At 47.8% G+C, this 288,358-nt stretch overlaps 3 protein-coding genes across 9 annotated transcripts; 1 reads left to right on the top strand and 2 right to left on the bottom strand.

Moving 5' to 3' along the window:
* Positions 1-5,132: 5,132 nt before the first annotated feature.
* LOC115081184 (A-kinase anchor protein 8-like) lies at positions 5,133-67,905 on the top strand. 2 transcript variants are annotated; one of them, XM_029585708.1, is made up of 13 exons: positions 5,133-5,361; positions 15,508-15,540; positions 15,853-15,910; positions 25,516-25,948; positions 26,345-26,447; positions 33,475-33,515; positions 33,926-33,962; positions 35,075-35,165; positions 36,378-36,519; positions 37,341-37,446; positions 45,183-45,313; positions 47,057-47,149; positions 62,360-67,905. In XM_029585708.1, the coding sequence occupies exons 1-13, from the start codon at positions 5,148-5,150 to the stop codon at positions 62,591-62,593; spliced, it is 1,716 nt and encodes a 571-aa protein (XP_029441568.1). In that variant the 5' UTR covers positions 5,133-5,147; the 3' UTR covers positions 62,594-67,905. The 2 variants fall into 2 exon arrangements, with proteins under 2 accessions (XP_029441568.1, XP_029441567.1); XM_029585707.1 differs by having other exon boundaries at positions 15,508-15,561.
* Positions 67,906-101,124: 33,219 nt separating this feature from the next.
* AKAP8L (A-kinase anchoring protein 8 like) lies at positions 101,125-192,911 on the bottom strand. 3 transcript variants are annotated; one of them, XM_029585459.1, is made up of 13 exons: positions 192,734-192,911; positions 182,130-182,162; positions 170,548-170,614; positions 166,251-166,713; positions 165,652-165,778; positions 153,886-153,929; positions 153,494-153,530; positions 143,115-143,226; positions 137,267-137,408; positions 125,517-125,622; positions 115,137-115,267; positions 114,624-114,719; positions 101,125-101,920 (listed from the first exon to the last, which is right to left on the bottom strand). In XM_029585459.1, exons 1-13 carry the CDS (start codon positions 192,753-192,755, stop codon positions 101,681-101,683), a joined length of 1,620 nt encoding a protein of 539 aa, XP_029441319.1. In that variant the 5' UTR covers positions 192,756-192,911; the 3' UTR covers positions 101,125-101,680. The 3 variants fall into 3 exon arrangements, with proteins under 3 accessions (XP_029441319.1, XP_029441320.1, XP_029441321.1); XM_029585460.1 differs by lacking the exon at positions 182,130-182,162; XM_029585461.1 differs by lacking the exons at positions 170,548-170,614; positions 182,130-182,162 and having other exon boundaries at positions 192,734-192,902.
* Positions 192,912-195,489: 2,578 nt separating this feature from the next.
* On the bottom strand, positions 195,490-280,403 carry WIZ (WIZ zinc finger). 4 transcript variants are annotated; one of them, XM_029584141.1, is made up of 13 exons: positions 280,187-280,400; positions 260,339-260,838; positions 250,434-250,494; positions 241,311-243,874; positions 232,178-232,546; positions 218,893-219,057; positions 216,978-217,502; positions 215,622-216,146; positions 212,281-212,835; positions 201,775-202,347; positions 200,794-201,222; positions 200,229-200,421; positions 195,490-198,183 (listed from the first exon to the last, which is right to left on the bottom strand). In XM_029584141.1, the coding sequence occupies exons 2-13, from the start codon at positions 260,742-260,744 to the stop codon at positions 198,033-198,035; spliced, it is 6,516 nt and encodes a 2,171-aa protein (XP_029440001.1). In that variant the 5' UTR covers positions 260,745-260,838; positions 280,187-280,400; the 3' UTR covers positions 195,490-198,032. The 4 variants fall into 4 exon arrangements, with proteins under 4 accessions (XP_029440001.1, XP_029440002.1, XP_029440003.1 ...); XM_029584142.1 differs by having other exon boundaries at positions 241,314-243,874; XM_029584143.1 differs by having other exon boundaries at positions 241,311-243,817.
* Positions 280,404-288,358: the final 7,955 nt, after the last annotated feature.

The following is a 288,358-nucleotide window of genomic DNA, read 5'->3' as shown; positions in this document are numbered from 1 at the left end:
CCGTCTTCTACAGGTCAAGGTGTATTGAACTTTTCTAATAATATAAAAAAGCGGAAAACATTGACCCCTTTTCAAGAACCTGTACCAAAGAAGCGGACTCTCCCTTCAGAATTCCACACGCAATCTTCATATAATTTGAAGACAAAAAATCCGACATCTCCCACCGCCTCTGTTGCAAAGAAAATCATGCCACCAGAGACCAGAGATGCTTTTCAAACATTATCACTAGCCTTAGCAGGATTTTATGACACGGTGACTAAGTCTTACCACATCTCTACTTCCCCCGGAGGGAAAGACCTCCCTTCTCCTGTACATTGTGATACCTCCTCCTCCAGGAGTTTAAGCCCTAATAGAGAAGTAGACATACCTGAATCACCTTCAATACCTGTACCAATACATTTATCACCAACTAAATCGGACAGGGATTTCTCCGACAGTGAACAAGGGGAGCCACCGGACTCCCCTGGAAGTGAACAGCCTAATCCTGACACTGATCCTACACCAGACTCCTCCACTGGATATCAGTCAGATCCGGGTGCGGACCATAATGAGCCTCACTCTCCACCGGAAGATCTAACATACCCAAAATTTCTTGAGAAGATGGGTAATGCATTAAACATAACAATTCAGAAACTACCAGATCCTAGAGCGGAAACTCTAGATATTCTAAAGATTTTTGATACTCCTCATGAACCAACTGCTTTACCTCCGCACGCAGTGCTGGATTCATTGTTAGAACAGTCCTGGAACACTCCATTCACGGTTCCAGCGGTATCCAGGAAAATAGATATTAAGTATAAATTACAAAAATCCAATTATTACTCTTCAACACAGCTTCCTCATACCTCTCTAGTAGTGGAATCAGCTATGGGGAAAGCTCGTAAAACCAGATTACACTCTGCATCACCACCGTTAAAGGACATGAGAACTTTAGACGATTTTGCAAAAAGGGCTTACCAGGGCTCTATGTTAGGTGCACGCATTCACCACCATCAGTTCTATTTGGTACAATATCTCTATGGGTGTGTGCAACGCCTGAAGGCTGAAACAGATCTCACAAATCTTTCCCCGGTCCAAGACCTAGAGGAAGGGATCAGACACCTTCTGCGCACAATCTACGAAGGATTTGACACCGCCTCCCGAGTCTCGGCAAGTGCTATCGCAGCTCGACGCCTGGCATGGCTAAAAGCAAGCTCCATTAGAGAGGATGTGCATACCAAGCTCGCTAACCTTCCCTGCAGGGGAGATAATCTTTTCGGTGAAAAATTACAAGAAACTGTAGCCCAACTGAAAGAACAATCGGCGGCGGTGCAGTCCCTGACAACACAACCAACCTACCAATCGAGTAGGAGGTACTTTCCACAATACAGAAGACAATCCTTCCAACGGAAGCCTTACAGGCAATACCAATCTTATCGAACACCGTCCTATCAACCTTATAACAGGCCAAACAACCCACAAACTCAACCTCGCAGAGGACGTGGACGTTCACAACGACCACAACAACAACAGCAACAACAACAGACGTCAAATAAACCTTCACAGTCTTTTTAGCACTTCCTCAGCCACCACCGCTCTCGCTGCAGGCGGGGAGAGTAGCCTTGCATTATCAACAATGGACAGCCATCACTACAGATCGTTGGGTCCTCAACATCATACAACAAGGGTACAAAATACCATTTCAACATCTACCAACACTTCCCCACCCCCCTTCCCGAATATACCAAGACACCACGGGGGAGATGAGGAAGGAATTACAGAAGTTGTTACAACAACAAGCAGTGCAAATCCTGCCACGGAAAGTCTGGCACACAGGATTTTATTCCCCATACTTCCTCATTCCAAAAAAATCAGGAGGTTTGCGTCCGATCCTAGATCTTCGGCAGCTCAACAAACTGATACCCAAGGAAAAATTCAAAATGATATCCCTCAAATCGATCTTACCCTTGATTCATCGCAATGCATGGATGTGCAGCATCGATCTAAAAGACGCTTATACTCATATTCCAATGCACCCCTCGTCTTGGAAGTACCTGTCTTTTCAAGCCCTGAATACCCACTATCAATACCGAGTGCTGCCATTCGGCCTCTCCACGGCACCCAGAGTATTCACCAAATGCATGGCAGTAGTGGTGGCACACCTTCGTCAACAAGGAATCATAATCTTTCCGTACCTGGACGATTGGCTACTGATAGCATCAGACCCCACAATATTACGCAACAATCTCTCACAAACAATCCTTTGCCTCCACAACCTCGGTCTCCTTATCAACTACCAAAAGTCCCGGTTGCAGGCAACCCAGACCATACAGTTTATAGGGGTCATCCTAGATACGGTCAAATACAGAGTCTTTCTTCCCCCAGAAAGAAGGACGGTGATGAAGAACATATTTCACAATCTACAGAAAACGCCAAGACCAATGGCCCGCCAAGTCTTGGTTGCACTGGGTCACATGGCGGCGGCAATTCACGCTGTAAAGAATACACGTCTCCAAATGCGACACATCCAATGGCACCTCCGACGTCAATGGAAACAACACTCCCAACCATTATCGTGGAAAATTTTTATGACAACGACAATGATCAACCAACTCCAATGGTGGCTCGGGCGACACACCCTATCGAGAGGAGCGTCGTTCACCCTTCTTCCGCACAACGCGGTACTCACCACGGATGCCTCCAGAAAGGGTTGGGGAGCCCATATGGACACCTTCCAAACACAAGGGCTATGGTCGCGAACAGAACAGTCCTTTCAGATCAACCTACTAGAACTGCGGGCGATAAGATACGCGCTGCGCACCTTCCTTCCATATCTCCAGGGCCGCAGGCTCATGGTCTACACCGACAACCAAGTCGCAATGTTCTACATAAACAAACAAGGGGGCACGGGATCTTGGCCATTATGCAGGGAAGCGATGTGGATCTGGACATGGGCGTGCAAACACTCCATCCACCTCCAGGCCACTTACATTCCAGGGATAGCCAATGTTCAAGCGGACAGGCTCAGCAGAATCTTCCATCCACACGAATGGGAACTCCACCAAGAAGTAGCGGACTCCATCTTTCACCAATGGGGCCGACCTTCCATAGACCTCTTTGCGACCGAATACAATCGGAAAGTAGAGAAATTCTGCTCAGTTTGGCCCAGTCACCAACGTCAAACACAAGATGCCTTTCTACTTCCATGGTCACAACAGCTCATGTACGCATTTCCCCCAATTCCGCTGATCACACGTACGCTGCAAAAATGCATCCTGGATTCAGCGCAACTAATTCTAATAGCACCAGCGTGGCCTCGCCAGCACTGGTACACGCATCTCTTACACATGTCCACGGAGACGCCCATTCGCCTACCACTGCGAGTAGATCTACTATCGCAGGACGAGGGCACACTTCTTCACCCGCTTCAGCAATCCCTACACCTCACGGCATGGAGACTGAACGGATCCTACTTGAAGAACAAGGCATATCGTTAATAGTTCAGGATGTGATTCTGGAATCACGTCGGCCATCGACAAGGAAGAACTATCATTTCAAATGGAAAAGATACGTTCTCTGGTGCACAGCTGAATGTTTGGAACCTTTGTCATGTCCTCCGGCCAGACTTTTGGATTACCTCCATACCTTGTATACCTCAGGTCTAGCACCTACTTCGGTACGAGTTCATCTAAGTGCCATTGCGGCGAGACACAGGCTCTACAAGGGGCAGTCCATTTCCTTACATCCCGCAGTATCAAGATTCTTGAAAGGCCTGAATAATTTAAGGCCCCCGATTACTAAGCCACCAATTCCATGGGATCTCAACATCGTATTGGAGCAATTGATGCACTCCCCATTTGAGCCTTTACAAACGGCTCACCCGAAGTACCTCACGTGGAAGGTAGTTTTTCTGGTAGCCATCACCTCGGCAAGGCGAGTAAGCGAACTACAAGCCTTGGTGCATTACTCGCCGTACCTACATTTCTACCCACAGAAGGTAGTCCTTCGTCCCCACCCAACCTTTCTCCCAAAGGTGGTGACGCCATTTCACCTGAACCAATCCATCGAACTGCCTGTTTTCTTTCCTGAACCACATGCTTCAGAACAGGAAAAGAGATTACACACTCTGGACTGTAAACGGGCGCTTGAGTTATACACCTTACAAACTCAATCTCCTAATCGTCCTTCCCAATTGTTTCTAACCTTTAATCCAAACGCCCCAGGGAAACCTGTGGTGAAGAGAACCATAGCGAGTTGGCTCGCCCAATGTATACAATTCTGTCACACCAAGCAACATTGCACGTTACTTTCTAGACCAAGAGCACATCAGACTAGAGCGATGGCAGCGTCCACAGCTTACCTCTCTAACGTGCCCCTCTTGGATATTTGCAAATCAGCTACGTGGGCATCTCTCCATACTTTTGCAGCACATTACTGCCTAAACCAACACACGTCTCAGGACACAAAACTGGGACAGGCAGTTTTAAACTCTCTACTGCAGAATACCAATTAGCTCGACTGACACACTTGGCATCACGATAGACACTCTAATAAAATTACGTGATGCAGAGCTTTGTACTCCCATTACAGCATGGCTAATTCAGCCTGCTATCGACGGGAAAAAGCAAGTTTGCTTACCGTAAACGGTGTTTCCGTAGATAGCAGGATGAATTAGCCATGCTGACCCACCCACCTCCCTGTCAGTCGTCGCTACGTGCTCACGCTTGCTATTTTACAGACTGAGGAGAGTCGTTTTTCCAGCGCGGGAACCCACGCGCAGCCTCAGAGCAGAGCTCTGACTTCTCTTTGGAAGCTCCGCCTCCTGTGCCTGACGGACAGGTCCCATTACAGCATGGCTAATTCATCCTGCTATCTACGGAAACACCGTTTACGGTAAGCAAACTTGCTTATACTTGCATACCATAAGTAAATGCCCGATCAGGAAATGTATTTATACAAAAACCTCTCATCTCAATCAAGCAGCCCAAATATCAAAATTTAGCAAACGGAAGGCGGGACTTCCGGGTTTTTTTTTTTTTTAACTTGTAGGCCGTCCTTCCGCTCTTCGCCCGCGAAGACCTCCCGTGCGATCGACAGAAGGCAGAACCAATAGCCTTTCAGCATCTTGTATTCTTCCCCCCCCATCCCCGCCGGGGCGCCAATCCTCGATGCGCTTTCCTTCCCACCTCTCACCTCAGGTCCGCAGTAATCCCGCCCACCGGGCTGGCGGTTTTGATGCACGTGCCAATGAACCAATAGGATCTTTGCGCCGCTCCTACTCGGACCGCGGTGAGGATAGGAGCGCGTTTCCTAAGGCGAGAGGCGCAGCAGTAGCGGCGGAGAGCGAGGAAGCTGTCGTCATGGATACTCGCGGCTACTCAGGTCGGTCTTCTCTTTTCTTACCTCGGTGCGGGCCTAGGGAGAAGGCGGCGTGATCGCCGTCGTCGTGAGCGAGGGTCTGCTCCGGCGGCCATCGGCCTCTGACGCACTCGCGGAAATGGCTCCCTCTCCCCTCCCCGGTGCAGGGAACAAAGAGGCGGCCGTCGATGGGCCCTGAGCCGGGAGCGGAGGGAGGCTGCGCCGCCACTGGGCCTCTTCAGCCGAGGAGCTCGGAAATCCGCCTTTGCGGATTTAAGAAATATTAAAAAAAAAAAAAAAGTCCCGCCGAAACTGAAATTACGACCAAAAGTGTCAAACGCAGCGCCGCCCCCCCCCCCCAAAGAAGGGGCAGGCTAGGGATGTGAATCGGGCTCTGAATCTGTTCCGGTATCGTGGACCCGCGGGAAATCATTTCCTCGCGGTCCGAACGTGTGTTGTGGGGTTTTTTGTCTGCTGTCCCGAACCGAAAACAAAAACCCTGATCCTTTAAATTTAATTATTTAGAATTCCCCACCCTCCCGACTCTCCCCCTCCAAAACTTTTCTGAAGTACCTGGTAGTCCAGCGGGGGTCCCCGGAGCGATCTCCTGTTCTTGGGCCTTGCTGCCAGTAAACAAAATGGCGCCGATGGCACTTTGCCCTTACCATGTGACGGGGCTATCAGTGCCATTGGCTGGCCCCTGTCACATGGTAGGAGCAATGGACGGCTGGTGCCATTTTGTTTACTGGCATGGTGCTGGCTGTACTGTGTGCCCTTTCTTACCCCCCCCCCCCCCCCCAAATGATAAGAAAACTGCAGGACAACTTTGTGGGGTTTTCCTATTGCTTTTGGGGACAACCCCCCCCGCCCATATCTGACGGATGAGAAAAATATCTCATGATATCTTCATCCGTTAGAAAAACGATTCACATCCCTAGTAACCAGTAGTGGCGTGGCAACATATGCTGGATTGATTTATTTATTTATTTATTATTATTAACTTGTTATATGTACTACGTTTCTCTTTTCATAGTTATTTTATATTAGTTCATAATTATTACTACCATGTTCTATGTACAACGCTCTGATGTTTTGTTTTACTATAAACCGATGCGATATCCTTGGATGAATGCCGGTATATAAAAAAAAATCATTAAATAAATAATAAATAAATAAATAGTAACCAGTAGTGGCGTGGCAACATATGCCGGGTTTCCCGAAAGCCGTGCGTGAAGTGGCAGGGAAAAATAGCAATAGCTGGAGAACACGAGGAGAGAGGATGGCCCCTGTGCTCTGCAACTGCTCTGTAATGGCCCTGGTCAGATTGGCGATCTCTCCTGGGCGCAGGAGATGGATTCCCTCTCTTTTCCCCCCCTCCCCCCCCGGGGAGTTTATCCTGCCTCTTTTTTTGGGGGAGGGGGGATTGGCGGTATTTTTTCCATCTCAGATTCGGGAAACACGCATCTCTGGTTTCTCACAGGACAAGCAGGATGGTAGTCATCCCTTATGGGTGACATCACAGGATGGAGCCCAATCATGGAACACTTTTGTAAGTTTCGGGTACTAACCCTGCAACCAGCAGGAGTCCCCCTTCAGTCTTTTTTTTTTTTTCCCCCCCCACACAGCACCACCCACACCAGGAACCTCGGAATTATTATCAATAAAGAGCTTTCATTCAAGAACCACATATCAAACAAAACTAAAGAAGGATATCACAGACTTCTAACCCTAAGACATTTAAAACAGTTTCTTAACCCTTATGAATTCAGAACTGTCTTACAACTACTCATTTTCTCTACCTTAGACTACTGCAACTCCTTACTAATTGGAATACCTCCATTCAAACCTCAAACCGCTCCAGATTCTGCAGAATTCAGCAGCGAGAGTTCTGACAGGAACAAAGAGAAACGAACACATTTATTTATTTATTTTTAGATTTTTATATACCGGTGTTCCTATATGAAATAAAGATCACATCGGTTTACATTGAAACAGAACATGAAAATTGCCAAAAGGCATTACATAGAACAAGGTTATGAAACTTGGAACAGTGTACATAAGTTCAAAATTTAACAATAACGTTGTAACATTGATGACCAAAAGATAAAGGAGAAAAAAAAAAAAAAAAGACTTAAACAATTAAGTTGACAGGTCTTATTGAGCATAAAAATTATAACGTATAAGTGAGAAAGTCTCAAGTGTCCTGCAGCAAGAGATTAGATACCGAAGTAGGTAGTGGTATGGAAAATGGGGGTTTGTGAAGAAGATATTTTCTTGCTGGTTGGAGGGGAAAAAATGATGATCATGGTCCTGGAAAAGCTTGGCTAAAGAGCCAGGTTTTAAGTTTTTTTTTGAATGAAGAGTGGCAGAACTCAAGCCGAATGTCTGGTGGGAGCGCATTCCATTGAATGGGGCCTGCTGTAGATATGGCACGTTTATGATGCGAGGATTTTGTTGAAGGTACATAGAGTGTGCCTTTATATGCTCCTCTGATGGGTCTAGAGGAGGAGTGAGGGCGTAGTTGGTTACATAATTGAAGAGGAGAGATATTGTGAATGGATTTATGAATTACGGTGAGTACTTTATATAGGATCCTTTGCTTTATAGGCAGCCAGTGGAGGAGCTTGAGAATGGGGGTGATGTGATCTCTTTTATTCGTATTGGTAAGATACATACATATTGGTAAGATACATAATGCCCATATTGATTTCACTTCATTGGCTCCCAATTAAAGCACGTATTGAACACGAATCAATGACCAACATACATAAAATTCTAAACAATGAAAATCAAGGACTAAATGGCTTAAACATAACCCCCCCCCCCCCCCCAGAATCCTCAAAGAAACCTATGTTCAAACAACTCGGGATGCTTAAATATCCCCCCATCAGAGATGCGCATTTGACATCAACCAGAGAGAGCCTTTTTCATTGCCTCCCCAAAAATTTGGAACTCCCTACCAAAAGATCTGAGAACCCAACCTAAACTCAAAACTTTCAAAAAAGACCTAAAAACATGGCTGTTTCGCAAATTCTACATTGACATTCATACTTCTGAACATCCTAACTCCCAATCGAACGTTCATCCAAAAACCTCAAAATAACTTCTCTCCAACCAGAACCAAACAAACCCTCCTTCTCCCTCGTTATGATACTTTCTGGACGTGAAATGTTTAACCTCTTTTTAATATGCACCTTGTTATACTTTTTGCACAATTGTTAAGAGTTACAATTTAAATTTTGTAAACCGTTATGTCTTCACCGAATGATGGTATATAAAAGTCAACAAATAAATAAAATAAATAGCCATGCGGGTTAAGGAGCTCTCTAGAGATTCCTGACAGGAATTTTCATCACGGAACTTCTTTCAAAATTTAAAAAAAAAATTTCTACCCCATAGGGGTCCCCCTATCAATATCCGTACTCCGCGTTCGAAAGGGAAGGCTTTACCCTCGTTTGCGGTCAATTCCCATCGAGTGTTCCCTTCGGGGCCTACTGGCCATCGACCGCACTATGGCTAAATTTTTGTTGAAGTCATGGCGTCGAGTTTTCGTTGGTGCCCGCATAGAGTCTGTGTAATGTGTTTGGGCTCCGACCACGATGTCCTAACGTGCACCAAATGTGCCCAAATGACACCGAAGGGCCGTAAGGCACGCACAGAAAAGATGGCATTTCTCTTTTAGTCAAAACCCCTGACTCCATCGATGCTTCAACTTTATCTGAGCCGGTTCCATCGACCTCTCGCCAGTACAAGGAAACCGTTGCTGCCAGACAGGCTTCGACAATCCCAAAAGTGTCGACCTCCTCCGGCTTCCTTCAGGAAAAGGACCAAGGACAACATCATGAACAGCTTCGGTACAGTCATCGAAAGGCTCAGCCCGCCCATCCAGGCAAGCCCTCGGCATTGACAGAGCCACAGACTAAGAAATCCCATCCAGAAAAGGCCCCCACTTTCAGTAGTGCTGGAATCCGCGATTCCTCTTTCATCGGTGGACCCTCTGGCTACGCCAGTGCTGCCTCCTACTCCGGAACCAGGGTTTTCATGCTGGGGGCTTCTGAGAGGGATTGGATTGGATGATCCACGAGGCCATCAGTAAAGAACCCCAAGGATTTCAACCTCCACAGACGCCGGTACTGGTCCCTAAGCCGGTCACCTATCCGATTTCTCAGACCCTAGGGCTGACTTGATGGCGCATACGTTAAACGCAATCAATTGCCTTCAACTTTGGGATTCCTGATCAACTTCGAAAAATCCCAACTCCAACCTACACAAATACTTCAGTTTATAGGTGCTCTCATCAATACGATAGAAGAGAAGACCTATCTCCCATCAGACAGGATGCACACTCATGACTTTAGCGCACAGCCTAATCAACAAACATCAAGCATCTGCATGCCAAATCCTTCAACTTCTGGGACATATGGCGGCAGCCATCTACGTAATTCCCCACACCAGGCTTCACATGCACCACTTACAGTGGGGGCTAAAGACACAGTGGTCTCAGTTTCTACAACCACTCAGCTCTAAGATTCACATTACCAACACAATGAAGGAGGACATTCACTGGGGCTCTCTCCTTCCAACCTATCAACGGGAGCCCCCTTCCGTCTACCTCCATATCAGCTTACCTCACTACTGACGCGTCCAGGAAGGGGGGGGGGGGGCCACCTAGGCGACCTGAAAACACAAGGTTTCTGGACTCCCCAAGAATCTATGTCCCAGATCAATCTCTTAGAGCTTCAGGCGATCTGGAAAGCACTTCAAACCTTCTCCACTCAAATCCAATACTCAAACCTCATGGTGTATACCAACAACCAAGTGGCAAGGAGGCTCCGGTTCTTGGATACTGTGTCAGGAAGCAATTCGAATACTTTACTGGATTCTCAAGTTCCAAATCCAAGCCACTTAACCTTCAGGGCCTAGACAATATAACAGCAGATTGTCTGTCTAAGCTGAGTTTCATCCACACAAGTGGACCCTGAATCCAGAGGTAGCGGAAACATTTTTTAACAATGAGGTTTTCCGTCAGTACATCTCTTTGCTACAGAAAGCAACAGACAAGTTCAAACCTTCTGCTCCATTTATCCCAGCAGCATACGGTTCACCCCAGATGCCTTCCTCATTCCATGGACGACAGGCTTGATGTGTGCTTATCCTCCCATGCCACTAATTTCTCGGACAGTTCAGAAATGCATCTGGGTTGTGGTGGACATGATACTCATCGCTCCATCATGGCCAAGGCAGACATGGTATGCGTATCTGATGCGTCTTTCCATGCGCCCACCAATACTGCTTCAAAACCGTCCACATATTCTAACACAAGAAGGGGGGGCTCTCTTCTTCACCCGATTAATCAATCACTTCATCTCACAGCATGGAGATTGAACAGCAAGTATTGAATCACCTTAATTTACCCACAAATAAGAACATAAGAACATGCCATACTGGGTCAGACCAAGGGTCCATCAAGCCCAGCATCCTGTTTCCAACAGTGGCCAATCCAGGCCATAAGAACCTGGCAAGTACCCAAAAACTAAGTCTATTCCATGTAACCATTGCTAATGGCAGTGGCTATTCTCTAAGTGAACTTAATAGCAGGTAATGGACTTCTCCTCCAAGAACTTATCCAATCCTTTTTTAAACACAGCTATACTAACTGCACGAACCACATTCTCTGGCAACAAATTCCAGAGTTTAATTGTGCGTTGAGTAAAAAAGAACTTTCTCCGATTAGTTTTAAATGTGCCCCATGCTAACTTCATGGAGTGTTCCCTAGTCTTTCTACTATCCGAAAGAGTAAATAACCGATTTACATCTACCTATTCTAGACCTCTCATGATTTTAAACACCTCTATCATATCCCCCCTCAGTTGTCTCTTCTCCAAGCTGAAAAGTCCTAACCTCTTTAGTCTTTCCTCATAGGGGAGTTGTTCCATTCCCCTTATCATTTTGGTAGCCCTTCTCTGTACCTTCTCCATCGCAATTATATCTTTTTTGAGATGCGGCGACCAGAATTGTACACAGTATTCAAGGTGCGGTCTCACCATGGAGCGATACAGAGGCATTATGACATTTTCCGTTTTATTCATCATTCCTTTTCTAATAATTCCCAACATTCTGTTTGCTTTTTTGACTGCCGCAGCACACTGAACTGACTATTTCAATGTGTTATCCACTATGACACCTAGATCTCTTTCTTGGGTTGTAGCACCTAATATGGAACCCAACATCGTGTAATTATAGCATGGGTTATTTTTCCCTATATGCATCACCTTGCACTTATCCACATTAAATTTCATCTGCCATTTGGATGCCCAATTTTCCAGTCTCACAAGGTCTTCCTGCAATTTATCACAATCTGCTTGTGATTTAACTACTCTGAACAATTTTGTGTCATCTGCAAATTTGATTCTCACTCGTCGTATTTCTTTCCAGATCATTTATAAATATATTGAACAGTAAGGGTCCCAATACAGATCCCTGAGGCACTCCACTGTCCACTCCCTTCCACTGAGAAAATTGCCCATTTAATCCTACTCTCTGTTTCCTGTCTTTTAGCCAGTTTGCAATCCACGAAAGGACATCGCCACCTATCCCATGACTTTTTACTTTTCCTAGAAGCCTCTCATGAGGAACTTTGTCAAACGCCTTCTGAAAATCCAAGTATACTATATCTACCGGTTCACCTTTATCCACATGTTTATTAACTCCTTCAAAAAAGTGAAGCAGATTTGTGAGGCAAGACTTGCCCTGGGTAAAGCCATGCTGACTTTGTTCCATTAAACCATGTCTTTCTATATGTTCTGTGATTTTGATGTTTAGAACACTTTCCACTATTTTTCCTGGCACTGAAGTCAGGCTAACCGGTCTGTAGTTTCCCGGATCGCCCCTGGAGCCCTTTTTAAATATTGGGGTTACATTTGCTATCCTCCAGTCTTCAGGTACAATGGATGATTTTAATGATAAGTTACAAATTTTTACTAATAGGTCTGAAATTTCATTTTTTAGTTCCTTCAGAACTCTGGGGTGTATACCATCCGGTCCGGGTGATTTACTACTCTTCAGTTTGTCAATCAGGCCTACCACATCTTCTAGGTTCACCGTGATTTGATTCAGTCCATCTGAATCATTACCCATGAAAACCTTCTCCATTACGGGTACCTCCCCAACATCCTCTTCAGTAAACACCGAAGCAAAGAAATCATTTAATCTTTCCGCGATGGCCTTATCTTCTCTAAGTGCCCCTTTAACCCCTCGATCATCTAACGGTCCAACTGACTCCCTCACAGGCTTTCTGCTTCGGATAATATGGAAGACATCCTTATCGCATCCAGGAAACCTTCCACCAGATGTAACTATACAGGCAAATGGCATCGCTATCTAACCTGGTGCAATCCTAGGAACATAAATTTTTTCTGCTATCACCTCAATTACTACAGAATCTACACACCCTGTACGAAGTGGGTTTAGCTACCACTTCAGTCAGAGTAAACATTAGTGCTATAGCAGCATTTCATGACCAGCATAACGATCTGCCTATATCAAATCATCCATTAATATCTAGATTCATGAAAGGCATGTTACGACTTCGGCCGCCAGTGACCAAACAATTGGTACCATGGGATCTCAACGTAGTTTTGGAACAGTTAATGCAACCACCGCCACTCTTTGAACCAATGGACACCAGCCACATAAAATATGTGACATGGAAAACTGTTTTTCTAGTGGCCATTACATCAGTACGGAGGGTCAGTGAACTCCAGGCATTGGTTAACTACTCCCCTTATCTAGAGTTTTGCCATGACAAATGTCATAATGCCTCTGTATCGCTTCATGGCGAGACAGCACCTTGAATACTGTGTACAGTTCTGGTCGCCGCATCTCAAAAAGGATAAAGCTGCACTAGTGAAAGTGCGGAGAAATGTGACCAAAATAAGGGTCATGGCATGGCTGCCCTATGAGGAAAGGCTAAAGAAGTTAGGGCTGTTCAGTTTGGAGAAGAGATGACTAATAGTCTACAAAATCATGAAAGGTCTTGAATAAGTTAGGGGTAGATGATATAAATGTACGGGCGGGTGTACTTTTGTTTGTGCACCAGGCGCGAACAAACGTACGCTGGATTTTATAAGATACGTGCGTATCTTATAAAATCCGGCGTCGGCGCGCAGAAGGGGGTGCACATTTGTGCAACCTGCGCGCTGAGCCCGGCGCACGCTGCCTGTTCCCTCCCCCCCTTACCTTTGGCAGATTTACACCTGCCAAAAGCAGGTGTAAATCTGCGCGCGCCAGCAGGGTGCTGGCGCACCATCACCCGTCCCGGGGGCTGGTCCGGAGGCATTGACCACGCCCCCGGGCTGGCGCCACGCCCCCCCAGGCCCGCCCCCGAAACGCCGCATCACTCGTGACACGCCCCTCCATGCAAGCCCTGGGGCTTGCGCGCGCCGCCGAGCCTATGCAAAATAGGCTCGGCGCGCGCAGGGGGGGGGGTTTGGGGTAGGTTTTCGGGGGGTACGTGCGTATCCCTTTGAAAATCTACCCCTTAATGTAAATCGGTTATTTACTCTCTCAGATAATAGAAGGACCAGGAGGTACTCCGTGAAGTTAGCAAGTAGCTCATTTAAAACAAACTGATCAAATTTGCAGAGATGACATTTTTCAGATCTCTTAAATCACAAATGGACTGTGATAAATTGAAGGATGACCTTGCAAAACTGAAAATACCCTATACTGTAATTACACAATGTTAGGAGTTTCCACCATACATTAAAATCTGTTTTATTACTGGCTTTAGTAGCATGGGATCAGTTTAATGTTTGGATACTTGTAACCTGGATTAGTCACTGGGCTTGATGGGACCCTTAGTCTGACCTGGTATGCCAACTTCATGTTTTCTTATGATGTAAATTAGAATGCTAACTTAATTGCACAGATGAGTAGACTAGATGAGCTGTATGATTTTTTTTTTTTTCTACTGTCATGTTTCAAAACTCATAATATTGCTGGTATGGGCTGACAAGACAGCAATTGCAAAGGTAGCAAGTTGTTAAATTTATATCTGGAATGTAATTAAAAAATAGACCCTGTGCATTGTATGTTCTTTTCCCCTGCTTTGAAGGTGGGAGCAAGGGACTGCAAAGCATGAATTATTAACAGGAGCTTTTCAATTTTTGATGTAGTATTTTCCATGTGTTTTCTCACTTTTTCCTAGAATAGCAATATTTTGTTTTTCCCCTAAATTAACACAAATGGACTCTTCTCCATCCATTCATTATATTTATAAGGATTAACAAGCACTGAGGATCATTTTATATTTACTTTTACTTCATCCCCTTCAGTATTAAATGTGCCCTGGTATCTTAGTTTATTATAAGTACACACTCAACCTCTAAAATGACTTAATCTCTGGTGAAAGGAATTGGTCAATAGTTTTCAGGAGCAAGGGAAAAATATTGCCAAGTTAATAGGAACAGTTAGTCTGCATAAGCCTAAATGGATCTGCAAATATCCCTTTTAGTATTAATCATAATAAAAGTAAAATTGCCAGTTTCAAATTGACTTCAGCAGTTAACTATTGATTCATCCGTGTATAATGTAAAATGGGTGGATAGCCCAGGTTTGATTCTGTCAATTGCAAGTCATTGAGCATATCCTGGTGGCTGATAACTTTTTTGCATTTTTTTTATGGAATGCTTTAATTCTGATAGCACACTGCAGTTTGTTATGGAATTATCCTAATAAGTTTGTTTAAAATTCCTATATTCCACCTATATCAGGCCAGCTGCATTAGGTGAATAACACAAAAACATGTTCAATTGTTCATAGCATCTGTTTTCCATTGATAAGCAGGCTGTATGGGTGATGTCATCAGGTAGCACTAGACGGACAAAAACTATCACACATACAGGAAAACACCATTTACTGTAAGCAAACTTGCTTTTCTTCTGACATGTTGAAGTTGAGCCTATTGTAGGATACTCCAAACAATGTGAATACAAAAACGGAAGAGCAATATATTTGTAGATGTAAAGTGTGATAAAATAAGGCTTAAAAGCATAAAAATACAAAGATCTCAATGTATTTCTTTAAATGTTGTTCTTTTATTGGTTATCTGAGGTTAGAAGATAGCCAAGTGTTCCAGGTATAACTGCTATTTTATATTCTGTTTTTCAGGTTATAGAAGCAGGGACTCTGGGTCAAACATAGGTAAATATACAGACTTGACAAGTAAGTCTACAGTTAAGTGTGTTGCTTTATTTTTCTTATGAATTTAGTGTTTGAAGGCATTGGGTCTGTCAACATTGAATGTAGTCTTAGACTAGACAGAATAGGAGTCAGGTGTTTAAAGGTGAGAGGGAGATTTAACCTGCATGCCAGTTCCCCACTGCTGGGATTAAAAGCAATGGTGCCAATCAGAGATTTCTTCCAGTCGCATGCCTTAATCACAATTGTCTATTTCCCTTTTTATATTTTTTAATTTTTTTGTGGCAAAATAACCTATACACGTTTTTCTTTCAGGCTATGATTATGGACATGGATACAGTCAGGGTGACCCTGGCACCACTGCTAATTATGGGTATGCTATATTGTCCATTTCTAACTCAAATATAAATGCTTCCACTAGTACTAGGGTTAGTGTAGCAAAAATTAGCAGCACTTGGATATGCTGGACTTTATATTTGGATGGGGGGTGGATATAATAGTTCAGAGGGAGACAGGTGGGTTATGGTCTTCAGGGCCTGTGTACCAAGCATTCTTTCAATAGACACAAAATGGGGAGAGAAATTTAGTACATCAAGCCCTTGGCCTTTTTTAAAAGAAATCTTACCATTGTTTCAGTACTCCTGGAAAATATATCTTAAATTATCCATGGGAGTAGTATGTTCTTAGTGCATTATTTATTTATTTTTAATTTTTATATACCGACATTCTTACATCCGATGTAAATCATACCGGTTTACATTAAACAGAAGAGCAGGAAATACATTTCCATAGTCTAATACAATGAACATTTCTAATTAAAATTATGAATGAGATCTGCAATTCTTTCTTCAAAAACGTTTAGTTTTGGATTCTAATTCTAGCTAGCATATTGCCTTGTGACTCAGATCCAAATTTCTGGATGATATTCTCCAAGCTTCATATTCCTCAAGAAATGGCTTCACTTCACCAATGAAGCTGTTTTCCGAACAGCACTGTTTGGTCACCTTTCCTATGTAGCTCCAGATTCTCAATAAACCATGCTTCATTCCTTGTTTTCTAACTCTTCTCCTAATGCACTCTACCAGAACAGTGTCAGAATATGAAACATTGGCCACATGAATAGTGTGAAACTTGTTTTCATAGTATGAGTATTTTTGCATAACATTTGTTCACTACCCATGATTTCAGTTGCTAATTAATCACTGGTATGTGTGGTTCAGTGATTTCCCCCTCCCTCCCTCCCTCCATACACACAGGCCTGTTTGGGGTCCAGAGTGATCATGAGACTAGTAGTACTGCTTAAATGTTTATTTCCTAGCGTGTAGCCAGATGGACTCAGGACCAGAGGGTATCCTCGCGGATGGTCAGGATTGCCATGATTCTGGAATTTCTACAGGATGGTATTTATTCATTTTTGGCCAGATGTACTAAGCATTTTCCCCATTGACACACAATCAAAGAAAAGGAAGGCCATTTTACTGCATTTGGCCCTTTGACTTGCAGCAGATATCTTTTTGTATTTTTCTTTGTTTTGCAACCTACTTCAGCGTCCAGCCACATGCGTAAAGCCCGGTTCCCTGTACATACCACAGATCAGTCCAGGACAGCTGGGTTTTGCCTCACCTCCAGCAGATGGAGACAGAAAAAGACTTTGGGGACTCTGTCCTATACCCCTGAGGTGCCACCTAGTGTCTGTCAGTATTCTTCTGTCTCTAGCAGATGGCGGAGGTGCAAAGCCTAGTGTCTGTTAGAGGTGCTGAGTTTAGGGTTAGATTTGTCTGATTTTAGTGACTTAGCGCTTGTGTTTTGTAAGGGGAGCTTAGCTAAGGGTCCCTTTTAAATTAAACAAACAGTGTTTAGCCTACCAGGGGGTTGGCAAGTCCTGGTGGGGCTAACCCCCTGGTATTCGAGGCTGGATAGCAGAGGGTTGGGAACCTTGAAACTGAGGTGAAGGGTGATACCGGGAGTCCCAGCCCACTCACTCTCTGCCAGCCTGTCTTCGACCTGGTTTAAAAAAAAAAAAAGTTAAAATTAGGAAAGGTGTGGGGTTTTTTGGTTTTTTTTTTTTAGTTTTTTAGTGTGGGGGGGCTCTCCGGCCTTACTTCCGCTCCGTTTTTGCCGCGTTTCCGTGCATTTTCGCCGCTTTCCCAGCCCGTGGTTTGACCAGGAAATTCATCCGATCGCCGCGGTTCTTTTTTCAGGTAAGCCTAAATTGAGGCCAGGGATATGCCACGTGGTGCAGTCTGCCTGTGGCAGTGCGCGCAGCGCTCTGCACAGTCTTTCTGTCAGGCGGAGAAGGCCCATCGCATGAGATTCAGCACAGGACTGATAGGGACAGCGCCAGACTGCGTCAGCAGCCGGGGAGGCCCGATCAGAGGAGGCAGGATTCTGATCTTTTCCTGCTGAGTGCAGGATCAGAGGCTTTGTTAAAAACTTTGAGGGATCAAGAAAGAGCAGCGCTGGAGGTGCTGGGAGAGGGGTCCTCTCCTCCACCACTTTCCCCGAGGCCGGCTGCCCCTGGGGGCGCGGTTCCGGATGCCCATGATGATTCCTCGGGGGAGGAGCGGGACCAGTTCTTCAAGGCCCGCAAGATGGAGAAGAGGTCTCGTTATGCTTCTACGGGGCGAGGAGAGGGTCCTCTTCATGAAAACGCCCTAGGTCGGTAGTGGGCAGAGATGATCCCAAGGCAAAGCCCTCTCTGGTCTCAGTACCGGCCGATGGAGTCTTTGCAGCCTGACACGTCGGACGACGATCAGGCGCCTCGATTGGCTCCAGGGGAGGGGCAGGAGGAAGATCCAGATCAGCACCATCAGCCCACCAAACTGGGAGGGTCCCGGCGGTGGAGGACGATGATCCCAAGGTGATGCGGCTATTCTGGAGGGATGAGCTGGGACCGCTGATACCAGTCATTCTGGAGGAGCTAGCTATTGAAGTCCTGCTTGAGGATTCCAGGTTTGGGACTATGGATCCCGTCATGGTAGGCCTCCAGGGTCCTGCTCGCTCCTTTCCTTTTCATATGTCTGTCACGGATCTCTTGTTTAAGGAGTGGGACAATCCAGATCTTGGCTTAAAGGTAGGATGGGCTATGGACAAATTGTACCCGCTCCCAGAGGACTCTTTGGAACTCCTCAGGATTCCCAAGGTGGATGCCGTGGTCACGAAACGGAACACCATTCTGGTCATGGGAGGCACTGCGTTGAAGGACTTGCAGGATCGTAAACTGGAGCTGCAGCTAAAGATTTTTGAGGTGTCTGCCCTCTGAGTCCAGGCAGCGATGTGCAGCAGTTTTGCGCAGAGGGCTTGTCTTTGCTGGATTCAGGATTGGCAGAAGACGGGCCTTTCTGGCGCTGCGGGCTTGCCGGCTGGAAGTGACAGTGGCGTACAGCGCGGATGCCCTGTATAATCTTCTGAGGACGTCGGGCAGGGCAATGGTTTAAGCGGTGTCTGCCCGCAGGCTCCTCTGGCTCAGGCACTGGTCTGCAGATGCATCCTCTAAAGTGCAGCTGAGTTCTTTGCCTTTCAAGGGGAAGCTCCTCTTTGGGCAACAGTTGGAGGACATGATCAAGTCTCTGGTAGAGAATAAAGTCCACAGGTTGCTGGAAGATAGACCTCTATCCAGAGGCTCTTTTCCTCAGCGGGTGAGATTCCAGGGGAATCGTTGTTTTTGGTCTTCATGGTCCACTGGATCGTCATTTCATCAGGGCATGGCCCGTCAGGCTTCTTGCAACCGTTCCTTTCGGAGTCGTTGACCAGCCAGAGACGGTGCTCCGCAGTCCCATGGGAGCTCCAAGACCACGCAATGAAGCGAGGCCGGTCCACCCTTCCATTCCCAGAATCTGGGGAAGATTAACTCTCTTCCGGGAGACGTGGGCCCAACTGACCTCCGACCAGTGGGTCCTCAGCATAATAGAACATCGCAACGCCTTAGATTTTGCTCGACTGATCAAGGAGCATTATGTAGTGTTCCCTTACGCGTGCAGATTAAAGCGCAGAGCGGTACAAGACACCCTGCATTGCCCGCAGGGTAGCTAAGGCGTGGGTGCTACTCCATCTACTTCGTGGTACCGAAGAAGGACTGTACTTTTCGTCCCATCCTTGATTTGAAGCGGGTGACTTGCGCTCAGAAAGTGCCACAATTTCGAATGGAAACACTTTGCTCCGTCATAGCGTCTGTGCACAAGGGGGGGAGTTCTTGGCGTCGCTGGATCGGACGGAAGCGTACTTGCACATCCTGATGCGTTCGGACCATCAGAAAGATCTGCGGTTTGCGATCCTCTGGCGCCATTTTCAGTTCTGCGTCCTTCCATTCGGTCTCGCAACCACGCCTAGGGTATTCACCAAGATGTTGGTGGCGGTCGCGGCCACCTTGAGACGGGAAGGGGTACTGGTACAACCCTACCTGGACGATTGGCTAATTCAAGCAAAGTCAGAAGGCTTCTGCAGGGGGAGTGAGTGAAGGAGAAGGAGGAGGTGTTCACCTTCCCCAGACCGCTACCGGACTCCGAGGAAAAGATCTTGTTGCAGGAGAAGCTGAGTCTCCGGGTAACGTCAGCAGCGTGCGCCCCCGCTGACTATAAAATCTGCGGTTGGGCGGCGCCCGCCGAAGGGGTGTGCGGCTTGGACCGGCTTAGACCGGCGAGGGCCAGAGGCCGGTTAGGATATTTCCTTTGACTTTTTACGGATGGGAAGAAAACGGAAGGCGAAGTTTACCACCTCCTTACCAGTGCAGCAACATCGCATCGGCCCGATGGACCAACACGTTGTTAGGCGGTTGGAAACGCCACAGGAGGACAGTCTTGGAGGTATGTCTACGACCTCCTCAAGTCCTGGCGAGACACCGCTGTCCTTACTTCAGCCATCAGCACTTGGGACAGCTCGAGATCTGGTAGGAAATGTTCAGGGAGACACAACAGTGCCTCGAACTGAGAATTTTACGATGTCTAATGCTAATGTACAGCAAACAGTACTACCAGTTAACTCAGGCCTTGGCTATAATCCAGTGATAATACCTGAAAATGTTACATTAGTAGATTTGGGTAGAATGATTAGTAAGCTGGATCACAATGTGGTTAAGATGAATGAATCTCTGTTGGTAGCTATTAATTCTAATAGAAGCCAATTAGAAAATCATGGGAAGAAATTAGAAAAACATGAGGAAGAGATATCAGTAATAACAAATAAGATACAAATGATTCAGTCCTCAGAAAATGTTTTTATTCATGATAGTATCACTATGCATAAAGAAATAGAGCACATAGAGAACTTATTTAGATCCAGAAATTTGAGAATAATAAATTTTCCAATTACTAGGCTACTTTCACCATGGGAAATGTTAAAAAAATTCTTAAGAGTTCTTGATGTATTCTGATGAGGATATTCCCAGAATTTCAGATTTATTACCTGATTAAAAACCCAATTAGGTTTGCCAACAGGTGTTCATAGTGGTTCGCTTAGCCTTGGCTAGTCACTGGAAGACCACACATACCCCAACGCTCAGAATTCTCATTTCCCGTTTACAAAAACTCCAACTGGAATATATTACAGTGATCCGGCATAAACGCCTTAATGCTTATCAGGCACTCTGGACACCATTTGTCACATGGTTCCAAATACAAGGCCCTTCGAGCCAATAATCCAGTTGTTACATAACAATAGTAATCGCCTTTACATTTCACTTTCAGTTTTTTATTTCTTAGATCTTAGATGCCACTTAGTAAATATTCTTGCTGTTAAGTGTTATGCCATCTAAGTATCTCCTAGCCAAGCTTATGATTAGTGTTCTCAGCCCAATCTCATGCCTATCTCCTGAAGTAACTCTTTGTTATTATGGTAACATTACTCTTTTCCGACTGGGCTATATTGAAGTAAGCTGTTCTTACTAAGGAGGCATGTAGGCCCTCAACTTGCTCAGTATTTTGTATCCTTTATTGCACTTGATTTCATATGCCTGATGGGGGGTGGGGGGGGAGATGATGATAATTATTGTTGCTGTTATAATAGGAAACCAGTTGATAATGTTTGTATAACGTTTTTGATGACCTTGTATGTCTCTAGTTGTTTATCAATAAAACATTAAATACAAAAAAAAACAACCCAATTAGGGGTTTGGAAGGACAAAAAGAGAATGGTGATGCCCCATCTACTATGGGTGTGTCAACCTTTCTTGAAGAGTCGCAAGATGTAATTAACAATAGAGCTACTCTTTTTATTTCCTTTTTGGCCAAACAAGATGATGAGAAAATGTTTAAAAATTTTTTTTGATCTAAAGATATGTTCTTCTGTGGACATAGTGCAGATATTTCCGGATGTGGCTAGGGCCACTCAGGCAAGAAGAAAATACTTCTTGTCTTTAAAAGATCGAGTAATTGCTATTGGTGCTACATTTTTCTTAGTTTCCCTGTCTTTGTTTAGTTAATTATAGGGGTAATAAATTTGGTTTTCTAGATCCAACACATTTGGAAACTTTCTTATCTGATAAAAGCCAGGCTCAGACTGAGGCATCTAAGGACAATGGTGTGTAAAAATATATACTCCTTCTCCTTACAGTAATAATTATGTAATTATAGATTTCCTTAAAAAATTTTCTTGAATAGTCTCCCCCTTTTATGGGATATGTAACAACTGAATGATGTGGTAACAATATACTTATTATTTTGTTATTTCCATTGTATTACATATTTGCTTGTTTTCATGATGTAAATCATTGATAAAAAACTTAATAAAGATTAAATTAAAAAAAAAAAGAAGGCTTCTGCAGAGCCACAGTGGCGCAGGTGCTCTGGATGTTGGACTCGTTAGGATGGGTGGTCAACCCTGAGAAGAGTCATCTGGTTCCCTCCCAGACTTTGGCGTTCTGGGGGCTCGCTTCGATACAGCCTTGGGAAAGGTGTTTCTGACCAAAGAGAAGATTTTGAAGCTCTCATCGCAGGTGGGATCATTCCGATCTCTAGCTCGACCCAGGGTTTGGGGTTACTTGCAGGTCCTGGGCTCTTTGGCCTTGACGATCGACCTCGTGCTGTGGGCATTTGCACATATGCGTCCTCTTCAGTCAGCCTTGCTATCCCGTTGGAATCCCCTCTTGCAGTGCTTCCATCTTGTCCTGCCCCTGTCGGGCGAGGCAAGTTTCAGTCTTCAGTGGTGGCTTTCGCCGCACAATTTGCGACAGGGGTTGGATTTGGAGATACCCTGTTGGATTGTAGTGACCACAGATGCCAGCCTCTCTGGGTGGGGAGCGGTTTGTCGAGATGCAGCAGTCCAGGGCCAATGGACCAAGAAGGAGTCCTCATAGTCAATCAACCGCTTGGAAACCAAGGCGGTTCGGTTAGCGCTCCCAGCCCTCCTCCCGATGGTAGAGGGCAGATCGGTGAGGGTGCTCTCCGACAATGCGACGACGGTAGCCTACATCAATAGTCAGGGCAGCACCAGGAGCCGTCCAGTGGCGGCGGAGGCCCAGCTCCTGATCCGCTGGGCAGGGAAACATCTTTACCGGATAGTGGCCTCTCACTTTGCTGGTGTGGACAATGTCCAGTTGGATCCCGGAGAGTAGGAACTCGCCCATGCCTTTCGTCTTCTGTGCGACCAGTGTTCAGGCCCACCATGGATCTGATGGCGACGTACAGTAATGCCAAGGCCCCTTGCTTCTTCAGCCAGCGGAGAGAACCGGGGGCAGAAGGGGTAGATGCACTGGTCCTTCTCTGGCCGGACATCCTGTTGTATGTTTTCGCACCGTGGCCGTTGGTGGGAAAGGTTCTACGCCGCATCGAGGTACACGCAGGCAGAGTGATTCTCGAGGCGTCCTTGGTTTGCGGACCTCCTGAATCTGGTGGTGGACGGTCCACTGAGGTTTCGTCAGTCTCAGACACTATTGCGTCAGGGCCCCGTTTTATTTCGCAGAGGCAGATCACTTTTGTCTAGCGGCATGGCTTATGAAAGGCATCCGGTTGAGGAGTAAGGGTTACTCGAATGTGGTGGTAACCACACTCTTACGTTCCTGCAAAACCTCTACCTCCTATAGCATATGTTAGAGTTTGGGGAGTGTTTGTCTGGTGTATCGACCACCAAGTACAGCCGTCCAGGGCATCTATTCCGGAAATCCTGGATCTTTACAGGCAGGTTTGGCATTCAATTCGCTGTGGGTGCAGGTAGCGGCCTTTGGTAGTTTTCGAGGAAAGGTGCAGGGGGTTGCAAGGGGTCTCATCCGGACGTGGCTCATTTCTTATGAGGAGCTAAGCATCTTCGTCCTCCGATCCGGAGTCCTTGTCCGTAGTAGAAGTTGAACTTGGTGCTGAGAACCCTTTGTAATGCCCCTTTCGAGCCATTGAAACGAGCGACCCTGAAGGATCTGACTTTGAAGGCGGTTTTTCTGGTGGCTGTTTCTTCCGCGAGGCGGGTGTCCGAGCTACAGGCCTTATCGTGCAGGGAGCCTTGAGGATTTCTGAGGTAGGAGTTTCCTTGAGAACAGTTCCCACCTTTCTTCCAAAAGTTGTATCCTCTTCATTTGAACCAGTCCGTGGAGCTCCCTTCCTTCACGGGGGTATATTCTTCTTCTCCTGAGTCTAGAGATTTGCGGAAGTTGGATGTGAAGAGTTTTGTTGCATTTATTTGGAGGTGATGAACAGTTTTTGACTCTCGGATCACCTTTTCATGTTGTGGAGTGGGCCCAGAAAGGGGCAGAAGGCTTCCAGGGCCACGATCGCATGCTGGTTGAAGGAGGCGATAGTATCAGATTCCGTCTGGACTTAAAGCTCATTCTACTCTCTCTCAGGCGACTTCTTGGGCTGAGTGTCAAGAGGTGTCACCACAGGAAATTTGTAGGGCGGCTACCTGGCAGTCTCCGTATACTTTTGCCAGACATTATCGGCTTGATGTCGGGGCTCCAGAGCCCGGTTCCTTTGGGGCCAGTGTACTCCGAGCGGGACTCTTCCAGTCCCACCCTGGTTGGGGAAGCTTTGGTACATCCCACGGGCTGGACTGATCCTGGTATGTACAGGGAAAGGAAAATTGGTTCTTATCTGCTAATTTTCGTTCCTGTAGTACCACGGATCAGTCCAGACGCCCACCTGGAGGAAAATGGAGAGCCCGCTCGGCCGGTAGCTGATCAATTGTTCTGCCAGTTTTTACTGACTGCCCCCCTTTTTAGGGAAAAGGATTTTGGCATGTTTTTCATTCATTTAGTTTCAAGTTGTTTTCATCTACTCTGCTCTTCGGAGGGAGGGTGTTTTATGTAATTTCTGCTTGGATACAGTGTAATACTGGCAGACACTAGGTGGCACCTCAGGGGTATAGGACAGAGTCCCCGAAGTTTGGATTTTTTTTTTTTCTGTCTCCACCTGCTGGAGGGGAGGCAAAACCCAGCTGTCCTGGACTGATCCGTGGTACCACAGGAATTAAAATTAGCAGGTAAGAACCAATTTTGCTATTTTACATGTGCAGGGCTTTTAAACTCCAGGCGTAATTGTTCTTGTAGTGGGAGTGTGTAGTATCATTGAGTGAGTTGAGTGGCCATAAATGTCTGCTACAGTCATGAAGGGAAAATTGAGCTACTGAATAGACTCAAAACGGATTGGTTTCCACTGCAGAGCAGCCTTTGCTCAGCTTAGGAACGTTGTGGGCTTTTATTTATTTTTTAAATAGTCTGATACATTTAAATGAAAGTCTAGTAATGCTGTGGAAATGAATAGTGGCTCCCGAGCGTTTTGCAAACCTGTCTTACAACTGAGCCACAGGAGAAAAATCCAATCCAATTGTTGCAAGCTGAAGTGGAACAGAATTCCAGTACTTTGCCCTCCCCTCTGACTGCTGTATCACACAAGGAAAAACTCCCATGTTGAGTGAAACCTCTGAACCTTGTTTGATAACTTAAACTGGTGAAAGTCTTTTATTGTAGCAGTTAACCTTTATATTTTTTTGGTTCAATCTCCGCTGCCATTTCTTGGCAGGCTCTAACATGGTTCCTTGCTTGCTGTGCGACTCTTGCAGGTATGATTCATATGAGTCCTACAACTCTTCACTGAACGACCATGATCTATACAGATCCGGCTACAGTTACAGTGAGGCTGGACATGACCAGGACATGACTGCCTATGATGGTCGCTATGACAGCTCCTACGGGAACAGCGGGGACCAGTTCCAGAACACAGCATGGGACAACTATGGCCAACAGGGCCAGAACTGGGCCAGAGGCCGGCGAAATAATAAGAGATCCATGGCATCTTCCTATTCCGGGTACATGGGCGGAGAATGGAATAAGCCGCTGCAGTCAAAGAGAGGCCGGGGCCGAGGTGCCTCTGGCTCGGCCCAGCCCTCCTCCTCCCACAACATTGTCCCTGAGAGGCTTCAGGGAACGAGAAATTTAACTGCGGTTTTCAAACAGCGAGCCCAGAAAAACTGGAAAATGTGGGACAAAAACCAGGTAAGTACCTCTGCCTACACCACTCCCCGTTTACTTCCTGTAGAACAGATGCTCTGCTAAGCAGATACAAACCCCCATACCCCATTCTCTGCAAATACAGTTCATGCTATTGCATGACATCTTATCCTTTAAAGGTGCCTATGTAATTAGGCCAGTGCACCAAAGCCCGACCGTGTCAAAATTAAAGAGTGCTGTACTGTAAGACTTAAAATTCATAAACTTTGTAAGAAAGGAGATATGGTCAAAAGTACATCCTTCATGTAGGGACATTTTTAAATAGGTAATATCTTTTGGTAGCTGAAGAAAAACTAATTTGGATTGTAGATATGAAGTTTGTGTTGGGGGCAGGGTCTCTCTTGAGCAGTTGTTGGAGCTGATCTTTCCTTTTTCCTTCAGCCATATCTGAGAAGGAGAGGCAAGAAGAAGACGACTAACACTACTGATGAACCTTTCAGTAAACAGGCTAAAACTGTTTCTGCCAACTCTGAATCTGAAGACGGTAAGGCACCTTTGCTCTAGTCAAGCCACTGCAGTGCTGGGGGCTGAGAATTGAATTTGTGTTGATGTGACACGCTGAGATTGGCACAAGACATCAGTAAGTGCTGCTCACTGGAATGGGAGATCCAGCCCAATAAGAGTGAGGTCAGACTTGGCAGGAAATCCCTGTGACCAGATGGGGCACGTAGATGGTATGCAGACCGTGTAGCCTCAGGAGGTGACTTGTCAAATCCAGCATCCTAACATCTGATTGGGTCACACTTAAACCTGTTCTCCTGCCTCTACAGCTGGATTATTATCTTGGTAGGACTTTGCCGACGAGGGTTGAATTGCACATCGATAGCTTTGTGAGGACACTCCATGAACTATTCAGTAGATTCAAAACAAGTTTTGGGCACTGCCCTTTTTCACTCAGCACACTGTAGAGCTGTGGAATCTTTTGCCGGAGGACATGATCAAGGTGACTAGCATAAGAGGGTTCAAAAGAGGTTTGGATAAAGGCCATAAGTCGTCATTAGCTAGATAGACTAAGGAAAGCTATTGCTATTCCTGAGAGTGAGTAACAGGAGTTAGATCTGTTATGGGATCTGCCAGGTACTTGCAACCTGGATTGGCCATTGTCAGACAGGATGCTGGACTTGACGGACCATGGCCTGACTCAGTGTGGTAACTATGATCTGGAGTGTATTCCATGAGGATTAGTATGCATCAGAAATTGAACAAGATTTGAGATTGTACAAATGGACAAACTGGGTGGACTTTATAGTACCTTGCAGAACAGTTCATACCCTTGTTTATTGTTCAGATTCTGCTGTCTAGAAAGTATCGTTTGTTTCACTTATCTACACTTGTACATTTTCATTGGGGAAAGTAGAAATATTCCAAAAGTAATTACTTTAAGAATAAAAAAAAATCTTGCATAAGTCTTCACACCCTTTGTCATAGCAAACCCAAATTCCCTGTACATACCCGGATCAGTCCAGACTGTGGGTTGAGCCTCCTTTCCAGCAGGTGGAGACAGACTAAAACTGAAAGGATATCCTATGAGGACCGAGCCTATCCTGTAACCCTCCAGTATTCGTCTGTCTCCAGCAGGTGTAGCAGCTCACCCTTCGGTATCCTGCTCTAGGCTAGTCAGCTTTTCTTTTCTTCTTTTCTTCATGGATCAAGTACTTATTCTTTAGAGATCTAGGTGGTTTTTTCTTCCTATAAAAAAAAAAAAAAATAGAAAGGGAGTTTAGATTTTGTTTTTCTACAGGAGACGGTTCAGTCTCCTGGTTCTTGCCAGACTCGGGGCTTTGCCCCTTGTGCAGTGCACCTGCGGAGGTGATCCTGGTGGCGCCAGAGTGGCCGCGGCGTCCTTGGTTCGCGGACCTCCTGCAGTTAGCAAGGGAGCCCCCTCTCAGATTCCGAGGGGCGGCAGCGCTTCTCCGTCAAGGACCCGTCTGTTTGGAGGACGCGGATCACTTCTGTCTCGCGGCCTGGCTTTTGAAAGGAAGTGCTTGAAGAATAAGGGGTATTCAGATGCAGTGGTAGCCACCTTGCTGAGTTCTAGGAAGCGTTCTACGTCCTTCGCCTATGTGAGGGTTTGGATGGTGTTTGAGGACTGGTGTAGAGCTCGTGAGGTGAATCCTGTGCTGCCATCCGTGCCGGATGTACTTGCTTTTCTTCAGGCAGGGCTTGCGAGAGGGCTGTCTTGCAGTACGCTTAAGGTCCAGGTAGCGGCGCTTGGTTGCCTCAGAGGTAAGGTGCACGGTAGGTCTCTAGCGCATCATCCGGATGTGGCGCGTTTTCTTCGGGGAGCCAAGCATTTGCGGCCACCATTGCGTCCGCCTTGTCCTTCTTGGAATCTCAATTGCGTTCTTTCGGCTCTGTGTACGGCGCCTTTCGAGCCCATTAGGCGTGCGATGCTAAAGGATCTCGCTCTTACGGCAGTGTTTCTCGTGGCTATTGCGTCAGCGAGAGGAGTTTCAGAATTGCAGGCGCTATCTTGTAGGGAGCCATTCTTGCGCTTCTCTGCGGCGGGGGTCTCGTTACGGACGGTTCCCTCCTTTCTTCCGAAGGTGGTGTCAGCTTTTCATTTGAACCAGTCGGTTGAGCTGCCCGCTTTTCCGGACGGTGAGCGTTCTCATCCTGACTCTAAAATGTTGAAGAAACTGGATGTCCGCAGAATTCTGCTCCGTTATCTGGAAGTTAACGAATTCTTTCCGGGTTTCGGACCATCTCTTTGTTTTGTGGTCGGGTCCTAAACGCGGTGGGGCAGCTTCCCGTGCCACGATTGCGCGCTGGCTCAAGGAAACCATTGCTTCGGCGTATATTCTGTCCGGGAAGCCTGTTCCTGCGGGTCTTCGGGCTCACTCGACGCGAGCACACGCCGCCTCTTGGGCGGAATCTTCGCACGTGTCACCGCAAGACTTGGAAGTCATTGCATACGTTCGCTAGACACTACCGGTTGGATGTTCAGGGCCTGGATTCCGGGGGATTTGGAGAGAGGGTTCTCCGAGCAGGACTCTCTGGTTCCCACCCTCGGTGATTTAGCTATGGTACATCCCAGGAGTCTGGACTGATCCTGGTACGTACAGGGAAAGGAAAATGAGTTTCTTACCTGCTAATTTTCGTTCCTGTAGTACCAAGGATCAGTCCAGGAGCCCGCCCACGTAGTCTGTTTTTGGGTGTTATGCTGAGGAGAGTCCGCTCGGTAGGGCTCTGTTTTACTTGTATGTTGTTGGGGCCTCTGGTGCTGGGGGTTCTTTGAATCGGCCCTGGTTTCGGCCGGTATAGATAGTTAGTTAGTTGGAATTGTTCAATTTGCTTTGACATTACGTAAGACTGACGGGCTGTGGGTGGCGCCTTACTATATGTAGGGGTGCCCGACAAGTTTTGCTCTGTCTCAGTCTGCTGTGCGGAGTCACAACCCAGGTGTCTGGACTGATCCTTGGTACTACAGGAACGAAAATTATCAGGTAAGAAACTAATTTTCCTTTAGATTTTGTTTTTCTACAGGAGACGGTTCAGTCTCCTGGTTCTTGCCAGACTCGGGGCTTTGCCCCTTGTGCAGTGCATAGCCTGAGTCCGTAGCCACTTCCAGGTGTAGGGACTGAGTCTTGTGCTCCAGTTCTCATCTCCCCCTCCTCTGGCTGCCGAGTGGGGCTTAGAACCCTACTGCTGTGCTCAGTCTGTAAAAATAAAAATAATAGTTTAAAGTTAAAAGTATTCAAAGTGCTTTTTTAACCTACCCTACAGCAGTAGACCCATCTTTTTCATTTTGGTCTTCAGAGGGCTTGAACCGGCAGCCGGAGAGGCAGGAGTCAGCAGGTTTCCCCCCCCTGCTTCACTCCGGACTTGCAGGCTGCCAGTCAAAACTTTTTTTTCTGTAGTTTTCTTCAGTGCAGTTCTCTATGCTGCGGCAGGCAGCCTGCCTCTCCTGTGAGAGAGGGCCTCTGCTCTGCCTGCCTGCCGGGGGGGGGAGTCCCTCCTCGGCAGGGCAGGAAAATTTAGCCCGGGGATCAAGCCCCCAGAGCATGGCCAAGGCCGTTCCTGGGTCTGCAAAGCCCGGGAACGGTGGCCATCTTGGATTTTTCAGCGGCTTGGGGGCTGATTTTTTTTTTTTTTTTCCCTCTGTCTCCCCTCTCCTGGGAAATCTAGGGCCTGTTTTTCCACAGAATTTGTCCTCCTTCTGCATAAATCCTATTTAGCCAGCCTGCAGGAGGAGGAAGGTCTGAAACACCCACCCCCCCCGTGGACCCAGTACTCCCCGATCCTGACGCCTCCTTTGATACCAAGGGTACCCTTCCTTCCCTGGAGGGGGACAACACCAGGGTCCTATGGACGTTCCGCAGGGAGGAGCTGAAACCATCATCCCTTTTATCCTCCAGGAATTGATGTTGAAGGGGCCCCTCGCGGACACCCTTTATGGCCTCTTTGCCTAAAGATATGGACCCGGTCCTGGCGGGACTCAGGGCTCCCGAAGCGGGACTCCGGTGGCGCGTGCCATGGATAAACTCTACTCCCTCCCAGAGGAGTGTTTGGAAATTTAAAAAAAATCCCTCCGTGAACTCCCCCGTCTCTGTGGTCACCAAACATTACCACCATCCCTGTGGAGGGATAGACGGTCCTGAAAGACGCCCAGGACCGCAAGCTCGAGGCACAGACCAAGCGCATTTTTGAAGTCTTGGCGCTGGGGGTTCATGTGACGGCAGGTCTCAGGTGGGTTCAACAGTTACTCTGCAATCAGGACCTCCCGTCGGCAGAGGCGGAGCAGGCTGAGCATCTCAAAGCCGGCGCTTATGGGGCCGATGTGCTCTACAACCTCATCTGTGTCCAGTCTAAAGCGATGGCCTCGGCGGTCTGTCCCCCCCCCCCCCCCCCCCCGCCCCACCTAGACCTCATGGCGACCTTGTGCAATGCCAAGGCAAATTGGTTCTTCAGCCGCTGGAGGGAGCACAGCTCGGAGGGCGTGGATACTCTAGCTCTCTTGGCTGGCGGACATCCTTCTGTACTTGGCCCCTAGTGGGGAAAGTTTTCAGAAGAATAGAACTCCACCGGGGACCTGTTCTGGTAGCACCCGAGTGGCTGCGCAGGCCGTGGTTCACGGACCTAGTCAACCTAGCGATGGACAGACCTCTGCGGTTAGGCCACCTTCCTCGACTTCTTCGGCAGGGGCCCGTATTTTTCGACCAGGCCGATCGCTTCTGTCTAGTGGCCTAGTATTTGAACGGCAACGCCTGAGGCGTAAGGGCTACAAGGAGGAGGTCCTATCCACCTTGCTGCGAGCCCAAAAGCAGTCGACCTCTCTGGCTTACATGTGTATCTGGAAGGTTTTTGAATCCGTTTGTGCGGTCGGGTGTCTCAGCGCGCTCCGCCCCAGTCTCGTTGGTCCTTTCTTTTCTTCAGAAAGGTCTTTCCAAGGGTCTTTCCTTTTAGTTCTCTGCACGTGCAAGTCTCAGCTCTTGGCTCCCTCCTGGGTCAGGTAGAAGGCCATCCGTTAGCAGAACACCCGGATATGATTCGGTTCTTGAAGGGTGTCAAGCACCTATGGCCGCCTTCTCGGCCAACTTGCCCGTCGTGGAGTCTTAACCTGGTCCTTCGGGCCCTCTGTGCGGCTCCATTCGAACCTCTCCATCACGCTACGTTAAAGGATCTTACGCTCAAGACTGTCTTTCTAGTCTCTATCTCCTCCACTCGCCGGATCTCCAAGATCCAAGTGTTGTCCTGTCGGGAACCTTTTTTGCACTTTTCCGATTCCAGGGTATCCCTCAAGACGGTCCCTTCTTTCTTACCAAAGGTGGTTTCTAATTTTCATGTCAATCAGTCGGTAGAACTCCCTGCGTTTTCCCCAGAGGAGATTGCGGGTACGGCTGGGGGCGATCTCCATAAGCTAGATGCCAAACGAGTTCTTTGCTATCTCCAGGTTACCAATGACTTTTGGGTCTTGGACCATCATTTTGTCCTCTGGAGTGGGCCCAATCGGGGTAAGCAGGCTTCTAAGACCACTATTGCGCAGTGGTTGAAGGAAGCAATCTCCTCGGCCTATCTTTGCCAAGTTCGGTCGGTTCCCGAAGGCCTTAAGGCTCATTCACTGTGCTCCCAAGCTACTTCCTGGGCAGAGAGTCAATCGGTCTCTCCGCAGGAGATTTGCAGGGCCGCAACTTGGATGGCCCTTCATACTTTTGCTCGACACTACCGTCTGGATGTGCAAGCTCCGGTTTTTGGTTCTTTTGGGCGGCAAGTGCTTCGAGCGGGGCTTTCTCGGTCCCACCCGGTTTAGGGAAGCTTTGGTACATCCCACAGTCTGGACTGATCCGGGTACATATAGGAAAAGGAAAATTAGTTCTTACCTGTTAGTTTTCGTTCCTGTAGTGCCACGGATCAGTCCAGACTCCCTTCCCTGTTTCTTTCTTTGTCCTCTCGAAGCTTGTTTTCTTGCAGATTCTAATACTACTTTTTTGTGCAAGAATTCTGAGGAATTACACCGGAAGCCTTGGTGGTTCAAGCACCAAGTATATGCAAGAGTGTAGTTATACCATGTCTCTTACGTTGTTCTATGGTTGCTTGCTTGATCCTATTCTGGTTTTGATATTTTTCTGCTTTGACAATGGTTATACTGAAGGGCTGCAGGGTAGGCTCTGTCCTCATATAGGATACCCTTTCAGTTTTGGTCTGTCTCCACCTGCTGGACAGGAGGCTCAACCCATGGTCTGGACTGATCTGTGGTACTACAGGAACAAGAATTAACAGGTAAGAACTAATTTTCCTTTATCTCTGGTTCAAAATGTTGTCTTAAGACCCATAAAAAGTTAAAGCTCACCTGTGTCCAGTCAAGCAGATGAGTGGATTTAAATACTCCTGGATGAAGAATCAAACTGCTTATATTGTTTGAAGCAATAGTCATAAGCAAGGAGCTGGGATAATGTTACTCAAAGCTAAGATGCGGGGAGGCTATCAGAAAATGTCAGTGTTTGAATATCCTTTGGGGTGCTGTCAGGTCTATCATTGTAAAGTGGAAACAGTTTGGCACCACCAACAAGGTCGGCCCTTCAAAGTTGTAGCCGTGAGTTAGGGAAACTGCCGTGATGGTCTCTGTGAGGCTTAAGATTACCATAAAAACTACAGAGCTCACTGACTGAGAATGGGGAACATGCTGCCTGTTGAATGATTTCAAATTCAACCAGTGAGGCATGTGTGCCATGGCAGCTTGGCAGGTAGAGACCGAGAGGAACAGGCTAGCTGAGGTCACTCCTTTATATGCGTCCGAGCTGCCACCAGCCTCCAGCAGAATGGAAACGGGCTGCTCCCGAGGTGATGGGCAAGCATGGTCCTGGGTCTGGTTTATGGTTTATCACAAACTGCAGTGGCTCCCACACTGCTTATACCCTGTTTTTCATTGTATTATCTGGCTCTTGCCTTTTTTTTTTTTTTTCCTTAATGTTGATGCTTGGTGAAATGTTAGTTGCTGTGAAGTGAGACTGAACTGGACAAAGGTACGGACTGTTCAGAAAAACCTAACACTGCAATATTTGTGTTTTTAGAAGAGCAAGAGGGAGGTGCAGCTGAAAAGAGTACGAAAGCTGTAAGTAACTGTCAACCAAATTATGTAAAACTGGCATTTCTAATGTTCAATATTCAGTTTAGCAGAATTGGGTTTTCAGAATGTCTCTTGGTTCTCTGGGTTGGTTTAGGTGGTGTCCACCCATATTCTGCCATTGCTCTTTCATTCTCCTTTTGAGAATAGTCTAAAAGAAGCTCTGGGTTTTGCTCTTTAGAAAGTCCAAAACATCGCAATTGCCTCTCCCTCACCATTGGCCACTTTTAATGTCAGAAGCCCAGAACCTTCCGAAACAACCCAAAAATGGTCCGTCCTAGAGCATTTGTCCATGGCTCTCCCAGCTATTCTCAAAGCAAAAATACTGTGTTTTGAATGATTATCTACAAGTCTGAGCTCTAACAGTGTTTGGTTTTGTGTTTTTCGTCTTCTGTTAGGAGGGGGTAGGTGAAGAAAAGGAGACGGAGGAATCTGGTGAGTGTCGGGTGCTTTCAAGATATCTGCAAACAGGAAAACTGGTTCTCGCCTGCAAAATGTTTGTTCTTGTAGTACCACCAATCAGTCCAGACTCCTGGGTTTTGCGCCTCTGCCAGCACTGTATATTCTCCTAGGACAAGCAGGATGGTAGTCCTCACAGATGGAGCCCGGTACAAAACGTTTTGTCAAAAGTTTCTAGAAGCTTAGGCTGGCACACTGAGCATGGCACTGTCCGTGCATCCAGGCGAGGTCCCCCTTCAATATCAATTCTTCCGCCCCGCAGTGCTTGGAGCTCTAGTTTGTGCTCTTTTTTTTTTTTTCCTAGCTGTAAAGCACTTTTTCTTCGTGGGTGCCCCTTTGCTGCGGTAGGTTACTTTTACCATTCAACCTTTTTTCGTGGTCTGTAACCAGGGCTTGCTTCCCTGTGACTGCCTGCCGGCTTGTTTTTATGGCGGCCAGTTTTCACCCATGGACCTTGTACATCACAGACCCGCATGAGGTTTGCATCCTCTGCCTGCGGGCATCGATTGACGTTGGAGGGTGTCGGCTGTGTGATCAGATGACCCCAAGGGCTGTTGTGTTTGTCTCGACACAATGGAGAAACCTTCTGGCCCCAAGAAGTCCACTCCATCTATACGGGCGACGCTTGGGGGTAGGGGGGAACTGCTGGATATACTGTGCCTCTCTGAACCCCCAGCAACTGCTTCTAAGGATCAGGGAGCTGGTGATTAGACCCTTGCCGCTGTTGGTGCTCTCTGACATCTGGTTCCTCCACTTCCTTGGTGCCAGGGAAAGACCAGACCAAGCACCATGGGGAAACCCCGAAACTATCGCCACATTTGCTGTCGGCGCACGGCTCTGGTCAGTGTCAGTGAGCCTCTCTGTCTCCATCTGCTGGCAGGGAGGCAAAACCCAGGAGTCTGGGCTGATCTGGGTATGTATAAGGAACCCTAATGAGCTAATTTAAACTGCATTATAAAACATTCAAATTAGAAAATTACATTTTCTGGCTGTTGCATTTTTAACCATATTTTTTCATTTTCCTTAGGGTATTGGGCATTATAGATTGAAACTTGTACACTTCTCATTCCTCTGTCCCCTTTTCTTAGGTTCTGTCTTAACCGTTCTGGAGGAGGTCAGTCAGGTCATAGAGAAGCTGCAGGTGGAGAAGAAGAGGACTCAGAACCAGCGGAGAAGAAGGTAACGGGATTGCATGGTGGGGAAGTATGACCACAACTGATCACGGCATTCCTATTTCTGTTTAGCCACGATTAATCCTTTTAGTGTCTTGTCCCAGATGCTGTGAAGCTCGCTGTACATCCCAGAATGTGTTCGCAAGGTATACCAAGACGACCTTGCAGATCAACGCATTCTGGGATGTACAGCTAGCTTCACAGCATCTGGGACAAGACACTTCCAAACTCAGGGCCTCCTGCCTCGAAATGTGGATTTCTTTATTAGGGCCTTGTCATTTGTAGCAAAGCTTTACAGAAAAAAAGGCAAGATGGCAAAAGCTGAGGTGTTTGTTTTCTCTGTCAAGTAGGGTGATGCAAGGACAAGCAGCATATGGGAGTCCTCACACATGGGTGACCTCATCAGAAAATACGCCCAGCATGCCGCTAACCGTACATCCACGCGGGGTCCCTCTTCAGTTTTTTTTTTTTTTTTTCCTTGAAGCTGAAGCCTCGTGGCCATAGAGCTCACACGTTTCTGTGAGAATGTTTGTTTGTTTTTTCTTCTTCCCGCGTTCCGCCGAGTCCCTCCGGTTTTCGGGGGTGCTTTTTATTTTTTTTTTCCTGGTACCTTGAGGTCTATTACTGACGGCGTCTCCTCCCGGTGGCTGATAGCCATCAAGACATGCCACATTCTTTTTGATAAGGTGTCCAGCTTTTGCCAATGCCCCCAGTACCCCCGGACCATGTCCATCACAGTCCCTCACGAGGTCTTTGTCCTCTCCCCACATCCGTGGTTGCGATCTTTGTACCCATATGACCCCCACCAAGGGGTCTTATTTTATTTTTATTTAACATTTCTAACCCGTTGATCCACAGAGCTCAGTTGGTAACAACTGAACATACGCAGTAGTAGCACTACAATAAAACCAAACAAATATCAAAACATACAAAACTAAAATTAGTACATCTATGCGGTATCAACCTGATGAGCTATGGTGAAAGACAACAGATGATCCTAACCGCCAGAGGACAACTGGGCCGAGTCCTCAGTTTCACATTGTGACTTTAGATTATTGGCACAGGCGAAAAGAAAGGCCTTCAGCATTTTTCTAAAAGGCAAATGATCGCACTCATGTTAAGTTTGTTCCAGAAGGAAGGACCCACAAGCTTGACCATATGAGCTAGAGAGGTTTGTATCTTATTGCTCACATTGTGTTTAATTCCTCTCTCTTGCCAGAATGCAGTTTTCGTGTCCGTTCTGTAAATACAATACATTTTACGAGGATAAGATGATGAATCATATGGACAGCAGATTCCACAAGGACCATTTTAAACATATTGGAAAACAATTTCCACAGCAGATTGCTGGCTTCTTGCAGGTGGGTCTTGGGGTACTCGCTGGGGATATTTAGTTTTGTATCTCTTGACCTTAATGCTTGAAAGAAACTTCCCAGTGAAGTTAGGGGCTGCACACACTGGTGAGGTTGAACCTTGAAGTGTCTTATTGATAAGGCTTGGTAGCAGGGGAAAACCAAGCCTGAAACTGCTGGCCAGCATTATATAGTCCAGATGGCTCTGTGGTTGCACATAGGCCAGTGCCCAGAACAAAACTCATACTGGTTAGCATCAGATGACTAGAATCTCTGGCTTTTGAGAAAATGCAACATTTTGAATTTGCTGGATATATGGATGCTGACTTAACTGGTGTGGAAAACTGACTGACTGTGTCAGCAACTGATGCAAACTGCCTTAAGATCTAGCTGAGGGCATGGAGATGGTTCGGTCATTGACTCAGCACATTTACAGCATTAAACCTCTAACCCAGCACGTTTTCATATACAGTTTGAATTCACTCGGTGTCTTGGTCCATCTTTTAATTTGGTAGATAAAAAGTGAATCGTAGACTTTTTAGAAACTACTTATTTTAATAAGCGGAGTGCAAGTGCAGTGTTAAGAGGACTTTACTGTCCTGTGTACTGAAATAGTCATATGCTTAAAATGTTTCCTGTATTTTCTTCCTATTTTTATTTCTTAAATATTTATATTCCGCTTATAATGGGATCCATTGCTAGGTAGATTACAGCAGAACAATAAAACATGACTATTAGGAAGAGTTAGAAATCAAGGAATGGAGCAGGATTTCATAAGGACCTGGGGCTATGTAGGAAATGTGTTTTATTTATGTCTTGGTTCTGTGCAGGAATATATTGCCAACAGAAATAAGAAGACAGAGGAGCGCCGTGAGACGTTCGGGGATGTTAATGCAGCAATCCTGCAGATCATAAAAGATGAGGATCACATCGCAGGTGCAAACGGGGTCACAATGCCAAGAGTTCCTCCTGTGCCACTTCATCTGCTCAGGAATACAGTGGAGCCATTGAACATTTGTCTGAAGCTTGTAATTCTGTTTCAGTGGGCTACAGCAGCATAATATACAATATCTCTTGAGGATAAAATTTTGGAATAGTTCTACAAGTACAAATCAAACTGAATAAATATTTAACATGAAGCTTCCCTGTACATACCCAGATCAGTCCAGACCGTGGGTTATGCCCCCCTTCCAGCAGATGGAGTCAGAGCAAAAACTGAGAGGGCGGTCCCTGATAACTGGTGCGCCCTCTGTAAATCTTCAGTATTTCTCTGACTCCAGCAGATGGCAGTTGCACCTTCGGTTCCCCAGTTCATTTAGAGGATAGTTCAGAGTTTCTTTATTCCTTTAATTATTTCCTTGGATGGATCATAGTTATAAAGTGTGTTTTGTTTATAAAGCCTCAGTGTTCAGCTTCTCTGGAGACTTGCAGGCTGGACTTTGTTTTCAGTGACAGATCCGTCTTATGTTGTTTTTGGGGTAAGTGTTTACTGATTTCTTACAGTCAGTATTTCAGCTGCCTTAGGGGTGAATGCTGTTGGTCCAACTTCTCCCCCACGACCCCCTGCTGCCCTGAGAGGCCGTTTCTTCCTCAGGGCAGCCTAACAGTTGCAGAGACGCGCCATTCCTCTGACTGAACGGGAGAACGGGTCGTTTCTGACAGGTAGCAGCGCTGAATTTCTTGTTTCTGAACGGCGGCCATTGTGCCTTCCCCACGAGGGGAAGAGGAGGAGCTGGGTGCAGGGGTGGTCCAGTCCCTTCCCTGTGGAGACCCCTGAGAAGCTTCATGCCTCAGGTCTCTTGTCAGAGAAGTAAAATTATTCTGTCACTTTAAGACCTCTGAGACAATGGAACTGGCAGCAGCCTTCCTCACAGGCGCAAGCTCAGACCTGGTGCGCACCTCAGCCAGGGGCATTGCCTCAGTAGTGGCAGCCAGAAGACAACTGTGGCTATGGAATTGGTCTGCGGACACGACATCTAAAGCGAATCTCACAAGAATACCCTTTTAAAAGGATCTCTCGTGTTCGGAAGCGAATTGAAGAAGTTAGCCAGCAAATAGGATGAATCCCCAGTACCTCAGCTACCAGAAAATAGGAGTTAAAGATCTCACCATTCCTCCCCCAGAAGAACCAAGGGTAGAGGATCGCAGTGCTTCAGACCCTACAGGAACTTGCCCTCTGGAAGGTCCCAGCCCTTTCGGAATAGACCATGAGGGGACCAGGCCCGGGGTCAGGCTCCAGCCGTGCTCCGCAATGACATTGGGCTGACCCATCCACAGGAAGAGGATATAGGGGATCAACTTGCCCTCTTCTACCAAAGATGGGTTGAGATATCGTCAGACAAATGGGTTCTAAACATCATTCGAGAGGGTTACTCTCTGGAGTTCCGCAGCTTCCCTCGAGACAAATTTATGATGTCACCCTGCCACTCCAAGAGACTGGCAGTAGAAACCACTCTAACAAGACTACTTAGTCTGAAGGCGGCAACTCTGGTCCACACACCCCAACAAAATACGGGGTGCTATTCCATCTATTTTATAGTTCCCAAAAAGGAAGAATCATTCCGGCCCATCTTGGATCTCAAGAACGTCAACCGTCACCTGCAGGTACTACACTTCCACATGGAAGCTCTTCGCTCTGTAATAATGGCAGTACAACCGGGAGAGTTCCTAACCTCCCTGGACCTTTCCGAAGCCTACCTTCACATCCCAGCCCATCAGGATCACCAGCACTGACTCTGCTTTGTGATACTGGGTCACCATTACCAGTTCCGAGCACTACACTTTGGCCTAGCAACCGCTCCCAGAACCTTCACCAAAATCATGGTGGTCGTGGCGGCGACACTGAAGAAGGAAGGGATCTTGGTACACCCTTACCTGGACGATTGGCTAATCAGTAGCATGGGATCTTCTTAGTGTTTGGGTAATTGCCAGGTTCTTTGTCGCCTGGTTTGGCCTCTGTTGGAAACAGGATGCTGGGCTTGATGATGGACCCTTGGTCTGACCCAGCATGGCAATTTCTTATGTTCTTATGAGAAGTTTCATGCCTCAGGCCTCTTGTTGTCAGAGAAGTAAAATTCCTTTGTCACTTTAAGCTGTCTGGGGAGAATAAAAAGAGGAAAGATTTTTACTTTTTTATTAAGCAGTACCCTGTACAAGGACCAGCAGCTTATGGGGGAAGGAGCGGAGAGCAATTTTTTCTCTCTCCTGCTCGTAGCAGTCAGGCACAGAAGGACTTTGCCCTTCCCGCGGCAACGCCTCACCCCCCTCCCTCCAGAGGCCTTGATCGCCATTTTGTATCCACATGGGGAGAGCCGGCCTGCTACACATATAGAGCCTGTTTCTTTGCTGGACGGGGGAAGGGATTTTGTAGTTCATCCATCCCCTCTGGCTTTAAGTCCCGTGGACTCTCCAGATTTGATCTTGGACCCTCAGGACTGTATTCCCCCCCCCCCCCTCCAATTCCAGGGAAAGCCCCTTCTCATTTTACTACTGATTTTGTACTTTTATTACACCTAATTTAAGCCCTGTGCGACCGGCCGACCTAGAGCCTGCCTCTCCTCCTGATGCGGCCCCTCCCCTTAGGGGGGGGCCTTAAAGAGACAGCAGGCCTTTTCTTCTAAGTTTGTGCTTTTAATGCACAAACGGGCCATACAGTACAGTGTTAACCCGCCATTGGACGCGCGTTTTCGACATGCTAGCGTTACCCCTTATTCAGTAAGGGGCTGAAAACGCGCGTCCAATCCCCCGAACCTAATAGCGCCCACAACATGCAAATGCATGTTGATGGCCCTATTAGGTATTCCCGTGCAATTCAGGAAACAAAATGTGCAGCCAAGCTGCACATTTTGCTTTCAGAAATTAGCGCCTACCCAAAGGTAGGCCCTACTTTCTTCGGGCACCGGGGAAGTGCACAGAAAAGCGATACTAAGTCGGAGGTCCCGAAGGGTAAAAAAAAAGAAGAAAAAATTTGAAGTCGGCCCGCGGCTGTCGGGTCGAAAACCGGACGCTCAATTTTGCTCGAACAAAGGCCGGCAAAATTGAGCGTCAGCTGTCAAACCCGCTGACAACCGCCGCTCCAGTCCAAAAGGAGGCGCTAGGGACACGCTAGTGCATAAAGTCTGCGGGAACGACATCCGCGGACTTTACTGTATCATCCCTCCTCGTTTTCCTTTAACATTATTTATTTTGCTGTATTTTGCTTTTGGTTTTTCTGTTTGTTTGCTTCTCGTTTTAGTAACATCCTATTGTTTCAATGTTATACTGTTATATTGTTATACTGTATTTCCCAATTGAGTTCTATGTAAACCGGCATGATGTGTTTCACGAATGTCGGTAAATAAAAGTTAATAAATAAATAAATCCCAAAAGCTTTTTTAGAAACGGAGGCTGAATGGCAGGAAAAGGGACCTACACCAGCAAAGGTCCCCAGGCCATCAGGGGTGTTGGATCCCTCTAGGGGACAGTCAGGACGAACAGCTGTTAATTCCTCAAGGTCTTTAGCTCCTAATCCGCCAGACCCTGGGTCGCAGGACTGTCTCCTTGGAGATGGGGACGTTGATGGGTCCACCCCAGACGAACTGGACCAGATCTTTAAATCGCTTGGAGAGAATAAGGTGCATAAATTGCCAGAAGATCGTCCTCTGACCGCCAGAACCTTCAAAACTACGTGGACCCGGTTCAGATGCCAACAGCATTTTCGTCAGACTAGACCGGTGCCTCACAGGACTCCCTCTTCGATGTCGCAGTCCTGGTCTCATTCCTCTCAAGGCCGGAGACCAGCTCGGGACTCCTCTACACAAGGAGCTCCTGCTAAATCAACCCTATGAAACATTGCCAGCCCACTCTTCGGTTCACAGGATAGGAGGACGTCTTTCCCTCGTCTACGAGGAGTGGGTCAAATTATTCTACAGCACGGTTATGCTTTAGAATTTGACTTCTCAGAGACAGGTTTATCTTCTCCCCATGCAGACTAAGGAAACAATGTGCAGTGCGGCAGACGTTGGATCGGCTTCTGGATTTGGGTGCCATTCTCCCGGTGCCGGTATCGGATCAAGAGTTCGGCCATTATTCAGTCTACTTCGTAGTCCCCAAGAAGGAAGACTCCTTTCGACTTATCCTGGAACTCATGATGGTCAACAGGGCTCTCAGGATGGAAACCCTGCGCTCAGTGATTGCCGCGGTACACCGGGGAGAGTTCCTCGTGTTCTTGGACTTGACTGAGGTTTATCTTAATATCTCCATCCTGAAGGAGCATCAGCACTTCCTTTGCTTCAAGATTTTGGGGCAGCATTTCCAGTTCTAGGCCCTGCCATTCCGGCCTGGCGCAGCTCCTCGTACCTGCATCAAGGTAATGGTAGTAGTGGTGGCAGCGGCCCTACGGAGGGAAGGAATTCTGGTCCATCCCTATTTGTATGACTGGCTCATCCGGGCAAAGTCCAGGGATTTGTGGCAGCACTCTGTGGACAGAGTATTGCTCCTCCTCCAATCGCTCTGCTGGGTCTTCAATTTTACCAAGAGTAGCCTCACTGTCGCAATCACTCGACTTTCTGGGAGCTCATTTTGACACCAAAGTGGGCACAGTCTCTCTTCGTTTGGATCGGGCCCAATCTCTCCCCACTCAGGTTCAGCACTTTCGGAACCTCAGACTTCCCACAGCTTGGGACTATCTCCAGGTGTTGGGCTCCATGGCCTCCACTATAGATGTAGTGCCTTGGGCATTTGCCTACATGCGTCCATTGCAGAGAGCATTACTCTCCCGTTGGAAGCCAGTGTCTCTGGAATTTCAAGCTCTTCTGCCTATACCACCCCTAGCCAAGGACAGCCTGACCTAGTGGCTCAACCTAGATCACTTGCTACGAGGGGTGGACCTGGAGGTTCCGCAGTGGATGATCATTACGACAGACGTCAGCCTCGCCGGCTGGTGGGCAGTGTGCACCACCAATCGATGCAGGGGCAATGAACAGTTCAGGCAGCATGGCCCATCAACAGTCTGGTGACAAGAGCGGTTCACTTGGCACTGAAGCACTTTCTTCCCCTAGTCCAAGGACGAGCAGTCCACATCCTCTCAGACAACGCGACGATAGTGGCGTACATCAATCGTCAGGGAGGGACACGAAGTCTCCATGTCGCTCGGGAGACAAACAAGGTAATGCCGTGGGCGGAACTCCACTTGTCTCATCTGGCAGTGTCTCACATTGCAGGGATGGATAATGTTCAAGCAGATTTCTTACATCGCCAGCACTTAGACCCCAGAGAGTGGGAACTGGCTCAAGTGGCAGCATCACTACTCCTCATGCGATGGGGACTCCCCACCTGGATCTGATGGCCACGCAAAGACTCCGCGCCTCTTCAGTTGCAAAAGGGAATGCAGCGCCGAGGGAGTAAAGACCCTAGTCCTTCCGTGGCCACGGAACATCCTACTCTGTGTTCCTGCTATGGCCTCTGATGGGAAGGATGCTCCAAAGAATAGAAAGTCACCGGGGGCCCGTGATTCTAGTGGCTCCAGAGTGGCCTCATCGGCCATGGTTTGCAGACTTGGTCAACTTAGCGGTGGACGGTCCACTTTGACTGGGACATCTGTCAAACCTTCTACGGCAGGGACCAGTATTTTTCGACCAGGTAGATCGCTTCTGTCTAGCAGCCTGGCTTTTGAGAGGTGACTGCTGAGAAGATGTGGGTATCCAGAGGCTGTTCTCTCCACTCTTCTCAAGGCTAGGAAGACTTCCACCTCCATGTCCTATGTCCGGGTTTGGTACTCTTGGTGCCGGTCCACTCAGCTCTCTCCATGTCATGCGACCATAGCTCAGATTTTGTTATTCTTACAGCGAGGGCTAGAGATGGGATTAGCCTACAATTCCCTTAGAGTGCAAGTAGCAGCTCTGGGGGCTCTTGTTCTTCATCGGGACGGATCTACCCTTTCGGCACACCCAGACATGGTCCGGTGTTTTTGAGGGGAGTAAAGCATGTGAAGCCTCCGATATGCAATTTATGCCCCCTGTGGAGCTTGAATTTGGTCCTCCGAATTCTTGTCGGGTCATCTTTTGAACCTCTGAAAAGAGCTACCCTCAAGGACCTCACTCAAGTAAGTATTCCTGGTGTCTATCTGTTCTGCTCGAAGAATCTCTGAGCTTCAAGCCTTGTCATGTAGAGAGCCTTACCTACACTTCGTGCATTCAGGTGTGTCCTTGTGGTACCGTACCATCTTTTCCACCGAAGGTGGTCTCATCCTTTCATTTGAATCAGTTGGTGGAACTGCCGTCCTTCCAGGATGACTGTGCCAGAGACCTTAGATGCCTCAATGTCAAGCGCGTCCTCCTTCGCTATTTGGAAGCTACCAGTGATTTCTGTTTATCGGATCACCTCTTTGTCCTCTGGAGTGGTCCCAGGAAGGGAAACAAGGCCTCTAAAACCACCATTGTCCGCTGGCTAAAGGAAGCTATTTCTACCACGTTTGTTGGCGCTGGGCATCCACCGCCAGATGGTATAAAGGCTCATTCTCTCCGAGTTCAAGCAGCCTCCTGGGCAGAAAGCAGATTGGTCTCCGAAGAAGATTTTCAGAGCGGCTACCTGGAATTCGTTGCACACATTTGCGCATCACTATCGCTTGAATCTTCAACTGCCGCTCGGGGGCTCTTTTGGGGCTCAGGTCATTCGAGCTGGGCTATCGGTGGCCCACCCTACATAGGGAAGCTCTGGTACATCCCACAGTCTGGACTGATCCGGGTACGTACAGGGAAATAAATTATTCCTTATCTGCTAATTTTCGTTCCTGTAGTACCACAGATCAGCCAGACGCCCACCTACTCTTTTCCGTAGCAGATTTCTGGTCTAAGATCTTGCTTTTTCAGCACAACTAGCCTGCTCATCTGTATAACGAGGTTGCAAGATTTCTTGAAGGCTTCGGGATTGCATTTGCAAGCTTTGGGCTACATATACTAGGTCTTAACGACAACTTGTAGATAGTTCCCTATTTGGTTGGGAGTGTTTTGCTTGATCCATTCATCAGAGTTTTTTGTTCTGCTTTGATATTTTTAATACTGATGGAACGCAGAGGGTGCTCATGGGTAATTCAGAGCGCCTCACAAGTTTTTCTTCTGTCTCCATCTGCTGGAATGGGGATTTAACCCACAGTCTGGACTGATCCGTGGCAGGTAAGGAATAATTTTCATTTATTGCATATTGCTAGACATTGTGTTTATTGGATCGGGTTCAGGCACCGTGTTGTGTACTTTCTGAAAAACTCAACAAAATATCAATCACAGGAAAAAAAAAAAGGGTAACACTTCAGTTTAATAAATCCCTTAAGCAGAAGGGGAACTAGACATGTATATTTGGCCTTGCTTGCTTTCCTCCACACTTGACTTTTTCATCTCACTTGGAAATTGTTCTAATCTTGCTTTCTGGCAGAGCATCTGAAGCTGAGGCACTGTGGGCCTCGGCTTTTGGCTGCCCGGGCCCCTCCCCCCCCCCCCCCCCCCCCCCCCCCCCAAACACCCAGTCAGCTGATGAAGGAACCATAGGCTACAGTTCCCAGTATTGTATGCTCCTTAAATGGAACTCACAATTAGAAATGAATTCATTGTACTTTTAGTGGACTTTTCTGGGTAGTGGTGGCTTTTATTTATTTATTTTAACCACTGTGGTGAAAATGACCTTCAGATTTCTCTCTTCAGATCTTCCTTTGGAATATTTTGTGAAGAAAGTAGAGGCAGCTCACTGTACTGCCTGCAATCTCTTCATCCCCATTCAGCAGGTTGCTCTGGACAAGCACTTCAGGTCCAGTACCCACCACAACAACAGCAAGGTATGTGGCTTGGGGAGCAGGTTAGAGGTGTGCAAATGTCTCCGGAGCCAAGCACTATTCAACAAACGAATTGGTAGGGGGACTGGAGGTGATACACTGTACATTCTGGCAGTCACATGATGGCAAAGTAAAGTTTACTCATAGCTGCTGTTCTCCATAGACATCTGACCGTGCTCTGGGCTCAGATTAGAAGTCTCTTTAGTTCATGGACAGCTTTTCCCACACCATTGTTGAAATTCCTCAGTTTAGTTACAAGCTGTGGGGAGGTGGATGGGATTGTGTGCGGCTAATTTTTGTTCTGCTGATTGTAGAGAGAATAGGAAAACAAGTTTTCTTTTTCCATGGATGACCAGGCCAATATCGACCACACGAGTGAGAGCGCCAACCTGAGGGTCGTGAGGAAGAAGACTCTTTTTTTTTTTTTTTTTTTTTTGTATTTTTATGTTGATTTGAATTTCAGCTCATGATTTGACAATGCTGGAGGGAGAGTTGAAGCAATTGAATAAGCTCTTTAAAACTGCATTCTCCCCTTTAAGTCTTGCCAAGACAGTAATGCATAATGAAATTATGTATACAAGACCAGCTTTTGGTTAGTCAGACTAGTGTAGGTTTCATCATACCCTAGAGGTCAGGAGGTTCCCTGTACATACCTGGATCGGTCCAGTCAGTGGGTTATGTCCCCCGTCCAGCAGGTGGAGGCAGAGAAAGCTTCAGAGGGTGCTCCCTTATAAACCAGTGCACCCTCTGGAAAATCCTCAGTATCTTTCTGACTCCAGCAGATGCGAGTGTGGAACCTCTGGTTCCCCATTACACTTCTTTAAGTTTAACTTACTTTTTCCTGTATTCTTACTTGGATGGATCAAGTTGGGTAACTGAAAAAAAAAAAAAGCAGTTTGGTTGTCTGACCTATTCTTTGGGCTTTAGGCCCCACAGCGCCTGACTTGCAGGCAGAACTGTTTCTACACTCTCTTCTCCTTTGCTCCCCTGTATGCGGGGTAAGTTTATTTCTTTATTTACAGCTGGAATACCTGGCTTTCCTCATTGGGGGTGTATGCTGGTGGTCCAGCCTCTCCCTCCTCGTCACGATCCGACCTGCTGCCCTGAGAAGCTGCTTTCCTCGGGGCAGCCGACAGACGCTCCATCCCTCTCATTACTGTTTTTTAGGTCTGAAAGCGTGGCAGAGAGTCCCTGCTGCGGCGGACGAGTTTTCCCGCTGCTGACAGCGTGTCCATTAAGATCAGCTGTCTGCCTCGCGGCTCCCCTTCTCCGCTTCAGATGCCGCGATCCTCCCAGTGCAGTGCATGCGGAAAGCCTGGGTCTAGGCTCTCCCGTGAGGGGGTGTGTACGAGGTGCCTCCATAGTGGGGAGGGCCCCTCACAGCTGGCAGGATGCCCAGTTTCGCGCTTTCAAGCGCGCCTGGAGGAGCACAGGTCTGCTCCGTTCCCGCTCAGCGTAGGAACGGCAGCCATTTTGTGTGAGGAGCCGGATGCCCATTCAGTCAGGGGAGAATCAGGATGCAATGGTAGTTTGACGCCTTGGATCCCATCTGCTGGTAGGGATGCAAAACCACTTGTCTGGACTGATCTGTGGTGCTACAGGAACGAAAACTAGCAGGTAAGGACCAATTTTCTGTACTCTGTATGATGTTAGGGAAGGCAGTGCTGGCTTTTGGTTAGTGATCTCTACTTTTGTGGAAAAATAATTTGAGTAACTTTTTAATGAACGATTGCTTCCTTTTTCTAGGTTATGATGGAAAAGTCTAAGAAGTCAGCGCTGATGGTTGCAAGGAACATCCTCCATCAATCGTTCAGTAATAAACTAGTAAAATATCTTAAGGTAAGGTCTGCATGGCTGCCTTTTCCTTTCTGTCTAGCACTTTTCCGGCACCATCATATACACCTCTTATAAGTTATGAGGGAGGTGGCATGCCCAGCATCTCTTACCTGAGAGCACAGCTTTTCTCTTTACGCTTCCAGTGGGACAACCTGCGCAGCCTTTTTCCTTACTCCATCCCACCTAGCAGTCACTAGATAGAGAACATGCAGAGCTACAGCTTTCCTCCTGTCCTTGGGGAAAGGATGTACTCACTCTCCAGCTCTTCAGTGCTTAGCATACATACATGGCCTCCCATGTTTTGCTCCAATATGAAATATGACTGTCATATTCCCTCCCCCAGTGAAGGATGCAGTCATTCTTGGGCTGCTCTTTACTGGCCATGGCTTAAATGCTTTTTGCCCTCTGAAGTCACTTTGAAAATTGACCTCTTGGTATCTTTGTCTGTCACTTTTTCCTCAAGAACTTCCTGCCCAGGGAGTCAAAGGCCAGAACTGATCCTAAAGTGACTCCATCCCTCGACTCACTGATACCCACCCCAGATACAGCTACATATTGTTGATCATGTTGTTTCTCCAAGGCAGGCAGATTAGTAGTCCTCGCACATGGGTGACGGATGGAGCCCGGCACAGAAAACTGAGCATGCTACTTCACTTCCACATTGTTGCATCTCTCTGCGTTTCGTGGATTTTTCCTCATCTCTTTCAGTAATAATTTTTTCTGGTACGCATGTTAGAGTAGACTGTCACTGACTCCATTGGAGCTGGAACTGCTGATCTGTGTCTTATCGATGCAGCCAGCCCCTTCGTGGTCAAGGGGAGCATCGCTGCTGCTGCCACTGGTTCCCATTCTGGTGAGCGACTCTTAGGATGAGGAAGGTCCATCGGGGTTGACGGTGCTTCTGAAGCCAGGGGATCAGGCACCCATGCAGCCTCGATTCCGCCTTCGATTCCACCAGTGACCCTCTGGCTCAAGGCGCAGATGGGTGCTCTCCCCCCCCCCCCCCCCCCCCCCCTTTCCGGATATTCACAGCAAGGGGTAAGCCCCCTTTCCCTGTACGTACCCGGATCAGTCCAGATCGTGGGTTGAGCCTCCTGTCCAGCAGGTGGAGACAGACCAAAACTGAAAGGGTATCCTATATGAGGACAGAGCCTACCCTGCAGCCCTTCAGTATTTGTCTGTCTCCAGCAGATGCCAGACAGCTCACCCTGCTGTTTCCTGATAGCTTGCCCTTACCCTATGGGGTTCCTTCCTTGCTGCTTTTCTTTGAGGGCAAGCTCAAGCAAGTATTGATTGGATTTATTCTGTAAAAAGAAAGAGATTTCAAATTGTGTCGCTGTCTTTGACTGTGTTAGGGAGGCAGTCCTGTCTCCCTCGCCCTTGGGGTGCCTAGTGGGGCTTTGCCCCTTGACTTGTTCAGCCTAGGCTCTCTTCCCGGTGACCCTCTTCCTTGGGGTGATACTAGTGGTGCCAGTCACTCTGCCTTGCCCCGAGACGTTCATACCTCGGGTGAGTTCTCCGGGACGTTTTATTCCCCTGTCATATTGATTAAAAAAAAAAAAATGTGGCACTTGCGGCTGTTAGGGGGAGAGCAGGGTTCGTTCTCCTGCACTTCTTCCCGGGGGCTCCCTGCTCAGCTGCACTTTTAATGCTGCATTCAAATCTCTGTATTTAGCAGCAGTCACTCTAACCTTGAGCAGCTACATCTTCGGGTCCCCCAGCAGGGACGTTTAATCCCCCTGCAAGGGCTGAAAAAGAAATATAACAGCACTTTTTCTAACCTTGAGCAGCTAATGTTTCCAGGGCCCTCAGCAGCAGGGAGGATGGATTCCCCCTGCAAGTGCTCCCAGCCGAGCAGCCGTTACACTAACCAGGAGCAGTCTGTTCCCTGTACGTACCCGGATCAGTCCAGACTCCTGGGTTTTGCCCCCCCCCCCCCCCCCTAGCAGATGGAGACAGAAGTTTACAAACAAAACTCCGCCTTATCTAGGCTGCTACCACCTACAGTCTGGCAGTATTCTTCTGTCTCCTAGCAGGTGGAGAGGGTGCAAAACCTACAGTCTGAGCTGAGGCCTAGTTAGTTTAAAAAAAAAAAAAAAGATTCACTTGGTATAGTGTGGTTAGTTAGGTGGCTGAGACCGCAGTTGCTTGCCTGCAGGTCCAGTTGTTTGCCTCCCAGGTGAGGGGTCCTGAGGGGGCCTTCCACACTGGTGTTAGAGGCTGCTGAGGAGTGGGCTTCATGCCCTTGCCAGCGCTTGTCAAATCCCTGGGAGTGACACCGGGAAACCCGGCTCACTCCTCCCAGGTGGTCCCGGAGCCGGCGGCAAAGGGTAATGGTACTTAAAAAAAAAAAAAAAAAATTCACTTTCCTTTTCTACTCCGTTTGCACCGCAGGGTTTTCGTTTTTGTTTTCTTCTCCGTGGGCGTCCGATCGCGGCTACTCGTTTTTTTTCTCTCGCTCTCGTTTAAGTTTGGGGGTGGGAGACCATGCCGCGACGAGCGGTTGGCTGCACTTGCGGCACAGCCCGATGCTTTCCGAGACAGCCTTTGTGTCAGCTGTGTCTCGGGAGGCGAGGGAGCCTCTTCGCGCCCGGATGACGCACGGGGAAGGGAACTGTCCCGAGCCGCAGCTCCAGGGGGTAAGCCCGGAGCCGGAGTAGACCCGTCTCCGCGGAGCGCGGGAACAGGCGCCATTTCGAGCTCGGGGCCAGCGGCAGGAATGGCAGCCATTTTGGTGGCATCGGGACCCGCGGTTTCTGCACCCCCGTCGGATCGGTGGAAGCCTCTCCGCCGCGCTTGTCGCCGCAACGCAGGGTCTCCGAGGGGGACCAGTCTGCGAGGTCACCCTGTTCCAGTGATTTGGACGTCCCTGAGGGGGACACTGGGGACGACTCATCTGATTCCTTGTATGGCTTATGCATAAGGCTTTGGAAGCATGCAGGCTGGCCAGAAAGAGGTCTCGGGGATCTCAGGATCCAGTCCCGGCGAGGGTGTCCGGTAAGCGGGCCTGGCCCGTCCTCTCAGGCGAGGGGTTCCCCGGGGGGATCCTGATTCTTCCACGGACACTGATGATCCAGATGAGCAGTTAGGGGACCAGGATATGCCATCCCAACCCCCATGGGGGGGGGGGGGGCTGAGGGGGACGATGACCAGCTCTCCGGGGGCCAGAGCGTTTCCCATGGGACAGAGGGGGCTGACCCCAAAGTGGTTAGGCTGTTCCGAAGGGACGTGTTAGGGCCCTTGATCCTGGCGATGTTAGGGGAATTAGGCATAGAGCTGCCTCAAGCGGAGTCCAGGATTAACGGACCCGGTAGTCTTGGGACTGAGGGGTCCACCATCGGTTTCCCATTGCATTTCTCAGCATCTGGTTTGCTTTCAAGGAATGGGATGCCCCAGATTTGGGGCTGAAGGTAGCTAAGGCTATGGATATGATCTTCCCGTTGCCGGAGGATGCGCTAGAGCTGCTGACGATCCCTAAGATAGATTTGGCGGTAGCAGCGGTCACAAAGAGGACTACCATTCTTGTGACTGGTGGAACGACCCTTAAGGATTTGCAGGATCGTAAGCTGGAGGTACAGCTTAAAAAGATTGTCGAGGTCTCTGCGCTTGGAATCTGGGCAGCTTTAGGCAGCAATTTCTCATTTCCTGGCGTGTAGCCAGATGGACACAGAACGAATGGGTATAGTATGCTCGTGCTAGCAGTTGGCGACGGATCTGACGTCAGCACGGGTGTATATATACCCCCACAGGAAGCGTAGCAACTTAGTAATTTCCGTCTCCAAAGCAGTTTGGAGAGTGCCTGCACGCTCGCTGTTTTCCAAATCTACTTTAATTTTCTCTTTGCTCATACTTCTAGATTCTACTTCCTAAATTCTACGAGATATCGAGCCCCGCACTCCTGCGGTGATACCCTAAGGTCCCTCCCCCAGTAGAGTTGCCCGGGGTGATTTCCGTGATCCCCCGGTAAGTTAAGTCCTCGGTCCGGTGGCCGAATCGCGGCGGGGACATAGCCCCCGGGCGAGGTTCGGGTGAGGCATACGAGGCGCCTCGGTCCCGGCGTGGACGAGGCAGCGGGTGCATATCCTCAATCGCGGCTGTGAAGGTCTTTGCCCGCTCCCCCCGCAGCCGGAGACCGCCCGGGTTGCAGCCGGGAAGCGCCGAGGATCGGGTAAGGCGTACATTTCTTGTTTCTGGTCTCTGAGGAACAGAGGATCGGCGGCGTGGCACGCCAAGGAGGGCGCCATTTTGTGGGCCTTGTTCAGGTATGAGCGCCTGTAATAGGCGCAGCTCTATTCCTCCTTGTGCGTATATTGCCTTATTACTGTGAGCATATTGCATACCACTGATATATTGCTAACCGCCTATTGCTGAGTGCATATTGAATGCCATTGAGCGTGTATTGCTACACTGTATATTGCTGAGAGCATATTGAATGCCATTGAGTGTGTATTGCTACACTGCATATTGCTGAGTGCATATTGAATGCCATTGAGAGTGTATTGCTAACCGCCTATTGCTGAGAGCATATTGAATGCCATTGAGCGTGTATTGCTAACCGCATATTGCTGAGAGCCTATTGAAGGCCATTCAGCGTGTATTGCTAACTGCATATTGCTGAGAGCCTATTGTATGCCATTCAGCGTGTATTCATGTCTGCCTATTGCTAAGAGCGTATGGTATATCATTTAGAGTTCTTAAGCGCCTGTTGTATTAAGCGCCTATTGTTGCTGCATATTATTGAGCGCCTGTTGTATTACGCGCATATTGCGGCCGCATATTATTGAGCGTCTGTTGTAAGCGCATATTGCTGCCGCATATTATTGAGCGCCTATTCTAGTAAGCGCATATTGCTGCCGCATATTATTGTGCGCCTGTTCTCTTAAGCGCATATTGTGCACGCTTTTCGTTCAGCGCATACATTTCAATGGAACAGAGTGCCTCAGCATCTTCAGCGGTGGCCCCTCCTGATTCCGGCATTAAAGCCCTCGGCCTCTGCTCCGCATGCCAGCTTCGAGCCACACACAGTGAAGAGCCAGACTCCCTATGTGCCCAATGTGAGGAGGCCGTGGGACCCTCGGGCCAGGACCAGTCTCAGCCACGATTTGCTGACAGTTCCCCAGGGGCTACCCCGGATTTAGCGGGCAGCCTCGACCAATCGGGAATCCCGGGGGATCTCGTACCCCGGCGATTAGAGGCTGCTTCTATTTCCTGGGTGGATCTCTTTAAGGGGATTCATGCTTTTGTACAGGTGCAAACGGCTTCCCGTCCAGGCCCTGCTGTTCCTGTTGTTCCTGCGGTGGCTGCGACTGTGGCGGCCGCTGTGGTGGCGGCCGCTGTGGTGGCTGATCCTGTTCCTGGACCCCTCATGCCAGTATCGTGAGCGGGACCTCCCGCCGCTGGACAGCCGAGATCAGTCAGACCAGGAGTTTTCACCGGACGAATCCGAACTCCCGGACAAGGGAGAACTTCCCCCAGGGATTGAGCCATATGGAACCATGCGGCGGTTCTTCCCTAAGGAGGATCTCTCCGACCTGGTGTCTCAGTGTCTGGCGGAATTGGATATTACGGGTCCTAGCGCTACGGTACCATCTGCGCAGAACCCCCTGCTGGAAGGTCTTCGCCCTACAGTCCGCCATTTTCCATTCTTGCAAGCGGCACAACAACTGATAGATTTAGAATGGGCGGCGCCAGCGGCTTCCTTCAAAGGGGGCCGGGCCCTGACGGGCATGTACCCATTGGCACCAGCTCTCCAGGACCTGCGGGCGTGCCCTCAGGTGGACGCCTTAATTAGCGCTGTGGTCAAGCGCACTACCATTCCAGTTGAAGGGGGGCGGCCCTCAAAGAGCCTCATGACCGGCGACTGGACGCCATTCTGAAACAGACCTTTGAGGTGGCAGCTCTCTCTCTTTGCGGATTGCAACCTGCTGCACAGTGGTGACGCGTGCCTGTTTGTCACAGGTCAGGAACAACGCTCCAGCGGCTGACATGGAGTCCGCTCTCTCGTTCCTTACGGATGCTGCATCTGATCTAGTCCGGACAACAGCCAAGGGGATCTCATCCTCCGTAGCCGCCAGGAGGCAGCTCTGGATCCAGAAATGGTCAGCAGATGCGCCTTCCAAGACACGCCTCACCAGATTGCCCTTTAAGGGCTCTTTCCTATTTGGCAGCGACCTTGATAAACTGGTCAGCGCATGGGGCGCCTCTCCAGTGCCTAGACTGCCGGAAGATCGGTTCCGAAGGAGTCGGCGCTCCTTTCCAAGGCCCTCCAGGGGCAGGAGTTCACAGCGCTTCATTCCTTACAGGCGTCGCTATCAGGCGCCACGTCCTCCGGCCAGGAATCAGTCCTTTCGGACCAAGCAGCGCAAGGGGGGAGCAGGCCCGGGCTCTGGTCCCGGCCGCGCCTCCCAATGAAAATCTGCCGCTTCATCTGGGGAACAAAGCCATAGGGGGCAGGTTAACCCTCTTTTACCCCAGATGGGTCGAGATTACGTCGGACCAGTGGGTCCTCGCCATCATCCGAGAGGGGTATTATCTGGACTTTTTTCATCTCCCTCCGGACAAGTTTGTGGAATCCTCATGTCCCATACACAAGAAGGCGGCATTGGAAGCTACCTTGGCGAGGCTCCTGTCCTTGAAAGCCATCATCCCAGTACCTGCCTGGGAAGTGAATTCTGGACACTATTCCATTTATTTCATGGTACCCAAGAAAGAGGGCATCTTCCGGCCTGTGCTGGACCTCAAGTCAGTCAATCGATACTTACGGGTCCCGAGATTTCGCATGGAGACTCTGCGCTCCGTCAAGACCGCAGTACCACCAGGAGAATTCCTCACGGCATTGGACTTGTCACAGGCCTACCTGCATATCCCAATCCATCCGGATCATCAGCGCTACCTACGCTTCAAGGTTCTGGGTCGCCACTTCCAATTCCGGGCTCTGCCCTTCGGATTGGCTACGTCACCGCGGACCTTCACCAAGGTGGTTGTCGTGGTAGCAGCGGCCCTCAGGCGGGAAGGAATTCTGGTCCATCCCTACCTAGACGATTGGCTGATCAGGGCGAAATCACGAGAGGAGAGCCATCTGACAACCGACAGAGTGATCGCCCTTCTCGAAAGCTTGGGCTGGGTAATCAACCTCAGCAAGAGTTGCCTACAGCCTTCCCAGTCACTGGAATACCTAGGGGTACAGTTCGACACACAGGCAGACACATTCAGTCTCTCCCAAGAGAAGGTTGAAACTTCAGACGCGTACCCAATACTTGAGGGGAACCAGTCGACCCACAGCTTGGGATTATCTGCAGGTTCTCGGTCTCATGGCATCCACCCTGGAAGTGGTACCTTGGGCAAGGGCCCATATGAGACCTCTACAACACTCCCTGCTCTCTCGCTGGAGTCCCCGTCTACGGAACTATTCCACGCACCTACCTCTGCCTGCCAGAATACGGACCCAGTTACTGTGGTGGTTGCAGCCCAGCCACATGAGCAGAGGGTCGAAGATGTCCTCTCCCACGTGGACTCTGCTCACCACGGATGCCAGCCTGAGCTGCTGGGGTGCATACTGCGAAGGACTTACCGCACAAGGGCGGTGGAACAGAGAAGAGTCAGCGTGGAACATCAACTGCCTAGAGGCTCGGGCAGTCCGATTGGCATGTCTTCAATTGGCTCACAGACTGAAGAACAGAGCAGTCAGAGTGATGTCCGACAACGCCACCACAGTGGCATACATCAACCGTCAAGGCGGAACCAGGAGTCGACAAGTATCTCTGGAGATCACCCCACTGATGGCCTGGGCAGAAGCGAATCTGCAGGACATCTCCGCCGTCCACATTGCTGGGAAGGACAACACCACAGCAGACTTCCTCAGCAGAGAAAGTCTAAATCCGGGAGAGTGGCAGCTGTCACCCACAGCCTTTCAGATGATCGTGGATCACTGGGGGATTCCGGATATGCTCAAGTACCCAGATACTTCAGCCGCAAGCGCGACCCGTTCCCACATGGAATCGATGCCCTGGTACAGACATGGCTTCCAGGGACTCTGCTATACGCCTTTCCGCCGTGGCCTCTGCTGGGCGCCATCATTCACAAGATTCAGAAGCACTGGGGCCTAGTTGTTCTAGTGGCACCAGACTGGCCAAGAAGACCCTGGTACGCGGACATGAGAAGACTACTGGCAGGGGAGCCCCTTCCCCCTGCCTCCTCTCCGGGACCTTCTACATCAAGGTCCCATCCTCCACGAGGATCCAGCTCAATTCTCTCTTACGGTCTGGCCATTGAGAGGGCTAGACTGAAGAATAGAGGTTACTCGGAGTCCGTGATAAATACGCTCCTCCGAGCTCGCAAGTTTTCCACATCCCTCACCTATGTGAGGATCTGGAGAGTATTTGAAGCATGGTGCGACACTCAGGGCACCAATCCACATGTGACCACAATCCCTATTGTGTTGGATTTCCTGCAGGATGGACTTCAGAAGGGTCTCTCCCTCAGCTCCATTAAGGTTCAGGTGGCTGCGCTGCCTTGCTATGGCCTCAGGAGGGATGGCAAGACCATCGCCAAGCACCCAGATGTTTCTCGCTACCTACAAGGAGTCAAGCATATTCGTCTGCCACTGAAGTGGCCTGTGCCCTTATGGAACCTCAACCTTGTTTTGGATTTCCTCGCGGGATCCACCTTCAGACCCCTTCGGGGCCTGTCTCTCCGGTCTCTCACTTTGAAGTTGGTGTTCCTGCTGGCTGTCTGTTCAGCACGCCGCATCTCAGAGCTACAAGCACTGTCCTGCCGTGATCCCTTTCTGAGAATCACTCCAGAGGCTATCCATCTTCGCACGGTTCCCTCCTTTTTACCTAAAGTGGTTTCACCTTAATCAGACTATATCCCTACCTACCACGGCAGGGTTGAAGAAATCTGAAGAAGGCGTTTATTGCGCCATCTCGACATTGGCAGATTACTGCCCAGATATCTGGAAGTGACACAACAACTACGAAAGACGGACCATCTGTTCGTCCTGCACAGCGGGAAGAAGCAAGGTGAAGCGGCCTCGCGGCCCACCATCGCCCGCTGGATTAAAGAAGTTATCAGAGCAGCTTACGTAGAGGCCGGGAAGTCTCCGCCTCTACAAGTCAAGGCTCATTCTACCAGAGCACAAGCGGCATCCTGGGCAGAATCCAGGATGCTGTCGCCTGCAGAAATCTGTAAAGCAGACGTGGTCCTCCCTCCATACCTTCTCCAGATTCTACCGTCTGGATGTCCAGGCCAGGGAGGACTCGGCATTTGCGAGGGCGGTACTACATGGTCCTCAGGCAGCCTCCTGCCCAGGCTGGGAGTAAAGCTTTTGTACATCCCATTCGTTCTGAGTCCATCTGGCTACACGCCAGGAAATATTGAGATTACTTACCTGATAATCTCCTTTTCCTTAGTGTAGACAGATGGACTCAGCATCCCGCCCCGCTGCCTGTGTACATGGGTTTCACCAATTCAAGGTAAGCCATGTCTTTTGTTCCATAAGAGCGTACACTATACCAGGTGTCAACGCCTTCCGGTTGGAAATGCTGGCGGTCTCCAGCTACTATCAATCGGTCAAGGGAATCCTGTTTTCACTTTTCATTGAGCTTCAGTACACATATCCATAACAGCTTTTGCAAGGAAGATTACTAAGTTGCTACGCTTCCTGTGGGGGTATATATACACCCATGCTGACGTCAGATGCGTCTCCAACTGCTAGCACAAGCATACTATACCCATTCGTTCTGAGTCCATCTGTCTACACTAAGGAAAAGGAGATTATCAGGTAAGTAATCTCAACATTACATGTGGGCCTTCGGTGGGTCCAACAGTTGTTGGCCAATGAGTCCCTTTCTCAGGAGGAAGCACTACAGGCGGGCCGATTAGAGGCGGTGATCGCCTATAGTGCCGATGCCTTTATGATCTACTTCACACGTCAGCGCGTTCCATGGTGTCGCTGGTATCGGCCTGGCGTATGTTGGCCGATTGGGGGGCGGACGTGTCTTCCAAAGCGCGGCTAGGGTCTCTGCTGTTTAAGGGCAAGTTATTGTTTGGAAAAGTTGGAGGATTTGATTGAGTCGCTAGACGAGAACAAAATACATCGCTTGCCAGAGGGATAGAGCTCGGTCGCGAGGGGGCCCGTCGTCGCAGTCCCGTTTCGGGGTGGTCGCAGACCTCGCGGGGGTCGGCATCTTCCTTTCGGCATGGTGCCAACCGACAGCAGTCTTACTCGCAGTCCTTCGCGGGCGTCGGTTTTACCGGCCGGGGGCAGGTGCAGGTGCACAGAGTGGTAAGTCTTCGCAAAGATGCGCAGCCGGTCCACTCCTCTGTCCCAGTGGTCGGCGGTAGGTTAGCAAGGTTTTACGAGGAATGGGCCAGAATCACCTCGGATCGATGGGTCCTGGAGGGGATAAAGCAAGGTTACGCGTTAGATTTACACGACGACCCTGCCAGCATTTTCCTGGTATCGCCTTGCGGTTTTTCGGAAGAACTACGGGCGGTACAGGAGACATTAAGGCGTCTGCGCGATTTAGGCGCGATAGTTCCAGTTCCACCGCACGATCTTCGCAGAGGTCGGTATTCCATCTATTTTGTGGTTCCAATCAAGGAAGGTACGTTTCGTCCGATTCTCGATCTAAAGAGCGTCAACAGGTGTCTGCGGATTCCTCGTTATCGAATGTAGATGCTGCGATAAGTCATCGCGTCAGTGAGACAAGGAGTTTTCTGGCGTCTCTGGACCTCACAGAAGCGTATCTTCATATCTGAATCCGGGCAGAGCACCAACGTTACCTCAGGTTGCTGTGATGGGACAGCTTTTTCAGTTTCAGGCGGTACCGTTCAGTTTGACCACCGCCCCTCGCATGTTCTCCAAGGTTATGGTGGTGGTTGCGGCACACCTTCGCAGGGAAGGCTATCTAGTGCATCCGTACCTGGACGATTGGCTAATTCGGGCACAGTCGGAACGGAGTTGTCAGGAAGCAGTTCACAGAGTGATCGACTTGTTGCAAAAGCTCGGCTGGGTGATCAATACATCCAAAAGTCGTCTGATTCCTTCGCAGGATTGGCTAATTCGGGCACAGTCGGAACGGAGTTGTCAGGAAGCAGTTCACAGAGTGATCGACTTGTTGCAAAAGCTCGGCTGGGTGATCAATACATCCAAAAGTCGTCTGATTCCTTCGCAGGAAAGGAAACTGTTCGACACTCGTCGGGGCATGGTGTCCCTTACACAGGACCGCATGTTCCAGCTGCAGGGGCAGGCCCGGCGTTTGTTAAACAAGCCCATGCCAATCGTCTGGGACTACCTCCAGATGGTGGGGTCCATGACTTCAACGTTGGAGTTGGGGTCCTGGGTTTTCGCTCATATGCGACCCTTACAGTCAGCTTTGCTTTCCCGGTGGAATCCGGGGTCGGAACAGTTTCATCTACCTTTACCGCTCACACAGTCAGCGCGGGCCAGCATGGATTGGTGGCTAAGGCCGGACAATTTGAGCCACGGAATGCCGTTGACGGTTCCCTCCTGGACAGTGGTCACCACGGATGCCAGCTTGTATGGGTGGGGAGCAGTTTGTCTCCGAAAGTCGGAGCAAGGAGTCTGGTCCCCACAGGAAGCGACTTGGTGCATCGATAGTCTAGAAACCAGGGCAGTCCGGATGGCTCTTCAGGCCTTCCTGCCCCTGGTCCAGGGCAAGTCGGTCAGAATATTGTCCGGCATTGTGACCACGGTCGTTTACATCAATTGTCAGGGGGGGAACCAGGAGTCAACCAGTTGCATGCGAAGCTCGGCAGTTGATGGAGTGGGCGGAACATCATTTGGTCGGTATTGCGGCATCTCACATTGCCGGAGTGGAGAACAATCGCCTGGACCCCGGAGAGTGGGAACTCGCGGACGTCGCATTTCAACTCATCTGCGCCCGGTGGGGGACGCCTGCACTAGATCTTCTGGCAACATTAGGGAAAAAAAAAAAATGCCAGGGCTCCGCGCTTCTTCGCTCGCCCCAGGGAAATGGGAGCGGGGGGCGTGGATGCTCTGGTGTTGCCGTGGTCTTCGGATGTGCTTCTTTGTCTTCCCGCCGTGGCCGCTCATCGGCCGGACGCTACTGCGCATAAGTTACATCTAGCACCGGTGGTGTTCGTGGCACCCGAGTGGCCGCGTCGTCCTTGGTTCGCGGATCTTCGGAATCTCGCGCTCAAGGATCCCATTCGGTTCCCCTATGTACCGGATCTTCTCCATCAGGGAACCGTTTGTTTCGACCAGGTCGAACGCTTCTGTCTAGCGGCTTGGCTTTTGAGAGGAGAAGGCTGAAATCCAGAGGTGGTTCGGATGCGGTAGTCACCACCCTTTTGAGGTCCCGCATGACGTCTACGTCCTTATCGTACGTGAGGGTCTGGAACGGGTTTGAGGCCTGCTGTGGTGCCTGATCAAGGAGGTGCCCGAGGTCGTACGCTTTCTCCAGGATGGTTTGGCAAAGGGATTATCGCATAGTTCTCTCCGGGGTCCGGTAGCGGCCCTGACGTCGTTGTGCGGTCGGGTACAAGGTGTGGCTTTGTCCTCGCACTCGGACGTGATTCGGTTTTCTTCGAGGGGTTAAGCATTTACGCCTTCCGTTACGTAGCCCTTGTCCTTCCTGGAATCTGAATCTGGAATTGAAGGCGTAGTGCGGAGCTCCCCTTAAGCCTTTTCGCAGGTCCACTCCCAAGGATTTGCCGATGAGTGTCTGCTTTTCATCTTAATCAAACAGTGGAACTACCTGCATTTGTAGACTTGGATAGAGTGGATCCTTTGGCCAAGGAGTTGCGCCGGTTGGATGTCCGTCGGGCGCTATTGTATTACTGGAGGTTACTAATCTCTTCCGGGAATCGGGCCATCTGTTTGTCCTGTGGAGTGGACCGCATCAGGGTAAGGCAGCTTCTAAGACCACTATTGCTTGCTGGTTGAAAGAGGCTATCAGTTCTGCGCGTCTGTTGCAAGGTAGGCCTTCTCCGATAGGTCTTAAGGCACACTCTACGCGTTCCCAGGCTGCATCCTGGGCGGAAGGCCACCATATATCCCCAGAGGAGATTGGTAGGGCTGCGACGTGGAAGTCCTTACATACATTTGCCCGGCGTGATCGCCTGGCTGTGCAGGCTCCAGGCAACGGGGATTTTGGGGCAGGGGTGCTCAGAGCGGGACTCTCCAGATCCCATCCCATTTAAGGCAGCTCTGGTACATCCCAGGAGTCTGGACTGATCCGGGTACGTACAGGGAAAAGAAAATTAGGTCTTACCTTTGATAATTTTCGTTCCTGTAGTACCACGGATCAGTCCAGAGTCCCGCTCATTTATTCTGTTATGACAAGGGAGAGTCTCATATTCAGATCAATCTCCTTTGTCTTTGGTCATATTATTGGTGGCTCGGGTTCTGTTCCCATTTTGAGGTTGTTGAGCCGGTTACTATTAGGTTACTGTAGACAGTTCATTTGGTGTTTTGTTTGGAGTTCCATTCTGCTTTGACAAAAGTAATACTGCCAGACTGTAGGTGGCACCAGCCTAGATAAGGCGGAGTTTTGTTTGTAAACTTCTGTCTCCATCTGCTAGAGGGGGGGGCAAAACCCAGGAGTCTGGACTGATCCGTGGTACTACAGGAACGAAAATTATCAAAGGTAAGACCTAATTTTCTTTTAACTCAGGTCTCCCAGCAGGGAAGGTTCTTCCCCTGCAACTGCTCAAACTATCAGCAATTACTCTGCCCTGGGCAATCCCTGCTCCCTCGGCAGGGAAGTCTAATTACCCTGCGACTGTAAAAAGAAAAAAACCCAATACCTTGCCAGCCTAAGCGGGTCCTTTTTCTTTCTCTGCCTTCTTACTTACAGGGGTTTTTAGCTGCCTGCGCTTCCCTCTGCAGACCGGCTCAGCTGATGGTTGATCTGCCTGCCCAGCCCGCGGGGAGCCCATTCCCGGCTGCTTGGGGAGGCTCCCTCTGCGGCAATGCTGAGTCCTACGGCCTGGGGTTGGCCTTTTCCAGTGCGTGGCTAGGCCGTTCCCTGCCCGGAAAAACCGCGGGAACGGTGGCCATTTTGGGGAGGTTTTTTCCTCACGTGTAGGGCGGGAAGAAGAAGCAGCGTTCCTCTTTTCGTGTTTTCCTGCCAGCCCTAAACCCCGCTCATTCTCTGGAGGGGTTCTTTATTCTTTCCTCTCCCGCCCTCCTGGAAAGTCATCTTCTTGGTAGCGGTTACTTCAGGGAGCCTCAGGCTCTGGTTATCTTACCCCCATAAGGTGGTTTTATGTACACACCCGGAGTTCTAGTTCAATCTGTCCATTGTATTGCCTGCCTTTTTTTTTTTTTTTTCCCCCAAGTCCGCATGCTCACCAGGGTGAATGGACACTGCATGCTTTGGCCTTTTACCTGGAACGGACATGACCTCACTGCCTGTCCACTCTTTTTCTCTAAGCAGACTTTATCCCATTGGCTAGCAGACTGTATTTCCTTTTGCTACCTTCAGGCGGGTCTGCAGCTTGAAGGTCATGTCAAGGCTCATCCCGTTCGGGCCCTGTCTGTTTCGGTAGTTCTGTTATGTGCTGTTCCCCATTCACGCGATATGCTGGGTGGCGACCTGGAGTTCCCTCCACATGTTGGCTTTTCATTGTCTGGCTAAGGAAGGACAACGTGACACTCATTTTGGTCAGTCAATCCTCCGTAATCTGTTTCAGCCATAAAAACCCAACTCTTCCTGCCTTGGGTGCAGGCTTGTTCCCCTGGTTCTAGCAGCTCAAGTTGTACTCATTGGCCCCTGTTCTATGCTGCACATGTTGGGAGCAGCCTGGAGCTACATAATCACCCATATGTGAGGATTACTATCCTGCTAGTCCTTGGCGCAAGCAATGTTGCTTACCTGTATCATGTGTTCTCCAAGGACAGCAGGATGTTGGTCCTCACAACCTGCGGAGTTGGGTTTGTCTTGGTTTATTTTATTTTTCATGAACTCTGTTATAAGACTGAAGCGGGACCCCCGCATGGCCATGTAGTTGGTGACGGGCTGGGCATGCTCAGTGTCTGTCAGTTTCCCATGCCAGGTTCCATCTGATGTCACCCATGTGTGAGGACTAACATCCTGCTGTCCTTGGAAAACACCTGTCACAGGTAAGCAGCTCTGCTGATCTGCTGTGCATAAATCTCCTTCTGAGGAGATGACCATGCAAAATCAGCTGTCAATCTTGTGTGTTTGCTTTGTTTACTTGCAGGGTGAGAGCCCTTTTGCTGAAGGAGATGTCGGAACTGCTGAAGAGACTGCAGAAGGGGAAGACGAAAGTAAAATTGAAGGCAAAACTGGGGCTACCAAAGAACAAATGGGCAGTGATGCTGCAGAAGAAGGGGTACAAGGAAGAGAAGAAGCCCTCACTGAGGAGGGAGAGGAGATGCTAGAGGGTATCGAAGGCCAGGCCATGGAAGAGGATGAGGAGGAACCCACAGAGTAAAGCCTGGTTAGCAATCCATTGAACAAGCTGCCATGTATCAGCAACTGGCAGAGAAAGAAACCCACCGTTCATTATCCTGCTAGACAAATCCAGACCTATGAATTTATACTACCCTGCCAGCAGATACAGGACACAGTGTTTCCAGGATGTCATTGGTATTACCCAGGAGTTTAGATTCCTGCCACTGGGGCTGTCTGGCCATGGTTAAGGAGGACATAGTGTCCGACTCCTTGGAAAATGTCTTCTTGGGGGTAGGTAATGTTTGGCCCCTAGTGTGTTCCCTGCTTGAGTGAATTTGAGTAAGGTTCAGAGAATCTACAGTTACGTCCTTTCTTTTTATTCTAAAAACATAAGACCCTTCCGTTTCCATCTCCCCTTCTTTCTAGGTGCGCTGCTCAGTCTGAAAGTTTTGTTTCTTGAGGGCAGCTGAGTGGTCCCATGGCTTTTCCAGCCACAGTGCCTGTGGAGGTGAGGCTGCTGAGGTTTCCTATAAACTCTTGTAGGCTGTTTAATCCGGAGGAAGGGGTTTAGGCAAGTTGGCTTTATTTTGGTTTCCAGGGTGGGGGGTAGGTGTGGCCATGGCTGTCTTTGGCACGTTGGGCTCTTGCAGTCCCTCTTGTGATGTGCCCTTTAGCTGTGTAGATTTGCTTCTCCCACGTGAGGAGAGAACAGCTGCCCTTTTGGATGTGCAGGATGGCCTTTCCTGGTGTTTCATTGGCGAGTCTGTTCCACAGCTACCCTGCTTTTGCTTCCTATGGAGGATATCTTCCTTTCAGTCCCAGGATGATGCAATAGGGACCTGGTGCGGGTGGGGAACTCTCTCTGCTCTCTGTGTACCTCTGCAGAGCAGCTTGGCCCGAAGCATTCTAGGCTGCTAGAGTGATTTCTGGATTTGGCTTAAGACAACTCCTGAATTCAGTGGGGGAACTGGAGGAGGAGGAAGACTGAGTATATCTTGGAATCCCCAAAGGCGGAACGAGAAGGCTGATTTAGAAAAGGAGCTAGCTTTTCTCATTGCTTCCTTGTAGAACAGATTCAAAAGTCAAGAAGGCAGCTGATGGGGATTATATCCTCGGTGGGGCCAGAAGAGCATCGGAGGTCTGTCTTTTCACTTAGGTGTATGATAGAGAAAAGGAATCGTTTAAAAGGGGGAAACAAGACCATGAGCAAGCTTTATCCACTATTACTGGAGAAAAATGCTGTTTAAGAATTTCAGTCTTTCTATCCAGAGTATCCTTCAAGGCTTTACCACCTTCCACAGGAATGGTTGTTTTGGGGGTCACTGCTGCTACTAAGGCATCAGAAACTCTCCTCTTCTGCAGTCCAGGCATCTATTTTGAGCTCTGGTACATTGGTTTCGACTGTTTCTGGACAGCCCAGTTGGAGTCTGGGATTGCCTTTCTGGCGTACACCCTGTATGGTCTAAGGAATACTTCCTGCTCAGCAGGTTCTGTGATTGTGGCTTGGAGATTATTGTAATTAAGAAACTGGACAGTGGATAGTTTCTAAGGCCCAGTTTATTATGCCTCCCTTTAAGGAAAAGTTAGTCTTTGGAAAGGACTTGGGGTAACCAACAGTTCAGAGGCTCCCAATGACTAGATCTCCTACGAATTGCTGGATTGGGAGAGATTGTGGTTTCTTCAGAGAAGCTAGAAGATACCATCTGGGAAGACAAGCTGCAGCTCAGTTGAGTAGCTTTTGGAGAAGAATTGCCCATTTTGGGGGCCAGGAGACTAGGTCTGACCATTGTTTTTGAAGCATTAGAAGCTCCAAGTGGCTCAGTCAGCAGATCCCTTATGAAGTGATCCCAGTTTTACCAGGAGTGGTTCTGTATCATTCAGGAAGAATTCCCTTCTGATGCCTTTATCGTGTTTCCCTGCAATTTGGAGTCACAGGGTGTAGTGGTAAGAGCTACCCTAGGAAGACCCCAGCAGATGTCCTGCTGCCCAAAGGCATAAGAACACAAGATAGATACTGGGTTTGACAGACCCTTGGTCTGATCCCATATGGCATGTTTCCAACAGTCACCAATCCAAGTCGCAAGAACATTAGTTCCCAGTTTATGGATTTATCCTCTAGGAACTTATCCAAACCCTTTTTTAAACCCAGAGCTGAGTGAAAAAAAATTGCCTTCGGTCAGGGACGTTACTCCGTTTACTTTGTGGCATGAAGAGGGAGAATCCTTTTGACCAATTGGAGATCTCAGGGAAGTCACGTCTGTCTGAGTTCCAAGCTTTCTTTGGATACTTTTCACTCTGTTATGGAAATCAGGCAGCGGGGGGAGTATCTTTCTTCCTTTGAAATTTAAAGGACTATCACCAGAAGATCCTTTGCTTTTTTTTATTCTGGGTGAACATTTTCAGTTCAGATCCTTACTTTTGGTCTCTCCACAGCACCAAGGATGTTCTCAAAAGTCTTGATGGTCATGGTGTCAGTCTTGTGCAAGCAGGATATCCTAGTTCATCCATTTCTGGATGATCACAGCAAACTCACTATAGGGGAATTAATTGGTTTTGACAGCCAGAGTGGTTGGGGTCGGTTGTAAAATTATACACTTTACCCTTCCAGTCTGCGCTTTAATAACAAAGCTGACTGGGCTTTTTTGCAAAGTAACTTTCCCAAGTGCAGGTCTTCGGTTGTTGCAGAGCCTCCTGTGTGTGGAACTGTCTTCAACTTCTGGGTTCAGTGGCTGTCACCTTGGAGTTGATTCTGTGGGCCAGGGTTCACATGCATCCCCCTCCAGTCATTCCTGTTGGTGGTGCTCTCCACAGTTGCAGGATTACGAGATACATATGGTCCCCCCATCCCCCGGTCCATGAGGAAAGCCTAGTAGGGAGGGCTTATCCTTGACTCTGGAACCTCCCAGTTAGATTCTAGTCGCAAAGGACACAAGCTTGGTGTGCTGGGGTAGCCTAGAGACTGTAATCCATATACAGGCTATAAACGTTAGCTCTGGAGCAGTTCCCGCCCTTCGTAAAGGAAGTGGCTGTTTGAGTACTCAGGCTACTGCTGTGGCATTGTCCCAATGTAAGCAAGACAAGAGGCACTCCAGAATGTAGTGACAGCTTAGGAAAAATGTCTCCTGTTCATTTGGGCAGAACAGAAGTAGAAAATGTGCAAGCCAACTTAGCAGAAATAGGTTGGACCCCAGAGAGTGGGAGCTTAACCAAGAGGCCTTTCAGTTTGTAGTGTACCAGAGGGCTGATTCTTGCATGGACCTAATGACATCTCGAAAGCCGAAGGGTTCCAGCAGAACTGATGCTTTGAATCAGCCATAGCTCAGGGAGAAGCTTCTTTGTTTTTCCATCTTGTCCTCTAATTGTCAGGATATTAAGGACCATTGGTCAATAGTTACTCTAGTGGCTCTGGACTGGCCAAGGAGACATTTGGATGTAGATCTAGTGAGACTGACCTTCATTGCCCCTGTCCAGTTTCCTTCTTATCAGGGTCTGGTTGATAGAGGAACCAACTTCCATTTTGTTTGACTTGGCCCAAGAAAGGATATCTGGTGACAGTGTGTTGCAACTTATTGTTATCTCATAATAGTTTGAAATCATTGGCCTATGTGAGGATATGGCACCTGTTTTGAGGTCTGGTTTAAAGCCCTGTCTTTTGCTTTGGTGTGTGGCCATTTTGGCCATCTTCAAGAGGATTAGGGACTGGGCTCCCCTTCCGTTTCAAGTGACGACAGTCTGTAGGGGTAGAGGCCGGACTTAGGGGACCTTGATAGCTTGTCATCCAGATGTAGCTCATTTCCTTTTGAAACGAAGCGCATTTATCCTTTTAAGACTTGTTCCTCAGTGCAGGGGCTCTCAACCCAGGCTTTGGGGACCCACCTAGCTAGTCAGGTTTTTAGGATATCCACAGTGTCTCCATGATATGCAAATATATCTCATGCATATTCATTTGGGATATCCTGTAGACTGGGTTGAGAACCCCTGCCCGAGTGGGATCTTAATCTGGTATTAAATGCATGAGTTGGCTTTCCTTTTGAGCCTCTTATGCTTTTTTTTTTTTTTTTAAAGGATCTTATTCTTAAAATGCTATTTTTTTTGGGCCATTTGCTCTGCCAAGCATGTCACAAATGTAGGCTGCAGCTAGTTAGGATCCTTACTTGGTGTTCACAGTAGAGTTGGGTTTTGCCCAATGCTGTCATTCTTGCCCACAGTAGTTTCACTCAAATCAAATAATTTTGTTTCCAGCCTTTGTGAAGGAACATTGCTTTAGAAAAAAATAGTTCTCTACGCTTTTTGAGATGTTCAGGTTCTCCTCATTTCTTAGAGTAATTAATCCCTGTAGGAAAATAGGTTATTTGTCATAATCAGTGACCCGCACAAGTCAGCTTCTAAAGCAACTGTAGTGATAGATTTTCAGTTTACTTGTTGAAAGGACTCGAGACTTTGGGGTCTCTTCAAGCGCATTCACCAAGGACTAAAGCAGAAGCTACAGCAGTTTCACTGCAGGATTCCTTCACTAAACATTACAAATTAGGCTGGGTGTTCAGGGCAAGACAGATGCAGCCGTCGGGGCAGGTGTTCGTGTGGCATCCCTGTAGTCTTCCCACTGTCTTAAAGGGGCTTGGGTCCTTTCCACATGTCTGGCCTTGTCTAGCAGGTTGATAATGAAAGTGGAACTTACTCTTACCCCTTTAACTTCTTTTCCCTGAATCCTGCTTGACCAGTCCAGGCCCCTCCTGGAAAGCCAATGGCTGCAATTTTCTTTTTTGTCCTGGCATCATAAAAAGTCATGCTTATTACTACTTTATGAAAGCCTGAGGTTTATTGAATCTGTTAATAATTGTTTCCTGTATGTACTTGTTCAGAAATTTTTGATTAGTGTTTTTCTTATACATTGCTTTGAAATAAAGATACTGGCTCTTGTCTGTGCTGTACCATTGTTAATACCAGTGCTGTCACTGGAAAAATTGTTCTGTTTATCTGCTTTCAAGGTTGTATCAAGGAAATTAACAGGGAAGACTAGATTTTACCTTTTTTATATCCTTTCATGTTTTGTGACTTTTCTTAGCATGTCTTCCTGTTTGTCATTTTTCATTTAGTTGTAGCAGGCACATTTTAACTTTGTAAAGTGTACTCTTGCAATAGTGATGGAAATTGGTTTTGTATTTTTCTTGTTGCTGTTTTTATTTAATACACTAACTTTTTTTTTTAAGCAGCTGGACATTGCCCAGTACAAAGAACAGCTTTGGCTCTGCTTTGTACTGGTTTTTCTTTTGTCCTAAACTTGTAAACATTTTCTGTAAAGTTGTGAGGTTGCTTCCATGTACATCACACAGTAAACCTGCCGCTACCCTTCTCCATGGTAATTCACCTGCTGTGTGGGTATTTCTTATTCGTACCCTGGGATCAGTGCTGAGGAGTGGATTTATACATCCCTACCAGCACATGGAGACAGAACAAAACTGATGCACTGCTCCTTCACAGAGTGCACCACTTGCAAGCCCTCAGTATTTCTCTGTCCCCAGCAGCTGGTAGAGGTGCAAACCTGCAGGCTGGAGTTTTCAAGAAATTAAAAGTTAAGAATTGAGAAGATTTTGGTTCCCCAAGGTGTTAAGATCCCTCATGGGCTATCCTGCTGGGAAGAGCAGGGGCTTGGTGATGTTTGGGGGGGAGAGGAAATGTGTTGTTGATAGCTGGTGGTTCCAGTTCCCTCATCCCTTCTGCGTCCCTGTTGCTGGCCTGGGCTTAGCCTGCTTCAGCAGAAGCAGTAAAGTATTTTCAGTTTTCTTCTGGCTGTGGCCCTTTTTAGTGGTTTGGGTTTTTTTATATAAAACTTAAAGGTAGCTTTAAGGGGTACCCCAGAGGCTGGCTTCAGGTTTCACTGTAGGGAAGGGGGCTAAAGAGCTGAGTCTGTTGGGTGGGTTCAGCACCACCTGCAATGCTTACAGGTAGGGTTTATTTTTAGGCTGCTTTTGTCTGCTTGCCATCTCCAGCACTGGGTGGGAACGTTTGCTGGGGCTGCAGCTCAAGGCATCTCGCTTCAGCAATGCTTTGTTGTGACTGTGCCCCTGGCTGATGGGAGGGGCCTGAGGAAGCAGTGGCCATCTGCTGCACGTGTGCTGGGACCCAGGCTCCTGTTTCTGGGCTTTGGGACTCCCCTCCCATGCTTTCTCATCCAGAATAAGACCCTGCTCATGGCAGGCCAGGGGAGCAGCTGGCAGGGGACAGGGATCTCCACCCCCTTCTTTTTTTTTTTTCAGATTTTGTCCCTTTGCTGCATTTGGCCTATTTGTTCAAGAAGGATCAAGAGGCCTTTGCCTAGGAAGTTGCAGGAGGTGAAGAAGCCTAAGCAGCTGGGGTCCAGTGGGTTTCTGAGGCTCTTGTGGTTCTCTTGAGACTCATCTGAGCTGGTTGCTCTGGATCTCTTCCAAGCTTTTTACCCTTGTAATGATGCTGTAGTCACTAAAAATCCTATAAAGTCACACCTCGTGCCCTAATTATACTCTAGAAGGGAGAAGATAGGAGAGATAATCTGGTCTATGAAATATAAACGTACAAGCAAGCAGGTTGTAGTGGAAAGGAAGTTCTAAATAAGGAATCCTGGATGCAGACCCTTCTGCATAATGGAAGCTCCAGCCCAAGGTTTTTCTGCAAAATGGATCAAATTAATTTTTGAACCAAGCTTTTCTGGAAAACAAATTATGGTACAATGACCATGATTTTTTCCCCCTGTCACTTTCTGGTTAATATCTTCTGCAACAGGATGCTATATTGTATTTCTTTAGAGGGGGATGGACAGACAACCTCCCAATATGATAGGCAAAGAACACTGGCTATTTAAAAAGAGTAAGCTATGCCCATGGGACAGCAACTGTGTGAAATATGGGAGGGGAGAAGCTGACAGATTGTGTAATCCTTTTGATTCTTGTTCTCCATTTGTGTTCCATTACTATCTCAAATGCATTTGGAAATCAGTTTGGTGTGGTGGGTCAGCCTTCACTCATCTGCTTTTGGGCTTGTCTTAAACCCGGTTGGTAACTCATAATGGTGTTGTACTTGGACCGTGTGTAAAGACCTTGAATTAATGGTGCAGCACTAGTTCAGTGTGTGCTCCAGGGCTTAACCTCTGAGGCAAAGCTCTGGAATGCCATAGGAACAGCCTGGAATTAGGGATGAGTTGCAGCCCATAGAGTAGAGCAGTGGCTCCCAACTCTGTCCTTGAGCACCCACACTCAATTAGGATCTCCCCAATAAAAATGCATGAGAAACTTGCCTGTACTGCACATTTTCTCTCCAGCACCAACACAACCCCCCATTCCATAGGGACCTGGAGCAGAAGCTGCAGTACAAAGACTAGATATACAATAAGGAGTTGAATTTGAAACTTATTAGCAGTAGTATCAAGAGTTAGTTCCTTGATTGGCACTATAGCTCACTAATACCAACCTTCTGTCACATGGGTCTGTTTCCCAGGGCTTCATTCTGTTCTACCATAAATCTACGTCTGTTCCAGGACCCTAGTAGAGCCCATATAAATTACAACACTCTTACAACAATGGAGCAGAGCAGATGGGGGGTGGATCAGCTCTGGTACCACAGGCTCAGAAGAGGCAAAGTAGAGAAGTGTCATACAGTTGCTTGCTGTGGGAGGACAGTTGCATGGCTTTGTGCAATTTAGTGGCAGAATTGAAATCATGAAGGATAATGACCCAGGTACGAGACAAAAGGTGAATGCCTGTTGGCTGCATTGCTGCTCTGTCAATTTCCTAGTGTATGGCGCAGAGCAAAAAAGTGAGAGCTCAAGAGTGTCTGATGACAGCATAGCCAGAGCATCAGAAGAGTCCCTATCAAAGTAATGGCAGATGAAAACATGGACAGAGGACCTTATGCATGTAGGAGTGGAGCAGAACTGAGAAAAGCAGCAATAGGTAGGCCAAGTGTAGATTTGATGACCACTGACTTAGCCAGGAGCCACAGAACAATGGGAGGAGTAATAGAAATGTATACAGGTGAGCTAGTGCGAAAGTCTGCTTCAGCACAGCATCATAAGCAACAAGCAGCTGAGATCAAATACCTGTGAACTGGGTTCAAGGAAGATAGATGTATAAGAACATCAGAAATTGCCAACAAGCCCAGCATCCTGTTTCCAAAAGGGGCCCATTCCCTAAGTAAACTTGATTAATAGCATTTAATGGACTTCTACTCCCAAGAACTTATCCAAATCTTTTTGAACCTAGCTGCACTAACCACATCCTAAGAACATAAGAAATTACCATGCTGGGTCAGACCAAGGGTCCATCAAGCCCAGCATCCTGTTTCCAACAGAGGCCAAACCAGGCCCCAAGAACCTGGCAATTACCCAACCACTAAGAACATCCCATGCCACTGATGCAATTAATATCAGTGGCTACAAATTCCAGAGCTTAATTATGCATTAAGTGAAAAAGAATTTTCTCCCATTAGTTGTACACACAGTCCAAGGTAGTTGCAGACTCAGACAGGCCGATACAGTAAAGCGCAGCTGTAGTTACCCCGTTTCTAACCCGCTCTGTACGCACAATTTGGATGCGCATGTCCTGCGATTCAGTATCCGGTTTTACGTGCCCTTACCGCTTCTTGAGATCGACGCATATCCCTTTACGCCCGTGGCATGTATATGATGTTAATGATTGGATTAGCTATTCCCTCCGATACAGTAACATGCGCTCAGATTATCGCCTTTTTTATGGTTAAACGATTTTATTAGGTTTATGTCATATAAATACAACACTAAGGAAGGGGTGACTTTGGTCCCTCCTCAGATTGTCAATACATTGAAACAACAACCCAAAAGACTTCCCCCCCAGCCCCACACAGAGTTTTATGGTTCCCCCCAAAAAAAACTAATCATTAATTACAAAGCTACGTTAGAGATTGTAGGTAATTTTGCCACACCTTCAAAAAACACTGTCTACTGCGGGGCGACTTCTGAGAAGCCAAGGCCTCCATGGTCATCAGTCTGTGAAAAAGATTCCTCCAGGCCCAAAAAGACGGATTGTCAGTAGACCTCCAGACTGAAAGACTCACTCTCTTCTCCACCAGACTTGCTTTATGCAGAAGCATGTGTGAACCAGGATCGCGGATGCGAATCAGTGATATACACCCAAATAACAACCACAATAGGGTAATGGGAATTGCAACATCCAGCAATTCTGCCACATAACCGGCTACCTTGCGCCAGAAGCGTTGTATGATTGGACGTGTCCAAAAAACATGGGATAAAGTCCCCCGATGACTCCTGCAACGTGGGCAATCAGAAGAGGACGCTATAGTTAGTTGGAAAGCCACCTGTGGTGACACATAAGCCCTACTTAAAAATCTGTATTGTAGCTCTCTATAATACATGTTATTTGAGATCCTGGTTACATGTCGAAAGCAGGTCTGTAAAATAGCCTGGGTAAGAACAAAATCCCTGTCCTTATTCCAACGGGTTTCCAATATTATACACACATTCATTTCCGTGCTTGTTTATAATTTTTTGTAGTATTGAGAGAGAGAGGGGGCCTGTGTCTTTGCAAAACCAAATATATCATCTAAAGCATGGTACACTGAGGGATCCCTGTAAATGCAGCGGTGAGAATTCTGACGAATACTAATTGGAGAGCTCATATCTCTCCCATTCTAAAAGATCTTCACTGGCTCCCAGTAAACTTCAGGATTCTCCATAAATCACTGACAATTATCCACAAAAATATTCACCATCAGACCCCACTCGATCTTCTACACCCTCTCAAATTGCACTCGATGGCCAGACCCTTAAGGGATGCCTACAAGGGATCCTTACATGTTCCTCCAATCAAAATTGTACACCATTCTAATATCAGAGACAGGACATTCTCTATTTATTTATTTAGCATTTGTTTATATACCGAGGTACAGCTGACAATGCCTTCACTCCGGTTTACATTACAACGAACCACTTACATTTGAATTCATAACATTAAAACAGATTGAAACAGAGTATTAACTTAGTAAAAGTTAACAAGTACATTGAACATTAGATAAGAGTATGCAGTGCTTGAAGTTGACGGTTGAAGCCGTTAATGAGAAAGAAGGTTTCTGCAAGTCGGGCGAGAGTCAGAAGGATTGTTGGAATAAAAAGGGGCGAGAGGTGGATATGAAAAAGGTTTTATGCTCTGTTATCATTGGGTGAACAGTCATTGTAAGACTGTGAGAGTAGCCATTCTTTAAGTTCCTTTTTAAAGGATTTAAGATTTTCTTGTGAATTGAGGTGTAGAGGTAAAGAGTTCCATAATTTTGGTCCGACTATAGAGATGGCTCTATTTCTGGTGGAGGAAAGTTTGGCTTGTGGTAATGAAGGGACATCCAGCTGAATTTTATATGTAGATCTTGTTGTATGTGATGATTTATGCAGATGTATAATATTGTCCAGAGCAGTGAAGTCTGCTTTGTGAATTGTCTTATGTAGAATTGTGATGACTTTGTACTCTATTCTTTTTTTAACAGAAAGCCACTGTAAGTTGTGGAGTACTGGGGATATATGGTCGGATTTTCTTTTACCAGTCAGGACTCTGGCAGCTGCATTTTGGAGTAACTGCAGTGGTCTTAAGGTTGCATTGGGAAGGCCAATTAGAAGGGAGTTGCAGTAGTCAATACTGGAGAAGATGAGGGTTTGAAGAACGGTTCTGAAATCCCGGGGGTGAAGCAGCGGTTTAAGGTGTTTGAGTAATTGAATTTTGAAGAAGCCTTCTTTTGTTTTTGCTGCGATGTGTTTTTTAAGATTTAGCTCATCTAGCCAGAAACCCAGATCTTTAACGTTGTCTTTGAGTTGAATTTGAAAGTTGTCAAATTGGAAGGGAGGAGTGTATGTTATACCAGAGTTTTTCCTTGTAATTAGTATACATTCTGTTTTGCTCATATTTAAGCATAATTTTAGGTTGTTTAGTAGTTTTCGTATTGCTTCAAGGTGTGAGGCTATCACAGGTCCCTCCATCTGGAACGCCATGCCTCCGGACCTCAGGCAGGAAACTTGTTTTCTAACTTTCAAAAAGAAACTAAAGACATGGCTGTTCTACCGTGCCTTCCCCACCACTAGCCCAACAGCCTGACCTAGAACTGTTCCATCACTTATGTAAACAAACAATCGCCAATTACGCTCACAAGTCATCATGAAGTCGGCTCCTTGCCTCCTTCTGATACTCTATTGTATACAGTACTTTATCTTCGTTCTCCCTTTCTTTTTTTCCTACTCCCAGTTAAGGCTTCCTTGTTATATTGTAACTTTATGCTCTGTTTAATATATCTCTTGTTGATTGGTTGGTTATAGTTACTGCTTAGTTCGATGTAAACCGAGTTGATTTGATTTGTATCAAGAAAGTTGGTATATAAAAGCCTTTAATAATAAATGGTGGGAATTGTTCGTAAATAGTGTGTGATTTGAATAAATGGAAAGGCATCTGTGATGCCAAATCCATAGTTAGCTTGGAAATCCTTAAAGGAAATAATGTCCCCTATAGTTGTCCACAAGTGGCCCAAATGTGTAAGACCTCTATCCTCCCATCTCCTAAAAGGTAAAGATTGAGTACCTGGAGTGAAATCTAAATTCCCCACAACTGGGAGGAAATAGGCACACTGAGCAGGTAATCTTAGTTGCTTCATCAATCGTCGCCAAGTCTGTCTCAGTGGGCATATCAACACTGTCTTCGTCAGGAATGTGGGAAGGGACGCTGCCAAGGACTGGATAACATAGGCCGGCACTACTGGAAATGTCAAAGCAGCATCTGCCTAGAACGGGGCATGGGCAGAGGTAGCCATGATCCAATCTCGGACCAACCTTAAGTTGCAGGCCATATTATAAGCAACTAAATCAAGGACTCCCAATCCTCCCCTGCCCCACCTCAACCTCAGCCAAGCTAATGGAATTCATGCTTTCCCCCCTCTCCAGAAAACCGCCGAATATCCGTATTCTTTAATACCAATGGAAAATTTTGAAGAAGATAAAGCCATCGGGGTAAAATTGTCATTTTGAACAGATTTACCCAGCCCACCAAGGAAAGAAGCAATTTACTCCAGGTAGCCAGCCTATCTATCGTACTCCTTAGCTTCTGGGGTACATTAGCCTGATATATACATTCAGGATCAGCGAGTAATGTGACTCCCAAATAGGATATAGAGTCCTCGGCCCAGTGCAAGGGGAAAGATCCAGGCCAATTAGCTATAAGAGTGTGCGGGTAGACTAAAACCGAGGACTTAGATTCATTCAGACGGAGGCCCGAGAACCAGCCAAATTCCTCTATAGTGGTCAATAAAGGGGGTAGGGAGTTCAAGGGATCAGTAATAAAACCCAGCAAATTATCGGCAAAGGCCACTCCTTTAAATATGCGAGAGCCAAACTGCACACCTCTTATGATTTTGATGAATAGCCAATAGGAGTGGTTCCAATTGTAAGATAATAATGGGGATAGCGGGCAGCCCTTCCTAGTACCTCTGGTCACCCTAAAGGGCTGCGATTGTGCGCCATTCGCCCATCTAATTGCACGTGGATCCCTATATAATAACCACACCGCTTGCAGAAAAAAACCCTCGAATCCCATTTTCCCTAATATGAAAAATAAATATCGCCACTCTGTCAAACGCTTTTCTGCGTCAAATCTGATAACTAAATGAGGTTGATCCAACTGCCGACAGACAGTCTGAGCAATCAATACCCGTCGGATATTAGCCAGAGCATACCTTTGTCGAACAAACCCTACTTGATGGTCGCCTACTAGGGATGGTAAAATAATGGCCAAGCGCTCTGCCAAGAGTTTGGCCAATATTTTATGATCTACATTTAGCAATGAGATCGGATATGATTCCGGCCGCAGAGGGTCCTTCCCCACTTTAGGTATTAAAGTAATTAGTGCTAAATTTTCGTTATGGGGAAAGGAACCACCCTGAATCAGTTCAGTGTAATTCGCTGCCAAGGGTTTTGCTACTTGATCTACTACCGTTTTAAAAAATTCCGCCATCCGAGCCTGGTGCCTTGAATTTAGGCAGACCCTTTATCATCTTGACCACCTCCTCTGCTTCTATGGGTTGATTAAGTATCTCCCACTGGGCCGATGTCAAAGAAGGAAGGGGCAGTTTGGAGCAATACTCAGCACTAGCCTTGTCTGTCCCTCCACCAGAGGTATATAAGGCCGAATAAAATTCCCGAAACCCTTCCAAAATACTGGGTGTATCGCGGATCACTTTATTAGATGTGTTCCTCAGTGCTGGAATAAAACGATTAGACCTAGTAGATCTTATCAAATTTGCCATCATGCGTCCTGACTTATTACTATATTGAAAAAGATGAAACCGATAGTACATGAAACTCTTCTTTGCCCTTTGATGTAAAAGAGTATTAAGAGCCGATTGTAAGGAACGATACGCTGCCCGGGCCTCCCCGTACCCTCCACTGGCTAATCTAGCCCTCGCTCCAAGCAATTGTCCATTCAGCATTAAAATGCGACGATCCAAGACCTTTCTACGATGAGAAATATAAGATATAATATCCCCCCTTAACACAGCCTTAGCCGCGGACCAAAACAACACCGGCTGTGAAGTGTGAATCTGATTAAGAGACGCGTAATCCGTCCATTTCGATTGCAGATAAGCTCTAAATTTTGTGTCATTCGCCAAATAATAAGGATAACGCCAAATGTTCGCCGAGGAGTAGCCACTGGTAAACTTGAGGTCCACCCCAATAGACGCATGATCAGAAATGACAATATTGTCAATGTGTGCATCCGTTACCAGGGGAAATGCTGGATTTCACACACATGTGTGAAATCCCGCTCCCCTGGATGAAGTAGCCTCCAAGCATCTAATAAATGAAGTGTGTGTTCTAAAAGTTGAGGGCCCCTGCCCATGCCCCGCTCCCTCACCCGAGTGGCCGAGGCATCCATGGCAGCGTCCCGCACCGTGTTAAAGTCTCCTCCAATTATCAAAATCTCATTGGAGTATGGAATTAAATGTACATTTAATTCATGAAAAAACTTTGGGCTATATGTGTTCGGTGTGTACACATTGCATAGGACTACTGTCTTACCCCACAACTCCGTGATCAGGATAATATACCGACCCTGGAGGTCCACTATCTCCTTGTGAATTTTAATGGGAAGCTTTTTATGTATTAAAATGGCAACACCAGTGGTCCTCGATGCGGCCGATGCACTGTGTACCTCTCCCACCCAGTCTCGCCGTAACTTAGCATGCTCTACCACTGAGAGATGTGTCTCCTGTAAGTAAGCCAACATCGTTGCTTTTTTCTTCAACAGGGAAAGTATTTTAGAGCGCTTTATGGGTGAAGTTATCCCACAAACATTCCAAGAAACAAATTTTGTGGAATCACTCAGTGCAGAATTCAAAGTGAAAATACATCAATGAAAATACAATAAAGTTTGGCAGGAAGCCCCCCCCAGCTAGGGCTCCCCCCAGTGATTTCCAAGGCAACAAAACGTTGTACAGCAATGCTTAATGAGAAGGCATAGCACTTGTATATATATCTCCCACATCAGGCAGTTCAAGTTCCCATCCCTTCTGTGAGGCCCCCCCCCCCCTTTCCTCCCCCTCATACCAATCCTCCCCCTACCTCTGCCCCTCCCCCCCAAACAAATTTCCTTCCCCCGTCCCCTCCCCAAGGCTCCAAGCCTATTTTCCTGGCCCTCCCCCTTCGTTCCCCCTCACCCGTGCTTCCATGAAAAAGATCACGTTTAATGTGTCCAATACCTCGCCCCACCTTCTCCCCACCTTTGCCTCTTTACCCTACTACAAATCTTCAATGATGAAACCCCTCTATGAGCCTCTAACCCCCCGGTCCAAATATCCCACAAGTTCCCTGTAATGTTAACAACCAAAGGCAACCACATAGAGAAAAAGAAACATTACATAACCTGGCCCCACGAAAAAGGCCATTAAAAAAAAACATGAACAACTATGGTCTCTCACGTTGTCTCCAGAAACGCTCTTGAATGCTATCTCCCCAGAGGTCCGGAGCATCCATCCTCCGCTGCAGGAACCCTGAATTTGAAGTGCTGCAATCAAATACCGCAATAATAGTTATTATTTCAGGGTTAAGATACGGTATGTCCCTGCTGGAGTCCGGTTCTCAATTATTAAAAAAAACACACAAACCCCCCCCCCCCCTCTCCCCCACTTTTCAGGCAAGAAAAATGTGAATTCTTGGGAAATTATGTCTGAGATTAATATAGAAATGGCACGCCATTGGTTCAAGTCTCGGTCCACTGGGCTATGCCGTGCCTGCCATCCGAGCTAGATCAATCTTTGAGAAGAAAAAACCCCCCCAATATTCCCACTCTCTCTCAGATCTGTTCCAAAAAACACTTTTCCAAAAAACATTAGGGGAGATCATCGTTAGTTCAATGAGCCAGTACTTATATATCCAAAGTCCAGATACTCTGCTGCACAAGGACTTCCCCACCCCCTTACCAGTATTGATGTGAGTTCAGAAAACGTTGTTAGAAATTTAAAAAAACCCAGCCCAGACTGATAAATGAGAACTCTATAAGCAGAATGTATTGTTCTGTGAAACCCATCCAGGTATCTTGAGTTCGCTAGCCAGAACCCCCGGTCTTTCCTCATACCAGACCCATTTATCTGCCCAGGCCTGACCCCAGACCTCTAAGGGAGCTTAAAAGAGCAAAATAAATTGAGAAAGGAGAAAAGAAAAAAAATCATGGGTGCAGTGAGTCCACAAAATTTCGGGCTGTCTCCACCGTGTCAAAGGTATGAACCTGTTCTTGATACCAGATCTTCAGGCGGGCTGGGAACAGGAGTGCAAACTTAATTCCACGATTGTGCAGATTAGAGCACATGGGTGAAAAACCCTGCCGGGCCTCCGATACTGACGCTGAGAAATCCTGAAATATTCTGATGGGATGAGATTGGTAATGTAACTCCCGCTTTGATCTTGATGCCCGCCAAAGCTCTGCCTTATGAGCGGAGTTTAATATTTTTGCGATCACTAATCTGGGGCGCCCTGACGACGCACGTGCCCCGAGTCTGTGTGCCCGCTCTACTACCAGCTTACCCTGCAGATGAGGCAGTGCCAGCACTTCTGGGAGACAGGTCTCCAGGAGGGAACACAGAGAGCGCTCTTCTATCGCTTCTGGAAACCCCAGAAATCTTAAATTGTCGCGCCGCGCTCTATTTTCCAGCTCCTCGACTTTCCTCTGCAAGGCCTTAATGTTTTTATCTCCAGCCTCCATTTCACTTTGGGCTACCTCCACTGCATCCTCCAGCCCCGATATCCTAGCTTCTGCTGTTTCTAAGCGGGGGGTAGTGCTGCCAACGAATCCTTCACCTCCCCCAGCTGGGCAGTGATTAGGGACAGCTTCTCTTCCAGTGCCTCTCGGACTGCCACTTTAATCTCGGCGATCGTGAGTGGGGCGAGGGGGGAGGGAGACTCACCCTCCGTTGCGGCCGCCATTTTGCTTTCAGGAGCGGGCACTTTTTCTTTCTCCTTTTTCGTACTTCTAGAGGTCATAGGGCTCTGCGATTTCCCCCGATTCTGCGCCACCGGCATGCACTCTGTCCCCTGCTGTGATCAAAATCGCTGGGCTCTAATGCTCCGCGGTCCGATGTGACGCGATTGGCGGGGCGAGGCTGGAGCCAGAAGAAAGCACGTCTTCCGGCTACTACATCACGTGACCCTCCTCAGATTATCGCCTTTTTAACCAGCTATTGTGCCGCGTCTTTAACCTGCAAATTTACCACCTACCCTGACCCTGGCGTTAGTGTGGTGAACTTAGCCACCCAGACCCAAACCAACCCAATCCACAGAAAAAAATGCTTCTCGCACAAGGGGAAAAATTATTACAAAAAATAAAGCAAGGCGCAGGGCGAAAATCATTTTCCGCCTCCTTCGGACGGGCAAGAGAGAGACGAAATTTCACGGGCAAACTTTCCCCCAGCCCCCTCTCACCTGCCCTGGCCGCGGCAATGCAAGTCCCCAGCAGCAGAAGGGCGTCCATGGGTGCCGATCTCCTGTGCAGGCGCGCTGACAGCTCCGGAGCAATCCCAGTCCTCTCTCCCCTCCTCAGGTCACGGCGCGCCTCGGACATCCAGCCGGGTGCTCAGGTCACGGCGCGTGTTCATGCGCCTGCTGCCTTGAGCACCCAAATTGGGCGTACAGGCATGCATTCATGTACTTTCGCTGCCGGGGCCTGCTGGGAGCCGCCTTGCTTAGGGAGCGCCCGATCCGCCCCGGGCTGCTGAAGCCGCTCTCGCCACCAGCTGCCCCTGGGAGGTAGGGGAGCCGCGGTGTGCGCCTTGGGAGGAGGGGAGAGAGGACTTGGGCTGCGCCGGTACGGGAGACCAGCACCCATGGATGCCCTTCTGCTGCTGGGGGCTTGTGTTGCCACGGCCAGGGCAGGTCAGCGGGGGCTGGGGGAAAGTTTGCCCGTGAAATTTAGTCTCTCTCTTGCCCGTCCGAAGGAGGAGGAAAATCTCGAGTTGGGCGTACAGGTGCTTTGTTGCGCTCCCTGCCGTCAATCGCTGGCTGCTGGGGCTTGCTGCTGCCGGTGCTCAAGGCAGCGGGATCTGTAGGAGAACCATCCACTTTCCTGGTGAAATAACATTTCAAATGACAGGTACCAGCGCACCCAAGATACTGTATAGGCGCTGTATACCGCTCTATACAGTAAAATGGATTGCGCACGCCTACCGCTTCATGGACGCGCTTTGGACCCGGCTTGCATTTGCATCTCATCTGAATACTGTATCGAACAGTATGTGATCCAAACTGTGTGTGCGGCAAACAAGGGTGCACCCGGCCCTGCCACACTCTTTCTTACGCATACTTACTGTATCGGCCCGAGAGAGAGAAGGCAGACAGAACAGGGGCAGCACAACGGAGTGGGGCATGTGGAACTACAAGACTACCTTGTGTAGGAACACTGGATAAGTACAGAGCATCACCTTGTCTGTAAAAAAAAAAAAAAAAATTGTAGGGAAGATAAGTCACCAGGGCATGAAGTTCACTTATCTGGCAGAGGTGACAGTGACCAGAAAAACTCTTCCATGAAAGGAGATAAGGTGGAGCAGATTCCAAAGGTTTGAACAGAATGAGGTGAGGCACTCAAAATAAAACAGATCCCATTGAGCCAAGGGAACTAGCCAAGTGGGCTTGAGGTTATAGAGTCCTTTCATAAATTGAGAAATGAGGGAGAAGAAACAGCATGGCCCCTTGCTGAGATAGCAAAGATGAACTTTCACAGAAGAGGTTTGTATACCAGCAGTGGAGAGATGAAGCAAATATCATAAAATGATTGGCAGAATAGCTGTCTGCATGAAGATGATGTGCCATACACCACAGAGAAATGGACCATTTGCTGGCATACAAATGACTGGTAGAAGGCTTTACTGGCAGCTAGAACAGTATGCAACTCCTGAGGAAGCATTCCCAACTTGAAACAACCATGCTATCAGCAACAGGCAGGCAGGATGTGGATTGAGAGACTAGTTAAGTGAGGAGGTCGGGGTGGAGTGGAAGCTGAACTGGAAAGCAGGGAGATACGGAGCCGTGGAAATCATATCTTGGGGCCAGGTAGATGCAGTGAAAAGGACTTGGCCTTTGTCTTTGCAGATTCTGAGGAGGGCTCTGGATAAATGAGGAGGAAACAGAGAATGCATACAGGTACAAATTAGATTGTAAGCCCTCTGGCAGGGGTTAGGGAAATACCTACAGTATTTGAACGTAATCCACTTTGAAGTGCCAAAAATTGGAAAATAACTAAACTGAGGATCCAGCCACAGAATGGTAAAGGTGTCCTGTGCAGCTTCCAGGGAGGAAGGATGTTTTGAACAAAAGCAGGGGGAGTTTGGTTGGAAAAGCAGAGATCCAAGAAGGTGTAGACTTCCTCCTGTTATAGATTATTTGTGTGATAGAAATTGATGGCTGAGGGAATGTGCCAGGAGATTGGATTTCCCCAGAAGGTGAGCCGGATGTGACAAGGAAACACCCAGGGGCAAATATTAGGAATTTGTTGCAGAGGCAGAGAACCTGTGCCTTCCTGTATGGTGGCGTGGTACACAGCAACCCTGTTAGAGAACAAACTTAAAGACAATCAGGGCCCAGTAGTTTGCTATGCTTTCAAGGAGGTTTATGTGAAGCTTTCATTCCACCAATGTCCAAGTTCCCTGGGTGCAAAGCTGGAAAAAATGGGAAGCATCAGTCAATACAATGTCCACAGGAGGCATGAAGCCTCCCGGCATATAGAATGTGATCAGCCAACCACATGTCAAGGTCATAGAGGAGGCGAAGCAGCAGAGGAACTTTCAAAGAGTATGGAGAAACTGGTTCCAATGCTGTCACAGATGCCATTGAAGAGGGTGCATGAAAAAGCATGCCAAAGGGACAATTCATGGCGGCCGTGTGACTCAACAAGTGATGGAGCATTCTATCACCCAGGAGAGATCTTGGAGATTGAGAACTAGCTGTAGAAGCACCTTCCCCCCATGAGTGAGGAGAAATGCAATGCCAAGGACATGTCTAACAGCGTGCCATTGAATTCCAAGTATTGAGAAGGAATTGGGTAAGATTTTGGATAATAGTCCGAAGTGAAGAACTCTGACCTGGAAATGAAGATCTTGGAGACCATAATTATGTTCTTAACAAAGGAACCAACAATGAGTCATATGAATGATGATGGGGTTGTAGGCATCACTGAAACATAGAAATGACGGCAGAAGAAGACCAAACGGCCCATCCAGTCTGCCCAGCAAGCTTTCACACTTTTTTTTCCTCTCACATACCTATCTGTTTCTCTTGGCTCTTAGTAACCTTTTTTTATTCTATTTCCCTTCCACCCCCACCATTAATGTAGAGATCAGTGTTGGAACTGCATCTAAGTGAAAAAGCTTAATTTAGATAGGGGTATTAACCACCGCAATAAGCAAGCAACACCCATGCTTATCTGTTTATTCAGACTGTAATTCAGTCCTTGTTGATTGTTGCCTGAATATAGATCCACCTTTCTTCATTCTCCCTTGTCGTTGAAGCAGAGCGCCGTGCTGGCTATGTATTGAAAGTGAATTATCAGTTTTGCTCCCCTGCCGTTGAAGCAGAGGACTATGCTGGATATGCGTGAAGTGTCAAACTTCCTCTCCTGCCGTTGAAGCAGAGAGCTATGCTGGCTTTGCATTGAAGTGAAATATCAGACTTGCTCCCCTGCCGTTGAAGCAGAGGGCTATGCTGAATATGCGTGAATTGTCAAATTTCCTCTCCTGCCATTGAAGCAGAGGGCTATGCTGAATAGTCAAAATTTCCTCCCCTGCCGTTGAAGCAGAGAGCTATGCTGGATATATGTGAAGTGTTAAACTTCCTCCCCTGCCGTTGAAGCAGAGAGCTATGCTGGATATGTGTGAAGTGTTAAACTTCCTCGCCTGCCGTTGAAGCAGAGAGTTATGCTGGATTTGCATTGAAAGTGAAGTATCAGGTATTTTTTGGTTTGGGGTAGTAACCGCCGTAACAAGCCAGCTACTCCCCTGCTTTTATGTGGTTGCAAATTCTTTTTTCCACATTTCCTCTTGCCTTTGAAGCATAGAGCAATGTTGGAGTCACATTATTGAATAAGGATATTCATCTCCAGGTAGTAGCCATCATTCCCTCAAGCCACCCCCATGCCTCTTCTCTTCATTCACATCCTCTAGACTTTATGGATCCACAGTATTTATCCCACGCCCCTTTGAAATCCTTCACAGTTTTGGTCTTCACCACTTTCTCTGGAAGGGCGTTCCAGGCATCCACCACCCTCTCCGTGAAGAAATACTTCCTGACATTGGTTCTGAGTCTTCCTCCCTGGAGTTTTAAATCGTGACCCCTGGTTCTGCTGATTTTTTTGCAATGGAAAAGGTTTGACGTTGGCTTTGGATCATTAAAACCTTTCCATCAGGGTTGTAGAACCCATCCCCCTCAGAACATCAGGGCCATGATTTCTATTGCTACTTCTCAATTCCCCAAAAGACAAGTGATCTGCAGCCCATTCTAAACCTCAGGAGACTCAACTTCTTTCTTCGAGAGAAGTTTTGCCTGAACTTACTGGCAACCATCTTCCCCTCACTGAGAATGGGAGGCTGGCTCCTGTCCTTGGACTTCAAGGTGGTGGAGGGTCTTCATCGAATGACTTATGAGGAGAGATTGAAGAATCTAAATATGTACACCCTGGAGGAAAGGAGGAGCAGAGGTGATATGATACAGACTTTCAGATACTTGAAAGGTTTTAATGATCCAAAGAAAACGATAAACCTTTTCCGTTGCAAAAAAAAAAAAATCAGCAGAACCAGGGGTCACGATTTAAAACTCCAGGGAGGAAGACTCAGAACCAATGTCAGGAAGTATTTCTTCACGGAGAGGGTGGTGGATGCTTGGAACGCCCTTCCGAAGGAAGTGGTGAAGGCTAAAACTGTGAAGGATTTCAAAAGGGCGTGGGATAAATACTGTGGATCCATAAAGTCTAGAGGATGTGAATGAAGAGAAGAGGTAGGGGGGTGGCTTGCAGGAATGACTGCTACTACCTGGAGATTAATGTCCTTATTCAATAAACATACACATGATTAATGTGACTCCAACATTGCTCTATGCTTCAATGGCAAGAGGAAATGTGGAAAAGGAGAAATTACTTACCTGATAATTTCGTTTTAGTGTAGACAGGTGGACTCAGGACCAACGGGTATAGTGTACTCCTGATAACAGTTGGAGACGGATCAGATTTCAATCTGACCTCAGCCCTAGTACATATACCCCTGCAGGAACTGCAGCTCTTCAGTATTCTCCTCAAAAAGCATTGAGGATATATGTATGACTGAATAATTTGAATAACTAGATTAACTTGATAACTTGATTAATTTGAACCCGTTGAATTGGTTATAGCTGGAGACTGCCAGTGCCCTCAACCGAGAAATGTCGACACCCGGTAGACTGGGTGTCCTTTAAGGAAAGCATAGCTTACCCATGATTCACTTGCTTGGCAGCCGTGGGTGGGATGCTGAGTCTACACGAAGGAAAACGAAATTATCAGGTAAGTAATTTTTCCATTTGCTAGCGTGTAGCAGATGGACTCAGGACCAATGAGATGTATAAAAGCTACTCCCAAACGGGGTGGGAGGCTGCCCGTGATCCACTTAGTACTGCCCTTGCAAATGCTGTGTCCTCTCGAGCCTGAACATCCAGGCGGTAAAACCTGGAGGTGTGGATGGAGAATCATGTTGCTGCCCTGCAGATCCTGGCAGGTGACAGCATCTTGAGTTTCCACCCAGAACACTGTGTTGCTTCGCGCAATGAGACTGCAGGCAGCAGGTAATCTGAAACCAAACTTTTATTAGAGAAAGACAAAGGGACAGGAACAAAAATTGAGGAAATAATTTGTTCCGGGAGTAGCATAGATTTTTAGAGCAATCATGTTAACACTCAGCTACTCAGGTCTTCCAGCAATGTGCACAGCATTATAAACCCTTCATACTGACCAATCAGAGCATATTCAGGGTGTTGTTTTTAGATAAGTGCGGTACATTTGATTTGATTTTGTATTAGACCAATCAGCTAAAGAGTCTGGGGTATCGGCTCATTGCATTCCAGCAAGTATTCAGGGTACTCTTCTTTCTTTGTCTAGAAACTAGTATTCAGGAATACAGCAGAGATGAGGTGCCTCAGAAAGTCAGTTCATAATACTACATACATCCCCCTCTTGAAGGGTTATGCCTAGAAACCCTTCACATATGAGCGGGGCCATGGGTGCCTGTCTTAGGTTGTCCCTTTCATAGGAAAATTAGAGCTCTGAATGCTGACAATCAATGGTATATTCATTTTATTCAGTAAGGTGTATTTATCTTTCACTAATCAAGGCATAAGTTAAATGTGTGTTTATGAAACACACATGTGTAATGGAGCAACACAAATTCAAATTGATGCAGCAGAAATCAAATGTAATAAACAGAACCACAGACAACTCCGATACAGCAGACATTGCATAGAACATGTGTTTCACAAGACCGACACATATCCATTTATTTCACAAATATTCATACAATGCCTTCATAACAGCAAGACAGAGAAGAGTTAACATATTTTGAGTTAAAAATTGAAAGTAAAAGTAAACCAAAAAGGTAGTTGAAAAGTGCCTGGAAAATGCCAGAAAAACAAAAATCAGAATTCTGTTTAAAAATTGAAAAACTTAGAAAAATAAAATATCGGCCTTAATTCTTTCATGACAGGAAGGCCGTTGACCTGAAAAATAAAAGCTAGCATACAAAAAAGTAATAAAAAGAATTATATCATGCATCCACTAGGAGGCGCTATCACAAGCCGCTTTGTGGAATAATACCAATTTTAGATTTCAACCTTGGAGAATAAATTCAGTCAGCAGCACTCTGAGCTGAAATTCAATGTGGAATACCAATCAATCAGGAGTTGCAAGAAACAGCTTGTGAGGTTGCCTGAAATATAATGGTTAGTGAACGCTGTGTACCAACCTCCACCAATAATTGCACGTTAAAGAATCATAACTTTTTCAATGTCTTTGTACTTTCAAAACAATCTAATTAGCATAACCATGCCACACTTCCATCTTTATTCATATACACACACCTTCAATAGGAATGCACCGTTTAATCAAACAAAACCTAATAATTTTTTTTTCTCTCCCCCTTCGCCTGCACTTAAGCAGGAAGCACTTCACTGCATTCTGATTCAACCCCTCCCCTTCTTCTCCCCTTTTTTTTTTTGTTAAGGTTCTGCTCAATTAACTCCTTAACTACCAGTGTCATTAGTTTTTAAGCACTAACACCTTTTGTAACCTTCTTAATTCCCATAAGCACTCTTCACACCCCCCCCCCCCATATACCAGATCTTTATCCTTCCTCTGTCTTATAAGTAATCCTTTTTCTCTTTCGTTCTCCCTTTTACTTCCTTATTTAAAGAATATTTTTGCAGTTTCACTTAAATTTCATTGGTCCCAGTTTGATGTAACCCCTGTTCGATGTAATGTTTTTCCAAAGTCATTTCGATGTAAACCGATGTGATATGTATTTTTTTCATGAATGTTGGTATAAAAAAAGTTTCAAATAAAATAAATAACACCAGGAAATGCTTCTGTCAATAACTTCAAACAAAACAAGTCACACAAAACAATGCCTTCAATTTGCCATCCATCTCTGGAAAAATGTACTGAAAGCACAATATAGATGCAAAAAATGAAGATTATAAGAACGCAAGCGCATGGTGATCCGCTTAAGAAAGATGTGAGAAAAAGGTAAGAGGAAAAACCGGTACCGCAGGATAGACAAAACAAATGCTGGGGGGGGGGGGGGGGTGTCTATCACAGAAAGAAGGGGGAAAGGGAAGGAGGCTCTTGCAGGATAACAAGTAATACAAAATATCTTTAATGTAAGTTTACACAGTGGCTTGCCCAAGTTCCACTGCTGTCAGGGTTAATGCTGTAACAATGAAATGCCAGGGTTATTGCTTATGGCTCTAAAGGCTGTATTAAAGTCATTTGTGGTCAGGGATCCTGCCAGGAAATAGGCTCTCATTTGTGGGCTTAAAGTAAGTGTCCAGCCATGTAACAGATTGGGGCTTTTTTTTTTTTTTTAAATTGCTCAGGAGTTGGTGAAAGAGGGAGCAGAGGGACTCCTCTTGCAACATTATCTGCTGGAGCATGAATGGCAATGGTGGCCATAAACAGTCTGTTTTCGCTTCTGTATCTAGGGTGTCCTGTGATTTCTCGTGGGGTTTCCTCTGGGGTGATACAAGAACAGCATTGAGCCACACGCTCAATCAGTTCAGTTAAAAATGGTTGGGGTAGAGGGGGACTAGACTTGGGCTTCAGGGCGACTGGGGGTTTGGGACTAGGGAGTGTGGGGTCACGTGTAAGGGTTTGGGATAGAGGAAGCGTGGGGTCCAAGGAATCTGTAGGATGTGATAGGATAGAGGCAGGGCTGCACAAACCTGATCCAGCAGGCAGTGCTTTCCTTTCTACCTCAGCAGGTTTATGTTCCTCCTTTGAGGTAATACTCTCCAATGGGGACACAGTGCAAAATCCCTTCTACCTTAACAGTCCCAGACATCAGCATATCAGATGCCGTAGGACTCAATTGGAGTTCCTTCTCCCAGGGTGCAGTTGGGACTAAATGTGAATACCCCACTGCAGTAACTGTTTCCTTTAACAGTGATGGCTTTGTACTCTGCTTTAAACACTATCGAGTATATTGTGGGTCACTTACAATAGTTTATGGGAGCGGTGACTGATTAGACTCAAGCTCCTTTTCTAAATACACTCGAGTCATAACAAACCAGAGGCAAATTAACTTCTCATCTGAGTTGTACAGAGATAACACATTCTAACACACGATAATATCGGGCTGACCTCTACAGTATCTTTTTGTAACTCCTAACTTTCCTGACCAGAACTTAGACATAATAACAATTTACCAATGGGTAAATATAAAATACAATGTGGCAGCTCTCCCTTATAAGAAAGAGAGCGTGTTCTTACCTGGACGAATCTCACCGAGCTGTGCTTCCAGTGCGTACCTCTGTTTCAGTTAACGGCAACTGTAGGGCTTCAAGCAACATGTCTGAGACAGCCTGCTTAAACAAACATAGTGGACCCCCCTTTGAGGGAATAAATCCAAAGGTTTAACAATTATACTCCCAGAAAAGGGAGAGATGTCCCCCGATCCTGGGGATCGAGGGGCCAGTGTAGCTTCTTTGTGAAGACTTGGAGGTCATCCCCTGGGCCAGACCAGAGCAGGGTTGTCTTCAGGCACAAAAGGACTGAGTCAAGGATAGAGAGGACGGCTGACTAGGAGCTGCAGTCCTTGCCTGGCTGAAACGTCTGATTCCTGAATCGGCTTCTAGTGGAATTAGAAGAACGAGGGAGATCCTCTGGCAGTTTGTGTACCTTATTCTCTCCGAGGGACTTGATAATCTGGTCCAGCTCCTCCCCAAATAGTAGCTTGCCCTTGAAGGGTAGGGAGCCCAGCGGTGACTTGGAAGAAGAATCCGGCGACCAGTTGCAAAGCCAGAGGAGGCGTCTAGCTGAGACTGCAGCAACCATAGATCTGGCCAACACTCTCAAAATGTCATATAGAGCATCTGCTCCATATGCTATGACGGCCTCCTGGTGGCCTGCCTGAAGTGCTTCCTCAGGAGGCAACTCTTGGGAGCTGAGCAGCTGTTGAAGCCAGCAGAGGCCTGCACGCTGAGTGAAGGAACTACAAATGGCCAACCGGAGCCCCAGGGCAGACACCTCGAAAACTCTCTTAAAATAAACTTCCAGCTTTTGACCTTGAAGATCTCGCAAGACTGCACCACCTGTTACTGGAATGGTAGCTCTCTTCGTCAGCATTGAGACTGCAGAATCTACTTTGGGAACCTTAAGAAGCTCCAGGAAATCATCTTTGAGAGGATATAGCTTATTCATGACTCTGCCGACCATGAGGGAGGGCTCCGGAGAATCCCATTCCCTGGATAACAGGTGAAGGAACGTGGGATGGGAAGGAAAGGATCTACATGACGGACGTAGACCAGGCAGAAGGGAGTCCCCTTTCTTCGCTGGTGGATTAGGCTCAGGCAGGACCTGAGGGGTCTCAATGTCCAATTCCTGTAGGATATGTGGAATGAGGAGGTCCAGCTCATCCCTCTGGAAGATCCGCAGGACTCTAGGATCATCCCCTTCCAATTGAGCCATAGTTGAAGGTTCATCCGGATCCGGGTCCTGCTGAGGAACAGACTCCCCCGCAGAGGGATGTACCAAACGGACCCTCGGAACACTTGAGGTGGTCGGAGGTAGCCCCTGCTCCAGGGACCACTGACCCTTGGGCACTCCCGATAGTCCGGGCATTTCCCAAGACCTCAGTGGAATCAGCCATTCTGCCTACCTTAGGAGGAGGCGTCCCACCTAAAATTCCTGGTGTTGGCCCATTCTGGCCAGGTAAGCATTGTGAAGCAGGAGAACAAAATCCATGGAAAACAGATGTGGCCCCGATGGAGGAAGAGTGGGAAGATCCCCTGACGGAGGAAATGGCTCCAGAAGCAGAACGGGTGTCAAAACTGGCAGCTAAGATGAAAAAGGAGCATCCTGCTCTTCTGTTAGCACCGGAGGAGCAGAGTCTGGAGACAAAATGTCGAGGAACACCAGAAGACGAGAAGCAGAGCAGCCCAGCGGTTGAGAGGGTCCCTCCCCACCAGGGAGGCAAGATGTGCAAATGCCCTTGCGGGAGAGCCTCGAGCCGAGCTCTCCACAACCACAGCACCTGGACGAACGAGGCATGGGGAACCAAGATAGAGCTGCGAGGGAACCAGCTGTTCTTAACACGAGAAACAGGCAAGGTTTAAAGCTATGGGAAAACCCTCCACTTCAGCCTGTTCTTCCTCACACTCACCAGGTTCGTGGCTGTAAGAAGCGGGTAATAGCCTCTGCTTCAGTCCTGCTTTCTCTCTATCCCTCAGCGATCCACAGATAGAGGCACAGAGGAATAATGCCTCTCTGGGCCGGCTGTCCCGAGGAAAACGGCATCTCAGGGGCAGCAGGTCGGATAGCAGTCACAAGGCGAGAGGTCAGCACCACCAACTTGCACCCCGGAGAGAGGAAGAAATCAAATAACCTGTCAAAAAGAAATAAAAACAAACTTACCCTGACAACAGATGGGAGGGATGGGGAGAGCTGCAAATAGTACTTCCTGCAAACTATAGAATGCTCCCACTAAAACAGGAGTGGAGACTACAGGAAAGCTCTCCAAATAATTCCCTCAGAAAATTCAAAGATTTTTTTTTTTTTTAAATTAGACTTGATCCATCCAAAAGAAAGGAAAGCTGAGGAAAATAGAGAAAATTCCTAAAATAGCTTTCTAGTCATCTCAGTAGGGAACGAAAGCCACCACTGTCATCTGCTGGAGTCAAGAGAATACAGAGGATTAGTAGAGGGTGTACTACCTTATAAGGAAGCATCTTTCAAAGGAAAATTAGTTCTTACCTGTTAATTTTTGTTCCCGTAGTACAACAGATCAGTCCAGACTGGGGGGTTGAGCCTCCTTTCCAGCAGGTGGAGACAGACAAAAACTGAAAGGATATCCTATATCAGGACATAGCCTATCCTCTAACCCTTCAGTATAATGCATGTCAAAGCAGAAAACAATAAACCCAAAGTAGGATCGAGCAAGTAACCATAAAGCTCAATGGAGCAACCGTAGAACAATAGAGTAAACATGATAGAAACTAAACGCTCTTGCATAAACTTGGTACTTGAAAAAACCAAGGCTTCCGGTGTATTTGCTCAGTATTCTTGCACAAAAGTAAAGTCTGAGAACCTGCAACCTGCAAGAAAAACAAGCTTCGAGAGGACAGAAAAAAAAAGACAACAGACAGGGAAGGGTGTCTGGACTGATCCGTGGTACTACAGGAACGAAAATTAACAGGTAAGAACTAATTTTCCTTTCCCTGTACGTACCCGGATCAGTCCAGACTGTGGGATGTACCAAAGCTTCCCTAAACCGGGTGGGACCGAGATAGTCCCGCTCGAAGCACGTGTCGCCCAAAAGAGCCAAAGACCGGAGCTTGCACATCCAGACGGTAGTGTTGTCCAAAGGTAGTGTCGTCCAAGTAGAGCCCCTGCTAATCTCCTGTGGAGAGACAGACTGGCTCTCCGCCCAGGAGGTAGCTTGAGAACACAGTGAATGAGCCTTCAGGCCCTCGGGGATCGCTGGACCTTGGCAAAGATAGGCCAAAGAGATCGCTTCCTTCAACCACCTGGCAATAGTGGTCTTAGAAGCCGGTTTACAATGATTGGGCTCACTCCAGAGGACGAAAAGATGGTCTGAAACCTGAAAGTCGTTGGTAACCTGGAGATAGCGAAGCAGAACCCATTTGACATCTAAGCAACGAAGATTGCCCCCAGTTGTACCTGCAATCTACTCTGGGGAAAACGCAGGGAGTTCTACCGACTGGTTGACATGGAAGGTGGAAACCACTTTGGGCAAGAAGGAAGGGACCGTCTTGAGAGAGACCCCTGAATCGGAAAAACGCAAGAAGGGCCCCCAACAGGACAACGCTTGATTCTCAGAGACCCGCCGAGCGGAGGAGACCAGGAAGACAGCGTAAGGTCTTTTAGTGTGGCGTGGTGCAGGGGTTCGAATGGAGCCGTACAGAGGGCCCGAAGGACCAGGTTAAGACTTCACGACGGGCACACGGCACGAGAAGGGGGACGGAGATGTTTAACGCCCCTCAGAAACCGAATCACGTCCGGATGGCCCGCTAAGGGATGACCGTCCACCCGAGCCAGGAGAGCCGAACGCGGAGACCTGTACTCGCAGAGAACTGAAGGAGAAGCCCTTCTGAAGAAAAGAGAACCACAGAGACCGGGGCGGAGCGTGCTGGGATACCCGATTCCACGCAAGCAGACTCAAAAACCTTCCAGATGCGCACATAGGCCAGGGAAGTCTAATGTTTCCAGGCCCAAAGCAAGGTGGAGATGACCTCCTCCTTATAGCCCTTATGCTTCAGGTATCGCCGTTCAAAAGCCAGGCTGCTAGACAGAAGCGATCGGCCTGGTTGAAAAATACAGGCCTCTGCCGAAGAAGAAGAGGTAGATGACCGAGTTGGAGGGGGCCGTCCGTCGCCAGGTTGATGAGATCTGCGAACCATGGTTTTCGCGGCCACTTGGGTGCTACCAGAACCACGGGTCCCCGTTGGAGTTAGATTCTCCTGAGAACTTTTCCCACCAGGGGCCATGGAGGGAATACATACAGAAGGTCGTCCGCTGGCCAAGGAAGAGCTAGAGCATCCATGCCCTCTGAGTCGTGCTCCCTCCAACGGCTGAAGAACAGATTGGCCTTGGAGTTGTGCAGGGTCGCCATTAAGTCTAGGTGGGGGGACCCCACCTGTCCACTATCAGAGCCATGGCCGCCTCCGAGAGTTCCCACTCTCCTGGATCGAGCAATTGACAGCTGAGGAAATCGGCTTGGACATTGTCCTTGCCCGCGATATGGGAGGCCGCCAGGCACTGCAGATTCTGTTCCGCCCAGGCGAAGAGACTGCTGGTTTACAGGGCCACCGGGGGACTGCGAGTGCCCCCTTGGCGATTGATGTAGGCCACCGTGGTGGAGTTGTCGGACAGGACTCTTACCGCCTTGCCGCGGAGCAGGGGGAGGAACTCCTGAAGGGACAGGCGAACCGCCAGGGTCTCCAAGCGATTGATGTGCCAGCGAGACTGAGTTGGCGACCAGGTTCCCCGGGTGGACTGGAGTGACAGCCGCACCCCAGCCCGACAGACTGGCGTCCGTGGTGACCGTCGTCCACTGTGGCGCTTGGAGACGCATCCCCTGGAGATGAGGGAGCGACAGCCACCACTGCAAGTCGTTGACTGTAGAGTCCAAGAATGGAAGGACCATGTGAAACAGTTGTGACACCGGCCGCCAACGGGACAGCAAAGCTTTCTATAACGGACGCACATGAGCAAAAGCCCAGGGGATGAGGTCGATGATGGAAGCCATGGATCCCAAAACCTGCACGTAGTCCCAGGCCGTCGGGAAAGGGAGCGCAATCAGATTCTGGATCTGTTCGATCAGCTTGAGGGCTCGCGCACGCGGTAAGAAGACCTTGCTTACTCGGGTGTCGAAGTGGGCTCCCAGGAACTCTAACTCCTGGGAGGGCTGAAGGTGGCTCTTGGAGAAGTTCACTATCCACCTGAGAGACGCGAGGAGAGGTAACATGCGATCCAACGCCTGTTGACAAGAGGCTGCCAACTTGGCCCTGATGAGCCAGTCGTCCAGGTAGGGATGAACAAGGATTCCCTCCCAGCGAAGAGCAGCCGAGACCACCACCATGACCCTTGGTAAAAGTGCGAGGCCGAAAGGGAGCGCCCGAAACTGGAAGTCCTGGTTGAGAATGTGGAAGCGAAGATACTTCTGGTAGTCACGGTGAATGGGAATATGGAAGTAAGCCTCTGCGATATCGAGTGAAGCAAGGAACTCTCCGGGGCGAACTGCCGTGATGACCGCTCGCAGGGTTTCCATGCGGAAATGAGGAATTTTGAGGGCTCGATTGACCCTCTTGAGGTCCAAAATCGGGCGATAAGACCCATCCTTTTTGGGAACGACGAAGTAAATGGAATACTGGCCGGCGCCAAGCTCCCTCTTCGGGACTGGGACCACTGCCCCCAAATCCAGGAGTCTGGTGAGGGTTTGTTCCACCGCATCCCTTTTAGACCGCCCGCATGGAGAAAAGAGAAAAAGATCTGGAAAATAACGGACAATTTCGAAGGCATAACAGTCTCTGATAATGTCGAGGACCCACTGATCCAACGTAATTTTGACCCATTCCTCGAGAAACAGGGAGAGGCGGCCGCCAAGGGGGGGAACTGAGGAATGAGTCAGCTGAACTTCATTGCGTGGCAGACTTGGGGGTGGAGCGCGCTGGCTGGTCCTTGCGAAAGGGCCGCCGCCCACAAAAGGGCTGCGACCAGGACTGAGATCGGGAAGAATAACTCCTAGAGGAACCACCCCGCCCGCGCGGAGTATACCGACGCTGGCCCCGGAATAGAGGACGAGAGGGTGTATAGGACCGGGATGATTTAGGACGGTTCTCCGGAAGCTTATGGACCTTGTCTTTCCTTAAGGAGTTCATAAGCTTCTCAAGGTCCTCACCAAAGAGCAGCTTACCTTTGAAAGGCAACGTGCCTAACCGGCCTTTGGAAGACTGATCGGCCGACTAATTGCGTAACCAGAGGAGTCTCCGGGCAGACACCGCCAAAGCCATCGCCTTTGCTTGAACACGGACCAGATCATAGAGGGCGTCTGCCCCGTAAGTGATTAAGGCTTCCAGATGCTCTGCCAGCGGGAGGTCCTGGGTGCAGAGTAATTGTTGGACCCACCAAAGGCCTGCCCGCATCATGAGACTGCTGCAGCAAGTCGCCCAGACTCCGAGAGCCAAGACTTCGAAGATGCGCTTCATGTGAGCTTCCAGCTTCCGATCCTGTCCGTCCTTGAGTGCCGATCCCTCCACCGGGATCGTGGTATGCTTGGTGACCGCCAAAACATAGGAGTCGACAGAGGGATTCTTGAGCATTTCCAAGCATTCCTCTGGGACGGGATAGAGTTTGTCCATGACACGCCCCACCCGGAGAGCCCCCTCAGGAGCCTCCCATTCCCAGAGAATCAGCAGTTTAAGCATAGGATGGAAGGGAAAAGCGGTAGCCGGAGCCCTGAGACCCCCCAGGACCAGATCCATATCCTTGGGCAAGGAGGCCATCAAGTCATCCGCAGCAGGCCCCTCCAACCCCAATTCCTGGAGGACAACTGGGATGAGGGGCTCCAGCTCCTCCTTGCGGAATAAGCGAAGAGCTCTAGGGTCGTCTCCCTCCAAAGGAAGGGCACGCTCCTGATCCGGAGTAGCGGCGGAGTCCGGAAAACCTGGATCCACTGGGGGATCAGGGAGGGGGGGGACGGACACCCCCGGGACCACCCGCACCCAAACTGGCCCCTGGGGCTCCTCAGCCACGTGGCCGCCCTGCAGATCTCCTGCGAAGACACCGCAGAACTTTCCGCCCAGGAAGTAGCTTGAGAGCGAAGTGAGTGCGCTCTAACAGACAGCGGAGGCTGCTTTCCGGCACCGAGATACGTGGCTGCAATCGTCCCCTTCAGCCAACGGCAATGGTCGTTTTGGAGGCCATACAACTCTTCTTAGGTCCTGACCAGAGGATCCGAAAGACGAAACTCATTGGTGACTGCTAGATATTGCAGCAAACATTGCATAACATCGAGTTTGCAAAGATCCCTGGGATCCGGAGAAAAGGAAGGCAATTCGGACTGGTTGAGAATGTTGGGAATTATTAGAAAGGGAATGGTGAATAAAACGGAAAATGTCATAATGCCTCTGTATCGCTCCATGGTGAGACCGCACCTTGAATACTGTGTACAATTCTGGTCGCCGCATCTCAAAAAAGATATAATTGCGATGGAGAAGGTACAGAGATGGGCTACCAAAATGATAAGGGGAATGGAACAGCTTCCCTTGAGGAAAGACTAAAGAGGTTAGGACTTTTCAGCTTGGAGAAGAGACGACTGAGGGGGGATATGATAGAGGTGTTTAAAATCATGAGAGGTCTAGAACGGGTAGATGTGAATCGGTTATTTACTCTTTCGGATAGTAGAAAGACTAGGGGGCACTCCATGAAGTTAGCATGGGGCATATTTAAAACTAATCAGAGAAAGTTCTTTTTTACTCAACGCACAATTAAACTCTGGAATTTGTTGCCAGAGGATGTGGTTAGTGCAGTTAGTGTAGCTGGGTTTAAAAAAGGATTGGATAAGTTCTTGGAGGAGAAGTCCATTACCTGCTATTAAGTTCACTTAGAGAATAGCCACTGCCATTAGCAATGGTAACATGGAATAGACTTAGTTTTGGGTACTTGCCAGGTTCTTATGGCCTGGATTGGCCACTGTTGGAAACAGGATGCTGGGCTTGATGGACTCTTGGTCTGACCCAGTATGGCATTTTCTTATGTTCTTAGGTGAAAGGCCGAGACTACCTTAGGAAGAAACGATGGGACCGTGCGCAAGGAAACTCCCTCATCTGTAAATCGGAGATATGGCTCTCGACAGGACAACGCCTGAAGCTCGGAGATGCGACGTGCAGAGCTGATCGCCACCAGGAAGTTAGTCTGGAGGGTGATACCCTTGAGGGTGGCCGACCGGAGAGGCTCGAAAGGCGGACCACCAAGAACACTGAGTACCAAGTTGAGATTCCAGGAGGGTGGTCTCAACGGCGGCTTCAGGTGCCTAACTCCCTGTAGGAAACGCAAGATATCCGGGTGAGCTGAGAGTCTCGAGTCCCACCCATTGTGAAGAAAAGCTCCCAACGCCGCCACTTGGACCCGAATGGAGTTATAGGCGAGGCCCAAATCCAGACCGGCCTGCAAAAACGAGAGAACCTGTGCCACCGAGGCGTGGGACGGCAAAATAGTACGTGCCTGGCACCATATCTCGAATACTTTCCAAACCCGCATGTAAGTGACGGAGGTGGACGTTTTTCGCACCCGCAGAAGAGTAGAGATCACCTCCTCTGGGTATCCACGACGCCTCAGCTTGCGCCTCTCAAAAGCCAAGCCGCAAGACAGAAGCGATCTGCCTCTTTGAAAAATATGGGTCCTTGACGTAGGAGGTGAGAGAGATGACCGAGCCGCACCAGCCCCTCCACCGCCAGGTGAAGTAGGTCCGTGAACCACGGCCGACGGGGCCATTCCGGTGCCACCAGTATGACTGCACCCTGATGGCTCTCTATGCGCCGGAGTACCTTCCCCACCAGGGGCCATGGAGGGAAGACATACAGCAAAATCTGCTGGGGCCACAGGAGTACCAGGGCATCGACTCCTTCCGCTCCGTGCTCTCTTCTGCAGCTGAAGAAACGAGGGGCCTTTGCGTTTTCAGCTGTGGCCATGAGGTCCATGTGGGGAGTCCCCCACCGTCTGACTATCAGGCGCATTGCTTCCTCCGAGAGCTCCCACTCTCCGGGATCTATGCGCTGCCGGCTGAGGAAGTCCGCTTGGACATTGTCCATGCCTGCAATGTGGGAGGCTGCCAGATGGCTCAAGTAGAGTTCTGCCCACTGCATCAGCTTGTCCACTTCCAACGAGACATGACGGCTCCTCGTGCCCCCCTGGCGATTGATGTCCGCTACCTTGGTTGCGTTGTCCGAAAGAATTCTGACCGCCCAGTGACGGACCAGTGGAAGGAAGCCCTTCAACGCTAAGCGTACCGCGCTTGTCTCCAGGCGGTTGATTGGCCATCTTGACTGACATCTCGACCCACAGACCGCTCCCTAGTCGGCTAGGCTGGCATCCGTGGTGACTACCACCCAGTTCGGAACTTCCAGAGAGATCCCCTGTGCTAAGTGGCGAGGGTCCAGCCACCAGCGGAGACTGAGTCTTGCAGCTGCCGGGATCGGTAGAACCACCTGAAAATCCCGCAACACTGGTTTCCAACAGGATAGCAATGCCCACTGAAGAGGGCGCAGGTGCGCAAAAGCCCACGGTACAAGGTCGATGGTGGACGCCACGGTTCCCAGGACCTGCAGGTAATCCCACGCTGTGGGGCCGGAAGCGCCAGGAAACAAAGGATCTGCTCGCCCAACGCATGTGCCCGGTCCGGACGCAGGAACACCTTGCCCACCCTGGTGTCGAAGCGTGCTCCCAGAAAATCCAACGATTGAGATGGAGTGAAGTTGCTCTTGGAAAAGTTGATGATCCACCCCAGGGACCGAAGCAACTGCACCACCTGTCGACCGCCTGAAACCCCTCGGTCCGAGACTTCACCCGGATGAGCCAGTCGTCCAGGTAAGGGTGCACCAGGACCCCTTCCCGCCGTAGGGGCCGCCGCCACCACTACCATAACCTTCGTGAAGACACGTGGAGCTGTTGCCAAACCGAATGGAAGGGCTCGGAATTGAAAATGCTGCCCCAGGATCTTGAAGCGAAGATAGCGGTGGTGTGCCCGGAGGATCGGGATATGCAGGTACTCCTCCGTGAGATCCAGGGAGGCGAGGAATTCCCCTTGATGGATTGCTGCCAAAACCGAGCGCAGTGTTTCCATACGAAAGCGTGGAACCCTGAGGGACCGGTTGACAGTCTTGAGGTCCAGGATGGGTCGAAAATTGCCTTCCTTCTTAGGCACCACGAAATAAATGGAATAATGTCCCCGACCTAGCTCGGAGGCAGACACTGGGACTATCGCTCCTAGGGAGATAGTCTGGTCGAGGGTGTGTCGAACGGCCCTTCGCTTGTGAAGGGAGCCGCATGGGGAGAAGAGAAATCTGTCCGCGGGCGGACAAAATCCAAGGCATAGCCATGTCTTAGAATATCCAAGACCCACTGATCCGACGTGATTCGGGCCCATTCTTCGTAGAAGAGGGCAATGCGACCTCCTACTCAGGGAATCGGATCGTGGGTCGGCCTGGCATCATTGATCTGATTTCGAGGAGGTACTCGGGCCCTGCCCTTCCGTGCCAGGCCTGTGGCCCCGAAAGGACCGTTCCAGGTATGCGCGCGAGACGACTGAGTCCGGGGACTGCTGTTGCTGCCGGGGAGGGTGGTACCGGCGCTGATTGCAGGACTGGTGCCTGGTGGAATTGAAGGATCTAGTAGAGCGCGGCCTGTCCTCAGGAAGCTTGTGCACCGTATTCTCTTTGAGGGACTTGATGATCTGGTCCAGATCCTCCCCGAAGAGAAACTTGCCTTTAAAGGGGAGTGAACCCAGGCGTGTCTTGGACGAGGCATCCGCCGACCAGTTCCGTAGCCACAGTAGACGACGGGCCGAGACCGCAGCCACCATTGATCGGGCCTGGACCCGAAGGAGGTCATAAAGGGCGTCTGTTCCATAAGCTATCACGGCCTCCAACCGATCCGCCCGCTGGGCCTCCGCCTCCGGTAGAGCCTGGGAAGTGAGCAACTGTTGCACCCACCGAAGACCAGCTCTTTGAGCTAGTGAACTACAGATAGCCGCCCGAAGGCCCAGCGCCGAAACAAAGATTCTCTTGAGATAGACCTCCAACTTCCTGTCCTGAAGGTCCTTCAGTGCCGTGCCTGTAACTGGGATGGTGGTACTCTTTGTGACTGCCGAAACGGCGGAGTCCACTGCCGGGACCCTGAGCAGCTCCAGAAACTCCTCCGGCAGGGGATAAAGCTTGTCCATTGCTCTACTGACCTTGAGAGAGGCCTCCGGTGAATCTCATTCCCTAGAAATTAGTTGTAAGAAGGTGGGATGAGTTGGGAAAGCTTTCGTCAGCAGACTGAGACCTGCCAGCAGGGGATCCCCTTTCCTCCCCTGGGGGGTGGCCACCACAAGTTCCAGGGGGGCATCAATGTCCATCTCCTGCAGGATGTAGGGAATGAGGTCATCCAGCTCCTCGTACTGAAAAATGCGGAGGACCCTCGGATCGTCTCCCTCCACCTGGGAAGCCAAGGCGGGGTCATCCCCAGTCGTATCCTGGAGAGGGTCCGCCTCCGGAGCGGCGTTGGATCCACAAGCTGGTGCAGGGGGGACCCGGGAGGGCCCCGGTGCTCCTCCGGCTGGTTGAGCACTACCCTGAGGGGAGGATCCCTCCAGAGGTGTTACCATGCGCACCAGTTTAAGGGGAGGGGATCCCACAGGAAAATCCATAGGCTGAAACCTGCACTGCAGGAAAGCCCGGTGCATCAGCACAACAAATTCTGGAGAAAACGAGGGCGCCCCTGAGGGGGGGGCAATCCGAGGGCGCCCCTGAGGGGGGGCAATCCGAGGCCTCCCCTTCCCGACCAACTGGCAGTGGTTCCAAAAACGGCGCTAAAACGGGAGGCGCCGAAGATATAGGTCTCTCCGTGTCCTCCTCAGAAATGCCTGCCTCCGAATCTGAAAATAAAATGGCCGCCGTTCCTGCGCTCAGAGGGAACGGGGCCTGCCGCTTTCTAGCTGCGCGGTCCTCACTGCTAGGGCCTGTGGCGTCCCCCTGCCGAGAGCTGTCTTCCCCGTCGGGGAGGCAGCTCGTGCAGAGCCCCTCCCACGACAGCCGACCTCCCTGCCCAATCCGACGAGCGCGGCATGGCGGGATCAGCAGGGGAGGGTTGTGATCAAAGACTGCGAAAGCCTCGCTGCCGAGGGCACACGGACCCCCCCGCCCGCCCCGAGAGAAGCGCCGGGGAATGGGACCTCCCAGCGTCCAGCGGCCCCGGGAATGAAGGGTCACGGGGCAGCGGGTCGGTAGTGGCTGAGACGAGGAGAGGGGGGGAGGGGGAGAGACTAGCACCACTAGCGTGCACCCCGGGTCCGGCCCAAAACACAGCGAAACGGAGAGGAGGTAAGACTGGAAAAAGAACCAAACCAACAACACACCAACACCCCCCCCCCCCAAAAGACTGAGAGAGGGGAGGGGGGGGGGGGGAATGAACAGACCAGTCAGCAAGCCCTTCTGTCCCCCTATGACAGGAAACTCTCTGAGTCCCTATTTGGGTTTTTTTTTTTTACACTTGATCCCTATAGAAAAAAAGGATAGTGAAAGCCTAAGCTCCTGTATTGGGGACTGCACAGTCCCCTGCTCACATCTGCTGGAGTCAGAAGATACTGAGGATTGAGGCAAAGGAAGGGAGGTTATATAGTGCCTCCCCTCGAGTTTTGTTCTGACTCCATCTGCTGGACAGGGGACATAACCCACTGTCTGGACTGATCCTGGTACGTACAGGGAATGCAGGTTTGCACCTCTACCATCTGCTGGAAACAGAGAAATACCGAGGGACTACAGGTGGCACTCTTATGTAGCAATGCCTCAAAGATTTTGTTCTCTGCCTCCATCTGCTGGTAGGGATGCATAAACCCACTTATCTGGACTGATCTGGGTATGTTCAGGAAAGAGAAATATTGAAGACTTGCAGGTCAGTTACCTGGCATCAGCAAAACCCTGCTCTGTCTCCATCTGCTGGTAAGGAGCATAAAACCCAGTCTGGACGATAAGGAAGCTCCAAATTACTCATAACATTTAAAGAGCAGAGGGAAAAAGACACTGACCAGTGATTTACTTCTTTCTCACCAACTCCATCACCTTTAATGACAGTGCTTCACACACACACACAATACATCACTGTCATCTTAGCAGTAAAAGAGATAAAACTTTAGGAAGACAAAAGCTGAGAACAAATGCTTTCCTCTACAGAAATTCAACATGAATGCTGTGAAACCAAGCCCTGAAATACCCAATCTCAGCCAGAGCATGGTCCTGGACAAGGGCAATGTCAGGTTTACTAAAAAGTGATACATACAGAAGCAAGCTCACAACTTTACAAAAAAAAGTTTGTATACAAGTTTAGGAAAAGAAAAACTTCTTTCAAAGCAGTCCCAAAGGACTGGTTTGTACATCTGCTGCTTTAAAAAAAAAAAAAAAAAAGTTCCAAGGTGTAAACAAAAAAAAAAAAAAAAAAGTCAGAAATTTCTTCACTATCCCACCACTACATATTAGAAAATTAGATATTCCTGCTACTAATAGATGGAAATATTTAACAGGAACTCCCAAGACATGAAATGTCAAACATTACTATATATTGAAAGAAAAGGTGAGTTTATTTCTGCTGTTTTACTCTGCAAGTTCATTCTCCTCTTCCTCCATAGGCTGGTCTTCGTCATCCTCTTCCACCTGCTTCTCTTCCTCCTCTGTGGTGAAGGCTTCTTCAGTTCCTTCTGGCTGTTCATCTTCTGCAGCCTCATCTTCCGCCACCTCCTCGTTCCCCTTGCTCTCATCTGCTGCTTCTTCAGTCCCACCCTCTCCTTCAGGATTCCCCTTCTCCAAGGAGTCATCAGTAAAGGGGTTCTCACCCTGCAAGTCACAAGAGAAAGGATTGCATTTTATAGTTACATGAAGCTGGTTTAGGGAAAACATGATTAATAGCATTAAGAGACGTGATGGTGCACTGGGAAGGTGGAGATATTACTAGGTTAGACCTTTATAAATATGGGAAGGGATTAAGTTAAAACTTGTGTCAAAGGAAAATTGGTTCTTACCTAATTTTTGCTCCTGTAGTACCACGGATCAGTCCAGACCATGGGTTGGAGCCTCCTCTCTAGCAGATGGAGACAGACCAAAATGGAAAGGGTATCCTATATGAGAACAGAGCCTACCCTGCAGCCCTTCAGTATAAATGTTATCAAAGCAGAGAAATAGAGAGATAACCAACGTAAGATCAAGCAAGCAACAAGTAACTAACAGATGGAACAATGCAAAGCTCTGTAAAGAACCGCTCTTGCATAGATATCCATATCCAAATAGATGCTTCTAGTGCCATAAAATTCTGATAGCAGCAGACAGATCTTCCAAAATGCTGTGAAGAAAAACAAGAGAAAAACACTTTGAGCAGACATAGCAACACCAGCCGGGCGGGCATCTGGACTGATCCGTGGTACTACAGGAACGAAAATTAGCAGGTAAGAACCAATTTTCCTTTCCCTGTACGTACCCTGATCAGTCTAGCCCGTGGGATGTACCAAAGCTTCCCTAAACAGGGTGGGACCGCGAAAGTCCCGCTTGAAGCCCCTGCCATCCAAAGGAGCCAAAAATTGACACCTGTACAACGAGAGACTTCCAAGTAGCCGCTCCTCAGATTTCCTGATAGAGATAGACTGACACTCCGCACCAGAAAACAGCCTATGAACGTAAAAGGAGGGGGCCGCTAAAAACCTCCAGAGCCATCCGGTCCTAACAGAAGCACACCGGAGCAATCGCCTCCTTGAGGCTGCGAGCAATCGTAGGCTCAGAAGCCTTGGTTCGTCCCTGAGGACCACTCCAAAAGATAAGAAATGATCAGAAACCCGGGACTCAATTGTAAATTGGAAACACCTTATAAGCACCTTTTGCCCATCAAGGAGCCACCAGCCCGCACCAGGTGTATTCGCAATGCCCTCAGTAGGAAGGAAGAACTACACTAACTGATCCCTACAAGACAACGCTTGAGGCTCCAACACCCCTCAGGCTGAACAAGTAGAGACGAGAGTACAAAGCTTGACTCCCTAGAGGAATCCACTACATCTGGATGTGCCAACACCGAGAGCACACCCGAGAGCGGAAAACCGTACCTGTCGAGATTGAAAAAGACAAACCAGGCTGGAAATGAAAGGCCTGAGATACCGGAGCCTTGTGTACCGGACTCAGCCCAGACAATCACAAAAACTCCTCAAAGCAGGGTGCAAGCGAGAGAGGGAGAGGGCGTACGAGCCCGTAGCAGAGTGAAAATAAGTTCTTCCCGATATCCCTTCTGGCATAGATGCCACCGTTCAAAACTAGGCAGCTAGATAGAAGCGATCAGACTTATTGAAAATACTAGCCCCTGTCTTAGCGGTGTGAAGTATGGCCGGGAAGAGGGGGACCAAGTATTACGATGTTCACTATATCCACATTCCACGGCCTGCGAAGCCACTCGGGTGTGATCGTTCCAAGTATTTCTCCCACCAGAGGCCAAAGAGGAAATACGTACCGGGAAAACGCCGTAAAACCCGGGAAGATCCAGGGCATGCACTCCCTCTGAAGAGTGTACCCCTCTGCGGCTGAAGAAACTGCAAGCCATTGTCCAGCGGGGAGGAAGCTCCATCGGTTCGCCAGAGAGCTCCCACCCTCCGGGGCCTAGACACTGACTGAGGAAGTCGGCTTGAACAAGCAGAGGCAACAGGCGATGTCCGGTGTCCCCTTGTCGATGTAGGGTGCACCGGCCTTGCAACAGAACAGAGGAAGAAAGACCTTGAGGGCCAAAACGGACCCTCCGGGCCTCTAGGCAAGTGGCGTGCCAGCGGGATTGGACGGAGGACCATTGGACTGGGGACCAGTATCCCTGTGTAGCTTGAGTTTGACCCAGGGCACTGGCTCCCATCAGGACCATGATCCATTGAAAAGTCAATAGAGGCATCCCTGTCATGAGGTATGCAAAGTGAAAAAAAACACTAGTGTATGCCGGCGATGGTGAAGTAGCGTCCGAAACTATTTGGACACCGGCTTCCAGCCGGACAACAAAGCCTCCTGTAATGGACGCATATGCGCAAAGCTGAAGGAACCAGCACGATGGTGGAAGCCCTGGAGACCAGGACCGGAAGGTAATCTCAGGCCATGGGTAGCGAGAGAATTAAACACTTGATACCTAAATTTGAGCACCCGACAGGAACACCAGAACCTGGGAGAGCTGGAGATTGCTCTCGGGAACAGTGGATATTCCCCCGAGAGAGGCCGCCAACCTGCAGAGATGAGGAATGAACCAGAGCCCCGTCCCGGCAGAGCGCGGCCGCCACCCCCATCAGGACATTGTTAACCGTGCATGGCACAGAAGTGAGTCCAGAGAAGCCCAAAACTGAAAGTTAACCCAGACTGGTGAATCGGGAATACGCCTGATGGTCGCGGTGTATCGGTATGTGCCGGAAGCCTGCATTAAGTCGAATGGGACCAGATAGCCGCCTGAGTGAACTGCCACTATCCTCAGGGTCAATAGCCTGAGGGCCCAGGTGCCACTCTTGAGGTCCAAGGTCAGACGGAAGGCACGGCGAAGTAGATGGGATAATGGCCGGCTCCTGGTTCCTCCACCAGGGCCGGGACCACAGCTTCGAGCTCGTGCCGCCTGACAAGTGACTGGCAGACTGCTGAACACTTACAGTGCTCGCAGTGAGAACTTAAGCGGAGGTCAGGAAAATCCCTAGCAGGAGCTAAAGGTAACCTTCAACTATCACCTTGACGCCCCCATGGGCCCAACAATTTTGACCCATACCTCAAGAAACAGAGACAAACGACCAACCTACGGGGGAATGGGTCGGCCGTATTAACTGGAAGAGGACTTTGCAGCCGAGTGCCATGGGGTATTCTCCCGGAAGGGATGAAACCAGGACTTAAGGAAAAAAGACTTAGACTGCGTCGAACAGGCCTCCGGCAGCTTAGGATCCTTATTCCTCCGAGGATATAAACAGCTGTTCAAGGCCCTCACCAAAAGCAAATTGTCACAGGGAAAAGTGCCCAACTCCGAATTAGAGGAGTACTCCGCCGGGCAAGGCGGCCCCAGAGGAAAAGCCTGACAGATACTACTGAAATCATTGCCTTGGCCCGTCCCATATGCCACTACTGCCACCAGTCGCCCAGCCTCGTCAGTGGGTGCTGAGCCAGTGCGGAACACACCAAGGGCTTGCCCGCTGCATGAGGCCGCCGTAGATAGTTGCCCGGCCCCTAAGCCAGGACATCAAGATGCGTCTGAGATACAGCTTTCAGTGTCGTCGCCCCCACCAAGGCGGATAACATCCACCTTGGAAGGTTTAAGCATCTCTGGGCATTGAAAAGGATTCACACTCACAAAGAGGGGAGTAGCTGGCTTGTTACGGCGGTTACTACCCCAAATCAAATAAGCCTGATACTTCACTTTCAATGCATATACAGCAAAGTTCTCTGATTCAACGGCAGGGGAGAAGAAAAACTGATACTTCACACATCCAGCAGAGCTCTCTGCTTCAACGGCAGGGGAGAAGAAAAGAGGGTTCGCACTCACAAAGCGGGGAGTAGCTGGCTTGTTACGGCGGTTACTACCCCAAACCAAATGTGCCTGATACTTCACTTTCGATGCACATCCAGCATGGCTCTCTGCTTCAACGGCATGGGAGAAGACTTATACGTCACGCATATCCAGCATAGCTCCCTGCTTCAACGGCAGGGGAGAAGAAAACCAACCAATAAGGGCTAATAACATAGTCTGGGTAAAACAAATAAGCATGGGTGCAGCTTGCTTATTGCGGCGGCTACTACCCCTAACGAATCAAGCTAGATATTTCACTTGGATGCAGCTCCATCACTGCTCTCTACATTAAAGGTGGGGGTGGAAGGGAAATAGAACCAAGAGCTAAGAGAAACAGATAAGTATGAGAGAAAATATGTGTGAAGCTTGCTGGGCAGACTAGATGGGCCATTTGGTCTTCTTCTGCCGTCATTTCTATATTTCTATGATCAGGGAGATAGCAGAGCGTGCCCATCACCTCACCCACGCGGAGTCCCACCTCAGGAGACCCCCAATCCCGGAGGAGCAGCTGTATGCGCATAGCGTGGAACAAACATACGTGGAGGAGCCTTAAGTCCCGCCAGGACCGGACCCACGTTAGCTGTTCCTAGCTGACTACAAGCATGCAGCAAAGCTGGATATCAGCATAGCTGTGAGAGAGGGCGTAGCAGGACCCTCCGGGGACACTCCAATGCCCAGCATGGTCAAAGGAAAAGTAATGAACTAGTCCAGATCTTCCCTTTGTATTAAGGGAGAACACGTGGGCCATCCCCCGTTTTAAGGGAGGCCCTGGGAGCAAAACAGAACCCGAAACAGGGTGCAACTATTTTTTTGGGGTGTTTTTTTTATTGTGTGTTTGGGGGGGGGGGGGCCGGAGCTCCAGACTCCAACAGAAGCCTGACCATCCGAAAATAGCAAGGAGCTTAAAACAGCCAGGAGCCAGGGAGCAGATAACAGAGGGAGATTAGCTGGAGGGGGGGGGGGGGGGGGTGCAGGGGGCAGGGAAGGAAACATCCCCTTCCTGCAGGCTATTTATTTATGGTTTTTATATACCGATCTTCTTACATTATATGTAAATCTAATCGGTTTACAGAGAACAGTTGAATAGGCTTGCTTGTGGGCAATTACATATAACAAAGAACTTTTTTGAGTAACATATTGTAAAACTTTTTTGAGTAACATTTAAACATAAGAGCAAAAAATACATGGCTAAAAAACATAAACATAAGAGCAAAATATACATGGCACAACAAAGTCTTATATGTCTAGCGAAGGATGTGTAGGAAAGTGATATATAACGTTGAGAAATGAGGTATAAACATCTCGGGGAGGGGAGAGAGAGAGAGAGAGAGGGGGGGGAGATCAGAGAACCCCTCCGAAGACTGAACAGGGCTTAGGGCCGGCAGGAAACCAGTAAAAACAAGCTCCCCAGCTTGTTCCCGCCCTGAAGCTGAAGAGAAAACCTCCCCCAAAATGGCCACCGTTCCCGCGGTTTTTCGGGCCAGGAACGGCCTAGCCATGCGTTGGAAGGTCTGACCCCGGGTCGTAGTACTCAGTGCTGCCGCGCGGAGGGAGCCTCCCCCAAGCGGCCAGTAACCGAAGCAGAGTCCGTCCTGGTAGAGAACAGGCAGAGAACAACGTGGCAAGATCAAAGGGAGCCATCGCGGAGAAGATTAGCTGAGCTGGCCGCAGGGGAAAAACATATGCCAGCGATTTTTTTTTTTTTTAAACAGTTGCAGGGGAATCAGTCTTCCCTGCCTAGGGAGCCAAGATTTCTCGGGGCGGAGTAATTGCTGCTATTTAATAGTTGCAGGGGAAAGAATCTTCCCTGCTGGGAGACCCGATTGAGTAGCTGCTCAGGGCCAGATGAATGGCTGCAAGTCTTTGAGCACTGGCAGGGGAAAAACACCTTCCCTGCTGAGGGACCAGAGATATTGGCTGCTCAATGTCCAAGTAAGTGCTGATAGATTATTGAGCAGATGCAGGGGAATTAAACTGCCCTGCTGGGAGACCAGAGGTATTAGCTGCTCTGGGTCAGTGTAAACGCTGTTAGATATTTGAACAGTTGCAGAGGAATCAAAACTTCCCTGCTAGAGGATCTGAGGTACGTGCATCTCAGGGTCAGTGCAGCCAGAAAAGGGGGCGTGACTGGACCATCAATATCGCCCCAAGATGCACACAGGTCACCGGGAAAGGGAGCCTAGGCTGAATAATCAAGGGGCAAACCCCCCTAGGCTCCCAGCAGAGTGAGGAGACACGACTGTCTCCGTGACTGACAGAGCCGAAACTGATTGAGATTTTTTTTATTTTTGTTTTTTAAACAAAAGTATAGAAAATACTTGCTTGATCTTGGAAAAAATCTGAGAAGACTACCCCAAAGGAAAATAGAAAACTGAGGAAATAAGGGAACCACAGGTTCTACCGTCTGAATCTGCTGGAGACAGAGAAATACTGAAGGGATGCAGGGTAGGCTCTGTCCTGATATAGGAAACCCTTTCAGTTTTTTTCTGTCTCCATCTGCTGGACAGGAGGCTCAACCCACGGTCTGGACTGATCCGGATACATACAGGGAACTAACAAATTTTGTTTCAAGTTAGATTATCAGAGAAACTAGAATGATGAGCCTGACATCAGTGCTGGGAAAAATGACTGAAATGAGTTCCGTTCAAGAGATCAGCAACCGAGCTTCCAAAGCTACTGGTCGACTCCTTGTTCCTCCCTGAAGGTTAATATAAGCCACCGTGGTCCCATTGTCTGAGAGATGCGTACCGACTTGCCGCGTAACATCGGAAGAAACGCCTGCAGAGCCAACTGCACCGCTCGGGTCTCTAGGCGATTGATGGACCAACGGGCCTCCTGCGAGGACCACCTGCGCTGCACTGAGGTCCACTGACAAACCGCACCCCAACCATAAAGGCTGGCATCCGTGGTGACCACCATCCAATCCGGAATTACCAAAAGGCACACCCCGCCTTAAGTTTTATTTATTTATTTTATTTTATTTATTTAACAGTTTTATATACCGACCTTCATAGTAAATAACCATATCGGATCGGTTTACAATTAACAAGAATAAAACTGGGGTAACTATTCAAGTAAACGAAAGATAAACAGTAGGTAGGAATGAGTCAAAGTTACAATCAACAGGGAAGAGAACTTGGAAGCTTGCAACAAGCTGGAAAGAAGATAAGGCAGGAAATAAATATGAAGTGATACCATAGGGCGTACGGGTTAAAGCTTAATGGTGCTTTAACCTGGGAGAGTCAGAGTCCATTCGTGAGTATAATCAGCATAACGGGTAAGCGTGAAGGACAACTAGTGATTGTCTGGTGGGTCGGCGAAGGCTTGGTGAAAGAGCCAGGTTTTAAGTCTTTTTCTAAAAGTTAACAGGCAAGGCTCCACTCTGAGACTTGAAGGGATGCTATTCCAGATAGATGGGCCAGCTATCGAAAAAGCTCTGTCTTTGGTCATCGAGAGGCGTGAAGCTTTAGTAGGGGAAATTTCAGGGTGCCTTTGAGAATATCTCTAGTTGGTCTGTTAGAGGAGTGGAGGAGTGGAACAAGCTGTCCCGGTTGAGCCACCAGGCCAGGCTGGAGCGAGCGTATTCCGTCAGTAGTAACGGAAGACGAAACTGTTCCGAAACTGGGTTCCAGCGGGAGAGCAACGCGGATTGCAAAGGCCTCATATGAGCGAAAGACCAAGGAACTAATTCCAGAGTCGATGTCATGAAACCCAGCACCTGTAAATAATACCAAACTACTGGAGGAGACTTGGCTAATAAGGTCCGAACCTGACCTTGAAGCTTGATCACCCGCTCTTCCGTGAGTGAGACCATGCCCCGTCGGGTGTCAAACAAAGCTCCCAAAAACTCCAGGGACCACGTGGGAGACAGACGGCTTTTGGACAAGTTGACTACCCGAGGTTGCGCAGCAACTGTAGCACCCGACGGACCGCCTCCTGATACTGCACTTCCGACTTCGCCCATCGTCCAAATACGGGTGGACCAGATATCCTTTCTTGCGGAGCCGTGCCACCACTACCATGATTTTGGTGAAGGTTCTGGGTGCTGTGGCCAGACCGAAAGGGAGTGCCTAGAATGGATAGTGATGTCCCAGAATGGAGAAACATAGGAAATGTTGATGGTCTGCTCGGATGCAGATAGGCTTCGGTGAGATCCAGAGATGCCAGATATTCCCCTCGTCTCACCGACGCAATGACTGATACGCAAACATTTGTTGACCCGCTTGAGATCCAGAATGGGCCAAAAAGTTCCTTCTTTCTTGGGGACCACGAAATAAATGGAGTTAACAGCCCCTTCGATGCTCCTCCGACAGCACCGGAATGATGGCTCCTAGATCGAGCAGCCACTGCAGACAGTCTTGAACCACTCCGCGCTTTGGCTCCCGAGCGCAGGGGGAGACCATGTACCGCTGACGAGGCATAAGTGCAAAATCTAATGCGTAATCATGTTTTATCACAGCGAGGACCCACTGATCCAACATTTTGACCCATTACTCGTAAAATGTCGTTAGTCTGCCGCCCACCACTGGGACCGAGGAATGAGCCTGCTGCCCATCATTGTGAGGTCTTTCCACTCAGTGCCCCCGGGCCGGAACCGGGCCTACCTACCAAACCTCCGCCCCCGAAAGGACTGTCTATTGGCATTGTGACGAAAGGAAGAACCCGAACCTCTGGAATTCCGGGTCCGATCTCCTCGAAAACGAGACCTGGAGGGGAAAGACCCTCTTGGCTTCGGCTTATCCTCTGGTAGGTGATGCCCTTTATTCCATAGAAACATAGAAATGACGGCAGAAGAAGACCAAACGGCCCATCTAGTCTGCCCAGCAAGCTACGCACTTTATCTATTTTTTTTCCCACCTGTTACTATTGGCTTCCAGTACCCTCCAGCCCTAATTCCCCTCCACCCCACCACCAATTTAGAGAGCAGCGCCGTATCTGCATCCAAGTGAACGTCCAGCTCAATTAGGGGTAGCAACTGCTGTAACAAGCAGGCCACACCCTTACCCCATACTCTTACCCACCCCTGCTTTTATTTTTTTGTTTGTTTTTTGGGTTTTTTTGGAGATAGCAGCCCTTCATCCTTCCGCTCCGTGAAGGTGGAACACCAACTACTGGCCACTGGCATCCCGCTCCGTGAATGCCTCTGTGGCTACTGCCGCTCCGTGCAGTGTTTGAATGCCTCTGTGGCTACTGCCGCTCCGTGCAGTGTTTTGCTGCCTCCTCTTTATTCACGCCCTCTAGACTTGATGGATCCACAGTGTTTATCCCACGCCCCTTTGAAGTCGTTCACAGTTTCAGACTTCACCACTTCCTCCGGTAGGGCATTCCAGGCATCCACCACCCTTTCCGTGAAGAAATACTTCCTGACATTGATTCTTAAGTCTTCCTCCCTGGAGCCTCAGCTTGTGACCTCTGGTTCTGCTGATTTTTTTTTTTTTATTCTCGCACAAGGACTGGACCAGGTCCTCCAGCTCCTTGCCGAAAAGAAGTTTACCTTTAAATGGCAAGGTGCCTAGCTGAGCCTTTGACGAAATGTCCGCAGACCAGTTCCGGAGCCACAAGAGACACCGCGCTGATACCGCAGACACCATGGTCCTGGCAGACGTGCAAAGCAAGCCATGAAAGGCATCCGCACTGTAGGCAATGACCGCTTCCAGACTACCTGCCTGTAGAGCTTCTTCCTGGGATAAGGACTCGCTGGCAAGGAGCTGTTGAGCACAACGGAGACTTGCTCGCAACAAAATAATTACGGCATATCGCTGCCCGAATCCCTAGGGCAGAGACTTCAAATATCCTTTTAAGCTGGACTTCCAAGCTTACAATCCTGCAGGTCCTTCAGGGCCGTGCCCCCTGTGAACGGAATGGTGGTCTTCTTAGTGACCGCCGTCACGGCTGAATCCACCCTTAGGAACCCTCAAAAGTCCCAAAGCCTCTTCAGGTAAGGGATAAAGCTTATCCATAGCCTTTGCCACCTTCAGACCCAAATCCGGAGTGTCCCACTCCTTAAAAAGTAAGTCCGTGGCTGAGAAATGAAAAGGGAAGGAGGTAGGAGGCCCCCGGAGCCCCAATAACACCGGGTCCGTATCTCCAAGGTGAGACTCCACCTGCGGAAGCTGAATACCTAGCTCCCCCAGGATAGCCGGGATAAGAGGCCCTAGTTCATCCCTGTGAAAACGCGGACCACCTTTGGATCATCCCTGTCCGTACCATGGGCTCCCTTCAGAGCTGCTTGCTGCCACCCTGCGTCTCCCTCCACTCCCCTCTGGGACTGAGATGTCAACTCCAGCTCCTCTTGGTCCTCTGATGCTGAAGAGGACGAATCAGTGTCAACCACCTGTGGTCTCAAGGGCTTCGGACACTGGGCCGGCAAGGAATCCGCGTCCTGTCGGGTCCGGGGCCCACTTGGAAGGACTGGGCTAGATGTCCACCGGAGGAGGCCTCTTTTTTGCCGCCTTGCGGGCTCTAAAGGCCTTATGCATAAGGAGCACGAAAATCGGAAGAGAAAGAAGATTCCGAGGAAGTATCATCTCCAGTCCCTGCAATATCCATGTCAGCATTTGACCTGCCCCCAACCGCGATCCTGTCCCCCTCAGGGACTCCGCGCTACGGGGACAAATGGGGAGGAAAAACCTCCTCTCTCTGCAGTGCTGGCACCGCCGGGAAAGGAGGCGGAAAGGAGGCAAAATGGCACCCAGAGTCAGGGCTGCCGACCCTGAGGCATCTAAAATGGCGCCTGTTCCTGTGCTCGAAAATGCAGCGAAAACAGATCAAAAACCCCCCTCGCGGAGTGGTTCCCGGGGATGAACGGCGCAAAAAGTGACTTTTTTTGTTTTATTTATTTTTAAGGTACCTGTCCGGCGCCTGTGGGTCCTGAACCTACTGGGGGGAGTGAGCCGGGCTCTCCGGTGTCACCCCCAGTAGCATCCTGTGTTGAATGATGTGTCCTCAACCCTCAACATCCACAGCTTCTGAAACCAGGGAAGCTGGTCTCCTCAGGACCTCACAACCCCCTGGGAGGCGGGAGACCTCGACCTGCAGGAACACACTGCAGTCTGTCTCTGTTCCTACTCTATTCTCTCTTTTTTTTTTTTTTTAAACTTTTGCCTAATCCTGACTAACTCCGCTAGGCCCTAACTCAAGACTGTAGGTTTGGCACGTCCTCCTCCACCTGCTGGAGACAGAAGAATACTGCCAGACTGTAGGTGGCACTAGCCCAGATAGGGCGGAGTTTGTTGTTAAACTTAAGTCTCCATCTGCTAGGGGGGGCAAACCCAGGAGTCTGGACTGATCCGGGTACGTACAGGGAACCACAGATTGGTGATCCAGCTGGGGCTTCTGGAATCCTGGGGCTGACTGGACTAAATAAGTGGTATCAGCTTTTCTGTTGACTGGGGCAACAGAAGCAGGGTGTTCCCAGTTCTTTTTGAGGAGTTCTAAAAGAACCTGGTGAATAGGGATGGAGGTTATTTCCTTGGGAGCATCCAGAAATTGCAACAGCTCCATCATTTGATGCCTATCATCTTGTTCAGTCTGTAATTGGAAAGGAACCAATTCATCCATTTCCTTTACAAAATTTATGAAGGAAAGGTCCTCTGGAGGAGGACGCTCCCTGCTTTCAGTAGGAGAGAGTGGTGATGGCAAGTCATCGGTGTCTGGAGAGGAATCATCAGTCCAGATATCGTAGGGATCAGCAGTTGTCCCTCTAGGAAACTGAGAAGGATGGGAGGACAGTATTCCGGAAGGTCCTGGTCTAGGCTCTGAAGACATCAAGGGAAGTACTGGAGGCATCGATGAAGGCATCCAGGGCATCAATGGATGGATCGGTGGCGCCGATGGACACATCAGCAGGACTCCTGATGGAGGAATGCGGAACAGTGTTTCTCCTCCCGATGACAAGGTAAGTGGTGGAAGGCACCGGAGCCATCGGTGACCCAGGATCTATCGATGGAAAAGTGGCTATAAGCGCGTCCATATCTTCGAGAGCAGCGGTGCCAATGCTGCCTGGAAGGGATCGATGGTCAGTTCCGGGACCAGCAACGATTTTGGCGCCGGGGGAACTTGGAGTCTGTGCATCACCTTTCTTATATAAGAAAGGAGCTTGTGGCAGCACAGTGGTTGTTAGGTTCTGAGAGAACCATCCCCAACTGGTCTGAGGCAGCTGCTTCACAGGGTCGAGGGCCCTACTTATCTTCTCAGCAGCTGGGTGCGATACCGGGGAGCCCGGCTCACTCCACCCAAAGGGATCAGCACATTGGACCACTGCCGGGCAAGTTTTATAATTTAAAAAAAGTTTTGCTTTCGTTTTCTCCCGCACCGGCACTCTCTCCTTCACTCCCTGTCGCAGCGCGGTACTTGCCCAGCAGTGGTCCAAGTTGCTGATCCCTTTGGGTGGAGTAAGCCGGGCTCACCGGTATCACACCCAAGCTGCTAAGTAGATAAGTAGGGCCCTTGACCCTGTGAAGCAGCTGCCTCAGACCAGCATGGGATGGCTCTCTCAGAACCTAACGACCACTGAGCTGCCACATGCTCCTTTCTTTTATATTCTTTTTAAATAAAGTTGAAATAACCAGAAAAGAGAGACAAAAAAGTCCCCTAAACTAACTAAACACAAGATAATCAACTTAAGCACACAGCCCAGACTGTAGGTTTGGCACCTCTCCCATCTGCTGAAGACAGAGGAATACTGCCGGACTGTAGGTGGCATCAGCCTATTTATAGGCGGAGTTTGTTTTGATAACTGCTCTGTCTCCATCTGCTAGAGGGGGGGGGGGGCAAAACCCAGGAGTCTGGACTGATCCGGGTACGTACAGGGAACTCTGTTATAGAGTATGAATTTCTGCACACTAGCACACAATGTGATCGGACTTCAACATGTAGCTGTATCTAGGGTGGATCTGAGGTATATATGATAGCTCCTGAAGAAAGCCAGATGGGAAGCAGTAAGAGGCCATGCAGACCAGATGGCACAACACTTGGTCTCAAGATCCTTACCTTAAGATACTTTTCCAGTTTCTTACTGATCATTTTATTATTGAGGATGCTCCTTGCAACTATCAGCGCTGACTTCTTAGATTGTTCCATCATAACCTAGAAAAAGGAAGCGATCATTTTTAAAATGTGGTTCTCAAATTACTTTTCCTCAAAAGCAAAGATTCCCTCACTAACCAAAAACCAGCACAGCCTTTCCTAACATTTGTTTGTGGCGATTTTATGAATTTTATGTAATCTGCACTGGACTTATGAATGGAAGCCACGGAATATAAAAATATCTTATAAATTACACAGAGCATCTTCTGCTCTTTACTTGCAAAATCCAGTAAAACTACCAATTTGTCTCACGCTAAGTGTGGGAGTGATATTACCCTAATGTGATTGTCAGAATCTGCATTGTGTATGACCCCCTAACATGTCTGCTGAATACAGAATTTGGCTAATTTTGCCGAATCATACTTCAATTCCCTGGCTGGAAAAGTATAATATAAAATAATGGCAGTGATGACATACCTTGCGGTTATGGTTATGATCAATAGACCTGAGGTGCTTCTGCAGAATCCCATGCTGCATGGGGATGAAGAGATCGCAGGCAGTACAGTGAGCTGCCTCTACTTTCTTCACAAAATGTTCCATAGGAAGATCTAGAAGCAGAAAAAGATCTCACCATAGCTCCAAAGTGATAAAACATTAAATTAACATGCAAAGGAAACCAAGTCAATCACTTGTAGACAAATTCCACTGCCTTTAAGGGACTCTGCCCTCCCCAGTCTTTGGCACTGGTGTGTCTGCGCAGGTTTTCAATGAACCAGAGGTTTCTGCACTTTTTGCAACTATAGCATGGTTCAGCACAGATTGTTTAAGTAATTCTCTGAGCGCCAAACTACTGTGTATTATTTTCGAGCTCAAAGACTTCCACAACAGGGGCTATTGAGCTCATTGGACAAATTACTTACCTGATAATTTCATTTTCTTTAGTGTAGACAGATGGACTGAGGACCAATGGGTTCTATACTCTCCTGCTAGCAGATGGAGACTGAGTCAGGTTTCAAAGCTGACATCACCTTAGATACACCCCTGCAGTGAACTCGGCCCTTCAGTATCTCTCCGTCTCCTAGCAGATGTGGATTGCCATACTCTTTGGAAGAGGAAATTTTACCTTTAAATTGGAGAAAGATCGAGCCCCACTCTCGTGTGGTGATACTTAAAGGTCCTTCCCCCAGTTGATAATTCCTGAGACGATTTCAGAGATCCCTCAGAGTTGTGAAACAGGCCAGAAACTCCCCTTTGCGCACCACTGCAATCACAGTTTGAAACATTTCCATCCAAAAACGCAGCGTTGTGGGTGCCACATTGACCCTTTGCAGATCCAGAATGGGCCGAAACCAGCCCTCCTTCTTGGGAACCACGAAGTACATGGAATACCTTCCCCGACCATATTCCTCTTGTGACACCAGGAGGATGGCTTCCAATCACTGCAGCCGCAGCAGAGCATCCTGCACCACTTCCTGGGTTTACGCAACGGGACACCACGAAGCCGTCTTTGAAGTAGTCGAGTAAATTCTAAAGCTGATTCCCTTAATGCTTTCAACACCCACTGGTCCGAAGTGATTCTGGTCCCCTCCTCGGAAAACCAGGATAATCTTTCTCCGACCCCCACAAGGGAGGAGCGAACCAGCTTGCCTTCTTTGGACAGGCAAGCTGGTTCGCTCCTCCCTGTCCGAAACAAGTCTCTGTCCCTCGAAAGGACTGCTGCCTTCCTGAACCCTGCTTCTGCGTAGAGGCTGAAGAACCTCTGCCAAATGCTTCATCAGCTTCTCTAAATCCACCCCAAACAATAACCTTCCTTTGAAGTGGAGATTACCAAGCTGTGCCTCCGGCCAAACATCCACCAACCAATTACGTAGCCACAGAATCCTTCAAGCTGCTACCGTGGACACCATATTCCTAGCTGAAGTGCAAAGCATTGCATCAGCTACATAAGCCACCCCCACTTCCAACAGAGCATCCTGGCCAGGCTCCGCAGAGGCTTCCACTGCCTTCACCTATGTGTTCTGCACCGAGCACAAACAGGCCCTTTGCACTAGACTAGCGCAGACTACAGCTCTAAGGCTCAGAGCCAAGACTTCAAACAGCTTCTTCAACAGGATCTCCAACTTCCGGTCCTGGGCATCCTTCAAAGCTGCAGACTCTGCCACAGGAATAGTTTTTCTGACTGCTGACACAGCCACATCCACTTTTGGCAGTTTCCACAGCTCTAACGTGTCCTCCGGCAGGGGATTCAACCTGGCCATAGCCCTGGCCACCTTCAAACCCATGATCAATTAGCTTCTTTACCTGTTTTGGCAAAGGAAATGCCCTCAGAGGTCCACGCAGTCCCTCCAACACTGGGTTTACCCCTTTCATTGTCAGAATCCTCCTGCGCAACCTTAATCCCCAGCTCATCCAGAACCTGAGGGATGAAAGGCCACAATTCCTCCTCCTTATAGAATAACCTGGCCATCCTTGGGTCGTCGCCTTCTACCAGAGGGACCTCGTACACATACGGGTCTCCCAGCGGATCAGCCACCGGATCCCACCCTGACTGGAGCCCTGGTCCACCTGCGGGTCCTGTGGATTGCTGTCCTGTGGATCAATGCCATCAAAATCCACAGAGGAGAGATCCTCCGCTCACAATCGACGCAACCCAACAGATGCAAAATGCCCCCTATCCTGGGAGGCACCTCAGCCCGAGCCTTCTTAGCCTTGCCTTGGATCGACTGAAAAGCTGGCCTCTTCACTGCCAGCTCCTGCCTGGCGAGATAGGTATCATGCATTAATAAAACAAAATCCGTAGCGGTCACCCTGCTCCACAAGCGCCGGGTCCTTCCCACCAGGGAAAATTCAGCTATCGTGTGCTAGCATGCGCCGCTCCCACTCCCTTATTTATTTAGAGATTTTTTATATACCGCGGCACGTTAAGAACATCACCTCAGTTTACAATAAACAATAAATCAGCAACAAGCTTTACAATCTATTTATCATCGAACAGAACATGTATCAAAGTAACTCGATGCAAAATAGTAGAAACATATAACACAATTAATACGAGCTTAACATGGAAGTTATATAAAACTAGGTATTATCAAATAAGAGTAGTCAGTTGAGTAGAAGATTGTATTCTATTAGGAGTAGGTTATGTGTTGACTGGGAGAAATATATATATTAAAGAGAAGTTGCCAGAGAAAAATTCTTGAGGTATTATGAATAACAGGGGGAGAGAGAGTTTGGCGGTTCCGAAGAGTAAATTTCCCATTATGAGTAAGCTTGTTCGAATAGCCAGGTTTTAAGGTTTTGTTTAAACTTCTTATGGCAGGGCTCCTGGCGTAGGTCAGAACCTAGACAACCCCAGAGGTCGACTGCTCCAGCACTGCCCCGCAGGGTGATTCACCTGGCTCTCCAGACCTCTCTTTTATCCTTAAAAAAAAAAAAAGTAAAGACAAAAAAAAACTTATAAAGAGCCCTGAGAGAGCCAGCAGCGGACAGGAGGGGACTTTGGGGCACGAAGAGAGAGCCAGTCCCATGGCTATTGGAACCCCAGATCTTGTGGGCTGCAACAGCCAGGGTAATCCAACAACTCCCGTTCACCCGGCTCAACCCAAAGGATGGCCCCCAAGAAACCTGGTGCCTCTATTATCACCACCTTATTAGGGGGTCATGCTGAAAAAATATATACAAAAAAGTAAAAAAGGGTTGGAGGAGGTTGGTTAATGATTATATTGTGATAGCACATTACTGGGTGGTAGTGGCAAAACAACGTATGAAACCACCTACTCCTTTCCTTAAAAAAAATTTTGTTTCACAATACATTTTTTTAAAAGAATTTTTTGGATTAAAGGTTAAGGAAAGAGCATTCGAAGTTTTCACGGGATTTCAGTAAAAATTAGGAAAACACGTGAAGAATTAAGAAGGAGGTGATAATAGAGGCACCAGTATATTTGTGGATCCCTCCAAAAAATTGTGTGGCTTTGTTGGTATCCACCAAGAAACCTGGCACATCGAGGAGCAGCTCTAAATCTCCAAACTCCAGATCAGTCAGGACTGCAGGTTTGCACTTCGACAATCTGCTGGAGACAGAAAAAAATACTAAGGGACTTCAAGTGGCACTCTGATATGTAACAGTGCCTCAAAGTTTTTTCTCTGCCTCCATCTGCTGGTAGGGATAGATAAACCCTTGTCTGGACTGATCTGGGGTACAAATAGTATTTAAAAGACTATCTTCTTTTTTCTCTATCCTCAATTTCTGCAAAGGCATTATTGTAAATAGGAAAATTAGTTCTTATCTGTTAATTTTCGTTCCTGTAGTACCACGGATCAGTCCAGACCATGGGTTGAGCCTCCTTTCCAGCAGGTGGAGACAGACCAAAACTGAAAGGGTATCCTATATCAGGACAGAGCCTACCCTGTAGCCCTTCAGTATAACCATTGTCAAAGCAGAGAAGATAAACACCATGGAACAAGCAAGTAACAGAAGAACTCGAGCATTCCACAAGAGAACTCTGAAAATATTGAACAAGGAACAGGGAATAAATGAATGAATGAACTCCGTGCATGGACACTTGCATGAATGCCCATCATCACCACATGGATGCTTCCGGTGCCTCCAATGAGGAAATACATAGCATAATGATCTTCGAGCGGACAGGATGATAGAAAGGGAAGGGCGTCTGGACTGATCCGAGGTACTACAGGAACGAAAATTATCAGGTAAGAACTAATTTTCCTTTCCCTGTACGTACCCAGATCAGTCCAGACCATGGGATGTCCCAAAGCTTCCCTAGACAGGGTGGGACCTTGACAGGCTAGCTCAAAGTACCTGCTGCCCAAAAGAACCAAAAAAACTGGCGCGGGAACATCAAGGCGGTAATGTCGAGCAAACGTATGCAGAGACTTCCAGGCAGCTGCCCTGCATATCTCCTGCGGGGAGACAGACTGACTTTCCGCCCAGGAGGCCGCCTAAGAATGCAAGGAATGGGCCTTGAGGCCCTAAGGGACCGGGCATCCCTGACAGATATAAGCTGACAATATTGCTTCCTTCAGCCAGCGAGATATCGTAGTCTAAGAGGCCTGGTTGCCCCGGTTGGGGCCACTCCATAAGACAAAGACGATCCGACACTCGGAAGTCATTAGTTACCTCCAGGTAACGCATGAGAATGCGTTTCACATCCAGACGGCGCAGGTCATCCCCACCAGGGCTTGCAATGTCCGAAGAGAACGCGGGGAGCTCGACCGACTGATTGACATGAAAAGACGACACGACCTTCGGTAAGAGTGACGGGACAGTCTTGAGAGAGACCCCGGAATCCGAAAAACAAAGGCTCACAGCAAGACAACGCTTGGATCTCAGACACCCGTTTGGCGGAGCAAATATAAACCAGAAATACCGTCTTGAGCGTCAAATCCTTGAGAGTGGAACGGTGAAGGGGCTCAAAGGGAGCCCGACAGAGCGTCCGAAGGACCAAGTTCAAACTCCACGAGGGACAAGTAGGACGCAACGGTGGCTTCAAATGTTTGACCCCTTTGAGGAAACGGACAATATCCGAGTGAGACGCAACCGAGTGGCCGTCAAGGCTTCCCAAAAGAGAACAGAGGGCAGACACCTGAACACAGAGTGAGCCAAAGGAGAGACCCTTAGAGAGACCTCGCTGGAGGAACGAGAGGACGAGCGAGACTGGGGCCGAACGAGTTGTAACGCCCGCTTCCATGTAGGCCAGCTCGAAAATCTTCCAGAACCGGACATAGGCAAGGGAAGTAGAAGTTTTGCGGGCCCGCAAAATAGTAGCGATGACGTCCTCGGTGTATCCCCTCCGCCTTAGCCTTCGCCGTTCAAAAGCCAAGCCACAAGACAGAAGCGATCCGCCTAGTCGAAAAATACAGGACCTTGACTGAGAAGGTGCTGAAGATGGCCTAGGTGAAGAGGACTGTCCGACGACAGGTTGACTAGATCTGCGAACCACGTTCTGCGGGGCCACTCGGGAGCTACGAGAATGACCGGACCTCTGTGAAGCTCTATGCGTCTGAGCACTTTCCCTCTGAGGAGCCACGGAGGGAACACGTACAGCAGGACGTCGCTCGGCCATTCACCCCTTCCGAGCAGTGTTCCTGCCAGCGGCTGAAGAACCGGGGAGCCTTGGCGATCTTCAGAGTTGTCATCAAATCCAGGTGCGGGGAACCCCACCTGTCGATAATGAGGGACATGGCGGACAGCTCACACTCGCCTGGGTGCAGGCGCTGACGACTTAAGTCAGCTTGAATGTTCTCGTTGCCTGCTATGTGGGAGGCTGCGAGGCAGTCCAGGTGCCGTTCCACCCACGCGAGAAGGCAACTTGCTTCGAGGGCCAGCAGTCGACTTCTGGTGCCCCCTTGGCAATTGATCTACACCACGGTGGTAGAATTGTCCGAGAGCACCCGGACCACCAGTCGCCGAAGTAGAGGAAGAAAGTCCTTGAGTGCTAGACAAACCGCCTGGGTCTCCAGGCGGTTCATGTGCCAGAGAGACTGGGCTGGGGACAAGTGCCCCCACGTGGTCCGAGACTGGCAAACCGCTCCACGGTGCTTGAGAGAAAGCCACCATTGTAATTCGCTGATGGTAGAGTCTGAAAGCGGGAGCTGCATCTGAAACTGCTCCAATACCGTCTGCCAACGAGCCAGCAAGGTTCTCTGTAACTGTCGCATGTGTGCAAACACCCAGGGGACCAGGTCGATCGTGGAAGCCATGGTCCCCAAGACCTGCAGATAATCCCACGCCGTGGGGAGAGGTATGGAGAAGCAGCCCTGGAGCTGATCCATCAACTTGAAAGCTCTCGAGTCCGGGAGAGAGACCTTGCCGACGCGGATATTGAAGCGAGCCCCCAGGAACTCCAAGACCTGAGACGGATGGAGATTGCTCTTGGAGAAGCTGACTATCCAACCTAGGGACGAGAGGAAAGTGAGTACGCGGTCCACTGCCTAGCGGCATAGGGTCTCTGACTTGGCCCGGATTAACCAATCGTTGAAGTACAGGTGGACCAGGAGACCATCCTTCCGGAGGGCTGCCACCACCACCACCACGGTAAACGTGCATGGTGCCGTGGCAAGACCGAAGGGCAGGGCCCTGAACTGGAAGTGCTGACCCAAGATATGGAATCAGAGAACCTCTGATGTTCGGGACGGATCGGTATATGCAGGTAGGCCTCCGTCAGATCAAGTGAGGCCAAGAACTCTCCGGGATGTACCGCCGCTATCACCGCCCGAAGGGTTCCCATCCGGAAATGGAGCACTTTGAAGGCCCAGTTGACCCTCGAGATCCTGCACCCTGAGGAGATCATAGAGAACATCAGCCCCATACGCAATCGTGCCTTCCAGCCTTTCTGCCTGTTCCGCCTCTGCAGACAGGAGGTCCTGGGTGCTGAGTAATCGTTGAACCCACCTGAGGCTTGCCCGCTGCACGAGACTGCTACAGACTGTGGAGACTGAACCCCGAGCTCTCTAGAACAGACGTACCACCTGAGGGTCATCACCCTCCAAAGAAGCCTGTTTCCCTTGGATCCCCCCTCCGCGGGAGGAGGAGGAGAGGGTTCCTGCACCTGCAGCCGCACTGCCTGGCACGTCTGGAGTGGCAGACCCTTCTGAAACCATGTGCCTTTTAACTTCACGACCCTTAGAGATGCGGGAACATCGGCACGCTTGGCTACCTTGGGGGGGGGCAGTCCCTGCGTAGGTCTGACTGGCAAGGCACCACCTTGCAGAGACCTGGGAACCAAGAAGGTTTTATGCATAAGGACAAAATCTGAAGAAAAGGAAACAGAATCAACATCCTGATCTGGAAAAGCAGGGTCCTCCTGTAAAAAAAACAACCTGATCCTGAGCTGCATTCTCATCAGGAGTTGCAGGGACTGGATACAATGTTGGAGGAAGCTCCCCATCCCCCTGGGCCCTTGCCTGAGCTGCATGACATGTGCTTAAGAAGTGCTTGCTTAAGATGGCTGCCGTCCCTGCACTGAGGGAGAAAAGACCAGGTCTGAGCTCCTACGGAGCCTGACATGTTTGAGCCCCACGAGGCTTGGCTGTTGCTGCAGACCCTGAAAAACAAACAAAAAAAAAAAGCTGCCTCCCCTCCCCCGCCCCCCCCCCGAAAGGCACTTCGAGCAAATCCCAGTTCTAGAAAACCGCGCGGCTGATTCCTCACATGCTATACACCAGGATGGCCGCGGCATGGTGGGGGGGGGGGGGGGGGGGGGGGGAAGGCTCACAAAACACGAAATTGGCTAAAAACGCGGCGATTCAGGTGGGCAGGGATCCTGGATTGTGGCTGACCAAAAAATATATATTTTTTTTTTTTTTACACAGTGCTTAGACACACACGGGTAAAGAGAGGGACTGGACCACCAGTAATCACTTCCCCGGCTACTTACCTTGCTGGAGCCTGCAATGAAAAGCATGTGTAAGCTGTGCCTCCGATGGTCTTCTCCCCCCCCCCAAAGAAACAAGCAGAGGAATGGAAGCCTCTCTGCTAAAAGACCTGAGGCAGACGCGAAAAGGGGGAGTGACTGGACCACCAGTATCAGCCTTTTAAGCCAGGCAAGTGGTCACTGGGAAGAGGGGTCCCAGGCTGAGTACTCAAGGGGAAAATTCCCCCGGGACCCTGTAAGAGCTGCGAGACCAGAGCTGTCTCACAGACAAGAAGTTTGATTTCCCTCAAATTCTTTTTTTAAATTATTTATTTATTTATTTTTACATATAGAGATTAATCAATACTTGCTTGATCCTGGAAACAATCAGAAGGAGAAAGAAAGGAATCACCACAGTGTGGAAAACAGAGAAAGCTAGGGAACCGCAGGTTCAACTGCCTGCCTCTAGGGGGGTTCGGGGGGTCACACTGAAAAAAAAAATCGGGTCAGGGGCTTCAGGGAGCTCCGATAAAGAAACCAGAGGAAAACCCAACATGGCCGCTGTTACCATGGGCTTTGACGGCCCGGGAACGGCAGGGGAAAATTTTTTGGCGGCTTGGTCCGGGTCCCGGAGGGCATTGGAACCTTTGAGGAAACTCCCCCACCCCCCCGGTAGGCAGCGTGAACAGAGCCCCTCCCGCAAAAGCCTGACTGAGGAATCCCCGCAGGCTAAACACATCTGAGATCATGGCAAGGCAGCTGGGTGGGGGAGGGGCAGCACTAAGATAAGCTGAGCTGCTGGTGCTGAAGGAGTGGAGGCACAGAATGAACTGTGCACGCTCCCAATTCACTCTCTCAAGCTGCAAAAGTAAGGCAGGCAGTAGCCTTCTGTTAATGTTATCAGGGACTCCTCTAGGTAAATCACCTTTTAGTCTTTGGTTTTTTTTTGTTTTTTGTTTTTTTTTTACAAAGGTCCCTGTCAGCAGCTACACAAACATGGATCCCAATGAAGGGAGAGCAGTACAGAAGAGAAGGAGAGAGGGAGCTGAACAGGGGGAGTGACTGGCACCACCAATTTTCACCCCTGCAGCCGATGATCACCGGGAATAGGGAGCCTAGGCTATATAAAACAAGGGGCCAAGCCCCCCAAAGCCCCCGCAAGAGTGAGGAGACAGGGACTGTCTCCTGTGAAGGATCCACAGAGTGGAAATACTTGCTTGATCCAAACACCATAAACACACAGAAGGAAAAAACACCCAGAAGGGACAAGCAGAAGTTAACAGGGAACCACAGGTGAGCTGTTCCACCTGCTGGAGACAGACAAATACTGAAGGGCTGCAGGGTAGGCTCTGTCCTCATATAGGATACCCTTTCAGTTTTGGTCTGTCTCCACCTGCTGGAAAGGAGGCTCAACCCATGGTGTGGACTGATCCTGGTACGTACAGGGAAAGGAAAATTAGTTTTTACCTGTTAGTTTTCGTTCCTGTAGTGCCACGGATCAGTCCAGACTCCCTTCCCTGTTTCTTTCTTTGTCCTCTCGAAGCTTGTTTTCTTGCAGATTCTAATACTTCTTTTTTGTGCAAGAATACTGAGCAATTACACCGGAAGCCTTGGTGGTTCAAGCACCAAGTATATGCAAGAGTGTAGTTATACCAGGTCTCTTACGTTGTTCTATGGTTGCTTGCTTGATCCTATTCTGGTTTTGATATTTTTCTGCTTTGACAATGGTTATACTGAAGAGTTACAGGATATCCTTTCAGTTTTGGTCTGTCTCCACCTGCTGGAAAGGAGGCTCAACCCACGGTCCGGACTGATCCGGGTACGTACAGGGAACCGTGTGAGAGAGTATTTATGAGACCCACATGCCCTTTCGCAAAGTACACAAAATTAAGACTGAGGAAAAATGCATAGAGACACTAGCACAGGAACATCGGCACATATCCAGAAGAAAAAAAAAAGTTTCTGGGCTAAAAGAGCACCACCACAGCGCCATCAGATGACACTGCCCACCTGGTGTGGCCCTAGGAGAAAATGTGTGATTCTGATGGACTCCACAGACAGTACTATATAAAACACAAAGTTAAATTGTGCCTGTAGAGCTGATCTTAAGGGAAGCACAATGTGACTTTTATAAGCAAGTAAAAACAACACAAAAATGAGGATTGTTGGGGACCAATTACAAATGGAAGATTCAATAATTAACAGATAATTGCCAGTCAGAGGGTCCCCTTGGATATGAACTGGATATTTGAAGAAACAGAGGAATATAGTTTTTGTTTGTTACTGTCATTTGTTCAGTTTGGTCTGTATTTGCTGTACTTCTCCCAAACTTTATTTTAAAGCAGTAAGGCTTGCCCATTATCATGAAGCTCCAACAGTGACTGTTCTGTTAAATGACTCCACTGTATTGAGCAGATGGAACAGCAAGGAATGGCAGGCAGGTGAGAAGAAACCTTAGTATTAAACCAATAGTACAAGCTGATACCTGTGGTGAGATCCTGATCTTTGAAGATCTGCTGAATTGCTGCATTAATATCTTCCACCATCTTACGACGCTCTTCAGTCTTCTTAGTTTTATTGGCAACATAATCCTGCACAAAACCAAAATATACCATTAAAAGGGGAAGGGGTACCAGACTGCAACATGAAAATAAAGGAACTGTTTTAAGCATAACATCTGTTTTAATACACAGGGCAGCAAAGCTGTGTGAGTCAGTTAATATTGCACTTGTACACCAGTTATCAAAAACAGTTATCAAATTTTAAGAATCACTTTTTAAACTACCAAATATAAATTGACCAAGACACTTGAAGAATTCAAACTGCATACTAAAATGCTGTATTAAAGGTTTAATCCTGTAAATCTGCCGATATCCATGACAGAACCATTCCCCTGCACTAAGCTAAACCCATAAGGCAGTTTGCATCCGTCCCTCTTCAGATTTCAACTTCAGTTTATGACCAGGCCCAGGGTAACCAAGCAGCATTTTAGTATTGTATAGATATCCATGCAGCCAGTAAGTTCAGAATTTTGTATTCCTTTCATGAAGGCCAGACTCTAGATCCTAAATGATGCACAAAGGGTTTTGCATGACTACCAGCAGATGGAGGCAGAGAATAAAACCTCTTCAGGCACTGCTACATAACAGAGTGTGCCACCTTCAGTCTCCTCTTAGTATTGACCTGTATCCAAGCCAAAATCTTCACTCTGATCAACACCCCCCTCCCCCCCCCCCAACTAGGGTGAGCAAAGAGAAACCAGTTGTAGCTCCTTAACCTGGACCCTTATAAACAAGAAGAAAATGAAATCCTTCAGTATATATACAAACATTTATAGAAAAGCATAATCAATGTACAGCAGCAACAAAGGTCTTTTGCACTCTAAGGGGACAGGCTACTGGATTGTTCTGTGGTATTACAGGAAAGCAAAATTGCTTACCTTGTAATAGGTGTTATCCCAGGACAGCAGGATGTAGTCCTCACATATGGGTGATGTCACTGAACGGAGCCCAGGCGGGAAAGCTTTCTGTCAAAGTTTCTAGAAACATTTGACTGGCCCTGTGAGGCCACTGAGCATGCCCAGCATGCTATGATATTCTCTGCCACAGGTGTCTCTCTTCAGTCTGGTATATAACAAAGCGTTAGCAAAAATAAAATAATAAAGGTTTGAGGCCCAACTCCGCGGGGTGGCGGGTGGGTTCTGTGAGGACTACATCCTGCTGTCCTGGGATAACACCTATTACAAGGTAAGCAATTTTGCTTTATCCCAGGACAAGCAGGATGCTAATCCTCACATATGGGTGAATAGCGAGCTAGAGGCTGTCATGTTGTATTGAGGCAACGGTGAGGTATTGCTGTTGAATGAGTCAGCCGAAGATCACAGAACATTGGATGTAGAAGGAGTTGGGATTAAGCTGGAAACAAGTTCTTTAAGACAGATTGTCCATAGGCTGAATCTGGTCTTCCTTCTTTGTCCAAGCAGTAATGAGCTGCAAAAGTGTGAAGAGAACTCCATGTTGCTGCTTTGCATATGTCTAGGATTGGCACTGAACGAAAATGTGCTACTGAAGTTGACATTGCTCTTACTGAATGTGCCTTTACTCGCCCTTGGAGAGGAAGGCCTGCTTGTTCATAGCAGAACTCTATGCAATCTGCTATCCAATTGGAAAGGGTATGTTTACCCACTGCTTTACCCGGTTTGTTTGGATCATAAGAAACAAAAAGTTGAGTGGATTTTCTGTGGACTGCAGTACGATTTAAGTAGAAAGCAAGTGTACGCTTACAGTCCAGGGTGTGTAAGGCTGTTTCTCCTGGATGGGAATGAGGCCTTGGAAAAAATGTGGGTAAATTTATGGATTGGTTCAAGTGGAATTCCGTAACCACCTTGGGAAGGAATTTAGGATGTGTACGGAGAACCACTCTGTCATGTAGGAATTTTGTATAAGGTTCGTATGTGACAAGTGCTTGTAACTCACTAACCCTTCTAGCTGAGGTAATGGCTATGAGGAAGATAGTCTTCCATGTGAGAAATTTAAGATTACATGAGTCGATGGGTTCGAAAGGAGAGCGCATGAGTCTTGTTAGTACCAAATTCAGGTCCCAGTTTGGGACGGGTTTTCGAATTGGTGGTTTAAGGTGAGTTAGACCTCTCATAAATCTACTTACGAGAGGATGAGTGGATATAGGTGCATCTCCTATCTTGTTATGGTAAGCAGAGATTGCACTTAAATGTACTCTTACAGAGGAAGTCTGGAGACCAGATTCCAAAAGATGGTATAAAAGTATTCCAGCAGAGAAGCTGTGGGGCAAGTGAAAGGATTTATATCTTTTGCTGAGCACCAGAAAGTGAATCTCTTCCATTTAGAAGAATAATTCTTTCTTGTGGAAGGTTTACGTGAAGCTATAAGCACTTGAGATATGTGAGATGAAAGATGGAGTGGTTATAATATCAAGCTTTCAACACCCATGCTGTCAGGGATAGGGACTGAAGGTTGGGATGTCGTAACCGGCCCTGATCCTGAGTTATGAGAGTGGGAGCTACCCCCAGGCAAATTGGATCCCTGACAGAGGTCTAGCAGTGTGGGGAACCATACTTGTCGAGGCCAATGCGGGGCTATGAGTATCATGGACCCCTTTGTCCTGTTGTAGCTTCACTAGAATTTTGGTTATGAGCGGTATTGGAGGATACGCGTATAGTAGGCCTAAGTTCCAAGGGCGAGCAAAGGCGTCCTTGGCTGGCTGATTGTTCTGTTTGTGTAGAGAACAGAACTTGTTCACTTTGTGATTCAGATGTGACGCAAAGAGGTCTATTGTTGGTTGACCCCAACGTTGAAATATCCTGGTTGCTACTGCAGTATCCAGGGACCATTCGTGTGGTTGGAATTGACGACTGAGTCAATCCGCCACTATATTGTGAATGCCTGCCAGATAAGTGGCTCGTAGGGACATTGAGTGATTCAGGGCCTAGCCCCGAATCTGTGCAGCTTCTTGACAAAGGAGATACGAGCCCATACCTCCCTGTTTGTTGATGCACCACATGGCAACTGTGTTGTCCGTTTGGATGAGAACAGTTTTGTGTGCAAGGCAGTCCTGGAACGCATGCAGTGCATAACGTATCGCTCAAAGTTCCAGAAAATTGATTTGATATGTTGCTTCGAGTTTTGTCCAAGTCCCTTGTGTGTGGAGATTGTCTACATGAGCTCCCCATCCCAAGGTGGATGCATCTGTAGTTAAAGTAATCTCTGGGACTGGTTGTTGGAAAGGTAGGCCTTTGCACAGGTTGTCCTTGTTGGTCCACCAAAGTAGAGATGATCTTAGTTGGTGGGTTACTTGAATTGGATAATGGAGTGGTTGAATGGCTTGGATCCATTGTGACCTTAAAGTCCATTGGGTAACTCGCATGGCTAGCCTTGCCATAGGAGTAACATGAACTGTGGAGGCCATGTGACCTAGCAGTATCAGAAACTGATGAGCTTTGGTTTGTGTCCGTAAGGAAATTGACTTTGCTGGTAGAATGAGGGCCTCTGCTCGTTCTATAGGTAGAATGGCCTTTGCTAGATTTGTGTTCAACTCTGTTCCTATGAATTGAAGTAGATGAGTTGGAGTGAGATGGGATTTTTGATAGTTGATGAGAAATCCCATGGAGTGAAGAGCAATTGTCCGGTTGAGAGAAGTTATTGCTCCCTTTTGAGATTGACTCTTTATGAGCCAGTCGTCTAGATATGGAAAAACATGGACACCTTCTTTGTGTAAGTGTCCTGCTATTACTGCTAGACATTTGGTAAAGTCCCTGGGAGCAGAGGCCAGTCCAAATGGTAGAACCTTGTATTGGAAATGTTGATGGCTCACTGCGAAGCGCAGGTATTTGCGATGAGGAGGGTATATTGGAATGTGAGCATAAGAGTCTTGAAGATCCAGAGAACAAAGCCAATCTCTTGCTTGGAGAAGTGGAAGCATGGTGCCTAGAGAAACCATTCAGAATTTTTCTCTCTTTAGAAATTTATTGAGATTTCTGAGGTCTAGGATAGGACATAGGCCTCCGGTTTTCTTTGGAATGAGGAAATATCTGGAGTAGAATCCTCTGCCCTTCTGTGTCCGGGGCACTGGTTGAATGGCCTTGGATCTCAGAAGGGTGGATAATTCTGTTTGTAATTGATGAAGTTGAGAGTTTTGTTGATGACAGGATGTTGGTGGAAACTCTGGAGGAATGGAGGTGGAAGTGGTGAAGTCCAAAACTGTGAAGCACTTCAAAGGGGCATGGGATAAATATTGTGGATCCATCAGGTCCAGAGGACGCATATAAAGAGCAGGTAGTAAAATACTGCACGGAGCGGCAGTAGCCACAGAGGCATTCACGGAGCGGGATGCCAGTGGCCAGTGGTAGGTGTCCACCTTCATGGAGCGGAAGGATGTAGGGCTGTCATCTCCCAATTAAATAAAAAACAAAAACAAAAAACAAAACAGGGATGGGATCCATCAGGTCTAGAGGACACATATAAAGAGCAGGTAGTAAAATACTGCACGGAGCGGCAGTAGCCACAGAGGCATTCACGGAGCGGGATGCCAGTGGCCAGTGGTAGGTGTCCATATAAAGAGCAGGTAGTAAAATACTGCACAGAGCGGCAGTAGCCACAGAGGCATTCACGGAGCGGGATGCCAGTGGCCAGTGGTAGGTGTCCACCTTCACGGAGCGGAAGGATGGAGGGCTGTCATCTCCCAATTAAATAAATAATAAAAAAAACCCAGGGATGGGATCCATCAGTTCTAGAGGACGCATATAAAGAGCAGGTAGTAAAACACTGCATGGAGCGGCAGTAGCCACAGAGGCATTAACGGAGCGGGATGCCAGTGGCCGGTGGTAGGTGTCCACCTTCACAGAGTAGAAGGATGAAGGGCATCCATCTCCCAATTAAAAAAAGAAAAGAAAAAAAAGAAAAAAAAACAGGGATGGGTTCATGGGCTTATAGGTATTACCAATTATTAGGCTTTTCAATATTTGATGATAGTTAATGTGACTTTCAAGGCATTCTTCACTTTCGGTGCATGTCCGGCATGACTCCTTGCTTCAATGACAGGGGAAAAGAAAAACTGATACTTCACACATTTCCAGCATTGCCCTCTGCTTCATGGCAGAGAGCTATGCTGCCGCTTACCCAACTAATCAAACTTAATATTTCACTTGGAAGCAGCTCCAGCACTGCTCTCTACATTAATGGTGGGGGTGAAAAGGGAATTAGAACATAAGGTTACTAAGAGCCAAGAGAAACAGTTAAGTATGAGAACAAATGTGTGAAGCTTGCTGGGCAGACTGGATGGACCGGTTGGTCTTCTTCTGCCGTCATTTCTATGTTTCTATGTTTCTATGTAACCTCTGGCGACTATGGAAAGAACCCATTGATCTGTGGTTATGGATTGCCAATTTGTGTGAAAAAGGGATATTCTGCCTCCCACTGGAAGATTTGGCTTGGGACTGCAAGGTTGAATCTGTTCTCTGGTGTAGTCCTCAAAAGCCTGTTGCAGGCCCTGTCTGTGCAGGAGGTTGTGGACGGGCCGGTCTGGGCTGTCTGGCTTGGGATCGTTGTGTTGGCCTGGTAGATCTACCCCTATTTGCTTGGTGGTAATACCTGCGTGGCCTGTAATAAGACCGCCTCACATCCCTACGTGGAGGACGACGAGAAGGTTGGTTAGCAGGTTCTTGAGGGGTTTGAGACAGTTGTTTAAGGGTCTCAGTATGATCTTTGAGTTGTTGTATAGCCTCTTGAATTTTATCTCCAAAGAGATTGTCCCCAAGACAGGGAAGGTCAACAAGCTTATCTTGGACCTCAAGCCTGAGGTCAGATGCCTTGAGCCAGGCCCACCGGCGAGCAGAGATTCCTGCTGCTGCTGTTCTTGAAGCAGTTTCATAGTTATCATACACTGCTCATACTTCGTGTTTTCCTGCTTCAAGACCTTTTGATATAATTTCTTGAGCAGGCTCTTGAAATTGTGTGGGTAAGGAAGTGATGAATTGTTCCATCTCTTTCCAGAGATTTCTCTGGTGTTGAGTTATATAGAGCTGATATGCAGAGATTTTTGTGCTCAGCATGGCACTCTGGTAGATCTTCTTACCCATTGTGTCTAGGAACCTGTGCTCCCTGCCAGGTGGGATGGAGGAATGTGGGCGCACACGTTTAGATTTTTTCTGCGCTGATTCCACAATGACAGACTGGTGTGGCAATTGCTGTTTTTGGTACCCTGGAGCTGGTTGAACGATGTAGGTGGTTTCCACTCTTTTGTTCACTGCAGGGATAGAAGCTGGGTGTTCCCTGATTCTCTTCTGAAGATCCAGTAAGACTTCATGTACAGGTACTGCTAATACCTGTTTGGGTGGATCCACAAACTGTAATACTTCAAGAGTTTGTGCTCTTGTGTCCTCCTCAGCAGTCAACTTAAATGGAATGGAATCAGACAGTTTGTATGAATGATGAGAAGGAAAGATCTTCTGGGGGTGACTTCTTCCTTCGGTCAGGAGAAGAAGGATTGGACATAAACTCCTCAGAGGAAAATTGAGAGGGTTCGTCATCCCAGGATTCTTCTGAATCTTCCCTATAAGTTGTCTGTGTGTTGGTGCTGGTGGGACATGAAGCCCTGAAGGCCCAGGTTGAGGATCATCAAAAATTTCAGCAGATGATGTTCTTGGGGTGATAGGTGGTAAGTTGTCGATGACATTTTGGTATCTTTGTAGGAGGCGATGGTAAAATGCCTCATCTTGTATTTCTAGTGGTTGATCAGGTGGTGGCAGGGATGCTGTCGTTGGAATCATCGATGGAACTTGAGATAACATCGATGTAGATTGTTTGGAGCCTCGGTGTTGTGGTGATGAAACCCGTCGAGGATCTTGGAGAGAGAGATATTGTAGTCATCGGTGTTATCACCGGCATCGATGTTGAAGGAAGAAACATCGGCATCGATACTGACGGTGGAGGTATCGGCATCGATGCTGCGGGTATCGGCATCGACCCGGAGGTCGGCATAGACAGGCCTGTCGGAATTTGCTGCTCCTGTAGAGCTTGTAGAACAGCTTGTCTAATAAGTGTAGACAATTCTGGCTGTGGTGTGAGTGAAAACACCGATGGTGTATGCGGTGGCGGTGCCGCGATGTCCATCGATGACGGCGAAGGCCCATTAGGCCGCTTTGGCATCGACTCGTCCTGGGACACCGATGCGATGATCGATGGCGATGTTTGGTTTTTGAAGTTCTGCCGACTTTGTGGAGATCACAGACGATGGCGAGGACGGACAATCACCGGATCCATCCGGACGCGGTTTTTTCAGTAAAACTCTCTTTGTTGCTCCAGCCGGAGACGACCTCGGTGTTTTGAGAGAGAAGGGATTAGCTGAAGAGAAAAGAGGTGTTCCATCTTCTCTTGCCTTTTCGTCCCTTGACCGTCATTTCTGCACATTTGGTGCATGTACTGACATCGTGTTGTTCCCTGAGGCACAGTACACATTCCAAATGCGGATGTGTTTGTGTGTGTGTGAAAAATTTTCAGCCGAAAATTTGTTTAAAAGACAGTACTCACCAGCCGGCGAGGTAGAGACTTTTCCCGTGACAGAGAATATATTGAAAAATGACTTTTCAGTCAAAAGAGAGATTCCCAACGGTAGGGCTATCAGTCCGCGGTGCGAACGGCAGCGCGGAAAAGTGAAGGCTGAAGAGAGACACCTGTGGCAGAGAATATCATAGTATGCTGGGCATGCTCAGTGGCGGCCTCACAGGGCCAGTCAAAAGTTTCTAGAAACTTTGACAGAAAGCTTTCCCCCCTGGGCTCCGTTCAGTGACATCACCCATATGTGAGGACTAGCATCCTGCTTGTCCTGGGATAACAAAAGTTAGCAGGTAAGAACAGATTTTCCTTTCCTCCTCAGGCACCCAAACATCTGATCATTAATGTTTGGCAAATGTGTGCAGGGAAGACCATGTTGCTGCCCAACAAATTTTCTGCAGTGATACCAGCTAACACTCAGCCCATGAGGCTGCCTGTGCCCTAGTAGAATACACCCATCGACGTCAAGAAAACTAAGGCGTAGCCGTGCTTCACAATATCTAGAACCCATTGGTCCGAGGTGATTTTAACCCACTCCTCATAAAAAAGGGACAGGCGGCCGCCAATTCTGAGGTTGGAGGAGTGGGCCAGCAAGATTTCATTGCGTGGACTTAGTGGAACTTGTGGAGGGGTTTATCCCTAGACTGCCTGCGACCACGAAAGGAATGACACCAAGACTGAGACCAAAAAGAAGTATTTCTCTGCGGAGGAGGTTTAGATTGAAGAAAACGGCGTTGGCCCCTAAAGCGGTATCATGAAGCAGCGAAACCCCTAGAACCCAGAGGCCGATCCTCAGGTAACCTGCAAATGTTATTCTCCCCGAGAGATTGGATAAGCTGATCCAATTCTTCTCCAAAAAGTAATTTCCCCTTAAAAGGTAGGGAACCAAGTCTGGCCTTGGAGGACGAATCCGCCGACCAATTGCGAAGCCAGAGAAGTCGATGAGCAGAGACGGCCGAGGCCATAATTCTGGCGAGGACCCTTAGCAGATCATACAGGGCATCTGCCCCATATGCCATAGCCGCCTCCAGACGATCCGCTTGTTGTGCTTCATCTGGGGGGAGTTCCTGAGCTCCCAGTAATTGCTGCATCCAGCGAAGACCCGCGCGCTGCATAAGGGAGCTACAGACCGCCGCGCAGACTCCTAGGGCAGAGACTTCAAAAATCCTTTTCAAATAGACCTCCAACTTCCGATCTTGAGTATCTTTAAGTGCAGTGCCTCCAGTGACAGGAATAGTTGTCTGCTTTGTGACAGCGGACACTGCAGAGTCCACACTGGGTACCTTAAGAAGGTCCAAGCAATCTTCTGGGAGTGGGTATAATTTATCCATTGCTCTGCAGACCCGCAGAGTGCCATCCGTAACATCCTACTCCCTGGACAATAACTGGAGGAGTCTATGATGAAAAGGAAAAGTCTTAGCAGGGGCTTGAAGCCCCGCTAGCAGAGGATCCCCCTTTAGCCCTGTCTCGGTCGGGACCGCAGGCTCTTGAGGAGCATCAATGTCCAGTTCATCCAAAACTTGTGGGATTAGCGGGTCCAGCTCGTCCCGTTGAAAAAGACGCAAGACCCTAGGGTCGTCACCTTCCAGCAATGGAAAAGAGTCATCCAAATCGAGATCCGGATTCTGGGGGAGAAAGGGGTCTGGGTTAGGAGCCAGTGACACCCCCATGAGGCTAGAAGGACCCGGCTGGACAGGGGGATGAGAGTTCCCTGAGGCCCCTGTACCTGTAGGGTTGGAGGGCTGAGAACCCACTACGGGACCTGCCCCAGATGAAGGGGGCAGGAGGCAAACGGGATCTCCCCCAAATCTTGGAGCTTAGGGAGCTTCGGGGGAGGGGGCGCTGCAGGATCAGAAGAGAGGCTTGCTAAATATGCCCTATGCATGAGTAAAATTGAGCAGAAAATGATTCGGGGGGGGGGGGGGGGGGGGGGGGCGGCTGGAGCCGGTCCCCCCACCGAAGACTGCCCCTCCTCAACCAAAAGTGAGGTAGGACTCGTCGGTGCTAGAATCGGCGGGAGGGGTGAAGAAATGAAGCTTTCAGGCAGCACAGGCGACGCCGGAGCCGACAGCTCCAAATCCAAGATGGCCACCGCTCCTTCATCGGAGCGGTTAGAAGCCTGCCTTTTTGAGGGCGGGCGCGGCGCGAAAAAGCCCGGCACTTGGCGGTGGATGAACCCTCCCCACCAGGGAGGCAGTCCTCACAAAAACCTTTCGCAGGTGAGTCAGCCCGACTCCCCACAGGTTAAACATCGCGCTGAGCGCGGCATGGGAGGGTTAAGACCTCTCTCCCGAAACCTAACAGCAGCTGCTCTTAAAAGAGCAAGGCAGAGGAATGGCGCTTCTCTGCAGAAAAGAAGGGGCCCAAGGAAAACGCGTCTCAGGGCTGGCTGCTGTGAGGGGAAGAGGTTGGAGCCACCAACTTTCACCCAAATGAAGCTGTTAAGAGAAAAATACAATAAATTTTCCAAGACTTACCCCCAAGGACAGAGAGTAGAGAAGAAAACAAAAAGTTCTTTAGGCTCTGTCTGCAAGTCAGAGAAACTGAGGAAATACCTCAAGAGTTGAAAATATCCCCTGAGAATAAGCTCTTAAATTAACTGAAATAAATTAAATTTTATTTTTTTTTTTTTTAAAGTTGCTCCAAACCAAAATAAATAGAAAAAGTAAAAGATGGGGAGCCGAAGGTATCCCCTGCCATCTGCTGGAGTCAGAGAGAAATACTGAAGGGATGGAGGGAGCGCTCCAGCCAATTGGAACAGTCCTTTCAGTTTTTTGCTCTGACTCCATCTGCTGGAAGGGGACATAACCCACTGTCTGGACGGATCCTGGTACGTACAGGAAATGACTTATCCACTCCGGAACTTCCAAGTCCACCCTTTGATACAAGTGGTCCCGACCAAGCTACCATGAGAGACTGGATCTGGCTAACTCCGTAAGCGGTAGTGGAAGCTGAAAACGCTCCAACAATGGATCCCACCGGGAAAGTAATGCTGCCTGCAGAGGTCTCATGAGCAAACCCCAAGGCACGAGCTCCAACATGGATGCCATGCTGCCGAGAACCTGTAAGTAATCCCAGACCCTGTGCACCTGGCTCTCCAACAATCTGCGAACTTGCGACTAACTTGACAATGTGCTTCTCTGCAAGAAAAACCTTACCCCGTTTGGTACTGAAGCACACTCCCAGGAATTCCAACACTTGGGACAGGACGGGATCACTCTTGGGACAATTCACTACCCAGCAGAGTGATCACAGTGCCTCTCCACATGTTGCATATGGAGCACCACACAGCATAGCCTGAATCGGGCTGCATGTGCGGGAACCAGTCACTGCCGAAAAATGTTCGCAGCGCAAGCTGAACACCCGCTAAGCTGCCTACCCCCACTGCCCAACGAAAACAATGCAACACAGAAAAAAATAGAACATCTTACAATATATATATGGTTTTTTTTAACAAAACTTTAATCAAACTTTAAAGGCAGTAACAGAGAAATCACTTGCCTGAATCTAGGCAGCAGGAATCCAAAGTGTCCTCCGGGAGTCCCTCTGGAAGGGGGAGGGATCTGGCACCACCAGATATCCCCTCTCGGAAGCAAAATGGACCGAGATAAAAAGAGTCTTCAACCCCCCTGTTCATCCACCCTCTCTACCAGAAGGGATGGCCCCACCAGGACCTACCAATCTTTGGGGAGGAACTACTACTCATTATTTCTCTGATTTATTTATTAATTTTTTTAACTAGTCTCCAGACTGCAGGTTTTGCACCACCACCATCTGCTGGAGACAAACGAAATACTGAGGGACTGCAAGTGGTACACTAAGTTATATGGCAGTGTCAGTAGAAACTTTGTCTCCATCTGCTGGAAGGGAGGCAAACCCAGGAGTATGGACTGATCTGTGGGTTGAACAGAAGCACATTTATTTATTTTTATTTGAAACTTTTTTTTATATCAACGTTCATTTGCACCTCACATCAGTTTACATGGAAGGTATAGAATAACGTTAAAGATTTACATGGAACAGGAAGCAAAATAATATTGATAATATATGGAAAAAGTAATGGAACATTTCAAATCTGTAACAGGGGATTACAATATTAAACTGCATTACAGTCAAGACATTAAAAAATCAAAAGAGCCCTAACACCCACCTGTAGGAAGTCTGCTGTCTGCTGTGGAAGTTTTGTTCCAACAAATTTAAAATGGTCCTTATGGAATCTGCTGTCTAGGTGATTTGTCATCTCATCCTCGTAGAATGTCCGATATTTACACAGTGAGCACACAAATTGAATTCTAGAAAGAAAATGGGGTCGAACCAATTCATAGAGAGCAAAAAAAACCTGTATTGTATTATATGGAGTCTCAGAAGATACTTTAAAAGAAATGATGAAAGTTAATTTGAGGTTAATAGGTCAAACAATCTTTAGAACAAAGTTCCTAAACATGACAACAGAGCAGACTGGGGTAGGCTAATTCAAGTTTTTTTAATGGCTTTTGAAGAGAATACTGAATGACTGAGGTCACTGCAGGGGTATATCTAGGGTGACATCAGCTTTGAAACCTGACTTCATCTCCATATGCTAGCAGGGGAGCATAACCTATTGGTCCTGAGTCCATCTGGCTTCATGCTGAGATCCTGATTCCTGCAGTGTTCTGCAATCTCTGACAGCTTGGGGGGGGGGGGGGGGGGGGGTGGAAGGAGTTAACCCTGAGCACAATGAGCCTTGGACTGCCATTTCTTAGCTGTAACTTTATATTTTGAGAGCATGTTACTGTCAAGGCAGTGTTACTGTTTAGGGAGCCAGGGTTCTAGATTACTGGTTCTACAGACTGCATGTACAAAAAACTCCAATTCTGAGGAGTGTAACTGGACCTGCGGTCAGGGATCTGTCACAGGGGATTAGCGCCTCCACAACGCGTGTCCAACACGCCGGCGATATTAAGTCGGAGGAACAAAAGGGAAAAAAATCTTCTCCCTCCTTTACAGCGTGAGCAGTCTGACCTGCCCTAAGCTCCCAACCTTCAAGGAGGGCTAAGGAGTAATCCTAACCCAAGAATACTTTAAAATCCTTTTTTTTATTCTCCTCAGACTGCAGGATTTGCACCACCTTCCATCTGCTGGAGACAGAAATACTGAGGGACTGCAGGTGGCACACCAGCTTAAGTGACAGTGTCAGTGAAACTTTCTCTGTCTCCATCTGCTGGAAGGGAGGCAAAACCCAGGAGTCTGGATTGTTCTGGGTATGTACAGGGAGACGACAAATAGATTTTTGGTCTATAGGTGTCATTTCTGTGAACCACAAAACCCCTGGGTTTTATGAAGTTTACATGTCCCTAGAAACCATTACGGCACAGTTTGTGAGGCAGGGTACTTGCCAAGAGGATAGCATGAATCTAGATGGCAGGCAAGAGGTTACAAGTGTAGGCACACATATAGGCTAGGCTTCAGTAGTGCAAAGCAAGTAACCCTGAGACGGTGTCAAAGGCAGTGCTAAAATGTTACATGACATATACTGAGTTGCAGATACAGAGACTAATTTCAAGTTGGTAAAGGAGTAAGTCCATAAATAGCTTTGCAAAGCAAAGGAAAATTAGTTCTTATCTGTTAATTTTTGTTCCTGTAGTACCACGGATCAGTCCAGACCATGGGTTGAGCCTCCTGTCCAGCAGATGGAGACAGACCAAAACTGAAAGGGTATCCTGTATCAGGACAGAGTCTACCCTGCAGCCCCTCAGTATAACCATTGTCAAAGCAGATAAAACAAAGAAAAAACCCCCGAAGAGGAAAATCAAGCAAGTAACCAGAAAACTCAACTGAGTAACTCTACAAACTTTGAAGGAACTATGTAGAAAAATGCTCTTGCATATACTTGGTCAGTAAACCAGATGTTTCCTGAAGATAAGGATACAGTACTGGCATCCGGAGATCTGTAGAAAAAAGCTTCGAGTGGGCGACGTGAGAGAAAACAGAGAAGGGCGTCTGGACTGATCCGTGGTACTAAAGGAACGAAAATTATCAGGTAAGAACTAAATTTTCCTTTCCCTGTACGTATCCGGATCAGTCCAGACCATGGGATGTACCAATGCGTCCCTAAACCAGGTGGGACTGAGACAGTCCCGCTCGAAGCACTTGCCGATCAAAAGAACCAAAAACCGGTGCTTGCACATCCAGCCAGTAGTGTCGAGTAAAGGTATGCAGGAATGTCCATGTAGTGGCCCTGCAGATTTCTTGCAGAGAAACTGATTGACTCTCCGCCCAGGAAGTAGCTTGAGAACGCAACGAATGAGCCTTTAGGTCCTCAGGAACCGCCCCGGCCTTGATAAAGATAGGCAGAGGAAATTGCCTCCTTCACCACCGAGCAATATTAGTCTTAGAAACCGGTTTGCCCCGATTTGGACCACTCCAGAGGACAAAAAGATGATCGGAGACCCGAAAGTCACTGGTAACCTGTAGATACCGAAGTAAAACACGCTTAACATCAAGTCTATGAAGATCGCCACCAGCGGGACCCGCAACCTCCTCGAGAGAACGCGGGAACTCCACCGACTGGTTAACATGGAAAGCGGAAACGACCTTCGGCAAAAAGGAAGGAACCGCTTTGAGAGAGACTCCTGAATCGGAAAACTGCAGAAAAGGATCCTGACAGGACAACACTTGGATTTTTAAAACCCGCCGAGCGGAACAGATAGAAACGAGGAAGACCGCCTTAAGCATTAGATCCTTTACCGTAGCCCGACGGAGGGGCTCGAACGGAGCCACACAGAGAGCCCTAAGAACGAGATTAAGACTCCATGACGGACAAGTGGAGCGAACGGGCGGCAAGTGCTTGACGCCCTTCAAGAACCAAACTACATCCAGGTGAGACTCCAAGAGATGAACTTCAAACTCTACCGAGAATGGAGCCGAGAGCAATGAACTGAAGGAAAGACCCTTGGAGAGACCCTTCTGGAGAAAGGAAAGTACCAAAGAAATCGGAGCGGAGAGTGCCGAGACACCCGATTCCACACAGATGGTCTCAAAAACTTTCCAAACGCGTATATAAGCCAGAGAAGTAGATAGCTTACAAGCCCGCAGTAGAGTGGAGATAACTTCCTCCTTATAGCCTTTACACCTCAGGCGTCTCCGTTCAAAAGCCCAGGCCGCTGGACAAAAGCGATCGGCTTGGTCGAAAAATACGGGCCCCTGCCGAAGCAGACGAGGAAGATGGCTGAGACGAAGAGGCCCGTTTGTCACCAGGTTGACGAGATCCACGAACCACAGTCTGCGAGGCCATTCGGGTGCTACCAGAACAACCGGCCCTTTGTGGAGTGCTATTCGGAGAACTTTTCCCACCAGAGGCCACGGAGGAAACACGTAGAGAAGGATATCTGCGGGCCATGGGAGAGCTAGAGCATCCACACCCTCCGAACAGTGCTCTCTCCAGCGGCTGAAGAAGCTGTTGGCCTTGGCATTGCGCAGTCGCCATGAGGTCCAGGTGAGGAGGACCCCACCTGCTATCAAATCCATGGCTTCTTCCGAGAGCTCCCACGCTCCTGAATCGAGACACTGGCGACTGAGGAAATCGGCTTGCACATTCTCCTTGTCCGCTATTTGGTTGGCCGCCAGGTAATCCAGATGACGCTCTGCCCAGGCAAAGAGCCAGCTGGTTTCCAGAGCCACCAGGCGACTCAGAGTGCCCCCCCCTGTCGATTGATATAAGCGACTGTGGTGGAGTTGTCGGAAAGGACCCTCACCACCTTGCCGCGGATCGGGGCAGAAACACCTGTAGAGCCAGACGCACCGCCCGGGCCTCCAGCCGATTGATGTGCCAGCGGGACCGAACTGGGGACCAGACCCCTGCGTGGTCTGAGACTGGCAGACTGCTCCCCAACCGTAGAGACTGGCATCCGTGGTTACTATAATCCACTGTGGAGTCTGAAGAGGCATTCCTCGAAGAAGATGAGGAAGTGAAAGCCACCACTGCAAGTCGGCGATGGTAGAGGCCGAAAGCGGGAGAACCGTGTGAAACTGTTCAGCCACCGGCTGCCAGCGGGATAGCAAAGCTCTCTAACAGTCGCATATGCGCAAACGCCCAGGGGACTAGGTCGATGGTGGAGGCCATAGATCCCAGAACCTGCAGGTAATCCCACGCCGTCAGAAGCGGAAGCGAGAGAATATTGCACACCTGGTCTATAAGTTTGAGAGCCCAAGCGCAAGGTAGGAACACCTTGCCAATCCGAGTACTGAAGCGTGCCCCCAGAAATTCCAACACCTGGGAAGGTTGAAGATTGCTTTTGGGAAAATTGACTATCCACCTGAGGAAGGTGAAGAGAGCTAGGACCCGATCAACAGCCTGCCGGCAGCGAATCTCTGACTTGGCCCACACCAGCCAGCGTCCAGATAGGGATGGACCAGGATTCCTTCTCAGCGGAGGGCAGCCGCCGCCACCACCATCACCTTGGTGAAGGTGCGCGGCGCGGTGGCCAGACCGAGGGTAAAACTTGGAACTGAAAATCCTGGTTCAGGATGTGGAAGTGAAGATACTTCTTGGTGATCGTGGTGAATCGGAATGTGTAAGTAGGCCTCCTGTCAGATCAAGGCGAGGTATTCGCTGGGATGAACTGCCGCAATGACCACTCAGTCTCCATTGCGAAAATGCAGGATCTTGAGGGCCCGGTTGAACCCTCTTGAGGTCCAAGATCGGACGAAAAGCACCTTCTTTCTTTGGACCACAAAGTAGATGGAATATTTATTATTTATTTATAGCTTTTCTATGCCGGCATTCATAATACAATCACATCATGCGGTTTACAGGTACAGGGGGTGTGATAACCTTGAACAATTAACAAGTGGAGAGAAGCAAAAAGTTACAATAAAACAGGGGAAGCTGGAACTGGGGAAGAAGAAGAGAAGCAGGAGTAATTTAACAATAATAATAAGAGAATTATTACATAGTGCTGAAAGGTATCTTAAAGGTTGTTGCGGTCAGTCTGTTAGGACAGTTAGGTGAGTCAGTTAGGTTCGGGAAAGGCTTGTCTAAACAACCATGTCTTAAGCCTTTTTCTAAATGTTAGTAAGCATGGTTCCTGTCTGAGGTCAGGGGGAATGGCGTTCCATATAGATGGTCCCGCTGTAGAGAAGGCCCGTTCTCTGAAGGATAGATGGTGTGAAGCTTTGGTTTGGGGGACACGTAGGGATCCTCTGTAGGCTTCTCTGATGGGTCTGGCTGAAGAGTTAGTGTTCTGAGCAGGATTTGAAGGCTAAGAGGGGCTTGGGAATGGATGGTTTTATGGATGATGCTTGCTTGATCCTTGGGAAGTTATATCTGCTTTGAAAGTACTTTATACTGAAGTGGTGTAGGGTAGGCTCTGTCCTGATAAAGGATACCCTTTTCAGTTTTAGTCTGTCTCCATCTGCTGGACAGGAAGCTCAACCCACGGTCTGGACTGATCCGGGTACATACAGGGAATTTCAAGTTGGTAAAGGAGCAAGACCATAAATAGCTTTGCAAAGCAACAAATCATTGTGCTATCTCCAGCATGTGCATTTGAGCTATTTCATAAGAACATAAGAAAATGCCATACTAGGTCAGACCAAGGGTCCATCAAGCCCAGCATCCTGTTTCCAACAGTGGCCAATCCAGGCCATAAGAACCTGGCAAGTACCCAAGAACTAAGTCTATTCCATGTTACCATTGCTAATCAATCAATAACAGATCAATGTAGTGATAAGTGTAGCTACTGTTGGATTTTTACTGAAGGAAACAAATATGTAAAGTGTTTCATTTGTCCCGATATAATGCGAAACACAGAATACCGCTGCCTTGCCTTTCTGTAAATCTTTTCTGCAACTGAGAAATCCCTAATAAAGAGAAAACAGAATTATACTAAGAGTCACCGCAGGATTTCACATATTCTGAGATTTACAACTGGTCTCATACCATCTGGTAGTTTGAGGCAAGACAGATTAATCACTGCTGAACAGAAATAGAACTGGTAGCAGATCAGCTGAATTCATACCTCTCCACCATACGGTCCCGCTGCCTTTTTTTCTGTCGATCCTGAGTCTTCTTGCCCGCCTGCAGCTTCTTTTTGATCTGACTGATCTCTTCTTGGATGGTTAAAGCAGAACCTAGGAAAAGGGGTGGGGAAAGTGTAAGAAGCCAACATACAAGTTTTAATCTTGGAGTAATGCCCAATCCCCTAAGAAAAATGAACATACTATGACAGTAATATGTAATTGCTGCATTACTTAATTTGGTAGATTTTATAGCTGTGTTCTAAGGTTTTATACTTCACTACACAGTAATATAAACCTGTAACTTTAAAGTCAAGGGATAACGAAGCTCGAGGCAACCAGTTCTGACAAGTGTTTTCCCATCCTTAGTCTCATCCAAAGGAAAATTGGTTCTTACCTGCTAATTTTCAATTTTGTAATACCACAGATCAGTTGAGACAAGTGGGTTTTGCATCCCTACCAGCAGATGGAAGCAGAGAATAAAACCTTTTCAGGCAATGGTACATAACAGAGTGCCACCTGCAGTCCCTCTGTAGTGACCTGTACCCCAAGCCAAGATGTCAACACCCAAAACCCAAATGATCTCCCATCTAGGGCAAGCAGAGAATCAAAGTTGGAGTCCCCTAAAAACCAGGAGTCCCATCATCTCCAACAAGGGCAGCATCCAGAAGCAAGGAAGGTCTTTCAAAAACAAGAGGACGGGCTTCTGGACTGATCTGGGGTATTCCAGGAACGAAAATGAGCAGATAAGTAGCAATTTTCCTTTCTTGTTCATACCCCAGATCAGTCCAGACAACTAGGATGTACGCTGGGAACCCAGAAGATCCGCACGCAACATACTTTCCCCAAACACAGCTTCCACAGGCACCCAACATCTGGGCAGTAATGCTTGGTAAATATGTGCAGCGAAGATCATGTCGCTGCCCGACAAATCTCCTGTGGAGATGCCAAGCTGACACTCTGCCTAGGAGGCTGCCTTCGCCCTTGTAGAATATGCCCACAATCCTTCTGGGACCAATCGACCTTTACAGATATAGGCTGAATAAAATCGCTTCCTTCAACCATCGAGCAATCATGCTCTTAGCTCTATCCTCTCTTTGCTCCACTGAATAACAAAGATGATCCAACCTCCGAAAGTCATTAGTGACCGTAAGAAATTGCAACAGAGAGCGACAAAATATCCAATAATGAAGATCCGTATCTGGCGCCAGATATGGAAAAGTCAGCAGCTCCACCATCTGGTTGAGATGAAACGAGGATACGACCTTCGTCAAAAAGGAAGGAATCATACCAATATCCCATCAGAAATTCTTAGAAAGGGATCTCTACATGACAAGGCTTGAAGCTTTGAAATCCACCGAGCAAACAAATGCCACCAAGAACTGTCTTCAGGATATCTTTCACAGATGCCCTTCTCAGCGTTTCAAAAGTAGAGCCACAGAATACCGGAACCAGATTAAGTTTCTACGATGGACACATCCTATGGACGGCAGGCGCAAGTGCTTTGCCCCCTTCAGGGGGCCACACCTACTTCCAACCAAGCCGCCTGGTTGGAATTGGTTGCAGATGCCATCATCTCCTGCACCCTGCATAAACAAGGTCTTTGCATCAGACTAGCACAAACTGCAGATCAAAGGCTCAAGGTCGAGACAGACCTCAGTCTCTTCAACAGGATCCCTAACTTCCGATCTTGGTCATTCTTCAGCGCAGCCGACCCTGCTACAGGAATGGTCATCTTCTTGGTCACAGCAGACACCGCCGCATCTGCCTTTGGAAGTCTCCAAAGCTCCATGGTCTCTTCTGGCAATGAATGCAACTTAACCATAGCCCTGGCTACCTTCAAGCCGGCCTCAGGAGAATCCCACTCAAAGTCAACTTCTTCAACAAATGAAAAAGACTTTGGTAGCCCACGCAGCCCATCCAGAACAGGGTGAACTCCTTCACTGTCAAGAGTCCTCCTGCGTGACCATGATCCCCAGCTCCTCCAGCACATGGGGAATAAGAGGGCACAGTTATTCGTTTTGGAACAATCTCACTACCCTAGGGTAGACTCCTACCTCAGGCACACTACCCAGATTGTCTCGCAGACCTTCCTGTGGGCCTTCACTTTCGGAATCTTCAAGAAGTCTCATCATCATCTGCAACATGAGATGCTTCAATCCCTTGTAGATATTGCTCCGCCCATATAAATTATTCCTGGGCCTCCAAAATCACTCCAAACCTTCAACCCGCCTTGACGATTGACATGACATAAGAAAGTAAGAAACTTCCATGCTGGATCAGAGCAAGGGTCCATCAAGCCCAACAGAGGTCAAACCAGGCTACAAGAACCTGGCAAGTACCCAAACACTAAGATCATCCCATGCTACTGATGCCAATAATAGCAGAGGCCATTCCCTAAATCAACTTGATTAATAGCAGTTAATGCACTTCTTCTCCAAGAACTTATCCAAACCTTTTTTTAAACCCAGCTACACTAACTGCACTAACCACATTCTCTGACAACAAATTCCAGAGCTTAATTGTGTGTTGAGTGAAAAAGATTTTTCTCCGATTAGTCTTAAATGTACTACTTGCTAACTTCATGGAGTGCCCCCTAGATCCTTCTATTATCCAAAAGTGTAAATAACAGATTCACATCTACTCGTTCAAGACCTCTCATGATTTTAAAGACCTCTATTATATCCCACCTCAGCCGTCTCTTCTCTAAGCTGAAAAGCCCTAACCTCTTCAGCCTTTCCTCACAGGGGCACTGTTCCATCCCCTTTCTCATTTTGTTTGCCCTTCTGTACGTTCTCCAGTGCAACTATATCTTTGAGATGCTGTGACCAGAACTGTACACAGTACTCAAGATGCGGTCTCACCATGGAACGACAAAGGCATTATGACATTTTCTGTTTTATTAACCAATCCCTTCCTAATAATTCCTAACAGTTTGCTTTTTTGACTGCCGCAGCACACTGAGCCAACTATTTCTATGTATTATCCACTATGATGCCTAGATCTTTTTCCTGGGTGGTTGCTTCTAATATGGAACCTAACATCGTGTAACTACAGCAAGGGTTATTTTCCCTATATGTAACACCTTGTGCTTGTCCACATTAAATTTCATCTGCCATTTCAATGCCCAATCTTCCAGTCTCGCAAGTTCCTCCTGCAATGTATCACAATCTGCTTGTGATTTAACTACTCTGAATAATTTTGTATCTGCAAATTTGATAGCCTCAGTCATCTTATCCTTTCCAGATCATTTATAAAAATACATTGAAAAGCACCGGTCCAAGTACAGATCCCTGAGGCACTTCACTGTTTACCCTTTTCCACTGAGAAAATTGACCATTTAATCCTACTCTCGTTTCCTGTCTTTTTAACCAGTTTGTAATCCACGAAAGGACATTGCCTCCTATCCCCTGACTTTTTAATTGTCTTAGAAACCTCTCATGAGGGACTTTGTCGAACACATGAGGGATTTTGTCGAACCTCTCATGAGGGACTTTGTCAAACACATTCTGAAAATTCAAATACACTGCATCTACCGGTTAACCTTTATCCAAGTTTATTACCCCCTTCAAAAAAGAAGATTTTGTGCAGCAAGAGTTCCCTTGGGTAAATCCATGTTGACTGTGTTCCATTAAACCATGTCTTTCTATGCTCTGTGAAATGCTCTGCCAGATCATTACTTGGATCATCCCGCAAATCCTCTGAGTCAGATTCCCATTCCCAGTAGGTAGCTAAGACCCAACCGGCGGAGTAGGTACCATAAACTCCTGACCATAGACCCTTTAGATCTTCTTTAGGTTCTGCTGCAATTTTAGCTCAGGGTTGTTTACCCCCTGCACCTTCCTGGCCAAATAGGCCTCGTGTAGGAGTAAAACAAAATCCATGAAGAATTCCTCCCCATCAGTGCCCCCCAATCTGGCACCTCCAGGTGCATGCTTCAGTCTTGGCGTTCACTAACAAATCGACCATTCTGGTTGCAGGTTTGGCAGCTTTAACAGACGCGCAGGACTGTAAGCTAGAGATTTATCAGGAGAGGATGACTGAGGTTTCAGTGCTGAGCCTGTGAGCAGGGTTCTGTGGAAGTCTAATGCAGAGGGTCTGTGTGTGATGGATCCAGAAGTCTTCAGCAGTGGCTGGTATTAATAGCCAGGCAAGTTGGGTGGAGGCCAGGATTGCATGAGGCTGACGCACTTGATGACTTCAGCTGGACTTCGGCCAGGAATATGTTCGTGGCGGTCTCGGTGCAATGTCTGCCATGGCCAACAAGGATCCTGCTGAACATGTTCCTTCCATGACCGTTAACAGATTGAGTATTCGGATGCATCAAGAGGCATCCGGGACAGGTGAAACTGGGGGAGCCAGAGAGGCTGCGTCGTCCCTGGTTCTTGGATCAGGTTCTGTGCGCAAATGACAGGTCCCTGAGATGGCTCATTTGCAGGTCCTATTTTCTTGGATCAGGCATATCACTTTTGTCTCGCGATTTGACTTTTGAGAGCAAGCACTTGCAACAAAAGAAAATTATTCCTTACCTGCTAATTTTCGTTCCTGTAGTACTAAGGATCAGTCCAGACAGTGGGTTATCTCCCCCTTCCAGCAGATGGAGTCAAAGAACTTTGAAGGATGCTTCCTTATAAGGTAGTGCACCCTCTTCTAATCCTCAGTATGGAGTATATCAAAGCAAAGAGGAAAATCAGGATGGATCAAGAACAATAGAATTATATAACAAATAACAGTGTGCAAAAGGCACAAAACAGTGTCAAACAACAAACTTGCAGAATGAACCATTAACCAGCCAAAGGAAAAAAGGCACTGAAGAACAATTTGAGCAGAGAGGCAATCCCAAACCCAATAAAACAGTCAGGGAGGGCGTCTGGACTGATCCTTGGTACTACAGGAGCGAAAATTAGCAGGTAAGGAATAATTTTCTTTTCCCTGTACGTACCAGGATCAGTCCAGACAGTGGGATGTACCAAAGCTTCCCTACGTAGGGTGGGCCCGGAAAGCCCTGCTCGAATGACCCTAGAGCCAAAGGAGCCAAAAGTAGGCTGTATGTGTAGACGATAATGACGAGCAAAGGTATGTAACGATTTCCAAGTTGCCGCTCGACAAATCTCCTGGAACGAGACCATTGCATCTCCGCCCAGGAAGCAGCCTGAGCTCGAAGAGAATGGGCCTTGACACCGCCGAGGTTGTCGACCCGCTCCAATGTAGGCCACCGAGATCGCCTCCTTCAGCCAGCGAGCAATGGTAGTTTTCGACGCCTTGGCCCCCTTCTCGGACCATGCCAGAGAACAAAAAGATGGTCCGACAAGCGAAAATCATTAGTGACTTCCAGATAGCGAATGAGGATACGCTTGACATCTAGCTTGCGTAGATCCGCCGATGCGTCCGCAGAAGGACGGAAGCTCTACTCTGATTCAAGTGGAACTCGGAAACCACCTTGGGCAGAAAAGCAGGCACAGTGCGCAAGGAAACTCCCGAATCCGTAAAACGAAGGTAGGGCTCTCTGCACGAGAGTGCTTGAAGCTCCGAGATTCTGCGGGCAGAACAGATAGCTACCAGGAAAACCGTCTTGAGAGTGATATCCTTGAGGGTCGCGGAACGCATGGGTTCAAAGGGTGGTCCACCAAGATTCGGAGAACGAGATTGAGACTCCACGAAGGATAAAGAGCGTGGACCGGGGTTTCATGCTTCACCCCCCGAGGAATCGGATGATATCCGGGTGAGAGGAGAGGGAAGTTCCCTCTCGTTGATGAAGTAGAGAGCCTAGGGCAAAGACTTGCACTCTCAGCGAGTTGTAGGCCAGACCCTTGTCCAGTCCCTGTTGAAGAAAAGATAGGATCTGAGCCACCGAGGCGGTCCGTGCGACACAGGTATGGAGGCACACCAGTTCTCAAAAACTTTCCATACCCTGATATAGGAGATGGAGGTAGACGTCTTTCTAGCCTTGAGGGTCGAGATAACGGCCTCTGGGTATCCACCCGTCTCAGCCGGCCTCTCAAAAGCCAGGCCGCAAGACAGAAGCGATCGGCCTGGGCGAAAGATACCGGACCCTGATGCAGCAAGCGTGGAAGGTGACCCAGACGAAGAGTCCGTCCACTGCGAGGTTGATCAAGTCTGCAAACCACACGACGGGGCCATTCCGGCGCCACCAGCATTACCGGACCCTGGTGGGACTCTATTCTCCGGAGCACCTTGCCCACCAGAGGCCAAGGGGGAAACACGTAGAGGAGAACGTGACGGGGCCAGGGGAGGACTAAGGCATCCACTCCCTCTGCGCCGTACTCTTCTGCGACTGAAGAACCGAGCTGCCTTGGCATTCCGGGAGGTTGCCATTAGATCCAGATAGGGGGTCCCCCATCTGTGGAACAGGAGATTCACCGCCTCCTCTGAGAGTTCCCACTCTCCGGATCTAGATGTTGACTGAGAAAGTCGGCTTGAACGTTGTCTACGCCTGCGATGTGGGAAGCCGCTAGGCGGGAGATGAGTCTCCGCCCATCAAACCTGTCTGTCTCCCGAGAGACATGCCGGCTCCTCGTGCCCACTTGGTGATTGATGTAGGCCACAGTGGTCTCATTGTCAGAGTATTCGGACTGCGCAATGATGAAGGAGAAGTAGGAAGCATTTCAATGCCAGACGCACTGCTCTGGTCTCCAAGCGATTGATCGGCTAAGTTGCTTGGGACGGCTTCCACTTCCCTTGCGCAGAACTCTCACACACCGCTCCCCAGCCAGAGAGACTGCCATCCGTCGTGACGATTACCCATTTCGGGATGTCCAAAAAACACCCTGGAGAAGATGAGACAGGATTAACCACCACGAGAGAGACTGTCCTTGGCTCCCTGCGGGAGAGGAAGGATGGCTTGGAAGTCCCGAGACACCGGCTTCCAGCGGGAGAGCAAGGCGCGCTGTAAGGGACGCATATGTGCAAACGCCCAGGGGACCAGATCGATGGTGGAAGCCATGGATCCCAGGACCTGGAGGTAATCCCACCGTTGGAAGCGAGACCGATGAATCGCTGTATCTGAGCTATGAGTGTATGAGCCCTGTCCGGGGCCACCTTGCCCAGCGCTGTGTCGAAATGCGCCCCCAGGAAGTCCAGAGACTGAGATGGAGAAAGGCTGCTCTTGGCGAAGTTGACCACCCAACCGAGGGAGTGAAGAAGCGTCAACACCTTGTCGACCCCCGGTGGCACTGGGCTGAGGACTTTGCCCGAATGAGCCAGTCGTCCAGGTATGGGTGCACCAAGACTCCCTCCCTCCGGAGAGCGGCAGCTACTACTCATCCTTCGTGAAGGTTCGAGGAGCGGTCGCAAGACCAAAGGGTAGAGCCTGGAACTGGAAATGCTGTCCCAGAATCTTGAATCGCAATCGCTGATGATGTGTAGATAAGCTTCCATCAGATCCAGGGAGGCCAAAAATTCTCCGGAGTGTACCGCCGCTATCACGGAGCACAAGGTTTCCATCCGAAAGTGGGGAATCTTGAGGGCCCTGTTGACCATCTTGAGATCCAAGATCGGGCGGAAGGAACCTTCCTTCTTGGGGACTACAAAGTATACCGAATAATGTCCCCGGCCTACTTCCGGGGGGGGGGGGGGGGGGGGGGGGGGGGGGGGGGGGGGGGGGGGGGGTGGGGGGGGGGGTGGGGGAAGGAGGACAGCATGAATCGCTCTGACAGCCAGAAGCCTGTCGAGTTTCTGCCGGACTATGAGTTGTTTCTGGACTGGGCCACATGGAGAAGAGGAACCTGTCTCTTAGCAGCCGAGCAATTCTAACGCATAGCCGTGTCTTAGAATATCCAGGACCCACTGCTCTGACGTGAGGTTGACCCACTCCTCGTAAAAAAGGGAGAGCTTCATTGTGAAGACTTGGAGGACGTCCCCCTGGGCCGAACCAGAGCGGGGCTGTCTTCGGGCACAAAAGGACTGAGTCCAGGATTGAGACAGAGAGGACGGCTGACGAGAGCTGCAGTCCTTGCCTGGCGAAAAACGACGTGGATTCCGAATCGGCTTCTAGCGGAATTAAAAGACTTAGAAGACGAGGGCAATCTTCTGGCAGTTTGTGTACCTTATTCTCTCCGAGGGACTTGATAATTGGTCCAGATCCTCCCCAAATAGTAGCTTGCCCTTGAAGGGTAGGGATCCCAGCTGCGACTTGGAAGAAGAATCCGCCGACCAGTTGCAAGCCAGAGGCGTCTAGCCGAGACTGCAGAAACCATAGATCTGGCCAATACTCTCAGAATGTCATATAGAGCGTCTGCTCCATATGCTATGACGGCCTCCAGATGGTCTGCCTGAAGTGCTTCCAGGAGGCAACTCCTGGAGCTGAGCAGCTGTTGAAGCCAACGAGGCCTGCACTGAGCGAAGGAACTACAAATGGCCCCGGACCCCCAGGCGGACACCTCGAAAACTCTCTTAAGATAAACTTCCAGCTTTCGATCTTGAGATCTCGCAAGGCTGCACCACCCGTTACTGAATGGTAGTTCTTTTCGTCACCACTGAGACTGCAGAATCTACTTTGGGAACCTTAAGAAGCTCCAGGAAATCATCCGGGAGAGGATATAGCTTATCCATGGCCCTGCCGACCTTGAGGGAGGTCTCCGGAGAATCCCATTCCCTGGATATCAGTTGAAGGAATGTGGGATGGGAAGGAAAGGACCTACAGCGGATAGACCAGCCAGAAGGGGGTCCCCTTTCTTCGCTGGTGGATTAGGCTCAGGCGGGTCCTGAGGGGCCTCAATGTCCAATTCCTTTAGGATATGTGGAATGAGGGGGTCCAGCTCATCCCTCTGGAAGATCTGCAGGACTCTAGGATCATCCCCTTCCAATTGAGCCATAGTTGAAGGTTCATCCGGATCCGGGTCCTGCTGAGGAACAGACCCCCCGCAGAGGGGTGTACCAAACAGACCCTCGGAGCGCTTGAGGTGGTCGGAGGTACCCCTGGTCCCGGGACCGCTGACCCTTGGGCACTCCCCACAGTCTGGGCATTTCCCAAGACCTCAGTGGAATCAGCCATTCTGGATACCTTAGGAGGAGGAGGTCCCGCCAAAAATTCCTGGTGCTGGCCTATTCTGGCCAGGTAAGCATTGTGAAAAGGAGAACAAAATCCGTGGAAAACGGAGGTGGCCCCGATGAGAGGAAGAGTGGGAAGATCCCCTGACAGAGGAAAAGGCTCCAGAGGTGGAACGGGTGTCAAAACTGGCGGCTGAGATGAAAAAGGAGCGTCCTGCTCTTCTGTTAGCGCCGGAGCAGCAGAGTCTGGAGACAAAATGGCCGCCATTCCTGCGGTCAGCGGGATCAGGGCCGGCCCTGAACGTCGAGGCGCGCCAGAAGACGAGAACCAGAGCGGCCTGGCAGTTGAGTGGGTCCCTCCCCACTAGGGAGGCAAGCTGTGCAAATCCCCCTGGGAAGCCTCGACCCGGGTTCTCCACAAGCAGCACCTGGATGAACGAGGCATGGGGAACCCCACGGAGCCGCGAGGGAACCAGCTGTTCTTAACGCGAGAAATAGGCAGGTTTAAAGCTGCAGGAAGTGGGAAAAACCTCCAGTTCAGCCTGTTCTTCCTCACGCTCACCAGGTTTGTGGCTGTAAGAAGCAGGTAATAGCCTCCGCTTCAGTCCTGCTCTCTATCCCTCAGGGACCCACGGATAGAGGTACAGAGGAGTAACGCCTCTCTGTGCCGGCTGCCCCGAGGAAAACGGCGACTCAGGGGCAGCGGGTCGGATAGCAGCCACAGGGGGAGAGATCGGTACCACCGACTTGCACCCCGGAGAGAGGAAATAATCTGTCAAAAGGAAATAAAACAAACTTACCCGACAACAGATGGGAGGGGTGGGGGAGCTGCAAATAGTACTGCCTGCAAGCTATAGAATGCTCCCACTAAAACAGGAGCGGAGGCTACAGGAAAGCTCTCCAAATAATTCCCTCAGAAAATTCAAAATTCAAAGATTTTTTTTTTTTTTTAATTAGACTTGATCCATCCAAAAGAAAGGAAAGCTGAGGAAAATAGAGAAAATTCCTAAAATAGTCTAGTCATCTAGTGAGGAACGAAAGCCACCACTTATCTGCTGGAGTCAAGAGAATACTGAGGATTAGTAGAGGGTGCACTACCTTATAAGGAAGCATCCTTCAAAGTTCTATTTGACTCCATCTGCTGGAAGGGGGAGATAACCCACTGTCTGAACTGATCCTGGTATGTACAGGGAAAAAGTAAATAGGCACGAGTCTGACACAATCAAAATTAAAAGATATATATATATATATTTTTTTTTTTTTACGATTGAAACAATACTAGAAATAAGTTACTACTTGCTTGATCCGTTAGGGAAAGAAAAGAACAGGAAAACAAGGGCTGACTAGCACCAGCCCTGCACCTCATACTCACCAGATTCTCCCTTCTCATTCCCTTCATCTGCTCCCTCCTAAAAGAACATGAGAAAACATTTTAGAGCTCAGACTTGTAGATAAATATTATTGTAGAATTATTAAGTACAATATTCCTTATAGGTAGCTGGGAGAGCAATGGCTGTGTGCTCTGAAGAGGAGTAATGAGCAAAGGGAAGGGCTCGGAGACAGTCTTTTTAAAGACCAAAAATCAGTTTGGGGTTTGTTTTTTTGTAAATTACATAATCTCTCAAAAATATTGAATGAAAGATGCTCAGCCATATTCAAACCAGAGCAGAAAGCAGTCTACGATCACGACTGCAAGCCAATTCTGCTAAACTGAATATTAAAAGTAAAAATCAGTTTTAAATAATTTGATTCGTAGTTACTCACAGCTTTAGTGCCTGTTTCAGCTGCATCTTCTCCCTCTTTCCCTTCTGAAAGAGGCAGATATTGCACAAGGTTAGGCATTAAAAATGGAAGGAAAACATGTACCTAAATTCAATCTCACTTTGAGGCAACTAGCTTTTCATCCACACACCAAACTAACAAGCAAAACAGAACTGAAACATAGAAATGACGGCAGTAAAAGACCAAACGGCCCATCCAGTCTGCCCAGCAAGCTCCCACACTTATTTTCCCATAATTATGTTTCACCGACTGTCAGGTTATTTAAGGTAGGATAGTTGAATTCTTCCCTATGCACTAAATATAGTGTTAAGGAAAGCACCATCTTTTACCTAATATGGAGCTAAGTTCATATAAAAAGATTCTGGGCAGAAGTTGAGACTGCTAGAATCTATATACAAGATTAAAATCCCTCTAGATCCAGTTATATATTTATTAGGTCTCTATGGTGAGCCTCAGAAGTAGTGGTCCTGGCAAGTGAGACCGGCATTGAAATGGAAGGAAAGGTGTGCTCCAAGAAGAAAAGGGGATATGGAAAGCAATACCAGAATAAAGCAGTTTGTGCAAATAAGGGGTGCATGGCTAAGTATGTCAAAATCTGGAAAGCATGGAGGATATAGTTGAAAACACAGAAGTTGTGGTTTGACAACTGGAAATGTAAAAAAAAAAAAATTTATTCTTCCCTGCTAATGTTTGTTCCTATAATACCACAGATCAGTCCAGACAAGTGGGTTTATGCATCCCTACCAGCAGATGGAGGCAGAGAACAAAAACTTTGAGCCACTGCTACATATCCCAGAGTGCAGTCCCCTCAGTACTGACGAGTACCCAAGGCCAATATGTAGACATTTCCCCCACTTCCAGGGCAAACAGGTAACTCAGGATTGGAGCCCCCTGAACTGGAGCCTCCCCTACGTCCAAGAAAACCGCATAACCTCAAAGTCTGAACTTATTTACAGTCTGCAAATTTCTGCTACAAGCTTCCAGAAACAGGAACTTGTCTTGACAGCAAAGGGACAGGTCTCTGGACTGATCTGTGGGTTTACAAGAACAAAAATTAGCAGATAAGAACCAATTTTACTTTCCTGTTCATACAGAGATCAGTCCAAACAAGTGGGATTACCCAAGCACCCCTGGCCTGGGCAGGAACCAATACACTCTCAAAGGTCGCAGCTTCCTGTTCTCGAATATCCAATCAGTATGAAAGTATGAAGCGAAGATGTCAGGGCTCTGCATATCTCCTGGGGACACACCAACTGACACACTGCCCAAGAGGCTGCCTGTGCCCCAGAGGAATGCACATGCAGATCTACCGGAATTTCTCAACCCTTACGAATATAAGTGGAGCAAATGACCTCCCTTCAGCCAATGAGAAATCATGGCTTTAGAAGCTTTATCTCCTTTCTCTGCTCCACCGAACACAAAACTGATCCAACTGCCGAAAACGGTTAGTGACTTTAAGACACGGTAACAAAGTCCGATGCACCTCCAAAAGATGAAGCTCCTTCGCCTGCAAGGACTCCTTAGACCACTCCGGAAAGACTGGATGTTCCACCATCTGATTCATATGAAAAGAGGAAGCCACCTTTGGTAAAAAGGAGGTGACTGTTCGCAATGTTACCCTGTCGTTTGAAATATTCAAAAAGGGGCCCTGGAGGACAGGGCTTGAAGCTCTGAAATCCATCTGACCAAACATATGGCTACCAGAAACAGTGCCTTCAACATCAGGTCCTTCAGCAACGCTCCCCATAAGGGCTCAAATGAAGGCCCACAGAGCACTCACAGAACCAAGCTGAGATTCCAATCCGGACTTAACTTCAGTACTGGAGGACACAAATGCTGAACTCCCTTCAGAAACTGAAGGGCATCAGGATGAGAGGCCAAAGAATTCCCTGCAGCTTAGCCCTGATACAACCCAAGGGTGAAACCTGTACATGGTGAGCTATAGGCTAAGATGCGAGCAATGTCCAGAGTTATGGAATCCAACCGCTGCTGCAAACACCAAGACTCAAAACACCTTCTAGACCCTTACATACACCAGAGAAGCAGAAGGCTTTCTAGCCTGAAGCAATGTGTAAATAAATGGCTCAGAATACCCTTTCTGGCGCAACCATCGCCTCTCAAAAGTCAAGCCGCGAGACAAAAGCGATCCTCCTGATCTGAAAATATGGGTCCTTTAAGAACCCCTGGCAGATTGAGCCAACGTGAGAGGCCCATCTATTGCTAGATATACCAGATCTGCAAACCACAGCTGACACAGCCACTCCGGTGCCACTAGCACCACTTTCCCTGGTTGTGTGTCTATGTGTCGCAAGACTCTGCCGATGAGTGGCCAGGGAAGAAACACGTATAGCAAGACTCCCATTGGCCACAGACATACTAGAGCATCTAGCCCCACCGACCTGACTTCCAATGCCAAGGTAGCAAGATTTTTCAATCATAGATGGGAAAACATTGCCATGAGATCCAACTGGGGAACGCCACCTGGTACAAATGCAATCCCCAAGGCTCTGGAGACAACTCACCATTCACCCGGATCTAGCTGCTGCCTAAGGAAATCCACTTACATGGTGTCCGCTCCTGCAATGTTAGATGCCGCTATTCCATCAAGGTGATACTCTGCCCAAGCAAACAACTGCTGAGCCTCATCCCTTCTTGACTATTGATATATGCCACCGTCGCCACATTGCCACCATCCAACCCTTGATCTAGGGCAGAAATGCCTCCAGGGCCCTGCAGCCCACCCTAGTCTCCAGGTGATTGATTGACCAAGACTTCTCTGCTGTTGACCAAAGACCTTGGGCAGACCATCCCTAGCATATCGCCCCCCCAACTCTTGAGGCTGGCGTTTGGTCACTATCATCCAGTCTGGAGCCTCCAGATCCACTTGCTTTTCCAAGTTATAGAAATAGAGCCACCTTGAGATGGGACCTGGAGTCTCCTCAAAGAGAAGGCAGGCGATATTCTTCCGATAACGGATTCCTCCTGGACAAGAGTGCCTTTTGCAAAGGTTGCATTTGAGCAAAGGTCCACAGAACGAAAAACATGGGGTTTTGCCTCCCCTCCCCCTCCAGCAGATGGAGACAGAGAAAGTTTTATTGACACTGCCACTTACGTTCTTGGAGGAGAAGTCCATTACCTGCTATTAAGTTGACTTAGAAAATAGCCACTGCTATTACTAGCAACAGTAGCATGGAATAGACTAAGCTTTTGGGTTCTTATGGCCTGGATTGGCCACTCTTGGAAACAGGATGCTGGGCTCGACGGACCCTTGGTATGACCCAGAATGGCATGTTCTTATATTCTTAACATGAGGTGCCATGTGCAGTCCCTCAGTACTGAACAACAAAACCAACACCTTAACAAATCTCCCCTGAATGAGCAGTGGGAAGAGGAAACCTGGAACTGAAAAACTCGCCCACACAAAACCTTGTGTATGACTAAGAAAAAACCTGTGCCAGTCTTCAGAGTAATCACAAAAACATATCGAGCGGACTCTCCAATTCTACATTTCCTCCCGTGGGTGGGACTCTGGACTGATCTGTGGTGCTACAGGAACGAAAATTAGCACTTAAGAACCAATTTTCCTTTCCCTGTACATACCCAGATCAGTTCAGACTCCTGGGATGTATCAAAGCTTCCCTAAACAGGGTGGGACTGTGAGAGTCTCACTCTAAGCAAGATTTCACCAAAGCCCCCTCTACCTCTTTGCCAGCTGAAGAAACACATAGCCTTGGCTTTGCGGAAGGTCACCATTAAATCCACACACAGCGTACCCCACCTGTGACCGATGAGGCACATCGCTTCCTCTGACAGCTCCCGCTCTCCGGGTTCCAGCCGCTGCCGGCTCAGAAAAAGTGCTAACTGTTCCAGATATTGTTCTGCCCAACCAATTAAATCCCAGTCTTCTTGAGCCACTGCTTGACTTTTGGTGCCCCCCATTGGTGCCCCCTCCGCTCTGTAAACTACTAGTCAAATTGGATCTCCACCATTTTATATATGCCGACAACGTGCAGATCCTCATTCCCATCAATGATTCACTGGACAAAGCCCTGAAAACTTGGGATACAGCCCTTACAACTGACAGCCTCCATTTAAAGCACGTCCGCAGCCTGGGGGTCATGATTGACAATCACTTCTTTAAAAATTTTATCTCATCTACTATTAAAGTTAGTGAACTGTAATAAACCCACTAACTTCATACTCAGTCACAGCATCTTATTATTATACTTCACAACAGCATCATATTGATCATTTTTGCTACTCATCTATATTTTTATAATACTATACTTATTTATTAATTGATACAGTTGGCTAAAATGTTAATATTCTTCCTTCAGTTTCCTCCCCCTTTCAGATCCTAGTTATTTTTCCTTGTTTTTTGTAACTTTCTCACATCCTAAATATTGTTAATATATCTGTTAAGTTTCATTCTATATGTGACGTTGAATTGGGAAATGTTTTACTATGTTACTCTCTGCCTTTACTCACATTGTTAATTGTAAACCGCGTTGATGTGATTCCTATCATGAAACTCGGTATAATAAAAATAATAAATAAATAAAATAAATAAATAAATTAAAAATGGCTTCTTTAAGTTACATACGCTCAAAAGAATTAAACCTCTTTTACATGCACAGGACTTCCGGACAGTGTTGCAAGCTACTATCTTACCAAAACTAGACTATTGTAACGCACTACTGCTGGGTCTCCCAAACAACATAATTCAACCTTTACAGATGCTGCAAAATGCTGCTGCTCGCTTACTTACGAATACCCGAAGACACGAACACATCACCCCTGCTTTAATGTTTTTACATTGGCTTCCTGTAACGTACAGGATCACTTTTAAAGTGCTTTCTCTCATCCATAAATCAATACACAACCAAGAAATGCAATGGTTTTCTGACCAGCTCATTTTCCACACATCTAATAGACCAATTAGAAATATCCACAAAGCCAAATTAGCTGCTCATCCACTCAAATACATCAAACACGTGTCCACAAGAGAACGTTCCTTCTCGATTGCTGGGATCAACTTATGGAACAATATGCCTTTGGACTTACGTTGTGATCCCTGCCACAAAACGTTCAAACAAAACCTCAAAACATGGTTGTTTGAACAAGCATACTATAGTTGATCAATGTCTAACTTGAATTGAAAATCAGTTTTGCTGTATAAAGTTGTCACCTTCTGTTGAAGTTAATTGTTTACTTTCCTATGAACTGTTCTATGTAAAACCTGTTGCTATTTATTGTTTACTTACTGTTTAACCTATTACCTGTAAAGCTTTGTGATAAGTTTTTGTTTAATGTAAACCGAGGTGATGTAGACCTTTACGTACCACGGTATATAAAAATCTCCAAATAAATAAATAAATAAATGTAAGCCACCGCTGTCATGTTGTGTGACAAGACTCTCACCGGCCTACCCCTCACCAGGGGTAGAAATGCCTGCAGAGCCAAATGCACGGCTCTCATCTCTAGACGACTGATGGATCACGAAGCTTCCTCCGCCAACCATCGCCCTTGCACAGACTAGTTCTGACACACCACTCCCCACCTGGAAAGACTGGCACTGATGGAGACAATCGTCCAGACTGAATATCTAAATCCACACATCTTAATTTGGACCGAGCAAACACTAAGTCGAAGAGGTAGCTGAAATTGCTCCAACGGGTCCCAGTGAGATAGTAAAGCCAACTGTAGAGGCTTCATATGAGCAAATGCCCATAGAACCAATTCCAAGATAGACGCCAAAGACCTGAGAACTTGCAAGTAATCCCAGACCTTTGGCATTTGCTTCTCCAACGAACCACAAACTTGAGCTTCAACTTGGAAATCCGCTGTTCAGTGAGAAATATTTTCCCCACCCTCAGGAATTCCAAAATCTGGGAAAGGAAAAGATGACTGACAGATTGACCATCCATCCCAACGATCTCAGGCACCAGAGGACTAAGTCCACTGCCTTCTAACAAAGTATTTTTGACGTTGCCCAAATCAGCCAGTCATCTAAATAGGGGTGCACCAGGACCCCGACCCTCCGGACAGTTGCAGCCACCACAACCATTACCTTGGTGAAGGTCCTGGGCGCCATTGCCAAACAGGGCAGGGCACAAAATTGAAAATGTTCTCCCAGAATCATGAATCTCATATATGGCGATCGGGCCGGTTTCCAATGTGCAAGTATGCATCAGTCAAATCCAGAGATGCTAGGTACTCCCCCCTTGTGCACCAAGGCAATCAACGAATGCAGGGTTTCCATTCAGAACAGAGGATCCTTCAGAGCCACGTTTCACCTTTTTTTAAATCGAGGATTGGACGGAACATACCCTCCCTTCTTGGGAACTATGAAATAAATGGAATAGCGGCCTATTCCCTGCTCCTCCAGGGAGACAAGAACAATGGCTCCCAGCCTGCTCAGGTGACAAAGTTTCTCACACTGCCAGCTTCTTTTCTTCGTAAGTACATGGGGAGACCATAAACAGATCTCTTAGCGGCTGAGCAAATTCTAAAGCATAACCTTGTTTTATCACGCTTTAGACCTGCTGGTCCGACGTGACCTTGGTCCACTCCTCGTAGAACAGACCAGCCGGCCTCCTATCACTGGAATAGAGGAGTGGACCAGCCTCGCATCATTGGGTGGATCTGGCTCAACCTCCACCTTGGAAAGAGCCATCTCTACCAGACCTATGCCCTTGAAAAGTGGTTCCAGGATGGTTGTCTGTTCAAGGACTGCCTCTGTATACTCCCCGTAGGTCTGAGTGGCAGAAACTGCCAACTCCCTCTGAAGCGAGAAAGGGGAGGAAAGGAAGTTTACCCTTTCAGCTTATCTTCAGGCAATTTATGGACCTTATTCACACTGAGAAGCTCCAAGTTCTTAACGAAGAGCAAGTTCCCTTTAAAGGGCAAAGTCCCAACAGACTTGGATGAAATGTCAGACGACCAATTCTTCAACCAGAGTAGTCTGCGGGCCGAGAGACATCATAGTCCTGGAGGAGATCCTGACGAGATCATACAAGGCATCTGCACTATACGCCACTACGGCTTCCAGCCACTCCACCTGATTTGTCTCAGATTCAAACTAAGACCTGTCAGCCTGTAATTGTTGCACCCAACGTAAGCCAGCCCTCAACATAAAACTGCTACACACAGCAGCTCGAACACCAAGGGTAGACATCTCAGAAGTCTTCTTGAGCTGCACTTCCAGCTTCCTATCCTGAAGGTCCTTCAGAGTCTTAAAACCAGCAACTGGAATGGTCGTCTTCTTAGTACCAGCCGAAACAGACGAATCCACCTTCGGGACCTTCAAAATCTCAAGCATATTCTCTGGCAAAGGATACAACTTATCAATGGCCCTGGTGACCCTTCAGGCCTGATTCAGGAGTATCCCACTCCCTAAACAACAAAGCACTGACCAACTTGTGAAATGGAAAAGACCTCCTTGGACCCCGGAGGCCAACCATGACCCAGTTCCTCCAGAACAGCAGATATGAGGGGACTCAGTTCCTCCTTGCGGAAAAACCATACCACTTTGGGATCATCGCTGTCAACTGCTGGGTTCTTCGACAATGACTGATTTGGGTCCTGATCCACCAAACCTGGATCCGATCTCTGAGGGTCTTGCACTCACAGATCATCTGCTTTTGAAGAGCTCTCTGCGGAAAGAGTCTGTGCCGGGGCCCCTAGGACTCAACTGACTCTCGTAGCCCCCGCAGCCCCAGAGGGTCTGGGTCTCTTTGCCAGCCTTATCAAAGCCCCCTACTCAGCCCTGTGCCACATGGCCTTCCTGACCTTATAAGCTTTGTGCAATAAAAGAACAAAATCTGAGGAGAAAGTAGAGGAGGCATCCAAGTCCTCCTGGGGTCCCCCCCTCACTTCCTGAAGGGGGCCCCTCAGTGTGGAGGTCCCCACCACTGGAGATACAGGAGGGGGGAATCTCCATCCCCCTCTGCGGAATGCGTGGCAGCCCTGAAGTTAGACAAGATGGTTTCTGTTCCCGCACTTAGCGGGAAGGGATCACCGACAGGCTGCCGCGCTGGTGAGAGTCTCCCAGGCTCACAGCGCCTTGCTGATTTATTTACTGCCACAATCCCCGAAGCGGCACCAGGAGCATTTGCCGTCACGCGCATTTCCACAAGCCGAATCATGTGGCATGAAATCCAGCACCTGGCAGCAAGAGCAGAAAAGCCACCGGAGGAACGGGGAACAACTGAGCCGCTCGACTGCTTAAGCAGCAGAGCAAGGGTAAAAATGTGTCATCCCATGGCAACTGTTATTTGCTCCCTTGACTAATTTTTTTTTTTTACAAAAAAAACTTATCTATATAAATAAAAATGTTAAATAGTTTGGACAAAATCGCTAATCTCAGAAAACACTGAAGCGATTGCTTTCAAATTTGGACACAACCTTCGTTTCACATACAGGAAGGTTCTTCTGTACTTACATTACAGATATGTCACACCTGTGACAGGTAAAATAGGTTTAAAAAATTTTTCAAGAAAACAGCGACATTTGCTGGACGTAAGCTCCATCTGTTACACCTTACACTAACACACGCTACACTAATCATTTCGCCAGTCCAGGTCCACGTTTCACTTCCATTTTAACACATTCGCGCACTTTTTTCACCGGAAGATAACTATTTCCTTTACAGATAAAATACACCCACCACCCTCCTCACACCCCCCACACACATGCCAAATTGATTTACTTCCCAGGCCCTCACAACACACACAAAACCTGACAGAAGTCCGGGAGGCTCCAGCGGGGGGCCAGGACCGGTCCGGGACATCTCCTGCACTACGGCCGTCGGCTGCCAGCAATCAACATGGCATGTGCTAGAGTAGGCAGGTTGTGATTACAATGATTGCACTGCTATAGCTTCGTCTTTTAGTTTCCTCACCGTCTCCTGAAACCAGTCACCAAATAGGTTGTTTCCCGTACACGGTAGATTTGCCAATTTTTCGTGCAAAATCCTCCCTTATGGTGCTCGAACGCAACCATGCCATCCTACGGGCTGCTATGGCTGTTGCCGACGCTCTAGACAATGTTTCAAGTCCTTCATATACTAAACGAAGGAAGTGTCGGGAACACTCCTTCATATCATGGAGCGTCTGTGGAGTTTGATCTGCCGTGGAGGAGAGCATACCCTTTGTGGCTTGGATACATTCATATAAATACTGTAACCATATAAAACTGGTGATGCATAATTCTGGTGTTTAGCATTGCATTCTGGTACATTTTTCTGCCAAATTCGGTCAAATACCTATTGTCTTTGGTTGGTGGGTATGTAGAGTGTGTTTTTGACTTTTTGAATCGTTGCATCGCTGATTCTACCACTATGGAAGCATGAGGTAATTGTGGTAGCACATACGGCAGGTCTTTCCGCATTCGAAATTTAATGTCGGTTTTTCGAGAGACCGCCGTCAGAGAGAGATGTTTCCCAGGATTTTTGGAGAACACTGTGTAGTAATTCTTGTTGTGGTAACGAAGTGGATTCTCCTGGAACATCAAAAAATTTTAGAAGACCCAAGTTCTCTGATCTAGGATCTGATTCCTTTTGTACATCTAAATGTAAGATGGTACCCAGCTTTTCCAAGAATCTTGGATATGAGATCTTCTGGCAGAGAATATGGTTCTTGTGGTTGTTCCTGTGGATCTGAAGGAAACCCCGTCGAGGATGAAGGAGATGTTGGTGGAGATGTGGAATCTACCAGTGTCCTGTTTTTAAGTGGAGATTGTGGCTGGTGATGAAGGAAGTTCTACAGACTGTTCCCTTGAGAGATGGACACTCTGTTCTCTAGAGCCCGTCGATGGTTGATTTGACATTTTGAAGGAGGCTTCTAGGGTCTCATAGAAACCCGCTAGAGACTGCGATAACTGCCAAAAAGCCTCCTTCGTTTTAGGAGGCATGACGGATTTACCAGTATGGTGTGGTGAAGGATGTGGTGTCTGTTCTGCCGGTATTGGCGGAGACAATGAAGGTGGGACGTGCTCTGGTTTGTGAGCTCTCTCTCTCTCTTATTCTCCTAGAAGAGCTGGATGCATTAGAAGATGTGAGATATATCAGTGACCTATGTGAATGTGCTTTAGGATGTTTACTCCTGGAAGAGATGGAGGTAGAGGGGCTGACGTCCCATCCTGAGGTCTTATGTGGAAATGTTTTATGGTGCGAATGATGTTTGTGGCGATGGGTAAGCACTGGCGCCACATGAGGTTTATCCCTTGATGGTGACCTTTTCTTATGTTTAGGTCTAGATCCCCTTGATGAAGTCTCGGAATGCCGTGGCATAGAGTCACGAGGTGGAGTGGGATAATTGTGGAGATTGAAGCCTCCGTTTTAAGCCGCTTTGGCTTGGATGTGTCACTTTTTGTATCTTTAAAGGTGTAGGTGTTCACCTATCCTGTGATGGACTCCTTGATCCGTTTTGGGGTTCTTGTTGTTTAGTAATTGATGGTCTCGGCGCCGTGCTGTGCGCCGCCGGAATCTTCGGGGCCGTGTCGCTTGGTAGGATTTTCAGCTCCACGGCTCGTTCCCGAGACGGCATCGTATCTCATGCCCGTTTCGCACGGTCATGCGGCGCCGATCGGTTGGATCAGATCCCTGATCCAATGGCCTCGCTTGTTTTATTACCTCTTTCCCTCCAGGCCTGAAGGGACGAGGATCCCACGATGCCACTCTCCTGTGAGGGGGAGCGGGTCTCTTCGCAGGTCCCGGCGAGGAATGAGCCTCCGATGGCTCCGACAAGCTGAGAAGTTCTTTCATTTTGTAGGCCCTCTGTCTTTGGGCCCGAGGGGACACACGAGCACAAAACTCGCATTCCCCCACGTTGTGGTTGGCACAGAGGCAGCGGTAACATCGGTTATGGCCATCCGTGACAGACATTACCTTGCCGCAGCGACAACGCTTGAATCCAGATTTCGACATTCTCTGAGAAGAAAGTTAGCTCCGTGTGCGATCCCGCGCACGGAAAGAAACAGACTGGGGAGAATCTGTTACTTTCCTGCGCGGGAACACATGCGCAGCCGCAGAGACTAAAAAGCCAAACCTCTGCTTAATAAAGCTCCGCCTCCCGGACCTGACTGACAGATCCCATGACAGCATGGCTAATTCAGCCCTGCTATCAACAGGAAAATACAAAAGTTTTTAAAGAACATCTAAAAGATAGGTCAGCTGATAGTTTTCAGCAACTTATTCCAATTTGGAAGTGCATAAGAAAAAAAAGCAAGCTAATGCTATAGGATAGAGAGGAGAGTCTGGTTAGGGGGCAGGAGTGGGTAAGGAGGGTAGGACAGAAGGCAGATTAATCTGTGTATATAGAAGGTTAATTGGAATTGGACAGGAAGGTGTTTGATGACATCTCTAAAGTGAATCTAAAGGGAATCCTTCTGGGGTGGGCTGGGGGTATGGGATAATTGGAGAGAAAGGAAAAGAGGGGAAGTGTGATAGAAGTGTTTTGATTATATCGCTGAGAATGATTATACTATTGTAATTTTTGTGTTTCCATGAGACTATTCCACTATTTTGTGATTTCCAATTAAAAAAAACACCCCCAAAAAACCAGGAGTTTCAGATCACAGCTGAATTAAAGACATTTGGGTGGGGGAAATCAGATAATTACCTTTTGTAACCTCAAAAAATTAGGTGGAATGTATGGGAGCCACTGCTCAGCCAAACAGTTGGGGCCCATACATTCAATTTTTAGTTCCAAGCACTGCAGTGGCTTGACTAGAGCAAAGGTGCCTTACCATTTTCAGATTCAGAGTTGGCAGTTTCATTTTTGGCTACTTTGCTGTCAGGTTCATCAGTAGTGTTAGTCTGCTTCCTCTTGTTCCCCGCCACAGTGTCCTTCTTGACTTTCTTTTTCTGCTGTGGCTGTAGGAAAAGGGAAAATCAGCTCGAAACACTTTCAAGAAACCACGCTCCCCACACACACAACCTTCACCACCACAACCCAGATCAGTTATGCTTTAACTGCCAATCAATTTTAAGTCCTATTAAAAACTAGCTATTTCCCCCACATCGAAAATACTTTTGCTAGACAAATATTTAGGTTTGATCTTATCCCCTTTCCTAAAAACTTAATATCTATAAGTATTGCAGTGCAGTTCCCTAACTTTAGCACATCCTCCTTAGCACAGCTATTATTTGGGTGGGCACTGGACTGTAGTTACACTGGCCCCTTTGAACAGGATGCCACGCAACAGCATGAATTATGGCTGCTACTATTTGCAGAGAATGGGGATGGGCTCTTGCACCTGCTTAGCAAGGGTCAGCCTGGCTTTGTTGAGCAGAGCGTATCTTCTACAGGAAGTAAATGGGGAGTGGTGTAGGCAGAGGTACTTACTTTGTCTCCGTCCCACATTTTCCAGTTTTTCCTCATTTGCTGTTTGAAGGCGCCAACTCCAAAGTTCCCAGAGAAACCTCTCAGTCCCTGAAACCTCTTGTGCTCAGGGACAATGCTGTGGGAGAAGAGGGATGGGAGCCGGGAGGAGCCGGAGGCACCTGGGCCCCGCCCTCCCTTTGACTGCAGCGGCTCATTCCATTGTCCGCCCATGTACCCGGAATAGGAAGATGCCATGGATCTCTTATTTCGCCCGTCTCTGGCCCAGTTCTGGCCCTGTTGGCCATAGTTGTCCCATGCTCTGTTCTGGAACTGGTCCCTGCTGTTCCCGTAGGAGCTGTCATAGCGACCATCATAGGCAGTCATGTCCTGGTCATGTCCAGCCTCACTGTAACTGTAGCCGGATCTGTATAGATCACGGTCGTTCAGTGAAGACCTTGAGTCGTAGGACTCATATGAATCATACCTGCAAGAGTCGCACAGCAAGCAAGGAATCCAGTCATTAGCAAGTAAGGAACCATGTTAGAGCCTGCCAAGAAATGGCAGCAGAGATTGAACAAAAAAAATATAAAGGTTAACTGCTACAATAAAAGACTTTCACCAGTTAAGTTATCAAACAAGGTTCAGAGGTTTCACTCAACATGGGAGTTTTTCCTTGTGTGATACAGCAGTCAGAGGGGAGGGCAAAGTACTGGAATTCTGTTCCACTTCAGCTTGGAACAATTGGATTGGATTTTTCTCCTGTGGCTCAGATATAAAATTTAAGACGGGTTTGCAAATACCCAGGAGCCACTAATTTCCACAGCACTATCAGACACAGCCTAAGTCTCTCAGTTAACTACTAAAAAATTAAAATTCCCAAACTGAGCAAAGGCTCCTCAGCAGTGGATATGGACCACAATTTTGAATTTGTTCACTAACTCATTCTAACCAAACTCTAAATTTGCCCCCTCACAACTGTTACAGACGTTTACAGTCACCACTCACGCAAATAAACAGGTCTGTAGCTCAATGATATTAACTTCCACTGCAAATTCTATTTGTAGCCAAGAAAAAATAACGTGAGGGGTTGGGGGAAGAGATAGGAGGAAAGGACTAATAGAACATAAAAAAGCCTAACAGGTTATTCTACAATACCCTTTCAATCTGAATACTAGAAGTTCTCGTCCTTCACTAAAACCTCATTAGCAGAAATAACACTATCAATGTCAAACCCAAGCAGCAAAGAGAAAAGGTGTTTTGTTTTCCATTGGTTTACACATAATCATACTGTAATCTTTAAAAAAAAAAAATAGGCCAAGTTCGAAGAAACCTGCAAGAGGAGTAGAAAATTAAAATCTATACTTTCATATCACAGCAAGATTAAACGTAAAGATTTAGAAAAAAATACATGAAAACAAATTAGAAATATCTTGTCAAAGCAGAACAAAAAATTCACAGGTGACGAAAACTCTGCATCTGCAAACAAATGTATAAATTCTGGAACTTCCTGCATTGTGTGTCTATGGAAAAAACGCTTAGTTCATTTGCCCAAAATGAAAAACAAAAACCGCATTCTGACAGCCAAGCAAGTGTACCAGACTATCACTGGAGTGGATGAACAGAGAGCCTGCTATTCAACATGCTCCATAACCATCTTAACCCATTTCATTAACAGTTGAATGTAAAATTATTTTGCTTTAAAAAAGATATCCAGTATAACTTGTCTTACAGTTTTTCAAAAGCAAAAAAAAATAAAAATTGTTTTATGCAACACTAGAAATTCATGCATTTCATTTCTAACCAGTCAATACCTATGTAAGTTTTAACCTGAGCCAAAGGAACCAACCTTCTGGGATATGGTCCTATGCATGTCCACCGATGTGTGGATCCAGGGGAAAAAAAACAAAACATGTGTCCTGAAAATTTGGTGTGGCTAGAAGGCTAGAACACTAAACTTAGAAGTTATAGGGTCTATGAGGACACAGACTGATCTCATAAGCCTTCTTTCCCTTTGGAAAGAAAGTTAAAGAAAAAAAGCCAAGGAAGATGGGTTATCTGGATTCAGCTGGTCATCATTAAAATGTAGACAGTAAACAATAGTAGTTTTAAAACCAAATCCCATTCTTCACCCTCACAGATTATGCAACCAGATAAGTATAAATGCCAGTGTTCTATTCCTTAGAATCTCTCCATGCAACTACCATTGTAAAGCAAAATTGCTTACCTTGTAATAGGTGTTATCCCAGGACAGCAGATGTAGTCCTCACATATGGGTGACGTCATTGACGGAGCCCTATCACGGAAAACTTTCTGTCAAAGTTTCTAAAATCTTTTGACTGGCATCCTGAGTCCACTGAGCATGCCCAGTATGTCATGATCCCTCGAGCCACAGGGGTCTCCCTTCAGTCTTGTTTGTAGCAATAAGCTTTAGCCAAAAATAAAATAATAAAACGTATCGGACCTAATTCCGCGGGGTGGTGGATGGGTTTCGTGAGGACTATATCCTGCTGTCCTGGGATAACACCTATTACAAAGTAAGCAATTTTGCTTTATCCCAGGACAAGCAGGATGCTAGTCCTCACATATTGGTGATTGGCAAGCTACAGGCTGAGTCATCCTTGTATTGGACCACATAGGGCTCCTATAACCGTGAGGCTAACAGCAGCGCGGAAAAAAGAAGACTGAAGGGAGACCCCTGTGGCTCGAGGGATCATGGCATGCTGGGTATGTTCAGTAGTCTCAGGATGCCAGTCAGGATGCCAGTCAGACATTTCTAGAAACTTTGACAGAAAGTTTTCCGTGATAGGGCTCCGTCAATGACGTCACCCATATGTGAGGACTAGCAGCATCCTGCTTGTCCTGGGATAACACCTATTACAAGGTAAGCTTGTCCTGGGATAATGTATAAACTTTATGAATACTCAAAGTAAAGGCCTGATTTAAGCCTGAGTTAGGAATAAGGCAGAATAAATCAGGCCTCAAGAGCAGACTCAAAGAAGGGAAGACTAGTTCTACATATTAATGCTACCATCCTATCATGTTTTGACCTAGTCCTGGCTTTCCACCTTTCTTCTCAATGCAGAAAAGGGCTAGACTGTATGAGGACAAGAGTTAGAAAACAAGAAAAAAAGCATGATTTCATAAGGATCAGGAGCCATGCTGGAAAAATGACTACAAATAGTAATACAGACTGCTGCTCAGTTGACCTGACTAGTAAATTTAAGCCACTTTCTGAGGAAAAAATCTAAGACAACTAGAGTCCTGGAGAATATCATTTCTGGTCACAAGCACCAAGCTAGCTATCCCTGATAACTAATTATGCATTTAATAACACAGGACTAATCTTCAAAGAAGGTGCAGACACCATATTTAAAAATAAAGACAAAAGTAAACTATTCAGTGATAAAGCAGCACTAGTTTTAGCAGAGTTATCTTGAACTTGGAAGAAGTTATGCTTTCCAAAAAATGACAACCTGAAACTAAAATGAAACTTCCAAAACATCAATTTTAGTTACTTTTTTGGGAGAGAGGGAAAGAGAGAGATCAACCATTAAACACACAGACAGTTGTGGCCAACTACTTATCTTTTCCTGCAGGACTGATCCTCTAGTTTGCCCCAGTTCAATAGGCTTAAATGAACTATACCAGTAGAAGAGATTAACTACACAGAACACTTATGGTGGTTAGAGTAAGAACACGGCACCACCCACAGACAAAAGACAGACCTGGTAAAAGCACACCTGCTCCTAAAATTCTGATGCATTACCCTTCCATTTAACAAGAGTCAAATTATAAACCATTTCCTTATCTCAAATGAAAGTGTTTCATGTCAAAATGTAAATGAAAAAAGGAAATCACTGGAGAGGTGGGATTCCCCTTTATATACAAGATTGGTCAGATGGTTGTATACAGTCACTGGAATGAAAGAGGGCAGATTCTGGGGGTAGATAACAGGTAAAGGTTAAATGTAGTTTGTTCTAACCTTTTAGAAGCTTTACTATGAATTTCGCACTGTTCTGATTACAGTACTGTCAATTTTGGTAATGGAAATTAAGTTTTAAAACAAAAAATTGAAACATCCGCAATGTACTCAATTTTAATGTACTGATAACCATGGATTATACATTAAGAATAAAGGTATTTTACATTAAGGCAGCAGGCATCCTGTTACAGCAAGTTCTTTTACAAAGTCTAAACCCATTCCCAACACCTAAAGACTACCCCTGTATGGACAGCAGCATATATAAGTGCTGGTAAAGTTTTGCTGTAACAGCCCCATGGTGCTAGTGGAAGCATTTATATTTGCTTTATACCATACCCATAATTGCCAGTGGTGCCAGAGTCACCTTGACTGTATCCATATCCATAATCATATCCTTCATAGCCTGAAAAAATCATGTTAAAAAAGTGTAAATTTGTTTGCCACTAAAAATCCAAAGCAAATATCAGACATGGCTGTGATTAAGGCAACAGATAAAGAAATTTCCCTCTGATACATTGTTAGCAATCCTAGCAGAAGGGCCAGAAATTGAATTGGCATGCAGGTTAAATCTCTCTCTCATCCTTAAGAAATGATCCCTCCAGGCCAAGCTAAGACATTGTCTATGATGAAGAAACAGTCCGTACTCATTTCCTTTCCTTGAATCCTGCTAGACCAGTCCAGATGCATAGATTTACTCTGCTTACTAACAGATGAAAACAGAGGACACACTTTTCCAGCATCACTACTGGTATTTAGGATGGTGCACCTCAGGTAATTACAAATGGAGGTCATGCCTGTGAGAACTACTCAGAGGAAAAGAAGCTGCTATTGTTTTTCATATCAAGCATGTGTGGTCACCTTACAAGTTTGCTGGACACAAATTTGCTTAAGCTGCAACTTTGACAAACATATCTAGCACTCGGTATCGTTCACAGATGTCTGGCTCATGCCAGCATCTTTGTGAGAATATGCATATACGTATCTGCTAAGATGAAGTCATCAGAAGCCCACCAAATCCATGCAGTAACATCCAATCAATATTAACTTTTGGATCCTAGGCATATGCATGAAATCCAGAACAAAAGGAGGACCTTGGACTTGAAACAGATTTCAGACTGCACTACAGCACAGCACTATGCTGCTTGCTGCCATTCACACAAACTCCACAACTGTGAACTTGGTACCCCTACCTTTTCATGACGCAAGCTAAGTTTTAGGACTGGGTATGCAGCTCAGATCAGCCCTGCTCCATTCCATTAACTGCAGAGAGCTTGCTGACTTCATCCATGCCTAAGCCCTGGCAAGTCAAGCGATCCTCATCCATTATTGCCTGCATAACAGATTTCTGTAAATTCTGGGACTGCCATCCTGAGACTGTGGTATTAGGCTGTCATTTGCTGCCCTCCATACTGAGCCAGGACCCTGATTCTCCCAAGAGTCCACTCAAGGACTACAATGAAATCAGTGTAAAATAAAGGAAAATTGGTTCTTACCTGCTAATTTTCGTTCCTGTAGTACCAAGGATCAGTCCAGACCGCTGGGTTGTGTCTCCCTTCCAGCAGAGGGAGTCAGAGAAAAAAAACCCAAAAAGGCACCCCTCTTAACCTGGTGAGCCACCTTCGATCCCTCAGTATATACGATATCAAAGAGGAATAACCAATAAAGGAGAACAAATCCCCAAATATAACCACCAGTGGCTACAACAATGCGCGTGGTAAAATAAACAAACCATACCGCCAGATAACATATCAAGAAGATTCCTTCCTATGTCTGTAAAGAACTCTGCAGAGGTAAGAAAAAACGGACTCTCCAGAAAACCCAAGGGCGGGCGTCTGGACTGATCCTTGGTACTACAGGAACGAAAATTAGCAGGTAAGAACCAATTTTCCTTTTCCTGTACGTACCAGGATCAGTCCAGACCGTTGGGATGTACCAGAGCTGCCTTAATTGGGGTGGGATCTGGAGAGTCCCGCACGAAGAACACTGCTGCCAAAACAGTCGACCTCCAGATCCCGGACGTCTACACGATAATGTTTCGCAAAAATATGCAATGATTTCCAAGTGGCTGCTCTACAAATCTCCTGCGGCGAGACCGACTGGCTCTCCGCCCAAGAGGCCGCTTGAGATCTGGTAGAGTGCGCTTTCAAGCCTTCTGGTAATGCACGCCCAGCGCAAAGATAAGTGGAGGAAATGGCCTCCTTCAACCACCTAGCAACTGTAGCTTTGGATGCCTTGTGTCCCCGTCTAGGACCACTCAATAAGACAAACAAATGATCCGATAATAGAAAAGCATTGGTCACCTCTAGATAGCGAAGGAGAACCTGGCGCACATCCAACCTATGCAGATTCTTATCCGTCTGAGAAGTTGGATCCAAATTCGGGAAGGCCGGTAGCTCTACCGTCTGATTGACATGAAAAGCCGATACCACCTTGGGCAAGAAGGAGGGAACGGTCCGCAGCGAAACTCCAGAATCTGAAATACGAAGATACGGATCCCGACACGACAAAGCTTGAAGCTCTGAAATTCGCTGTGCGGAGGTAATGGCTACCAAAAAGACAGTCTTGAGTGTCAAATCCTTCAACATAGCTCGCCGGAGGGGCTCAAAAGGAAGACCACATAAGACCTTGAGAACTACATTCAAGCTCCAGGCAGGACAAATCTGTCATACCGGCGGGCGCAAATGCTTGGCCCCCCTTAAAAAAAAAAGGGACACATCTGGTTGAGCTGCCTGTGAAAACCCATCAATCTTGCCCCCGCAGGCAACCCAGTGCCACGACCTGCACCCGGAGAGAACTGCAAGCTAGACCCTTCTTCAGTCCCTCCTGCAGGAAGGATAGAATGTGTGCTACCGAAGCCAGACGCGGGGGTACATTCAAACCTTGACACCAAGAGTCGAAAACTCTCCAAACACGAATATAGGCTAACGACGTGGACGATTTCCGTGCTTGCAAGAGGGTAGAAATAACCGAATCCGAATATCCCCTCTTCCTCAATTGCCTCCTTTCATAAGCCAGGCCACTAGACAAAAGCGATCCGCTCGATCGAAAAATACTGGACCTTGTCGAAGTAGATTCGGAAGGTGGGTGAGACGCACCTGACCGATCGCAGAGATCAAATCCGCAAACCACGGCCTTCGGGGCCACTCTGGGGCTACCAGAATGACAGACTCCCCGTGGTTCTCTATCAGACGTACGATCTTGCCCACTAGTGGCCAAGGCGGGGAGACATACAGCGGTATGCCCTGAGGCCACGGAAGAACGAGAGCATCCACTCCTTCCGACCCGTGGTCTCTCAGACCACTGAAAAAATCTGGGTGCCTTTGCATTTGTCCGAGTTGCCATCAGGTCGAGGTGTGGGACCCCCCAACGACGAGTGAGCAGCCGGAAAGCTGCGGGATCCAGATGCTGGCGGCTGAGAAAATCTGCCTGCACATTGTCCACCCCGGCTATGTGCGAGGCCGCCAGCCAGACCAGATGTCGCTCTGCCCATGTCATGAGCCTTTTAAGCTTTCCAGGCCACCGACCGGCTCCTGGTTCCCCCCTGGCAGTTGATGTAGGCTTCCGTCGTTGCATTGTCTGACAAGACTCGCACCACACGCTGAGCTACCAGAGGGAGAAAAACGCGTAACGCGAGGCGTACCGCCCTGGTTTCCAATCGATTGATTGACCTCTTCGCCCGATAACTTGTCCAACGACCCAGAGCGGATTGTGACTGGCAAACTACTCCCCAACCAGAGAGGCTGGCATCTGTCGTGACTATTACCCACTGTGGCTCCTCCAGGTCCATCCCCTGTAACAAGTGGGCCGGAATCAACCGCCAATTGAGACTGGACCTGGCTGGTTCCATCAGTGGCAAAGGCAGGCGGAACTCCTCCGATTTCGGATCCCACCGAGAAAGCAATGCACGTTGTAATGGTCTCATATGCGCCTACGCCCAGGGAACCACTTCCAGAGTAGACGCCATGGAACCAAGTACCTACAAATAATCTCATACTACGGGCAGGGGTAAGGACATGAGCAGACGGATTTGTGCCACCATCTTGATCCTCCTCTCCCGAGTGAGGAAGACCTTGCCTACCAAGGTATCAAAGCGTGCTCCCAGGAAGTTGAGAACCTGAGATTGTACCAACTGGCTCTTGGCAAAGTTGACCACCCAACCAAGGGACTGGAGCTGGAGGAGAACCTTGCTCACTGCTACCCAACAGAGGTTCTCCGATTTGGCCCGGATGAGCCAATCGTCCAGGTATGGGTGAACCAAGATCCCCTCCCGCCGTAGTGCCGCTGCTACTACCATTACCTTGAAGACCAGAGGTGCTGTCGTTAACCCGAACAGAAGAGCTTGGAACTGATAATGCTCCACCAGGACCATGAACCGGAGAAACCGCTGATGGCGCTCACGTATCCCGATGTGAAGATATACCTCGGTCAGGTCCAAAGAGGCCAAATATTCTCCTGAGTGGACAGCCGCAATGACCGAACGTAGAGTCTCCATACGAAATCGGGACCAGACGCGCTCAGTTGACTGCCTTGAGATCCAATATTGGCTGGAAGGACCCCCTCCTTCTTCAGGACTACGAAATAGATGGAGTACCTGCCGGTCCTGTGCTCCTCTGAAGATACCGGAACAATGGCCCCCAGGGATTTCAGGCAACTCAGGGTTTGCCCGACTATCTCCTGCTTGGCCCGAGAGCCGGCGGGAGAAGTCAGAAAAAGATCCTTTAACGGGCAGGCAAAATCCAACTCGTAACAGTGTGCGATGATATTGAGGACCCACTGGTCTGACGTGATCCTGACCCACTCCTCGAGAAACAGGGAGAGACTACCTCCCACCGCTGGAACTGGGGAGAGGGTCGGAACACCTTCATTGGGACTGCTTAACTCCAGTGGCTCCTTGAGAGCCTCACTCACGAAATGGCCTCCGACCACGAAAGGAAGTAGGCCACGACTGAGCTCTCTGAGTCTGTTGGCGGGCGGGCAAAGCAGGCGGCCACGACTGCCGAAATCTGCGCTGTCCTCGGAAACGGTAACGCGCTGCCCCAAAGGGCCTGGAAGACTTAGGCTTGTCTTCTGGCAATTTATACACCTTATTCTCCCCAAGAGACTTAGGTACGTCAAGTTCCTCCCCAAACAATTTTCCCTTAAAAGGAAGATTACCCAACTAAGTTTTGGAAGAAACGTCTGCAGACCAGTTCCTGAGCCAGAGAAGCCGCCTAGCCGAAACTGCAGTGGACATGTTGCGTGAAGATGCCCGCAACAGATCATACAATGCATCCGCTGTGTAAGCCATCGCGGACTCCATCCTATTCGCCTGATCTGCTTCCTCTGGCGGTAACACCTGTGACGTGAGCATTTGCTGGACCCACCTGAGGGTCGCTCGCTGCATGAGGCTACTGCACACCGCCGCCCTAACACAGAGCGCTGACACCTCAAAGATGCACTTGAGGACTTCTAGCCGTCTATCCTGTAAGTCCTTAAGAGCCGTCGCTTCTGTAACAGGAATGGTGGTCCGCTTAGTGACCTCAGTAACCGATGCGTCCATCTTGGGAATCCTGAGGATATCCAAGGCTTCCTCAGGTAAAGGGTAGAGTTTATCCATTGCCTGTCCCACCCGCAGAGTCGCGTCCGGAGATTCTCACTCCCGAGTGACCAACTGCTTAAGCATTGGGTGGAAAGGAAAGGTTTGGGGCAGGGCGCGCAGCCCCAAAAGTACTGGCTTCCCCTTAACTGGCTCCGAACTGGGGACTGGTGCCTCCACTTCCAGTTCCTCCAGGACATAGGGTATCAAGGGATCCAACTCCTCCCGGCGAAACAATCGAGAAACCCAGGGGTCGTCCCCTTCTACTGGAGCAGACTCATCAACACCCCATCTAGATTTTGGAGGAGAGAATCAAGGAAGGATCCCAAAGGAGCAGGCTCCAGAACCCCCCCCCCCCAGGGGCCGGAAGGGCATCCAGAGACGTGTTGCGCCTCGCAATCCTCGCGGGAGGGGGCTTCTCATCCTGCTGATGAGCTTCCGCCTCAAAAAACTTAGAAGAAAAAAACTGACTACCCCTTAAAGGCATCCGATAGGGGAGGAGGAGGAGGGAGGACCGAGCTCCCTGAGGGGGCGGGCCCCGGATCGCACGGTCGAATGGGACGCAGACTGGGAGGAGAAATCGGAGAATCGTCTCCCCCAGCCGGCAGGTAGGACTGACAAAATGGCCACCGTTCCCACGCACCGGCAACGAACCCGAACGCGATCGCAATCGCCGTTCTGCGGCAAAAGTGGCCCAAAATCGCCCCCAGACGAGCCCCCCTCCCCCCCCCCCAGGTAGGCAGCGAGCGCAAACCCTGTCCCGCAAGAGGCGCGACCCCACCTCCCCACATGCTGGGCACAAAAGCCCTCGTGGCATCCCGGGAGGGGGGGTGTTTCCAAACAGCGCGGCAGGAAAGAAAAATAAAAAAAATCTTAAAATACCCTGCGACTCGCGGCCTTCTGGAGCTCTGGGAACGCTGCAGCACCCGAGGAAACTCGTCTCGGGGCATCGAGGGGAGGGACTGGCCCACCGGTTAATCCCTCTCCAGAAAGAGATGGCCCTCCGGGAACAAGGCTTTTAGAGCTGCCAGCCCCCGCCTTACCTCTACCGCTGCTGAGTGAAAAGGCTGAGAAAATAAAAACCGCACTGAGCTTTTTTTTTTTTTATACACAAATTGCTGTAGCCAAAAGGTGCTAACTAAAGCTTCCAGAGCCTTAGTACTCTGTAAAAACAAGATGTAACTAATTTTCAAGAAATTCAAAGATCAGAACCGCAGGTTCTGTCAACCCTTCTCCTGAGAGTCAGAGAAAATACTGAGGGATCGCAGGTGGCACACCAGGTTAAGAGGGGAGCCTTTTTGGTTTTTTTCTCCCTCTGCTGGAAGGGAGACACAACCCAGCGGGGTCTGGACTGATCCTGGTACGTACAGGGAAACTGGATAAATTACTACTTTAAGTTGGGGTAGTTTAATTGGCATTGTATTTACAAGGGCGACCAAAATGATAAGGGGAATGGAACAGCTCCCCTACGAGGAAAGACTAAAGAGGTTAGGACTTTTCAGCTTGGAGAAGAGATGGCTGAGGGGGGATATGATAGAGATGTTTAAAATCATGAGACGTCTAGAACTTAGATGTGAATCGGTTATTTACTCTTTCAGATAATAGAAAGACTAGGAGGCACTCCATGAAGTTAGCGTGTGGCACATTTAAAACTAATCTGAGAAAGTTCTTTTTTACTCAACGCACAATTAAACTCTGGAATTTGTTGCCAGAGGATGTGGTTAGTGCAGTTAGTATAGCCGTGTTTAAAAAAGGATTGGGTAAGTTCTTGGAAAAGTCCATTACCTGCTATTAATTAAGTTGACTTAGAAAATAGCCACTGCTATTACTAGTAACAGTAACATGGAATAGACTTAGTTTTTGGGTACTTGCCAGGTTCTTATGGCCTGGCTTGGCCACTGTTGGAAACAGGATGCTGGGCTTGATGGACCCTTGGTCTGACCCAGCATGGCATGTGCTATGTTCTTAACAGAGTTAAGCGCAGGGGTTTGCATAAACTTTGTTACAAGTGCTATGTACTGTTAAAACCAGAAACGTAAAAAATATTTACCATATATAAAAAACATTGTGTTTATGCTGCTAAAATAAAAATCCCATTATCTACTCTAAAAGGGACAAGTTTTCGGCTCCCTTTAAATGAACGTGCAACGTATGTTATCTGATTTTAATATAGGAAAAATGGTTCTTACCTGCTAATTTTCGTTCCTGTAGTACCACAGATCAATCCAGACAGTGGGTTGAGCCTCCTGTCCAGCAGATGGAGATAGAGAAAAAAACTAAAGGGTATCCTATATCAGGACAGTGCTCATCCTGCATCCCTTTAGAATAAACATCATCAAAGCAAGAAAAGGTAAAGTTAACCAGTAGAAGATCAAGCAAGTAACAACCAACATGTAATGTGAAAGAACCGCTCTTACATATATATCCAGTTGAGAAAGACTTCCGATGCCTTGACGTTCTAATAGGAAGAAACTGGATCCAAAATGCTGTTAAGAATCAAACAAAAAAGGAAAAAACCTTCGAGCGGACGAATCAAAAAGAAACCACAGCCCGGGCGGGAGTCTGGACTGATCCGTGGTACAACAGGAACAAAAATTAGCAGGTAAGAACGAATTTTCCTTTCCCTGTTCGTACTCGGATCAGTCCAGACAGTGGTATGTACCAAAGCTTCCCTAAAGAGGATGAGATTGAGACAAACCTGCTCGAAGCACCTGCCGAAGGAGCCAAACACTGGCGCCTGGACATCGAGGCAATAATGACAAGCAAAAGTATGCAGAGACTTCCAAGTAGCCGTCCTGCAGATTTTCCGAGGAGAGACTGCCTCTCCGCCCAAGAAGTAGATTGTGCACGCAAAGAATGGGCCTTCAAACCCTCCGGAACGGACCGGCCACGACAGATATAAGCCAACGCAATGGCCTCCCTTCAGCCAGCGAGCAATGGTAGCCTTAGAGGCCTTGTTACCTCTATTTGGGCTGCTCCATAGGACAAAGATGATCAGAGATGCGAAATTCATTAGTAACCTGTAAGTATTGGAGTAGGACTCTCTTTACATCAAGACGCCTGAGGTCCCTGCCAGGCATGCGTGCAATGTCTTCAGGAGAAAAGGCAGGAAGCTCCACTGACTGACGTGAAAAGAGGACACGACCTTTGGAAGAAAGGATGGCACCTTCTTGAGGGAAACACCTGAGTCAGAAAAGCGGAGAAAGAACTCCCGACAAGGCTTGGACTCGGACACTCTCCTGGCCGAGCAAATAGAGACCAAAAATACTGTCTTAAGAGTGAGGTCTTTAAGCGTGGCCCGCCGGAGAGGTTTGAAAGGCGCTTCGCAAAGGGCTTGAAGCACCAAATTGAGGCTCTAAGACGGACAGGTGGGTTTAAATGTTTGGCCCCTTTAAGGAAAAGAACGACATCCAGATGAATGGTCACTGCGTAACCATTGATACGCCCAAGGAGCGAACAGAGGGCCGAAACCTGCACCTGCAGAGAATTGAAAGACAAACCTTTGGAGAGACCAGACTGCAGGAAGGAAAGGACCTGAGACACCGGAGCACTGCGTGCCTGGACTCCAGACTCAGCAAATGCATTCTCAAACACTCTCTCTACACGGGTGTAAGCGAGAGAGATAGAGGTCTTCCGTGCCCACAAGAGAATGGAGATAACTTCCTCCTTATACCCTTTCTTTCTCAGGCACCGCCGGCTCAAAAGCCAAATCGCTAGACAAAAGCTAGCCGCCTGATCGAAAAAAACTGGTCCTTGGCAGAACAGGTTTGGGAGGTGACCGAGGCGAAGAGGACAATCTGTTGAGAGGTTCACCAGGTCCGCGAACCAGGATCTCAGAGGCCATTCCGATGCTTCGAGTATGACCGGCCCCTTGTGGAGTTCTATCCCGAGTACCTTTCCCACCAGAGGCCAAGGTGGGAACACAGAGAAGAACGTTGTGAGGCCAGGGAAGAACCAGGGCATCCACCCCTTCTGAGCAGTGCTCCTGTCTGCGACTGAAGTATCTGGGAGCCTTTGTGTTGTTCAGAGTAGCCATCAGGTCGAGGTGAGGAACTCCCCACTTGCGCACCAGAAGATTCATCACTTCGGACAACTCCCACTCTCCGAGGTCTAGGTGTTGTCGGCTGAGTAAGTCCGCTTGCACATTCTCTTTCCCCGCAATGTGGGAAGCTGCCAGACGACTCAGATGTCTCTCCGCCCAGGAGAGTAGCTTGCTGGCCTCCAGACAACTCCTGGTGCCACCCTGGCGATTGATGTAAGCTACTGTGGTGGCATTGTCGGAGAGGACCCGCATGGCTTTGTGACGGAGCAAGGGCAGGAACGTCTTAAGTGTCAGACGGACAGCTCGGGCTTCCAGACGATTGATCTGCCATCGGAATTGCACAGGAGACCACCGTCCTTGTGTAGACTGGTGCTGGCACAATGCTCCCCAGCCGGAGAGGCTGGCATCCGTCATCACAACGATCCACTGGGGTGTCTCCAAAGGCACTCCTTTCAAGAGATGGGCGAGTGAAAGCCACCACTGCATGCTGGCAATGGTAGAGTCTGAGAGCGGTAGGGGTGTTTGGAACCTCTGCGAGACCAGATTCCAGCGGGACAACAACGCTTTCTGTAGAGGACGCATATGTGCAAAAGCCCAAGGAACCAGATCTTTGGTGGAAGCCATGGAGCCCAGGACCTGGAGATAGTCCCAGGCCGTGGGTACCGAAAGAGATAAGAGATGTTGTACCTGGTTCATGAGCTTGAGCGCCCGGTGCTCGGGCAGAAGGACTTTGCCCACGCGGGTGTCGAAACGGGCTCCTAGAAATTCCAGGACCTGGGAGGACTTGAGGTAACTCTTGGAGAAGTTGACAATCCACCAGAGGGAGGAGAGAAAAGTCATGACCCTGTCGACCGCTGCAGCGCACAGGTTCTCCGACTTGGCCCAGATGAGCCAGTCGTCCAGGTAAGAGTGGACCAGGACTCCCTCCCGACAAAGGGAGGGTGCCACCACTATCATGACCTTGGTGAACGTACACGGACCGGCGGCCAGGCTGAACGGAAGCGCCCAGAACTGGAAGTGGTGTCCCAGAATGGCGAAGCGGAGATACTTCTGATGGTCGTGGCAGATTGGAATATGCAGGTAAGCCTCTGTCAAGTCGAGAGAGGCCAGAAATTCACCCCAAGATACAAGAAGTCCCCCCTCCCCAAGACATATAGCCCCTTCTTCATTAACACAGGGCATTTTCACGACTGTGTACCCATGAGGGGGAATGAATGGGACAGCTCCCCATCCCAACCAAAGGCTTACCTCACATTTAAGTATGTGGATTTTCAGTTGAACAGTCAGGCTCCTGTTTTTTTGTGGAATATAACGCCTAACTTGAGAACCTAAATTTTGGAATTTATTTATTTTTTTAATATCTTCCTCCCTTTTCCTCTGGGTAAGCAGGCTAACAGTTAGTACCTAAAAGTCAGGCCCCAAAATTTAGACCTGCTATTCGTTTCACTAGATTTAGGATCCTAGATTAGGTACTTGGTTCTGAAAATCAGTACTAAGCTCTTAAAATGTTCCCCCCAACCTAACTCTGACCCTGTAACCACCCACTTTTTCAGCTCCTAAATTTAGTATCTTAATGAAACTAGGTGCATTTAGACATTAAGCTCTAGTTAATTTTCAAAAAGGCTAATTTAGGAACATAAACCCATAGAAAAATGATTCCAGAGAGATTGTTTCCCTAGGGCCTGAACAGCAAACGCTCTCCATCAGGTTAAGAATGTAGGCCAAAATCTAGAAACTGGGGATCCTGCTGCACCAGTTCAGAACATGCTACCATCTACTGGAGACAAAATACTGGCAACTGCCTGAGCTGCACCATCCTAAATGACAAAGATGTCACTGTCCCTTCTCACCATCTGCTAGCAGGTACAGTAAACCCACACATATGGACTGGTCTAGCATGGTAAGGAAGTACTTAATCATTGACTGTATTTAGAGCTGGCAAACCAATACCCTCAAATAAGTTTTCTTCCAAGTTTAATGTAACATGCCTAGAATTACATGGAAACTGGAAAGTGCATTTAATGACTGCATGTATGTGTGCCTGCCTTGCAGTTGCTCCTCAGAACAAGGTGGAATGGGTGAAGAGGTTTGCTAGTGGCTCGTTTTCCTAACCCTCTTTCAGCAGTCGGCCTGCTGAACCCCAGCCCTGCCACCCAAAGCTCCCTGAATACCAGTTGTGCTGTTTATTCACCTGTCAGGGGAGAATAACAAACTGAAAATGAATGTTTTTTTATTTCGTACAATGCACTAAAAAGCATCACACTGTCTTAAACTATGTTGCCAAATTTTTATCATCCTTACCTCTGGTAGACCCAGAGTCCCAACTTCCATAACCTGGAAAAGCAGAAGTTAAAACAGCACTTAAATCCAGAATACTCTGCCATCAACTCCTACCCTCACAATAAACAACAGAAAATGTTTTAAAATTAAAATAAAAAATAACATTAATCCAGATAAAAATGTAAGTGCCATACTGGGTCAGCATCCTATCACTAACAGTGGCCAGTCTAAGATACCTGGAAGCACCCAGTAATCCAAATATGAAAGTCTGTTTAATGATGTTCTCCAAAAATTTAAACGTGGAGAAACCAAAGTCTGATTAATTATTTATGACCTTGACCAACAACTTGTCCAAACCTGTTTTAAACTCAGTTATTTTACTAGCTTTAATTACATTTTCTGGCAACAAATTTCATAACTTAATTATTCGTTAACTGAAAAAATATTTTCTTAAATTTGTTATAAACTTGCTAGTTAAGTTTCAGGGAGTGTCACCTAGTTGTACTAATTGATAGTGTAAATCAGTGTTTCCCCAAACTGTGCAGAAGCTATATCTCTGGTGTGACCCAGCAATCTTCACTTTCTCTTTCCACTACAATACCTGGCCTTCAGGATATCATCCCACCAGTAGGGTGGAGTCAGAGAAGTGCTTATCTGCTGCTGCTTTCTCCTCTACAATTGAAACCGCACTGGACTCTGTAGGCTCAGACGTCCTGCTGGCTCCATGCAGTTTCCAGGGGAAACAGGCAGAAAAGAAAGAAGCTTCACCACGTACGTGTTGCTGGAAGGGGCAGCCAATTCTGTCAGGAAGTTGGAGGTATTGGGGGAGCAGGAAGAGAGGAAAGGAACGTGCTGATGCCAAGGAGGGGAGGGTAGGAAAGGGAAGGTGATGGTGGAATAAGAGTAGAAGAGAGGTGATAAAGATGTCAGGGGGTGGAGGGAGAGAGCAGGAAGGTTTATGGTGCCAGGAGAATGGAGAACAGTGCAGGGAGAGAAAGGTGATGGTGATTATGCAGGGGGGAATAGGGAGAGAGAAGCGGGGAAGGGGGGAGTCATGATAGAGTTTGGAGGGGTGATAATACCAGGGGGTGAAGGCAGAGAAGACTGAAGAGAAGGTGATGCCAGGAGATAGAGAGAAAGGGAAGAGAAGGTGATGATGCTGATGGACGGGGGAGAGGTACGGGAGGAAAAAGTGATTATACCAGGAATGGTGAGGGGAAAGGGAAGGAAAGAGATAGTAATGATGCCAAGGATGGTGGAAAGCAGAAGAGGACTGCAGTGGAGTGAGGGAAGAGAGGGGGAAAAAGACGGTGATGTGAGGAGTGGGTGTTGAGAGGGGGGGGGGAAGAGAAAAGGTGATGATGCAGGGGGAAAAATGAAGGGAAGATGATGCCAGGGGTTGGAGAAGAGAAGCCCAATGCCAGGAAAAGCAAGTTTGCTTACTGTAAAGTGTTTCCATAGATAGGATGAATTAGCCATGCTGTCATGGGAACTGTCTATCAGGCCCGGGAGGCAGAGCTTCAAAGTAGATTTCAGAAGTTTGTCTCTGAGGCTGCGCATGAGTTCCCGGGCAGGAAGACAATCTCCTCAGTCTGTACAAAAGCAAGCGCAAGCAAGATACGGAGTAACGTCGACTGCTCAGGGAGGTGGGTGGGTCAGCATGGCTAATTCATCCTGGTATCTACAGAAACACCGTTTACGGTAAGCAAACTTGTTTTTTCCAGTTGATAGCAGGGCTGAATTAGCCATGCTGTCATGGGAGTAAGAAGCTCCAGATCACGCTGTATTATGGAGTTGAATTGTCGGGTAAGCGTGATCTCTTCCATGTGGCAGTCTACTATGTGAATTAATGTTTTAGCGAGTGCAGAATCGCACGTCCCCGCTTAGCGTCTTTGGCAGTGTGTTGGTCTAAGCAGTAGTGGGACGTAAATGTGTGTAGAGAGGACCAAGTAGCCGCTTTGCAAATATCTATTGGTTGGACATGCCTGAGGTTTGCCACCGAAGCAGCCACCATTCTAACTTGATGCGCCTTAGGATGAACAGTGAGGGGAGAGTCCCGTTTGTGGTGGCAATACTGGATACACTGAGCAATCCAACTGGAAATGGTCCGTTTAGCCACCTGTACACCCGGGGCAACCGGATTGAAGGAGACGAATAACTGAGACGCTCTTGACTTTGAAGTGGTCCTTTGCTTATAATAGGCTAGTGCTCTTTTACAGTCTTAGTGTGTGTAAAAGTCTCTCTCATTCTGATGTGGTTTCAGACAGAAGGTAGGGAGCTCTATTGTTTGATTGAGATGAAATTGAGAGACCACCTTTGGTAAGAATGAAGGATGAGTTCGAAGGATTACCTTCTGATGGAAAAACTGAAGGTAGGGGCTATAGTGAACGAGAGCCTGCAACTCACTGACACTACGAGTTGATGTGACCGCCATTAGAAACACGACTTTCCAGGAAAGGTATTTGATGAGAGCAGAGTCCATTGGTTCGAATGGAAAAAGCATGAGCTGTTCCAAAACTACATTGAGATCCCATGCTATTGACGGCTTGGAGATTGGAGGTCTTAAGTGTGTCAGACCTCTGACGAAACAAGATATAGTCGGGTGTACTGATATTGGTTGACCTTGATGCGGTCTGTGGAACGCTGCAATCTTGCTGAAGTGAACTCTGACCGATGCCGTGGCTAGGCCTGTCAGGTATAATTTGTGAAGGTAGTCCAATAAGAGCTCAGGAAAGCAAAGTAACAGATCGATGTGTTTGGACGCACACCAATCGGTATATCTCTTCCACTTGAAGGAATAACTCCTTCTAGTTGAAGGCTTCCAGGATGCTATGATTATGTCTTGTACCCCTGACGATAATCTTTGTTCGGTTAAGAGGACCCGCTCAATCTCCATGCCGTTAGATGGAGGGAGGCATGCAGCGGGTGCAGGAGAGTTCCCTCTTCCTGCAAGAGATCTTCCCGGTTGGGTAAGCGAAGTGGGTTTTTTATGGAGAGTTGTAGAAGATGAGTGTACCACGGTTGCCGTGGCCACGCCGGTGCGATGAGAATAAGTTGCGCTCCTTTCGCCATGCATTTCTGAATTGTTCTGGTGATCAACGGAATTGGGGGAAAAGCATAAAGTAGTCCTTCCCTCCAAGGGATGAGGAAAGCATCTTGTGCTGTCCTGTGATTGCTCGGCCATATGGAACAGAAGTGTTACTTTTCTGTTGAACTCTATGGTGAAGAGGTCTGTTGCGCCACTTGTGGGTGAAGTGACCATTCGTGTGGATGAAAAATCAGACTTAATTGGTCCGCCCGGGTGTTGGCTACACCGGGAAGGTAGGTCACCTGAACTTGAATGGAATGGCGGGCTGCCCACTCCAGAATGATTATCGTTTCTCTGCAAAGGTTCCACGAACCAGACCCTCCTTGTTTGTTTTGATTGTCCGTGTAGACCATGACTTGACGACCTCGTACGTGGAGGACAAAGGCTTTTAACGCATATCTGATCGCTCTTAGTTCCAAGAGATTGATTTGGAAACGTTGCTCATCTGGGGACCATAGGCCTTGCGTCTCTAGATGGTCGAGATGTGCTCCCCATCCCTTGCGGGAGGCATCCGTGGTTAGGACTGTGTTGTGGGGGAGTAGGGTGAACGGGGCCCCCTTTGCAAGTGCGGTTCTGTTCAGCCACCATTGAATGTCCATGATCATGTTTGGGGTTAAGGACAACTTCCATGTTAACGGTTGAGAATGTTGTTGCCATTGCCACTTGAGACCCCATTGGAGACGGCATATGTGCAGTCTGGTGTTTGGCACTGTGTGAATGGCCACCGCCATGTGACCCAAGACCATTAGTACCTGACGAGCAGACAGTGAGGGAGTAGTTTGGAGGGATTGTAGGAGCTGTCTGAGAACCACCCTCCTTTCATCTGGGAGAAAAACTCTGTTCCTGGTCGTATCCATTCGAGCCCCTATGAAGTGTAGGATTTGAAAGGGTTGAAGATGTGACTTTTCGTAATTGACAATGAGCCCCAGTCTTTGTAGACAGTGGAATATGTCCTGCAGATGAAATATGAGTGTTTCCGGGCTGGAGGCCACTATGATAGTCTAACATAGTCTATGATAGACTTAATTTTTGGGTACTTGCCATGTTCTTATGGCCTGGATTGGCCACTGTTGGAAACAGTATGCTGGGCTTGATGGACCCTTGGTCTGACCCAGTATGGCATGTTCTTATATTCTTATGAGCCAATCATCCAAATAAGGAAATATCTTGATGCCCTTCTGGCAAAAGAACGCCGCCACCACCGCCATGCACTTTGTAAACACTCTAGGCGCTGCCGAGAGGCCAAACGGCAGGACCTTGTATTGGCAGTGTTGAGCTCTGAACAGGAAGGATAGGTAACACCAGGAGTCATGATGCATAGGAATGTGCGTGTACGCATCCTTCAGATTGATTGAACACATCCAATCTTTGTGTTGCAGCAAAGGAAGAATGGTTTTGAGGGAGATCATTTTGAATTTTTCCTTTAGTAAATGCTTGAGTTCTCGGAGATCTAGAATGGGGCGGAGAGATACAGACTTCTTGGGAATTAGGAAGTATCGGGAGTAGAACCCCGTAGAGAGGGAGGAAGGAGAAACACAATGTATCGCCTGTTGTTGCAATAGCGAGGCTATTTCTATTTCCAATTGATGTTGATTCGACATTCTCCCTCTGGTGTAATACAATGGAAGTGGAGGATACATTGTAAATTGAAGGTTGTAGCCATGTCGAATTATATCCAACACCCATCTATCTGTAGTTATCTCCCACTCGTGGATGTGCTCTTTGATTCTTCCCGCTGTGAAAAGTGGCAGTAGAGGTGGGTGAGCAACTCCTAAAAAGGCGGCGTTTGGGAGCCGGGGTAGTTTGTTGTCCTTGAGGTCTTTGAGCACGAGGACGACCCCTGCGGTTGTGCAGCTGCTGTTGTGGTGCTGTTCGTAGTGGTGGTTGGTATGACTGTGGCCTGTAAGATACGTATGGACGATAAGGTCGACGGGTGAATGTCTGTCTTCGAGACGGCGCGTAAAAACACCTGGACGAAACCGCATAGGATTGAGGGTGCATTAGACTCTGCACCGCCACTGACTGTTCTTTTAATTGGGCCACAATCTCTTGGAATCGCATCCTGAAAAGGTTACCTTCTTTGCAGGGTAAATTGGCCAGTTTTTCGTGCACATCGTCACGAATGGCGCTGGACCTTAGCCATGCCATGCAACGTGCTGCAATAGCGGAGGCCGACACTCGCAATGACATTTCAAACGCCTCATAAATAGTTCGTAATAAGTGCCTAATTCCTTCCTCCATATCTTGGATGGGTTGTGGAAGCGGGTTAGCTGGGTCTGGTAATGGCAGCTGATGCTTTGTTTGTAGGCACTCATGCAAATATTGCACGATATAGAACTGATGTTGATTAATTCTTGCAGTCAACATGAATGCCTGGAATGAACGTTTCGCAAATTCGTCCAAGCTTCGATACTCCTTAATGGGGGGGAGGGGGGGTGGAGGAATGTAAGCGTGTTTTCTTAGCCCGGTGTAATGCAGACTCCACCACAATGGACGCGTGCGGTAACTGCGGCACTGAATAGTAAGGGGATGATTTCATCTTGTACTTGAGATCCGTCTTTCGGGAGACTGACTGGATCGCAAATGGAGTCTCCCACAATTTTTCCAATATGCTATCAAGAACCTTATGAGATGGAAGTGAGGTAGGCTCCGATGGAAGATCAAATATCTTTAAGAGATATAATGTCTCTGCTCTAGGATCTGGAACTTTCTGTACCTCAAGATGAAGGAACGATCCAAGCTTTTCTAGAAACTTGGGGTATGTCAGGTCTTCCGGTGGGGCGTAAGGTTCCGTTGGTTCATGTGGGGGGAAGGGGGGGGGTCAGAAGGATATCCTGTGAAAGTGTCTGGAGAAGTTGGTGGAGATGTTGGCATTGGGAGAAACCGCTGTAGGTGTTGTCTTTCATTGCCAAGGTTTCGGCGACGGTATATCCGGAACCGGAGACTTAGGCCTGCCAGGAGATGGAACTGCTGCAGGCTCCGGCGATGGAGGCCTAGTGCTTGGTGCCAAGAGGGGTAATGTGAATGTAGCTTGCATACTTTCGAAGAATCCTGAGAGAGCTTCCGAAAGTTGGGTGAACGCCTGGCAGGTCTCCGGAGACACTGTCTGGTTTTTGAGTGGATCTTCACCTCGTGGTGGAAGCGCCGCCGCCAGGATATCTGAGTCCGGTGGTGGACAAGAGTGTTTTTTAGCATGCGATTCATGACTTGGGAGTTGTTTGTCCTGGAAGGGTTCCTACAGACTTTGGGCTGAAGTACTCCGGTTAGAATCGTTCGAGAGGTCTAAAAAGACCTGAGAGGAGGCTAATGAATGTGACAAGTGAGACGTGACTCTTACCCACTCTGCATCAGATCCCGTCAGTGAGTCGTTGTCTAACAACGAATGGGATTGTGTAGTGAGTTGTGGACTCCATGGTGCTCACTCATGGTGATGGAGTACGGTGTTGGACCAAGGAGTCTCAGAAAGAATACGTCCTCCGTCGTTTTTCAGCCAGTGGTAGGGTCTGGGCCCCTCTCTCTTAAGGAGCTGCTAAGAGTGCGTCCTCAAATGCGTCGACGCAGCTGATAATTGCGCGACGATCTCTTGGACTGCGTTGGAGAAGGGTGACGGCTCATGTGCTCCGAGTCCGAGAAAACCGGCACTAAATGTGACAGCGTCGCTGGTTGCATCGTTGACTTCAATATAGACTCATGTGGCTTCGGCCTCAAAGTTTTGATTGCCGACTGATGCTCTTTGCTTCGGCTCGCCGACGACACAACTCCTCATGGTTGGACTTCCCATGCGCCTTAGTACGTGTCGACACACTTGGCTCCCCAATGGCCGAAGCCCAAGCGCACGGCGGCCAACTCATTGACACAGGGTCGCACTCCGTAGTGCCGGCTCCATGTTTTTGAGGCCTAACCCCTTTCTCATTTCCAAGCCTGGAGGAAGTGGGCTCTATCAAAGCCGCTCGACACGCCTTGAGAAGGAGCAGTTTTGCAGGCCCCGGGGAGGAGTAAACTTCCAAGGGGTGGGGCATACGAGCCTCCCTTCGCTGCTCTTAAGGCCTGGATTTTTTCTGCCCGCTGTCGGCGAGCCCTCGGGGACATCTTACACAGTGCTGGCAAGGATCGTGTTGGTGATCTGGTCCCAGACACCAGTAACACTTCTCGTGGTCATCCATTATGGACATTATCTTCCCACAGGGTTTAAAACCCGATGGCCGGGGCATGTTCTATTTTTTAACAAACGGTGAAGAAAACTCCAATCCAAAATCAGTTGAGGAGACTGAAGCTCCGCGTGCATTCCCGCGCACGGAAAAAACAGACCGAGGAGATTCTATCTTCCTGCACGGGAACTCACGCACATCCTCAGACAAACTTCTGAAATCTACTTTGAAGATGCACTTCCCGGGCCTGATAGTTCCCATGACAGCATGGCTAATTCAGCCCTATCAATGGGAAATACGACAATAAAAAAGGTTGGAACCACTGGTGTAAATAACTGTTCCCTACCACACAATTTGATAAATCTCTATCATATTCCTTTGTCATTTCTTCTCCAAGTTGAAGAGCTCTAACCTGATTAGACTTTATTAATAAGGGCGCCAATCTATTCTCAATTTTTATTGCTCTATATTTAATCTACCGAATTGTGCCTTGTGGACACTGACACTGGAATGGGAAAGGGGTGCAGGAGCCATACCCCTATCTCCCAAACATATTTCAGCTGTCAAGCATTAGGGACAGTGGACAACACATTTCCCTTCTCCCTCCCCGCACCCCACCCATATCCCCTAGCTCCTTGGCTCCTCCAGCAATTCTAGCACATTCCTACCTTATCTCCTGCCTAGGTCTGAATGTTTGGGCCCCATCCCCAGCAGGGAAGGAGGAGATGCCAGCCTCCTTGCAAGGTTGCTGTACTGTTTTAAAGTGAGAGGAGCAGGGGAATGAGAGGATTCAGAAAGAGGAGGGGTTAGTATCTGCCCTGTGTGCCAAATACTTTAGGTTCATTACCGCTGCTACCTTTCTGCAGCCCACATCCCTAACCAAACACTAGTGCTGCAAACTTAACTCCACTGCTGACCAGGAGTAGAATATCCAGCATAAAAAGAACACAGGTTAAGCTTACATTTCTCTCAGCGTGGGAGGAGAGGGGGAATATCAGCTAATGCCATCATTAACCTGGTATTTGTATGAGAGTGTGCTAACCTGTGGGCACATTTGTGCACAAAACTTGTTGCATCAGCAATAGTTTGCACATAACTGCAGGTAAAACTTGTTATACAGATCTGTAAGTAGGTACCGGAAACAGAAGGTAAACTGGCCGATATGGTATAGTGTGCTCAGCCCCGCATTTTAGACAGTCTATTACCTAAGGGTTAATAGCGCCTTGAAAACACACAGCCAACCTCGCGAAAACTAATAGCGCTCATCACATGCAAATGCATGTTGATGAATCTATTATTTAGTCACCAGGGATTCTGAAAGTAAAATGTACAGCCAAGGGCAGGACCTAAGATCTAAGCAACCCGGAAAAGTGTACAGAAAAGCAGAAGATACTGCTTTTCTGTACACCCTCCAACTTAATATCCTAGCGATATTTAGTATGTTTATATTTGCATTGGCCTCTTAGTGTCCTAGAGATATTAAGTCAGAAGAACCAAAAATTAAAAAATAAATAAATCTACCTGCTGGTCAGCGGGTTAGAAAAACAGACACCGGTAAAATTGAGCGTTGATTGTGGGACCCGCTGACAGCCACATGGTGCTCAACACAGAGCACCAGCTCTCCTGCACTTTACAAAATCAGCCTGAAATTTGTAGGATGTCAAAAGTGGCATCAGATTGGGGGGGGGGGGGGGGGAAGAGGATGTTCAAGCCTCAATTTCCCTGTGTCTCAGCTGCTCTAACCAGGTCTCTCCTTCTCAATTCTGTGCTTCCACGACATTAACTGGAGAGGACTGGGGAATGGAATAGAAGGCAACCTTGTTATACGGAACACTAAGAGGCCAATACAAATATAAACATACTAAAAACAAGCACTCATACTGATCGCCTGTTTTCCTAAGGTATGCGTCCATCCACCTCTCCTGGACATACTATGAAATATGCTAATGGCCTGCTGTGTTAAAAGATGCACTAGGGGAAATCATGCATCACTAGCACATTCTTGGCATCAGGCGCCCAGGAGAAATGGTTGTGTGCGGGTCAGGAAAAAGAATATGACCATCCATTTTACCCTGCAGGAGCTAACTGTCCAGCACAGTATACATGCATAATATACTCAGCCTGGAGTGTGTATATCATGCATGTTTTGCATGTCCACAAATTTTTTTTTCTGGCAAGCCTTTTTAATTATGTACGGTGTTGCTTTCTTTGGTTCCTCCTACTTAACATGGCGACAGTACTACCACAAAAGCATTGTTTTTGGTTTTTTTTTTAAGTTGAGCCTGTGACATGGGCAGGAGTAAAGCTTTGCTTGTTAAAAAGTGCACATCGGGTGCATAGCAATTTTTTTAATTTGGGGGGAGGGGGTAGTAATAGCCTCATCTAGATAGCATTTACAGGTGACTGAGGGCTATTAACTACCGGCTAATCCCATTACTGCATCGGGAGTTAATGCATCCAAAACGCAAGTCCAAGGAGGCATCAAGCTGTGCGCAAGGCTGAGCTCACATTTATTGGTTCGTCCCCAAGAACGTCTGTTGCATTGCCAACCTTCTACCTTTAGAAAAGAAACACTTCTTTTTTTTTTTTAACAGTGTCTGTCTTCCATTTATTAAACTGTTGGGGGGGGGGGGGTGTCGGAAATAAAACCACCCAGTTCACACTAGCCAAAATGCAAACTTTGAGGACCAAGGGACAGGCTTCAGCGACCAACTGATTACATTTTATCGGCCAGCTAATCACCTTAAAAGGCAATTATGTTGTTTCTCTACATGTTAACATATGGTCAATGCAGTTTATTTTCCTTTCTGTTAAAAAGAATCATCTCCCACAGCAAAGAAAAAAAAAAGATAGCAAACCTTATAAAATAACTGACAAGTTATCACTGTGTGGCTGCCATTTCAATCCACATGAACGCGCTAGAAAGGTTAACAAATCTAAATAAAAAGGAATGCTTTCTTTTATTGGAACAAAATAAATAAAGTCAACAGCTGTTATAACGCGCCTAACAGTATCGGAAAGATAATAAAATTGGGGAGGTGATGGAGGGAGCGGGGAACCTTCCCGTCGTGTCTCCCTCTGTAAATAATCGAGGCCTGTGAAGGCCGAACACTGAGAAAACCCCCGCAGCCCCAGGCCTGCTGGTGGTGGTGACTAGCGCGACTGCGAACACCTTCGCCCCATTCTCCCTCCACCAGGCCGCGACCGCGTCTCCGCAAGGCGCCAGGCTGCGTCACACGGAGCAGGCCGCAGTTGGGCCTCACTAGGCCCGCTTTGTCACGGGCTCTTCAGGAAAAGAAAAAAAAAGGCAACGTCCGCAGCCCCCGCGCCACGGGAAGGAAACGAGTGACAGAAGGGGAGGGGGGGGCTCCGGGGAGGCGGTAACCGACCTGAGTAGCCGCGTGTATCCATGGCGCCGACCTTCCTCGCTACTTCTCTGAGACGATAAGAGCGTGCGTGCGCGCGCGAGTCAGCAGAGAAGTCTAGGGGTGGCGCGCGAGACAGCAGAGAAGTCTAGGGGTGGCGCGCTCGCGCGCTTTCAACCGCCGCCGCAGTGGGGAAGGCGGAGGGCGATTTCCCGCCGCCCGACGCCATTGGAGGAGGCGGGCGTGCCAAGCCTGTTGGCTGTCGGGCCCGTCCGTCAAAACAGCGGGGGCGGGATAGGAGTCCTTTCGCGCGGAGGGGGGGGGGGGGGGCGGGAAGGATGTAAGATGGTCGATCATACGTGCCTGTTCGGGCATGCGCAATCAGTCGGTCGCCCCCGCGAGAACATCCATGGCGACAGGAAGGGAGTTCAGTCTTACAGAGAGCGAATAAAGTTTCTCACCTTATTTCCCCGTGGCGTGCATCGGAAACAGTCGCGCGAACGATTGACGTCAGCCCCCCCACGAATTCCGGCTTGCTCTCCCCTATATGGCTCGGAAAGTTCTTGAACATTTAAGTGGGCATGCGCCGGTGTTCCCGCTAACGATCCTCCGCTCCCAAGGCATGCAAGGACGGTACCTTCCCCAAACGTCTTTTTCTTTCCCGGCAGGGATTGTGCGGCCCGTTCGCGTGGCTGTGCACCGTCAAACGCTTTGGTTCCTCCGTGCACGGGCGGGTCTCGTCCCAGTTTTGCTTGGTGGCTAGGCGGAAAGCATATTCGAGCGGGCGGCTGAGAGCCGCCATGCTTCCCCAAAGCAGCACCCGCAGAAAGGCGGCAGCGGGCTAGCGTTCACAGGGGATTTCTGGAAGTGGGGGGCTCCCGAGTGCAGACCGCAGTCGAAGTAGAGGCCGACCTTATCCGATGCGGTTTAAATCCAAGTATAATTCTGTAGCCCATACCTTCGAAAAGAGTATATACAGGATGAAGTTGGTCCAGAGGATGCTCTGCCAAATCTAGGCGCCTGTGCAGTGAGGGAGGGTTTTCCAGTTCACTAGCCAACAGCGATGGCAAACTCCAGTCCTTCACCGCCAGACCCAGGCCAGGTTTTCAAGATATCCACACAAAATGTGCACCAGAGAGTTGCATGCAATAGCGGCGGTGCAGGCAAATCTTTCACATGCATAATCATTGACTATATCCTGCAACTAGGCCTGGTTATGGTATGCGAGAAAGGAAAACGGGTTGGTACCTGCTAATTATCAGTCCAGACTGCTGGGATTATACCTCCCGTCCAGCAGATGGAGACAGTGTTGCTGACACTGGCACATAACATGGTGTGCAACCTACAATCCCTCCACCAATTTCTTAACATAAATACCAGTACTGTAATCCCCTGCCCTTAAAACCTTATATTGGAAAAATCTTTCCAAGATTCACCACATGAGAAAACAAACAAAACCTATGCCATTCAGCCTATTACAATATATTAAGTGGACTCTCCAATTCTCCCCCCCCCCCCCCCCAATTAACTGGGCAGGACTCAAGTGATCTGTGGTACTAGAAGAATGAAAATTAGCATGCAAGAACCAATTTTCCTTTCATGGTACATACCCAGATCAGTCCAGACTCCTGGGATGTACCCCTGTTTCCCTAAACAGGGTGGGACTATGAAAGTCCCTCTCAATAATGCCTGGCAAAAATAGGCACCGATTTCCTAGTAGCCATCCGAGAAATGTCTTGTGGATACCTGTTGACACTGGGCCCAGGAAGCTGCCTGAGAATGAGTAGAGTGAACCATTAACACCTCAGGAATATGATGACCCGGACAGATGTATGACACAGTAATGGACTTTTGACTCATTTAAGGACGGCATCAGAACTGGTTGCTGGCATTCCCTTCCAGAAGAGTTACCTGGTCTTGAAAGTCTGTTTACCATGGTAGGCCTCCCTCACCTTGAAAAAGTGTAGGAAATCTTTTTCAATTTTTGCTTGTCAATGCCCCCTTCTCACTTACAGGCCGATACAGTACAGTGCGCTCTGTTAGCCTGCTCTTGGACGCGCGTTTTCCCTTACCCTTTATGCAGTAAGGGGCGGAAAACGCGCGTCCAACCCACGGCACCTAATAGCGCCCTCAACATGCAAATGCATGTTGATGGCCCTATTAGGTATGCGCGCGGGATACAGTAAGTAAAATGTGCAGCCAGGCCACATATTTTACTCTTAAGAAATTAGCACCTACCTTTGTTTCTGCCGGCACCGGGAAAGTGCACAGAAAAGCAGTAAAAACTGCTTTTCTGTGCACTTTAAGTCGGAGGTCCCCAAGGGTATAAAAAGTTTAAAAAAAAAAAAAAAATTTAAATTGCAGCTGTCTGGCCGAAAACCAGGCGCTCAATTTTGCCAGCGTCCGGTTTCTGAGCCTGTGGCTGTCAGGCTCGAGAACAGATGCTGGCAAAATTGAGCGTCGGCTGTCAGCCGCCGCTCCGGGTCAAAAGGAGGCGCTAGGGCCGCGCTAGTGTCCCTAGCGCCTCCTTTTGCCCGTTTCTACCGCACCAGCTCATTTACATACTGAATCGCGCGCACCGGCAAGTAGCTGGTGCGTGCGCCGGGAGAGCGGGCGTTCCTCCGCTCTCCCGCATTTTTACTGAATCGGCCCTTTACTTTGCAGATGCATGACATTTGGGCAGTGGCTCCCCCAGCAGCCATTTTTTTCCCCCCTCTCCTTCCTCCCCCCCCCCCCCCGGCATTCAAGCCAAACAGAACCACACACCGCTTTTCAGGAAATGGTTTTCAGAAGAGAAATTTAATCTAAATTTACATTAATCTAAAGTACAATAACCAACATCTTCACTGAAAAAGGGTTTAAAAGGTGGCGAAGGTCTTCAAAGTCTTTGCTCAGTCCCAGGGAGGGGGCGATCATCAAAAATCCATACAGATAAAAACCTATTTTAATGCTCTTACTTTCTACACAAGAAAACTTAACAGTTTTAAGAAAAAAGTGAAAAATTTTATGAGTCTATACATGAAAAGCAACAGTGAATGGAAGCTTGAAATCATACAGGACACAATCCTGGCCACTTACTACACCTACACATTTCATTTGCTTTCGTCGCAGAAACAGTTTTTTCATCTTTGTTTTTTTTTCTTTTTTAATTAAGACTGTCCCATTGCAGAACCTATATCCTAAAAATGCATCAGGTTTATTGGGGGGGGGGGGGGGGGGGGGAAGGAGGGCAGGGAGGTAACTGATCAGGAAGCCCACATCGTACAGGTATCACCCATTTTTTTTGGGGGGGGGGGGGGCAGACAGGTGGAGGTAGAAAGGGGGTTAAACCCCAGATTTGGATTCATCAGCTGTGCCCAGTTTTCCCTTCTGAATGCTGCATAAGAGGTTAGAGATGCCCGGCTGAAAGACAGCCGTCTGCCTTCCTTGAGTCGCGAGCAGATTTGATAACTAAAATACGCTAAGCCTGCTGCTTAGACCAAATCCATGCCAATACATCTCGTATTTGTTCAGGTTATCCTGAAAGTTAAGACCTGCCCAAGACCCTTAAAGGACTGTAGCTGGCCGCCTCTCTGCTAAAACGCTGTGTACAGGTGTTTACGAGTCCTCGGGATTTGCAACAGTGGATAAGAGGATCACACAGCTGAAAACACTAACTCAAGACAAAACCCAACTCAACATCCGTTTACATTTCTGGGGTGTGGATAGGGGGGGGGGGGGGTGTCACCACTACCATCTCTTTGGAGCTGTACATTACATCAGCCACCAGTGGGGACCCCCCCTGCAAGATCACTGCTACACCCCTCATCTGGCTTTGCTAGAAAATGTTTAGCAGTCATGTCCCATGGGAGTTGGAGGAGAGGTTTGGCAATAAAGACCGACATCAACCCATACAATTATACCAAATTCACCTTCGAGGTAACGTCCCCATCGTTTAATCCATCAGCAGGCTGCTGCCATGCAAGAGAAATAAAGAGAAGGGGTTGCCACCTCTTAAAATGAATGAAGCTCCATCCAGCAGAATGAGTCGGAAGCTGGAGGCTTGCAAAACCGAACCCCTCCCGCCCCATCTCAACCAAATCAGGGGAAGGGGGGGGGGGGGGGGGGAACAAAAACTGGCTTTTGATTGGAAAAATGGGAAGGGAGAGAGAAAAAAAAAAAAGCAGAGAGATGAGAGAGAGGTGTGGCTGCCCCATCACCCAACAATTATGGGAATCAGAAAATTCATTTCACTGAAGGCGGCGGGCGGGGCCTACGGGCAGGACAGGACTACAAGCAAGCCTGCGTGTGCCGTCTCTCTCTCCCCAACAGACATGGTATATAATGAATGACTGGCACAAAAAATGGGGAAGCGCCACCCGGGCAAGTTGATAGAAACAGGCAGCCATTTTGCTGATGCACAGCTGTCACTGTCCAAGCACAATCCCTATACATCCGGGTCAAAAGTCCTACAGAGAATTTTTTTCCCTTATCACTCACAGCAGGTAGTGCTCTTCACTCACTTTCCTATAAATACTTTTTTTTTTTTTGGCCCAGGCAGGTGTACCCAAAAGAAAAACCGGGAACCTCTTCCTACTCGGCCCCAAGACTTCCCAAACCCATATCTCACCAAAAAAAAAAAAAAAAAAAGTATCCTTTTCTATCAGGACAATCTCCGCTTTGGCCTACTTTACTTTCAACTCAAGGGAGGGGGGGGTTCCCTGGCTGGCTAGTAGTGGGGAAAAAGGAGAGAAGTGTGGAAGATTAAAAAAAAAAAAAACAACCCACTCCTTACTTAGAGGGTCTGCCTCAGGTGACAGCCACCACACACCTCAAATCAACCTGTAAACTTCGCAAAACTACCCATCCAGACTTCGACAGGGACCCCCCCCTTTCAGCAGCGGCATAGCGCTGCCCCACAAGGGAACTCATGTCCCATCCCTCATGTAGTGTGTAAACTTTGAAAACCTGAAAGACTGCTTCCCTAACTCCTGCCCAAAATTCCTCACCACCACCACCCCCTAAAACCTACCCCCCCCCCCCCCCCAACCGAGCAAGCCCCATCCCCCACCACACGTTGGGCCGTGGGTTTCCTCTGGTTGCTGCCGGGCCCGGGCAGCCAGAGCACACAGCTGCTTGGTTATACACATACACGCACACCCACATATATATAATAATTATTTTCTTTTTATACTGCTTTAAAAGTGTCGCTTTTTGTAACAGGTGGTGAGCTGGAACGGATGGGAAGTAGGCAGGAGCGGCGAGAGGCGCAGTGAGGGGGTGGGGGGAAGGCCAGGTACGACGTTTGGAATGCTAGTGCTTTGAAACCCCCCCCAACGTGGCATCACTGAGCCGCGGCCAGCGCATCCGGCGTCCGGCTTGCCTCTCGGCGGGGGCTTGCTTTGGAGAAATTCATGTCCAGGATGTGCCTTTGGAGGTGTCGCACCCACTCCTCCTGGATGGAGAGGGGACCCTGGAATTCCACATCACAGAATCTTTAAAAAAAAAAAAAAAAAAGTTAAAGGGAGGGAAAAAAAGGTAAACGTTAGCCAGTCCAAAAAAAAACCAAAAAAAACTCTTAAAGGAATGTCAAAGTGGAAATTATTTTTTCTTTTCCCCCATAAGAAAAACTTATGATACATAAGAAAAACTGATACTTCACGCATATCCAGCATAGCTCACTGCTTCAACGGCAGGGGAGAAGAAAAAAGGATTCGCATTCACAAAGCGGGGAGTAGCTGGCTTGTTACGGCGGTTACTACCCCAAACCAAATGTGCCTGATACTTCACTTTCAATGCATTTCCAGCATAGCTCTCTGCTTCAACGGCAGGGGAGAAGAAAAACTGATACTTCACGCATATCCAGCATAGCTCACTGCTTCAACGGCAGGGGAGAAGAAAAAAGGATTCGCACTCACAAAGCGGGGAGTAGCTGGCTTGTTACGGCGGTTACTACCCCAAACCAAATAAGCCTGATACTTCACTTTCAATGCATTTCCAGCATAGCTCTCTGCTTCAACGGCAGGGGAGAAGAAAAACTGATACTTCACGCATATCCAGCATAGCTCTCTGCTTCAACGGCAGGGGAGAAGAAAAACTGATACTTCACGCATATCCAGCATAGCTTTCTGCTTCAACGGCAGGGGAGAAGAAAAACTGATACTTCACGCATATCCAGCATAGCTCTCTGCTTCAACGGCAGGGGAGAAGAAAAACTGATACTTCACGCATATCCAGCATAGCTCTCTGCTTCAACGGCAGGGGAGAAGAAAAACTGATACTTCACGCATATCCAGCATAGCTCTCTGCTTCAACGGCAGGGGAGAAGAAAAACTGATACTTCACGCATATCCAGCATAGCTCTCTGCTTCAACGGCAGGGGAGAAGAAAAACTGATACTTCACGCATATCCAGCATAGCTCTCTGCTTCAACGGCAGGGGAGAAGAAAAACTGATACTTCACGCATATCCAGCATAGCTCTCTGCTTCAACGGCAGGGGAGAAGAAAAACTGATACTTCACGCATATCCAGCATAGCTCTCTGCTTCAACGGCAGGGGAGAAGAAAAACTGATACTTCACGCATATCCAGCATAGCTCCCTGCTTCAACGGCAGGGGAGAAGAAAAACTGATACTTCACGCATATCCAGCATGGCTCTCTGCTTCAACAGCAGGGGAGAAGAAAAACAACCAATAAGGGCTGAATAACATAGTCTGGGTAAAACAAATAAGCATGGGTGTAGCTTGCTTATTGCGGCGGTTACTTCCCCTACTACCCCTAACTAATCAAGCTAGATATTTCACTTGGATGCACCTCCATCACTGCTCTCTACATTAATGGTGGGGGTGGAAGGGAAATAGAACCAAGAGCTAAGAGAAACAGATAAGTATGAGAGAAAAAATGTGTGAAGCTTGCTGGGCAGACTGGATGGGCCGTTTGGTCTTCTTCTGCCGTCACTTCTATGTTTCTATAAGATTTACACCTCAAGTATTTCGCTAAAAAGATTATACAAAATGTACAAAATGTGTCAACGAGCTCCATGTTGGTCCTGGATCTGCATTTACAGGTGACTGAGCGCTAGTAACTACCGGCTAATCCCATTACTGCATCGGGAGTTATTCTTATGCATCCAAAACACACGTCCTCAGCCAGGGACCATATATCAAGTCCCCTTGCAGACACAGGCTCCGAATCCAGCTGCTGCTGGATGTCAAAAACAGCTGCCCAGGAACTTTACAACACTTCAAGGGAAGATGGGCTTTGGGAGCAGCCAAAAGACTGATAGCTGTTTCATTACAAATAAACGTCGCCCTGCAAAAACCCTGTAAACTACAAAGTGCAACTATTTCCTTTACCATGGAAGCTTTACATTTCCTGTGGATTTAAGGCCATAAATCAATTTCCAGTATTTGGCTGAAAGAATGTAACTTTAGTCTTTTTGGTCTCTCTGTAGTTTCAGTGGCAGGTGCCACTGCTGGCGCTAGACGTCCCCGCTGCACATCACCCCCCCCCCCAAAGCACCCGGCTGCAGAGACTTACCTGCATTTCAGCGTGTAGATGTTACCCACAAACTTCACCAAAGACGTCTGGGGCGGCCTGGGAACAAGGGAGGGCACCGGCCGGACCCGCTGGGGGGTCTGCCGCACCTCCTCCATTTTCTGTTGGAAGTCCAAGCTGCCTTCATCGCGGGGGTTTGGCGGGGTGGGCAGTTTCATCTGCCTGCGTTCAAACACTGAAAGAAAAAGGAAGATTTCCGTGTGGCAAAGGCAACTGAAGTTTTCTAGCTGGGGACACAATACATTTAAGACTGACTGTACTGAAAGCAACATTTACTGGCCCCTGATACAAAGCGTGCATGGCTGCTACCCTGTGCTGTAATCGTTCTGTAGGGAGAGAGAAAAGAGTTTGTGTGCGCGTCGTCCAAAGCCTAAACGGCTACTACTGGTGTTGTAGTGTTAACTTTATTTCGGCAAGGGGTGAGGGTGGGGGGAGGGTTAACCTTAAAGAAGCTTGCACAGATGGCACCGAGTAAGAGGGAGGGAAGCTTGCACAGATGGCACCGTCTCCTGCACTATAATCACAAATAAGCTAGAGCCGTGCTTACGGTTGATGCTTTGCCGCTGAAGCTCTTCTGTCTCTGTTGGAGGAGCAGGAGATGCTATGGGGACATCCTCGGCACTGCCTGCGTCTTTACCAGCTTCGGCCTGCACAGGCTCCTTCTCCAAGCCCTTGCCCACTGGCACCAAGCTGCTCAACTGCGGCGCAGGCACCCGTTTGCCAGTGGCATCCTGCTCGGCCGAGTGCGACGTGCGGCGGAACTTCTTGGTGAAGGGCCGCCCGCCCTGGATGTAACTGCGATACGCCCCTGCCTTCTGAGGTCTGTGCTTGATCCACTCGCTCAGGGTCTCAATGGGGGAACCGTTCACGCACCACTCCGTCACACCGAACTGGCGAAGGTGGGCACGGGCGTGGCTAGCCAGGGCCTTGCGGTTCTCAAAATAAAGGCCACACAGTTCACAACAGGCCTCACTCGCTGGAATAAAAAAAAAATAAAAACAAAAAGTTAAGTATTTACATAATCAGATGGAGGTGAGGAATAGAAGGTCTAGCAGCAGCAGCAGCAATAAGATGATCACGGACACAGCCAGCACAAATCTGCAGCATCTCTCTAGAGCTTTATGTCTGCAGAGAAAAGCAGCAGACAAAGAAAAATTCATGGCTTGTTCTAGCTAACAGGGCAGCTTCCCAAGCTAAACCCTGTGATTTTCAGTAAATCTCAGAAGGCAGACTCCCTATTCAACTTGCAAGCTTCATAGATTCTGCAAGATGAAACAAGCAGGTGGCTTCGTCAATGAAAATCATTGTCCCAGTAAATATAAGATCCATCCCACCAAGTCTGTGCCACACGTTAGCCCCCTCTGCAAGCACAGGGACAGAGCCACTGAACGTCCCCTGAAGCCCAACCACTCGAGCAAGCTATTGTTCTCCCAGATGCTGCCAAGAGAGAGTCCCCCGCAGCCCTGGTATAGAGAACATGCTCATGCTGTCCCCCCACTCCAGCCCCTCTCTGCCCGACCGCGCTTACTTGAGCTGATCTTCTCCTGGGTGGATTTGGACTTGACCTTGAACTTGAAAGGCAGCTCAGTCTGGATGTACGTCTTGGGCTTTGGCTCAGACTGCATCAGCCTCTCGTCCTGCAGGGGTCTCTTGGCCGCGATGGGCGTCAGGAAGGTGGCCTGCGGCTTGGCGGGCATGGAGGACGGCGAGGAGACGTGAAGCTCGCGGCCCAGGCCCGAGGCGGTGGGTTTCCCCGTCTTGCCTGCCAGGGATGAGATGGGGAATGCCTGAAGCACTTTGCCGGGGGACTTGGGGATGGCCCGCTCCTCCGCTGCCCGCCTCTGCTGCTCCGCCTCGGCCATGCTGGGCTCCTTCTTAATATGGCAGGGCTTGTTCTTCTTCCTGATGATTTCCCGCAGCGTGTCGATGGGCGAGCCGTTCACGGACCACTCCGTCACCCCCATCTGACGCAGGTGGGAACGGGCGTGGCTCGACAGCCCCTTCCGGTTCTCGAAGTACTCTCCGCAGAACTCGCAGCGGATATCCCGTGCTGGCTCCGTCCTGGAGGCTGAGGGCGACGAAAGGCGGGAATCAGTGAAGGCTGGGGAGACAAATTAGCATTGTAAGGCAAAGAGCTATCCTGCTGCTTCAGTGACAGCTAAAACACCTGGCACATCATGCTCTACTTCCACTCCACAGTAAACATATTTGTATCAAGTATTCGACGATCCTCAAACTAGTACAGAACAGCCATACTCCTTTTATCACCTTTACCTTCTCTCAGTAAAAAAAGAAAGGAAGAAATAATTCCCGTCACTTACGCTGGCCCAGAAGTCTCAAGTCGAATGTCACTGTTACAGATAATGGCATCTCTGTTAAATCAAGTTTGTTTACCTGTAACAGATGTTCTCAGAGAAAAGGATAAGCTAAATGTGGCCGTGGACCTCGAGATGCTTCTGGAAGGCTCAGAGGGCAGTGGGGTGATGGTGTGTGGGGGGTATTTACAGGGATGATTTCGATTTCCCATCACCGTGTGGTATGGCTTTTTATCCTGCTGCCTGTGGCAGAATAAGACAGCCATGCTCCTGGGAATCTCTAGCCAAGGCTCGCCTAATAAAATATAGAAATGCAACTAAAACAAATCACTAAATGGGTAGACAACATATTTGTTGCAACCTTGTGAATCTCCTTAACGGACGCTGGTCTTTAGAAGGGCCACAGACAAGGCCATGGCTCTAAGTTTACGAGCCTTGACATGCCCTTCTAAAGTTAGGCTTGCTTGGACACAACAGACAGTATAGTATAGATGGTGAGAGCAATCACAGCTCTGTTTGTGTGGACTTTTTGCATAAACAATTTGCATCACCCACCAGACTCATACCTGAACTAACAAGTTCCTAGCAGTAAACAACTGCCACTTCCCAGCAGCCATGCCCAGAGCACATCTTAAAGAGTTAAACCTGACCAAAAGTGGAGATCTAGCAGCATGGGCTGGAAAAGACGGACCAGTGCCACATCACTAGATCAGGTATGGTCCCAGGAGATGGGATCAGGATCCAAGGAATTCACCCATAATTCTGACCTGTTCCCTAAAATTCACTATAAAAGGTCATGGAGAGCAAGCAGCCAGTAAGAGGAACAGAAGAGACCACCAGCAGAACAGCACCAAATTATGTAGACCACAGATGTGTCCAACCTGGCCTGGTAAGTTCATCTAGAGAAACTGTTTCCTCGGGCGACCCCATTCAAGGGCCAGACCTTAAGACAAAATTGAATCGGATCCTCGTGAAAGACTGTAACAGGTCCCTGTGCGGTGGGAGGCGCAGGGGGTTCTCCACCAGGAGTGTCTGCATGTCCGCATACCACGGATATCTGGGCCAACTCGGAGCTACTAGTTGGATTAGTCCCCTGTGGTATTCGATTCTGCAAATGGCCCTGCCCAGCAGGGGCTATGGAGGGAAGGCGTATAAGCAATTCATCTTCCGGCCAGATTTGGACAAGAGCATTGATTCCCAGGGACCACAGATCTCTCCTGCTACTGAAGAATCGAGGAACCTTTGCATTGTGGGATGCGGCCAGCAGGTTGATTGACGGGAGGCCCCAAAGATCTACTATTAGTTGAAATGATTTGGGCAGCCCATCGCCACTCTCCTGGGTCCAGACTCTCCCTTCTTAGAAAGTCTGCTCTGATGTTGTCTTTTCCTGTGATGTGGGAGGCTGAGATCATCTGTAGATGGTCTTCTGCCCACTCCATCAGGAGGTCTCTCTCCTTTGACACTTGTTAACGCTTGGTTCTTCCCTGGAGGTTGATGTAGGCTACTGTCATTGCATTGTCAGACATCATGCGGACCGCCTGGCCTTGTAGTCTGCGGCTGAATTGAAAACATGCCAATCTGAATGCCCAAGCCTCCAGGCGATTGATGTTCCAGGCCATCTCTCCTTCTGTCCACCATCCCTGGGATGTCAGCTCATGACAGTGAGCTCCCTAGCTCCAGAGACTCACAACTGTCGTAAAAACCAGCCAGTTCAGGAAGGACAGGGACACACCCTGCTCAGATGAGCTTCCTGTAACCACCACTGGAGGTGACTCCCATTGGTAGGTGGAGACTAATCGAATAGTCTTGAGACTGTGGGTTCCAATGTGATAGAAATGAGCATTTAAGAGGACACATATGTATGCCCTTGCCCACCGCATTACTTCCAGGGTTGCCACCATCAACCAGAGAACTTGGAGATATCTCCACACCGTCGGGCGTACAGTGTTCAAGTGACGTACCTGCTACATCAACTTCTGTATCTGTGTGGATGGAAAAACGAATTTGCCCCACCTGGTGTCGAACTGGACTGGGAAGGCTTGAGGCTCCTCTTGGCCAGGTTTACTACCTAACCGAGTTCCTATAACAGGGAGAGCACTCTGTTGGTTACCAGGAGGCTCTCTTCCACAGACTTGGCTCGGATCAGCCAATCATCCATCTTTTCTCAACGCTGCTGCCACAACCACTATGATCTTGGAGAAGGTTCTGGGGGCGCTGGCTAAGCCAAAGGTTAACACCCAAAACTGATGACAACCCGGTACCACAAAGCGTAGGAAACTGTGGTGTTCCTGCCAGATTGGAATAGGTAGGTAGGCCTCGGATAGATCCAGAGGGGTTAGGAACTCTCTCAGTTGTATGGCCATTACCACAGAGCATAAGGTCTCCATGCGAAAATGAGTTACTCACAAATGATGTCCGACGCTCGAGGTCCAGGATGAGGCGAAAGGAAGCTTCTTTCTTGGGTATGACAAAATAAATGGAGTAACGCCCCAATTTTCCTGGGATGTAGGTACTGGGATCACAGCCCTCATCCTGAAGAGTCTTAGAAGTGTAATCTCCACTACCTGCTTCTTGTGCTGGGAGTGGCAAGGAGACATCATAAATACATACCGAGGAATGCTGTGGAATTCCAGCGCATATCCCTCTCATATGACTTCCAGTCCCATTTGTCCGAAGTAATCTCGACCCACCATTGGTAAAAGAGAGACAGGCAACCCCCAATTATCCTCATCCCGAAGGTGGGTCAATTAAATTTCATTGGGGGGGTTTGGAATGAGCCTGAGCCTGAACCTGCTCTCTCCTAGGCTGCTGGGTACGAATGGACTGGGACCTCCCAAGGAGTAGCGACCTCTGAAATGTCGAATTTCTGTAAGGGTGAAAATGCTGGGAACCCCTAGAACGACCCTTCATAGGTGAGGGGTGCTGTAGTTGCTTCCTCTTATCTTCTGGTAACCGGGGAACTGGAGACTCACCCCATTTACTGACCAGCTTTTCTAACTCGCTCCCGAATAAGAGTGAACCTTTAAAGGGCATCGTTGTAAGATTAGCTTTGGAAGTTGCATCAGCTAACCAGTTCTGCAGCCATAGCCGTCTGGCTGTCATCACAGAGGCCACTCCTCTGATCAAAGTACGGACTAAATCAGAGCCTGTGTCTGCTAAAAAGGCGGCAGTGGATTCCGTAACCACGCTGGAATTCACCCCCGAGTCATCAACCTACTGAGAGAGAAACAGACATGAATAAGCCTCAGAGCGCAACAAGAAGCAATCTGTAAAGTCATTGTTACAGCATCCCAGGCTTGTTTAAGAATAGACTCAACCCGTCTATCATGCCCATCTTTTAAGGCTGCTTCTCCTTCCATTGGGATAGTTGTTCGTTTAGAGACCGCAAAGACCAGTGCATCCACTTCAGGGAAATGCAAACGTTCCCTTACTGCTGGGTCCAGAGGGTATAGAGCTTCCAAGTCTCAGCCCCCTTTAAAACTTGCTTCTGGGGCATCCCATTCTAGATCCATCAACTCCTAGATGGTATCCATCACTGGAAAGTAGCAGAAGGCCTTCTGCAGGGAAATCAGAATGGGATTCTTCTTTGGTTCCATCACAGAATCCGCCCCAGCAACTCCCAGCATCTTCAGGGTCTGGGAAACCAGGGCCGGCAATTCGTCTCAATGGAAGAACCACAACATGGTCCGAATCGTTCTAACTCAACAAAACAAAGAGCACTCAGAAGGTCCTGTAATAATTAATTATAACCAAACAAAAAAGGCACCTCTTGTGTGTTTTCTAATGTCGTAGCTCAAGAAAAAATATATAATGGATGCAGTATAAAACAGAACACCCAGCTGGTGTATAGGCGCCGCATCAGCAAGCCTGCTGACGTGTTCAATCTAAAGGACCTGAACCGTCCGGTCTACACATTTGCGGCTTGACGGCTGTGACCAATTGTTGTAAACAAAATGAATTCCAGAAATTTTCAAAATAGCTCACGAGAGCTTATCTCGTATATCAATTCAATTATATCTTCCGACTAACCCAGCAGTCATCTGCCGGTGATGCTTAAATTCTCTCTGCGTCTGTCCCAGTTGTACAGTCGAGGGTGACCCAAACAATTTTTGCGTGCATTCAGCTGTTTGAAATATTTAATGCGGCAATGTAAGCCTGCTTGAGTCAACTGAAAAACCATAGGCTGTACCAATTTAGCCAACCCGACAGCGGCCAGTATTTCGCTGCGGAACAGCAGCTTCATCAGGGGTCGAAATCTGTTGATAGTGAACCAGTGGTTTCACGTCAATGTCTTCAAATCGGTTCAGGTCCTTTACACTGAATACGTCGGCAGGCTTGCTGATGCGGTGCCTATACACCAGCTGGGTGTTCTGTTTTATACTGCATTCATTATATATTTTTTCTTGAGCTACAACATTAGAAAACACACAAGAGGTGCCTTTTTTGTTTGGTTATAACTGATACGTTCTAAACCAGGGGGGGATTTCCCCATCTTCCAAGGAATTTGTATGCTCCTCTTTCTGCGTGCCGTCCCGGTCCCTGCCAAGGATGCCCCTGGTAAGGTGAGGCATAGGGAAAGGGAGGGGCCACTGGCTGAGGTTCCATCTGGACAGGAGTAAGAGAGGTAGTAGATTGCGCCTGCACAAAGGCCTGAAGCCCCTGGAAAAACTCCATCCAGGAAAAGGCAGTTGGATCCATGCCTAATCCAGGAGGTACTGTGTGAAACCAGTTGAATTTCCCTCTCCCACGGATGAGCCAGTCAAGGGGATACTGAGGTCCGGCATACTTCCCGTTAAGGCAGTGGCCAACCCATCATCCAAATGGGAGGAGCCTGGCTTATCAAAGTCCAAGGAGGCCAATTCTCCTTGGGCTTCCTCGTAGTGCCGACATAATTTGGGGAGTCCAGGTCAGCCTGAGAAGCTCTAATATGGCAAGCACTTAGTTGTCTTGGTTGGCAATGCCACTGGCAGCGGTAGTTGTGCGCTCTCTCGGCTCGCACTTAAAAATGCGTATAAATTCTGCATGTCCGGGCAGGGCACAGCAATGCGCGCGCACAGCTCTTCCTATATTGTGTGCTTTCAAAGTTATGCGCGCAGATACGCACCCGATGTTATGTGCACAGCGCATGAGCAGAGCCAACTCACTTTGCGCACGGATGCCCTATGGCGAGCAACACGGCAGGCACAGAAATACGCGCAAAATGGTGCCACCGCGGCCTACCACATGGTGTGGTAACCAAAACTATAGCAGATCGTTGCCCACTGGGGGTTGCTCAACCCACTCGGAAGTCCAATTACCCTTACCCCCAATGGAAGCGAGAACGTAGTCAGTATAGCGCCGAGCACAGAGACCGAGGGGAGTCCTACCAAAACTCCCTCTAATAGTCTCTGAATCGGGGGGTAATCTTCCTCTTTTTTTTAAACCTTCCTGGGTGGAGTACAGAGACTGTCTCCAGCTGCGGCGGTGGGGTGGGGGTGGGGGAGAAGGCTTTGGCCATCACCTCCGCGTTCAGCTTCCTGCACCCACTGCCTTTCAGCTGCTTAAGCAGCAAAGTCCATGCCGGGAACTGGCTATCAGACCAAGGCACACCTCTGAGGGATCTCAAAAATTGCCTCAGGAATTCTCAGTTGGGGGAGGGACCTTTAGGTATCGCTGCAGGAAAACTGGGCTCAATTTCCTTCATTTTAAAAGTAGAATTTCTTCTTCTTAAAAGTACAACAATCCCCATAGGGAGAGGATGTCCACCATCTGCTGGAGACAAGAGAATACTGGAGAGCTGAGGTCACTGCAGGGCTATGTGTGAGGTGACATCAGCTTTGCCATCTGACCCAGTCTCCATCTGCTGGCAGAGGAGCATAATCCACTGATCGAGTCCATCGATCAGTGGGCTATGCTAGGAAAACAGTTTCATCTACCCCATTCCCATGTACGGTCTTGTCAACCAGCAATGGTCCTATTGGGAACCATGTATATGTAAGCCCCTTTTGCCTTGGCGCAACCTCAAGGGCTGGATACCAAGCCCCATGCCAACAGCGGGTGAGCAAATCTTGGCACAGGCCAGCCTATGACAGGGTCCAAGAGTCTATGTGAAGATAAAGTTGAGACTGTAGACCTGGCAAAGGCAAGACTGATGGCTTGAGGCAAGGCTGAATATTCAGGCAAGCAGAAGTAGGCTGAAGACAAGACCCAGACTGAAGGTTAAGTATAGCTGACGACTTGGAGCAGGGCAGTGGCAAAAGCAAAACTGGTATCAGGAGACAGCAAAAACCAGCAGACCTTCTTGCTGAGGCAACTCTGGGGTGTCAGAAGAGCCCTTTTATAGGGCGGGCAGGAATGACAACATCCAAGGGCACAGCAACCTTTCCCGACACAGGACCTTTAAAGGAAATAGTATTGTGCACGCGCACCTAGGAGCATCATCAGTGGCGTCCCTCTGCTGCATGGAGTGGCAGCATCTGACAGGAGTAGAGCCACTTGCAGGGCCATTTCGAGAGCGGTGACCCTAACAGATCCGTCTCCAGGTTCTTCTGTAGTGAACATAAGCAAATACTTGTTGAATATTTATGCCATTTCTTCATGTCTCCACATATTGCTCCTGGTCACCTTTCAATTTTGCTGTACTACTTCAGGTCTTCCTTCTTTCTCCGATATATCTGAAAAATGTTTTGTTACCTTACTTTATCTCTTTGGCAATCCTTTCTTCTGCTTGCTTTTCTGATTTCTTTCTTCATCTCCCTCAGTGTCATCAGGTATTCTTCCCAGAGTTCCTCTTTTTGGTATCCTTTATACTTCTTGAATGCAGTTCTTTTGCCTTTATTTTTTTAGCCACCTCCATTGAGAACCAGATTGGTTTCTTTTTCCTCTTATGTTTACTTTCCTAACATATAGATTTGTTGCCTTCATAATAGCTCCTTTTAATTTGGCCCACCTCTCCCATTTTCTCCCAGTTCTTTCTCCAGATATTTGTCAAAGCCCGTATTTGTGAAATTCAGAACTCAGGTCTTCGTGTGACTTCTCTATATCCTGTTCGTGATATCAAACCATACCTTCTGATCAATGGTGCTTAGGTGGACACCTGTCCAGACAGATTATCCCCATTTGTGAGCACTAGATCGAGTATCACATCCTTCCTGTGGGTTCCATTACCATTTGTTTGAGCGGCACCCACTAATCTCTCTACTGCTTGTAGATTCTGCAGAAGGGATACTGCAATCCGCACTGGGCAGATTAAAATCTCCAATGAGCAACACTTCCCTCCCCCTTCTTTAGCACTTTTGGATGTCTTTGACCAGATCTCAGTCCAGGTCTTCAGTTTGGGTTGAGGCCTGTAGATCACACCAATGTAAATGGAAGAACCATCTTCTTGTTTTAGGATAGCCCTTAATGCTTCTTCCCTACCCCACATCCCTTGTATTGATAATGTTTTTGACTGGAATTTCTTGCTACTTCTCCCCTTTTCTGTCCTTCCTTAAGTTATAGCCCGGGATAGCCATATCCCAGTCAGACTCCATGAACCATGTCCAAGTACGACTCCACCATTAGGGCCTGCAGATCTGGGATTTTGTTGCCCAGGCTACAAGATTTGTGGTCTTAGTTTTCCAGCTCTGGTTTGCTGCTTTTCATAGTCACCTTTTCTGCTCCTTTGCTTAAGTGTGGAATGTAGAGCTGATTGATTGTGTTTTTACCTACTCTCGCTTCCTGTATTGCTTGGGGGTGGCATTCCACTTTCATTGGCCACCTTCTGCCACTCCCATCCCATAGTTTAAGTGCCTGATGTTATGACTGGAATTTCTCGCTCAGGATCTTCTTTGTTGCCACTGTCAAATGTAGGTCATCCTTATTATATAGTCTTTTACTGCTCCATACATGACCCCAGCCTCCACTGTACCCAAATCCACTTTTACACCATGTTTTGAGCCATGTATTGAAATGTTCTGTCTGGCTTATCCTTTCCTTTCCCTTTTCATAAACCAGTAATATTTCAGAAAAGGCAATATTCTTTACTATGGATTTGATCTCCTTCCCAAGACACTGGAAATCTTTCTGTGCTGCTTGGATAATGTTTCTAGTGAGGTCATTGGTCCCCAGATGGATAACTGATATTACTTTCTTCTATAATTGCACAGACTACCTGGTTTGCATTTCTACTAGCTGAAGATCCTGGAAGGCATTTAATTATTATGTCACCTTAGAAATGAGATCTCAAATGAGTTCCTCTAAAGGTCGAGTCTCCTAGCAGAAGGTACTTTCTTTTATGATGTTTGATAATGTTAAAGGGTTTTCAGTTGCATTCGTATCTTCTTCCTTTACCATCATCCACTTATTGTCTGTTGGAGGAACAGCTTCAGTTTCCAATGCAGAAAAGGCATTATGTAAAGGGTATCAATGTGGACAGAGGATACCTCTTTGCCACAGGCCTTGTTCTATCAGACTCCACTGTAATCCATTTATTCCTGGATATCTGACTCCTCTGTGCGACTGGGGGCAGATATCCTGGATATTTCTCAGTTGAGACTGGGTGTCTCTGGGTCACAGGTCTTCTAGCAGAACCTACTGCAATCCATTTTGCCCTGTGTTTCAGAATCCTCTGTGGAAGTTGGTGTTGAGGATTCTGTGAAGACTTCAGGCATCTCTTGAAAGTTGCTTGGTTTGCTTCCCAGCCAAGGTGAAAAAATGATAAAGTGAGCTCAAACTTGGAAGCAGTTTCTCTCTTATAGAGATATGCAGAGTTACAAAAATTGTGGCCCAGCTCCTAGCATAGCTCTGTAGCGCCGGAACCACAATCCATATTGGGCCGCACAACCACCAAAACCCAATAAAATATAAATCCTACTGAAAGGCCCAATTAAGATGATCAGCCAGGGGAAAAAAAATGCTTGAGAAAGTAAGAACAAGAAAATCATCTGAAAGGGCTGGTGGGAGCGGTCTGGGTGGACATCATCTTCAGATAACAGGAGTAATAAAAAGCAAGGGGAAGCAGGTCTGCAGTGCAAGGGACCCCCAAGATGCTCGAGAGCTTTCTGGAAAGCTCTGCAAGTTGTCCTCTGCATCAGCATGAAATACCCCAACACATCCACAAGGCTCATTATACTTGCGTACATGCACACAGAAAGAAGTGAACATGGTCTCCTTATCACCACTATTGCAAAGCTTCCACTGCACCAGCTTACACTTCTAAAGCTCCCGCGCTGGTCTGCAGCACACACGCACTGCTCTCAAGCTGCACTTTAAACATTTTTTTTATAAGCACACACACAGTAGTAGCTCCCATCTTGACTGAAACCTCACAAACATGGGCCAATGTAGTCTGAGACAAACACTAGTACACATCGTGTCATGTGTGTCAGTGGATGATGCTCCTTAGGGGAGCTGCTGTCTTAAAGGACAAAAAAATAAAAGTGAAAAATATTGAGTTTTATATGCAGAACTGACTAACACATTTTTGATCCTGAATACCAAATGGTGGCTGCTTTTTATTTTTCTGTTTTGGCAAGGGGAGGGGGGCTAGGGAAGAGGATGTTAACGCCCTCCCTCCGCCATTCTTATTCAGATCCTCTGCTGGCCTCAATCGGAGTCAACTTGCCAACTAGGAAGGGCCCCATGCAGCAAGCAATGGTTCCTCAGCCTCCAGGGAGCTCGAGTGCACAATGCCCGCAAGGTCAGAAAGCTCCAAAACTAAACTATTTGTAAACCAAACACCGAGGTTCGCAGATACTTACACAGATTGAGGGGGGACATCTCTTCGTGGGGTGCCCAACCCTTGCTGGCGGCGGGGGACTCATTCAGCAGCCTTCCTGCCATCATGGGCTTGAAGTTCACTCTCATGGTATCCGGTTTCAGCTTCTTCTGCAAGGAGGAGGACAGTCCTGGGAACATCTTCCTGGCTGTAGGAGGGGAAGAGTTCGGGGAACGTGCCAAGGGGCTCCCGAGATGCGGCACCTTCTTCGGGACGGCAGGCACGCGGATCTGTGCTGAACCGTGGGACTCCAGGGCCCCCAGAGGCCTCATCTCGGATTTGGTCATGGACTTGGGTCCTGGACCTTGGCTTGGCGCTTGGCCCGTGCCCAGCGAGCTTGGGGTCCCCCGCGGCTGGGACCTTCTTTTCAGCAGGTCTCTCAGGGTGTCGATGGGAGAGCCGTTCACGTACCACTCCGTTATCCCCATTTGGCGCAGGTGGGAACGGGCGTGACTGGACAGCCCCTTCCTGTTCTCGAAGTACTCGCCGCAAAACTCGCAGCGGATGTCCCGTGCCGGCTCCTGCTCTGCCCCCGATGCTGAAACGTCAAGAAGAACGCGACATGCTGTTACAGATGTTACAAGAACAAACCGTGCTATTGTGTTACATCTAGAAATTTGGAGTAGCCCACCTCGATGCAAAGTACACATTAGTAAATGCCTGCTTTGTTGCGAATTTGAAAAAGGGAAATTACGGAGTTAAGACGTGCCATGTTGGGTCAGACCAACAGTCCGTCGACATGGCCAACCCCCTCAAGACGGCAGGGATACACCAATTTCTTGCTGTTCATGCCCTATGAGGAGAGGTGGATCTCCAGGAGTCATCCGGTTAATAATTATGTACGGACTTTTCCTCGAGGAACCTCCAAAACCTTTTTCAGGGGTGGTTTCTCCGTTAAAAATTAGCCAGAAGCAATCACATACAAAACTGGCATGAAGTACTTTGCAGCTGATGAGGTGTGAAAAGGGCACATATGTACATTAGAAAACGAAAACCCAGCTTAAAAAAAGTGCAATGTGCAAGCCTGCACATACTCAGCCACTGTGGGGTGGAGGGGAGGAACACACATTTCACCCAGAAAAATCTGCTCAGGCAAACCCCCTTGAATATTAACCTCCTGAAAGTCTGGCTCTTAGGGGGACTGGCGTGGGGATACACGTCTTTCACTTCTACAATTGGCCCATGGATAGAGTCTTTCGTACCATCTATTCAAATCTGCTCAAACTGCCAGGTTACCATAAGTCCCCCTCCACTCAATGGTTAAGGGAGGGGCAGGGGACCTCCACCCAGTTACCATTAGGCCTATGAGAAAAGATGGGAAGAACTGGGTTTACCAAGCCTATTGAAAAGAATTAGTGAGCATTCAGAAACTTAGAAGGCTCTCTCAAGAGAACAGTTCCTCTTCATTTCCAGTGTGGAATAAAGCAAGCTGTAAGGGGCTTATATTGTCACAGGTTAGACAGCAGGAAGGAAACTAGGATAAGCCAAGCACTGAGACAAGTTACCTAAGGAGCAAATGGCACTGTCTCAAAAACCTTAAATAAGTACGTTAGACAAGCATCTGTACGGGCCGGGTGAGGTATGCTGGAGTCTTCCCGGTGGCAGGGTGATCTCAATTCAGTCTTTGAGACATACCTGGCCAATCAGGTTTTCAGAATATCCAGAATGAATACGCATGCACTACCCCCCCATGCATGCACTGTATATTCATTGGGGGCACGCTGAAAACCCGACTGGCTGTGTGTCCCCCGAGGACTTCTCAAGGTCACTTCTGGCCCTTCTACGATTGTGTCTCACTTGACAGCTGGTTAAGTGCTTTTTGCACTTTGATAACTGTTGAAGGTGCAAGAGTGAGATGCATGCAAAAACTTAACCCTGTGCTGACCAGCAGCTTCTCAGCGTTAAAGGAGTCTGTCAGTCATTCTAATAGCAGGGAACATTCACGGCACCAGAGAATCTAGCACCAGTTGCCCCATAGCAGAACATGCTGCTGCCAAAGAATCACTCGAGGCAGGTTTTAGTAGGGATTAAGGACTACACTGAGAGCAGGACCCACCCCACAAGAACACTATATAGAATATATATTTCTCTCTAAAATAAAGTGGCATAATTTAAAAAAAATAATAATAAATCATGAGCATTCAGTTCGAACATAGCAGCAGTACCGGCAGTGGGACAACTGACATGCCAACTGGCCAGATGCTGGCTACACACGCACCAAGGTCTGGAGGCCAGCACGTGAGTGGCTCAGTGGTTAGCTGGAGGCAGCACCCGTAGGTAGCCCAGCAGAGATTACTGGACAGGAGAGGAGAAAACAGGGAGGGGAGGTTGAATGGAAGCACATGGCATCATAGCCCCGTGCTGGGTCAGGTTCTACTCAAGTTGGAAACAAGTGGAAGTAGTGGCCAAAAAAAGAGAGGAGGAAAGGGTCTCTTAAATAACCTAGTAAACTCTGCCAGCTAACATCCAGAAGATCCCAGCACAGGTCTTAACTCGATCTAATACTCTCTACTAAACAGGGACAGAACCTCACCTCCGATCTCTCCATCAAATGAAAGGGTAGCCCTCTGCGCCAGGAACAGCCCATCCCCAAAGGTTGTGATCTCCATTCTCAAGGAACGGAAACCAAGAGAGGTAAAAGGTACAGTACTGAACATTAATTCTAGCACTCACACACACACCCCCCCCTCTGCCCCAGACTGGTTACTCCAAAATTCAGTTATCTGGACTTCTCCTTGCTCCTGTTAATCCAGGGATCAAATGTGGGCTAATTTCCTCTCACGATCACACCCAACACCAAAACATCACTTACCTATCTTTAATCCATACTTAAATGCCCTTGTAGTAATTACTAGAGTGGAAACTACCTCCTGGGTAGGATTAGTTACTCCAGGACTAACCTGGAACGCACGCTCCAACCTATTCTTAATATAAGCGCAAGCAACGGCGAGCCTGGCGTGAATGGGCGTTCATGGGCATGCTGGAGACCTGTCTGCAAAGAATGTCAGGCGACTTGTCAAGAGGGCTCCCGGGTCCAGACTTATCAACAGAATGGAAGCGAGAGAGGCACAGAAACGCACATCTGCTACTATACAAAGAGAGAACATCCGCCCCTGCGGACTGCAGACGCGCAGGACAGCCAGGTCTGCATCCTGCCCACCTTACAGAGAACGTCCTGGGGTCTCAGGATGACATGCACTGTGGTGGTGACCCCTACGAGCAAGGGAGGGAGGGAGGGCATGAGCACTGCTGACTGGGCCTCCCCCCATGCAGGCCTGGACCGGCAGGGGAGCTCGCATATGTCCTGGGAGGAGGAGAACTTACACAGATTGAGTGGAGACATCTCAGCAGCCGAAGGCGCCCAGTAGGGCTCCGGGGACAGATTCTTCTTCCCCTGCAGGCGCATCCCCATCAGCATAGGGGGAGGGTGGGACTTTATCTTCTTGAGCGGGGGAGAGGAACGAGGTAGGGGCGACCCTGGCTGCTTGCCCAGAGGCCTTGGCTGGGGCAGCGGCGAGTGCTGCTTCACGGTGCTGCCGCCGCTTCCTCCGCCTCCTCCCATCGCCCCCGATGCCGTCGCAGCGCCCGAGCCGGGGCTGGGATTCTCGGGGCTGCCGAGCCCCTGCAACGACTTCCGCTCGCCGGGCAGGAGTGAGGAGGCGTGGCCCTTGAACTCATCGCTTTTGATGAGGTCGTTGAGGACTTCGATGGGGGACCCTTTGGCGTCTGGGTCTGTCACCCCCAGATGTCGCAGGTGGGCCCTGGCATGGCTCGACAGGCCCTTCTTGGTTTCGAACCAGGCACCACAGAGCTGGCAGTCATTGTCTTTGCCCGAGTCGCTATCCACAGCTGCAGAGCAGAGGGGGTACAACATCATTACAGTGCTCACATTGAAACGGCGTCTAGCGGGACACTGTGGCCCCTAAACCGGTTTAGCAAGCTTAGCCCGGTTTAAGAGCCACTCAAATTGGCCGGCGTCCACAGAGTGGTTAGGATCATTCTGCAGACACTGCTCAGGGGAGGGGTCTCTAAGCTGGTTTCTGGGAGAACCAGTTGAGAGGTGGCATGAATGGGCTTCGCTAACCAGTTCTCAAGGAGGACTTTGCAGTATGGGACAAGGGACCTGTGCATGGCTCTAGCTGCTATTGCCACCCTGCCAGCCAAATGATATTGCAGATTACACTGTGGGGGGGGGGGGGAAAAACAAAAAGGTGGTTCTACCTGTGCTACTCCTAACCCTTCGCTCCCCCCCCACATACACCTATGCTCCCGACAGCGTCTACAGGCTGATCACAAACACTGGAAACTCGTGGCTCACATTTCCTTAAGAGAGGGCTTTCAGCAAAGCGGTCTCTAAAGAGCCGGGAGAGCACGACCAATTACTTCATTCGCTCCCGCCTAAATTTTGGTGTCACCGCAGGAAACTGCACGCCTGACAGGTCACGAAGTCCACTTCTTGCTAGTGCAGTATCAAGTTAAAATGAAAAATCAAAAGCCAGGGGCAGGGAAGAGGAGGAGGAGGAGGCGGGGCGTTAAAGCACAGTTTACACAACTGCAACCTCCTGCTGCGAGTTTTCTAAATAAATCAACTCCCCTTTCCTCCCAAAGGGGGGGGGGGGGGGGGGGGGGGGGGTAACACACACAAGCAGAGCTGAAAAGAAACCGCGCAACGGAACTCACTCAGGTTCAAAGGCCCCTCGTCGTCTGGCTGGGCCCACGGTGATTTGGGGGAGTTGTGCAGGGGGCTCACAGGCAGCTTGGCGCTCTTGTCCTCGGCGCTCTTGGGAGGGGGAGACGCGGGTAAAGCGGAGGATGCTTTCCTCAGCAGCGGGGAGCCTGGCTGCAGGTGGCTCTTAGGCGAGAAGGCCGGGGGGGAGGAGTCGTCGATGGCCGTGCCCCCCGAAGCCGGGTCCGACTGCCTTTCCGCAGGTTTGCCCAAGGCCAGAAGCGCAGGTCGCGGGCTCCCTGCCCCATCTTTACAGGCGCCCGATTTTTTGCCCGGGGGCAGGGAGGGGTTGGCACCCTTGCTGTTTTCTGCCTTCCCTTTGTTCTGCTTCGCCAGTTCGTACAAGAGATCGATGGGGGCGCCGCTGCTCTCGGACTCTGCCACGCCCAGCTGGCGCAGGTGGGAGCGCGCGTGGCTCGACAGCCCCTTGCGGGTCTCGAAGCAAGCTCCACACACCTCGCATGTGGTGAGGTTTTGTGCTAGGAAAAGGAGAGAGAAAAATATCAAAACGGGCTTGCTCAGCGCACTGCTCTCATGTTCATCATTTTGAAAACCAATATGGAGGTGTCCCCCCCCCGAAACACAGAAGGGGATTCAGCAAAGCTCTGTTGCAGTCTAAAATGTACTCCCCTGGTTTTGGAGCAAGGGTTTTATTCCCCCCCCCCCATTCCAATAACAAAATCTAGGCCTCTTTCCCCACCCCCCCCCATCTGTTTGATAAATTCACCCCAGGACGTGCCCCCGGACTTCCCTATTTCGATCCCAGAAAAACTAGGAGGAAGGAGTGAGGGCACAATTTATTTTTTTTTTGTCCCCACTGTAGAGGGTTAAAATCCAAGTTGCCGCCTGCAAAACCCCTTGGTATGAAACTGGATATAGCATGGGGGGGAGTGGCCACGCAGCCAAATAAAAAATAAAATAAAAAAAAGACTTCACTACAGAAAGACTGGTTCCTGCTGCAGCGATTCAATAGCCCCAAAACCCAGCCAGGCAGGCTCAGGCTCAGCTGTACCCATGGTGGGAAAACGGACGGCTGGTGACTCGCTGCAGGATCCCCATCACTGCCCCTTTCTTCATGATCGGGAGCAAACAGCTCCTTCTCTGGCTGGAAAAAAAAAAATCCATTTCTCTCCCTCCCTCTAATGCTGATGCCTTGCAATGGGAAAGAGACAGACATTTCCCCTCTTAAGAAGCTCGGCAGAACCACCTGAAGGAATTATTCTGGACCACAGGCAGTTCTTTACTCTCACTTTCAAAACAAGTTTCCCTCAAAAACATTCGTTTTACAAGTTTAAGTTGCAGTCATTTATTTGGTTGAAACATCAGTGGCAAAGACGGACTTCAACTGGGCAAATCCAATCTGCAAATGGTCCAGGAAGCTTTCCACTTTCAAGAGTGTCCACCACAAGTTTAAAGCATTAATTTTAATATAAACAATCCCCCCCCCCCAAAGGTGGAGGCAACTAAATACCATCTTCACCCCTTTACTGAAAATATGGACCCCTCCCCCCCAAATAAAGGGCTGCCTATGGGTGGGCAACAATCTGACACTGACTTCTATCTTCCCCTAGTTCTGCCCAAGGGGCTGGACACCACCACCTCCAAACAGAATCCCAGCAACCAGGGCTGCCCTTTCCAGTAACATGAAAGGGTGTCCTGCGATCTCTTACTGTTCAGCATCCTCTCCCCCTTAAAGCATTTTTCTAAATTCGTTTGGTTACTCTTACTCTAGCAATTATTGACCAAAACATGATGTGGCAATAAAGGATGCATGCACACTCACCCGGCCGTGAATGCAACGTTCTGCTGTACAGCAGCCGAACAAATTATTAAAACTGCAATCCGAGGAAGACACGGAAGCAAACTTACATTTGCCATCTTGAGATTCCTGCTTGTTCCCCTGTGGCTCTGGAGACAGTTTTCTCTCCATTCTATTCCCAGTTTGATCCAGTGGCCCTGCTGGGGAGCTCTTCTTCTGGACAGCTGGTGACCCCACCTCCACGGTTACCAGTTCTTCCTCTTCAGAGCCCAGGCCTGCCAAGATGGGAGGGCAGCAAGGAGTTAGGAACGGCTGATGAACTTAAGCAATTGTGAAAGCTTCTCAAATGCTTACCAGCGACCCAAGTCATTTCTGCAGCTAGCACCCAGGCGGCCTGGTGCACACCCTTCCCCGATTTGCCACAGAGGTTGTCCATTTAAATAAGCATGATATTCCTTCAACAGAATTTCTCGCAGTTCTTAACTGATACAGGACCTCTTTGAAATATCGAGTATTGCATAGCATAGCCAGAAGGCTCAGCTTTTTGAGAGAGGATACCCGAAATTAGGGATGACCTTGTGGGTGGGGGGGAGCAAGCACCTGGGTTTTATACTTTGGAGGGGGGTGCCTGCTCTGCTTCACGGTACTGCCCCACCCCAACACTGTAATTTCAATGTTTCAGGGCCCTGTACCCATCTAAGATCAGCATAGTTTCTACCTTCACACAGCAGCTGCTCTTCCTCCAGAGATTCTTCCCCTAGGTGTCAAACTATTTTTACAGTTCTTAGGTCTACACTTTTTGCCTAACTATTGTATATAGTTTTATGTATGTTATATTTATATAGTTTCTCCCTATTTATTGACCTATTAATTTGCATTGCCTCCTCCCCCGGTTATTTGTATTGTTATCTGTTATTTGTAAGGGCGCTGCCCATAAGTTTTTTGTTCTTTGTGAACCGATACGATGTGCGAATGGCTATCGGTATATAAGAGACGTTAAATAAATAAATAATAAATAAATAACTCAATCTGTATCTAATTTTGCATTATCTGAATCATTTCCTGGCCTATGTTATATTTTGCAGGGAATAAAGAGCCAACTATGGCTCCCAACTGGGCTAACATTAGAAAGCAAAGGGGCTATGGAAAATAAAAAGGGAAGGGGGTGATTTTCAACACCACTTAAGCATCCAAACTTCGGATGTGTTTAATTTGCCTCATGCTACATCAGCGGAGAGAGCTCATGTGTACAAGAGCTTTCCAGATGCAGGAACCAGTCTGATCACCCTTTTAGTGTGCCTGAATACATAGTAAGAAAGAATAAACACCCTGCAGGCGATACCATTTTATTGGTCAATTTTACACTTGTGACTTATAATGCATTTAGTTTAATCCAATGAAAAAGTATCACCTCATCCTATTTTTTTTTTCCATATGCAGGGAAATTAAATTCACCATGTGACTAGTTTCGCCTGGATGTTATAATTATATATAAAAATATAGTTTCTGGATGCATTGAACAGCTGAGGAGTAGTTATAAACAACTTTTAAAAATTATTTTAAGCCAGTGCTCTTTGAAAAGGGCCACGAAAAAAAAATGATCCTTTAAATACAAGGCAACAGTGGAAGGGAAAAGGAGAGTCAAAAGGAGGAAACAAAAATGCAAAAAACAAAAGATAAATAACTCCATGGCGATGCTCCTAAATCACGATCGAAAGTGATCATTAGGAGTAAAGTAATAAGAAGGCAGACACCGCACTCCTCCAGTTTCGAGATTTTCACGAAACCCAAAGAAGGGGCAAAAAAAAGCACAAAAAAAAGTCTCCAGGCAGAAGATCTGCAAATACAGGGCAGGATCCTAAACTTCTGCCATCCGCTTTCCCACCAGGCCAAAGCTTCAGAAACCCCCCCGGGCAACTTTTGGGAGCCTGGTACGGGGCCACGTGCGGGATGGAGGGAGGCAGGCAGGCCAAGACCGCGGAACTCGGGCGAAATCCTCTCCGCCTATTTATTTATTGCGCTTTGGGGGGGGGGGGGGGGTATTTCCGGAGAGAGGACACAGAAGCGGCCTTTAAACGCATTGGGGGTGGAGAGGGGGGGGTGTCGCCCCAATTGGAGGCGGCAGAACCTACAATGTAAAATAAAATGAAAATTGCGCCCATCGGGCCCCGAGGCAGAAGTTGAAGGGGGATTTGTTACTGAAGCGGGAAGGTGAAACCAGCCGGATATAACGCTTGCTAAGGCCTAGGAGAAAGAGACAAGGCCCAACCCCACCACCATCGCCGCCGCCCAACCCGGGCCCCCTCCTCACCCGCCTCCAGCGGCGGCTGCTGCTGCCGCCCCCGCGCCTCTTCCTCCTCCTCTTCTTCATCGTCGTCGTCATCGTCTTCTTCCTCCTCCTCCTCCTCTAGAGGAGAGGAAGATGGCGGCAACTCTTCTTCATCGTCTTCCTCCTCCTCTTCGTCGTCCTCCTCCTCCTCCTCCGCTTCTTCGTCGTCCTCTTCTGGCTCCATAGGCCGCGGCCCCGCTTTATTCTCCGCTTTTGTCGCTTTCCACTGGGAGGTGGAGGCGGCCATCTTTGGAGGGCGGGGGAGGAGAGAAAGCTCCCCTGCGCTCACGAGCGCGCGCACGCGCGCCCCCGCGCCGGAGCAGGATGGGAGAGGAGGAGGAGGAGTCAGGCGGGAGCAATGGACCGCCCACTCGGCAGGCTGCCGGCCAGGCAAGGGCCGGAGGTGGCGGCGTGCAGAGTCTTCGATTAGAACACAGACAGGCAAGGCAGAGCAGTGGAGCACCGAATCTGCACCCCCCCCGAGAAACACACACACAAGGGAAGACAATGGAGTCCTGAATCAGAGGAAGAGGAGGGCAGGAGAGCACACACTACAGGCTACCCCCTCTTGCAGCCTCTGCCCAAAGCACTGAAGGCCTGGCAGTGAACGGGGAAACATTCCCCTCCACGGCCGAAGAGGAGCCAGCACCGTTTTCGATACCGGAGTTACATGTGCTGGAGCCCTAACACCATTTCAAACACCCTCCTTACTAAAGTACCAGCCCACACTGTCGCAAGTAGGGACTACGTAAGCTAAAAGTTTATAACAAAGATCTGAGATAACGGCACCAGGATTTTAATCTATTTTAAGGACCAGGACAGGTTAGCCACTTTTGGAAACAGTAGGCTGGGCTCCATCGCCCTTGGTCTGCCCTAGCAGGGCAATTATGTGCTAAGGGAGGATTTCTTAAACGGGTGCTAGGGTCCATGCAGGCAGTAAAGAAGAATCATGAGGTGCATTTGCCTAGTAAGCTAGACGTCCAGGGCACACATTCTACATAGTAAATAATGCATATAAAGCCCAAAATGGGCAAGCCAATCTGCCCAGCCAGGGCTCTGGTATGCTGTCCGGGCTACCCCTGTCCAGAAACATTTCACCAAAAGTTACCACACCAACCCATGTCCTTATTTCTAACCTGTAGGCCCAGGCCCCACAGGCAGTAGGGTACTCAGGATAACCACAATGAATATGCATGACAAATTTGACTATAGGCACACTGGTATGCAAATTTAGCTCCTGCATATTCATTGTGGAGATCCTGAAAGCTCAACTGATTGTGGCATGGCCCAGGCCCAGTGCAGGAAGTCCTGCTCCAGTCACTAGGGATCCTTTCTACTTATCGCACACCCTTTGGACTGTTATCATTCTCTTCACCACCTCGAGCAGGAGAGCATTCCAGGGCTCTAGCACCCTGGCTGTGGGGAAAGGAAAAAATAAAGGTGCCTGTTTCTCACTTTATGCTGTTGGAATTTCATAGCATAAGCCCTACCTCTACAGCATCTTTTCCATCAGAAAAAGTTTATTTTATTTATTTCTAGTCTTTTATATACTGAAGAATAGCAATCTGCCTTCACGCCAGTTACAGGTTAACAACTTAATACATTAGCAGAACATACGGAACAACTTATTACAGTAGATGGACATTAGGAACAGGAAACTTATTAATTGAACGACTTTTTACATTCTAGAAATATTCTAAAAAAGTCAAACTGAACATGTACAAGTGTGGACAAGTTTGATTCTTGTACACTATTACTAGTGTTTAAGTATTTAAAATCTGGCTCATATCGCACCTAAGATATACATATTTAGGTCCGCAAGGTTCAGTGCAGGTGCCGTTTGGTGTAGATTCCACACCCTTGCGCCGCCCTTTAAAAGTGCAGATAGGCTTAGTGGATTTAGTTCACACCGCTGCATGGCCCTAGCCCCAAAGGCCTTACAAGCTAAGGGCCTCATTTACCATGCAGTCTTCCCCTCAGACACAAAAGGGGAGAAGAGCCTTAGGAAAGCAGGCCCTGAGTTTGTAACCAAACCTGGGGAGGGATTAGTTTCTTGCGCCAGGTCACAAGGAGCAGTGAGCGTAGAACCCTGGCTCTCGGCCCATTGCTTTAACGAAGGCCTAGAGCTGCTCCTCCACTGCAATCATGAAAACAGGAAGCCACAGCCCAAGTTCCCCTCCTAAGGCTTGGGCTGAGCACGCTCCTGCGCTTACGACACCTGTAGAACAACTGTCCTCAGCAAACAATGTACAATGTAGCAAAAAGCAGGACCCGGACCCATTTCCATTCTAAATGCTAGGGCAGTTTTCAGAAGATGTTCAGGGCAACAGGGACTCTCAAGGCTCAGATTGCCTCTCCGAACACCAAGGCAGAGGGGAGAAGTTCTTAAATATATTATACATGCTAGGCTAGGCATGGACCAAACTGTGCATTGGCCATTCTTGTTGTGTGAAACCTGACCCAGATAACCCTCTCTGCCATAGCAACGATGAGGCCTAGCACAAACGCGGAGTATAAGAAATAAATAACAATGGTAAGAGGCAGCAGGCCACAGAACGGGTAGGATCTGGGGCAGCGCATAAGGCCAAACCGGGTGGATCAAATGGTCCGTTCCTGCCAATATCTTCTACATTTTTTTCCTACAGATGCTTCTGGTTCTGCTGAACCTCTGCAAGCAATAAGGAGATCGTTTTTTCTTCCGGTAGTCTGAGGAGGCCTACGCTGGTACATAGCCTGGCTCCTAAGTGATGAAGATGCTGCAGCAGTCCCAGGGAGATCATCTTCCCGATCATGATCAGCGTAGGCCCCTGTTCCACAGCTATCACCCCGTTGCAGGCTCAGCCGCACTGCAGCAACTGCTGAGCCCAGATGAAAATCTGGTCCAGCTGCAGACTCCGGCATTCTGCGCTTCACGATGAAGAGTTATCAAGACCTTGGTGAAAACCCTGTTGACTGAGGCGAGAGTGAATGCGGGCAAACTCTAAATTAGAAACCATGCTCTCCTAGGGCAAAAACCGGCAATAAAAAAAAAAAAAAGTTATCTCATGCCTTTCAGTTGATGGCAAGTGGCTGTGGGAATGTAAAAGCAGGTATTCTGCAAACTGAGCGAGCACAGGTCTGAATGGGTCAGGATTAGAGACCTCTTTGGTTCCAGAATAGAATGAAAACCTCTTGATTTCTTTGTGACCAGGAAATAACTGGAGCAGTTCCCCATAAACCGTATTATTACCTTCACCGTGGCTAGTAGAGACAAGGAAAGACATCTGCACGCAGTGTAAAAAATAACTTTTTGGGAAGCTCTGAAATTTTTTTTATTAGATAGCCCTCTCAAAATGCATCTAGGACCCAAAAAGGTCCAAAGTGGAATCATTCTGAAACCTTAGCCGAACCCGAATGCACAACATCGGAATCTGTTTCTCTGACTGGCTGGCTGGCTCTTCCCTGAGAATTTCCCATTCCGTAGTAGCCGCTGCCTTTGGAGGTATCTGCCAAATCTCTGGCACCTTCCTTCAGCTGAGCTCTAATGATGCTGTAATTCCCATCTTCTAAAGGAAGACCCACCATCCAACCACTGGATCTGCAGACCAACACTTCAGCCAAAACACGCTGCAGGCCAGGGAAGCAGAATCGTACCTTGAGGAGCAGCCAGAAGGGACTGAGGCAGGTGCGCTCTTCCTGATGTGCTGCTGGGTGGGGTTAATAATTATGGAGTATTCATTTTTATCCTCACCCCTTGTGAGATAGGCAGAGGAGATGCAATTATTACATTTGTTTGAAATCCAAGTGTAATTTGTACTATTGTATTTTATTAAATTTGATGATAGTTTGTAATGCTACAATTTACAGATGTTGTAAAGCAACCCTAGGCCCTCTTGGATTGGAAAATGTAATATAATGTAATACTAAGAGGCTTGGGATTGCCTGTATGGTCTTCCAAGCACTTTGCATTCATTTAACTGGGCTCAGGAAACAAAAGTAGACTGCAGAAGCAGACTGTTGACTCTCATATACTTTCTTTAGGATTGCCTCCATCTTCCTCCCCCATGGTGTCGGGCTGGGAACAGTGACTCTCTTTATGGGGAAGGCAGTTTCGTGTGCTACTCCTGCAATAGTTGAGTCTCCGCTAGGGAACTCCAACCTGGGTGTTGACTTTGTCCCTGTGAGGCATGTGCAGGCTGGCCATAGCCTTAGGGACAACTGGTCTCTTGTGCAGAGAGGCCTCCTCCTCTTTTATAAGGCCTTCAGTTGTTGGATGGAGTGGTCCACTCCTATGTCCCTTTCCACTGGACTCAACTGCGGTTCTATTCAAGGGCTAGAGTTAGTCACCTTCTTGATAAGGGAACCCATGCAGGGCTCATGCTCTCCCCAGTAGGCTGTTCCCATTCTTTGTCCGAATGTTGGAATAATCCCATCCCTGGAGCTTCTAACCTCCAGCGCAAGAGAGGAACTGCTTCATAGTCGCTTCCTTTCTTAACCCGTGTCTGACGGTCCTGCCATGAATGTTTTTGAAAAAAGCAGCATCCTTTTTGGTAGATGCAGTGAAGCCGCTGCAGGGGAGTGCCACAGGAACCTCGCAGGGTCCCAAGCCCGTCCTCCACTGTGGCATCTGAATCGGGGGCTGGAGGCTTCCTAGATCCTCTCTGCCCAAAAGATCCAGCCTTACACAGCAGAAGGGGGAGGTCCAGTTTCGGAAGACTGAAGCCTGGCTCCACAGCATCTCCCTCGCTGAGGGGAGCTTATTCCTGTTTGCCATTACAAGAATGAACTCCAATTCCGGAGGCAGACGGTGCAGAAGGATTCATGCTTAGCGGTCAATCCTTGGGAAAGAGTAGAACCCAAGCAACAGCACCACCTAGAGTATATGCCAGCCTCCTTGGTTCTACTAGAGGGGGGAGAAAATGCTTCACGGGATTTACTTTAACCACATTTTCCAAAGTAGACACAACTGAGATTCTCTTTATTAAAAATACATGCAAGTGGTACGTTCAGTCCATCCAATCCTGGCGGTCTCTGGCTCACAGGGACCTCCCTCCAGAACTTTTCCCTTTTCTAAGGATGGAGGGGAAGAGGGATTATTCAGGCAACATCAGCCTTAGCTCATTGTGCACTGAGCTGATGTATAATGTATAAACTTGAATGCCAGTAAAAAAAAAAAAAAAAGTAAATGACTTGTAACGTGCTTGATGACTCTCGTTTCCGCACGGGCCTCTTTATTATTCTGTTCTGGAAGGTTCATCCAAGAGCGATGGTGGAAGCTGGGCACAGCCATTTACCTTTCCGGCATGTGGATCTGCTGATGACATTAAGCACGCGCAAGCCCTACCACTGTGGCTCTGTCTGCGTAATCCATGTGTAATCTGTTTGCAGAGAGGCCCTTGCCTCTTCTCAGCATGTACTCTGGGTCCTACAGATTAGCTGGTGAGCATTAAATACTTTTCTTGTTCTGACATAAGCAATCAAGGTCGTCTTTTTTTTGGGGGGTGAGCTCTTGCTTCCAAAGCTTCATATAAGCGGAGGAACTACAAGCTGACGGATGGCAGTTAATTCTGCTTGTCAGAGCTAATTTGTTTTTTATTTTACAATATACTACAGTTGGATGGAGATATTTTGGAGGTCTAAGCAACATTATGTCAGGTTAACAACTCTTCCAGTTTGAGGCATAACTACCACACTCAGAACAAGGGTCCATTAAGCCCTGGATCCTGTTTCCCCAACAGTGGCCAATCCAGGTCACAAGCAACTGGCAGAACCCAAAAAACAGTTGATTCCATGCTGCTTAGGCCCAGGAGACAAGCAGTGGCTTTCCGTAAACCTACCTGCTTTCTCCATTTCTCCTACTAAACAATGCCATTCTCTTGGTTTCTCCTTTACCACTAATGTCCAATAATTGTGAGAATGCAAACCTGCCAGGTGATCACTTCTTCCCTCTCTTCAATCCCAATGATGTTACAGTGTTGACAGTTTCCAGCGAACGAGCCATACTGCCTTGTTGTACCTTTCTGGATACAGGCCTTCTGCCATTAACACTGCCACCCAGCCACAAGATGAGACGCAGTCTCCAGTTCTTTACTACAGAATGTGCACTCGTCTGGTTTTCCAGTTCTTGCCGTGACTCATCCTGGGCTACAACGTCCTGCTGTTAACAATCTTTTATTCTTTAGTTTCTTTTCGTTTCTCTTCAGCCATCTTGTGCTACCTGCAGTTCCTGTAGTAACGCTGGTTCCCCACAGTCGTGTGTGGGCGGCGGGAGCGGCAACTCCAAATGGGTTTATTTTGTACCTACCTTGCTAGGAATAAATCTCATTCATAAGCCAGAGCACTTTGGGAATGATCTCAGTTTATTAAATTTAATGCTAATGCCCTTCTTGATTCTTGTATTTTACCATAAAAAGAGCTCAGAGGGTGTAATCTTTATGGGCAACATATCAAGGCGCCCTTGGAAACTCTTCGAAATCAGGCCAATGGCACCCAATACAAATGGGACAATTTCTGTATCTTCCTGCCACATTTTCTTGGTCTCCAATTGCATCTCTTGATAATTAAGGATCTTTGATTTCTCCATACGACCCACAGCATAGGCTCTGGGAACCGACACCTATCTGCAATGCTATTCTTGAGTTTCTCCTTCACCACGCTGTCCACTTTTCTAGCATCGATCTTCTCATCTGTTGGAATGGCCCAGGTCATCACAGCTTTATTGTTTTCTTCAGTTCTGTTAGGGTTATGGTCCCAATGTTTCGCTGGTGCGGCCATGTTACACAGTATTATAGCCGGGGGGGATGTGTGTATATAAAACAGAAGTCAAGTTCCCATTACAATTCCACACACAAAACGGGGAACTGATTTTTAAAACAGACTCCGATCCCCAAAACACAGCCGTTTACAGTCAGCAACTGCAGTATCACTTCGCTCACCAACTCTGCCAGCGGGGGAATGGGGGCCCTCTTTCCCCTTTGGACTCCGTACCCATCTCCTCACCCCGCGTGTGTGCGCGTGTGACACTCTCTCCCCTTTTCTATATGGTCCCCATCCCCCCTCACTAGTTTGTAGCCCTCTCCTCCCTTTGTGGGTGTGGGGTGTGTGCACGTGGTGGTATGTTTGGATATGAAGGAGAGGGGGGGGGTGTCTGCACTCTTTCCCTCTCCCTCCCCCATCTCAAGCAATTAATTAAGACGAACTAAACAAACTAAACACCCCTCCCTTCCTTTTCGTGCTGCCCTTCCCTCTCTCCCAACCAGACACTCTTCTCTTTCATTTCTGGCTACTTTCTTCTATTGGCAGGGCCTGAGAAACCCCAATAGCCAATCCCGTTTCCACTCCCTTTCCCCCCTTCCTCATGCACCAGGTCTGCTTCCTGTTGCTGGTGGGGCCTGGGAAATTCCCACCTTCCTTTCCGCTGCAGGCCCACTGCTCCTGCCTGGCTCCCTGAAATCTGTGGCGCGCAGGCCCTCTCCTAGCAGCTCCAGGTGAGCATTGCCTTAGGACTCTCACCTGGAGCCCCTTACAATTTATTAATAGAAGAGACAAATCAAAACAAAAAAAAAAAATCCAGGCAATCCTCCTTGAACTGTTGTTAACGAGACAACTAAGTTCGTGCACACCTATGCTACAGAAGTTACAAAAGCCCCAGTTTTGCAGTGAAAGGCTGCAGCCAGTTTGAGCAAAAAATCGGCTTTGTGCGAGCAAGAGGGACCAGGTGATGCCGGCATCTGACCGATTCGTGCAGTGCTCACTGTATCCCTGCGGCATTCCCCACTCCAGGGGTATAGGGGGAAGTCCAAATAAAGAAAGAGGCAAGTTAGTGAACAATTCAAAAATCAAAACAAAAGAAAAACCTGGCCCTTGGATAAGTTTTAAAAATTGGCACAGGCCCTGTTCAATTTCTTAGAAGTGGATCACCAGGGGATATGATCGGAGGAGAGCACGAGATTTCGGTTAGGATTCGGACACCATTCCGCAGAGGCAGCTTCTTAATAAGTTGGGCAGGTAAGGTGGCAAGCCTAGTCAGATCCAGCCACAGGGTACTGGGAAAAGGCAGTTCATGCCAAAGAAAGGAGGAGCCCCTCTGTGGAGGGCCTTCAGAGGGGATAGGAGGATAGGAGCACTCCCAAACCTCTCCTGGTGACCCCACAAGCCAGTCAAGGTTTCAGGATATCCACAGAAGATCACTCTGCATACACAATGAATATGCAAATTCATCTCATGCATAGTCATTGTGGATACCCTGAAAAGCCAAGTGGCGGTGGGGTCACCAGGACAGGTTTCAGCAGCCTGGCACTAAAGGGTAGACATGCCAGAAACAGTAGGGAAAAAAATTACATGTGACCTAAAGAAGCTTGAGTTTAGACATCTAAAATAAAACTTTTTTTTTTTTTAAAGTGCAGTCAGAAGTGCAGGAAACAAAGGCATCAGGAGCAAGATACGGAGGCGCACCAAACAAACAAGAGGGATCTGGATATTGCAACGAGGTAGCTGGGAGAGAGCAGTGGAAAAATAGGCTGCAAAATTTGAGCTGTGCATTCATTTAATTTGTTTTTGTGCACACTAAGAATATTAGTGCGCACTAAATGAAAAACGAAAATTTAACAAAAATGAAAAAAAATACACGAAATTAATTTAAAAAGTGAAACGAATCTAAAAAAAGAAAACTAAAATTTTCTGGCTGCACATCCCCACTGTAACTCAGGAGGGGATCACATCTCCACGCAAATCTCCGGGGAGATCTCATCTGGAGAGCCATATCCAGGGTCTTGGGGCCGTACCATCAGAAGGATACAAATAAACAGAGTAGCGCCAATGCAAAATAGTGCAGACACTGCATCATGATCACCAGTACATAAGACTTAAGGACCTAAATATGTACAACTCAGAGGAGAGGAGAGACAGGGAGGATATGACAGGGACATTCCAATACCTCAGATGTATAAAATAATGCACAAGAGGCAAACTTTTCCTCTCCCAGCGGAAAGGAAGTCCTGAAGCAAGAAATCTTGTTAGGAAACCTAAAGAAAACATTAAGAAATAATATACAGTGGCTTGCAAAATTGACCCCCCCCCCCCCTAAAAAGTCAGCGGATGTGTGTGGATTACAAGTGACGCTTACACAGATTGTTCCAGACACCATGTTTATTACAAACCAGCATGCTCTTAAGTCAATTTTCAAAGTCACAATTCATTATTTCTCTGCATTTTTTATAAAAACTGAAAAATGCCGATGCATATGTGTTCAGCTTCTTCAGACGTGTACTTGGTAGACCCACCTTTTGCTGCAGTAACAGTTTTAAGTCGGTCGGGGTAAGTTTCTTCCAGCTTTGCTCACTGTTTGAGAGTGATTTTTGCCCATTTTTCCTGGCAGATTTGCTCCAGGTTGTTCGTCTTGCTTGAATGATGCTTACGGACTGCAATTTTCACATAGTGTCACAGATTCTTGATTGGATTGAGATCTGGACTTTGACTTGGCCATTGTAGAACATTCTCCTTTTTGTTGTTCAACCCCTCCTGTGTTGCTCTGGCCTTGTGCCTGGGATCATTGTCCTGCTGAAAGGGGAACTTTCTCCCAAGTTTTAGTTTTTTAGCAGACTGAAGCAGGTTGTCTTGCAGTATCTCCCTGTAAAGTTGCACCATCCATCCATCCTTCAATTTTAACAAGATGTGAAGTCCCCACTGAGGAAAAGCATCCCCTCGACATGATGCTGCTACCCCCATACTTTACTGTTCGGATGGTGTTTGCTGAGGAATGGGCAGGGTTAGGTTTGTGCCACACATAGCTTTTAGATTTTGGCCAAAAAGCTCCATTTTTGTCTCATCTGACCACAAAACCTTATCCCACATTTTAGCTGGGTCACTCTTATGCGTTTTTTCTTCAGTAATGGCTTCTTTGTAGCCACTTGTATGCAGAGCTCTTGATATGGTTGACTGGTGCACCTCCACTCCAGTCTCAGCCACTGAACTCTGTAGCTCCTTCAAAGCGATTGTTGTCCTCTCCGTGGCTTTCTTCTTGCCCTGACACTAAGTTTTGAGGGACGGCCTTGTCTAGGCAGTGTCTGGGTGGTATGACACAGCTTCCATTTCATCACAATTGATCCAACAGTGCGCACTGGGATATCCAAGGACTTGGATATTATTTTGTAGCCTTTTCCTATCTTGTGCACGTCTATAGCTTTATCCTTAATTTCCTTAGAATGCTCTTTGGTCTTCATTTTCACAGCTTTCCATCAGATTCAGTCTGACCAATGGTACAGGAATTAGTGGGGGTTTTATTAGTTGACCTTTTTAACGATTCCCAGATAGAGGCCAATTGTAAGCCATTTGTTAGGGCAATATCTTTGATCTGTGTAAACTCAGAACTTCCACAGCACAGCGGCTGAATACTTATGCAAGCAGCATGTTTCAGTTTTTAATTTTATTTTACCAAAAATGCAGAGAAATAATGAATTGTGGACTTTGAAATTTTACTTTAAGAAAATTTGCTGGTTTGCAAATAAACAAGGTGTCTGGAACAATCTGCGAGTCGTTTGTAATCCGCACAAACCTGCTGACTTTTTAGGAGGTCGAATACTTTTGCAAGCCACTGTATCTGTGTGTAAATATATACACAAATATAATATATATATTTTTTAAACAGAAAGGGGAGCTGAAAATATGGGACAAACTCCCAAGTGGAAATGGAAGGCATTAAAAAAAAAATATCCAGCTTCAAAAAAAGGCCGAGACAAGTTTAGAGGAAGTTCAGCAGGGGGGGAAGCGAGACCCAACGGGGTCTGCAGTATTGCAAAAGGGGGAGAAAAAGCGAGTTATTAAATCCAAGAGCCCGAACCCAGGCAGATTTGATGGGCCACGGAGTCTGCCATCTCGATAATGGCATGGTTACTGCTCACAAACTGCATTCTTACGTTAATTCAGTCACCTTTTTTTTATATATATATACAGCTTTGAAAGATGGGTTAAAAAAAAAAAAGAGCTTGGACTAAAAAAAAGAAAACACGAAAAGCCAGGTACAACAATCAAGCTTCCCTCCCCACCCCCCTCCTGATTCCCGAACCCTCCCATCACAGCCAAGTGCTTACCATCTGCATAGGACTGGGCAGACTCCTCTACCCAGGAAGACGGGAAGGGGGACAGTGGGGACCTCGGAAGGCTGCACTCCGACACGGAGGCGGTGCTCTTGCGCCCGTAGCCCGACGCCTCTCTCTCGCGCCTGGGGGACGAGGGCGCGCTGCCTCCCCCCGGCGGGGACCGCAGGAGGGTCCGGTCCGGCGAGTTGGCCAGCAGCTCCTTCAGGATGTTGATGGGGGAAATGGTCAGCTCCCAGTTGGTGATGCCGAAATCCCGCAGGTGGGCGCGGGCGTGGCTGGAGAGGCCCGCCCGGGTGTCGAACCCGGCGCCGCAGAACTCGCACCTCATCAGGCTGAAGGTCGCAGGGTCAAAGTTCGCCACTAGAGAGAAAGTAGTAAGAACGCTGTCAGAATCAGGACACTAACCCCAATATCCCTCCTCCGATAAAAGTGGGGGTGGGTGGGTGTGTCTGTCATTTTTTTTTCCTTGGCAGGATGTGTAGCAAGTAAGGACCACACTCATGGACGGGAACACGCAGGACAAAAACCGTGGCGGAAGACGGTAGGGCAGTCTGTTTGCATAGTTTTGAAAGCGGGCCTATTTTTGTCTGAGGATTTAAGATTTGCTGCAGCTCCTGATAGAAAGGAGAAAAAAAAACAAAAAAACCCCACACTTGTGCAAAACCAGCCCTCCTGAAGTTTGGTCTCCCCCTCCCCAAAAGAAAGCGCAGTTGCTTACCTGTAACAGGTGTTCTCCCAGGACAGCAGGATGTTAGTCCTCACATATGGGTGACATCATCGGATGGAGCCCGGCACGGAAAACGTCTGTCAAGGTTTCTAGAACCTTTGACCCGCAGACTAAGCACGCCCAGCGTGCCGCTATCCACGCGCCCACACGAGGTTCCCGTTCAGTCTCATAACAGAGATAGAAAAATACGTGCGAAAAAATAAAAACAAATTTCAGGAGAACCCAACTCCGCGTGGAGGCGGGCAGGATTCCTGAGGACTAACATCCTGCTGTCCTAGGAGAACAGCTGTTACAGGTAAGCAACTGAGCTTTCGCCTAGGACAAGCAGGATGGTGGTCCTCACATGTGGGTGAATACCAAGCTCCAGGCTGTCACTGTGAATAGGAGAGACCAACAGATACCGAAAAAGGTGCCAACAGGCACAACACAACCGCGGCTCTGCTGGTTGGCAGGAGACTGCCTGGCATCAACCGAGGGCACCAGGCTGGGTTCAGCTGTGGAAAAGACTGCGCAGGACGGACTGACCACATGCACTGTTCCTGCCGCCCAACTTTGCCAAGCAGTAGTGAGCCGCGAACATGCAAAGGGAACTCCACCTGGCGGCCCGACAAATTTCGGCGACGGGAACTGCGCGCAGATGAGCCACAGGCGTCGCCATTGCCCGTACAGTGTGAGCTTTGATGCGGCCAGCCAGTTGAAGGCCCGCCTGCGCACAGCAGAAGGCGATACAATGCGCCAGCCAGTTGGATAAAGTCTGCTTACTCACCACCACGCCCCAGCCTATTGCGATCAAAGGACACAAAGAGCTGAATGGACTGCCGGTGCCCGGCTGTGCGTTCTAAGTAGAAAGCCAAGGCCCTCTTGCAGTCCAAGGTATGAAGAGCCCGTTCCCCTGGGTGGGGATGCGGCCTGGGAAAGGTGGTGGGTAGAACAATGGACTGATTGATGTGGAAATCAGTCACTAACTTAGGCAGGACTTGGGAGGCGTATGCAAGACCACACAATCACGGGAAAAAAAACAACGCGTGTATGGTGGGTACGTGACCAAGGCCTGAAGCTCACTGACTCTACGAGTCAAAGTAATCGCCACTAGGAAAATATCCTTCCTGGTAAGGAACTTCGGATTGCAGGAGCGCAAAGGCTCAAAGGGAGGGCGCACGAGCCATGCCAGGACAACATTAAAGGTCCCAGGATGCAGGAGGGGGCTTCAACTGAAGTAAGTCCCTCATAAAACAACCACCAAGGGCTGTGCTGATATTGGTGCGCACCAACCACGCTGAGATGGACCCTGACTGAGCTGATTTGAAGCCCAGACTCTGAAAGGTGCCACAAGTAGTCCAACAGTTTTGGAAGGGGGCATGTGAACGGATCCAGTGCATGCCCCATGCACCAGATGGAGAATTGTCTTCATTTCGAACTGTAGGACTTCCTGGTGGAAGGCTTTCTAGAGGCCACCAGGACCTGGGAGACACTGGCCGAAAGGTTCAGGGGCTGGAGAATTATGCTCTCAACATCCATGCTGTGAGGGCCAGTGCCCGGAGCTTCGGCTGGCGCAGGGCGCCCTGGTTCTAAGTTATCATCCGAATGGAGTCCCTGATCGACAGATCCCGAAAGAGAGGGGAACCAGACCTGTCAGGGCCAATAAGGCATCACGGGGATCATGGTCCCTCCATCCTGTTGAAGCTTCAGCAGGGTCTTCAAGAGGAGCGGGAGAGGAGGGTTTGCGTACAGCAGACCCTTCCCCCAGTGAAGGGAGAAGACGTTGCAGGCCAGATGTCCACCCCCTGATGGGGGCAGGGAGGCAAAAAGATCCACATCTGGGGTACCCGACTGATGGAAGATTCTGACTGCCACCCCTGGATTGAGGGACCACTTGTGTGGCTGAAAGGAGCATCCCCTGCGACAGAGCCCAGGACCACAACCTGAACCGCCTCACAACCTGTACCTCCGTTTGTTAATATATATTACATTGCTACCTAGTTGTCTGTTCCGATCAGGACTTCCTTGTGGGACAACCGGTCAATGAACGCCCACAGAGCATAGCGAATCACCCGAAGCTCCAGGAAGTTTATCAGGCAGAAGATTTCGCGGGCAGTCCAGAAACCCTGTGTGTGGAGGCCATCCACATGGGCTCCTCAGCCCCGAGGAAATGCATCTGTTGTGAGCAGCACTTGAGGCGGTGTCACCTGGAAGGGAATTCCCTGCTGCAGGTTGGAGATGTTTTCCCACCAGGACAGGGATGTCCTCAAAGGCTCCGTGACCGAGAGAGAAGTCTTGAGGGCCTGGGAGGCCTGTTGCCACTGTACCCGCAGGGTCCATTGCACCCCGCGCATGCACAAGCGGGCGAGAGGGGTAACATGGACCGAGGCTGCCATATGGTCTAACAAGCGGAGCAGAAGGCAGGCAGTCACATGCTGGCTGCTGCGCACAAAGATTGCCAGCGAGATGAGGGCGAGGGCCCAGTCGCGAGGCAAAAACATTTTGGCCTGCACAGTGTCCAGCCTGGCCCCTATAAAGTCCAGCTGAGGAGATGGGTAGAGTTGAGACTTGGGGTAGTTAATCGCAAACACCAAGGATTGCAGCCTTCGCACTGTTAGAGCCAGAGCGCTCAGGGCCCCAGGTGGGAGTCGCTCTTCATCAACCAGTCGTCTAGGTACGGAAAGATGTGTATTGTGCGACATCGGAGGTACGCCGCCACTACCGCTAGACATGTGGTGAAGACATGAGGGGCTGAAGCCAGCCCGAAAGGCAACACCTTGTGCTGACAAAGCCCGTGAAAGACAGATCCTCTGGAGAGGACAGACGCTGTTCCTCAGGCGGAGAAGGCTCGGAGAGGGGTTCGTCCAAGTATTCAGAGGAAGACGCCGTAGAATCATGCCCCCAGGGGTCATAAGGCTCCTTCTTCCTCACTAGGGCTAGTGCAATGTGGGCAAGGCCTGTGGGGGATATCAGCCCTGGGCTCTGACGGCTTCGGAGGTCTCGAGGGCACTGCAGGAATAGACGGCTCCCCTGGCATCGAGGGGTCCGGGGGTCCCCGGAGGCCAGAAGACCCCGGTAAAGGCTTGGGGAATAAAGCCTTGGGGACATGGCACTGGCCACATATTCCTCCTCGGAGGACTCGATGATAGGGATTGCTTGGGGGGGGGGGGGGGGGGGGGGGGGGGCATTTCCTTTCCTCCAGGGTGAACATATTTAGATTCTTCAATATAGAAACATAGAAACATAGAAATGACGGCAGAAGAAGACCAAATGGCCCATCTAGTCTGCCCAGCAAGCTTCACACATATTTTCTCTCATACTTATCTGTTTCTCTTAGCTCTTGGTTCTATTTCCCTTCCACCCCCACCTTTAATGTAGAGAGCAGTGATGGAGCTGCATCCAAGTGAAATATCTAGCTTGATTTGTTAGGGGTAGTAGCCGCCGCAATAAGCAAGCTGCACCCATGCTTATTTGTTTTACCCAGACTATGTTATTAGCCCTTATTGGTTGTTTTTCTTCTCCCCTGCCGTTGAAGCAGGGAGCTATGCTGGATATGCGTGACGTATAAGTCTTCTCCCATGCCGTTGAGGCAGAGAGCCATGCTGGATGTGCATCGAAAGTGAAGTATCAGGCACATTTGGTTTGGGGTAGTAACCGCCGTAACAAGCCAGCTACTCCCCGCTTTGTGAGTGCGAACCCTCTTTTCTTCTCCCCTGCTGTTGAAGCAGAGAGCTCTGCTGGATGTGTGAAGTATCAGTTTTTCTTCTCCCCTGCCGTTGAATCAGAGAACTTTGCTGTATATGCATTGAAAGTGAAGTATCAGGCTTATTTGATTTGGGGTAGTAACCGCCGTAACAAGCCAGCTACTCCCCTCTTTGTGAGTGTGAATCCTTTTTTCCACATTTCCTCTTGCTGTTGAAGCTTAGAGCGATGTTGGAGTCACCGTAAGCCTGTGTATGTTTATTTAATAAGGGTATTGACTCCAGGCAGTAGCCATCATTCTGGCGAGTCACCCACTCTTCATTGGCAGCCTCTTGACTTTATGGATCCACAGTGTTTATCCCACGCCCCTTTGAAGTCCTTCACAGTTCTGGTCTTCACCACATCCTCCGGAAGGGCATTCCAGGCATCCACCACCCTCTCCGTGAAGAAATACTTCCTGACATTGGTTCTGAATCTTCCTCCCTGGAGCTTCAAATCGTGACCCCTGGTTCTGCTGATTTTTTTCCTTCGGAAAAGGTTTGTTGTTGTCTTTTGATCATTAACACCTTTCAAGTATCTGAAAGTCTGTATCATATCACCTCTGCTCCTCCTTTCCTCCAGGGTGTACATATTTAGATTCTTCAATCTCTCCTCGTACGTCATCCGATGAAGATCCTCTCCTCATAAGTCATTTGATGAAGACCCTCCACCTTTTTGGTCGCCCTTCTCTGGACCGCCTCCATCCTGTCTCTGTCCCTTCGGAGATACGGTCTCCAGAACTGAACACAGTACTCCAGGTGAGGCCTGTACAAGGGGATAATCACGTCCCTTTTCTTACTTGATATTCCTCTCTCTATGCAGCCCAGCATTCTTCTGGCTTTAGCTATCACCTTGTCACATTGTTTTACCGACTTCAGATCATTAGACACTATCACCCCAAGGTCTCTCTCCTGCCCCGTGCACATCAGCCCTTCTCCCCCCATCGAATACAGTTCTTCCGGATTTCCACACCCCATATGCATGACTCTGCACTTCTTGGCATGCAATCTCAGCTGCCATATCTTCAACCACTCTTCCAGTTTCCTTAAATCCCGTCTCATTCTCTCCACTCCTTCCGGCGTGTCCACTCTGTTGCAGATCTTAGTGTCATCCGCAAAAAGACAAACCTTACCTTCTATCCCGTCTGCAATGTCGCTCACAAAGATATTGAACAGGACCGGTCCCAACACCGACCCTTGCGGCACTCCGCTCAACACCGCTCTCTCTTCAGAGTAAGTTCCATTTACCATCACACATTGTCAACCAGTTTGCAATCCAGGTCACCACCTTGGCACTCACTCCTAAGCTTCTTATTTTATTCACCAACCTCCTGTGCGGAACCGTATCAAAAGTTTTGCTGAAATCCAAGTAGATGACATCGAGCGCTCTTCCTTGATCCAATTCCTTGGTTACCCAGTCAAAAAAATCAATCAGATTTGTCTGACAGGATCTTCCCCTGGTGAATCTATGCTGCCTCTGGTCCAGCAATTCTTCCGACTGTAGACAGCTCACTATTCCTTCTTTTAACAGCGACTACATTACTTTTCCCACCACCGAGGTGAGGCTAACCGTCTGTAATTACCAGCCTCTTCTCTGTTTCCACTCTTGTGAAGTGGGATCACCACCGCTCTTCTCCAGTCACTCGGCACCACTCCCATTTCTAGGGATCTATTGAACAGGTCACACAGTGGACCCGCCAGCACATCTCTGAGCTCCCTCAGTATCCTGGGATGAACCTCATCAGGCCCCATGGCTTTGTCCACTTTCAGTTTCCTCAGCTCTTCCCATACATTCTCTACTGTAAATGGAGTTACATCTACTCCATTCCCCTCTAGTTTGTTAACTAGCAACGGTCCTTCTCCAGGGCCTTCTTTAGTGAACACAGAACTGAAGTATTTGTTTAATATTTCTGCCATTTCTTCGCCTCTCTCCACACATTGATCCTTTTCACCTTTCAATTTCACTATACCACTTTGAACTTTTCTCCTTTCACTGAAGGAGGACCTCGCGTGGACACGCGGATAGTGGCATGCTGGGCATGCTCAGTGTGCAGATCAAAGCTTCCAGAAACTTTGACATCAGTTTTCTGTGCCAGGCTCCATCGGATGATGTCACCCACATGTGAGGACTACCATCCTGCTTGTCCTAGGAGAAAGGTTAAAATTTATGGACCGAGCTTGGGGCTACTGCACTTTATATGCAAGTTTTTCCACTCATTTTCTCTGAAAATCTGCCCCTAAAAAGCGGGTGGCTGTAGAGGCAGAATTAGCGTAGGATAGGGAAGGGGAAATGCAAGGTCCTTAGCATGGGTTTTCAGTAGTAGTCTCCTGGAGACACATCTAGCCAGTTGGGATTTCAGGATTATCACAAGGAATATGCATGAGAGACTTGCATATGCCAAGGTCTCCAATGTAGTTATGTGCTGTAAATCTCTCTCAGTGCTTCCCAACCTTTTGTTTGTTTTGTGGCACACTGGCACAGGGCTCACTTCCCTGTGGCACACCACCGGCTTTCATCATTACTTTCTTCTCTTTCCACCCATTGGTACCATCACCTTCTCTTCTCTTGTCCTCCAGCCCACTAGCAACATCATCATCATCATCATCATCTTCTTCTTCCCTTCTCTCTCCCTCCACCCCCTGGCATGATCTCCTCTCTCTTCCCTTTCCTCTCCCTCCACCCCCCCGGCATGATCTCCTCTCTTTTCCCTTTCCTCTCCCTCCACCCCCTTGCATAATTTACCTTCCCTCTCCCAGCATCATCACCATCACCTTCTCTCTCTACACCTGGCATCACCACCTTCCTTTCCCACATCTAGTGGCACATTCAGCTCTCTCCCCACCCCATCACCTTCTCTCTCCCTCCACACTCTGCCATCATTTTCTGGATTTAAAAAAGGTTTGGCCAAGTTCCTGCTATTAATCCATAGGGAACACCACTGCTTGTTGCAGGCATCAGTAGCATGGGATCTATTTAATGTTTGGGTAATTGCCAGGTACTTGTGACTTGGATTGGAAACAGGAAGCTGGGCTTGATGGATCCTGGGTCTGATCCAGTATGGTAAATCTTATGTTCTCTTACCTCCCTTCACCCTCCTGGCAGAGTCATCTTTTCTTCCCTTTCCCTCCACTCCCAGCTTCAACTTCCCTCTCCCTCACTCTTTGGCATCATCACCCCCTTCCCTTCCCTCTTGCCCCCACCCCGTGGCTCATTCAGCTGTCTCCCCCCACACCCCTTGTCCAGGAACGGCAGAAGTCTGTGAGCAGGCTTATCTGGTTGTGCTGCTTCTTCCTCCTTTGCTGGCTTCCCTCTGCAATTGGAACTGCACCGGTCTGGCAAGATTACAGGACCCCATGCAGTTTCATTGCAGAGGAAAGCCTGTAAGGAGGGGGGGGGGGGGAGGGAAGCAAGAGCAGCCGCAGATAAGCTGGCGGGAAGAAAAGTGAAAGAGTACATGAAGACTGCAGCAGCGGCACACCAGTTGTTAAACGTTGATCTCTCTCTTGCACATTCATTGTGGATATCCCGGAAACCCGGCCAGTTAGGCGAACCCCCCCCTCCAGGAGAGGACTGGGAAGCTCTGATCTAAGGAAACTGAATTGCAGGCCCAAATGTAGGCTCCTAAAGTTTAAGGAGAAATTTCAGCCACAAACACACAGGTGCCTTACTTGGGCTGAAAATTTCCCTAAATTTAGAGGCTTAAAACTTAAGAAACGTAAATGAGTGTTTTTGTGAAAACTGAATCCCTACACCCCCCCCCCCCCCCGAGTGTTTGTCACTAGAGATGCAATCAATATATGTTTGTGTGTGCGTGCACGCGCGCGCAAAAGGTAAGAGTGTGCATGAATTTCCAAATGATAATCTTGCTATTTAGGGTCCAAGAGAATGCCCAGGGTCTACGTTGTCACTAGTGACATGTGTGTGCGCTGGCGTTGTCATTACTAATATTCTTAGCAACATGGCTGCCCCACCAAGAGACCACGGCCAACGGGAGATGGCTACTGTAAGACCACTGAGCAAAAAAAAAAAGACAGCTCAGAGTTTGGCTTAAATAGGCACCGTGATTATTACAAGTTGCAGTGGGTACTTTCTGAAACACAGCACAGAATATGGGCGATAGCGTTCCTCTGGAGTCGGGTTTTTGTCTCTTTTTCTTAAGTCAAAAACATGAAGATAAGTTGTTTTATTTGCATAAAAAGAAAAAAAAATTAGCGAGTACCGTGAAGCTCCATTGGGAAATTAGGAATTATAATATGTGCGTGACTTAAGACTGGATGCAAGACCGAACGCAATGCTATGAACTATCAGCAGATGAAGCCTAATATGATGGTCACTAAAAGGCGTTTATTAAAAAAAAAAAAAAAAAAAAGTCCATTATAAAGAAAGGAGCGGGAGATAATTGGTATTTATATTATTCTATATCCCCCCCCAAAAAAATCTATTGAACTTCATTTGGGTAGTTATGTTTATAGTTTACATAGTGTGTTTATCTTTGTAAACATGGACTAGGAATGGTCTAAACGAACAAAATAAAACAAATGTTTTGTCCTTTTGTACCCTACGGATGTCCCTTCCCAGGCCCCCGTCTGCAACCATCTTCCAAGACGGCAGTAAAAGGAAAAGAAAAAAATATGATAAAAATATAGAATAAAAAAATATCAGAAATTGTGTACATACTACCTTTTTTCTTCTTCTTTTGAAAGGAAAATTTTTGTTCTATAGCTTTCACTTCTTCGGCAGAGATGAAGTGCCGGACATTGTAGTTCACACCCACCCTGTTCAAGTGGCCCCGCACGTGATTGGCTAGGCCAATCCCGTTGTGAAACCTGTCAGGGCAGTACGGGCACTTCCTCTCTTCATTCCTCAGGATCAAGGAGTCTGGGTCCAGGAGGTCGTCGGGGATCAGGGAGCCTTCCAGCTGGGGGTCACGAAAGAGGAAATCCAGCGGATAGTTCTCGTCCAGAAGAGCGTCTCTCGGAGGTCCTGCTTCCGCCGCCGCCTTTCTCTTGAACATCTTGCCATGCTGAGCTTTCCTTTTCTTGTGACACAGGTTGAGAGCCTTGAGAAGGACAATGGGGACCATGTTCCGAAGTTGGTGCTGCTGCCTCTTGGACATGGCAGAAGGATCTGCCAACCTCAAAGTGTCTCTGAAGCACCTTTTCACATCCAAAGCAGACTGAGGAACTACGAATCGTTTGGAGTGGACCATCTTCTTGGCACGCACTATGTCCGAACCAACAGCACGACCTTCTCCCCGGTTCCCATGGTTATTTTCTGAGGACCAGCTACGCCAAACATCCACCAGTGTGCCCTGTGGCCTACTCCGATTCTCGCCACAGAGTCCTCTTGGGTGACCCGGGCCTCTTTTTTTCATTTTCAGACCCATTTGTGAAGAGTAGGTTTTCGCCGGGCCGAGTGGGTTTGCACCCAGTTTCTTCTGTTTGGAGCCATACAACGTCTGTTTCCTGGCCTGGAACTTGGGAATCTGCAGGGTCTTCTTATTTGACTCATTTTTCTCAAGTCTACTGTGACCCATGGAGAAGCTGTGCTTAGGTTCATAGCGGTTGGGGCTCTTTTGCTGAGGTGGGGATAAGAGTCTTTCTGCTTGCCCAAAATAATCTGGCTCGGAGAATGTTCTGGGTCTGGGAACATAGGCATCTCTACTAGTCCCAGGTTGGCTTGTATCCTCTTTGAAGGCTTCCACATCCCAAGAGAGGTTGGAATGGGAATACTTCATGTGCTCTTTCAATATATCCTCATTGGGGGCTGGGAAACCACAGAGAAAGCAGGTGCTGAGGCTCTTGCTGCTGCCAACACCACCATATGCCTGTACTTGAGAAGATGGTGAAGGAGGAAGTTCATTTGGTTGAAAGTGTGTGTAGATTTGGGTCACTGGAGCCTCATGCATCTTGCCCCCAGCATTGCCGAACAGGCTCATGCTTTTAACCCCTTGGTCCTTCCTCTCCCTAACGTGCATTTTTGCGTGCTGAACAAAGACTTTGGAAGAGTTGGTGCCAAAGATGCACTTGGGGCACTGCAGCCTGGCCTCCCTTCCTTCGTCGGAAAACTCATTGAGCTTCTGGATCTCCTCGATGATCTTCTCCCTGGACTCCTGGTGAAGCCTGCTGTGCTGCTCTAAAGACAAGGAGTCCCTGAAGGTCCAGCCACACTCGTTGCAAGAAAAGTGACACGTGACAGCAAGAATGTCTCTCTCCTGCTCCTGATCAGGTGCCTGGCTGTGCTGAAGCATGTGATCCAACAGATGCTCCTTCTTCTTGAAGTAAATGCTGCATTCAATGCATGTGTACACAGAAGCATCCTCCTCTTCCACTAGGTCTTCTTTACTACGTTTCCCCAAGAGCATGTCGCACATGTAAGGCCTCATCTCTGCATCATAGTTGCTGCAAGAGGTGACTTCCAGAGATGATGGTGGAATTTGCTCCACCAGATCATCAGCATTCACAGTCCAGGAACATTTCACCCCAGGTAGATCAGCACTGGTCTGGAGATTTGGTTTCTGCAGCATCCAGTCAGTGGTTTGTTTGAGAGCTAACTCATTCAAATTGGTTTCCAATCCAAGTGCTTTTCTGTGAGAAAGTCCACTCTCTAGAGTGATTGTTTTGTTTAGACCAGGGTTCAGTGTTTTCCTTAACACAGGAAGAGTTATTGGAGGAGGATCTGATCTCACAGTTGGTCCTCTCACAGAGATTCCCATTCCTATATCTATTGGTTTACTCTTTTCTTTAGAAGTGGGGCTTAAGCTTTCACCTGATTCAGGAACCCATTCAAACCGCTGGATGCTCTGCCTACTCTTCTCTATGAGCTCTGGATGAAATGTTTCATGGGGTCTCGGTTCCACCTTAAGGTACTTCTCCTCTCTGCAAACCGCCTGCACCCTAGCACTCGCTGTATAGGTTTCCGGTGGCACCTCTGAGAGCAAATCCTCAGGATCACTCTCTGTTAGCTCAGTACTCAGTTTCACCGCGCTTGCGATCCTGGAGTCTACGGAGAATGGCATCTCCCTGGGGCACGGAAGACTCGCCACTTGGAACTCCCTGCAGCCATATGTCCTTTGGGAAAGTCGCTCTTCTTGGGGTCCCCCATCTTTGGCCATCAGAGTCAAGCATTCCCAGGATGCACTGCTAGAAGCGTTCAGACTCCTGATGTCAGCCATACCCTGGAACCTATTGGGCAACATGGAGGTGATTTTTATGAGTTCCACATTCTCTTTATCCTTGGAGCTGTAAAACATTACCAAGATTTATTAGTTACTCGACAAAAGATTATTTCTGCAGTTTCATGTGTCTTAAAAAGTAGATACATATACCATTTTGACCCAGTTTCAAATTTTGACTCTTCTACCTTCTCCCGAATGATAATACAAAGTAAGATCTCATTCCTTTATAAAGTAGCACTGTACGACCTTCATACGTTAGCACAGTCAGCCTACAATTTGAACTCACAAACTCTATGACCAATGGTTATAATCATATAGGCACTTTAAAAGAAGAACGTAAGTCATAATATTGATTTGTGAAGGTCATTATAGTGCTATTTTATAAAGCTCACACACTCTTGATTTAGTGGGAGCACTCTTACTGTTTGAAAGCCGTGAGATCCTACCTACATGTACATAATATTTTTTATCACTCAAAATTCTTCCCATTAGTGTTTTCCAGAATGAAAACTAAATCACCTAACTTAACTGAAGGCCGCAAGGGAAGAGTGCTCTGAAAGGATTCCTTTTATTACTGTTTGTCTGCTACCAGAGGTTATTCCTAAAGACAGCAGGGAGAAATTACTACTTATCTGATTCATTTCCTTAGTACAGCAGGTGAATCCAAAACCAGTGGGTTATGCACCTCTACCAGCAGATGGAGACTAGCAAAGCTGACATCATGGTATATATACCCCTGCAGTGACCTCAGCCCACCAGAATTCTCTGCAAAAGTGGACAAACTAACAAAACCTGATTATTAAACAGATAACCAACAGGAAACCACTGAGCTCAGACAAAGAATGCATTAACACTAGTCTAGGGCCTAGACTAAAACCAGTTCTCCCTGGAACACATACACACACAGGAGGACCATAGCACAACCATTCGGCAGCCAAGGACAGGAAGGTGAATTCACCTGTCTGTACTAAGGAAAAGGAAATAATCAGATAAGTAGTAATTTCTCCTTTCTTAGCATACAGACAGGTGAATCCAAAACCAGTGGGATGTACCAAAGCTACTCCTGAACAGGGCAGGAGGCTGCCCACGGTCCAGTGAAAACTGCAGGTGCAAAGGCTGTGTCCTCCTGGGCCTGCACACCCAAGCAATAATGCCTGGAAAAGGTGTGTAAAGAGGATTACGTCGCAGCTCGGCAAATGTCAATGGGAGACAACGATCTAACTTCTGCCTACCACTGCCTGAGCCCTAACCTGACGAGGCAACAGCTGCTCAGCATTCACATTCATGGCCGTGACTACCTCCTTAATTCAGTGTGCTATTGTAGCCCGCAATGCCAGCTCACCCTGCTTACTCCCACCATGGAGAATAAACAACCGGTCTGTCTTCCTGAGAGGTTCAAAAACTTCTAAATACCTCAAGATATGCCTCTTGACATCCAAGGGCCGTAACAGGTGATATTCTTCCCAATCTCTTTCCCTGTCCAGAGACAGCAGGGAAATGGACTGATATATGTGAAAATCAGAGACCACTTTTGGCAAAAAAGGAACAGTACGCGGCTGTATCACCCTTAGAGTCACTCGTAGAAACGGCTCCCAGCAATACAAGGCCTATAGTTCAGACACCAGATGAGCTGAAAATATTGCCACAAGAAATACCATTTTTAAGGTCAGTAAACTAAAGGAATGGTTAAGTATTGGTGGAAGAGTAGGGCCAGCTAAAAAATCCAAAACCAGATTAAGACTCCATAAGGACACAGATAACCGCAAGGGAGGACGAAGATGCTTCACGCCTTTCAAGAAATGGGCCACATCTGGATGAGCTGACAAGGGCCCAGCATTCACCTGACCTCAGAAACAGGCAACAGCAGACACCTATACCTTTAAGGAATTAAGGGCCAACCCCTTCACTCAATCCATCCTGCAAAAATTCTAAAATGAGCGAAATCTTAACCGAACAAGGAAGAACCCCCTCAAATCTTCACACCAAGCCTCAAACACTCGCCAAACTCGCACATAGGCTAAGGAAGTGGAGAACTTTCTCACTTGTAGCAAGGTGGCAATCACCGCAGCAAAATATCCACGCTTCGGCAACTGAGCCCTCAAGGGCCATATCGTAAGAAAATAGATTTGGATCTTCGTGAATAACAGGCCCCTGCCGTAGCAGATTCCTGTGCGCCAAAAACCGGAGGAGAGAGTCCACCAGAAGCCTTCACAGATCTGGATATCATGGTCTCCTGGACCAATCAGATGCCACCAGAAGCACCATCCCCTGTGACTTTCGACCTTCCAAACCATTCTGCCCAACATAGGCCATGAGGGAAAAAAACATTCAGCAGCTTGCCCTCCAGCCACTCCTGCACGAAAGCATCAAAGCCAGAGGACTCTGAATCTCTCCAGCAACTGAAGAATCTAGGAACCTTCCCATGGCGAGAAGTCTCCAGCAGGTCCAGAAATGGAAGGCCCCAGTGATCCACCATTAGCTGAAAGTCTTCATTTGACAATTCCCATTCTCCTGGATCCAGACTCTGTCTGCTGAGAAAAGCGGCTCTTAAATTGCCTTTTCCTGCAATGTGTGAGGCTGAGATCTCCTGAAGATGTACTTCGACCCATTCCATAAGTTCGGCTATTGCCTGCGACACTTGCTGGCTCTTGGTTCCTCCCTGCCAACTGATGTACACCACTGTCGTTGCATTGTCCAACATTATCTGAAACGCTCGACTCTGCAATCTGTCACTGATCTGTGAGCATGCTTCGAGCCGATTGATGTTCCAGAGAGACGCTTCTGCACTCCAGTGCCTTTGCGCTGTCAGTTCCTGAAAATGAGCTTCCCAATCCTGGAGGCTTGCATCTGTCGTGATTATTAGCCAGTCTGGTTATCTTAGGGAAAACCCCTTTCCTTAGATGATCCGCTTTTCATCACCACTGTAGTTGAGAGCAGACCTTAATCGGCAGGTGGAGCTGAATCAAATAGTCTTGAGACTGTAGGCTAATGTGCTGAAGAGGAAACATATGCGTCCTCGCCCACAGCACCACCTCCAGGGTCGCTGCCATCAATCCAAGCACCTGAAGATAGGATTACGCTGATGGAAGAATTATGTACATCAATAGCCACACCTGCGCCATCAGCTTCTGAATTCATCCCTCTGGCAGGAACACCCTGACCTGTTTCGTAGTGAACTTGACACTCAAGATACTCTAGAGACTGTGCTGGCTGAAAGATTGCTCTTGGCCAGGTTCACAACCCATCCTAGCTCCTGCAACAAGGAGATAACTTTGCACGAGACCCGGAGGCTCTCTTCGAGACTCTTGGCCCGAATCAGCCAGTCATTCAAGTATGGCGGTACCAGGATCCCATCTTTTCTCAACTCTGCTGTCACCACCACCATAAACTTCAAAAACGTTCTGGGTGCAATGATGTCCCAAAACTGAGAAACGCAGAAATCATTGATGCTCTAGTCAAATGGGAATATGCATATACACCTCGGACAGATCCAGAGACGTCAGGAACTCCCCCACCTGTACTGCCATTATCACCAAGCGCAAGATTTCCATGCGAAAACAAATCACATGCAAATGACTGTTAATTCCTTTCAGATCCAGAATGGGACAAAAGGATCCCTGTTTCTTGGGCACAACGAAATAAGTGGAATATCAGCCCGTATTTTCTTGAGACATGGGCACTGGCATCACAGCTTACAGGCTGAGGAGTCTTTACAACGTACATTCCACTGCCTGTCTCTTCTGCGGAGAGTTGCAGGGAGACACCATGAACACATCCTGAGAAACATTGCGAAACCCCAGTGCATAGCCATCTCTCATCACCTCCAGAATCCACTGGTCTGAAGTGACTTCGACCCACCTCCAATAAAAAAAAAACACGAAGCAACCTATCAACCTATCCCCATCTGGACCGCCTGGGATGAAAGGACAGAGATCTACCCAAATATCGAATCCTATGAAAAGCCGCCTTCTGTAGGGTCGAAAACCTCTGAATCCCCTAGTACGACCTCTTGTGCTGAAGGATCGCGGTGCCCGTTTCTTATCCTCTAGTAATCAAAGAACTGGGGACTCACCCCACTTATTGGCCATCTTCTCCAGCTCACTCCCAAATACGAGCAAGCCTTTAAAAGGCAACTTTGTAAGGTTATACTTAAGGTTGCTCCCCCTTCTACGGAAATAGCTGTCCACTTGGTTGGGGCAGAGGACTGCGCCTGAAAAGAAGGAAAAAAAAAAAAAAAAAAGACTGTAGTCCTTGAAATAGTTCTCCCAAGAAAAGGCAGAGGGATCCATGCCAAAACCAGGGGCCACCTGTCCTGAGCCCACTGAGAGCTACCGTCCCCTGTTGATGAACCAGTTAGGGGAGCTTCAAAGTTAGGCAACCCTTCTGGCAGCTCTTTTCCCAGTCCCACTTCAAGAACCAGACTTAGTAAAATCAGACAAAGGCAATTCCCCCTGAGCCTCCAAGTAACACGGACATAAGTTACAGGGAATGCCAGGCTGAGATGCCCGAATATGACAAGCAGCACCGAGTGTAAGGCGTTTAGGTGCCTTACATACAGGTGCCATCAATATATCAGTATGCGGAAACAAGCATCTGAGGAGTGTGCGTCCAGCTATAACCACGCTGCAAAAAAAAAATCTAGGTGTCCAAAATTTAGGCTCCCAACACTGTACGCCTCAATGGATGTCCAAAAACTGAACTCCCACGAGGCCGCACCGCTTGCATGCACTGAGCATGTGTGAATGGGCACACAGATGGATGCCCCTAACCAACTGGACGTCCAACCAGCTACTGAACCAGGCGCACGATTGGATGAACACCTGGACACACAGCCAGACGCACACACGCAATCCGATGGAACTGAAGAGGGCAGCCTAATGTGCAGGAAAAGAGCGTGCAAAACACCGCCTTGGCCTACCACGCAGCAAAGAAGGAAAAAGCCTGAGAGCAGGGCCTAGCCAAAAAGAACGCTCAACCCACCAGGCCGCCCATGTCCCCCCAAACTCCCACGGAGGCGGGAACGAACGTCGGATCGGCGCACCAAGCACAGAGACCAAAGGGGAAAGAACTCCTATAAAAAACTCACTTTTTTTTTTTTTTTATTCTTTACCTGAACTCAGGAATCGGTCTCCAGCTGTGGGGGGAGAGGGCATATACCTTCATCGTCGCGCTCAGCTTCCCGCACCCGCTGCCTTTCAGTTTTTTGTTTTTTTGTTTTTTTTTAAACAGCTAAGTCCACGCCAGCTGTAAACCAGCTACCAGACCAAGGCACTCATCTGAAGGAGGGATCCAAGAATATCACCTAAGGAATTCTCGACTGAGGGAGGGATCATATGGTATCGCCACAGGAGAGTGGGGCGAATTAAAGTTCCTTCTTTTCTCTTTCTATAACAAAGCAATCCCTAGTAGCGAGATGCGCATCCACCATCTGTTGGAGACTGAGAACACTGCCAGGCTGATGTCACTGCAGGGGTATATATACCGTGATATCAGCTTTGCTCCATCTCCATCTGCTGGTAGAGGTGCATAACCCACTGGGGTTTTGGATTCACCTGTCTGTACGATAAGAAACAACCATTTTTTTGTGTCTCCACCACTCTCACACACAGGAAAACATCTTTGCAATGCACAGCTTTCTACTAGCCTGACAGAGGAAGACTGTACAACACTATGGCCACGTCTGTGCCAGCCCCACTACCAATTTCTAAATCGAGAGGAATGTGCCAGCTCTGCTTCACTCAGCAAGATGCTCTTTGCAACAAGAGACTCCCAAGGACGCCCCCCACCCCCTGCCTCTTCAGCATATCATTGGCTTCCTTCCAGTGCTCTAGGCCATCTGCACACTGCTCCATCCCCAGACCACCACCTATATTAACAGAGGAGATCTCAAGCCGAGGCACTATACGCAGCTACATGGCTGGCTGGGCTGAAACAAAACCTCTCTCTACTTGTGCAATCCTGGAGAAGGCAAGAGAGACCCCCACCATGCATTTGTACTCAGCTCTGCAGTACAGTGCAACAATAATACATTCCCAACCCTAAAGATGATAACTGACTCCTGTCCCTGAAATCCATATATTTCCTGGTGTATTCCTTTTAACCCACCGTCCTTCCCCAGTCTAGTCTCTCGTTACAGTGGCAGCAGTACTTCAGTTGAGGCATGGGCCTCAGCTCTCTGCAGAGCCCAAGAGAAAACACAGCCTTGAGATGACACAGGAGTGTAATCCCCAAAATACTAAATTCTCCACTGAGGACATTTGACACACCAACAACCAAGGGTGACTCGTTCCGCAGGCTAGCACCACTGGTTCCACTCTAGATGGTGTAGCTTGGCCTTTTTCCAAGCCAACCCTACCCTTCTTGTGAGGACTAAGCACATCGCCTCCCGCAGAATAGGTAAAAGCACTTCCAGCACTTAGCCTGGTCCCTGCAGTCAGTGGTGTCTATCACTGCAGCAGCACCGGCCAGGCCTTTATTATGGTAAGAGTGGGGAAAAGGGTAGTGGGATGATGGCGGTATTAGACTTGCTCGGTAAAGGCTTACATAAACTGAAGCTCAGGAAGAAAGAAAAAAAAATAGCTACTTCCTTGGAACGGGAGGGAGAGGTCAGGACGAGCACTTACCAGAGGTCCCTCCTGTGAGGTTTGGCGAGGATGGGGCCACCCACGCAAGGATTCTGCTCATCTGCAACAGAGACATGAAAGGCCATCAAAGTCTAGGCAGCGAAACATGGTTAATTATTATGTGACTTTGCAAGGCAGAGCTCTGCGTAAGGAGCCCCGCATTTCCACCACTCTCCCGTCAGCCGCGCTTTTGGAAAGCACCATAAAAGCTGCCGCCAATGCTGACCTTGCCAATGTTAAGAAAGGCCGGAAGTTACCCAAACATGATCCTGGTCTAAAACCGGACGCGTCCATTGTCCTAGACCATGATTCAGCACCCGGAAGATCACAGAAAACAGATTGGGGAGGGGGGGGGGCGTGCACCACTCTGGTCATGCATCCCGGCTACGACCCCATCCACCTGCCAGTGCTGGTCACTTCACTCAAGAAACACACACTTTCACCTTCCAGGGCTCCGGGTAACTTCTAATAGGGTTGTTTCGCTTCAGAAAGCTTCTTCTGTGATCAATATTTCACAGGTAAAACCATGCATTGAATAGTTAGGTCTCTATAACTACATATCACCACTGTCAAGATTATTATTATTACGGGGGGTTGTTTTTTTTTTTTTTAACATATATAATTCCCTTTCTTAGAAACAGATTTGAAACACTTATTTTTTCAATGCTTTCCATTCCATTTTGCAAATAGTTACAAAACCTAACCTCGTCACAAACAAGGATGGTAAAATGTAACCCACAGTGATTTTGCACGTTTTTCCGTGAGGTTCATTTAGCATCACCCAGGAGGTAACCGAATCCCCTGCAATCTGCTTTACCTCCTAACCCTCCATGGCTCATCCAAGCTGACCATACACAGTTCCTTTTGAAATCATCCAGTGGAAGGGGAGGAGGGGGGAAGCAGAAGCCCGTTCCTCCCTTCCAGCTTTCATCCGTGCCACCAATAAGAGCCATACTCGCGAGCACTTAATCTGCTAACAATCGGGCCGATACAGTACAGTGTGCTCCGGCGTTTGGACGCGCATTTTCGACGCGCTAGCTTTACCCACACACCACAACCCCCCCCCGAAACTAATAGCGCCCGCAACATGCAAATGCATGTTGATGGCCCTATTAGTTATTCCCAGCCAAGCCGCACATTTTACTTTCAGAAATTAGCGCCTACCCAAAAGGTAGGCATTAATTTCTGCCAGCGCCGGAGAAGTGCACAGAAAAGCAGTAAAACTGCTTTTCTGTACACCCTCCAACTTAATATCATGGCGATATTAAGTCGGCAGGCCCAAAAGTAAAAAATAATTAAAAATTTTTAAAAAATTATTTTAAAATCAGCCCGCGGCTTGAAAACCGGATGCTCAATTTTGCCGGCATCCGGTTTCCGAACCCGTGGCTGTCAGCGGGTTTGAGAACCGACGCCAGCAAAACTGAGCGTCAGCTGTCAAACCCGCTGACAGCCACCACTTCTGTCAAAAGAGAGGCGCTAGGGACGCGCTAGTGTCCCTAGCGTCTCTTTTTACCGCAGTCCCTCATTTGAATACTAAATTGCACGCACAGGAGAGCGAACTTTTACTGTATCGGCCCGTGTGTGGGGACCATCCTTTACCACACAATACCTTCAGCAGCACACATGCACCTCGAGAGCGGCGCACACTGCGTGAAAGCTTCTGAAACTGCAGGCTGAAGGGGAGAGAGAGGGAGCTTTTCAGAATTCTGGACCACTGGGTTTTCCTCCAGACACAAAGCAGGAGGAAAACGTAAGAAATGCCAGACCGGGTCCAGCCCGGTGTCCTGTCCTCCCACGGTGGCCACCCAGGTCACAAGTACCAGGAGGATCCCAGAGAACAAATCCAGTCCTCCTCGGTCATAACCAGGGATCAAGCTGTGGCTTTTGCTCGTCTACCTGGCCAGGAATGATTTATGGAAATTTTCTCCAGCGACCTGTCCCAAATCCAGCTCCTTTAATGGGATTCATCACATCCTCTGGCAACAAAGTTCCACAATTTAACTGTGTGCCAGGTGGGAAAAAAATGCTCTCTCCTATTTGTTTTAAATGTGCTATATATGATATGATAGTTCTGAACATTGAGTCGTAGTTTATTATGCGTGAGTCAACACTTTAGAGGGAAACAATCAAAAGTGAATCCCATGAGTGGTCGTATGGTATAAAGAATTGGATATCGTCTGCATATATTTTGGAATTTACCCCAAGACGTGTGAGGATGTTGCAGAGTGGGGAGAGGTATCTATTAAATAAGTCGGCTGAAAGTGAGGAGCCTTGTGGGCCTCCAGTTATATGACAGGATGCCAGAAGAAGATGACTACCAATTCTGATTGGTTGTGAACGGTCAGAGAGGTATGAGTGAAACCAGTTCAAGACGAAACCAGAAATGTCAATAGATTGAAGCCGTGCAATGAGAATTTTATGATCAAGTGTGTTGAGTGCAGCTGATATGCAAAGGAGAACCATGACATAGTTGACGTTCATGTCAAAGCCTCGCAGAATTGTGTCAGTATTAGATATTAAGAGTTTCTGTACTAAACCCCTTCCAGAAGTGGAACTGATCGATGATTCGAGTGTCGGCGAGTAGGGAAAAAACCAATCCCAGCCCAGGTCTCTGTAGTTTTGGACACCTATAGGGTCTTTTCTGCAGAAGTTGTGGAATAAGAGAAGAAAGGTAGAGAGTGGAGTACCCCCGGGGTCTGTACTGTGACTGGTGCTGGCAGGAGATGTTAATACACCAGATACAGATTCCATGGGATGGCACTGGGAGCTAGATAATTTTGTCTAAACTTAGAGGGAAATTCTATGGAGGAACCAAACTCTCTGAACAACCTCGCACAGAGTTAGAAGAAAATTGCCCAGAAACCTTCAAAAGCAGTAGTAAGACAAACTGAGCCTTGATATGCTGGCTTGTTTAAGCAGGAATATGCTACGGAAATGCTTTAAAAGTCAACCAGACCAGAAAGAAGGTTAAAGCTGCAAGATCCTCCTCTAGAAGAATACTTCCAGGTCTCCAAGTCTGTGTAGATGTCCTATGTCTCTAGAGGTCTTTGCTCCCATTCAAAAGCAGAAATATACAAAGGCTTGATGACTTTGAAATTGGTTCTCTGATTTAGTAAGGTGCTATTACCTTGAATACGGAGACTAATGAGATCTGGGAAGAGGCAGATGCTCTTGTTCAGGTCTCTGGGGAAGCCAGTCGGGCTCCTTCCTATTCATCTGGCTACGGATGATGAATTAGTCTCTAAAGAATGGAAAAAGATGGATAAAAGGAACAGCTACTCCAGAGGCAATAACAAAAGGCTAACAGATTAGCCAAAGAGATTGCCTTTTCTGTCTGGCAGTATTAGAAATCTCAATAGATGGGATGGTTGGTCAGAATGATAAATGTAACGGGGGGGAAAAAAAGGGGGGTGTTAACATTTCCCTTAAAAACAGCATACAAGAGTAGAAAGCCAGATGTTACGAATCAGTTGTTTCTTCTTCTTATATTTCTAGAGCCAGGGATGAAATCGATTCACAGCCTAAGGGTTTGCTCCTGAGCAACACAGGACTCCATCGTTAGAAATGTCTGCACACTCTTTGGACAGATTCAGCCCGCGACTGTCTTTAGCAGCTAGATCCACGGTTTATAGTGTCAAAGCAAGACTAGGCTTGCGGTTTAAAAGAATGCTCTGTAGATTTTTCTTCTAAAGGATCATCCGTTAAGCCCGCCATACGAGAGAGAACATCTGTTTGGGTTAAGCCTACCTAACACAGTAAAAGGGCTTGGCAGAAGAGGGTTTGGGGGAAGGCATTACTGCTTCACAATAAACCTCCTGGAAGAAAAACTCTCCCTCGAGAGGGAGAAGGCAGCAGAGAGATTTTGGAAAGAAGGCAGCCTCTTTTGTCCCTCCAAGCAGCTCTCTCATATACAAAAAAGAACCAAAACGGGATCTTTCACTGGACAGAACCAGTTTAAGCAAGCAAATGCAAAACGCCGAAAAATTAGGCATGGCTCCCAAGCTTTGGTAGAGAGGACAAGACGCTTCCTGTCTGGGGAAATTTCCACCTTGGATCAATACCTAGGTTCTAGACACAGTACCTTCTTGGCATCTGATAGAACCTCAAATGATTCTTCATGAGATCAAGGATTACGCAATGAAATGAAAAAAAAGAGACTGCTCATTAAACAAAATAGATCTTCTAGCTCAGATTGACGGCATTGTCCTAGTGTCCGATTCCCGCCCCCCCGAAGTTCAAGAGTTTATTGAAACCTTTTTGTGGTACCAAAGAGAATGGGAGGGAGGGGCAAGTTCCATCCAATTCTAGACCAAAAAAAATAGAAAAAAAAAACCAAAACAAGTTTCTGGCCCATAAGAGTTTCAGGATGGAATCCTAGCACATCTACACAATTCAGGCAACAAGACCAGGAGAACTGCTTGGCTATTCTGGATCTTCAAATGCAAACAGTCAAGAGCTTTTTTTTTGTGGTCCTGGATCATCACTATCACAGTAAACAAAAACTTCCTTTTGATCTCATCCAAGTGCCCCACCTCCCCGCTCCATGAGGTGCTAATAATTGCAAGAGTTGTGTCGAGAAGGGGTCTGGGGAAATGCGTGTTCGTATCTGTAGAAACTGCTCCTTCCCTCTTTTGCCAGCCTCCCCTCTGCAATCTGATGCCAAAGCATCTCACAAAACAAGAATTCAATGTGAAAACTAACTTTTAAAAATTTGCCGCCAAACGAGACAGCAAGAATTTATAGTGAGGCGCGAGGCTTTGACGCCCTACATGAAGAGGCTGCAAGGGAAATCAGGAAGTTCATCACCTGCAGCCCCACTCTCTCTCTGCTTCCTACCTGTCCCTGCTACCACGCATTCAACTGAAACAACTCCCCATGCACCTGCTCTCCCCCCCCCATGCAAATGCTTTGGGTCCTAAAACGTTGGCAACAGTCTCTCTCCAGAGTGGTAGCAAGAAATTCAATAATGCCCGACGAGCCCAATCCCTGGTGCCTGCAAACACTCAATGGACACGCAATAGCGAGGCGTCCTCTATATGATTATTGTGAATGTTTATTGTAAAGCATATTTTCGTTGCATATTTTCGTTAACAAGTTTATTGTAATGTTTATTGATTATTGTAAATGTTTATTGTAACGCACTGTTGCATATGTTTGTTCTAGTTCGCACAGCTGCAATGTTTCTGTTATCTGTGAACCGATGTGAGGTTACTAAACAAATGTCGGTATATAAAAACTGCAAATAAATAAACAAAGCACAAGCCCAGCCTCTACCATTACTGCAAGCCTCTTGGATTCAAAGGCAATGGAGCCAGTCTTCTCCTCTCTTAAACTGACACAGAACAGCACTAAGGGCTTTCCCTGAAGCATCCCTTCCAACCATAACCGCTGAAGCTAGGCCAGGCAGGCACGGCACAGCAGCAGTAAGTAACAAGGCCTTACTTGGCTCAAAAAAAAACCGCTGGGCCTTCATGCTTCCAGGTCAATCAGGGTCGGCTTCTACCGGGCCTGCCCTCGCCCCCTCCACTTCCATCTAGCCCGGCCAATTTGCAGTGCCGGTTCATGGCCAGGGGCCACAGCTCTATCTGGAACCTGGCATCCGGCAACCTGGTGTCACCAATGTGTCATGGCTGAGACTCCTTATCCCAGAGGTGGGCAATTCCACAAGCCAGCCGGATCTTCAGGAAATCCCTAATGAAGAGGCATGAGATAGATTTGCAAATCTCTCTCATGCATGCACATCTATCTCACGCCCTGGAGGACCGGAATTGCCCATCCCTGCAAACACAAGCCTGTCCTTCAAAACAACATATAAAAGCATCCCTCTCAGCCTCTGTCCACCTGAATACTATATTTACTTCGAGAAGCTCCCAAGAAAGGCGTTGCTATATTCGGGCAATCACAGAAATGAATCCCTTCTAACCAAGAACGACTCTTGCCTCTGCCACATTTTGTGGCCCAGGCTGGTTCCGAATTGTTTGAATCATCTGCTCTTGCACTGCATTCTTTATTAGGCATTGCAGAAACCCAAAACTTGCACACGGGTTCCACCAAAATCTGAATTTCTCAAACTTAGCATATAGTTTGTCGTCGCCCAGTGCGGGCAAGACTGCGCTCAGTCTGACTTAGGCACAAAACGTCCAGCTGAGGCTGAAATACACGATTCATTAAACTCTTAAAGCGTGGCAGATGCAGCTGTTGGCCCAAATGGAAGAAACGGACTTTAAAAGCTATTTCCTCAGTTCTGATCCAAACATAACCCCAGGCTCAGTGGAATGTTTTTGCTCCAGACATCCTGTCAACCAAAATCAGCAGTCCTAAGGAAAAATAGTAAATTATCGATATACGTATATTTAATATAATTTTTGCACACGCATATGCCATAGGACTAGACAAATAATCCAATCCAATTATTTTATAGGCCGCTAGTCCAAAGTGCCGGAAGCACTGTACAAAAAAAAAAAAAACCCCCACAAGTAAAATAAATCACTGTCAAACCATAATTACATTTATCACAAACAATCGATTCACCAAAAGCAGATCATAAAATACTAGCAAAACTAAACAAGCAGAATCTAACTCCACCTCGATCGGGTGCACAATGTTACAGAACCACTCCCAAAAATTCCAGTAACTTATAATTTTAGCTTAAAAGTCCTGACATTGACATTGACCCAGGCCTTGGTCAATGTCCTAAAGTCTTGATAATCTAGAATGAGTCAAACAGATTTTGGGAGGTTAACACCGAAACGTAGACAAAGACAGCAGATAAAGGGCCATACAGCCCCATCCACCTCCACAGTCCCTCTCTGTCCCTCAGAGATCCTCTGTGATTGTCCCAATGCTATTTGTCCCGAATGGCCTCCACCACCCTCTCTGTAAAGAAATAATTCCTTATATTACTTCTGAACCTACCACCTTTCACTCCCAAAGCCTCCTTGCCATTGAATGAGGCTCACCTCCTGTGCACTTATTCCTTGGAGGAATTTAAATGTCTCTAGCATATCTCCCTCTTCCCTCTGGGGTATAAATACCTGTGCACATGCTTTACGACTGCACAGATATGTTAAGCATGGGGACTCAAAGGTGGGAGGGGCCCCATCTTCCACTTCCTCTGCTGGAAAGTCCCTCAAGAACACGTCCTACACTGGTGATATTTTCAAAGAGAAAGTCCTCGTTCCCAGCACGTTGATGACCCCAAACAAGAGACACTGCTTTTTCAGGGTCAAGGCATGCAACGCCTCACAGGAATGGCAAAGAAGTTTTATCCACAGACACACATGCTCTCTCGCACCAGCTAGGAGCCAGGCTTCTTTCTCCCTTTGACCAAATGGGCTGCAGAAATTTAGCAATCGCCTGTAACAGAATTTTAATGCATCACAGTGCATTAACTAAACGCTGTGGGGGTCAATTTTCAGAAAACACTCTACACTTAGGCGGACTCTCCACCAAAATTTTAAACGTAGGGAGGATAACTTTTAAAGAACCGAAAGCGAGAGTCCATATTCCTACGTACATGGCTGCACGCAGATCTACCCTAGTATTTTATGACCTGTGCACATCGTTCATGCACAGGTTACGGAATTCACGAAAATCTTCCTTTTCCGCATATATAAATATAGATTATAGATATAGCAATGCACGAACATAAAACTAACTTAGCCAGATAAGTCTTAAAAAAAAAATGCTACTTATCCGGCTAAGAAAGACAGCCATATAAATCTCAAAAAGTGCTAATTATCCGGCACCTATCTGGATAAGCAGCACTATTTGAGACTTATCCACTTACGTTACTTAGCCAGATAAGTAGCAATTGTTTATTTTTAGACTTGCTGAATGCGTACATTGATGCAAAAAAAAAAAAAAACCACCAAAAAAACCCGCAGGTATTTTTTAAGGCCTTTCAAATGATGCTGGCAGACCATGCACATGAGAAACTTAAGCAGAACTTACCCGTGCAAGTCAGAAAACGTTCTAACGTGCGCGCGTGGCGAAAATGACTAGTTTTAGCAGTCAGCCAACCATTTTGCTCAATCCTCCTCCGGGCTTTTCCTGAACTCCCCCCCCCCCAGCCAGTAACACAATATAAAACACATTTGATAGCACTTAGGAAACACAATTAGCAGGTTCAAAATTACACGGGCAAGTTACCAAATCTGCACGCTGCAAGGGCTATTTACGCGCACGATCGTTCTTCTGCATGCACTCTCTTGAAAATTCAACTGTAGGTTTTCAGCCGAAAATGCTCCTACATTTAAGGGACATAAAAACTTAAGGATCTAAATTCAGGCCAGCAATTCGTTTTCCTAGATTTCAGAGCTTAGGGACCCCAAGTTCAGGAATCTAGTGAAAGCAGACTGCTAAAATTTAGTCAGTTTTCAAAGGGCCCAGTTTAGGTGCCTAACTCCCAAAATTAGGCCCCTGGACCCTTTGAAGGCAGACTTCTCACCGCCTCGCCCACAGCTCTGGCATGCACTCGGGCGCGACACGGAAGAGCCGATGCCCATGGGAGCTCCGCACGGCAGTCGCGCTGGTGCAACGCGAGGGCAACAGCACGGACGGCTCAAGAGAGACGGCTTCCCGGGAGGCCCCGTAATTAAAACAGCGAACGCTATTTGCGCCAAAGCAGCGCAGAAATATATATATATTTAAAAAAGAAAAAAAAACCACAAAAACCCCCCAGCAAAAAACGCAGACCGACAGAGACGCCACGGAGCAGTAAAAAGATCTGAATCTCTTTCCCCGAGGGGTAACGACTGATCTAGGAGTTTCTCGTCGTGCGCATGGAGTGTCAAAGGTTCGGACACAGCTCACCTGGCCCCCCCCCCTTTATACCTCTCTGTGCTGAAAACCTCACCCCCCCTTACCTCCCCCCTGCCTACTCTGCTCAAGGTTCCACGAGACCTCCCCCCCATCCCCCTCTCGCTTTTCGTTTGGACGATACGGTGCCCCCCCCCCTGCTATGGACACCCTCTTCCAGGTTGATAAGAAATATACCGGCCGGCTCCGGACGGTCCTTGCAGGACTCACACCCCCATCGTTTTAGCTTCCTTCACCACGAACGAAAGCGACCCCCTTAGGGACACCCCCACCCCCCCCACCGGTCTCACAGTCCGTTTTTGATCCATGGAAAAAGAAATCTCCTTCTTATCCCACCCACAACTGCCGTTTCACACCACCGAGCGCTTTTGGCGAGGGATCACCCCCACCTCATCCCCAATCTTCCGGGACAAAAATTGGTTTGTTTTTTTTTGTTTTTTTTTTAAAGTCTAGCGCAAGCTTGCAACTTCCCATCGGGGAAGTCAAAACCAGCGAGCGACTCCTCTGTTAAGCGAGCAGCCATTGGGGGGGGGGTTGAAGGGGAGAGCAAGGGGAGCGTCTCCCCCAGCGCTGTTGCTCCCCTTTCCTCTCATGGTTTATTAGTTTATCAACAGGAGTGGGGGGGGGGGGGGTGAGGGGAGAATAAGCAAAAAAGGAGGAGGAGGAGAGAGAGATGGAAGGAAATCCCAAAAGCACGCGCACAGTGTCGGCGGTGCCTGATCCACCCGGTTTGCCCGTTCGTGACCCCCTGTGCCGACAACATGGATCTCACTTGACCTCTGGTTTTTCTCCCTCCCTTGCCACCACGATCCCCCCCCCCCCCTTTTTGTCCGTCTCAAGCATTTTTTTTTTTTTTTTTTAAATTCTAACCACTGTTCCGGCTTTTCTCCGACGCCGCGAGAAATCTTTTCTCCACTCATAACCCCGCCACCCTCGCGGTCTATTTGAGCCTCCCCCCTCCGTCGTCTTTTCATAAAACGCCGCCAAAAAAAAAAAAAAAAAAAACGCAGATTTTTTTTTTTTGTGTTCAACAATTTCAGAGGGCGCGGCGATAAAAAAAAAAAAAAAAAAAAAAAAAAACTTACCCTGAGCCTCGTCTTCGTGCGACCTAAAGCACGGCCGCGCGTGGGCGAGGTGGGCGTAAATGCCGGCCTCCTCCCGCAGGCTGCGCAGGGCCTCCCCCTTCCTGCCCATCCCGTCCGCATCCTGGAAGGGAGGGTAGAAGGACGGCCCCCGGGGGCTGGCGTCGCCGCACACCCCCATCGACAAGTCTGCTCCGCCCCTCCCCGGGGAGGCGCCCGGATCCTTGACAATGACCACGGATATCTCGTCTCCGGCCGGGGCGGGGAAGTCCTCTTCGTCCGGCTCGAGGGTCACCAGCACGTGGGTGCCCCCTGCGTCGTCGTCATCCTCTTCCTCCTCCGCCTGCTGCTGCCGCCGATGCCGCTCTCTCTGCTCTTCGGGTGAGGGAGGAGGGGATACTCCCTCCATCGCTCGCAGGTTCCCGAGACGTCTCGAATCCCCCCACGCCGTCCGCCGTCGCTTTAGGACATCACGGTCATCGCGGACAGGTAGCTACGGAAACCTTGAAAAACAGGAAAGAGAAATAAAGATTTTATTTATTTATTTAGTGATTTATTTTTTTTTTATATACCGGGGCACGTTAAAAACCATCACCTCGGTTTACAATAAACAATAATTCAGCAACAGGCTTTACAGACAAATTGAAATAAAGTGGACATGATATATATCAAAATAACAACAAAATAAAAAACAAACACAATAAACCAATGGTGACCATATTCCCTAGTTAATGGCAAGTCTAATAATAAATGGTAGTTCAGAGACCAATAAAGTCAAAATTTGCAGTGAGAAGGATAAACTCGGCGTGTAGCAAAGATTCAGGGAGAACAGGAAAAGTAATCGGCATTTCAGAAGAGGAGAGGATCATTGAGTGTAAGCTTGTTCGAACAGCCATGTTTTGAGGTTTTGCTTAAATTTCTTATGGCAGGGTTCGAGACGCAGGTCTGCGGGCATTTTGTTCCAGATGTTGGTCCCGGCAATAGTGAATGTGCGGTCTCTTGTAGCGATGTGCTTGATGTGTTTAATTGTAGAAGTGGTGAGTTTGGCTTGGTGCATTTTTCTTATTGGTCTGTTTGATGTGCGGAAAATATAATGATCGGAGAACCATTGCATATCTTGGTTATGGATCGATTTATGTATGAGGGAGAGAACTTTGAATAAGATTCTAGATGCTACAGGAAGCCAGTGAAGGAACATGAGAACAGGTGTAATGTGTTCATGGCGGTGAGAGTTAGTGAGTAGGCGTGCAGCAGCATTTTGTAGCATCTGTAATGGTTGTATTGTGTTTTTGGGGAGACCTAGCAGTACGGCATTACAGTAGTCCAGTTTTGACAATATTGTAGCTTGTAACACTGTCCGGAAATCATGCGGATGAAGAAGCGGTTTAATTCTTTTTAGAGTATGTAACTTGAAGATACAACGATGAGTTGAACAAACTTTGAAAGCTCAACCTAGGCGCGACTCAACATTGCTGCCACCCCTGCCCCGCTAGGCACGAGAGGAATGTGCCCAGTAGCCGAGTGGGAGTCTCTCGGCCATTTAACTAGTTATCACCTTCATTTTGTCTTCCTCTCCCTTTTAACTCGCTTCTGTCTTTGAATCCCCCTTCCCCAGATGGCATGCCCAGGGGAATGACTGCCCGGCCAAGTCACACACACACACAACCCCCAGGGACCTTCTACCCAGCACTGCGCTCGGTCACTTGGACCAACCCTCATCCTTATTAACTGAGAGGGTAAATATGCAAACTACCTGCAAGGTCAAACGTAAAGTCCATGGATACTTTTTACCATGGCTTTTGAAAATCGCTATCTCCCACCCCATTGATTTTTCCACTCCAGCATCCTTCCGGGAAGGCGTTATTACGCTAACGACTGCCCACAAGAGCGTCTACCGCCAAAACGGATTCTCAGCCTTCCAGACGAATAATGCTAATAAATAAATCCATTCAATAAAATAAAGGGATTCCCCCAAAGTGTATTTTGTTCCTTCTGTGAAGAAGCAATCCCTCCCTACTGGACCTGCTGAACTTAGGAGCCAATGAACTCATGAACTGAGAGGGCGCGCAAGACTTCCTACCCCATTCCGCAACGACCAACCGGAAACCGGTTTCTCTGAAAAGCAGAGCTCAGATTCCACAAGCTCGCAAGCTTCCTTCCATTTAGCTGAATTGTAATCCCCCGCCCCCCCACACACACCATATTGTTTTTTTCCTAATTGACATAATTCCTTTCGTCCTGTTCCTCTGGACTGCCAGCTCAATCAGAACCAGCCTCCATTAGGCCACAGGACCATGATTATTCATTCACCACAAACGGCCCCCGGTTTCCCCCTCTCACAATATAGCCCCCGACAGCAGAGCACAAGTCCTTGGCCAGGAGGCCACAGACCATGGCTCCCCATGGATCCTACTAGATGTCACTGTTTATCATGGCGGACGCTCCCCACTTCCTTCCTCCCCCCCCCAAGGCTGGGAATATTGAGTCCACAGTCCTGGCTAACCCAAGGAGCAGAAATCAGGCTCGGGATATTGAAACCCAGGTCTTCCGCACGGCACCTGCTGCCAAGCCACCAGGCTACGATCCCACGCTCTGTCTAGCAGCTTGCACAAGGATTTTCGCCAAAAATGAAAGATTAGATTTTCAAACTGAGAAAGGGAAGGAGGGGCTGTCAGAGGTTGGACTTCGTAGATATCAGGTCATCGTTAAACCAGAACCCAGCTACATCACTATTCCGATTAGCCAAGGAGTGGAAAGTCTGCAGCCTATGGTCGCAGCTGGGAGACTCCCGGCCGCCAGGTCACTCAGGTGCTTACAACTTGGCACTTGGTGCCTGAAATTCAGAAGAGCAAAAAATAAAAAGAAAGGGAAGGAATATATGTTTCAGGCTAATGGCTCCAGTAAGCAAATGTACAAACCCTGAAAGCGTGTGGGAGTTTAACCCCCGCTGGGCCGCATCACAGGGTGTTAGTGGGGCATCTATGGTGACTCTGTCTGCTCTGTTCCCCCATTTTCCCGCAGCTGTGCCAAATCGATACGGACCTGCCTCAACTCTCTCCCACATAAACCTGTTTTCGCCAGCCGATATTCACCTAAACCCGTCTGCCAGGGTTTGCCGAGCGGCGATCCCAAGACCTGATTTTCAAAATGATTTTTTTTTTTAGCTATCCATTTTAGCTAAGTAAATATTTTAGCTATCCATTTTAGCTAAGTAAATTTGCAGCGTCCTCTCAACAATTTGACCTCTGCACCAGATGAAGTGACCGGAGGGAGGGAGAAAACTTACTCTGCATTCATATAAGGTGACAAAGCCACTTTCGGAATGAGATGGGGGAAGAAGGTTCTGAGAAATATCATGAAATTTCAAAACAAAATGTGACTCCCTGTAGGGTACACAGCCCGTACTTCACCCACTCTCCTGGCTAATGAAACAGCTAACCCAAACTAAATACGTTCAAAAAACTTAGGTAATAACATCTCGTAAATGGGTCAGGCCATTCCAAACCATACATTCTCACCTTTTTATTTCTTCACATTTAAACCTTGCCAAGCGTGACTTTTGGTAAATTGTTGAATAATCGCAAACAAAACACAATCACATAGCATATAATCAATAATAATAAATGTGATCACATGCCTATCCATTTGCATGCTTGAAGCATGAAACATTCAAACACACTAAAAAAAACCCAAAAAACCACGCATACACACACACAGCTACATCAAGTTTTCAAACAAACAATTACAACAGGCTAAAAGTTAAAAGATCAGATGACCCGAAAAACAATATACAGATAAAATATCAAACTGCGCCAAGACAGAGGTAATAAAGTCAGTAAGTAGAGCAGACAACCACAACAAAAAAAAAAATCTTTAATATTGTATTGCACATTCATTCAGAACATAGCAAAAATTCAAATAAAATAAATCAAAACAATCATAGTAAACATCAATAACATTCAGTCACACACAAATATAATTAGGATCAACCACTATACTTCCCGCCCCCCCCAAGAGATGGCTCTTCTAATAGTGCTCCTTGGACTGATCGTGAGTGATGTGTTGGCTTATAGGGTACCAACCAATCTATCACGTACCCAGCTCCACTGCCATGTTAACGACTGAAAAACCACAACACACACACGCCCAATCTTAAACTGTAAATGAAACTCAACCGATAGCTTTCAGTGCTGTTTTTCCAACACAGGGCTCCCATCCTTATAAGCAGCAGCAGCAGTGCGGGGCAGTCACGCTTTGCACCAACTGCAGACAGCAGATACGTTCCTTGAGCAGACCCGACCTGCTGTAACGCAAGCATGCACACCCACGTTCACCAGATCGTCTTTATGCAGAAAAAAACAGAGAGAGGATGGAGATCAATAAAACATCTCGCAGATTGATTGAATCTGGGGCACAGCAGATAATTCACTACCTTAACTCCCAAATTAAGTGCTCGCTTTCGAATAGGGATAACAGGCCCATCTGGCAATGGGGAAACTATCTAGCTCTTCTGAGTCTGGCTTCCAGGCTCCCAAAATCTCAGTCTTTGATGAATTAAGCTTCGGAAGATTTGATACTCCCATCCAATGCCTAAACAGTAACAAGACAGGATGTCAGGTTCTGTAATCGTGCAGAAGCATCCTTACCCAATGGATGTCGTCTGCATATAGATAAAATAATGAATCTCAAAATTCTGAATCCATTTCCCTAGAGGGCTCACAGTAATCAGAGAAATAATTGAACCTTGCAGAACATCGCATACTATCCAGCCCCCACGCTCAGATGTAAAATCTAAAACCAAGGACTGGCTCCTCTCTTCCAAAAATGATGCAAGCCAATTTAAAACCACCCCATGAGTGCCCCAGCTCAGTTAAACGTTGTACTAAAATAGCATAGCCAACGGATCAAAAGCCAAGGTCAGGCCAAGTAAGACTGGCAGCACATCACTTCCCCAATCCCAATCGTAAATCTGACAACCGTACAAGGTTCATCTCTGGCCTGCGGCCCACCCAAAACCTTGACTTGAAAGGCGGCCATTGGATCACCCTCCTCTAAAAATTCCAGAAGTTGGATAGATTACTGCCTTCTCTATTAACTTACTCATGGGGGACAATAAGTAAATCTACAGCTCTAACACTAAATTTTCAAAAGAGAAGCTTTGATAAAATGAGGAAAATAAAAAAAAAAAACTGAGAAGTGCAGCTGCAAAGGTTAAAAGTGTACAACAGGCATGAATATTGTTTAAAAATATAATCTTAGAAGCGCAGACCAGATATATTCCAAGCATTAAGAAAGGTGGAAGGAAGGCAAAACGATGACCGGCATGGTTAAAAGGTGAGGTGAAAGAAGCTATTTTAGCCACAAAAAAAAAAAAAAAAATCCTTCAAAAACTGGAAGAAGGATCCATCTGAAGAAAATAGGATAAAACATAAGCATTGTCAAGCTAAGTGTAAAACATTGATAAGACAGGCGAAGAGAGAATTTGAAAAGAAGATGGCCGTAGAGGCAAAAACTCATAATAAAAATTTTTTAAAATATATCCGAAGCAAGAAACCTGTGAGGGAGTCGGTTGGACCATTAGATGACAGAGGGGTTAAAGGGGCTCTTAGGGAAGATAAGGCCATTGCAGAAAGACTAAATGAATTCTTTGCTTCCGTGTTTACTAATGAGGATATTGGGGAGATACCAGTTACAGAGATGGTTTTCAAGGGTAATGATTCAGATGAACTGAACCACATTCACTGTGAACCTGGAAGATGTAGTAGGCCAGATTGACAAACTAAAGAGTAGCAAATCACCTGGACCGGACAGTATGCACCCCGGAATCCTGAAGGAACTCAAAAATGAAATTTCAGATCTATTAAATAAATTTGTAATCTATCATTAAAATTGTCCATTGAACCTGAAGACTAGAGGGTGGCCAATGTAACCCCAGTATTTAAAAAGGGCTCCAGGGGCAATCCGGGAAACTATGAACCAGTCAGCCTGACTTCAATGCTGGGAAAAATAGTGGAAACTGTCATAAAGATCAAAATCACAGAGCATATAGAAAGACATGGTTTAATGGAACACATTCAACAATGCCCGCTTACCTTTAGAAAGAAATTGAAAACCTGGTTATTCCCTTGATAGCCCATGACACAAATACGGACTTCATATGCAGTTATCGTGCAATTTGATGTAATTTAAGTGTAATTTTCTGTCCCTTCCCCTACCCCCAGTTGCTTCCCCTCCCTCCAAATAGCCCTCTCCACCATAATTTCTGAACCTAATCGCAGAGTTCTGTCCTGGTCGAATTTATTTATTCCTTCCTCGAGGTTTTTCTGTATTTATCTTGTTAAACACTTGATACATGTTTTACTGAACTTTAATACATGTGATGCTTTATTTACATGTTATACTTTACCTCACTTTAATTCTATTACTTATATTAAATTCTCTACCTAAATCTGATGCTAAGATATTAGTTATTTGCAATGTTTTTTTTTGTTTTTTGTTTTTTTTTTACAAGGTTTGGGTTCGATGTAAACCGATGTGATAAGAATCTTTGTCTTGAACATCGGTATAGTAAAAAGATGTAAAAATAAATAAATAAACATGGATTTACCAAGGGAAGTCTTGCCTCACAAATCTCCTACATTTTTTTGAAGGGGTTAATAAACATGTGGATAAAGGTGAACCGGTAGATGTAGTGTATTTGGATTTTCAGAAGGCCATTCGACAAAGTCTCTCAAGAGAGGCTTCTAAGAAAACTAAAAAGTCATGGGATAGGAGGCAATGTCCTTTTGTGGATTACAAACTGGCTAAAAGACAGGAAACAGAGAGTAGGATTAAATGGTCAATTTTCTCAGTAGAAAAGGGTAAACAGTGGAGTGCCTCAGGGATCTGTACTTGGACCGGTGCTTTTCAATATATTTATAAATGATCTGGAAAGGAATTCAAAGAGTGAGGTTATCAAATCTGTAGATGATACAAAATTATTCAGAAGAGTTAAATCACAAGCGGATTGTGATACATTACAGGAGGACCTTGTGAGACTGAAAGATTGGTCATCCAAATGGCAGATGAAATTTAATGTGGATACGTGCAAGGTGATGCATATAGGGAAAAATAACCTGTGCTATAATTACACAATGTTGGGTTCCATATTAGGTGCTACAACCCAAGAAAGAGATCTAGGCATCATAGTATTATAATACATCATATGTATTCTATACAGGAACATCGGTATATATAATATAAAAATAAATAGTGGATAACACATTGAAATTGTCGGCTCAGTGTGCTGCGGCAGTCAAAAGAGCAAATAGAAAGTTAGGAATTAAGAAGGGAATGGTGAATAAAATGGAAATGTCATAATGCCTCTGTATCGCTCCATGGTGAGACCGTACCTTGAATACTGTGTACCGTTCTGGTCGCTGCATCTCAAAAAAGAGTTTACATCGGGCACGGAAGTGGTTTAAAAATCATCATCTTGGATACTACAATACTGGAGACGATGGAATCTCCCCATCCATAATTCAATGGAGAAATGCTTTACATAATCTTTAAATAATGAAAATGTTTTGCAAGTAAGGAGAGGTTTTTTAAAAAAAGAGACAGCAATACTGAGATATGGGACTCATTCATATCTGCAAGCCTTGCCACACACTGCCAGGAGCTTAGTTCTGGAATGAATTTTAACTGATGGTACCCAACACAATTATTCTGGTGAGATGGTCTTATATTTGATTTGGTTGAAGCGGTGAGGAGTGGGAGGGGAAATATGATTATGATTCTTGCTGGCCTGTAACGGTATGATGCAGGATATGGTAGAAGAAACATCATGCACTATGCAATATTGTTTTCTGACTGTTAATACTAATAAATACAATTTGAAGTAAAAATATATTGGAAGCCCAGATCAGATGTATTCCATATTAAAAAAAAAAAAAAAAAAAAAAGATTCAGAGCTGAGTGAGATAAGCTCCCAGACAAGGAGAAAAATAAAAACAGTAAGAAAAGAATGTAGGTATATAAAAATAATAAATAAATAAATAAAAGCCAGGCAAGCAAACTGCAGAGACAAGTCTGCCAGAAAAGATTTTCTGTGAACAAAATTGAAAATGAAAGTATTTATTTAAAATAATTTGTTTACCGCACAGTCCCATGATCGTGGTTTCTAAAAGCACAGAAATTATGCAGAGCAAACGAGACCACATCATTTGGCCTGACAAAAAAAAAATTTTTTTTTTTAAAAGCTTTCGTGCCCAGCATAAACCTGAGATATTCTGCCATTGTGTTCCATATTAATGGACCAGCTACTGAAACAGCATGGTCTCCAACTTCCCCCTAAATGTGCTTGATAGATTCTGGGGATCTCTAACAGTCCCTTATTTGCTGACCCCAAAATGTGCTATGGAGTACGCACATGTAAAGTGGTTCCCAACTGTAGGCTATCAGCATCGTCAATGATCTTTTGAATCAATATTAGTACTTTGCACCGGATTCAAAACTAACTGGGTGGCCAATGTAACTTAGACAACAGAGGTGTGCTATTCGGTTAGAATTCAGGCACCCCAAGTTCATGCATTTGAGACAAATACATTATTTTGGTTTTGGAAATATTTAAAGACAACCTGTTGAAGAATAACCATGTCTGAACCACAGGTAAATAAATCTCCGGTTGTTTTAAAGCAAAATATATTGAATTATTCACGAGGATAAAGAACTGTACATCATCAGCTTATATATAAAAATGAATCCTGAGACCTCCAAGCAATTTGCATAGTGGTGGTAAATAAATATTATATAAGGTAGTGGATATCGAAGACTCCTGCGGCAGAGGCCTGCCTTGATGCAGTTGTGTCCTATTTGGATCTATTAAGTTGGGCCAGATATAAATGAACTAAATGTCTGAAAATACTACAAAACATATTGAAATGCTGAATTCTAGCAACCTGGTGATGTAACATGTTGTTTCTTCTAAAAATTAAATGAACTTTGGATAATCATAGAAACTAATCTACTTGATGTAACAGCTACATGGGAAGGGTAAAAAATAAAAAATGCCTGGAAGAAAAATAAGGATTTCATGAACATAACTGTCCAGATATTAAGAACTTCACAAATAAATTATGCTATTAACCAGACTACAGCAAAAGGCATTTGGAACCAGTAAATAGAGAGTATATCCTGGAAAAAAACACTGAACCTTCAGCAAGAGATAAATACCATCAAGTGGTAAAAAGCAGAGTCTGCTACTACTGACATGCAGCATGTCAAATCATTAGCTGAAAAACTCGGAACCCTAGGAGATCCAATTGAGGAGGCAAAAGTTGCATTAGTAGCAACTCAAGTAACGCCCTCGCGCATGCTATGGAGTGGCCAGAAGTTCTGAGGTGTGCAATATGCAAGAGCTAACTTCAGAAAAAAAAAAAGAAAAAAAATCTGTCATGCATGTCTACAAGGATTTTGCACATTGTGAACTCAGAGAACAAAAGAAATGCCCTACTGGGTCAGACCCGTTCCAAAGAATAGGTCCAATTCTTCTTGCTCACAATCAGGGATAAACAGTGGCTTTCCACAAGTCTACCTGGCTAATAAACGGTTTACATGGACTTTGCCTCCAGGAACCTGTCTAAACCCTTTTAAATATCCAGTTATGACAATCGCTTTCACACATCTGGCAACAAATTCCACAGTTTATTTATGCACCGAGTTAAAAAAAATACTCTCTCCAATTTGTTTTACACATACCACCTATCAGCTTCATGGAACGTCCTTTAGTCCTAGTTTTATGGAAAAGGGCAGATTATTTACCTGTTCCACCCCAATCATAGTTTTATAGACCCGTATCATATCCCCCTTCAGCCGTCTCTTCTCCAAGCTGAAAAGTCCTAACCTCTTCAGCCTTTCCTCATAGGGGAGCTGTTCCATCCCCTTTATCATTTTGGTCGCCCTTCTCTGCACCTTCTCCAGTGCAATTATATCTTTCTTTTTTTTTTTTTTTTAGATGGAGCAACCAAAAGTGCGCACAGTACTCAAAGTGCGTTCATACCATGAATCAATACAAAGGCATTACGATATCTTCTGGGGGGGGTTCTATGCCTTTCCTAATAATATCTAAGATTCTATTTGCTTTTTTGTCTGCTGTCTCTCACCGAGGTGAGGATTTCATAGTATTGTCCACAGGGACGCCCAAGATTTTTTTCCTGGGTGGTGGCACCTAGTATGGAACCCAGATTAGTGTAATTGTGGATTATTATTCTCTATATGCACCACTTTGTACATATCCACATTAAATTTCACCTGCTATTTAGATGTCCAACCCCCGGTCCAACCCCCTCTTGCAATTCCTCACAACTGGTTTGTGATGCAACTACTTGGAATAATGCTGTGTCATGTGAAAATCTGATCCCTTCACTCATCGCTCCCTTTTCCAGATCATTTTATCAACTGGAGAAGACTCTGGAGACAACTTGCAAGAAAATAATGGACAGAAGATAAAACGCCATCACTGCAAGAAATTTGGACATTTCATAAGAGAGTTAGTTCCCTTGGGTGCAAAATAGCAACCCACAAAATGCAAATGGGATTATATATTCTTCTAGCAATGATAGGGATCAAAGGAAAAAAATATATATATAAATAAAAAAATCAGAGAGCAAAAATAGCCATAGAGTTTCTAATGAGAAGACCATCACAGGTTCCAAGAAGCAATATGCATTCAATGCAAAAAGAAACCTTACAGATCAAGAGAGAAGTGACAAAAGAGCCACTCTGGTGCCTGATAGTCATCTAATTGGACAACGTGGTTTATTTATTTAACGCAGAGCTTTCCAAACTTTTCATGTTGGTGACACACTTTTTAGACAAACAATTTTGTGACACAGTAATTCAGTCTACTTAGCAAACCAGAGGTAAAAGGTTAAATGAATGAAATGTATTTCGACAATTTATGTATGTTTCCTTAAATATATACATAATAAAATGTTTCACGACACAACCTATCTTGTGAAAACCTTTCATTTATATTAAAAATATATAATATTCCAAGATTAATGTTATTGTTATAATTTATGAGTAACAATAATAAAACAAAGTTATTGTCTTATTCAATTTACCTCTTTAATGAGATATATGAGCTTGATGGGATGAACACAGCTTTTGAATATTTGGTGTTAATAAAAAAGTCCAAAGAGTCTTCTGCGTAATTTAAAAAAGATGGCCAGTTTCACACTATAAAATTATTTGATAGCCTCATTCAACTAATTCTATGTGGCGATGAGAGTGAAGTCTGGAATATATAGGAAGGGACAGAACGTGAATATAAATCCTGCACCTCCAGTTCTGTAACTCTGTGCATCCACTGAAATTCCCCCAAACAATGGAGCTTGGATGTTTCCCTTACAGCTCATCATACTAAAAGATATTTTCAAATTCTGGTGTCACCTCACAGTAACAGCAGCACAAACACCTTCCCCTGCCAGGCACATTGTGAACTAACACAAAACCCTGCAAAAAAAAAAGACACTCAAAATCTATACTGCAATCCCATTGTAACATAACAGTAATAACACCAAGGACTCAAACAACAATAACCCTACCTGTGAAAAAGCAAGGGTAAATATTACACTGGGTCCTAGAATACCAATACACCACCTACTGAGGAAACAAAACAAACCCGATTGCTATAGATCCCTATGCTAGTAGAATCTCTCATCATGGTCACACACACAGAGCAGAGACAGACCCTCACCAAATACAGACTACAAAATAAAGGAGCACAAATTAGACAAAAACTGAAATGGAAACCCCAAGAAGCCTGACTGTGTATTAACAATGGAAAAACAGAACCACCATTCCTCATAAAACAAAGCATCAGTTATAATAGTAAAACCATACTAATAAAATAATATTTTAAAACTACTGATCAATAGAATTTCTATCAATTAAAATCATATACATTTTTTACAATTTCCCAAACACCAATAAAATATTTCAAAACAGCACATATCAAATAACACCCAATAATTAAAACTAATAAGGATTTTTAAAAAAAAAAACCCTGCTGTCCATACGTGGGAGCTCTTGATTTCCAGTCACCCTGATATTGTCGAGGATTAGGAGGTTATCCTCTCTCTCTCATACATACTCACATGTCCATTCTCTCTCCCACATACACTGTCACATATATACACATTCATGCTCTTATACCCACCATAACATCTCACAGACACTGACACAGTCTCAGGCTCTAAGACACTCTCTCCTCCTCCACACACACCCCCACACACATACAAACTCTTACTCCCCTGGATTTTCTCATACACACTCATGCTCTTACACTCACTGGCTCCCTCACATACACACACACCCAGGCAAGCTCCCAATCACTCTCACACAAACACACTGACCCCCCAGACAGGCTCCCATTCATTTTCACACCACTCCCTCCCCATCCCCCAGGCATGCACCCATGCATTCACACACATACACCCCCAGGCAGGGTTCAAGAATTACTTGATAACAACACTCCTGTACAGATCAAATCTATAACAATGGCAGATGGCACACCCAAGGAAGCTGTGCATGTAGGACGCATTCAATTCAAGCCATATGGAGACAGCGACCATGAAAAGATTTAGCTGAAGATGTACTGTGAGTACCTGTGTTAGCGGACAATCTCATATCAGTATCCAAATTAACAGATGCTGGATTGAAAGTGATTTTTGACAAATTATAGTTGTAAATTCCAGACTGGCAAAGAACCTTTTGCCCACTGCATCAAAAAGACTGTGGCACTTATTGGATTAACGCCAAGGTTGTATCAGCCAGCAATCATGCACTCCATGAAGTTAGCAAGTAGCACATTTAAGACTAATCGGTGGAAATTCTTTTTCACTCAACGCACAATTAAGCTCTGGAATTTGTTGCCAGAGGATGTGGTTAGTGCAGTTAGTGTAGCTGGGTTCAAAAAAGGTTTGGATAAGTTCTTGGAGGAAGTGTCCATTAACTGCTATTAATCAAGTTGACTTAGGGAATAGCCACTGCTATTAATTGCATTAGTAGCATGGGATCTTCTTGGTGTTTGGGTACTTGCCAGATTCTTGTGGTCTGGTTTGGCCTCTGTTGGAAGCAGGATGCTGGGCTTGATGGACCTTTGTCTGAAGCAGCATGGCAATTTCTTATGTTCTTATAAATATAGCACAAACAATTAATACCAAGCTAGGACACAAATGCTTTGCGCGTTTGAACAACACTCTAAAAATCTATGAGTGAAAGGGGGAAAATCAAAGATAAAACTTCCAAAAAAACCACACAAGGCAATTTCCAAGGAGCCAAGCAAAAACCCATTGGAGCTAATACACATGGATTTATGTGGACCCATGCCAGCAGATTCTACTGATGGCAGCCAATATACTGTATATTTATCATTTTAGATTATTGCAGCCAGAAGCTGAATGTAATTTTCCTTAAATGCAAAGACGAAGTCCCAAATATTTTCACAGACTACGTACGATACCCAAAATGTCAAACAGGCATGAAATGAGTTTATCGCAGAAAACAATGAGAATTTCATGAAGGAGTATAGAATTCATGAGAACACAGTTCCAAGTTCACCGTCCCAATGTAAGATACCACTGTTACAAGCTATTGAAAGAAAAATCATTAGAAGTAGCAGGGACAGGCAAGAGGCAATCCTCAGGATACTGCAAAGTGTTTGGATGTCTCTTATATGCTTGGATTCCCAACCAATACTGGAAAAAATTAGATGCCAAGAGCAAACCTGCAAATCTTTGTTGGTTTTTGCTCAGCGCTGATAGCAGAAGCTGCATCTGCTAGTGGATAAATTGGACCTGCAAGGAAAGAGTGCTTAAACCCTGCAAAGGAAATTCAGAAAAGACCTTAAAACTTGACTCTTTGAGAGAGCCTATTTGGAAGATCAAATAGAGGGTCATTAATATCTAGAGTCTCAAAATATTGTTTTGTTTTATATTTGTGAATCCTACTTGTAAACTGCGGTACCCAGCCTGTCAGCTGTATAATGTAAATTTTATATGCTGTTTTTATTATTTGTTTTGTGTTTGGTATTGTAAACCGTTGTGATGTACCCTCGAACAACGGTATATAAAACCCATTAAATAAAATAAAGGATTTTGTTGGCGGGTTCTTATGGAAAGGAGATCACTTATATGATCCCAAAGTTAAAAAGATTCCGACAAGTAGAGATCCAAGACTTCTTGAGTCAAGAAAAGGGACCTGAAATTTAGAAAACGGGGGTAACACCTTCAGGAAATACGATCAAGTCACTTATTCCAAAATGAAGAGAACATTGGACATCATACTGACGAAATACTGAAAAGTAATGAAAACCTAAAACAACAATGAGACAGAATCATCACATGAACTTCCATCATCTCTGGCAGAACTGCACGACATCTCAATAGAACAAGAGCAGACAAAACCAGTCAAGCAGAAACTACATCATCCAACATGCAAGTTGCGACTCCCTGATAGACTAGTACCCAAACCAAAGGCAAAATCTCATTGCAACAGTGTGCATCACAAAGTGAAAGAACCAATATGCATTGAAGTGGGTGAGGGCTATTGCCGAAAAACTTTCATCTCACATCAGGATGAAAGCTTGGGAACTAATGCCAATAAAGAAGAACATGAAAGTTATTAAATCAAAATGGGTATTTTAAGTTAAAAGTTGAGTAAAGCATGACTAGGGGCAGGTGGTTGTGATTGGCAATATGGAAGAGACATCAAGAAACCAAGTCATTGGTAATGAAAAATAACAACTCTTAGATGGCTACTGGGTTTAGCAAATGAAAATTTAATTATGCAACAACTTGACATGAACACAGCATATCTTCATGGTGAACAAGTAGTCGTCTACATGGAGCTACTTCAAGGGACTGATGAAGAGGAAAAAAATGACAGAAGTATGCGAGCTCAAAAAAAGGCAATATACGGATTTAAACAATCAGGTCATGCATGATAACTAACATTAGACCACATACTACATGACAAAGATGTTCATAAAACTGAATCACATCCATGCGTCAAAGAAGAGTATACTAAACTAGCTATTCAAGTTGGAGACATGCAAGTAGTAGCAAGCAACATTTCTAGAAAGAGTAAACACTTTTCTGGACACCAAGACTGAACTAAAAGATTTAGGACAGCCAAGTCAAATCTTAAGACATTGACACTAAGAAAAATGCAGACAAAAAAAAAATTGTCAGTCAAAAAAACTATGCTGAAGAAACCCAAAAATAAAATATTGGCATGAGTGACTATAAGCCAGCATCGACTGAGCTAAACCATAAAGAAAACAAAGAACCACAAGGGCATCCAGATGTTCCTACCAGGGTCTAATTGGAAAGTCTGATGTACCTCGCACAAGCAACAAGACCAGATATTACATTGCAGTTCATTATCTGAGCCGTTTCAATACTTGCTATACGACTGAACACTGGAAGATAGCCAAACATTCTCAGATATCTTCAAGGCACAAAAGATAACATTTTGTATTAGGAAGCTTCTGGAGAAGGAATAATTGGTTATTCAGATGCAAGATGGAACTTTTGGACTCAAGATGGAAGATCTACCGGAGGTTATGTATACACGCTATCGCAAGCTGCAGTTAACTGGAAAGCTGTTAAACAACAGATGGTGTGCTTATCCACTTGTGAAGCTGAGTACATGGCTCTATGCAAAACTATCAAAGGAGGAGAGTGATTTCCTAAAATTCTGGAAGAACCTGATTTAACAAGTACCGTAAAAACCCAGTTGACATAAAAATTGACAGCTAATCTGCAATTAAACTGGTGGCGAATACACAAGACTTGGCATACTGGGTCAACCCAAAGGTCCATCAAGCCCAGCATCCTGTTTCCAACAGTGGCCAAGCCAGCTCACAAATACATGGCAGGATCCCAAGGGGTAGACAGATACCAAGCTACTTATCCCAAGAATAAGCAGTGAATTTCTGCAACTCTACTTTAATAATTGTTAATGAACTTTTCCTCCAGGAACTTGTCCAAACTTTTTTTTAAACGCTACACTAAGAGCTTTCACCACATCCTCTGACAACGAATTCCAGAGCTTAATTATGCACTGACTAAACACACATTTAAAACTAATAAGAGAAAATATATTACCCATTATCTTCATTGTGTCCCAGGGTCTTTGTACTTTTCGAAAGAGTAAACAGCTGATCTCCTTCCACTCCACTCATCATTTTATAGACCTCTATCATGTCTCCCAACAGCCATCTCTTCTCCAAGCTGAAGAGTCCTAACCTCTTTAACCTTTCCTCATAGGGAAACTGTTCCATCCCCTTTATCAACTTGGTTGCCTCAACGTCAACGAACAAAAAAAACCAAAAAAACAAAAAAACAAAAAACCATCCATCTTAAATTCTTATTCATAAGAGATGAAATGAAATAGGGAACATTTCCACTGAACTACATCTAACAAGATAATCATTGATGCCTTATCCAAACCACTTCAGAAGAATAAGAATCTATTTTTGTATGCAAAGATTTTGACTCACTCATTAAAGAAATGACAATCATGCAAGGGGGAGAGTGCTGGAAACATGCTTCATATGTCACCGTACTGGACTGTATTGCGTTACTAATTTATTTATTTTGAAATTTTATATACCGACATTCTTGTATAATATACAAATCATATCGGTTTACAATACAACAGAACAATCGCGGCAAAGGCGTTACATAAAACATAGCGTCTAATAGAATATAATACAATAGAACATTCACTACTAAGGCATTGTAAAATGGCACTGCTTTTCTTATTGAGGTGTAAGGGAGGTGTCAGCTTTAAGCAGCTCACACAGAGACAGGAGGCAGCTACTTACGCATATAGAGCAGTATGGAAGCCCTAGTAGCTCCAACATTAAATGTTTGAACTACTAGGGCTTAAATGTTTGAGCTACTAGGGCTTCCATACTGCTCTGTATGCGTAAGTAGCTGCCTCCTGTCTCTGTGTGAGCTGCTTAATGCTGACACCTCCCTTACACCTCAATAAGAAAAGCAGTGCCATTTTACTGTCCTTGGCGGAAAAATCTCCCTGCCCTGATGGTTTTTCTTTTGACGGCATTCCCTTACTTACTCTAACTCTGTTGTGCCACCGAGCTCTTATAATTGTCTTACTGTTTTATTTTCTTATTTCCCCAAATATTCTGTCTTTCCCATTATTTTACAACAGGTGTGCAACAAATTTTTTCTTCTGACCTGGCAATTTCCTCCTGCTCTTTTAGTCTTCCAGCTCGATCAGAACTAGAGCTGAGATCTTTACATCGCTTCCCCCTGATCCTTTCAGAACCCTGCATTCATGAACCCCTAAACCCAGGCAGTGGGGAGTCACCACCACATCATGATCGACTCCTTCCCTGCTCCCCCCCCCCCCCCAGGAACTGCTAGCACTGTCTCCACAGCAGCCCTAGCCAACCCAGGGGACAAAGGACCCTAACTGGGAATTGCACCCAGGGTCCCTTTTGCAGCGTGCAGCATTGCCACCGAGCCGGCTCAGGGATGCAACTTTTTATTACAGCCGTGCCCTTAAGGTATTTTAAATACACCTTGGGAAACTGTGTAAATGCTAGAATATTGCTGTACCAGGAAAACATCAGGGGCCATGACACTAACAGAACTGAAGAGCATGAAGAATCTGTGATCACCTGAGACATTCCTATTACAATGCTCAATGCTATAAAAACAGACATTGTAGTAAAAGAGAAAAACCACAAGAACTAAGTGACTATTCTGCGCGAGGTATGGAGACAGATCAAGTATCAAGAGATACAGAAACCAAGAAAACGTGGCAGAAAGATGCAAAAAGAGTCCCAGTTGTATTGAGCACCACTGGCCTGAAATCCTCGGCTCGGTGTGCGGCAGCGATCAAAGAAGCAAAACAATGTTAGGAATTATTAGTAAAGGACTGGAGAATTAAACAGAGAAGGTCAAAATACCTCTGTATCACTCCATGCTGAGACTACTCCTTGAATACTGTGTGCAATTCTAGTTGCTGGATTTAACACCCCCCAAAAAAAAAAAGATATAGGTGCATTGGAAAAGGTAGAGAGAAGGGCGACCAAAATGATAAAAGAGATGGAACAGTTCCCCTACGAGAAAAAGTTAAAGTGGTTAGGGCTGTTCAGTTGGGAGAAGAGACGTGATAAGAGATCTGTAAAATGATGGCCTCGCAATCGAATATTTAAATGAGGGGTCGCGCTGCCAAGGAGGTGCTAGGGACAAATGTGCGCCCCTCGGCAGCAGGCACCCGACTCAATTTTATGAGCATCCATTTTCCTAACCTAAGCACAGCCACAGGTGAAGAAAATGGATGCTCATTAATTGAGCGCCCTTTTTCCTAACATGACAGCAGCACTTTTTTTTTTTACTTTTTAAGACCTGATCTGGGAAAGCGATAATTTCTGAGGGTGGAAATGTGCAGGTCGGGCCACTTTTTTTTTGTATTGAGGGAGATAAGTTTCACCGCGGGTGGATGGGAGTGGGGGGGAGTTGGACGCGAGTTTTGGACACGCTCATCCCCTTATGGAATAAGGGGTTGTGGACGCGCACCCAAAACCCGTGTCTGACCACGGGATCGGCCTGAAAGTTAGTAAGTTGCACATTCAAAACAAATTGGAGAAAGTTCTTTTTCACTCAACGCACAATTAAGCTTTGGAATTCATTGCCGAAGGAAGTGGTTAAGGGAGTTAGCGTAGTTGGGTTTAAAAAAAAGGTTTGGACGACCTACTGGAGAAGTCTATAACTGTTATCAATCAAGTAGACTTAGGGAATAGCCACTGCTTATCATTGTGCGTTAGCAGCATGGGATCTATTTACTGTTCGGGATCTTGCCAGTTTCTTTAGATGTGGATTCGCCACTGTTGGAAACAGGATACTGGGCTTGACCCAGTATGGCAAATTATTTGTCCTGATATGCCTTGATTTGCCACAGCACTGCCCATGGACACCGCCAAGATCTCACAATGAAACCAACGCCAAGCAACCATCAGGTCGAGACGAACTATTGCCCAGCCAACAGTATGCCCAGCAGACACCAGGTAACAAGACATCAAATAAATCTTCCCACTTCACACACATCCCACAACTTGCATCCTCCTGCAGAGGAAGCCACATTTACTCAACAAGGAAAATACTGGCACCTGACTGGAGGTGGAAAGAGGGACCTGCAAACTAAACACCTCCCTTGGGGACAGTATTTTCCCTTTAGTTACCACCAGGCCCAGGCATATTTCTCCTTTATACAAAGACACACAGACGTCTGTCTCCATCTCTTACATCGCACACAGCTACCCTTACAGCTGAAAGATGCCATCTCCTCCCTCCCCAAAAGGGAGATAGTGATGGTGACAGAATAAATCCTCCCCCTTCCCTGAGGAAGAGAGAGTCACCTGCACTTGGGGGAGTGAACCCAGATTCTCCTCCTGTAACAATTACTGCCCTGCACCAGGGCAATAGTCAGTGGCAGCCTGGATTTGTCCTTTCATCGAAGGAGCAGGAATTGTGGGGCTCACCCCCCCAAGATGTGTAACCTGTCTTTCCATACATGCATGGACCCCCCTCCCACCGCTGCTGCTCTATTAATTACCCCCCCTTGTTGCAGGGGCAAATGCGGTTATGGGGGTGGGGGAGGCCAACGTGCAGGAACCTGCCGGGCCTGCTGCTGCTGCAACGCCTCTGCCCACCCCCGGGGGGGTGGGGAGAGCGGCTCGGGCCCATCCTCCTCTCCTCCCCCCACCCCAAAGCCCCTGCTTTTGTCTTCCCCCTCGAGGGGTGGGAGGGGGCGGGGGAGGACACTCACGCTGTGGTGCCGCCACCTCCTCTTCCGTGCCGCCGCCGCGCTCTGCAGGCCGGGGCCTCCGACGCCGCCGCAGCAGCCGCGGCTCCGGGCGCATTGTTCCCCCCACTTCTTTCAGGCGCCGCCTCCTTCCCCCCGCACCCCGGCCAGACCTGGCGCCTCCACAGCCGCCGCCCCCCTCAGCCGCGCGGCCGCCACAACCACCAGAGCCGCCGCTGCCGCCGTCGCCGTCGCTCTCTGTCTCTGTCCCGGGCGGGAGGAGGGGCCGCCGGCGATGACGTCAGCGGCGCGACCGCACCTGCGCCGCCGCCATCTTGGAAGTGGCAAAAGTGAACAAAACTGGCGGGAGAGCGGCGACAGGGAGCGTGCGTGAAGCGGGGCGGGAGGAAGGGGCGAGGCGGGGGCCTTCGAGGTTAGTCAGGGGTCAGGGCAGGTTAGCTTCAGCACTTTCCCTCGGAAGATGTTTGCTCAGTGTCCCCACAGGCGTCCCTTCTGTGTCCAGCAAGAAACAAAACTGAAACCCACACACACACACCCCATCCGACACAAGACAAGGGGCCGAAGGTTCCTAACTGGCATCTGAGACCAAGAAAAATGGGCAACCGTCCCCACTGTAGGAGGTGTCCTGCTGGGTCAGACCAAGGTGGGGAAGAGATATTTAAGAGGGGGACACCATTGAAGTCTATGGAGGTGAATAAGGAGGGGAAGAGATATTTAAGAGGGTGACACCATTGAAGTCTATGGAAGTGAATGAGGTAGGGAAGAGATATTTAGGAGGGTGACACCATTGAAGTCTATGGAAGTGAATGAGGTAGGGAAGAGATATTTAAGAGGGTGACACCATTGAAGTCTATGGAGGTGAATAAGGAGGGGAAGAGATATTTAAGAGGGTGACACCATTGAAGTCTATGGAAGTGAATGAGGTAGGGAAGAGATATTTAGGAGGGTGACGCCATTGAAGTCTATGGTGGTGAATGAGGTAGGGAAGAGATATTTAAGAGGGAGACACCATTGAAGTCTATGGAGGTGAATGAGGTAGGGAAGAGATATTTAAGAGGGTGACACCATTGAAGTCTATGGAGGTGAATGAGGTAGGGAAGAGATATTTAAGAGGGGTGATGCCATTGAAGTCTATGGAGGTGAATGAGGTAGGGAAGAGATATTTAAGAGGGGGACACCATTGAAGTCTATGGGGGTGAATGAGGTGGGGAAGAGATATTTAAGTGGGTGACGCCATTGAAGTCTATGGGGGTGAATGAGGTGGGGAAGAGATATTTAAGTGGGTGACGCCATTGAAGTCTATGGGGGTGAATGAGATGGGGAAGAGATATTTAAGAGGGTGACACCACTGAAGTCTATGGAGGGGAATGAGGAGTGGAAGAGATATTTAAGAGGGTGACACCATTGAAGTCTATGGAGGGGAATGAGGAGTGAAAGAGATATTTAAGAGGGTGACACCATTGAAGTCTATGGAGGGGAATGAGGAGTGGAAGAGATATTTAAGAGGGTGACGCCATTGAAGTCTATGGAGGTGAATGAGGTGGGGAAGAGATATTTAAGAGGGGAACGCCATTGAAGTCTATGGAGGTGAATGAGGTGGGGAAGAGATATTTAAGAGGGGGACACCATTGAAGTCTATGGAGGTGAATGAGGTGAGGAAGAGATATTTAAGAGGGTGACACCATTGAAGTCTATGGAGGTGAATGAGGAGGGGAAGAGATATTTAAGAGGGTGACACCATTGAAGTCTATGGATGTGAATGAGGAGGGGAAGAGATTTAAAGTTCAAAAATCTTTCAATGTAACAGGTTGTTTTAGATGTAAACCGGAGTGAAGGCAACTATGCTATACCTCGGTATATAAAAAATGCTAAATAAAAAAAATATATATATTTAAGAGGGGGACACCTTTGAAGTCTATGGAGGTGAATGAGGAGGGAAGAGATATTTAAGAGGGTGACACCATTGAAGTCTATGGAGGTGAATGAGGTAGGGAAGAGATATTTAAGAGGGTGACGCCATTGAAGTCTATGGAGGTGAATGAGGTAGGGAAGAGATATTTAAGAGGGGGACACCATTGAAGTCTATGGGGGTGAATGAGGTGGGGAAGAGATATTTAAGTGGGTGACGCCATTGAAGTCTATGGAGGTGAATGAGGTGGGGAAGAGATATTTAAGAGGGTGATGCCATTGACGTCTATGGGGCTGAATGAGGTGGGGAAGAGATATTTAAGAGGGTGACACCATTGACGTCTATGGGGGTGAATGAGGTGGGGAAGAGATATTTAAGAGGGTGACACCATTGAAGTCTCTGGAAGTGAATGAGGTAGGGAAGAGATATTTAAGAGGGAGAAACCATTGACGTCTATGGGGCTGAATGAGGTGGGGAAGAGATATTTAAGAGGTGACACCATTGACGTCTATGAAGGTGAATGAGGTGGGGAAGAGATATTTAAGAGGGTGATGCCATTGAAGTCTATGGGGGTGAATGAGATGGGGAAGAGATATTTAAGAGGGTGACGCCATTGAAGTCTATGGGGGTGAATGAGGTGGGGAAGAGATATTTAAGAGGGAGACGCCATTGAAGTCTATGGAGGTGAATGAGGTGGGGAAGAGATATTTAAGAGGGTGATGCCATTGAAGTCTATGGGGGTGAATGAGATGGGGAAGAGATATTTAAGAGGGTGACACCATTGAAGTCTATGGAGGGGAATGAGGTGGGGAAGAGATATTTAAGAGAGTGACACCACTGAAGTCTATGGAGGGGAATGAGGAGTGGAAGAGATATTTAAGAGGGTGACACCATTGAAGTCTATGGAGGGGAATGAGGAGTGGAAGAGATATTTAAGAGGGTGACACCATTGAAGTCTATGGAGGGGAATGAGGAGTGGAAGAGATATTTAAGAGGGTGACGCCATTGAAGTCTATGGAGGTGAATGAGGTGGGGAAGAGATATTTAAGAGGGGAACGCCATTGAAGTCTATGGAGGTGAATGAGGTGGGGAAGAGATATTTAAGAGGGGGACACCATTGAAGTCTATGGAGGTGAATGAGGTGAGGAAGAGATATTTAAGAGGGTGACACCATTGAAGTCTATGGATGTGAATGAGGAGGGGAAGAGATTTAAAGTTCAAAAATCTTTCAATGTAACAGGTTGTTTTAGATGTAAACCGGAGTGAAGGCAACTATGCTATACCTCGGTATATAAAAAATGCTAAATAAAAAAAATATATATATTTAAGAGGGGGACACCTTTGAAGTCTATGGAGGTGAATGAGGAGGGAAGAGATATTTAAGAGGGGGACACCATTGAAGTCTATGGGGGTGAATGAGGTGGGGAAGATATTTAAGAGGGTGATGCCATTGAAGTCTATGGAGGTGAATGAGGAGGGAAGAGATATTTAAAAGGGGGACACCATTGAAGTCTATGGAGGTGAATGAGGAGGGAAGAGATATTTAAAAGGGGGACACCATTGAAGTCTATGGGGGTGAATGAGGTGGGGAAGATATTTAAGAGGGTGATGCCATTGAAGTCTATGGAGGTGAATGAGGAGGGAAGAGATATTTAAAAGGGGGACACCATTGAAGTCTATGGGGGTGAATGAGGTGGGGAAGATATTTAAGAGGGTGATGCCATTGAAGTCTATGGAGGTGAATGAGGAGAGGAAGAGATATTTAAGAGGGTGACCCATTGAAGTCTATGGAGCTTTGGTTAGGACAGTGGCGGCCTTCCTACTGAGGGTCAGCTACAAGGCATTCAGGAAAATTCTGTGCCTTTTATCTTGTTATTACATAGAAACATAGAAATGACGGCAGAAGAAGACCAGACGGCCCATCCAGTCTGCCCAGCAAGCTTTCACACTTGTTTTTTTCTCATACTTAACTGTTACTCTTTGGCCCTTAGTAACCTTTTGGTTCCAATTCCCTTCCACCCCTGCCATTAATGTAAAGAGCAGTACTGGAGCTGCATTTAAGTGAAGTATCTAGCTTGATTGGTCAGGGGTAGTAACTACCTCAATAAGCATGCTACTCCCACGCTTATTTGTTTACCCAGCCTGTGCAATTCAGTCATTGTTGGTTGTTGTCTGAATATAATTCCACTTTTCTTCATTCCCCCCTGCTGTTGAAGCAGAGAGCTATGCTGAATATGCATTGAAGTATCAGGCCGTAACAAGCAAGCTACACCCATGCATATTTGTTTACCCAGACTATGTAATTCAGTCCTTGGTTGTTGTCTGAATATAAATCATCTTTTCATTCATTCCCCCCTGCCGTTGAAGCAGAGAGCTACGCTGGATAAGCAGAGAGCTACATTGCATATGCATTGAAAGTGAAGCATCAGGCTTATTTGGTTTAGGGTAGTAACCGCTGTAACAAGCAAGCTACTCCCCGCTTTTTTGTGAATGCAAATCCATTTTTTTTCCACATTTCCTCTTGCCGCTGAAGCATAGAGCAATGTTGGAATCGCATTAACCGTGTGTATATTTATTGAATAAGGGTATTATCTCCAGGTAGTAGCCGTCATTCCTGCAAACCACCCTCTCTTCATTCACATCTTCTAGACTTTATGGATCCACATTGTTTTTCCCACGCCCCTTTGAAGTCCTTCACAGTTTTGGTCTTCACCATTCCAGGCATCCACCACCCTCTCTGTGAAGAAGTACTTCCTGACATTGGTTCTGAGTCTTCCTCCCTGTAGCTTCAAGTCGTGACCCCTGGTTCTGCTGATTTTTTTCAAACAGAAAAGGTTTGTCATTGTCTTTGGATCATTAAAACCCTTCAAGTATCTGAAAGTCTGTATCATATCACCCCTGCTCCTCCTTTCCTCCAGGGAGTACATATTTAGAATCTTCAATCTCTCCTCTTATGTCATCCGATGAAGACCCTCCACCTTTCTGGTCGCCCTTCTCTGTACCGCTTCCATCTTGTCTCTGTCTCTTTGTAGATACGGTCTCCAGAACTGAACACAGTACTCCAGGTGAGACCTCACCAGGGACCTGTACAAGGGGATAATCACTTCCCTTTTCTTACTCGATATTCCTCTCTCTATGCAGCCCAGCGTTCTTCTGGCTTTAGCTATCGCCTTGTCACATTGTTTCCCCGACTTCAGATCGTTAGACACCATCACCCCAAGGTCTCTCTCCTGCTCCGTGCACATCAGCCTTTCACCCCCCATCGAATACAGTTCTTTCAGATTACCACACCCCATATGCAACCCCATAACATATCCCTACATAGTTAATCCTCATCTTCCCCCCCCCCCCCCCAAAAAAAAAGAAAAGTGGGACAAAACCTTTTAAGTACATTGAATGTTAAGACTTAAATCCCATTCCAAGAAAATTGTGGATGAGAGTGGGGATTTGGGATAATGACTGTGCCAGCATGGAATAGAAATACAAGCATAGCTGGTAAACAACAAAACCATAAGAAAATAATTCCATCGATTCTGTGGAAACTAAAGAAAATATCTAGTATGCGCCGAACAAGTAATAAACTCCAGAACCATAAGTCCATATTTCGTAGACGTCACGGTGTGTGGCAAGCCCCGTCACCTGGAGTAAGTATTGTGCATCAAGAGAGCCAACCTTTAGCCAGCTATCCTCTGTGTAAGCTCTCTCCTTCAAGGGCTTAATCCCTACACCCTTCTCTCTCCATCCCCCTAAAAACAGATAAGCTTTCTCCCTTTCCCACCCTAGCCAGACTTAAGTTTTGGAGCAAAGCTAGGGCCAAAAAATGATTTTCTGAACATATCCTATCAGTCTAGACAAGTGGGATTATGCATCCATACCAGCAGATGGAGGCAGAGAACAACAATTTTGAGGCACTGCTACATAACAGAGAGTGCCACCTGCAGCCCCCTCAGTATTTCTCCGTTTCCAGCAGATGGTAGAGGTGCAAACCTGCAGCCCTGACTGATTCTGGAGTTTTGGAAATTCGGATCTGCTCCACAAGGTTGCCAGGTGCCTTGGTGGGCCATCCCTCAGGTTGAGCCATGTGAATCGGGCCGGGGGGGGGGGGGAGGTTGGATACCCCTGGCAGTTGTGGCCCGCTACCTCCGAGATCCCTGATAGCCAGGAGACTGGCTCCCTCTTCGCATCCCGAAGTCCCCTCCTGCCTGCTGCTGGCTTTCTCAGGGAAGTATCCCTTTTTGTTTGCTTGTTGTTTAAGTTAAAAATAAAAAAAGAAGGTGTAGTGAAGTTTAGAGCCAGGGGAATCGGCCTGCAGAGCAGTACCGGGGCAGTCGACCTCCAGGGCTGCCAGGTTCGGCAGGGGAGTGGTTGCTGATTGTGCCGGCGGCAGCTTCTGTTTTTTTACCCCAGTGGGGAGAGTTTCCTGAGCGCTGCTTTTGGCGCACGGTGTTCGGGCTGCTGCTATTTGTTCCCGTGCGCCATCAGTGTTGGCGCGACCACGTGGTGTGGCCTGTCTCGCGGCAGTGTGCGTGGGAGCGGGCCTCATGGTGGAGGAGCCGTGCATGGAGGCCTGTAATGCCTGTGGGCTTTGGTCAGCCTGATGAAATTCCCTCTCTCTCTGCACAGGTTGTGCTTCAGGGAGAAGGGATCCTCCGCTAAGATTTCAAAGGCCAGGAGGGCCTCTCGCTCTGCGGGGCTCATGGCAGGGACCAAGCTGGGGGTCTCCATTTCTTCTGCTCCCGAGGGAGATCACAGCCAGGGGACTTCAGCTGGCCAGGACTCCAGCGACTCCTCTCTCTCTCTCTCCTGCGGGGCAGGAGCTTGAAGGTGGTCATGATGAAGGAGTGGATTCGGAGTCTAGTCTTTCTGACTATAGGTTTGATGGCCCACAGGGTTTTTCCCCAAATTTATTCTGCACTCCTCCTAGCCAGGCTTTCCTGGCTAGGAGGAGTGCAGGAGAGAGGAGATCCAAGGAGAGAAATCCAGGACCATCCAAGATACCTCAGCTAGCTTCAGTGGGTGCTTCTTGGCGTGTTGGCAAGTGTCTGGGGTTGCGAGGTGCTGGTGCAGAGGTTGACCCCAGAGATCTGGATGACTCGGACGAGCTGCAGGAATATGTTGCGTCTCCTCAAGTAGCAGATCCGGATGTGGTCCCGGATGGGGATTAGAACCCAGATCCAGATGTGAGCAAGGACGATCTAGACCTCGTTGAGGGGTCTGGGGCTGAGGGAGATGACCCTCGGGTAGTCCACCTGTTTTAAAAGGAAGAGCTTCGGCCTCTCATTCCCCAGGTGTTGGAGGAATTGGTGGTGAAGCTAGCTCAGGAGGAGACGGATAAGGAGGGCGTCAGTCCAGTCCTGGATGGTCTGCAGGGTCCACCTATTGCCTTCCCCATTCCTAGAAAGATTCATAAGCTCCTTAGCCGGGAGTGGGATTTCCCAGAAGCAGGCTTGAAGGTCGGTAGGGCAATGGCAAAGCTTTAACTTTTATTGGAGGAGCATTTGGACCACCTTAAGACTCCTAAGGTGGATGTGGCGGTCTCAGCAGTGACTAAGAAGACTACAATTCTGGTGGTGGGGTCCGCCGTACTAAAGGATGTCCAGGATCGCAAACTGGAAATTCAATTGAAGCGCATGTTTGAGGTGTCAGCCTTAAGTCTGCGAGCTGCGGTGTGTGCTAACGGTGCAGCAGTCTTGTTTATATTGGATTTATAAGTTGCAGGAGCAGGTATCGTCCAGTGTGCTATTCCCCGCTCAGGTGGCTTGGCTAGAAGCCGGGGTGGCTTAGGTTGCAGATGCATTGTATGATCTGGTACGCACTTTGGCTAAGAGCATGGTCTCGGTAGTGGCGGTGCACCGGCTTCTGTGGCTGTGCAATTGATTGGTGGACATGTGGTCCAAGACTCAGTTATGCAATTTTCCCATTAAGGAGAAGCTGCTTTTTGGGGAGGAGCTGGATCAGCTGATGGTCCCTGGGGGAAACCAAGGGCAATAGACTGCTGGAGGATAAGAAGAGCAAGAAGGAGGTCTTTCCAGCCCATTCCCAGTTTCAGGAGTCGAGGTTTCGGTCCAGGAGAGGAACTCCCTCCTTGGGTTCCAAACAGTCGTCAGGTCACCAGCAGTCCTTTCGGGGTGCCAGAAGGTCCTCCAGAAGCGGTTCCGATCAGGGAAACAGAGTAAGCCTTTCTAATGAAGCCAGGTTCGCCCACTTCTCACTGGCAATGGTAGGGGCAGGTTGGACCGTTTTTGCAAGAAGTGGGTCAAGATTAC

Source organism: Rhinatrema bivittatum, chromosome 19 (assembly GCF_901001135.1).
Source record: "Rhinatrema bivittatum chromosome 19, aRhiBiv1.1, whole genome shotgun sequence".
In the NCBI taxonomy this organism is placed as follows: domain Eukaryota; kingdom Metazoa; phylum Chordata; class Amphibia; order Gymnophiona; family Rhinatrematidae; genus Rhinatrema; species Rhinatrema bivittatum.
Note: the sequence above shows the minus strand (reverse complement) of the source record. Positions and strands in the feature narration are given on the sequence as shown.

Bases quoted from the DNA above. Each gene is read 5' to 3' on its own strand.
- LOC115081184 (XM_029585707.1), top strand. From the start codon at position 5,148: ATGCGCTTTCCTTCCCACCTCTCACCTCAGGTCCGCAGTAATCCCGCC. The intron at 35,166-36,377 runs GTAACGGGATTG...CTCTCTTGCCAG, and splicing joins CAGAACCAGCGGAGAAGAAG to AATGCAGTTTTCGTGTCCGT. The intron at 37,447-45,182 runs GTGCAAACGGGG...TTCTCTCTTCAG, and splicing joins AGATGAGGATCACATCGCAG to ATCTTCCTTTGGAATATTTT.
- AKAP8L (XM_029585459.1), bottom strand. From the start codon at position 192,755: ATGGATACACGCGGCTACTCAG. The intron at 153,930-165,651 runs GTAAGGCACCTT...TGCCTCTTTCAG, and splicing joins CAACTCTGAATCTGAAAATG to AAGGGAAAGAGGGAGAAGAT. The intron at 101,921-114,623 runs GTAAGGATCTTG...TGTGACTTGCAG, and splicing joins AACTGGAAAAGTATCTTAAG to GGTGAGAACCCCTTTACTGA.
- WIZ (XM_029584141.1), bottom strand. From the start codon at position 260,744: ATGGAGGGAGTATCCCCTCCTCCCTCACCCGAAGAGCAGAGAGAGCGG. The intron at 216,147-216,977 runs GTGAGTTCCGTT...TCTGCTCTGCAG, and splicing joins CGAGGGGCCTTTGAACCTGA to CTGTGGATAGCGACTCGGGC. The intron at 212,836-215,621 runs GTAAGTTCTCCT...TTGACGTTTCAG, and splicing joins GATGTCTCCACTCAATCTGT to CATCGGGGGCAGAGCAGGAG.